The sequence below is a fragment of the Acomys russatus genome, chromosome 4 (genome assembly GCF_903995435.1).
Source record: "Acomys russatus chromosome 4, mAcoRus1.1, whole genome shotgun sequence".
NCBI classification, from domain to species: domain Eukaryota; kingdom Metazoa; phylum Chordata; class Mammalia; order Rodentia; family Muridae; genus Acomys; species Acomys russatus.
Genome location: NC_067140.1, coordinates 27,474,872 through 27,751,068, shown reverse-complemented (window position 1 = coordinate 27,751,068; position 276,197 = coordinate 27,474,872). Strand labels below are relative to the sequence as shown.

The window sequence follows — 276,197 nt, the reverse complement described above, 5'->3', positions numbered from 1 at the left end:
ACTGTTATGGGACTGACATTTTCGTTCATCTCCGAGACCACCCAGAAAGGACTTCTTTCCTGGCTGCCGCCCCAGACAAGGAAAAATCCAGCCGCCGTTATTTAGCGACCCTCTAGGAATCACCTGCAATGATGTGCTGGCACGGCTGTCCCATATAATCCTAGTTCATTCTGTTCATTACTAAGGAGAAACCTTGTCGCCCTTTCTTATTACCTACTGAGACAATCCTACCATTTCAAGTGCTACTGTGTTTCTAAGCTGACACCCGATTCCAGGGCTACCAAAGCAGTCTTGGCGGCCAGTGCTCCCACAGCTTCGCTTGCATCTGGCCAGGTCGGAACATTGCTTGTGTAGCAGTAATGAGGTAGCTGACTATAAGTGTACCCTTGCTCCCTCCAGCCTTTTCATGTTCTCACACACACACACACACACACACACACACACACACACAAATGCACGTGCACACGCGCTTTCAAATTCATGGCCTTTTTCTTTGTTGTTACATATATAATCCCTGAGGATATAAATACAACCTACTCGGTCTGTATGTTACTTGTATGCGTATAGTTTTTGTTTTGTTTTATTTTGTTTTTTTCGACACAGGATTTCTTTGTGTAGCCTGGCTGTCACTTTGTAGACCAGGCTGGTCTTGAACTCACAATGATCCACCTGCCTCACTCAGCCTCCCAAGTGCTGGGATTACAGGCCCACGCCACCACGTCTGTCTTATGTGTATGTTTTAAAGACTGACCATTTGGTATGGGATAACCAATTGCTATGTTCTTCCCTAGGGAAGATTATCTTTCCAGATCTCAAAATTCCTTAGTTACCTATATTTCTTCGTCTATGATTGAGGCCTTGTGGGCTTTGTCCCTTACACATTAGCATGTCTGCTGATATGTTCTTCTTCAGGTCATAGTTAGGCAGCCAGGTTGGTTAGACTTTATGGATGTAGCTTCTCTGACATTTCTAGGTGACACAATCTTAGAGCAAACGTCCTGGTCCTCTGGTTCTTACACTGTTTCCTTCCCCTCTTCCACAATGGTCCTTGGGCCTTAGGGGCAGGAGTACCCATGAGGACGGGGCTCCACAACTCTGCCTTCTGATCTGTTTCAGGTTTCTGTAATGTCCATCCATAGGTATAAGTATTCAGAAAGTAACAGTCCTTTTCCACAGCGTCTAGTCACCTCACTCGACTGGGTATCCTCTCACTTCTTCTCACACCTCTCTGCACTCTGGCTGAGTCTGAGTTGACATGTGTTCTAGGCCCAGACTGTCAGCAGCAGATAGCTCAAGAAACTTAGGGTTAGGTTGTGCAACATCAAGCAAGTAGGAAAAAAAGGGGGGGTGGGGCTTATGAAAATCAGTAAGCAGAAAGCCCAGGTTATGGTGGTGGAAGCCTTTAATCCCAGCACTCTGGAGGCAGAGGCAGGTGGATTGTTGTGAGTTTGAGGCCAGCCTGGTCTACAAAGTGAGTACAGGACAGACAGAGCTAAACAGAGAAACCCTGTCTCGAAAAACAAAACAAAAAATCCAAAAAGTCCAGCTTATCTGTTGACTCAAGAGAAGGAAAGCCAGGTGTAGTGACACATGCCTGTCATCCTAGCAAAAACAGAAGGCTCTTGAACCTGAGTTAAGAGCTGTGTGACGAGGGGGACCATGAGCCAAGATTCCACATCTGGTGGGACCAGGCCTTAAGTGACTCCTTCTAGATCTAGGGGTTTCTCCGAATGTCTCCAAATACAGAAGTTTTATGTACTTAGATGTTTATAGTACTGTGAGTTATAGTAATGAAAATGGCCAAGGGGTGGTGGCACACACCTTTATTCCTAGCACTTGGAAGGCAGAGGCAGGTAGATTTCTGTGACTTAAAGGCCAGCCTGGTCTACAGAGTGAGTTCAGGATAGCTAAGGATACACAGAGAAACCCTGCCTTGAAATAGAGAGAATGAGAATGTGTGTGTTTGTGTGTGTGAAAATGGGACTGGAGAGAAACCCTGTCTCAAAAAAAAAAAATAAAATAAAAAATAAAAAACAGAAAAAGAAAAATGGGACAGGAGAGCTGGCTCAGCCTTTAAAGGCTCAGCTCACAACCAAAAATATAACAGTGAAAATGGGAAACTGCTCAACTATACAAATAAGCACATTCAAATCAAATATAACCATGAAAGTATATACAAAATAACTATGGGGGGGTGGGAAATGGCTACAAAATACACAATGCTTGTGGCACCTCTTCAAAAAAGAAAAAAACTCACAGTAAACTCTGCAAAAAACATAATGCTTTTTAAAAAGCACATTACAGCCAGGCATGGTGGCTCATGCCTTTAATCCCAGCATTCAGAGGCAGAGGCAGGTGGATCTCTGTAAGTTCGAGGCCAGCCTGGTCTACAAAGCAAGACCAGGACAGCCAAGGCTGCACAGAAAAACCCTGTCTCAAAAGAATAAATTAATTAAAAAATATATATATATATATTCACAAATAAGTACACCAGTATTTATATATATTTATTTGTTTATTTTCTTAAGACAGTTTCTCTGTGTAACCATGGCCATCCCGGAATTCTCTCCATAAACCAGGCTGGCCTCAAGCTCACAGATTTCCCCCTGCCTCTGACTCCTAAATGCTGGGATTCAAGATATATACCACTATGCCAAGCTAGTAAGCCAACTTTTTTTTTTTTTTTAAGATTTATTTATTATGTATACAATGTTTGCCTGAATGTACACCAGCAAGCCAGAAGAGGGCACCAGATTTTATTATAGATGGTTGTGAGCCACCATGTGGTTGCTAGGAATTGAACTCAGGACCTTTAGAACTCCAGCCCTTTAAGCTAACTTTTAAGGGACTTCATAACAGAAATTATGGCAGTAGTTAAGAATTTGAGGAGGTTTTTTTTATATCTGTCTTTGATGCTAAGTGGTTTATCTTATCCCTTTATTTAAATCAGGCAAATTCCACTATCCTCAATCTAAGTCTTTAGATATGGCCACTCTTCCCAAGTGCCCTGGCTCTACCTACTCAGTTTTCTCCAGTCCACAATACTCAGAGACCTTCGTCTACCTCATTAGACTAGAGCCAGAGCTGCTGAGGAGCACAGCTCCCGAGGCCTGGGTCCGTAAGGCCAACTGCACCCACAGACTTCTTACCACAGGGCACTTATGGTATCTGCTTAATGACTGGGGGCACTGGACTGTCTTCCAAAATAACCTAGGCTAAATACTGATTTTCTAGCCGGGTGGTGGTGGCACACGCCTTTAATCCCAGTACTCAGGACATAGAGGCAGGTGAATTGCTGTGAGTTCGAGGCCAGTCTGGTCTACAAAGTGAGTCTAGGACAGAGAAACCCTGTCTCGAAAAACCAAAACAAGGGTCTTTAATTACTCATGATTTCACATGGCTCCTCCTCTGCAGAATAAAATCATACCTCCTAAGGGTTGTTGGACTATGGAGTGACAGTCTTCTTTCAGTGGGACTTAAAATGGTGGTTCTCCCAAAGCCCACTTCTGCCAGGTGAGCTGCTGGCACAGCCTCACAGCAAAAGCCAACAAACCTAGATGTTTACGAGGACAGAGAGGCCGCTTCCGTGGAACCAATGTTGATTGATAATGGACTGCAAATCTCCTAACTGCATGCCTGGCATTCGTCTTTGGTTACCCACAGATACAGCTTCTACACAACTTCCCCTTTATATGCACACCAAAGCCCTGCAATCTGTATGATTGTGCCTGCCTTCACTCACAGCAAGGAATCATGTGTCCCCATTCCTTGTCATTGTTCTAAAAGACACCACAGACAAACAGGTGTGGGTTTTCCTCCAAAGGAATGCTTTATTGACAAGTTGCCTGTTGTTCTTTGTAGGAAGATACATCAGTGACCTGCACTCCTGTGACTGCTTCTTCACACAGCTCTTGTTTTTGACCCTGGAAAAGAAGACTCCAAGGAGTGCTCTTCTCAGCTCGCCAGCTCCTTGCTGTTCCTGGCTTTGTATGGTACAGCATTCTAAGAGTGTCCAAAGAAATCGAGGGTATTGGATAATCAGAAGATGTCACACTGTATCAAACCAGACACTAAAGTGGACAGACCCTGCCTCACCCAAGGAGTGCAGAGACATGCACACAACAGATAAAGTCTTTGCCCTGCTAAGAGCCATTAAGGCACAGTGCTGCCCCTCTCTCCAGACCATGCCTCCCACCATGCAGGTTCTGGTGTTGAGAGGCTGCGGAATGTGGCAACTGGAGGCAGGAGGAGGGATCTTAGAAAGAATCTTTGTAGCTCCTGAGAAGAGATGACAACAGAGTTCTGGCGGAACCAAAACCATATCCCTACCTGACCTGCAGGGTTGGTTCTGCTTTTCCTTTACTCTTCATGTAATGAGCAGACAGGCAGAAACTAAGGATCAGAGCCCTGCCCAGGGTCAGTAGAGCAACAGGGTGCAGGGCACATCCCATCAGATGCTAAAGATGGAGGCTTGTTTTCTTCTCTCCATCCTCTGGACCAGAGTGCAAAGCTACTGGGCAATGCCACTCTTTAAGAGAACCAAGTTTTGCACACCGGGAGAACGTGTGAGAGAAATAAAATGTAGTACTGGCAGAGTATGAGATAGGCCAGAGATAAAACTCCACACAGTACGCATAACCCATCAAAGAACCCTCATTTAGATACCATTTATATATACAAAAAAAGACTATAAACAAATAAAGCATAAGGCAATGTAAGGCTTGATTTTCAGCTTGAATTAAAAAAAAATTTTTGTTGTTGTTGTTGTTTTGTTTTTCGAGTCAGGGTTTCTCTGTGTAGCCTTGGCTGTCCAGGACTCACTTTGTAGACCAGGTTGGCCTGGAACTCAAAGAGACCTCTGCCTCCCAAGTGCTGGGATTAAAGGTGTTCACCACCACATCTTGCCCAGAAATAATATTCTTCAACAATGAGGCTATAGCTGTTTGGCCTAACTTTTTTTCTATTTAATTTTTGAAAAGTTTATCATATTTAAAAAATAGTGAATCTGCTTCTGCGAAAGCTAGAGTGTTAGTACAAGAATGAAGCAATTGCTTATGGTTCCTTTCTAGGGTCTCAGAAAATAAAGGACTCTCTCATTCCTCAAATCCGTATGACAGCTGACCATGCAATATGACTAGATGAGTGCATTCCTTCTGAGCTAAGGGAGGAGGGCAGGCAGGGAAATACTGTCCACTCAATATCCGACACTCCTTCCCACAGCATCCTGGTGAGACCTTCCCAGGGAGCATGGGCTCCTGTTCGGTGCTCCTCAGGCCCCTCCACCCTGTCCACTTCCTGTGGCCCTGGAAAGGATGGCACAGTGATCTGCTTCATCTATGAACTTTAGTGTAAAACATGTATGTACAAGATTATTCTCTAACTCATGCCAAGGCAGCAGCCACATCTGCATGTAGATGGGTGTGACTGTCTTCACTGGCCTCGGCTGGCGGTTCTGTCATGCAGAGGTGCAGCTGTGACGATGAGGGTGTGCTTCTGTATCTGTGGCTTGTAGGCCACGACAGGCTTAGAACGGGGCAGGATCCGGCAGGGGCTGGTCACCACCTCCAGGTGAAGTCGGGAGGCTCTCGTTGCCGTTCTCTCTGCCACCCACAACCTTAGACTATAGAAAAAACAGAGAAGATAAACCTAAGACATCACAGAAACAGAAGGCCCAGGATCATGCCCAACTCTCTACACAGCTTTATACAACATGAACACTATCCAGCAATGAAATTAAGTGAGTCAGTGACACACAACAGTCTGAATAGGCTCTCTAAGAATTACACACTTTGGTATTTAGAAAAGCACTCATCCTGTGGTTCTACTGTGGTGATTATATTTTGTGTATTAAAAAACATGTTTCTGAGGGAGAGCACTGGAAAGACGGCTTATTGATCAAAAGCGCTTGTTGCTCTGGGAAAGGATGCACATTTGGTTCCCAGTACCCACACAGTGGCTCGCAACTATTCCTAACTCCAGTCCCAGGGGACCCAGTGCCTTTCTCTGACCTCCAGAGGACTAGGGGCGCGCGCGCGCACACACACACACACACACACACACACACACACACACACACACACACACGCAAGCATAAAGTTAAAAAAGAAAAAAAAATTGGGTACAGTATAATATATATCCCTGCCTGTCCTGAAGCTCTTTATGTAGACCAGACTTGCCTGGAATTCACAGACATCTACCTGTCTCTGCCTCCCAACTGCTGACTGCTTGTGTATGTATGGTATGTATGAATGTATGTAAAGACAAGAGGTTGACACTACACGTGTTTCTTTCTTTTTTTTTTTTTTTTTTTTTGGTTTTCCAAGACAGGGTTTCTCTGTGTTAGCCTTGGCTGTCCTGGACTCACTTCTCACTTTGTAGACCAGACTGGCCTCAAACTTGCAGTTATCCACCTACCTCTGCCTCCCGCGTGCTGGGATTAAAGGCGTGCGCCACCACACCCGGCTACACGTATTTCTTAATCATTCTTCACATTATTTACTAAAGCAGGTTACCTCAGCAAAACTAGAGCTGGGTTACTTGGCTAGTCTAGCTGGCAGCGCACCCTGCAGAGACCCTGTCTTCACTCCAGAACACTGACTGAGATTACAGGCAGCTGGGGTTTTCATGCTAGGGATGTAGAGTCCAGTCCTTGGGCCATCAAGCATGCCCAGCAGGTAAAGGTCCTTGCCATCAAACCTGACCACCTGAATTCGATCCCTATGACCAACATGGTAGAAGAAGACACAAGTTTTCTTTCTTCTGACTTCCACATGTGTGCCATGGCATGTACACACACCCTCCCCCAAATAAATTTTAAGAGTAAGAGAACTGAATTGGAGTTCTCACTCTCATGCTGCAAGTGTTTTTATCTGCTGAACCATCTTCCTGAAAGGATAGAATTCTAGAGATGAAGTACGGGTTGGGGGTTGGCAGGGCAAAGAAGGGAAGGTGAGCATGCCTGCAGAGCACACGCTGTAACCTAGCACCCAGGGCCAGAGGCAAGTGAACTGAGTCAACAGTGAGCCTGGTCTGCACAGTGAGTCCCAGCTAGCTGTTGCACAATGAGACCCTATCTCAAAAACAGAAAATTAAAGACAAAGCAAAAAACCCATGCTATTATTTTGTGTCCAGAGACTTTACCCAAGTTCTGTTAGACGTCATTATTACAGGAACAACATGAGAGGCACTAAGACCTCTACCTGAGTTCCTGCGGTAAGCGAGTTCTCAACATTAAAGAGGTTATAAAGTAGATCACACGCATACCTCTAGAGAACAGACAGTTAGGGATAGGTACCTTTATGGTCCCCACTCGGTCTTCAAATGACTTGAAGGTTGCAGAGTTCCTTTAAAGAGAGAAGGGAGATGTTGGTATGAAAAACTGTTTTGTCACTTTTCTCAAGTTGAAAAACCTAGGACTAGGAGTATGTCCAGCTCCTAAGCCCTCATTATAAAAATGTGACATAGGGGTTGGGGATCAGCTCAGTGGAAGAGCGCTTGCCTAGCAAACGAAAGGCCCTGGGTTCAGTCCTCAGCTCTGGAAAAAAGAAAAAAAAAAAAAAAAGGTGACATAACAGAAAGGAGTATATAATAGCCCTGCAGACTATACAGTCTTATTTCAAGGTGCTTTCAGGTTAGGTCCAGATGTCATTGAAGAGTACCACAAACCCCTGACTAGAGTGTGCGTGATCTTAGGCAGTGACAGTCTAAGGAGACAGCTCTGATGACGCTCAGATGCAGCCTGGTGGGGTCATCAACACTGAAAAAATAAAAGACACCCGTGGTTGTCCTCTTTCTAAAGTAAGAATGAAGACCCCCCCCCCATTACCACAATCATGCAGTCTTAAGCTCCCACATCACTAACTTCTTGATTATATATTATCTCCTCTGTTTGGAGTGAGTGAGTGTGTGTGTGTGTGTGTGTGTGTGTGTGTGTGTGTGTGTGTGTGTATTGTAGGAAGTCCTGAAGCCTTATCTTCAGACAAAACCACATAAAAGGGAAATCACAGGATAGGTGGTGGTGTGCACACCTTTAATCTCAGCACTAGGGAGGCAGAGGCAGGTGGATTTCTGAGTTTGAGGCTAGCCTGGCCTACAGAGTAAGTCCTAGGACAGCCAGGGCTACACAGAGAAAGCCTGTCTTGAAAAAGGAAAAGGAAGTCACAGACAGTTTCGGAATAGTAGAGGGTAGGAAGACAGAGGAGAAAGAAGATCCTCCCTCTCTAAGATTCCCCAACAGTCTTCCTAACAAGGATGCACTTTGCTGAGGCATTATGCCTCGCCAAACAGGTAAACAACAGACCACACTAGAGATGTTCCTGTTGGGCTCTGAGGATGAAGTCTCTAGAGATCCATCTGTGGAGTGACCAGGTGCATATGCCAGCCTCTCTACCCCACCCTGCTGAAACCACAGGCATCCAGAGCCAGAGCTTGCAAAGTTAAGCATACATTGTAAGTTCACAGAATGGTTCCCTCTGACGGTCTCAAAAGAAGTTTCTGCCGGGCGTGGTAGTACACCTTTAATCCCAGCACTTAGGAGGCAGAGGCAGGCAGATTCCTGTGAGTTTGAGGCTAGCCTGGTCTACAAGCCTAGGACTGCCAAGATAACAAAGAAACCCTGTCTTAAAAAAAAAAAAAAAAAAAATCCTTCCCATGAGCTTGCCAGCCTATGGACAGTTGTTAGCTAAGAGGAAGCTGCCAGGAAAATGGAGGCACATGGACTGGGGGATATACTGGTGTTGCTGCCCACCCCAACACAGGCATTTCCGGAGCAATAGAAACAAGCATACATTACCTCATGACCGGCATACTTATCGAGTGGCGGATGGAGGAGCTGCTGCTTGGAAGCATGGTGAAGCAGAGAAGGAAGCAAGAATTAGCCTGTGGCGCCAGGGCAGCCCACGCTTGCCAGCTTAGCTCATATATACCCCAGCTGCTCAGTGAGGAGAGGCAGGGCTCTTCCCAGCACCATCAGAGCGAGCTACCGACCCTTTCTCCTAGCCCCACAGCTTTCCAATGCTGCCGTTGCTGAGCAGTGTGGCCCTGCCAAGAAGAGCACTGGGGACCTGAAGCTTGTGGTGCACAGCTTTTGCACCACCTCTAGGAGAGGCACAGGCAGGCAGCTGTCTGGGTTTGAGTCCAGCCTGGTCTACAAGACAAGTTCCAGGCCAATCAGGAATACACAGTGAGACTCTATCTCAAAACAAAAAACAAACAATGAAACAGGAAACTGGAGACCTAGGCCTGGGGTTTTTGGAAATACTTGGTCTACAGTCTTCAGGTGCCCACAGAAAATTGAATGATGTTTTGGCAAAAGTGTAACACTCAGGGTAAATTAAATAAAAACATTTAAAGTTACAAACTGCTCTGATCTGCCTCAGACTTCCCAGTGTCTCCTAGTAGGGCATGGCAATACTGCAGGTGTCTGCATCCAGACTCCTAGTGACGACTATCTAAGGGCTCTCAAATAATAAATTAAACATAGCTCAGTCTGGCCATAGGGCTGCTTCTCAAAAGCACGAAAACAGAGTCTACTCATGTTAGGACTGAGAGCACAAGGGACAGGGCTGGCATTTCCTCCTGTGTGAAAGTGTTTATTCTCTGGCATAAACTTACATACAGATATCTACCATATAAGGATAGGTCAGTTCCTTGTCACCCCAGGAACATTCAATCCAACTAGGCCCGGATGAGGCACTCAAAGGGGACAGGCATACAGACCATGCCCTGTGAGCAAGCAGCTGCTTACTGGGCACTTCTCCTGAGGGAAAGGGGACTTACACTGCACTGGCTTACCTACTTCCACCCAGCAAAGCCTCTCATAGACCTACCAGAGTCCACCCTAATACACAGGTGTTCACAGGTCAGGTTCAAGGTTACCTTACCTAAAGGAGTGTGAGAACGGATGAGCCCTGAAAGATAGCAGCAGGAGGAAAGAAGAAAGACAGCATTATTGAGCAACAGAGGCCACACAAGACCCCCAACAGTAGCCCTAGGTCCCTCTGCTCAAATTCCGAAAGGTTAAGCACTTAGTGGGTAGAAGACACTCTGTGAATGCTTCTTTATTGCTCCAACTGATAGGAACAGCAGAATACATAGCCCCATCCTGACTCCACAAAAGGCTAAAAAGAAAGTATAACTGGCAACCACGTGGCTCATGCACTGAATTTCTGACATAAAGAGAACATACTAGTCCAGGCTAAAGGAGAAAGAGCAAAAGAGGTCCAAAGAAAACACCTGAGACATAAGGAGCCCAGCGCGCAGAGATGTGACACAGTGAGCCAGGCTTCATGTCCATGAAGCGCCTTGCATCCTCTCAAGTTAAACAAGCACCACAAGAACCTAGAACATACTCCGGGCGAAGCACTAAGGCTCTAGGCTGTATTACACAGACACCAACCTAGAACATGCACGTCCAAGGGCAGCTGCCAGCAACTCCTCCACAGTACAATCGGGGCCTCCACCTCTGAGTTGCAGGAGCCTGCGTGTCCTTGACCAGAGGGACACTCACCACTCTGTAGGTGTAAGTAGGGTCAGCAGGCCTACTTCCCTCTCCCCTCTCCCCATCTCAAGGCCAGGGCATATCAGAGGCTCCGAGAGCTCCAGGGCTCCAGGACTGGTCCAGCATGGACAGAATCATCACCTACCCCTAAGCTCATGCTATTAGCTTCCTGAGCCTAATAGATATTCTCAAGAAACCATGAGCATGATGGACCTGGGCCTTGGAACCACTGTGCCTATCTGTGAGAAGATAGGGCTCTTCAGTGGACCAGAGATCAGAGTTCAACCACCAATGCAAACACCAGCAGCTATGCCCTCTTTCCTAGAGGACGACACACACATAGTGTACAGGAAGCCCTTTGGGCACTGTGAACACAATCAGCACAGCCACTCAACTATAGAGAAGCAGACCCTCTGACCTTGTTCTGGATGATCACTGTGGCTGGCCCACACATGCCGAGCAGTGAGACCAGGTACTCAGACAGGGCTATATGAGCAGCACGGCCACAGGGCACTGCTAACTGCCTGCCACAATCCCAAGACTACACATCATGGGGGTCAATGGCAAATCCAAGTTCTCTGAGGAGAAAACAGAAATTTTATCTCTTCTCCAAGAGGGATCATGTCTTATACTTCCAAAGAAAGGTGTGTGTGTGTGTGTGTGTGTGTGTGTATGTATGTATATGTATATGTATGTGTGTGTGTGTGTGTGAGTGTATGTGTGTGGTGAGAACACCATGAGGAAATGAGCAAGTGGCTCATTTTTCAGGAAGAACAGAATGGTAGCCAGGATACTGGTGGTGTAATCAGCAACTATCCACCACCAGACATAGCACCTTATAATCCAAGAAGCCCCATGCTGAGACTGGAGAGATGGCTCAGCTGTTAAGATACTGACTGCTCTTCCAGAGGACCCAGGTTCAAATCCCAGCAACCACATGGCAACTCACAACCGTAACTCTAAGATCTGACACCCTCACACAGACATACATACAGGCAAAACAACAATGCACATAAAAGCCTTTTTTGAAAAAGGAAGCCCCGTGGTGACTCTGGAGACATGTGGCCTGCCCTATGTATCCCTCTCTCATCACGACTTCAGTTCCTAGGCTTTGTAAAAGGGCTGCAGGGAAAAGAGACTAGTGACCATTCTTTCCCCGAAGTACATAAACGGCCAAAGGCAGACAACAAGAGTCAGAGGAAGCCTCACAAACAAAGGTCTACAAGTAGAAGCCAGAGGAAGACGCACAAACAAAGGTCTACAAGTAGACTGGTCCAGGTAGTCATAGGTGTCCCCATGCTGTGGGTCTGAATCCTTGACTTAGGCAGGTTTCCAACTGCTTACCTCATATCTCCGAGCTTCCTGCTGATGGCAGAGCCCATGGTGGACAGGGCAGCAGATGTTTTCTGTCCTGCCTGTGAAAGTGTTTCTTGAGTCTTCTTGTAGCTGGGGAAAAGACACACTACTTAGACTGAACCGCAAGGGCAGCAACAGTCCATCACCAAAAAACCAAAGTGTGTAGAGAGCAACCAAAGGAAAAGCAGGAAGGAAGCGGCAGATGGTAAACACTGGCTAGTGGGGGCACGCTCCCTGGGCCTCTACACTGCTGACCTACTTCAGTTCCTCAACTTCTAGTTCATCTAAGCCTGACCTGAGATTTACCACTCTCCTGTTTTCTTATGATACTTCTGACTACTCAGGAAGCCAAAACCTGCCAACTACAGAGCAAACAGACCACAGCCATGCTGGGTCTGGCAGCACACCTTGGCAGGCAATATTGGAGCAGCAAAGACCAAGAAAGTTCTCAGCTCCCAATCAAGCCAATTTAAGCTCAAAGCTACCCGTTCCTCTTCCCATTAGGGAAGTCTTCTGAGGCAAGAAAGCCCAAGCCCAAGCACACCCAAGGAGACTCCCCCAGTGTGGACGAGCACCTGTGCCAAGCCTTTACACTACAGAGCCCTCTGACTTCCAGCACTACCTATAGGATGTCCTTCCAGAGCATGAAGGTCCCTTTCTCCTCCTCCCTCCACAGTGCATGGGCAGCCGCGGCCCACAGCAAAGACCACTAGTCCCACTCACAATTGCTGACAGACACACTGCCTAAGCCAGTTGGTGACTCCCGACCCTAAGATTATTTTTGTTGCTACTTCATAACTGTAACTTTGCTACTGCTATGAATGGTAATGTAAACATCTGCTGGGCGACCCCAGTGAAAGGGTTGTTTGTCCCACAAAGGGAGGGGGTCATGGTCCACAGGTTGAGAACCGCTGTTCTAAGAGGTCTAGTTCTTAGAGAGGAGCTGTCTAGGGCAGCACAGCTATCCCCATGCGAGCTTAGCTGCTCCGTTCACACATACACACATCTACAACTTTAACACCTGCATGATGACGTGGTGATGGGCAGGGACACTACGGAGGCCATCCTAAGCTTCTGGCTTCCCTGCTGGTTCTGCTATCACAGAAAAAGGACACAGCAGTCTCGAAAGTGGCAAGGACCATAACCAAATAACCAAATCTTCATTTAACCCTTTAGGTCATAGCTCCTGACTGAATGGAGTGGGAGAACTTGGAGCTGAGTCAAGAGTAGAGAGATCCTCATGAAGCTGCTTATCATTACCATGGTAACCTGAGGAACTTCTCTCCAACATACCTGGCAGAATTTGACGTGAACAGTTCCTGGCTTTCCAAGCCCTTCCTGGCTCTACCTCCCATAGGAGGTCTAGAAAGAACATCCGATTGTCCACAGGTTAAAGGCAGATGTAGTGACCCACGAAGGGCCTGCCAAGCCCAAACCACATGCTACTTTCCTACCAAAGCCAGGGAAGCAAGATTCCTATAAGAAGTAAATTTCAGCTAGGCATGGTGCAGTGGCCCACACCTTTAATCCCAGCACTTGGGAGGCAGAGGCAGGCAGATCGAGGCCAGCCTGGTCTACAAAGTGAGTCCAGGACAGCCAAGGCTACACAAAGAAACCCTGTCTCAAAAAACAGAAAACAAAGAAAAAAGCCCAGAAGAAGTAAATTTCACTGAAAACAAGGTGTTTCTTTAAAATACCAAGTTCAAGGTAACTAAGGATTGCAGCATTTAGTTGCAAATATATAAATTCAGGATAACAAGTACCTATAAAAGGGAAGGAGAGGGAGGGGGAGGTGGGGGGGGGAATGGGAGGGGGAAGGGGAGGGGCAGGAGGAGAGCGACAGAGAGAGAACAGGAGAAGAGGGGAGGGAGAGGGAGAGAGAACACAGGAGAAGAGAGGAGGGAGAGGGAACAGGAGAGAGATAAGGTGAGGGACACAGAAACATATTCCAATCCGTCAGTAAGTCAGTCCTAGTAGCAGATTGCTATAATCCCAGCACTTGGGAGGCTAAAGCAGGAAGAAGAAAAGTCTAAAGCCAAACTAAACTGCGCAGAAAGATCTTATTTCAAAAAAGGAGTAGGAAGAAAAAAAGGAGGGAAGGGAGGTAGGCAGGCCGTAAGGTCATGGGCTCCAGTGCTGCAGGCCCACTGTGACAGCCTTGTATGCCCAGACAAGCACACTCCTTGGAAACCTGGGTACATCACAACATACCACTAATGGAGACGCTAAGCTCACAAGGTGATAGCTGGAATGACAGCAATCAGGGGCAGACAGCCAGGGCGCACCGTGCTGCCCTAGACAGCGACTCTCTGGGACTCAGACCTCTTAGAACAGCGGCTCTCAATCTGTGGATCACAAGCCTGTTGCCTTTGTGGGTCGAACGACCCTTTCACTGGGGTCACCTATCAGAGACTTACATTAAAATTCATAGCAGTAGCAAAGTTACAGTTACGGAAGTAGCAACGAAAATAATCGTATGGTTGGGAGTCACCAACCACAACATAAGGAACTGTGTTAAAGGGTCACAGCAGATGGGTGTGGTGGCACAAACCTTTAATCCCAGAACTTGGGAGGCAGATACCGTTGAGTTTAAGGCCATCCTGGTCTACAAAGTGAGTCCAGGACAGCTAAGGCTACATAGAGAAACCCTGTCTCGAAAAAAAAAAAAAAACAACAAAAAAAAAAAAAGGTCACAGCAACAGGAAGGTTGAGAACCCCTGGCTTAGAAGAACCTAGAACAGGCAGTGTGGCTGTGCTTTCCCCTCCCTTTTGAAGCTGACCTCACTTCCTTCTTAGGCTTACCAGAGGATACAGCGCTCTGTCCACAGTAACTAGTCTCCTAACACCCATGCCTGGACAACCTTGTTACCTACAAAGCTGGAAGCAGGGGCTTCCTTGTCATCTTACCCTGACTGACATTAGTCGTGCTGTTAACTGTAGCCCAAAGAACTCAACGTGAAGCATGAGCCACCTAGGAAATGCAGAGTCTGCATGGCACTCAACAGCGTTTTTCTAGTTATACCTATGAGAAGAATGCAGCAAGATTTGAAGACCCACAGAGCACAAGAGCCAGGCCCCACACAATCTCAGCTGCGTGCGTGCAGTAACAACTTTCCCAGGCCTGTGCATAGAGGGGCAGATCTCATACCTAATGGCTCTCACGTTGCTGCAGTCCTCCAGCATGCTGCTGGCTGAAGGGAATCTACAAACATAGATCAAGAAGGCCAGGAAGTCTGCACGTATGGCCTTCCTCTGTGGAAGCTCTAGACAGTCAATCCTGCCGGCAGCCCATCTCCTGAATTCTGATCGGCGTAGGCACTAAGCAGGCAGAGGCGCCTTTAGTCCTATCCCCCATCCCCCTGGGCTCTCAGTGCAGAAATGCCCTCAGATTAGCAATCACCACTGACAGCTCTTCCGCCAAAAGTTGGGACAAAACCCTGGAAGAAGGCCTCTGGCAGAAGAAGTGATTGGAATGAGGTATCCCATAAGCTACATTTCCACACAAAGCCATAGATTTTTCTGGGAGAAGTCAGAATTCCATGTATTTCACATGAGCTCTTTGAGAAACTATTCAAGATGGCACCCCAGACAGCTCTATGCCCGGTGAATTGTCAAACACAGCGAGCTGACATCCTCAAGGCCACCTTCACACTGAATCTGTACTCTGAGCCTGTCTAGGAGTCTAGCAGTGCAGACGGCAGTCCCCCACCTCGAGAAGATATGCTTCCAGCTAAGTCACTGTTGAATGCAGTCCTGAGGACAACTGTCAGCACTCACAGGGAAGCTAAGGTAACAACTGGGTGCTGAGCCAAAGCAAGCGGGGCTTTCTATACCTGTTTGTTGGACATGACCCCAGACCACAGGGAAAACAATGGTCCCCAGGCCCTCAGGAGATAAGCTCTGCAGCACTTCCTTCTCCCCTAAGCTTTATAATAACCGCGTCAGCATTTCCTTCTCACAGAAGACTATTCTCTGGCAGTCAAATCCTGCCAGAAACCAGCTCCTGAGTTGGATTACGTGGTAGATGACAAAAATATTATAATCTGACTAGTACACAGGTAAATGACAGGCCATTAACTAGACTAAGGAACCCAAACAACAGAAGTCGCTAAACCATAGCTTGGATGGACATCAGGACTGTGCACAGGAAGTCATGCTCTGCTGTTATTTTATGTGGCTGACAGTGTAGCACCCCAGACCACACAACTTCATGAACCCACCATGTGCCACCACTACATCCACCCCCACCCAAGAACCTCTCATATCCCAGCAGCTGGGGCTCAATCTAAGGGCAGGAAGACAAGCACAGTAACTCATCACTACTGACAGGTCAGACCGCAGTACCCACCATGTCACTGACAAAAGCCAGGCGCACAAGACACTGAGCACTGAGCACTCAGCTCAGGGACTTCATATTTAAAGCACACTTTCACTTATAGTTGGGAAGAAAATGATAGCCAGCAAGTACTGAAAGGCAGTGTGTGCCAGGGACGCACAGTGCCCCTGCCCCAGGGAGACAGCGAGAAGAGTGAGGAAGGACACTGACAGCATGGGCACTCACAGGTCAGACTGCGTCACTTTCTCATTCCACTCTCCAAGTTTCTCAGACGTTTTCACATAGCTAAAAACAGAAAGTCTGTGGTGAATATTTGCAATTGTTTCAGCCCAGGCTTCAGGCTGCAGGTGAGACTCTGGAGAAGACAGAAACACCATCTGGCAAGACTACTGCTCTGCAGCCCACCCAAACAGTCCAGAGGCACTTCCACACCTGTGTAGGCCCAGCGCTAGCTAGGACTCTACGGACAGAGGTAGCCATGGCTTCTCCCGACACAACACAAGAGCACTTGCTTTTTGAATAGTAGGAGGCTCCTGAAAGCAGCACAGACCAAGAACCTGGACTCAAAGTCCCAAACATCCTAGTGAGCCAGGCGTGGTGGCGCACGCCTTTAATCCCAGCACTCGGGAGGCAGAGGCAGGTGGATCACTGTGAGTTCGAGGCCAGCCTGGTCTACAAAGTGAGTCCAGGACAGCCAAGGCTACACAGAGAGACTCTGTCTTGAAAAAACAACAACAACAACAACAACAAAAAAAACCCAAAAACCAAAAAACCAAACAAACATCCTAGCGTAGAAACATGGGGTTTCTACAGGTGAAAATTTAAAATGTGATGAGATTTTTGCTTCTTTGGTAAAAAGCTTCTGGAGACATCCTCCAAAGGAATGCTGTCTCGGAGGAGAAATATGGATACAAACATGGCAAACTCCAACCAAATTTTGACAACTCAGTCACATGTGAGCCTGGTACTCACTTCTACAGACAGGAAAGTCACTCCAGCACTTCACTGGTGCTCTGACCAATTTGGACCCAGGGGAAACACTTCCTTCTTGTCAATTTCTACTTGACACCTAGCTAAGTCCATCCACCTTTTAAACACAGGCAGATTCTCTCCATGAGTAAACACAGGCAAAGTCCATAAGAGTTCAAGTCTTCCAGTCACCTAGTCCCAGCGGGATCACTCAAGACTGGTTCTGCAGCCCTCAGACACCCCACCCACAAGAAAGAGGCACGCCTAGTGACCACTTCCTAAGCCAAAGGAGCATCCCACCACGGGACTGGTACCTACGCAGTGGAGACCTGCACATCATGCCAGCTCCTAGAGAGGTTCTGCTTCAGCTCCCCTAACGTGGAGAGACCCAGCCTCCTCTTCAGCTCTCCACAGTGCCTCTCTTTGGCTGCCAGGACCTGGCGCAGAGTGATAATTTCTTCTTCCACCTGTAAAAGAAGCAAGCCTGGGGATGTAGCTCAGCTGGTAGACTGCTTGCCTTGCATATACGAGGCCCTGAGTCAGACCTCCAGCACCACAAAAAAGGGAGGATCTCTGTGAGTTTGAGGCCAGCCTGGTCAACAGAGCTAGTTCCAGGACATCCAGGACTACACAAAGAAACCTTGTCTCAGAAAACAAAACAGTTTGTCTTAAAAATAGCATCAACAAGCCAGGCCAGGTGGCACATGCCTGTAATCCCAGCACTCAGGAGGCAGAGGCAGGAGGATCTCTGTGAGTTCGAGGCCAGCCTGGTCTATAATGTGAGTCTAGGACAGCCAAGGATACATAGAGAAACCCTGTCTCAAAAAAACAAAGCAAAGCAAAACAAAACAAAACAACAACAACAAAAAAAGACCTGAACTTTTCAAAGAAAACTGACTTCTGAAAAGAATAATTTTGACACTTTCTCACTATTGAATGTATTCTCAATATTTTTAGTCCTAGTAAAAATAGCTACACTGGGGGGGGGGGGAACTTTTTCAGTCAGGCATGGTGGTACAGTAGTACTATAGTCCCAACTATTTGAGAAAATTGCTTGACCCCACATGAGGGTGACACCCTTATCAAAAAGATAAGAAAGCCAGGCGGTAGTGACGCTTGCCTTTAATCCCAGTGCTAGGGAGGCAGAGGCAGGTGGATCCCTGTGAGTTCGAGGCCAGCCTGGCCAGTCTACAATGAGAGTCCAGGACAGCCAAGACTACACAGAGAAACCCTGTCTCAAAAAAAAAAAAAAAAAAAAAAAAAAAAAAAAAAAGAAAGAAAGAAAGAAACTAAATATGGTGGCACTTGCCTGTGATCCCAGCACTTATCAGATAGACAGAGGCTGAAGGATTATGAGTTAGAGGCCAACCTAAAACAAATAAAACTAAAAACATCCAGTGGACACAGACTGATGAGGTATTAAAAAGGACTTTCCAGTACTAATACCAGCAGACAGTACACCTGGAGACATCATTGTGTAGACATCCTCTTTGTAAAGGACCTAGTGTTTACAGAGGTGGTGAGATCAGATCAGGCCCCAGCTCCTCTAACAGGTGACTCAAGTCTACTCTTTAAAACTAGACACATACAAAGAGATGGCCCAGCAGACGCAGAAAACAAGGAACACCCCAACAGCAGCTTTGTGGCAGCAGAAACAGTTTTCTACTCTCTGTATAACCCAAAGGAGTCATAATCATCTCAGGATGGACAATAAAGCCAAGGCACCTTAGCAAGCTCAGCCCGAAGCTCCTCTTCTTCCACCTCTGTCAGGCCCTCTACAGCTGGAGTCCGGGGGGCCACACCTGGGTCAACAGGGACATCAGTCATGAAATCAGACAGCCCACCTTTGTTAGGAGAATTCAGGTTGATATCTGCCAGAGACAAAAATGAAGTCAGAAAGTGTCAAGTAAGTTGTTACTCTAGTAGGAAAGAAGCAAGACTGGAAGGAGACAGGCGGCCAAAGGAGGACAGGAGAACGTGGAAACCAGAAGTGCCTCAAAAAGCCTCCGCTGACGGTCTGGGAATTGGACGGAGAACAGCTATTTCTTGGGCACCTGAGATGTAAACCCAATATCACCTGTGCTGCTGGAGTACAAGAAACACTAGCTAGCAGGGCTGGTGGTGCACACCTGTAGTCTTAGCACTTGGGAGGCAGAGGCAGGAGGATCCCTATGAGTTCGAGTCTAGCCTAGTCCACAAAGCAAGTTCAGGACAGGCAGGATAATACAGAGAAACCTGTCTCAAAAAACCAAAAATAAGCCAAACAAACAAACAAACAAACACTAGCTAAGACAGCCAAAGCCTAGGTTCTGGTTTCTTTTGTGAAAATACTATCTTCTACAGCAGAAAATCCTGCTTTAAAGAAAGCAGTCTAGCCAAGTGTGATAGTACATGCCTTTAATGCTAGCACTTAGGAGGCACAGGCAGGTAAATCCCTGTAAGTTCAAGGCCAGCCTAGTGTACAAAGTGACCCTACACAGAGAAACCGGGGGAAAAAAAAAGAAAGAAAGAAAGAAAGAAAGAAAAGAAAAGAGAAAGAAAGCAACAGTCTAGGGCTGGAGAGATGGCTTAGCCATTAAAGGCTAGGCTCACAACCAAAATTATAAGAAGTCTAACTTAATAAATCTCCCACTTTTGGGGTCTAAGGAACTAAATATAGCAAGCATTACTTTATGCTAAAGATTACATACATGGAGTACAGGTCAGTCATCCATCCTAGCCTCACCTCACAGACAGGAGACTGCCACATGTGCGAAGATAGGAAGGAACACATTCTTCCACACACCTGCCCTACTAGATGCACTTCAAATTCCTGCAGTCATGAGGTTTGGTTCCTCCCCGCCCCCAATTAGGCACATTTTCCTATCTGCACAATTATCTCAGACAATAGCACAAAAAGAAAACCCTTTTTACCAGGCATCTTTAATCCAAGTACTGAGGCTGCAGCAGAGGCGGGGAAGATCTCTGTGAGTTCAAGGCCAGCCTAGTCTAAATAGTGAGACCCTGTCTCAAAAAAAAAAAAAAAAAAAAAAAAAAAATTTAAGTAAATAAAGTTAAATAAAAAGCACAGACTAGAAAGGAAAACATCCAGGGGCCGGAGAGCAGCTCAGCAGTTAAGAACACTTGCTGCTCTTCCAGAACACCTGAGCTCAGTCCTCAGCACCTACATCAGTAGCTCACAGCTGTCTGACTCCAGCTCCAGGGGATCAGATGCCTCTACAGGCACCTGCACTGACAAATGATAACCAACTTACAGACATATTTTTTAAGTAACTGACTTTGATTTTGTTTCATGTAATGTCTTTTTAAATTCCATTTATTTATGGGACAGGAAAGATGGCTCAGTGGCTAATAGCACTAGCTGCTCTTCCAGAGGACCTGAGTTCAGTTCCCAGCACCCACATGGTGCTTTGCAACCATCTGTCACTTCAGTTCAGGGGTCCAATGCCCTCTTCTGACCTCCACTGTCACCAGGCACAGGAGGTACACAGACATACATACAAAAACAAAATAAAGCAATGCTTATAAACCTAAAACAAAAATAAGCAAGTCTAATATAAAGGTTTACTTATTTATTTGTGTGCTTGGGTCAGAGAACAACTTGGGGAAATCAGTTCTTTCCTTCTACCATGTGGCCTGGGTGTCAAGCCGAGGTGGTCTGGCTTGTCAGCAAGTGCCTTCGCCTTGCCAGTTCATGACTTGAATTTTTCCTCTTTTTTCTTTTCTTTTTTTGGTGGTTTTTTTGTTTGTTTGTTTTTTTGGTTTTTTGAGAATGGGTTCTCGGTGTAGCTTGGCTGTCCTGGACTCCCTTTTGTAGACCAGGCTGTCCTGGAACTCACAGAGACCGCCTGCCTCTAGGTGTGCCCCATCAAGCCCCACACCACCTAGCACCATGACTTGAATTTTTAACTGAGATCAACCTATGGATTTTTTTTTTTAAATCATCTGTATTCACTGTGCCGAATCTACTCAAATTCAGTTAAGTATCTCTCGAAAGTGTGTACAATTACAGGGCTGAAGTGTTTTCTGATCCAGGGGATCATTTAGGGTTCCTGTGGGTGATAAAACATCATGACCAAAAACACCTTTGGGAGGAAAGGGATGATTGCACTTACTCTTCTACATCACGGTGTATTATCGAAAGAAGTCAGGGCGGGAACCTGGAGGCAGGCGCTGAGGCAGAGGCCGCGAGGGCGCTGCTTTGACTGGCTTGCCTCGCCTGCTTTCTGATAGCATCACAATCACCTGCATAGGAGCGGCAGTTAGCTGCCACATCAACACCAATCAGGAAAAGTGGTGGCACCCTCCTGTGATGCCAGCACCCGGAGACAGGGGCAGGCGGACAGCCAGGCTACACAGAGAAGCCCTGTCTTGAAAAACCAAAGTCCTATCAGACTTCCCTGCAGGCCAATCTTATGGAGGTATTTTCTCATCTCAATTAAGGTTCCTTCTTCCTGCGGGGCAGTGATGGTGCACGCCTTTACTCCATCTCTTGGGAAGCAGAGGCAAAAAAGGATCTCTGTAAGTTTGAGACCAGCCTGGTCTACAGAGCTAGTTCTAGGATAACCAAGGACACACAAAGAAACCTTATGCGGGCGGGGGGGGGGGGGATTCTTCCCACATGACTCTCACTTGTGTCAAATCGACATAAAAACTAACGAGCACACAGAGGAACCCAGTTTTATGTGAACGAAGCTGAAAAATGGCCCGTGTTTAATATTTGATGATGCCGCAGTGGCTTCATGTTCATTCCGCCCCCCTCCTCTTTATTGTGATGCCAGGCTAGAACCACAGCCTCACAGGGAGAGGCCTTGACCAATGTTGTGTAATAGTTTCCTCTGAGATTGAAACATTCCATCCTGCAGGGAAAACTCCCTAAGCAGAAAGGTAAATAACTGAAACCACCTTTAGGAAATCCCTAAAACTGACTAGATTCAGCACGCCCCTCTAAGCCAGCAGCAGCAATAAAAGCTGAGAGTCCTCCACAAAATGAAAGTGAACTGTAAGGAAGACTCTCAGAAGAGAAGTGGGCGGGGCCTATTGAGACCAGAACAGCAGCGCACGTCTTTAATCCCAGCATTCGGAGGCAGAGACACGTAGATCGCTGTGAGTTCAAGGCCAGCCTGGTCTACAAAGCGAGTCCAGGCCAGCCAATGACCCTGTCTCAAAAAAAAAAAAAAAAAAACAAAAACAAAAACAAAAAAACAAAACAAAACAAAACCAGCTGGCAGGAAGCAGCAGACACAGGCTAGTTGCCAGGAGGAGGTTTCGACCAGCTGAGGCTGCTGGAAAGGACACTCTTCAACCTGCTGATCTGCATACAGGATACAGGATGTGCCGTGTGTTCAAGGTTCTCAGCTTTGTGAACTATCAGCCATGTTGGGATGGGCTTTGCTGATGCAGCTGGGGTTTTTTTTTGTTTTTTTTTGTTTTTGTTTTTTTTTGTTGTTGTTGTTTTGAGTAATCTCTGCTCCTGTAAATAACCCCTCACTATTCCCAGAAGTAACCCCAATAAAACTCATCGGTTCCCCAAAGTGGACTGTGGTGGAGTCTACCTTTGGTCTGTCCTGAGCTCCCTATCAGAGGTGAGGAGACTTGTATGTGGCATCACCCAGCAGTCGCTGAGCCACATCCTTAGCAGTGTCATTCCAGGGACCAGAATCGACTGCTTAGAGAGGAAACTAAAATAATAGCTAGCCCTCTGAATTTGTAAATTCCCTTCAAAATAGAAATAAATCCAGAATGCATAAGAACCCAGATATTCTGTTTATGGGTAATATGTTCGTGCAGGGCAAACAGTAAAGCTTTTGGAGCTCAGCCACTGTAGTTTAAGCAAGCACCCCCTTTTGCACCACTTCTCAATATTCTAATCTCCTGAGCCCGAGCCACACTTCTCCGTGGCAACCTCACACTGGTCTCAGGTGTCTGTTCTGGCAACAGATCTGGTGTTCTGGGCGTGCCCCTGACTCACTCTACCCTTCTCCCGTGAGGCAACCTCTAAGTAGGCTACACAGGCGTTACCACCCAAGGGGAGCTACTCTCAACACAAAGATGGATGCACCGCCCCTTCCCTATGAGAGCCGCCCACAACGCCTCGCCAGGAGTCCAGTGCCAGACGGGGCATTCCCAAGGGCCCAGCAAAAAGACAGACGGCTGCAGACCCAGGAAGAGGCTGACAAAGAGTGAACCGCCTAAAGAGAAACGTCTGGAGTTATGAAACTATAGGAACTGAGAGGCAGCCGGGGAACAACGCTTCAGTGTTCCTCAAGGAGGCCGAGGTGCCACGGCAAGGCAAAAAGCACACACACCAAGACCATCAGGAGCTTGAGGTCAAGGGCCTGTTGGCCAAAGAGAGACCGTGGATGGGACCAGCAGAGGCTGCGGGGACCGAGGGACAGAGAGTCGCGACACCCGGAGGACAAGAATGAGGCGCAGCCCCTGCCCATCTGCGGGTACCTTGGCTGGCGGAGTCCATGTTCAGGCGGCAGCTGGATAGTAGCTGGTGTCTGTGCAGGGATCGCAAGGACTACAGAAGCCAAACCCCGAGTGCTGCGAGCTGGCAGCCGCGTACACACAAGCCAATGGATCTGTACGGCCGCGGTAGTACGTCATCAGCGCCGCGCCGCCTTACTTCCGCTTGGGTGCACGCTCTGTCAGCTTCCCGCCCTCTGGCCCCACCTAAGTCAAATCGTTCCGTTTGATAGGCCCAGGCTACAACGAAGCAGGAAGCAGTGCTTCCAGGCTGGTTCCGCTGATTAGATTCTGGGGTAGAAAGGCCAGAGCAGCCGAAGCTCGAGGGAGGTTCGGATTGTGCCACAGGTCGCTGACTCCTCAGCCTTATTTTCCACTGGCAACAGATACCCGACCACGCGCCCTGGAGGGGCGCGCCCCAGCCCCCGAATCAACCTCTCCCCGCAACCCCGTAAATTCTGTTGGGTTTTGAGACATTTTTGCTGGTAGCCAAGGATGACCTTGAATTTACTAGGATCCTCCTACCACCTCCACCTCCCTAGTGAGTGAGTCATCACAGCTGATTTATACCGTATTGGGGAATCAAGATTTCAGGATTTGATGCAGGCTAGGCAAGCACTGTGCCAATTAAGTTGCATCTGCAGCCTCTTTAATAGAGACTTTTTTAAAAAAAAAAAAAATGTCTGGGGATTGCACTGTAACTAAAGAGAGCGCGATTCATCCTCTTGCCCTGCAGGTGCCGCTCTCTACACCTGGATTCCTACACTCCTAGCCCGGTGGGTTTGGAGTTCCGGGATGGCTTGTGTTCTGACACTGGCAGTGTTCGGAGCCCAGAGCACAGCAGGCGCCTGTTGGATCCTCCCAGTAACTGAAGCCCATCCTGGTGCGTGCACCGCAGTGTTTTCTCACTTTCTTTTTCGCTGCAACTGCTGAGCACCACGGGCACCCCTTTCCCAGTTAACAGATGAGAAAACTGAGGCTACAGTAATTTTCCAAAGATCACTCCAGAGCTTCGAGGTTCTTGTGATGTTAGTGTGTCGACGCTAACAGGAGAATAAGAGTGGCCCTGGCTTCAAATGAGGACGTGTGACATTGGGCAACTAAGAACAAGCCTCATAATTTCTCCTGCCCCTCCCCCTTTTTTCTGAAAGAAAAATATCCTTAAATGCTATTCCCGCCCTCCCCCCCCTTTTTTTTTCTCAGAATTGCCATACCTACAAGGTTGCATTTCCCCTTCCAGCTAGGCCCCAGTGAGTACTAGGTCCTGGAACCTTCCCACTCCTCTAAAGGTGTCTTCTTGCACGGCACTAGATGCTTCGTTGACTGTGGCAGTTGCCTGTACAAGGCTGCCCACTAAGGCATCTTCTCCATTTACCATCTTGCTTAACTCAACCTGGTCAACCCCTGTTCACGGGGCTGGAGATGACAAGAACAACAGTAGTCTCTGCCTGTGTAGTGACTACAGTACAGATGTCTCTGCCGCGTGTAGTGACTACAGTACAGATGGTGGTGAGCAAAAGACTTGTCATTCTGTTTTGTTCTGTTCTTGGTTTTTTTGGGTTTCTTCTTCTCCTCCTCCTCCTCCTTCTCCTCCTCCTCCTCCTCCTTCTTCTTCTTCAAAATAAGGTGTCTCTGTAGCCTTGGCTCTCCTGGACTTGCCCTGTAGACCAGGTTGGCCTCGAACTCACAAGAGATCTGACTGCCTCTGCCTCCTGAGTGCTGGGATTACAGGAGGCATGTGCTTTGGAGCCCGGCTCTGTTTTGCATTCTTGAGCCATGAACAAAGCCCATACCTAATCCAGATGCGGCCTAAGATGAGACCCAGGAACGAGTGATGGTTCAGGATCTCTAGAACCCAAGCCACACTGTGCCCTATTACTCCACGTCTGGAGTTCCTCTCCCCCATTGACTGTGGAAATGGGTAGTGGGTACTGCACAGCAGCCACTGCTGAGACCAGCTAGCCATGAGGCCCTACAGTGCTGGTACTCTCCTTTCACTAGGAACTACTTGAATCATTGCGTGGTGTTCTCCGGGAGCTACCCCGTAGCCCAACCGTGTGAAAAATGCATTTCCCTGTGGCCCCAAAGCCTCTCCTAGTCTCCCATGATCAGACCCCACACATTACCATAAATTGGATCAGGGTCATCTTTACATTCCTTTCGAGAATTAGGCACAGGCCTGTAGATGTGTTCGAGGAAGAGAAAAGACAGAAGCAGGAAAGAACAGAGAAAAAGGTGAAGGCAAATACACGCCAAGATATATTGCCCACTCTCCTAGACACCACGATCCCGGCAAAGCCAGCTTTTCTGTAGAGATGTGAGGAGAGGACCAGTTGCAGGGAGGTGGAAGGTATACAAGTGTGCAAGTGCAGGAGTCACATAAACACTGGCTACAGTGCCCAGGGCAACTGGAAGTCCTCAGGCTCCAGTGGGCTGCAGTGTGTAGCCTCCAGGTTCTTGAGGTGCCTGCGTGCCAGGAACAGTGCCAGCTGCCGGCGCCGCCGGGGGCTCAGGCCTTTGCCCACAAACCAGGGGAAGGTAGGTCCGTGTGGTCCCCAGGTCTCCGCATCATCCAACTCCTTCCGGCGGCGCTCACGATAAGAACGCAGCGTTGCCAAGCACCACTCATCATCGACGCGGTAGCGCGCATAGAATGTAGCTTCTTCAGCCAAGCTGCTGGCACGTAGCCACCGGGTTACCACCTTGCGGCCCTCGCGGGCCATCACAGACGGGTATCTGTGCTGCAGAAGGCGCAACAGCAGCTCGTTGCCACGGTTACCCTCCACATCGCCCTCCGCTTGGCAGGATGTTAGAGTGGGTATATGGTTCGAGGTGCTGACAACATCATCTTGTGTGCGTCTGAGCAAGAGTACTGGGCCTGGGTAGCAGCACAGCTGCTCAGCAACATTGAGGTTGAAATGCTCTCGTACAGTGCGTACTACCAGCCCCTTCCAACTTTGGGGCATGACCTTCAGCGCTAGTGGCACAAGATCATCAAAGGTGGCATCCAGCACCAGTGCACCCAATTCTGGGTAAGTCATGGTGGCCCAAGTGGCCGTGAAGCCTCCTATAGACCATCCATAAACCACCACGTGTGCTGGCGGGAAGTGTAGGCGGTGCAGTGCGTACTTGACCACCACATCCATTGCATTTGCGTCGTGTTGAGGGAAAGGTGCACCTGTGCTGCCCCCGAAGCCAGGGTGGTTCCATCCTAGCACTGAATAGCCAGCCTCCAGAGGTGCGGACAGGCAGCCCATCTCATAGAAGCCAGCATTGCCCTCGCAGCATATGACTAGGCGCAGGCCGCGCCCATGGCTGCCGGGATGCTGGCGGCGATCCATGAACATTGTGTCAATCTCATTGCCATCGCAGGCCACCAGCTTGGCACGCCGCCCACGGTAGCGCTCCACTAGTCGCTCTTGGCCTTGCTGTAGTAGAGGCAGTAGCGCGCGCGTCATCAAGAACATAGAGCCAGGGTATACAAGCCAGCGGCCCAGGGAATGGGCCAGTGCGTAGCTGGCGAGCTGCGTGGGAAGCTCACGTATCTGCTGGAGGAGGCACTGCGTTTGGCTCCGAGCTCCACGTGGAGACCTCGTGAGTGTGTCCTCGCCCAGCGCGGCATCATGCAGCAGCCACACACCCGCTGCAGCCGCAGCGCATGTCAACGCACGGTGACTGCTACTGCCAGTGCTTGTGGCACGCACGTCATCCCAGCGGAAGTCCACCGGCCAGCTGCGGAAGTTGTAAGTGTAGTTTGCTGTCAAGTAGATCTTGAAAACGTGCACTAGTGCCTTTACAAAGCAGATGACACACATGGGCACTGAAGCCCTGCACTGTTCCCTGCTAGCCCCAAGGCCTGAAGGCCCAGTCCTGGTTGTGGACTGGCAACAAGAGACGCAGGCCCGGCCCAGCGGGCGGCTGCCGAGGCAGGAGCCACTCGCAGCGCTCTGATGGCATGCCTCCTCTTGGTAGGCCCCACTGGCCTTTGTGACCTGTGCCTTCCAGGACCGAGGGAAAGCTGTACCGCTCAGTTTTGTGAGTCATTGTTGCTGGGAGAAGTGACGCTAGGGTAACAGGCTCACAAAGGGTTCTAAGGCTTGGTGTATCTCAAGTTCTGTCCCACCTCCCAGGACAGCACCTTAGGACCTCACAGCTGTTTGCTACCATCTTTCTAGCACCTTGAGCAGCTCCTACGTGAAGACAGGCAACCAACGAGGCCAGAAATAAGCAGCCTTGACTCCTTGACTTTTTCATTATTGGGGCAAGAGAATTAAGGAAAAGGGATTTCCCATACTTGGGCCAAATTTGTGTGAGAACACACCCTTAGCTCCTCCTTGGATCTTGGGGGGTATATTGGTTTGTATTTCTAGCAAAAAAAATCTAGGTTAGAACAGAGCTGCTGCTGGGTGTGGTGGCGCACACCTTTAGTCCCAGCACTTGGGAGGCAGAGGCTGGCGGATCTCTGTGAGTTTGAGGCCAGCCTGGTCTACAGAGCAATTTCCAGGACAGCCAGGGCTATACAGGGAAACTCCGTCTGGGGGGGCGGGGGGGGCAGAAGGAACAGAATTGCTGTTGGGGTTAGGAGTGTGTTTGCTTGTAGCCTGATTCCTGCATCTCCACGTTTACCATCCCCAAAAAGAAGATGAGGGTTGCCTAGCAACATCACACACACACACACACACACACACACACACACACACTTTTTCTGAATCCTCTTTTCACTGGGCCAACAGCATCAATGACCTCCAGGTGGGTCTTGCCCAGCTGCAGTTCCTCTTTTTAGCCCCTGGTTGAGTATCTCTCTCTCTCTCCCACTTAAACCAACCTTCCTCTTTTCTAGAGGGTTCTAGTGGGTAGGTTCCTCTTTTTCTCCTGCACTAAAGATGACAGGCTCACCTGAGGGTCAGACAGAGCTGGAGAGCAGCATGCTGCAGTGCCCAGGGACTCATTTGGCAGAGATCCAGGTCTGAAACAAATTCTAAAAGCAAGGAAATCCAGCGAGAGCCCCTGAGTTCAAGGGCCAGGCCTACTTGAGAAAGCCCAGGCTTCTAGGGAAGGTGGTTTCAGGCTCTCCCTCTCCTCTTTCTATTAAGGCACTGACTGTCCCAAGCAGCTCCAGAGCTTTGACCCCCGCTGAGGAATGCTGCTGTCGATAGAGGTGACAGAGGAGTTGGGACTGTTGTGGGGGATCTGAACAGGAATGGCCCCACAGGCTCCTGTGTTGGAATGCTTGGCCTATAGGGAACTGCACTATTAGGAGCCATGGCCCTGTCAAAGGAAGCGTGTCACTGTGGGAGCAGGCTTTGAGGTCTCATAAATTCCAGTGTGGCACACAGTCTCCTGCTGCCCTTCAGATTAAGACGTAGAACTCTCAGCTACCTCGTGGGCACTGTGTCTGCCTGCATGCCACCGTGCTCTCTGCCACGGTGATAATGAACTAAACCTCTGAACAGTATGCTGGCCCCAGTTAAATTAAATGTTTTCTCAGAGCTGCTGTGGTCATGATGTCTCTTCACAGCAGTAAAAACCCCAAGACAGCTAGCACCAGAATTCATATTTGGAGAAGCTATTTCCCACCCCTATCCCAAGCACAAATAAAATGCCTAATATCCACTTAAAGTCGAACTTCAGATAGACAACAAACCTGTGTCTCTGTGGGTGTGGGTGGGTGTGTCTGTGTGTACTGAGACAGGGTCTCACTGTGTGGTTCTCACGGGCTTCAAGCTCACAGTCTTCCTGTCTTAGGTATGATTGTTGGGGTTCTAGTGTGGTCCCCCATGACTTCACAGAGGTGCAGAAGCATAGCTTTTACTTTCAGTACAGTATTTGCTAAAATACATGAACTAGTTAACACTTTCTTGTAAAAATAGGCCTTCTGTTCAATGGCTTTGCCCAGCTATTAGCTCATATAAGTGCTCTGAGTGTATATAAAATAGGTCGGGCCAAGCTTTGGTGCTCAGTATATTAGATGTGTCAAACATGTTTTTGTTAAATGTATTTATTGTGTGTGTATGTGTGAGGGCATGCACACACTACTCCATATATGTGGAGGTCAAACTAATAGAAGTAGGTGCCCTCCTACCATACAGGTGCCAGGGACTGAAACTCAGATTGTCAAGATTGGCAGCCAGCACCTGTAACTTATAAGCCACCTTACCAGCCCTTAAATACATTATTTTTTTTTAATAAAAATAATGTTTTATAAGCAAAACATGATGGTGGCTCATGCCTTTAATCCCAGAACTTGGGAGGCAGAGTCAGATGGAACTGTGGGTTAGAGGCCACCCGGGTCTACAGAGTGAATTCCAGAACAACCAGGGCTACACAGAGAAATCTGATCTTGAAAAAAAAATTAGTTTTATTTATTTTATATGAATGTTTTGCATGTATGTATGTATGTATGTATGGCACCATGTGTATACCTGATACCCACGGAGGTCAGAAGAGGGCACTGGGTCCCTTGGGACTGGAGTTACAGATGGCAGGTGGTTGTTAGCCACCATGTGGGTGCTGGGAGCCAAATCTGAATCCTCTGCTGCTGAGCCATCCCTCTAGCTGCCGTTAATCTTTTTTTTTTTTTTTTTTCCCCCCAGACGGTCTCACTACATAATCTTTGGCAGTCTCAGACCTGGGTGTCCTCCAGGACACACAGTGGTGCTCATCTGTATCCCAGGACTTAGGTGACTGAGACAGGAGGATTGCTGAATGCCAGCCTGGACTATCTGGGGAGTTCCATACCAGCCTGGAACATGCAGGCAGACCCTTACCACCTCTCCTCTCAACAAAACAAAACAGAGTCAAGCCAGTGGCATATGCCTGTAATCCCAGCACTCGGGGAGGCAGAGGCAGGTGGGTCTCTATGAGTTTGAGACCAGGCTGGTCTGCAAAGTAAGTCCAGGACAGCCAAGGCTACAGAAAGAAACTTTGCCCTGAAAAAAACCAAAACTTCCCAGCACTCGAGAGGCAAAGGCAGGTAGATCCCTGTGAGTTCGAGGCCAGCCTGGTCAACAAAATGAGACCAGGACAAAAGGGATACACAAAGAAATCCTGTCTTGAAAAAACAAAGAAAAAAAGAATAAGAAAAAAAGAAAAAAGAAAAGAATGAAAAACAAAGCAAAAGAGAAAAAAGAATATTTACAACTTATATGTATCTAAGAATATGTAACACCATCATAAGTCAAAGGATATCTTTTTTTTTTTTTTTTAGATTTATTTACTTATTAAGTATACAGTGTTCTGCCGGCATGTACACCTGCATACCAGAAGAGGGCATCAAATCTCATTATAGATGGTTGTGAGCCATCATGTGGTTGCTGGGAATTGAACTCAGGACCTTTGGAAGAGCAGCCAGTGCTCTTAACCTCTGGGCCATCTCTCCAGTCCTAGGTATCTGTTTTAAAATTTGTTTATCTGAAGTTTTGGGGGTTTTTTCTTTCTGTTTTGTTTTTGAGACAGAGTTTCTTTGTGTAGCCTTGGCTGTCCTGGAATTCACTCCATAGACCAGGCTGGCCTCAAACTCAGAGATCGGCCTGCCTCTGCTTGCTGGGACCAAAGGTGAGCACCACCACCACCCAGCAAGTTTTTCTAATCTGGCAATTCCACCCCAGATGCTATACACCCACCCAGCTCTGAACCCCAGATTCTTCTGACTGTCCAGGTTGCTTTTGTGTGTGCCAGTTGGGCCTTTCTACTCACTGGTCAGGTCTGAGGACTACGGTATGTCTTAGGGTTTTTCCACCTCCATTCCTTAGATCCTGGGTTACAACAGTCTTGGAAAGAGTCCACTAGGCACCTCAGCTTTAGGCAAGGGATTGACAGTGTCCTGGATATTTGTGGTCCTTACTCTTCTGAAATGGCCATCCCTTGCCCTGTAGGGAAAGAAAGTAGTTTAGGGAGGAGATGGAAACTTTAGGGAGGTTGGGGCATTCACTCTCTAGAATCATCTCATAAACTGATGATGCCGGCCTTGCTGCTCAAGGTGCCAGGGCTACTTGGTGTGAGACTTGGGGATGACTTCTGTAGCAGAAGAGAGAATGAAATGTCCCTGCCTCTTCAGCCCAGGCCCAAGCAGCTGGTGAGAAAGATTCTTTGAGGATTTGGAAGCTGCAGACCCTGCAGATAAATTAGCCTCAGTGGCAGTGGCACTGTCCTGAAAGGCTGTCTGCAGGCACTGCCTTTTGTTTATTACTGGAGGCAAATCTCCCAGCTTCATCTGCTCTGAGACTTTTAGAAACAGAGGATATTATATTCTTCAGCCAAACCCACCTGCCCTTAGCTCGCCCCTGTAAAGAGAAGGAAACCATTGGGAAAGCCAGAGACCAGATTTTGGGAGGCAGAGGTCAGTGAACTGGAGTCACCAGTCCCCAGGGGCTCCAGGCCTTAGTGTGTGTCTGGCCTGGGTCTTGACCCCACCAATCCTCAGGATCCCAAGTGCCCCAGAACCACCAGCTCTGTCCAGAGAGGAAAGCATGTGGCAAGGAGGGAGCTGTCCTGTACTCAAGAGTCCCCTAGACTGGACCAGCAGCAGCACAGCAGCAGCAGGGTCCTTTTGCCTTCAGCCCCCCTCTGTTTATAGCAGTGTAACAGTGTGGGGGAGGGGAATGGGACTCTGAGTTTCTGCTTATCAGCTTATGGAAGAATCCTTGCCACCCACCCCTTCCAAGGAGACATCCGAGTATGCACCATACCCCCACACTCCACCCCCACTGGGGCCTGCTGGTCCAGTACCTCCCCCCTTCCCCCACTGAAGCAGTGCATCCTCTCTGGCCAGTTCTGTTCACCTCCCTAGAGGCTCTTGATTTATGCTGTTGAGTCTGAAAAGCTAACCTTGGAGAAGGAAAGGAAAGAGAGAAAACCAGTCCCAGAGGCCAGAGGGGCTGGAGCCAGGATCAGAGTCCCTTGGAAGAGGACGTTTAGCTCAGCACTGGCTGGCCGTGGCAGCACCCTGGCTTCGGGGAAAACTGAAGCCGCCTTCAGGAAAAAGGAGCTGAGCTTGCACAAATGCCTCTGCTCAGGAAATGGGGTGCAGGGAAGGTGGGGGTGGTTTGGAGCCCAAGGACAGGAGGGGACTCTTCCTGGCGGATACGGGGTCAAGAGAAGGGGCGGAAATGGCCAAGACAGCTGCTGAACATCTGGAGTCCCAGAGAATTAATTATCAAGGGCCCTCAAGGACAGTGGGGTGGGTGGGGAGGGTGGGTGGGGAGCCCTCTCCTTCCTGGCTCCTTCAAGAGCTGCCCCAGGATGAAGGACCTGGTGGTCTGGCCCTGAGTGCTAACACCCATCCCATCTCGATAAAGGCACAAATCGTCCCTTCAGTCTGGGAAAGCCCGGAACCGCTTAGGGCACACCCTTTGGGTGACATATCTTGAACACAAAAAGGAAGAGCAGCAGACCTAAACCCCACCAGAGCCTGAAGGGGAGACAATCTAATCCTTGCCTGGTACTGCTGCCGGTATCCCCTATACCTCGACCTGAGGGAATGGTCCAGTGGAAACAGGACCAGTGTCAGGGCCTTGACAGTAGTGAGGAGAACAGCCATGCTGCTTCCTGTGGATCTCTGAGTGGGATCAGATGTCCTCAGGGTTCCTTGGGTTCACCACCTTGTTCCTGAGCAGGGTGCAATCCTCACCTTTCCACGGTGAGAGGGAACAGTCTCTCCATGGGGTTCAGGCCAAAGCAATGATCTTGAGTTGGTCTCTGGGTTCCCAGACAGACTTTGTAGGGTCATTGTATGGTCAGGGGACAGTCTTATGTCTGCCTTGGGAGTCTCAAAGCAAGAGGCCTTAGCTATTCAGCTGTGGAAATATCCAGGTTTTGAAATAAAGTGATTGCTAATTATTGTTAACCAGAATTTAATATTCTAATTCAGCCAGTGAGACAGGAATGTTCTTTCTCCCCCTCTCTTTGAAATCCTGAATTAGGAGCCAGGCATGGTGGTGGACAACAACTTTAATCCTAGTACTCAGGAGGCAGAGGCAGGGGGATCTCTGTGAGTTTGAGGCCAACCTGGTCTACAAATTGAGTTCAGAACAGCCAGGGCTAAACAGAGAAACCTTACCTTGAACCACCCCTCCCCCCAAAAAAGAAATCCCAAGTATGCCCTTTCATACTCTTTTCTATTTGCTTATAAATATGTATGCATAACAACCCTTCCCCAACCCCTTTGCTCTTTTGACAAGAGTTCATGGATCTGAAATTGGTCTAGATCTTGCTATGTAGCTGAAGGTAACCTTGAACTTTTAATAGCCCAAGTGTTGGGATTATCGACTACAGATGTGTACCACCATACTAGCTTATGCATTGAGGAGCAAACTCAGGGTATGCCACACAATAAACAAGCATCCCGCTGGCTGAGCCACATCTGCAGCCTCTGTGCGCTGTAGCTTGCTTTTCTTGACAATATATTATGAAAGGGTGTTTGTTTATCAAAGGGTGTGTTCTTTTGCCATGTGATTCGTTCAAAAGGTTTTGCAGAAGTCCTTTCAACCGGTAAGCCTTTCCCACCCTGGAAGAGAACTTGTTTCTGAAAGTTCTACACCACCTAGGGTAACTCCGAGCATGTATTGTGTATCTGTCCTGCGTGTAGAGATCTCAGGACTGCTAACTAGAACAACAGCAGAAGCCATTTTGCTCTATCAGCCAGAAGCCCATCGGGAATGCTTCCCCTGTAAAGGATCTGTGGTACCCTGCCAGGGATCAGAGAGAAACTATGGTCTGGACTTCAGGCCATTGTAGAGGAATGTTAATTCAGAACATGGCTGTTCTGGCAGGAGATCACATCCAAAGACCTTCTAGGTCTGTGTGATCTGGCTGGCAGGAGATCACATCCAAAGATCTCCTTGTCCATGTGATCCAGCTGGAATACAAACACACCTTAATCCAGGAGACAGAGGCAAACAGATCTGAGTTCAAGGGCAGCCAGATATAGAGCAAGTGTCAGGTAAAGAAAAGCTTAGGTCCAGGCATGGTGGTACATGCCTTTAATCCCAAACAAAGATAAAGTTAGTTTGTAGAAAGTGATGTCTAATTGAGTGGCAGAAAAGGTGACAAATCAGAGAAGACTTGACAGAATAGGATACCCCCAACTCTCACTAGAGAGGAAAGAGAAGCTACTTAAGAGGCACACGCCTTCAATCCCAGCACTCGGGAGACAGAGGCAGGTGGATCCCTGTGAGTTCGAGGCCAGCCTGGTCTAGAAAGTGAGTCCAGGACAACCAAGGCTACACAGAGAAACCCTGTCTCGGAAAAAATCAGAATTAGGGCTAGAAACCCTGTCTCCAAAACAACAACACAAACAACAAATTACTTATACGGGCCATGAGCCCTGTGTCTTGGAAAAGAGAGGTGATAAAACTGGGCTGAGGAGAGCAGGGCATGGTGGCGCATGCCTTTAATCCCAGCACTCGGGAGGCAGAGGCAGGTGGATTGATGTGAGTTTGAGGCCAGCCTGGTCTGCAAAGCAAGTCCAGGATAGCCAAGGCTACACAAAGAAATTCTGTCTCCAAAAACCAACCAACCAACCAACCAACCAACCAAAAAACCCCCGCTGGACTGCCGAGGGTAGATGAAGACATGGGTCGCTGCCTTTTTTTATTTTTTATTTTTGATACTTTTTGTTTGTTTTAATTTTAATTACTTTATTACTTAATTATTTATTTTGGTTGAGGTTGACCTCAAACTTACAATGATCTGCCTGCCTCTGCCTCCCAAATGCTAGGATTAAAGTTGTGGGCCACCATACCTGGCTTAATTATATTAAAGTTTTGTTTTTTGTTTTTTGTTTTTTGTTTTTTGTTTTTTTTTTTTTTGCTTTTTCAAGACAGAGTTTCTCTGTGTAGCCTTGGCAGTCCTGAACTTACTTTGTAGACCAGGCTGGCCTCAAACTCACAGCGATCCATCTGCCTCTGCCTCCCAAGTGCTGGGATTAAAGGCATGCACCACCATGCCTGGCTTTAATTTATTTTTTATTGATTGTGTGCATGTGTGTGTGTGTGTGTGTGTGTGTGTGTGTGTGTGTGTGTTAAAGACAATTTGTAGGACTCAGTTCTTTCTTCTACCTCGTGGGTGCCAGGAATTAATCTCAGGTCATTAGGCTTATTAGCAAGCACCTTTACCTGCTGAGCATGCCACCAGCTTGGGTCACTGACTCTTAGCTATTTGGCCACAGTGGGACTGACAACCAATAACAGAGACTGGAAAAGAATCCAGCCAAAAAAAGGTTCCAGAAAAGAGACTTGCAAGGGGACTTAACTCTGTGAGGGAGTACCAAGATCCCCACGGTGCAAAGGTTATCTACATTTTTCCTGCATGGAACCATAAGGAAACTGAAGGATGATGAGGCTTTCTGTGTTCCTACAGAAGCAGCAGTCCATGCCAAGACCATGGAGAGCTGAGGCGTGACCTGTGGACCCTGCTCAGCACCCTGTCACCTTCCTCTCACTACGCCTGTCACAGCCAGAGCGTTCCAATGATAGGAAATGGGGCTGGGGCTTGTCAGGGAGCTTAAAGTCAGCCAGCCTTGGAAACTCACTGAGAAGAATAAAATCTGTGCTTCTTTGGAGTGACTTCTAAGAATGAAGTCTGGTCTGGAGCTGAACCCATTCTCTACCCACACAGCCTTGGCAGAGGCAAAGTGCTCCCCAGCTAAGCAGCCTGCTGTGTGCCTTCCTCCCTCGGACTTGCAACTTGAACCTCACTGGACGCTAGACTGAAAGCTGGCTTCTGTTGATACCTAAGCATCTAGAACTGTGAGCTCAAGGGTGACCCCAGTCTCGGGAGTATATGGCCTCATAGCCATTCGAGTCCCAGGGGGAAGAGAGAGCCAACCCAGAGGCAAGTGTCTCTTGAAATGTGGACAGGCCTTGGCTAGGCGGAGCCACCACAAACCCACATCTGTGCCCTACATGACAGAGAGAAGTCTGTGACCAGAGTCTCTCCTGGCTCTCTGGCACATGGTTGGGGGGAGGGGGCTCACCTACCCAGCTTGCTCTGAGCTGATCTAGGTTATGGCCCTCGCGGCTCCTTCTAAGTCACTTGCACAAATTAAAAATGGCAACTGTCCCAGAGCTGATCCCAGGGGACTCTGAAACCTGTCCCATCCCCCAGGCACTCTCTGTTCTCAGAGTTGGCCCCAGTCTAGGACAGCTGCTGCAGGGATACAGTTCCCCCTACCTCAGCCACCCAGTCTCCTGGAGCTGTAGTGGGGTCAAGCCCACCACAGCCTGGAGGGTAGGAGCCAGGATTCCAGGGCAAACCCAGCCGAACGGGCCTTCTTTTTAGTCCTCTCTTTTTCTCCCTATGGGACCTACTCACTGCGGGTGGTGGGACAGAGAAGGAACAGAACAGAACAGAAAGGACAAAGGAGAAAAAGGAGGATTGGCCTGGAGGGTACCCCACCTAAGGTTCCTGTGGCTTCTGTATCTGGGACGTCAGGGTTGGGCCATTCACATCTACACGTATCGCATGCCCCAGGAGGCACCTGTTCTAAGACAGGATCTGTGGGCCAAGGAAGTGTCTGGGCCTTTGCTCTGAACCCACCCAGAGAAGGCAGTGAGGCAAAGGGGTTGAAGGACACAGGAGAAGCTCTGACGGTCACCACTCCAGCTCTGGGGCATAGGCACAAACTACAAGGTTGGGTACCCTCACCACTTTGAAACTGGTCTGAGCTGGGTCAAAATGGAGGGTGCATGTGCCTGTGCAGATCCTCAAGCTAGTCAGGACCCCCTAGTGACCACAGGACCTTAAGAACCCTTGGAAGTGCTAGAGTGAGGCTGCAGGAAGTGGGTGGTATCCCACCTACGCCCTGAATCCACCCTTCCCAAGGCAAGTAACCCGCCCATGGGCTCAGGGTCCAACCCTGAAGCCACCCTCTGTGGCAGGCCCTTTGCACTTCCCAGATGTAGCTGGGTATGAGGGCTGCCGTCCCTGGCCCACTCCTACCTCCAATTTATCTTCTCAGATTCCTGTAGGGGCAGCAGTGGGTCAAAATATTAGTCCCTCTCTCTGAACTGAAAATAGCAGGCATTGGCCTTAGGAAACCCCCCAGAGTGGGAGGTAGAAAGGAAGAAGAGCAAAGGAAGGGAGGCTTCTCAGGAAATGCCTGGGTGCACTGACTGGCCTAGCAGAGACGCCTGGTCATCGGCTCAGCCCTTGGAAAGTCCCAGGCAAGGCTTGTGGGTCTCAGTGGGGAGAGTGCCAGCAGGAGGCCTTTTTTTCCCCCCTCTTTTCTTTCTTTCTTTTTTTCTTTTTTCTTTTTTCTTTTTTTTTTTTTTTTTTGGTTTGTTTTTGTTTTGATTTTTCGAGACAGGGTTTCTCTTTCTCTGTGTAGCCTTGGCTGTCCTGGGCTCGATTTGTAGACCAGGCTGGCCTCGAACTCACAGCAATACACCTGTCTCTGCCTCCAGAGTGCTGGGATTAAAGGAGTGTGCCACCACAAGCAGAAGTTCTTTACACAGACGTCAGATGCCAGGTGCCCGGCTGGGTTTCTGCCATGGACATGATCAGGAAACATGAAGGCAGCTCTTCATTGTGGTCATTTATTCTAGGCCTCTTCGCTTCCAGCGTCACCATTCTTAGAACTGCTTATTCAGCTGACGTTTTCGTTGTTGAGACAGGTCTCATGTAGCCCAGGTTACCTCAAATGTGATATGTAGCCAAGGATGAGCTTGAACTAACTACTAATCTTTCTGCTCTACTTCCCCCAATAAGATCACAGGCATGTGCCACTGCACCTGGACACCAGCAGATGTTTACAAATAAAGGCCCAAGCGAGGGGTTGGCCCAAAAACACAGGACAGAGAACAGGAACTGAAACAGCAGGAATTAATCTTCAGGGAAGGAATCTGGAGAGCCCCAGGGTTGAGGGAAGCTGGTTCGTTCGTTCGTTTGTTTTTTGAGATGTGTGAACAAGGCCAGTGGGTTGTAGAGACCTGGGGTCGGGATGGGAAGATAGGGGAGACTTGCAGACCAGGGCACCGAGCCTAAAAGGAAGCTGCCGCTAAAGGTACTAGACTTCGTTACATTTCAAAGAGGTGATTGACTTTCCTCTTCTGTATGTGCAGACTGGTCAGATTTAACTACCCTTGGGCCTGAAGTATTTGGAAGAAGAATGTATCCATATCTGAGCACACAGTTTATTTATATTGTGTTATGAGTCACCTATCACTTAAAGCTTAAAGTCTATGGTTAGGGGATATAGCTCAGTGCTGGTGTACTTCCCTACCTAAAAGAATTTGTTCAAGTTCCATGCAAAGCCTCCATTTTTGTTTTGTTTGTTGTTCAGACAGGACCTCACTATGTATCCTTCACTGGCCTGGATCTGGCTAATGTAAACCAGCCTGGTCTCAAACTCACAGAAATCAGCCTGTCTCTGCAAAGCCTACATTTTATACAAGGAATTTTTGGGCACCTAATTTTAGTGCCTATGGGATTCCAGATCATCCCCTGTTAATGCTCTAGGAACAAATGTTCAGCTCTAGTGTGGAGGAGTGGAGAAGCTGGGAGGAGTGGAGAAGCTGGTAGTTAATGAGGATCAAAAAGGCATGAGAAGGTTTAAGCTGAGACAATCAAGAGATGTGATTCCGAGCCAGGTGTGCTGGCACACGCCTTTCATCCCAGCACTCAAAGGCAGAAGCAGGAGGATCAATGTGAGTTCGAGGCCAGCCTGGTCTACAAAGTGAGTCCAGGACAGCCAGGACTACAAGAGAAACCCTGTCTCAAAAAACCAAAGAGATAATCTGATCTTTATGAGATCCTATCTTAAAATTTTTTTTCAAGATATGGTTTCTTTGTGTAGCTCTGGCTGTCCTGGAACTCACTCTGTAGACCAGGCTGGCCTTGAACTCAGAGATCTACCTACTCTGCCTCCTAAATGCTCGGATTAAAGGTATGTGCCACCCCTGCTTATCTGTAAAACAAAACAAAACACATCCCAAAATTTAGGATTCAGTGATTAAGAGCTCTGGCCACACTATCCGCAGGTGGTGCAGGTTTGTAATCCCAGCTCTCAGGGAGGAAGAGACAGTTGGTCTCTCTGAGTTCAAGGTCAGCCTGGTCTATAAACTGAGTCCAGGAAAGCCAAGGCTAGGCAAAAATACCCTACTTTTAAAAAAAAATTTTTTTTTAAACCCATTAAAAAAAAAAAAAAAGAGCCTTGGCTATTCTTCCAGAGGACCCAGGGTCATTTCCCAGGACTCACATGTTGGCTAACAACCATCTGTCACTCCAAAGGAATCTAATGCCATTTTCTGTCTTGAGCACAAAACATTCACATAGTGAACAAATATACATGCAAGCAAAACACTTATACATATTAAATGAAAATAAATTTAAAACTTTGTTTTGTTTATCTTTTTTTTTTTTTGAGACAAGATCTTACTATGTAGCCTTGGCTGTCCTGGAACTCACTCTGTAGCCAGGCTGGCCTCAAACTCTCAGAGATCCACCTGTCTCTGCCTCACAAGTGCTGGGATTAAAGGTGCGTGCAACTTTGCCTGGCTTATCCACAAACCCTAAGTGTTTAACAAGGGTGTCATGATTCACGGCCACAGGCTTGATGTCTCATCATGAGCAATGCCTTAGGTGCTGTCCTGAGTTCTCAGGTGGGCATGCCGAGAAGACTGAAATTCAAATGTGTCTGGTGTTTTCAGGGAGTAACTCTTTGTTTGTGTGTTTGTTTTGTTTTTTGTTTGTTTTTCGAGATAAGGTTTCTCTGTGTAGCCGTGGCTGTCCTGGACTCACTTTGTAGACCATGCTGGCCTCGAACTCACAGAGATCCTCCTGCCTCTGCCTCCCGAGTGCTGGGATTAAAGGTGGTGCGCCACCATGCTCAGCCCAGGGAGTAACTCTTAACAATGGACCACAAATTAAGCTGGCTGAGAAAGCAGCTAAAAAGTACAGGACAGCTGTAGAAAACTCGGCACTGCACACCGGGCCTGTTCTGTCTTCACCTGAGTTCTCTCTCTCTCTGCAACCCATCTCTTTATTACTGTTCTGGTGAAACTGACCCCTCTCTCTGTAAAACTGCCTCTTAAGTAGCTTCCCTTTCCTCTCTCTTCTCTGAAGAGCTGGGTGTATCCTATCCTGTCAAATCTTCTCTGTCACCTTTTCTGCCACTCAATTTAGACATCACTTTCAAAGATAACTTCATCTTTGTTTGGGATTAAAGGCATGTACCACCACACCTGGACCTAATCTTTTCTTTACTGGATGCTTGCACTATACCAGGCTGCCCTTGAACTCAGATCTGTTTGCTTCTATATCCTGGATTAAAGGTGTGTTTGTATTCCAGCTGATCACACAGACCTAGAAAGTCTTGGATGTGATCTCTTGCCAGAACAGCTATGTTCTGGTTTTTTTTGTTTTTTGTTTTTGTTTTTTGTTTTTTTCCGAGACAGGGTTTCTCTATGTAGCCTTGGCTGTCCTGGACTCACTTTGTAGACCAGGCTGGCCTCGAACTCACAGCAATCCGCCTGTCTCTGCCTCCCGAGTGCTGGGATTAAAGGCATGCGTCACCACGCCCGGCTCTAACAGCTATGTTCTGAATTAGCTATTCCTCTATGCTTTTCTTTTTCTTTCTTTTTTTCTTTCTTTCTATCTTTCTTTTTCTTTTTTCTTTTTCTTTTTTTTTTTTTTTTTTTTTTTTTTTTTTGAGTCAGGGTTTCTTTGTGTAGCCTTGGCTGTCCTGGACTCATGTTGTAGACCAAGCTGGCCTCGAAATCGCAGTGATCCACCTGCCTCTGCCTCCCCAGTGCTGGGATTAAAGGCGTGTTCCATCACACTGGGCTCAGTTTTTTTTTAATTTTTTAAATGTTTTTTTCAGTCTCAGTTTTTATTTTTGAAACAGGGTTTCTTTGTACAGCCTTGGCTTTCCTGGATTCACTTTGTAGACCAGGCTGGCCCCCGAAATCACAGCGATCTGCCTGCCTCTGCCACTGGAGCGCTGGGATTAAAGGCGTGCGATGCACTACAACACCAGGCCCCAGTCTCAAACTTTTTAAAAGATGTTTTTAAAAATGCAAGTGGAATGAAAACAAAAGGAAGAAAAACATACAGTCCTACCCCATGCCACCAAAGGGCTTTTTTTTTTCTGCCTGTTTTCCTTCCTATGTGTAGAGCATGTATCATCCCTCTTAGTAAGGGAACAGACAAATCCAGACTTAGGTTCTATGTCAAAGTGTTCACAGGCACCATTTCCTACTCAGAGTTAGTTAGTTCAGGCATATGGCGGTGCTCACAGATAGCAAGTGGGTGCTATGCCAGGAGTGAAGCCAGGTGCTATGCTAGGGTCTAGTAGTGGGATGGAGACTCTCACAGATCCTGCTAGGGATAGGGCTTTCATGAGTCCTAATAGAAGAGTTGGTTCTTTCAGGTCCTTGTAGGGAAATGGCAGCTTCACAGGTCCTGGTAGGCCCAGCAAAGTGAAACAAGTTTCCTTATGGTGTCCTCGCCCTCCTCCAAGGACCTAACCCTAAGGTTAACCTTAACCTAAGGTTAAGGTTCAAACTACAGTAGCCAGTCTTGGCCCCTAGGGTAACTGTGGGAGAAAGGTCCCCATGCCTTTCAACCCCCAGGTACAACAGGATCGTACTTGGCTGGCCTCTTCCGTGGCCTTTTCCGAGGGCAGTGGGCTTGCCTGGAGTAGAAAGAACTAGACGCAGATCCAGTTAAATAGACATGGCCATCTGGACCCTGGTTTCTCCCACCATTTGTGATGCCACTCTCAGGGGTAGGCTCCTAGGTATGTCGGTAATTCTATTTTTCCTGGTTATGTGGGCAGCTCCACAACTTAACTGGCTTGAGTCCAAACGCAGCTCAGTAGTAACTGGGGTAACCCTTTGCCACTCCCCCGTCTCACTCTCAGTGTCTGATCTGGCCATTGAGGCACTACTAGTTAGCCCTAGGCCCCAGTGACCTTTTCCCCTATGGCCTTGACAGGGTCTGAGAACCTCCGGTCTGGCGTCCTGTGTCCTGCCAAGAGGATGTCCTGTCCACCCCCATCTCCGCACCCTTCTTATTCCTCCCAGGAGCTGCCCAGGGTGGAGATGGGGTGAGAGGGGGGAGGGGAATTGGAGTCATGCATCCTGAGCACACCCTCCCCCCATTTCTTCTGCTGCCTCTTCCCTCTGGACGCGATGAGGAGGAGGATGCCCCTTGCCCAGCCCTTAGGCATGGAGTTCAGACTCCTAGCTCTCTCCTAGGAGTCCAGTCCTCTCCTAGGTCATGAACATATGGTCTGTGAAGTAAAGGCTGGGGGAGGGGGCCAGGGGGGCCAGGACAGGTGGCGCTAGAGCATGGAGAAGGAGGGGGGAACCCTTACTCTTCCATCCAGTCATGAGTTGCCTGTTCTTTCCGTGAGGACTGAGCATGAGGGTTCTGGAGGATGCCTTTGAGCTCAGCTCAGTACAGCTCAGATTCCTGGGAAGCATGTTTTGTTTTGTTTTGTTTTTTGTGGGAAGAGTGAATCAGAAGATGGTCCCAGGGTGGGGAGAGTGCTGCGAATCCTGGAGTATCCCTACTGGCCTGGTACTTGTGGAGAAGGACAAATTGGGCCAAGCAGTGCCCTTCTTTACCTCAAGCTAGTCGGCTGTGGGCATCTGTGCTTATGCATCTGTCTTTCCATGCTTTGTGTGTGAATATATGGTATATAAAATGCACACATGCGTGTGTGCGCACGTGCATACACACACACACACACACACACACACACACACACACACACACACACACATACTCCAGAGAGAGAGAGAGAGAGAGAGAGAGAGTCAGAGACAGAGAGACAGAACAAATAAGAATCTGGGTACCATAAATACGTGCATTTGATGTGTGTCACAAGTGTTTTCTTGAGCCTCAGATCTGTGTGGCCTCCCAGATCTGTGGTTGTGAGTAGAATGCTATTTCTTCTGGAAGGTCAGGAATGACCAGTGACCCTAGGATGCCTGGAAGGTGGGGGCTGGACAGCAACTGCTAGGCCCTTTCTCCTTGGCCCTACCCCCCCCCCCCCAGCTTGGTCCACCTTCTGCTCTGGCAGCTCAGCCAAGTTAAAAATAGCCCCTGGGCCTCTGCAAGCGGAAGGGGTAGAGGCTGCGAGATCAGACCAGGAGGGAGGAGGGGGGAGGGAGGAGGCAACCTCTAGTGAGTGAGGTGAGGCAGTTTCCTCGTCTCAGGCCAGTGCTCCCTAGCTAGCTGCTCACATTAGTGAGGTGGGCTTCACGTCAGCTGGCCCCATCCATACAGCTAAGCTCCTTCACAACCTAGGTGGGGGCAGGGTGCAGGGGAGGCTGCTCATGAGCCTTGCCCAGCAAGGCAGAGGCATCCTTGGTGGTCAGCCTAGCCAGCTAGGCCCTGCTCCAAGCCACAACTCCTCCCCACACCCTTTTGCTCCTTGGGCTTGTTCACTCTCCCTCTCTGAGGGCCCTGTGACTTCCCTGAAGGGAGAAAGGTAGCCTCAAGGGCTGGCCCAGTCAGGATGCAGGGCAAACAGTCCTCAGGGAACATTCCTCCCTCTGGGTCTGTGGAGAGCTTTTGTGACCATCCCTCACCCCCCTCCATCATGTGTAGGTTATATATCATATGCTTACAAGGCAAGTGCACATATTCCAAGGATATGGCTTGATAAATGTTTATAAGGCATCTTCACCACCAATAGTAGGAGTGATCTCCTCACCCTCCCTTTCCACCCTCACACAAAGTCTCAACCAAGGCTCTAGATCCTTCTAGCCCCCATTGTTTGGGTTTCCTAGAACATGAGCCCATAATTGGAGGGTGCTGTTCTCCGGCGTTTTTGTTTGTGTCACATATATGGCTTGGTGAACCTAAGCAGTTAGGACTGTGAGGCACATCTTTTCAACTGGACAGGTCACAAGTCCCTCTGGGCATCGGATGGGGCTGCTGTGAATCTGTCCTCTGATGATGCTGGCATTGGCAGAGATTTCAGGAATGTGTGCCCCTCCCTCAAGGCTTCTGACCTCCAGCGTGTGGACTGGGTTGTCTTTGTGGTCTAGAGTCTCCCAAGGAGAAGCTGTCTGGCCTCCAAGAGGAATGGCAGAGTGTATGTCCCTCTTTAATGGGCTAGGCACACCCAAAGAGACGCCTGTTCTAGATACACACCCAGCCTTCCTTCCTCAGGAAAACCTGTGGTCTGATAAGGCCTCCAGCCTCCACCCCGGCACCAGGACCCCCAGGAGAGGAGGAAACGGAGCCTGCCTCTTGGGGCTGGAGTCAGGGAGCATGGGCCTTGGTGTTCCACCCGAGTGGAAGGACACAGTACTCTGACTGGCTCCGGGAAAGGGTAACTCTGACCACCTTCACCATGTGGGTTTGGGGCTGTGAAGCAGAGGGAGACCAAACAAGGAAGAGTGGCTGCCTGCTTGTGCGGCTTCATTAATCAAGGGCAGGGCCTCCCCTCCCCCATAAGGCCTCCACCAAGGCTCCAGTTCCTTCTAGCTGGACATGAGCCCATCCTGGGTTGGACTTGAGGATGGCAAAAGGTCCAGGGGAGAAACTCCTCCGATATTGCCTTCTGCCCTTATATCATGCAGCTCTCAGGACCAGCAAGGTACCAAAGGCAAGTGGGCAAGACTACGTCTTGGTGGCTAGGAACCAGATTTAGGGTATTTGCTGGGACAACTGAGAGTCATCAAGCGACAGGAGCAAGGAAAGCCTTTGGGGTTGAGGGATAGTAGAGGTAGAGATGCCAGCTGTATATGGGTTGGGGTTGTGGCTGGCAGGTAGGGTGACTGGTAATGCATCTGGCTGATCTGGTAAACAGAGGGTGAGCTGGAAACCTCTATGTGCGCAGTCGGGTGCCCAGCTGGGATTCGTGTTCCTGGCAGTGCAGAAGGCTGGGAGGAGGATGGGAAGAGCCCACTTGCGCAGGCCTGGGGAACACTGAAGGAAAAATGGCCTTTCTTCTTCACTTCAGAGGGTTTCTGCTTCCTTCAGATTGTTCTGACCTAGAGAGATCCTAGATTCGGAGCTGTGGGACCTCCTGAAAGGTGTGACACCCAGGGGTCCTGAAGCTTCAGTCTAGAACTATATGCAACAGAGGGAATAAGACAGGAGTGGCTTAGTGCCACGTGGCCACAGCTGGAGGGATGAGACAGGAGTGGCTTAGTGCCACGTGGCCACAGCTGGAGGGGTGGGACAGGAGTGGCTTAGTGCCACGTGGCCACAGCTGGAGGGGTGGGACAGGAGTGGCTTAGTCCCACGTGGCCACAGCTGGAGGTCATCTTACTAGGGCTTTGTTATAAGGTTTTTTTTTGTTTGTTTGTTTGTTTTTTGTTTTTTGAGACAGGGCTTCTCTGTGTAGCCTTGGCTGTCCTGGATGCACTTTTTAGGCCAGGCTGGCCTTGAACTCACATCGATCCACTGTCCTCTGCTCCCAAGGGCTGGGATTAAAGGTGTGTGCCACCACGCCTGGCAAGTTTGTTATTTATATGTGTATGTGTGTATATATGTGTGTTTGCTACCATATGTGTTCAGGTATTCAAGGAGGCCAGAAGACGGTGTGGAATCTCCTAGAGCTGGAGCTACAGGCAGGTGTGAGCCATCTGATATGGGTGCTGGGAACTCAACTCTGACCCTCTGGAAAAGCAGGATGAAAAATAATTTTTTTTAAAGGACGGGTTCTCTGTGTAGCCTTGGCTGTCCTGGACTCACTTTGCAGACCAGGCTGTCCATGAACTCACAAAGATCCACCTGCCTCTGCCTCCCAAGTGCTGGGATTAAAGGTGTGCGCCACCATGGTCCAGCTCGAAAAAATCATTTTTCTAAACAGGACCTCATTCTGTAGCTCTGCTTGGTCTGGAGCTTTCTATGTGGGACCGGTCTGGCTTGGCTGGACTCCTTTCTCCACGTCTGCCTCTTGAATGTCTTTAATGGGATTAAAGACATGTCCCAGCATGCCCAGGCATTTTGATAGGCACACCGAAGGGCATTACCTGCTGTGGGACAATGCTAAAAGTCATGCTGGAGTCTACACCAGGGCCCTTACCGTCCCATCCTCTACTGTATCCCCTGAATACCCACAGCTGAAGCCACCAGTTGGGAAGAGGGAGAAGGAGCCGCAGGTTACCTGTCATGCGGCTTCCTCTGCCCCGTGTCCCCATCCCAGGGAATTCAGTGATCGGTGTCACTGCCGTTCCCTCCTAACCTTGTTCCTGCTGACCTTGCAGCCCTGTTTTTTCTCCTTTAAGCCTGGGTTGCAGCACCTGGTGTGGATCCTCCATTTGACCCTCCTTGGCTTCTAGTTCAAGGTACAGTCAGCTGTCCTCTGGCTTCCCCTTTATTTCTTCCCTCTGCCTAGTTTAAGGCTACATCAGCCCTACTCCCTGAAAGTTCCTCTGACTAGTCATCATTAGATCATGCTATCTCTTGTTGAAAAATCTCAGTGGTAAAAAAAAAAAAAAAAAAAAAAAAAGAAAAATCTCAGTGGTAAGCCGGAAGTGGTGGCATAGACCTTTAATCCCAGGACTCACTCTGTATGGGCTCGGACTCACAGAGATCTGCCTGCCTCTGCCTCCCAGTGCTGGGATTACAGGCTTCTGCCACCACGCCCGGCTTTTTCTTTGTTTTTTTTTTTTTTTCCTTAAAAATTAACCAAGTGATTCTATGATTAGCTGAGGAGTGTAGCTCAGTATGCGTGTCCAATGCACAGGGCATTAGTTTGGCCCTCGGTGCCTGTGCATGTAGACACATATTTGTAAAGGAGTTAAATTTTTTTTATTTACATTAATTTACATCCCCTTAATTTTATTTACATTACATTTATCTCATAGGGTACAAACCACAGACTGAGGGATGCTGGACTTGTATTTCTGAGTGCTGCTGTGTGGTGAGCTCTGGGCTCTCGGGCTACACACAAGACTTACCTGAACACTGTTGAGAGAGCCTGCCACCTTCCACCCTGGCCTCGTCTACACGGGCACAGCCTTGATGGGACAAGTGCTTGCCATGCTAACACAGACACCAGAGTTCAGTCCTCAGCACCCATAGAAAGAGCCAAGGTGCAGTGATGCCTGTGTGTAACCCCAGTGCTGGAGAGGTAAAGACAAATAGGCTCCTGAAGCCAGTGGGCTAGTGCGTCCAGCCTACTTGACCTACTCAGAAGCCCGGGTCCCAATAAGATGCTGAAAATAAAAAGATGGACAGCTCCTAAGGAACACTTGGCTCCTAGTGGTTTGCTTTCTCGTGGGTCACAACTGGTTTTATGTTGTTATCAGGTGACAATAAATGCTATGAGATTGTTTTTTTTAAAAACCCAACCAACAAACCAACCAAAAAAAAACAAAAACAAACAAACAAACAAAAAAACCCAAACACCTCAGGGGCTGGAGAAATGGCTCAGCAGTTAAGAGCACTGACTGCTCTTCCAAAGGACCCTGGTTCAAATCCTAGCACCCACATGGCAGCACACAACTGTAATTCCAGTTTCAGGGGATCTGATACCCTCACACAGATACGCAAGGAGACAGACCAACTGAACTATCTCCCCAGCCCCAAATGGGAGCGCCATCAAGGCTGTGCCCATGTAGACAGAGGCCAGGGTGGAAGGTGGCAGGCTCTCTCAATAGTGTTCAGGTAAGGCTGGAGAGATGGCTCAGTGGTTAAATGGTTAAGAGCACTGTCTGCTCTTCCAGAGGTCCTGAGTTCAATTCCCAGCAACCATATGGTGGCTCACAACCATCTATAATGGGATCTGATGCCCTCGTCTGTCATGCAGGCACACATACAAAGAGAGTACTCATATGCAAAAATAAATTTTAAAAAACTGTTCAGGTAAGTCTTGTGTGTAGCCCGAGAGCCCAGAGCTCACCACACAGCAGCACTCAGAAGTACAAGTCCAGCATCCCTGAGTCTGTGGTTTGTACCCCACAAGAGTGTTTTTGAGATGGATTGAGTAGTAAACATTCTGAAGCGCTAATTTTCTTTAAAGATTCATTTATTAAGTATACAGTGTTTTGCCCACATGTATGCCTGCGTACCAGAAGAGGGCACCAGATCTCATTATAGATGGTTACGAACCACCATGTGGTTGCTGGGATTTGAACTCAGGACCTTAGGAAGAGTAGCCAGTGCTCTTAACCTCGGAGCCATCTCTCCAGCCCCCTGAAGTGCCAATTCTTAAAACTGGGAATGAATATCTGGCTGAGATACACTGTGAGTGACTACTCAGAGCTCAACACTAGAGCTCATGGGAGTTTTTTGTTATTGCTTGGTTTTGCTTCTCTTCCCCCTTGAAAAATGAAATTTTGATCTTGTAATAACTTTAGATTTCAGAAAAGCTGCATGTTGTGTACCACAGAGCATTCTCTGTGTGGCCTCTCAAGGCTCCAAGTCTCTCTAAGGTTATCTGGCCTCGCCACCTGCATTTGGGAGCACCAGGAAGCCATGGCTGACACCTCTCTCCACAGAAGGGAGACTTTCTTTGGATCATACCACCTAGTCCTCAGAGTCCCCTGGTGTAGTCACCACCATGGCGCCCTCATCCTTAGAGGTGTCACGCCTTCCACTTTTGAAGGCTGGGGCAATTTCTCCAGCTTGTTTCTCAATAGCTTCAGTTTTAAGGCGCACTGGCCAGGTGTTGAGTAGATGGTGCCGCAAGTAGGATCTATGGGGTGTGCTTTCCGATCACTAAGGTAATGAGTTTTAGGGAAGAATCTCAAAGACACAAGATGCTGTCTTGTCACATCACCTTGGACGTATCTGACATCCACAGGATTACCTTCTAGCACTGGGTGGTACCTATCAAGAATCCCATAAAATTCATGTCTTTCCCTTTTTTGGTCCTACTTTTTTTTTTTAAAGGTTTTATTTCAAAATTACGTGTGTCTATGTTTGAGTTTGTACATATGAGTACAGGTACTGGCAGAGACTACAAGTGGTGCTGGGCTCCTTGTGGCCTGAGCTATAGACAGTCGTGAGCTACCCATCCTAGGTGCCTGAGCTACAGACAGTCGTGAGCTACCCATCCTAGGTGCCTGAGCTACAGACAGTCGTGAGCTGCCCATCCTAGGTGCCTGAGCTACAGACAGTCGTGAGCTACCCATCCTAGGTGCCTGAGCTACAGACAGTCGTGAGCTACCCATCCTAGGTGCCTGAGCTACAGACAGTCGTGAGCTACCCATCCTAGGTGCCTGAGCTACAGACAGTCGTGAGCTACCCATCCTAGGTGCCTGAGCTATAGACAGTCGTGAGCTACCCATCCTAGGTGCCTGAGCTATAGACAGTCGTGAGCTACCCATCCTAGGTGCCTGAGCTACAGACAGTCGTGAGCTACCCATCCTAGGTGCCTGAGCTACAGACAGTCGTGAGCCACCCATCCTAGGTGCCTGAGTTACAGACAGTCGTGAGCTACCCATCCTAGGCGCCTGAGCTATAGACAGTCGTGAGCTACCCATCCTAGGTGCCTGAGCTATAGACAGTCGTGAGCTACCCATCCTAGGCGCCTGAGCTATAGACAGTCGTGAGCTACCCATCCTAGGTGCCTGAGCTATAGACAGCCGTGTGAGCTACCCATCCTAGGTGCCTGAGCTACAGGACAGCCGTGAGCTACCCATCCTAGGTGCCTGAGCTATAGACAGTCGTGAGCTGCCCATCCTAGGTGCCTGAGCTACAGACAGTCGTGAGCTACCATCCTAGGTGCCTGAGCTACAGACAGTCGTGAGCTACCCATCCTAGGTGCCTGAGCTACAGACAGTCGTGAGCTACCCATCCTAGGCGCCTGAGCTATAGACAGTCGTGAGCTACCCATCCTAGGTGCCTGAGCTATAGACAGCCGTGAGCTACCCATCCTAGGTGCCTGAGCTATAGACAGTCGTGAGCTACCCATCCTAGGTGCCTGAGCTATAGACAGTCGTGAGCTACCCATCCTAGGTGCCTGAGCTATAGACAGTCGTGAGCTACCCATCCTAGGTGCCTGAGCTATAGACAGTCGTGAGCTACCCATCCTAGGTGCCTGAGCTACAGACAGTCGCGAGCTACCCATCCTAGGTGCCTGAGTTACAGACAGTCGTGAGCTACCCATCCTAGGTGCCTGAGCTATAGACAGTCGTGAGCTACCCATCCTAGGTGCCTGAGCTATAGACAGTCGTGAGCTACCCATCCTAGGCGCCTGAGCTACAGACAGTCGTGAGCTACCCATCCTAGGTGCCTGAGCTATAGACAGCCGTGAGCTACCCATCCTAGGCGCCTGAGCTATAGACAGTCGTGAGCCACCCATCCTAGGTGCCTGAGCTATAGACAGTCGCGAGCTACCCATCCTAGGCGCCTGAGCTATAGACAGTCGTGAGCCACCCATCCTAGGCGCCTGAGCTATAGACAGTCGTGAGCTACCCATCCTAGGCGCCTGAGCTATAGACAGTCGTGAGCTGCCCATCCTAGGTGCCTGAGCTACAGACAGTCGTGAGCTACCCATCCTAGGTGCCTGAGCTACAGACAGTCGCGAGCTACCCATCCTAGGTGCTGGGAGCCAAACCTGGGTCTCTGCAGGAGCAGCACAAGCATTTAATGGCTGAGCCATCTTCCCAGGCTCCTTCTGGTTCTTCTGGGGGAGCCCCAGAAGGTCTTTCCTGGTAGGAGGGAGGGGCTACATCTCAAAAGACAGTGCAGGGCCCCACTCCACAGGTCTCCGTGGGCCACAGTTACTCTGTTCACTTTCTGTCCTCGGCCCTAGCTCAGGCGGAAGGGCCATATGAATCTAGGAGATGCTAGACTCAAAGTAGGGACTCAGAGAATATGCTGTTTTCTCCTTCTGTCTAGGAGCAGTTGGACACACCAGCTTTTTTCCCCCAGTATGTTTCAGGCAGGTAGGCATGGGAATTCTCAAATGGGATACCAAGGAGAGCCAGGTGTGGTGTCCCTTTTCATCTCAGGTGCTATCAGCACCTGTGCAATGTGAGACCTGAAGGCTGCAGCCTCTGGGGAGCAGTGGCTTTAAAGCTGGGATTGCAGCCCAGCCCCTATTGCCTGTACTGGGCTACTGAGCTGGAATTACAGCCCAGATGCACAGGGGAGGGCAACAGTGTCCCCCTCCAAAGCCTAGTGAAAACTCTAGGTACCTCTGTGTGCCCTGGGATAGCCAGGGCTGCAACCTGTCAAGTTGGTTTAGGGAAAGACTGACTCCCAGGGCTTCTGAGTGTGGTTGGGTAAGGCACAGATCCCTTTATAGAATGACATGTCCTAGAGACTCCGGAATAAAGATGGAGAAGGGGCTTTGCGGGAAAGAAGACCATAGCTGGGACCCGGAGAAGTGGCTAGGTGTGTGGAAAATCTACCTAAAGAAGGCCGGGCATGATGGTGCATGTCTTTAATCCTAGCACTCAGGGGGCAGAGGCAAGTGGATCTCTGTGAGTTTGAGGCCAGCCTGGTCTACAAAGCGAGTCTAGGACAGCCAAGGTTACACAAAATAAAACAAAACAAAAAAGTGATAGTACAGGTGAGCCCAGGACACCTGCTGAGACTGAGGAACAGGGTTCTGCTTAGGCGTGGAAAGCTGGTAAGCACCTCATGGTGGGTGGGGAGGTGTGTGTTAGGACTGTCCCAGTACTGGTGGTTGGGGCAAGCTGCTTAGAAATGGTCAGAGGAAAGGGCTATGGCAGGACCCAGCTCTACCCAACAGCCTAGTGAAGTCTGCCTCCACCCAAATACTTTCTTGGTTCTGACTGGGCACTGTGGGTGCTTCTTGCCCTGGTGCCAGGTCTGGCTAACCTCTCTGGTTCTGTTCTTTCCCTGTCTCTTCTCCTTGGCCGGCTGAGGTCTGGCTCTAACCTATTTACTCTCGTGGTCTTGAATCTCAGTACCTCTCCTTCCCCCAGCCCACCCTTAGCCAGGCACACAGCAGGTATGGCTTTGCTCCTTCCAGTATGGTTAGAGATGCAGGAAACTCCAGAATGCTAAGCCCCGGCCCTGTAGCTGGTAGGTGGGAGGCAAGGCTTAGAGAGCGAGGGGCCGCCAGTTGGCTATGGCATTTTGGAAAAATGGTTGGGGGTGAGGAAGCACTTGGAATGGAGAAGGGGCGACAGTTGGCAATAGCAGCTGGAGTGGCAGTTGGGGCTTGGCAGGGGCACAAGCCTGAAGGACAGTTGGGGTGGGGCAACCAGGATTGGCATAGCTCCTGGCCCTGGAGCAGCTCTGGAGGGCAGTCTTGCAGAGGCCTGGACAGGAGGGCAGGTCCAGATGGCTTTAGACCTGGCCAAGCTATGTCCAGGAAGCCCACACTACAGCACCCTGGGTGAGAAGCCCCTCCCATGGCCATGGACTAGTCTTTGCTGCAGACTAAGGCAGGCCTCAGCTCCACTATGAAATCACGATGATGCGTTGTAGGCAGTTCCCCGGGCAGCCCCGGTATCCTCAGCCTAAGGCAGCAGTCTTTCTCCCTTCTCTCCTGGATTCTCTAGATAGGGACTTCCAGCAGAGTCCTGGAGAGGGCAGGGACAGGTTCAGGGCCATTCCTGGGAGAGGGCAGGACTCCCAGGGCTGTTGCCATGGGGACAACTGAGCAATACCACTGAGTAGAGGATAAACAGGCAGTCTCTGACCAGTGACTGAGACAAAGACAGCCGCAAAAAAACCCAAATGGGGGTGGATGAGGAAATGCTGCCTTGGGGGAAATGCCTAGAATGATAGGGTAGATGGGGTGCCCCCCTACTAGACAGGTAGGGACATCTGCTGTTCTTTTCCAAAGCTCCTCTCAAGCTACTACTTACAAAGAAAGACCCTGAGGCTAAATGCAAGTAAGTCCTGATTTCTCTATTGTTTCACAGCAGTGGGCCTGAGGTTCGACCCCTTCCTGCTCCTCTGCCCCTTGAAAGCCACTGTTGGTGGAAGGGCAGGCTGTCAGCAAAGCAAGTGGTGTGGGGCTCCCTACGGTTTACAGAGGATTGCATGCATAGCCAGCCACGTGGCTGTCACGTGTTCCAGGTAGGGTAGAAGGGCCTTCCATCAGAAAGCACATCCATGGCCTGGTCAGCTTCTGCAGCCTTACCTGGCCCCCCGGGATGTCTGGCTTGTTGCTGCTAATTCTCTTCAGGGTCTCCTGACATGCTCATACAGGTAGCTGGGAGGTGACTTCTTGTCCTTATTGGTTTTTTTGTTTTTTGGGTTTATTTATTTATTTATTTATTTATTTATTTGATTTTTCGAGACAGGGTTTCTCTGTGTAGCCTTGACTGTCCTGGACTCACTTTGTAGACCAGGCTGGCCTCGATCTCACAGAGATACGCCTGCCTCTGCCTCCCAAGTGTGGGAATAAAGATATGTGCCACCACCGCCTGGCTGTCTTTATTGTTTTAAGATAGCGTTTTATAGGTGGGTGGTGGTGACAAACTCCTTTAATCCCAGCACTTGGGAGGCAGAGGCAGGTGATATCTGAATTTGAGGCTAGCCTGGTCTACAGAGTGGGTTCCAGGACAGCCAAGGCTACACAGAGAAACCTTGTCTCAGAGAGAGAGAGAGAGAGATAGAGACAGACAGACAGACAGACAGACACAGAAAGAGACAGACAGAGACAGACCCTGGTTGGCCTGGCTGCCCTTAAACTTAGCTCTACCTGCTTCTGCTCCCTAAATACTAGGATTAAAGATACACCACCACACCTGGGTTGACTTTCTTTTCTTTTTTTAGAAAAAAATCTCTCTCTCTCTCTCTCTCTCTCTCTCTCTCTCTCTCTCTCTCTCTCTCCCCTCTCTCTCTCTCTCTCTCTCTCTCTCTCTCTCTCTCTCTCTCTCTCTGTGTGTGTGTGTGTGTGTGTGTGTGTGTGTGTGTGTGTGTGTACATGTACAGCTGGCTGCCCACTGAGGCTAGAAGAGGGTGTCAGATTCCCTGGAGCTGGAGTTAGAGAGAGCTGTGAGCCACCCAATGTGGATGCTAAGTGAGAACCAATCTTGGGTCCTCTGCAAGACCAGCAAGTGAACACTTGCTGTTTTTAAGACAGGGTTTCTTTGCGAAGCCTTGCCTGTCCTGGAACTAGCTCTGGTGACTATGGCATGACCCATGTCCCTGCAGGGCCCTGCCCTCTGTCTACTACTCACTGCTAGTAGCAAAGGCTATGACCATCTTCATAGCAACCTGACAGACCCCGCAATGGATGCTGAAGGCCATGGTCAGAGTGCAACTGAGGCCAACCTGTCTGTCTATCCTTGAGAGCCATCTCTAAGGCAGGACACCTGGCAGGAGCAACTCTGAAACCCTGAGCCATTCTGGCAGGATAACCAAGCAAAGCGAACACATCCAGGAGCCTGGGCCTTGAACTCCCACACCCTCAGGGCTGCCCAGTGGTTGCAGCTACTGCTGTTCTGGGTTTTTAAAACAGTTATGGGGCTTATTAGCTTGAAGAGCAGTGATAGGTGGAGATAAGGTGACTCTGCTTCATCACCAGGGGACTGTTATTGACTAGGCTGTGTCACCTTTTGGTCCCGTCCCTGGCAGAGCTGCTGGGATGGGAGGCAAGTGTACGCATGAGTGTTGGAGAAAGGGGGCATCCGTCTGCCCTGGCTCATTTCTGGACTCAGCAAGACTTCCTATGAAGATGAGTAGCCTTACGGCCTAATGGAGTAGGCCTGTTAGTGTTAGACACAGGCTTGGCTCTTATGGGCTTTCTCAGCAACGACTGAGCTCCATCGTGTTGTGGTCCAGGCTCTTCTACTGCTCCCAAGTTCTGCATGGAAAGCAGACAACAGCCTATCAGCAGCAACACCATCCTCCTTGAGGATGCTTGGGTGCCCAGCTACTTTGGGAGCTACTGGGGCTCTCCCTGAGGGACAGCGATCTTAGAGGTCTCCCTAAGCTTCACTTCCCTCATGGGCTCTAACTGAGACCAAACCGAGGGAGGGAACGGTGGGAAGGGCTGTCTACAGACAGTGCCCTTTGTCCAGTCAGAGGAAGGTGTACCTAGCTGGACCCTCCTGGAGGTCAGGAGCAGTATGTCAGCACAACTATGCCAGCCATTTTTCTCCAAGGGTAGACCGCGGATAGGGCAGCAGTGGGGGCGTGGGTGGCTTGCTTCAGACCAGATGTGCCAAAAGGGTCCTCCAGCTGAAGGTCTGAGGCTAGGGGCACCTGGGCCACTAGTGCCAGCCTAGATGCTTGGTGGGGATGGGCAGCGCTTGTCTCCTTTAGCCCGTGAATAGTGAGCGAGTATCCCAGGCTTTCATCTCAGTCTGCCAGACCTCCGCTCGCCCTTGCTCACTCAAGGAGAATCCCCTCCGGCCCAGCCCTCCCACTGCCTCCCGTGAATGCCTCCTCACACAACTAGAGAACTCCTCCATCAGGGCGGGCGCCTCCCACCTCCCGAGGAATTCCTCTGCGCTGGCCCCTTGGGGAGGCAGGGCGCGGACAGCCTAGGGCGCCCAGCGATTGGTTGGCCCAGCTCAGCCGGGGCTAAACTCCTCTATGCCCCTGGCCAGCTACAGGCTCACCTCCCTTCTAGCTGCTGCGCCTGGGACGTAGCGTGGTGGCTTTTAACCCTTAAGGAGACCAGCCTGGAATGCACGCTCCCGGTTCCAGCTCCTTAAAGTCTCGAGGACGCTGGAGGCAAGGGACGCGCGGGTCTCATCGCACCAACTGGGGGCAGGGTGAAGAGACCTATCCCTGGTTATACCGAAATCGAGATGCCATCAGTGGCTGGGTGCCACGGGCCAACACAGTTGTTCGCCACTTGTCTGAGCCCTATGCTCTCACCGGCAGTTGGATGACAAGACCGACGTGCGGCAGCCAAGGCTCCTAGTTGGTCAAATATGAGTCCGGTTTGCAGACACCGCCACGTGGCCTCCTTCCCAACGCGCTCCTCTCTGCGAGAGCGCCCAGGTCCCCGGATGGCGGGGGTGACGAGTGACCAGCCCCTTCTGGGCACCGCGCCCCTAGAGCGCGTTTTTCTCCTCTCAGCATGAGGCCCGTCGAGCTGCCAACGGCGCTCCTGGAAGTCGTTAAGTTTGGGAGACGCGCTTACCGCGACGGCTCCGCGGGGCTCGGGGACAGTCGTGACCCAGTCGTATGTCCCCAGGGACAGGTGCTCAGGCAACGCAGGGTGCGCCAACCCGACTCTGCTGCGATGTCCATGCCTAGCCCACCTCTCCCGATGGTCTCCGGCTGTGCGACTCTCGCTGGGCGCGAGCGCTCGACCCACGGACCCCATTCCTTGCCACTCGCGAGCCCATGGGAGGGGGCTTCCCACAATGCCCAGCGAGCTCCAGCCCGCACTTCCGCTGTCCAGCCCCGCGGGGGAGGGACTGGGGGGGCGATGGGCCGCCGGAGTACCGGCGGCCACTCGGCCCCGGCCAGCCCGCTGCGCCCAGCCGCCGGAGCGGGGGGCGGGGCCGGCAGGCGGGGGCGGGGGCGGGGCCGGGGCGGTGGCCGAGGCCAGAGCGCTGTGCGGGCCAATCAGCGGCGTCCGGGCGCGCGCCGGGGGCGGGGTCAGGGTCCGCGGGCGGGGCGCGCGGGGGCCGCGGGGCTGGAGCAGCGCGGGGGCGCGCGCCGGCCTGACGGACGGACGAACGGACCGGCGGGTGGACCGAGCCGCCTGAGCGAGCGCGCAGCTCGGACCCTCCCGGACGCAGCGCTCGCCGGTGGCCGCGCGATCACCGGTCCGCGGCCACGGCGACCGCCCGCGCCCGCGCCCCATGGGGTCACAGGTAAGCTGCGCCGGCTCATTGTCCGCGCGGCCGGGCTGGCGCACCATGCCGGGGCCGGGGCTGAAGCCCTGGCGGGAGACGGAGCACGATCCGGGGCGGGGGCCGGGCAGTTGTAGCCCTGGCCGCTATGCCCAGGGCGCGCCCCCGCCCTACCACTAACCCCCCCCTGCGTCCGGCCTCGCGGGGGCGCCCTCCTGGGGGCGATGGCGCCCGGTGACTACGCGGCCGGAGACCCAGGCCCGCGGGGCTACGGCCCTAGTGGCGTGGGCGGGGCGGCGCGGCAGGTCCCCGCGGGGCTGAGCGCAGAGGCGGCGGCAGCGCGGCTCTTTCCTGAGCCTTAGACCCCTGGCACCTTCGGCAGCCACTGCGGCCGCCGGGGTCCCTCTTCGTCACGGACGAAAGGGGAATTTTCTAGCTAGTAATTTCTGCTGCGTCAACGCCTGGCCCCGGGAGGCAGCCCGGGGGCGTCCCTGCGCCCCCCGCCCGCGCCGCCCTGTGCGTCCCCCGCCCGCTCAGCGGAGCCGCACCCGGACCCGCCCGCGCCGAGTTTGCCAAGAGTCAGAACTGCGGGAGGTGGGCCCTACGGGGCCTTGGGGGTCATTGTCTTCCCTGAAGCTGGACGACGGTCGTTTTAGATTTCCTTTTTATAATGGGCCGAACTGGGGTGCAGGGCCCTCCCGGTGCGGTGGAGTCGGGAAGCGCAGATAAGACGCGGCGCTAGGAGCGCACCGGGCGCGCAACGGAACCGGGTCCGCTACGAGTCGCGTCTTTGTTTCCCAGTAAATAGACCTGTCAGTTTCACAGGTTAGCGAAAGTCAGTGTCTGACAACTCAATTCTGAGGGTAAAACGGGAATTTTCTGCACCACGGAGAGGGTACTGGCTAGTTGGGGGATTCCCTGGTATGGCTAGCGATTTCACTATTAGTAGGCGGAACCAGCCATACACAATAGGACTAGATCCGAGAGCCCGGGAACAAGCTAAATGAGGCGGAAAAACAAATAATTTCTAACCCAAAGAAATATAAACAGAAGAAAGTTTGACTGAAATCCGTAGTGAATCTCCTCTGTTCTCTGCGTGCATTTAGCGAAGGTTACAGTGGCAAGACTGTAATGGGCACGTAAAGAAATGCTAATTAGAAAATGTGTTTAGTGAACCGCCTCGCCTAGGCACTGACACCTGTGCACGGAGCTCTTCCGGGCGTGCATTGTGTCCCTTGTACGCTGCTGGATGGGTTCGTCCGGTAGGCTAACTTTCCATTTAGGTGCAGATTCGCGGATTCCGCTCTCGCTGGTCTTCGTCTTGCCTGTGTAAGGCAGTGTTTCCACTCAGCAAGAGAATGGTTTGTTCACCAGAAGGAATGTATAGGTTTTCCACGTGAGTAACGAACAAAGTTTACTGTAGTAGAGTTCCTCCACTTTGGTATGTTTTGTGATATTAGGTACTTTGTGCAGGAAAGATTAAGCAAATGATAGGGATGCCTAGGAAGAAGTTTCTGCAAATAGAAGCTTAGCACTGCCTTTGGAAACCTTGTACTCCTCCTCCCTTCCCCGCCCAAGGGAAACCGTGTTGGGGGTCATTGCCAGTTTTCTCTTTGGACTAGTAGAAACAACTCACTTGGAGTGTCTAGAAATCCAAAATCCAGTCTTGCCTCAACCCAAGGACGACATTTAATTGTCTCAGGGTACTACCTTGAATTTAAGAATTTTGCTTTGCTTAGATAATTTCTATTCATGAGCTGGGTGTTTGTAGCACCTAGGCCTTTAATCTCAGCACTCTGGAGGCAGAGACAGGAGGGATCTCTGAGTTCAAGGCCAGCTTGCCCTACAGGGCGAATTCCAGGACAGCCAGAGCTACACAAGGAAACTGTCTTGGAAAAAAAGATAATTTCCATCCATTGCTTTATGTAAATGCAAAGTTGTTGTGTGCCCAGACCCCCTCTCCTCTCTTTCTGACTGGTCAGCTGTCGCCAGGGCTTCTGGTGACAGACACACCAGGGTCAGGTCAGCTTACCCCATGACTTCTGGTGTTCCTTGGTCACATAGAAAAACCAAGACATAAATGTCAGGAGATGGAGAAAATGCTTCAAAGAGTCAGAGACAATGCCTGAAAGCGTAGGTGGTCTGCCACTGCTGGAGAGGTCCGTTTACAAACACTGCTAAATTGAATTATGTATATTTTAACAGTGAACTTCCCAACTTTCTCCTTGTGTGGAGGTTTTCAAATTAGAGAAAATTGGGCCACTCTGTCCCTGTGGTCTGGTTTCTGGGGCACTGCTCAGACTCCATGAGGTCTTAGACCAGCCTCTGAGAACTGAAGCGGCCCATTTAGTTAGTGTACAGGGCAGAGAAACACTTGAGCTAATTTCTTACAGTGTAGTAGTCACTTTCTGTGCTCAGGCACTCTCTTAGCTGTTAGTAAGAAGAAAGTTCTAGAAACAATTGTCTCCCCTTTAATCCGCCCAGCAGAGTCTTAACACCTGCCTTAGGCAGCCTGTTTGAGGGGCGGCATGTTCTTTTGTTTTCTCGGTTTGAAACAATAGTAGGCTTTTATTCTGCTCTGAAAACATTCTAACTTAAATTCTCTGTAGTGATGATTGGGTTGTTAAGAATTTCCCTTTGAAGCTGGGTGGTGGTGGCACCGCCTTTAATCTCAGCACTTGGGAGGTAGAGACAAGCAGAGATATCTGAGTTCAAGACCAGCTTGGTCTACAGTGTGAGTTGCCTGACAGCCAAGGCTACACAGAGAAACCCTGTCTTAGCCCCCCCCCACCCCAAAGTAATCTCTCTTAGATTTTTGTTATGTTGTTGGTTTTCAAGACATGGTTTTATCTGATGAAACTTTTGACCCCAGAGTGTGCTGAATGGCCTAACCCCTAAAAATAAACAGATAAGGAAAAGGGTCTATCAAGACCAAAAGACAAGTCTTTGAAACACTGCCGACTTGTTCCAGCCTTGTTTTTTTGTCTTTTGTTGCTGCTTTAGCTTTGGCTTAGCCGGTTCTGGTCTTGAACTTGCCCTGAGAGCTGGGCTTTGAGAACATGGAGTTGCTGGGGCTGAGCTCTTTTCTTCCCTTCTTCTCTTCCCTTTTGAGGTAGGATCTTACTTGTTAGCCCAGGCTGGCTTCAAACTTTGTATGTAGCTTAGGTTGGCCTCAAATTTGAGGCAATATTCTCTCAGTTTTGTTCATTTGGTTTTGGTTTTAGTTTTTTGATACGGGGTTTCTCTTGTAATCCTGGCTGTCCTGGACTTGATTTGTAGACCAGGCATGTGCTCCCACGCCTAGTCTTCTCTTTGTTTTGTTTTTAAACAGGGTTATATACACCCCAGGCTGGTCTCACACCGACTGTGTAGCTCAGGCTGCACACACCCCAGGCTGGCCTCACACTGACTGTGTAGCTCAGGCTGCACACACCCCAGGCTGGTCTTACACCGACTGTGTAGCTCAGGCTGCACACACCCTAGGCTGGTCTCACACTGACTGTGTAGCTCAGGCTGCACACACCCCAGGCTGGTCTTACACCGACTGTGTAGCTCAGGCTGCACACACCCCAGGCTGGCCTCACACTGACTGTGTAGCTCAGGCTGCACACACCCCAGGCTGGCCTCACACTGACTGTGTAGCTCAGGCTGCACACACCCAGGCTGGTCTTACACCGACTGTGTAGCTCACTCAGGCTGCTCTTAAACTCCTGGTTCTTTTTGCCTCGTACTTAATGTACACCCTAGCTCACAGGACACACCATGAAGCTTGGCTTGTCTGCTATAATTGCTTAACCACATTTTTATTTCCCTCAGGTTTGTGCTGTGGTTTACTAGTGGAGTATCCCTGATGGTATTGCTTGTAGGTAGAAAAGAGAAAGAGCACTTTCTGACAGGTTGTTCTATGAAAGACTGAAAAAAAGGCAAAAAGAAGTCAAGTTTGACTTAGTATGAATTATATAAGATCTTATGTAGACTAATTGAATTACATAGTTTCATCAACGGCATTTAGTTTACACACACACACACACACACACACACACACACACACTCGAGACAGGGTTTCTCTGTGTAGCCCTGGATGTCCTAGACTCACTCTGTAGACCAGGCTGGCCTTGAACTCACAGTGATCCGCCTGCCTCTGCCTCCCGAGTGCTGGGATTAAAGGTGTGCGCCACTATGCTTGGTTCAATGTATATTTTTTAATTAAGTATTTTATTTTTATTTAAATATTATTTATTTTTTAAGACAGGGTTTCTTTGTGAGTATCACTGGGATTAAAAAGCATGTGCCACCACCTCTCAGCCACTAAGTACTTTAAAACATAACTTGGATTAAAAAAAAAAATTTAACCTAACTGAGCGTGGCAGTACATGCCTATAATCCTAGCACTCAGCAAGGCAGAATCAAGTGGATGGCCCTGAGTTTGAGTCTAGCCTGGTCTATAAAGTGAGTCTAGGACAGCCAGGGCTGTTATACAGAGAAAGCCTGTCTTGGAAAAATAAAACAAAACAAAATCAACCTAGTTATCAGTAGCAAGTTGGGGAGCATCGGTATTTTTTTTTAGTAACACACACAGAGCTTTCTGTGTTTTGACAGATGTGCTTTCTGAGTTGTGTGAGCAAATATTCTGGCTTTCCTTTCTTCATTCTTTCTTTCTCTTTTTCCCCTCTCCAGTTTTTGAGACATAGCCTTGCTATGTAGCCCACACTGGTCTGGAACTCAAGATCTTCCTGCCTCCAGAACACTGGGACTATCGATATATAATCCTGGCCCCAGGATTTCTTATGACTGTTTTGTTTTTGTTTCTTTTTCCTATTCAGAACCTGCTGTGAACCAGACCTTAGGTCACTCTGGGCATAGAAGGCCCATGTTATAGTAGAAAGATGTAGGGGGTGGCCACACAGAGATAACTTACGCAACAATAAACTTAGGTGAGAGCATCTCAGAATTTAGGCAAGACAAGGAGGGTCCTTGGAGTTTCCACTGGTGCCCTGAGGAAATGGCCTTCAGCATTGCACTCAGAGAGCTGGTGCCCAGCAAACTGTGTCTTCCCCTGCTCTGTGGGTATGGACTTGCTGGTGAGAGCTGGCAGATCTGGGAATGCAGCGTGCCCATGCTGGGCATGAGAAGTGAGGAAGTCCATAGTGTAGCTTGTCTGAAGCATACAGCCCCTCCCTGTGGGTCTACATGGGAGGACCCCTCTTAGCTTTTTGCAAGCAGTGAAGTGGTTCTGCAACTATCTTATAGCCGTGTATACAGGTGCCCAGGTGGTACCCTGAGTCACCGCTGCATTTTCTGCTAGTAGCTCTCTAACTTCTGCCTGCCGTTTCAGTTGTCCACACAAATTCACATGAGTGATGGATTTATTACTATTATTATTATTTTATTTTTCCAATAAGAGGTTAATCTCTGCCCTTAATCTCCCTTTGTAGACTAGGCTGGCCTTGAACTCACAAAGATCCACCTGCTTCTGCCTTACAAGTTCTGGGATTAAAGGCCTGTGCCACTACCACCCAGGCTGAATGATAGATTTTTGGTTTTGTTTTTATTTTTTGAGATAGGGTTTCTCTGTGTAGCCTTGGCTGTCCTGGACTCACTTTGTATACCAGGCTGGCTTTGAACTCACAGCGATCCACCTGCCTCTGCCTCCCAAGTGCTGGGATTAAAGGCGTGCGCCACCACTGCCCTGCTTGAATGATAGGTATCTTTAAAAACAAAAAAACAAAAAAAAAAAACAGGATTTCTTTGCATCTTGGACTGTGTACAGAGAGGTTAAGACTTGTAAGTGTGAGGGTTAGTTTAGTTTTGTTTTTGGTGGTGTTGCCTTCCACTTGTTCTAACACTGAGCAATAACCGCTTCCTAACATGTCCAAGAGCTGTCTCTGTGAAAAGTGGGTGACATGACCCACTTGCTTGTGAACAGGTATCTTGTTCTGCCAGTTTAACCCACAGTCTTTTATATCCAAGATATAAAAGAAACTTTCTTTGAACCTGTCCACACAGGGATGGACACAGGGCTTAAAGTGCACATGTGTTACTAAAGAGGAAGATCTTGTATTAAGCGCAGGAGAACGTTTTCTTGAGCATGGTTAGAGGAACCAATGAACCAATCAAAGAAACAAAAATGACTTACAAACAAAAACTCTACCCCGTACAAGTCCACTCTTTTTTGTTTATTTTACATTTATGTGTGTGTGTGTGTGAGAGAGAGGGGGGGGTTATCTGTTTGTCTGCCTGCTTTCCTGCCTGCCATATGAGTGTCCAGAAAAGGGCATTAGATCCCCTGGAGCTGGAGGTACAGGTGGTTGTTCCCAGGGAACCAAACTCAGGCGTTTTGGAAGAGCAGCAAGTGCTCTTAACCACAAAGTCATCTTTCCAGCCCCAGATATGTTCCTTTTTTTTTTTTTCCCTCGAGACAGGGTTTCTCTGTGTAGCCTTGACTGTCCTGGACTCACTTTGTAGATCAGGCTAGCCTCGAACTCACATCAATCTGCCTGCCTGTGCCTCCCAAGTGCTGGGATTAAAGGTGTGTGCCACCATGCTTGGCTCCTATTTTCCACTCCTAATGTTCACTTGCACACATCTGCTGGGCTTGGAGAGCAAAGCAATGGCTCTACGTTGGGTAGAAAACCAGCAGTTTACTCAGACATGATATCTACCTGTCTGCAGTGCTGAGTGAGTCTCCCTGAAGTAACCCACCAAGAGCTACACAGATTACATACTGTTGAGCTGTGAAGAAGCCTGAAGACCTGGTCAGGTCTGTGGGTCATGGGGTCACAGCCAGACAACAGATTTTTCTAGAGACATCTCCTATAATTAATGGTCAACCACAGGCACCTGCTCCCTAGAGGTTAGGACATGGAGTGAGGTGCTGATGAGATGCCCAGCCCATCTTCTTTTGTTGAATTCTCCAGACCCACAAGGTAGGAGAAGAAAACTGACTCCTGCCCACTGTCCCCTAATCTCCACATGTGTGCTATGGTGTTCACTCACACACTAAATAAATACATGAAAATAGAAATGGAGTTAAGGGCTTGGGGTGTAGCCCAGCAGTAGAACACTTGCCTACTATTTCTAAGGCCTTGGGCTTCATCCCCAACCCCTTGGGAGTGAGGAGTGAGGCCATTCTGCTGTGAGGACAATAGGAGTAGTGACAGAACCAGAGAACAGAACTGTTGAGTGCAGCTGGGCAGAGTGGGGACATCAGAGGTGAGACTCAAGGCTTGGTGCACATGGGCTGTGGTTGCTGAGTGTCCTCCAGTCCAAGATGTCAGGACAGTCATCCCAGGAGGTTCAGGTCTGTGGGTACAGGAGCATGTCTCCACCATATACCCATTGAAAATGAGCTGTAAAGAGAAAGTGGTTCACAGTATTGGTGCTCAAAAATAGGTCTGTTCTGTGTTCTCATTCTATCCCATTTAAAGCACGGAAGCCTGTGAGTGACAGTATGCTTTTATTTAGGAAGTTCAAAGCCAGTTTGGGAATTTCTGAAAGAAGAAATTACTTATCTTCATTTAAAGACTAGGATGAACTGGAAACGATTGGCTGGTGCATCTGGCCTTCTTTTTTTTTCTTTTGGTTTTTGGTTTTTCGAGACAGGGTTTCTCTGTGTAACAGCTCTAGCTGTCCTGGAACTCATTCTGTAGACCAGGCTGACCTCGAACTCACAGCAATCCACCTGCCTCTGCCTCCCAAGTGCTGGGATTAAAGGCGTGCGCCACCACTGCCCGGCTAAAACTGGCCTTCTTCATCTTCCAGTTTTAAATACTCCATTTTACATTTCAAGGGTTCCTGCTCGAGAAAAAGTATTGCGAGGAATATATGATCGTGGGTGAAGTGTCCTTCTTCATGTAGGGTGCCCTCAGTGAGCTGTGTTTTTGTGGCTACTGTGTATATAGCATGTAGGTACTATGAATACAGTGTATGTTCACATATGTAGTATGTATGTATGTATGTAGCATATGCAGTGAATGAGTTCTTTTTTTTTTTTTTTTTTTTAAAGGATTTATTTATTTATTATTATGTATACAGTGGTCTGTCTGCATGTTCACCTGCAGGCCAGAAGGGGGCATCAGATCACATTACAGATGGTTGTGAGCCATCATATGGTTGCTGGGAATAGAACTCAGGACCTCTGGAGGAGCAGTCAGTACACTTAACCTCTGAGCCATCTCTCCAGCCCGTGAATGAGTTCTTTATGTGGTTATGTGCTTGTGTGGATGGTGTTCTTGCTTTGTGAGTGTGTGAGTACTGTGAATTCAGTGTGGGTACTGGGCATGCCGTGTGTGGCAGCTATGTGTGCCTTAGGGTAATTACTCTGTGTGCCCTGTATTGGTACTGTGTGTGGATATGTGGGTACTATGTGTGCATTTTGAAGATGTGTGTACAGCGTGTGGTTACAGTACACAAGAGTGTGGGTGTTGTGAGCAGAGCGTGTGAGTAGAGCGTGTCATTCTGTTTTTCTTCGTTGTCTGGTGCCTGTTTCTGCAAATGTGTTTTCAAATCCAGCATGGGAGCACGAAGAAGCTGCCTGTCCTGGTGTATGGCTGAGCCTGCTCTGTGGCCCGCGAGAGAACCCAAAGGGTTATAAACCTAGTCTTGTGCGTTCTCTTCATTGGATCTCTCAGACTTGTTTTTCATATTTGCACACGTCAGCTCTGCGGGTGTTTCCAAGGCTTTCAGCAAATTCCCAGTTGGGATCTGTGTCCCACAGGAAAGGTTTGCACCCTGGCAAGTGTTTTGGGAGATGCTTCAGGGCATTGGACTACGGCTGGGAGGTGCTCAACAGTGTGTGCCCCGCCCTCCTGGCTGCCTCTGCCTATCAGAACCATCATGGCAGTTGTGTTCAAGGACACATGTCACATGTGCTGGTTCCCATTGATTCCTACAGCGTTAACAGCTCTGAGAAGTCTCTATACACTGGAGTTGAGGGCTTGGTTTTCCCATAGAACCTTTGCAGAAGAGAGAGAATTCTTGGTTGTTGTGCTCACTGAGTGAGACTTTCCTGGGCAGTGTGGCTTGGGCAAGCCACGCATAGTTCTGAGAACTTACAGTGATATCATAAGGATACTGTTTCCTGAACCCTGAATCCATTTGTAGTGTGATTCTGAAAGGAAACTGAGTCAGGGTATTAAAACCACACAGGGGTGGCGGCGGGGGGGGGGGGGCGGTGGTGCACGCCTTTAGCCCAGCACTCAGGAGGCAGAGGCAATTGGGTCACTGTGAGTTTGAGGCCAGCCTGGTCTACAGAGTGAGTTCCAGGACAGCCAGCTCTACATAGAGAAACCTTGCCTCGAAACACGCATAGACACACACACACACACACACACACTCACACACACACACGGCCACACAGGTGCTTATTAAATAACAAGAATGCTCCTTCCTGAAACAACTAAAACTGTTGAGATTAACAACACTCTATAATTAGATGTTTCTTTTTATTTTTTCGGTTTTTCTAGAGACAGGGTTTCTCCATGTAGCCTTGACTGCCTTGGAGCCCTCTTTGTAAACCAGGCTGGCCTTGAACTCATAGAGCTCCACCTGCCTCTGCCTCCCAAGTGCTGGGATTAAAGGCGTGCGGCACCACGCCCGGCTGGACAGCTCATTTTGGCGATTCTTTCGTTTCTTCGCTGATGGTCTGACCTTTTCACCATTACTGATATTTACAGTTACTTCATGTGGTGTTGCAGGAGATCTTGGAAGCGGTGTGGCGGCCCCAGCTAGCACGGTGCTACCTACCGTGTGGCTGCGAGGGGCATATTCAGGGACCGCACTCTCAGGCTGGAGCTAAGCCACTGCCAGTCGCCAGTGCCTGGGAGAGATGTAGGGCTGGGGAGTCAAGGTCAAGCCTCAGGAAGTTTGGTGTGGGGCTGGGCAGACTCTGGGATGTTCTCAGAGTGTTTTCCTCCGAGTTCAGAAAGCTCCTGCTCCTTGGGGATGCACCGCTGTGCACAGTGTCAGCTGTCAGCCCACCTGTGAGCCACCCTGTGTCTTATCTAATTTGTCACAGACTTTTTTTTTAAATCAAGTTTCTTTTTCCTCAATCAAGAGCTAGGCATAGTGGCGCACACCTTTAATCCCAGCACTTGGGAGGCAGAAGCAGGTGGATCTCTGTGAGTTCCAGGCCAGCCTGGTCTACAAAGGGAGTTCCAGGACAGTCAGGGCTACACAGAAAAACCCTGTCTCAAAAAACAAGAAAAAAAAAAGATAAATAAATAAATACAAATAAAAATCCATGGAGTTATAAGTTTTATGTCTCAGTTTATTGTGGTTTTTAAAAAAGATTTATTTTGTTTTATGTATATGAGTATTTTGCCTGCACATATGTATGTGTGCCATGTGTATGCATTGTGCCTGTAAAAGTCAGTTACATCCACATGGATGCTGGGACCAATCCCAAGGCCTCTGCCAAAGCAATGCATGCCTTTAACCACTGAGCTGTCTATTTCCTCATGTCCTGTCCCCCACGCCTCTTTGGTTTTTCTTTCTTTTTGCTGTTGTTTGTTTGTTTTTGTTTTGTTTTTTCAAGACAGGGTTTCTCTGTGTAGCCTTGGCTGTCCTGGACTCACTTTGTAGACCAGGCTGGCCTCGAACTCACAGTGATCCGCCTGCCTCTGCCTCCTGAGAACTGGGATTAAAGGCGTGCGCCACCATGCCAGGCACCCCTTTGGTTTTTCAAGACAGACTGTCCTCTGCGTAGCCCTGGCTGACCTGGAACTCGCTCTGTAGACAAGATGGCCTCAGACTCAGAGATCCGCCTGCCTCTGCCTCCTGAGTGCTGGGGTTACAGGCGTGTGTCGATGAATACTCGGTGACCTGTGTGTGTGTGGAAGTGGAACTGCAGACTCACGGCAGTGATTTATAAAGACATACATTCCAGCTTTACCATAACTGCTCAAGGAGAGTGTGGTTCTGAGGGCATGGGGCTCCCAGGTGGAGATTATTAAATCTAATCTCCATTTGTGGAAGGCACGAGAATGTGGTTCAGAGGGCACGGGGCTCCCAGGTGGAGATTATTAAATCTATCTCCATTTGTGGAAGGCACGAGAATGTGGTTCTGAGGGCATGGGGCTCCCAGGTGGAGATTATTAAATCTATCTCCATTTGTGGAAAGCTGGGTGCTGTTTTGGGTGCCATTTTGTATGGGTGCCCATTTAGCTTTTATTACTGCTTAAGAGTAGCTACAAGGTACTTTACATCATATTCTTATTTTTTGCTGTTCTGGAAGCCAAGTTTAAGGTGTCTGTCCAGTTCTCCTCTACTATGCCTAGGAGAGTTCCTGTTTCTCCCAGAACCAGGTGTTGGTATCTGTTCTTGGTTTGTAGACTTGTTTCTCCGATTTCATCGTCACACGACCTCGCCACTGTGTGGCTGGGCACAAGGGTACCAGTCACAATGGCTTAGATCCACCCTGCTCTATGCGGAGCTTATCTCATCTTGACTGTGTCTGCACAAATCCTTTTTCCAAATGAGGTCACGTTTAAAACTGCTGGAGGTCAGAGCCTCCACAGACCTGTTACTTTCTGCCGCTTTTCTACATAGAATGCTCAGTCTAGCATTTATCAAGACCTCTGCAGGCACTAGCTGTTACCTTCACCCGCCATGACATCCTCGATGGTCTTGTTATTTACAGCAGAGATGGCAGTTGGGCAGCAAGTCAGCTAGCATGTACTGTAGACCTGCACACTCCTCAAGCCTGTGGCAAGCAGGGTTTTCAGCTGGGAGCAGTGAACTAGCCACTGTGGTGAGTGAGGGTAGCAATGATGTAAAGACAGTGACAGGACCCTGGAGAGAGATATGGCAGAGGAGGGAGCAGGAGGAATGAGAAGATGTGGAACCGGAGTGCTGGCAGCAGCTGGAGGCGTTGAGACCACATGCGTCCTCATCCACAGCAGGAGTTGGGTTCCCATGTTGTCTTGTGCTGCCCTTGTTTGCCACCAGGTCACACCAGGTCCCTGGCTGCTCCTCGTCCCTGGATAGCAGGCATACCCTTGCAGCCTCTTTCAGAAAAGCGTTTTGTGTGAGTGTGTGATGCTGCTGCGATCAGACCCAGGGCCTTGACACATGCCAGGCAAACGTTCTGGGATTAAATTGAGTCCCCAGCCACAAAATGGCATTTTAAATATCTCCCCTGGTAATGACCAGCAAATCCTGAAGTATGTTATGGAAATGTGGAAAGATTTGGTTTTGTGATGTAGAAACATAAAGTAGTTTTGTGTGTGATGGATCTAACACTTGGGTCTGAGGTGCAGATGGAGAGAGAGCTTTCCAGGGTTGCATATGCAGCTTAGCTGGTAAAGTACTTCCTAATTTACATAAGGACCTGGATTTGATTCCCCACACCCCATAAAGCCAGTTGTGGTGGTTGTGACACATCTTAGCCCCTGGGAGGCAGAGGCAAGCTGATCGCTGTGAGTTCTAGGCTGTTGTGGTCTACATAGTGAGTTCTAGGCCAGCCAGAGAGTTAAAGGTTAGGGGATGTGGTTGGAGAGATGGCTCAGTGGTTAATGGCTGATGTGTAAGCCTCCAACCTGCGTCCCATCCTTGCGACTGTAGATGTCATGTAGGTACCTGTGCTCAGGGAACCCATGCCCAAGTGGAAGGAGAGAACTGACTTCATATAAAGAACTCAAAAAGAATATTCTAAGGTATCTGCAGCAGCCTTGGTTAGCCATGAGACTGTGGCTTGTCTAAAATGGAATCCTATGGTCCAGCTTTCAGCACGTCTTGCACTGGGGGGTGGGGTTGCTATCTCTGAGGGTCACTTTGAATGTGGGCCTGTCTTGAGGATAGGGGCTAAGCAAGGTAGGTCCTTCTGCAATTACAAGGTGGTCTTCCAGGCTGTTAAGATGAGAATCGTATCTGTAGAGTCAGGCACCAGGTTAGAAAGAGTCTGGCACATTTGCTATTGTCGCTTTATTACATACTTTTCCAATTTTATAAAAGTGACATTTGTTTATAACTTAATTGTATTTAAGAAAAAAAAAAAAAACCTGGGCTGGAGAGATGGCTCAGTGGTTAAGAGCATCACCTGCACTTCCCAGAGGTCCTGAGTTCAATTCCCAGCACCCACATGGTGTACATGGTGGCTCACAAACATCTATGATGTGATCTGATGCCCTCTTCTGGCCTGCAGGTGTGCATGCAGATAAAGCACTCATATACATTAAATTAAAAACAAGCAAGCAAACAAACAAACAAACAAAACCCCCCAAAACAAAAGAACTTTAGACAGCCTGGTGAGATGGCTCAGCTGGTACAGGTGCTAGCTGCCAAGCTTGAGGACTTGAGTTTGATTCCCAGCGCCCACTGGTGGGAGGAGAGACCCAGGACAACAGGAAGTTTTCCTCCGACCTCTATACCTGTGCCATGGCATGGTTCCCCCTGCATAAATATATTTTTTTCCCAAAGCTTTAGAAAACCTTTGACTGTACACAAACTTAGAAAACACTCCTGCGCCCAGCTACATGATTCCCAGGGATTCTGGTCTTCCTGTTTCACTTACCTCCGTTTTTTTCCTGGAGTAATTGAAAGTAAATCTCAGACATTCAGTTTTGTCTCTGAGCATTTTACCCTGTGGGGCTGGCAAAGCAACTCACCCAGCAGCCCTGCCACGCGCTGAGCATGCCAGGCTTGGGTCCCCGTTTCTTCATGCTGCCTCCTGGTGGGGTGAGGCCTCTGAACTTTCATTTATTCTGGGAAAAATCCTCTTTGTTGTTAAGGAGTTTGTCCTGTGGAGTTCTCTGTGTGGAGCCCGTAATCTAGTGGCCTGGAGCAAGCGTCCTGGGCTAGCATGGTATCAGAGGGAGACTGAAGTACAAACTCGCCTTCTGATGGTGTGTAATAACACTTTCACCTGATCTCCAATCTATTGTGTTTTTAATTTGTGTTTATGGTACATGTGCATTTACAGGGGCCAGAAGAGGATGTCCAGTACCGTGCTCCATTACTCTCTGCCTTACGCTTTGTTGTTGTTGGTATTTTGTTTGTTTGTTTTTTGAAACAGGGTTTCCCTGTGTACCTTGGCTGTCCTAGAACTCTGTAGACCAGGCCCCCCTTGAACCCACAGAGATCCACCTGCTTTCTGCCTCCCAAGTGCTGGGATTAAAGGAGTGTGCCACCCCCACCCCCCACCCCCGCTTCTGTCTTACTCTTTTGAGAAAGAATCTCTTACAGAATCTGGAGCTAAAATGGTAGCCAGCAATTCCCATGGTCCTCCTCTCTCTGTTTCCTGCACATCAGAGTGACAGCAGGAGAAGGCGTGTCCAGCCTTTTACATGGGTGCTGGGAGTTTGAGCTCAGAGCCTTAACTGAGTCCTTCCCCTCTCCTTCCCTCCCTTCTCTTCCCCTCCCCTCCCCTCCCTTCCCTTTTCCTCTCCTCTCCTTCCCCTCCTCTCCCCTCTCTCTCCCTCCCCTCCTCCCTTTCTTTCCTTCCTTCTTCCTTTCTTTCTATTCATGTGTGTGTTTGTTTGTATGTGCGTATATGTGCACAAGTGCATGTGTGTGTGTGTATGTGCACAAGTGTGTGTGTGTGTGTGTGTGTATGTGTGTGTGTGTGCCTGTGTGTGTCTGTGCCTGTGAAGGCCAGAGCACAACTTGAGGAAGTAGAGTCTCTTCTTGTTCCATATGGGCGCTAGGGATTGAACTCAGGTGTCAGGCTTGGTGGCAAACATCTTTACCCACTGAGCAGTCTCATCTGTCCTGGTCCTACTTTTAAAGATGTTTAAACTTTTATACTTTAGCCCGAAGATAAGGAAGCAACACACACAACTATCACCTATGTGATGATAAATTCAGGTTTTAAAATAAAGTAGATTTTAGCTGAGTGTGGTAGCGCACACCTATAATCCCAGCACTCAGGAGGCAGAGACAGGTGGATAGCTGTGAGTTTGAGGCCAGCCTGGTCGACAAAGTGAGTCCAGGACAGCCAAGGCTACACAGAGAAACCCTGTCTCAAAAAACAAACAAAAAATAAAATAGATTTAAAAACCTGTTTTATTTCAAAATTCTAAATTTGCTATTGGCTAATAAAGCATAAGGGTGTCTTGTGAAATGTTTTAAACCTCATAACTGTCTCAGTTCTCTCATTTTAAGTTGGTTCCTATTTAATTTTTACTAAAAACAGAAATTAGATTTACTTCTCCTTCCCCTCTTTTCTTATCAAGACTCGCCTCTAACTGGCTCTGCTTCTGAACACTGGGGTTACAGGAGTGAGTTGCTGCACCTGCACCCCACCACCACTAAAATGGAAGAGATGGGTGTGTAATTTTGCTTAAATGTGGTATTTTTTGACTAGTGAGAATTTTCTTATGAAGAGATTGCCACTTCAATGGTCAGCACTAAGTTTACTTTGAGATGTACAGGATTGTTTTTTAATATTGTAATATATGCTTCTCATTTTGGAATTAAGACCTATTTTTTTGCTGTTGTTTTTTGCCTTCCAGATAAGTGGTCTTTATCCATAATAAGCACTGGTTCTAAAAATCACATTTTTTTAGTTCTCCAGAAAAGTAGAGTTGATGCAGTAGACATGCCACTGGAGGTTAGGGTTAGGTTCTAGAAGCCCTGAGACTCTGGAAGGAAAGCAGGTCTGCTTAGGGTAGGGTCCAGTGCTGCTCATGGTGGGGTCCACTGCTGCTCATGGGGGGGTCCACTGCTCATGGTAGGGTCCACTGCTGCTCATGGTGGGGTCCACTGCTGCTCATGGTAGGGTCCACTGCTGCTCATGGGGGGGGTCCACTGCTGCTCATAGGGGGGTCCACTGCTGTTCATGGTGGGGTCTACTGCAGCTCATGGGGGGGTCCACTGCTGCTCATAGGGGGGTCCAGTGCTGCTCATGGTGGGGTCCACTGCTGCTCATGGTGGGGTCCATTGCTCATGGTGGGGTCTACTGCTGCTCATGGGGGCGTCCACTGCTGCTCATAGGGGGGTCCAGTGCTGCTCATGGTGGGGTCCACTGCTGCTCATGGTGGGGTCCACTGCTGCTCATGGTGGGGTCCATTGCTCATGGTGGGGTCTACTGCTGCTCATGGGGGGGTCCACTGCTGCTCATAGGGGGGTCCAGTGCTGCTCATGGTGGGGCCCAGTGCTGCTCATGGTGGGGTCCATTGCTCATGGTGGGGTCTACTGCTGCTCATGGGGGGGTCCACTGCTGCTCATAGGGGGGTCCACTGCTGCTCATGGTGGGGTCCACTGCTGCTCATGGTGGGGTCCACTGCTCATGGTAGGGTCCACTGCTGCTCATGGTGGGGTCCACTGCTGCTCATGGGGGGGTCCACTGCTCATGGTGGGGTCCACTGCTGCTCATGGTGGGGTCCACTGCTGCTCATGGTGGGGTCCACTGCTGCTCATGGTAGGGTCCACTGCTGCTCATGGGGGGGTCCACTGCTGCTCATGGTGGGGTCCACTGCTCATGGCGGGTTCTACTGCTGCTCATGGGGGGGTCCACTGCTGCTCATGGTGGGGTCTACTGCTGCTCATGGTGGGGTCCATTGCTGCTCATGGTGGGGTCCACTGCTGCTCTCTGATCCTCCATGTGGCAGGAAGGGAGCTGTCTTCTGAGCAGGGAAGAAGTGAGCTAAGGAAGTACCTTAATCAGCCATCATAAATGTCATGCCTGCCAGTTCAGGCAGGTTAAGGTCACTGGATATTGAATGCCCAGGTTCACTCTGGGCCTAAACTATATACCATAAATTCTGTAGGAGCCGAGACACTGTTGCTCTCACATTGCTTGTGGCCTTGGGCATGGGGCTCCCGGAAACCTTGCACCAGACATGTGGTGAAGATATATCCTGCCAGAGCTACCCACACGCCTGCAGGGGGATTTCTGTCTCTTCTGGGAAGTCAGTGCTTTGGGCAGCTTCTCTTTGAGGGGCAAGCATCTGTCATCTCAGGAAAGATGCTTCCCCACAGGGCCTGCTTGGCCTTACAGTTCCAGCCTCACAGGAGCTCTAAGGGAGGAGGGATCTTCTCATACGGTGTTGGGATTAACCTCCTGTGCACTGACACCTCACTTGGTGGCCAAATCTTTTCTTCAGGATTAAGGAGCTTGCTTTTCCAGGGAAAAGGGCTGAAGCAAGTGTCTTGAGTCTGACAAGCTTGTATCACCCAGCGGAGAAGGGACACACCTGTGCGTGTGCATGCGCACACGCGTGCACACACACTCACTCACTTACAAACGTGCACACACACATACTCACACTCATGCACACAGGCACACACACTCATGCACACATACATCCCTGCTATTTTCCCTCTGGTTTCTGTGCAATTAATTGCATATGCTGAGCACTGATTCAGACAGCAGTCAATGCTCCTCTAGCGGAGTTCTGAGCAATTTTCTTTTTCTTCTTTGAGGGGATGGTTGAGACAGGGTTTCTCTGTGTACCCTTGGCTGTCCCAGACTTGCTTTGTAGACCAGGCTGGCCTTGAACTCACAGTAATCCACCTGTCTCTGCCTCTGAATGCTGGGATTAAAGGAGTGCGCCACCACACCCGGCTGCCAGTGTGGTTTCTAAGAAAGAAGTGAGAAATCGCAAACCTCACCACTCACTTGCAAACACTGATTTTGGAAGGTGGCTAATTTCCTGCTGAATCCTGCTTGAGTCTGAGTGGCCTGGAGCCCAGATGACCATTCTAAGTCACAGCATTTAGCTGTGTGGAAATGGGATTTTCACTTTGTTGCACTGATGCCATCTTGTTAAGTGACTGGCATCTAATTTCCTTTTGTTATTTTTAAAGATTTTTTGGAGCTGGAGAGATGGCTCAAATGGTTAAGAGCATTGGCTGTTCTTCCAGAGGACCCAGGTTCAACCCCCAGCACCCAGGCGGCAGCTAACAACTGTAGCTTCAGTTCCAGATGACCCAACATCCTCACACAGACATACATGTAGTCAAAACACCAATGAACATGAAACAAAAAATAAATACATTGAAAAAAAGTAAAAATAAAAGATTTCTATGTATGAGTGTTGGTGTTTGACTCAGGTATTCTAGTGAGGCCTGTGTCTTTCAGCACCTTACCAGGCAGCCTTCACCTCCCAGCTGCTAGGAGTTTGGGTGTGTGTCACCACATGTGTCTCTGATCCCGCTGTAGCTTGTGTCTAAGGTCCTGGAGATGATCACAAACTAGGGGCTTCCAATAGGAACAACTTATTCTTGATTGGTTCTGGCAGCCGCAGGGCCAAGGTTAGAGTGTGACAGGAGCCTCCGTGGTTTACAAAGAATCTGCCCTCCTGTGCATCTGTGTTTTGAGTTCCCCTTTTTATAAGGATACTAGAGTCACATCTGGGTGGGACTGTCATCTTAGTTTGGTCAAATCTACAAAACTCTCTTCCTAAATAAGGCCCCATTCTTAGATATCAAGAGTTAATTTGAACAAACTTTTTTGTTGTTGTTGTTTTTTGTTTTTTGTTTTTTGAGACAGGGTCTCTCTGTGTTAACCTTGGCTGTCCTGGACTGGCTTTATAGACAAGGCTGGCCTCAAACTCACAGCGATCCGTCTGCCTCTGCCTCCCGAGTGCTGAGATTAAAGGCCTGCGCCACCACGCTCAGGTGAACAAACCTTTTGTACAGGATTTAAACCATGGCAGCAACAGATGCGCTTTCAAAACTGTGTAACCAATAGTCCTACTGCCTTGTGTGGGGCCAGGGCTCTGCTTCCTGAGGCGGCCTCGTCACCCACTGGTTATACATTTTCCACTTTCAGTTCTTTAGTGTAAGAATTCGCTGTCCTGATTTGTTTCTGTCATAACCAAAATGGAGTGCTTTGAAATGTTCTAAAATGAAAGATTTCAACATTGCAGGGTTAATGTGAACAATGGGTTTGGTTTGGTTTGATCCCAAGTGTATGGATGAGCCTGTGTGGTGTTAGGATCTGGTCCCCAGGCTGCAGTGTCACTCGTGTCATCAGGAAGACAGGGCGGGCCAGGGCAGGGTGGCCAGTGAAGCACTGCACGCCGACTGTGCTGTTCAGCTGAGGACACAATGCTGGCATGTCTGGAGGGCCTCCTGCAACACCAGGCAGTGGCTGGCGGCTAGAAGAAGTGTTCCTCCTGCTATCACGGAGCCTTTGAACTAAAGTATGGCCTGAAAGTAGAGGCCTGGAAGGCAGAGTCTAGGCTAAAAGGGACGTGTGGACCTTGTGGCTCACAAAAGGAGCGCCTTCCCCTTTCCCATTCCGCAAAGCAAAGAAACTTCCCTGTAACAGTTTCCCTTGACCCAAATGGACAGAGCTGGCAATCCCGAGTGTATGGGCCTAGTTGATGAGGCAGAAACAGGGGCCTGTCCTAGGCTGATTCTCAGTCTCTGGGGCCACTGTTCCATGAGTCACAGCCCGAGTGAGGTTATTCATGGCCTTGCCCAGTGGCTTCCCATGACTCCAGTGCCCCTTGAAGTGACAGAATTCAACTGAGTTCCCATCTTTTTTTTTTTTTTTTTTTTTTTGGTTTTTCAAGACAGGGTTTCTCTGTGTAGCCCTAGTTGTCCTAGACTTGCTTTGTAGACCAGGCTGGCCTCGAACTCACAGTGATCCGCCTGCTTCTGCCTTCCAAGTGCTGGGATTAAAGGCATGCGCCACCATGCCTGGCTCTGAATTCCCATCTTGAGGCTAGAGCCTCAATCTCAATCTCTCTCTCTCTCTCTCTCTCTCTCTCTCTCTGGTTTTTTTGAGACAAAATTTCTTTGTGTAGCCCTGGCTGTCCTGGACTCACTTTATAGACTAGACTGGCCTATAACTCACAGAGATCCACTTGCCTCTGCCTCCTTAGTGCTGGGATTAAAGGTGTGTGCCACCACACCCAGCGCCTCAACCACTCTTTTTGTTGTTTTTTCGAGACAGGGTTTCTCTGTGCAGCCTTGGCTGTCCTGAATTCACTTTGTAGACCAGGCTGGCCTTCAGTTTACAGAGATCCACCTGCCTCTGTCTCCCTGAGTGCTGGGATTGCAAGCCTGCGCCACCACACCCGACGCCTCAACCATTCTTGATACCTGGCCGCTCTCTTGTCTCCTAGCACATGCTGACCACAGCACAGCCCTCCTTGACCTCATTCTGGGCTGTCCTGAGGCATCCTGGTGTCTGTCTCTGCCACTTCTGTGCTCTCAAGCTATCCTGGGACAGGGGCCTTAGGCAGCTCTTTTGTTCTTATGTTCACGACCCACATGAGATCTATGGGGCAGTTCTGCCTGAGCTTTGCAACGAAGGCTACACTGGGCCAGAATAACCACACACAGTACTTAATGATAAGTCCCTTCGCAGGTTGCTTGGTGGCCAGTTTTCCTCCATTCCTGGAGGCCTAAGGAAAGGCTTGGCTAAGACTGTCAGGGAGTTGCTTTGGCCCCATTCTCTCCATTAGTGGGAATCACAGGGAGAGCCATAGTGGGAAGGGCCATTCAGAGTTATCTCACAATGGCGGCCCCTTGGTGGTCATCTAAAACCACGTAACACCTTCTGCTTGGGAGCTGTTTCCTGTCTCTTCTGCATTCGTTACATCTCTGTGTTGTCTAGACCACTCTCAGGCTGTCTCTAACCATGGCTGGAGTTGGCCTGGCAGGACCGTGATGCAGATGAGACCTAGAGCTCCTCTCTTGCGCTCAGCCAAGATGGTCTTTGATGGGCCTGAGCCCTGGGGGCTGAAGCGAGTCAGGGGAAAAAAAAAAATAAATGAACTCTTGACTGAAAATAAATACTCCAAAAATACTATTAACTAAGTCATCATAAGATGATGAGAAAAAAGTAGCAGCCTAAGTGGCCCGGGGGGGTGGGGGGGGACGACGTGCTGCCTAGAGGATGTAACGTAAGGCAGGGTGAAGAGGGTGGGGCAAGGTGGCGAGGGATGGAGCAGAGGGAACCGAGAACGGGTAGCGCCAAGAGGAAGAAGGAGTGGGCAGGCGTCAGGTACAGGTTTGTGTTTCCGATCACACCAGCTGCAAAGTGGAAGCAAAGTTCTCCATTGTGTGATGAACCAGTTTCTGTTCCCAAGAGAAGATGTTGGTGAGGCCCCTGTCTTAGGATGGCTCATCACTTAGTGCGTTTTGGAGCATTTCTTTCCACTCAGGAGTTCAATTAATTAGTTAATTAGTCCTTCCTTCTTTCTTCCTTTTCCTTCTTTCTCCCTTCTGCCAACTTCTCTCTTTCTTTCCAGCCTTGAACTTAACACAGAGCCCAAGTTAGTGTCAAACATTGTCGCCTCCTGCTGCAGCCTCCTGAGTACTAGGGTTACAGGGGTTCACCGCTGTGCTGGGTGCTCATTTAAGTTTTCTTCTTGTGGAGCGAGTGTCCTGCCCTCCTTCCGTTTAGCTTCCTCAGCTCAGCGCGTTTACGCTAGCAGCCATCGTTCTGTGTGGGAACAGGAAGGGTGTGAGGGGAAGCCTTTCGTGAGTACAGGCCTACACTGGAGTTACAGGCATCCCTTCCCTTGCTGAGCAGGGTCTGTTAATGGACGCCCTCTTGTGTCAGTGGGCGTTGCGGCTATTTTCAAATACAGCTGTTGAGTAGAACTGACATCTGTGCATGTGTCATCTTCAGATTTCACTGTCCCTGACTGTAAGTCATGATCATGTGGCACTGGGCAATGTTGTTGTTGTTGTTGTCTGTTTTGATGTTTTGAAACAAGCTCTTGCTTTATAATAAGATCTTGCTCTATTGCCCAGACTGACCTTGAACTTAGGACCCTCCTGCCCTGGACTCAGTGCTGGAATTACAGGTGTCTATAATCTGCCTCAACTCTTCAAGATACTGCCAAATCACTTTTTTTATTTTGATAATTATTCACCTTACCTCCCAGTCTTAGCCCGCTCCCTGCTCTCCTCCTGGTCCTACCCGCCCTCAAATCACTTCTCAAAGTGGCCGCCTCAGTGCTATTCTCTCAGCAGCACAGGACGCTCCCTGTTGCTGCCACGTCTGTCGGTTGGGACTGTGGCCACTCTTGCAGCTGGACAGGCATCTCTCGTGGTTTGTGTTTGTGTCTGTTGGTGGCTGAGCTTAGTCACTGGCACATTCCTTTGTGCCATATTTGTTCAGAAAGCTTTTCCCTTAGAGTTGTACAAAAGTGATCAGGAGAGCAGTCTTTGTACCTGGAGCCTCCTCCAAGTCCATGGGGTGTGTGGGCCGTTTGTGACATTTTAAAGTGAAATATTTTTATTATTGATGTTATAACTATCATCACCAGTGCTATGTTGTGGTACTGGGATTGAGCCCCTGGCCTGGAAGAACATGCTCCATCCCCAGTACTTAATGAGACTTCAAATTTAACCTGAAGGTAAGTCAGATATGAGGGAAAAAATGAGATGAGATTTGAATGTGGCCAAAGAGTTTGATGTTTGAGAGGAATGTTCACATCTGAGGTGTCATTCAAAACAACAGAGACTTAACCCCCAATGTGTTGGGGAGAAGAGCTTGAAGCCAGGGCTTCGGTGGCACTTCTGGAGCCCAGCCAGCAGGGGGCAACCTGCAGCTGTAGCTACTGAACCTCTAGGTCACCAACCCTGGCTGTGAAAGTGCACAAAACCAACATGTTGGAATGTGACAGAAACACTAGGTCTAAATTATATCCAGACTTTTTTGTTGAGACGTTGTTGAAGCTGACTTTGAACTTGAAATGTTCAGTGCTGGGACCGTAGGCATGTGCTACCTGTCTAGTCAGAGTTTGCTATTTTCATTAAAATCAGTAGTCATCATGAAAGAGCTCCAGAGGGCCAAAGGAAACACTCCACCCAGCCTGTTCCTTGCCTTAAAACGTCAAGCAGCAGATTAAGTCAGTGCCTGTAAGGCAGAGAGCTCAGGGGTCTTGTGCATTGTGAGGTGCTGTTTGCTCCTTTCCCATGGGTGTCAATCTCACAGGAGAAGCTGGAGTGGGTGGTAGGTGACCCGTCTCTGGTAGGATAGCTCCACTTCTAACGTAAAAGATTTGTTACTATTGGTTTTTTCCTCCCAGACAGGGTTTCTCTGTGTAGCCTTGGCTGTCCTGGACTCGCTTTGTAGACCAGGTTGGCCTTGAACTCACAGCAATCCACCTTCTTCTGCCTCCTGAGTACTGAGATTAAAGGTGTGTGCCACTACACCAAGCTTGTTATTATTATTTTAATTTACGTGTGTGTGTGTGTGTGTGTGTGTGTGTGTGTGTGTGTGTGTATACATACCGCTACATGCCCAAGAAGGCTAAAGAGGGCGTCAGATCCCTCAGGGCTAGAATTACAGGTGGTGTAGGTACTGGGAAACAAACTCAGGTCCTGTTTAAGAGCGGCAGATGCTCCTAACCTCTGAGCCATCTCTTCAGCCCTGCTTGTAACTTTTTATGGCTGAGGACCCTTTACCATCACTGCCGGATAGACAATATTTTGTTTCTGCCAGGATATGACCCTAATGGTTGGGCTTGCACATGCCTGAGTAAAGGTGCCTGTCTCTCTTCCCTCACCATCGCTGAACACCACCCTCTTGCCCCTCAGAGAGAAGGATGGAGGCCACATTTGAGGGGTTCAGGTTGGTGTGTGGTTTCCTCTGTTGGAGATGGGAGTGCCACGCCCCACTGCCTCAGTAACAGGACTCAACAGAGCTAGGACACGCTTGCTGATTGGTCTGTGGGCGCTGGCTGCAGCCCTCAGCGTCTGAGTTCCCCATTCATTCCTCAGCTTTTGGCATCGAGTCAAACTCTACTTGTTCTGCTGCCCCCGTGCTTTGAAGTGACACACACAGAAAGGTCTTGTTGGCTGGCATAACACAGGTCCTTCAGTTGCCGCCCTCCGTTCTTTGGACTGATGGGTATATCTGTCCTGTTTGCAGTGTGCCTGGGAGTTTGTTTTGAATGGAGAATTTCACAGGTCCTTGTCAACTAACCAGGGTGCTGTGGCTTTAGCAGCCAGTATATTCAGGTTGGAATCTAGAGTGAATTCAGGTTGCTTTGGTGACCGCTGTTGTGAAACCTGTCTCTTAAGTGTTTCTTTTCAAAACTGAAGTATCACTGGGTGTGGTGACGCATGCCTTTAAACGCAGCATTTGAGAAGCAGAAGCTGGACAGTCTCTGAGTTCAAGACCAGCCTGGTGAGTTCCAGGATAGCCAGGATTACATAGAGAGACCCTGTCTCAAAAACAAATAAACAAAACCCAAAAAACTACATCAAAAACCTGATTTCTCTTGAAGTGAGTGAGCTGTGGATAAGACAGGTGCCAGAGAGTTACAGCAGCCACAGCCAATGTAAGGTGGCAGGACTGAGAGCACCTGATTCAGGAGAGTCCCATGTGTTCTGTGGTTCTTGTGTGGGCCTGCCTTGGCCGAGGGGTTAGCTAGGAGAATCTAATTGCTTTAGCACAGTTCCATGCACCCTGGAAGCCTCTGAGGAGCCGAGCTGTGGTCAAGCCCCACCCTGGTGCTGGAGACTGAATAACCCTAAGCAGAACCTCTGCAGCTGTACAAATCAAGACGTTTGGAAATGTTCAGGTCTCGTTCTGTTGTGTCTGCTGTGAATTCTTGCTCTGCAGCGGGTGTGCGCATCTGTCTGTCTCTCTGTCTCTCTATCTATGTATCTATTTAATTTTTGTTTTTTCAAGACCAGTTTCTCCATGCAGCCCTGGCTGTCCTGGAACTCTCTCTGTAGACCAGGCTAGCCTCAATCTCACAGAGCTCTGTCTGCCTCTGCCTCCCGAGTGCTGGGATTAAAGGTGTGCACCACCTGGTCCTGCCAAGCAGGTGCTCTTTATATATTTTTAAGGGTGCCTCTTCAAATGTGAGAGATGAAGACTGCGGGCTGGGTTTGTTTAACCTAGTTTTTCAGTTTCAGTGAGAAAATAACTTTGTCTCCCGATGGACAATTTTATTTTGTCTGGATATTTTAACTGTTGTATATAGAATTCTATCGAGAACTTCAAGTCCATTATGGGCCTAGAAATGCTTCTGATGTCTTGCCCAGGGACAGGGCTAGTGCCCACCTGCCATTTGCTGTTTGAGTGGGTCATGACCTCACACCTCCTTAGCACACCTGTGCCACAGGGCCTGCGGTGGTGGCCTGCGTGCTGGCGAAGGCTGACCCTTTGCATGTGTTCTGCTGCCACCCACCTGGACTGATTCCATAACAAGTGTGTTGTGCGTGTGGCTAACTACTCTCTCCTCCCCACAGAGCCTTTAGAAGACGTAGCAGCAGGACTCCCAGATGAACAGCCAAAAGGAAGATATGGAAATCACGTCTCACTACCGGCACCTGCTCCGAGAGCTCAACGAGCAGAGGCAGCACGGGGTCCTGTGCGATGTGTGCGTCGTGGTGGAGGGCAAAGTCTTCAAGGCGCACAAGAACGTGCTGCTCGGGAGCAGCCGCTACTTCAAGACACTCTACTGCCAGGTACAGAAGACATCTGACCAGGCCACCGTCACTCACTTGGACATTGTCACAGCCCAGGGCTTCAAGGCCATCATCGACTTCATGTATTCCGCCCACCTGGCTCTCACCAGCAGGAATGTCATCGAGGTCATGTCAGCTGCCAGCTTCCTGCAGATGACTGACATTGTGCAGGCCTGCCATGATTTCATCAAGGCTGCACTGGACATCAGCATCAAGTCAGATGCCTCCGATGAACTCTCAGAGTTTGAGATGGGCACCCCAGCCAGCACCAGCACGGAGGCCCTGATCTCAGCCGTGATGGCTGGAAGGAGCATCTCCCCGTGGCTGGCTCGAAGAACGAGCCCTGCCAACTCCTCCGGAGACTCTGCCATCGCCAGCTGCCACGAAGGAGGGAGCAGCTGTGGCAAGGAGGACCAGGAACCCAAGGCTGATGGCCCCGATGACATTTCTTCACAGTCTCTGTGGCCTGGAGATGTAGGCTATGGGTCTCTGCGCATCAAGGAAGAGCAGATTTCACCGTCACATTACGGAGGGAGTGAGCTTCCGTCTTCCAAGGATGCTTCGTTACAGAACTCGTTATCAGAGCAGAGTGGGGGGGATGGCTGGCAGCCCACGGGCCGGAGGAAGAATCGGAAGAACAAAGAGACTGTACGACACATCACACAGCAGGTGGAGGAGGACGGCCAGGCCGCCTCTCCGGTACCCTCATTCCTGCCCACATCAGGATGGCCTTTCAGCAGCCGAGACTCAAGTAAGCCTTTCCTGTGGTGGGTTGGGTGTAGGTGGCCCAGGTCACTGAGCTGATGATTTTGTGGCTGTTGGTGAATTGGCACAATCCCACGTTCCTATGGTCACCTTCCTTTTTTTTTTTTTTTTAATTTTTTGGTTTAAAAAAAAAAAGATTTATTTGTTTATTATGAATACAGTGTTCTGCTTGTATGCAATACCTAAAGGCCAGAAGAGGGCACCAAATGGTTGTGAGCCATCATGTGGTTGCTGGGAATTGAACTCAGGACCTTTGGAAGAACAGGCAGTGCTTTTAGCCTTTGAGCCATCTCTCCAGCCCTTTTTTAGCTTTTTTTTTTTTTTTTTGAGACAAGGTTCCTCTGTGTAGCCTTGGTTGTCCTGGAACTCACTCTATATATAGACCAGGCTGGCCTGGAAGTCAGAGATCCACCTGCCTCTGCCTTTCAAATGCTGGCATTAAAGGTATGGTGGCACTCAGAGGAAGGATAGCAGGTTACCAAGAAGAGACTTGATACCCTATGAGCATATACAGGGGAAAGAGGTCCTCCTCAGTCACAGACATAGGGGAACGGAGTAGGGGGAAAGCGGGAGGGAGGGAGGAATGGAAGGATACAAGGGATGGTCTAACAATTTAGATTTAATATGAACAAATTAATAAAATATTTTTTTAAAAAGGTATGTGCCACCACCGCCTGGCCCTATGGTCACCTTCTATCACAGTAAATTAGTATGATGCAGGGAATATGACTACATATCTCAAAGACTGAGGTGGCTTTGGGGCCCTAACAGCCCTGGTTTGTCCCTCACATCAATACAGCTGCAGCATGTAGGAACTGCCTCAGTGGGGCTTCCTTGAAGCCAGCGAGACAAGTCTCTAGCTGATGGAGGAGAGCGTTGGTTGGGGAAGCTCCTCCTTCTGAGTTGGCTGCCCTCCTTCATGAATTGGACATTTCCTTAGTCCCGTCAGGGCCATCCAGAAAGCCACCGCAGTGGGTGGGACTGAGCTCCTCCCCAACCCCAGCTCAGGCTTGGCTTTTGAGGTGCTTTGTTTTCAGGGTCTTGCTGTCTCAGGCTGGGACATTGTAACTGAAAAGAGCTTCACAGTGAGGGGTGAATGTCTCACGTCACAAGTGGTCACGGCATGCACTGCTCTTGCTGAGGACCTGAGTTCAACTCCTAGCATCCACGTCTGGAAGCTCACAACTGCCTGTACCTCCGGCCTCCATTGGCCTCTGTACTGAGGCATATACCACCATCCACATACTTAACATTTTAAAACTTTTATTTTTCTTATTTTTTTTTTTTTTTGGTGAAGATTTATTTGTTTTATTCTGTGTGTGTGGGTATTTCACGCGCATGCCCAGACACGTGCACCACATGCACACCTGGTGAAAGTGATCCCTGGAGCTGGAGTTAACAATCAGTTGTGAACATGGTATGTGGGTGCTGGGAATTGAACCCAGGTCCTCTGGAGGAGGAGCAAGTGCTCTTAGCCACTGAGCCATCTCTCCAGCCCGTGTGTATGAGGTGGGATGGGGATTATATATAGACATGAGTTCAGGTGTCCATTGAGGCCAGAGTGGATGGGAGGTGCCCAGCATGGATGTTGGGAGCCATGTTTGGGTCTTCTGCAACAGCAGTGTACTCTGAACTGCTGAGCCATCTCTCCAGCTTCCTCCTGTCTTGGAAACCTTTTTACCTGAGCAGTTCATTGGCGTTCACATTTTGCTACTATCCATACGCTGTAACTGGAGTTACTGATGGTTGTGACTCATCATGTGGGTCCTGAGAATTGAACCTGGGTCCCCTACAGGAGCAACAAAGTGCTTCTAACCACTGAGCCATTTTTATCTTCACAAATGGGAACTCTGCATCCGTCAGTCGGTTCTCTACAGCCCTGTGCTGGAAGGTGTCTCTGCTTTGACACACGGCTACTGTTATTCATTCACACTCTCAGTGGTGGTTAACATGGCCAGGAGAACAAAGACTCCTGTCTTACAAGCTGGACAGCCTGAGGTTGATCCTGGACCTACATAAAAGTGGAAGGAAAGAACCAGCTCCTTACAGCTGTCCTCTGATCTCTATATGGACGCACACATGTACATATGTACACACACATACACAAATACATGCAATAAAAGTTATTTTGTAAGGGCCTGGGTGTGGTGGCGCACACCTTTACTCCCAGCACTTGGGAGGCAGAGGCAGGTGGATTGCTGTGAGTTTGAGGCCAGCCTGGTCTACAAAGTGAGTCTAGGACAGCCAAGGCTGTCCTATAGGTCCTATAGGTGACAGTGCTAGGAGCATGTGTGCCATGGGTGTCCGTGGTAAATTAGGAAGTGGAACACTCCCAGAGCCCGTGGGCTGCAGGTCTCAAATGCAGTCAGTGAGCAGAAGGTGTTTTCAGAGTCCAACAAGTGATTCTGGCTCTTTCTTTCCTTAGTCTTAAATCCTTGGGTTGCCAGGCAACTGTGAGCAGCTTCTGCTTGGGGATGCTGAGGGCTGAGATAAGGATGGAGGTGTAGGCTGGTGCGTGGGTTGCTTCCTGCGTGTCATGGTAATGTATCACTGGTTGAGCCTCCGACACCCTGGCTCTCAGATGAAGATTAGGAAACCTAAAACACGACACTTGATGGAGGTCAGTTTGTTTTCACTAAAGAGTTAGAGATTGATCTATGATTTATAGGGAAAAAGGCTCTTTTCTATTCAGCCACATGTCAGGTGCCATTGGGGCTTTCTCAGCTGTTGCTCAGATGTGACAACTGCAAATAGGTTCTGGCCAGTTGCCATGTCCTCTCTGTGACCCATCCTGGCTCCAGGTGGTCCCTGGGATCACTTAACTTTTTAACAATTTTTTATATTTTTAAAATTTAAATAATTTATTCAGATTACATCTAAATTGTTATCCCCTCACTTGTATCTTCCCATTCCCCCTCCCTCCCTCTTTCACCCTATTTCCCTCCCCTAGGCCTATGACAGAAGGGGACCTCCTCCCCCACCATATGGTCACAGCCTATCAGGTCTCATCCTGGTAGCCTGCTCACCCTTCCTCTGAGTGCCACCAGGCCTCCCCACCAAGGGGAAGCGGTCACATCGGGGGCCCCAGGGTTCATGTCACAGTCAGTCCCCGCTCTCCACACAGCTGTGGAGAATGCGCTGTCCATTGGCTAGGATCACTTAAGTTTTAGAAGTGATTTTCTAAACAGCAGGTCTGAGAAGTCAGCGTTAAACTTGATTTTATTTCTGTGATAGCTGGTGGAAATGACATTAGGTAAGCACGTCAGTTGTGCGTACCATGTTGTGGACACAGGCAAGCCTTCTGCCTGGGTCTCAGGGGCATCCCAGGGTAAAACCTCCCCTGATGCATCTGCAGAGAGATGTCAGCAATGGTCCTCAGTGCAGCTAGTGGTGCTTCTGTGAGGTAAAATAGTATCCAGGGTCCCCAGCTACACTCAACCCTAAAGTATACTGTAAGCATCAAACTGTGACGCTGCTTTAGGGTTAAAGGTTTTGTTGAGTTAATGTACTGGACTTTGGGAAGATTAAACCTCCACATGGTGGGTTTTGTTTGTTTGTTCTTGTTTTTTGCTTTTCAAGACAGGGTTTCTCTGTGTAGCCTTGACTGTCCTGAACTTGCTGTGTAGACCAGGCTGGCCTTGAACTCACAGCGATCCACCTGCCTCTGCCTCCCTGAGTGATGGGATTAAAGGCGTGCGCCACCACGCTGGGCTTGGGATCTTTAAGGCCACATCAGGACCTCAGTGTAGCTCCCGCTGAAGATGAGGGATTTGTGGGATGCAGTGTTGACCATACTCTGGCACTTCCTTGCTTGGGGGATGCATGGCGTGGCTTTCAGGGTGAGTCTCATTTCATTCCTCTCTGGATCAGATGCCGCCTGCATTTCTCTCCCTGTCTCATCCCTGGCAGAGAACAGGACCTGAAGGGAGGACTCAAAGCCCCCTAGACTACCACATCATCCTAGTCCACACAGCCTAGACGGGAAGACTTGCAGGAACCTAAAACCATAAGAGCTTTTCTCTGTTGCCCATGCACAGATTTCATGGTTGTGAACAGTCCCAGCGTACTAACTAGTCCTGGGGCTGGCTCGACTTGGGACATCACTAAACTGTTGATACGGTAACCGTCTTGTGCTGCCATTTAGACCGCATAACATTTTTATTATCTTTAAAAATTATATATTCTTCTCTCAGACATTACATCCCAGCCCCAGTTTCTCCTCTCCCTGCTCCTCCCAGTCACCCCCAGACCCACTTCTCTGTCCCCAGACGTAGTTGATCATCTTTGTAAAGAAAATCATCTGTGCTTGGTGTGTTTTGGTTTGCTTCATTTTTGTTTTTTTAAGATTTATTTATTATGTATACAGTGTTCTCCCTGCATGTACACCTGTAGGCCAGAAGAGGGCATCAGATCATATTATAGATGGTTGTGAGCCTTAGGAAGGGCAGTCAGTGCTCTTAACCTCTGAGCCATCTCTCCAGCTCCCTTGGTGTGGCTTGGAATGAAGGATTAGTATGGTTGAGGGAAAAGGTGACACAATCCGCTTCAGTCCGCGCACACCCCGCATCCCATGGCGCTGATGTGGGGACTGGGCTCCTCGCACACTGCACACCCTGCATCCCATGGCGCTGATGTGGGGACTGGGCTCCTCACACACCCCGCATCCTATGGCACTGATGTGGGGACTGGGCTCCGTGCATACCCCTCATCCCGTGGCGCTGATGTGGGGACTGGGCTCCTCCTTTTGCCACGTTTTCTGCTCATCTTTCCTCTGTGGTTTTCCTCCCAGATACAACTGATAGAGTCTCCTGAAGTCACTTCTGACTGGACCATGTCATAGGGTGTTTAGAGTGGTGGCTGGAACCAGACAGGCAACATTGCTCTCTTTGGGATAGTTCGCTGATATGAGGACCTGGCACTGAGGAGGGAAAGTTCACCACATCTTCCTACCAGGCCTGTGCAGGACGATGCTAATGCCTTAGAGCAGTGCAGGGGGCGAGAACTGAGGCAAGTGCAGGTACAGGTCAGAAATTTGGAGTTTCATTTGAAGGGGTGTCCTGGCATCCAGCAGTGCTTGTGACAGGCTTAGCTCCAGGATCTAGTTAGATTCTGATATATCCAGTGTATACAAAGTGACTTTTCGTGCCAGGGGCAGGTGGACTCAGTCCCACAGTCTTCCTTTTTGCACCCCTGAGCCTCCTTGTGGTACTGAAGGGTCTCACTGTCCCCCATCAGGCTGAGCTCAAATCGAAGTGCTTCTTTTGTTGTAGTGTTATCTAAAAGAATTGAATTTACAGAGCGTGAACACGAAAGGGCTTCTTATGGACATAGAACAAGCCAAACATTCTTTGAAATGAGGAGACTGGTGACTATCACCCTGGGGTACCTGGCAGAGCTGGTGGTGTATGGTCCCTGCCAGAAAAGTCCAGCTCAGCCTGGTGGAGTGTGTCACCTGGTCTGAGGAGTGAAAAGAAAGCTCTATGGAGGGCTGTGCTTCTGGGAACTCAGCAGCCACATGCCGAGTGAGGTGACCGTGGGCAGAGCGCGGGCATGCCAGACTCTGTAGGGATCGTTCTGGTTTGTTACAAAGAAGATAGATTCTGGTAGGACGCCAAGCTAGTGGGACAGGCACCTTGAGCTGAGCAACACTTGCCTGTGGTGATGTTTCCTGAGTGCCTGGGTTGCTGTGCTGCTCTGCCGCCTCTGCAGCCATGCAGCACTCGGTAGAACCACCACCAGAGTCTGTGTGAAGTGATGGTTTTTTAAGTGCCACCTTCCCCCTGCCCCCGGCCTCCCCTCCCAAAGAGACAGAACTCTGAAGCTGCTCTGTTCTCAGGGAGGGTTAGTGTCTCTCCCTGGGGCTTTTCTCAGGTTAGATTGAATTCTGTGCTCCATGAACAGTACGCCATTATGTTGCAGGAGTTTTTTCTCCCAGCCCCAAGGCCCTGGAGCACAGACTCTTGAGACTCAGAATATAATTTACAAACACCTAGGCCCTATAGCTAGGATCTTCTCTGACTTCAATAACCCATTTGTTCTAATCTACGTTCTGCCACATGGCTGACTACCTGTGCTCAGGTACCATGTGCCTGTCCTCCTCTCACATCTTAAGGATGAACCCTCAGCGTCTGGCTCTATCCTAGAATTCTTTCTCCTGCCAGATGTCCCACCTGCTATTTCCTGCCTCAGTTATAGGCCACTAGCCTTTTGACTGACAGGTGATGCTTCCATACAGACAGAAGAGATTTCTTCTACATTGTTTCACTCGGATATCTCACTCTGTAGCTCAGCCTGGCATTGAACTTATGACTGTCCCGACTCTGTGTCTCAAGAACTGAGATTAAAGGCATGGGTTGGTGGTGGTGCCCCCTGTAGTGAACTTCCCACTGTAATGGAGGTCTGTAGTTTGATCACCGTGCTGTACTCTCGGTGAGGAAGCATCATTGGCAGGCTCCTACAGAGAGACACTGCCTGTAAGTCATATTCCAGGACCTGGGTTCTCCTTTGGCAGCTCCTGTGAGACCTATACCGCCAAACCATGCATGGAGTTGTTCTTTAGATACGCTCTTGGTTTGTTTTTTTTGTTTTTTTTTTTGTTTTTTTTTTTTTTTACGAGACAGGGACTCTCTATGTTATCTTGGCTGTCCTGGACTCACTTTGTAGACCAGGCTGGCCTCGAACTCACCACGATCTGCCTGCCTCTGCCTCCCAAGTGCGATGAGGCTCTCTGGTTGGGTCCTGTCTCTTCCTTTTCTAGAATCCACAAACTTTGCCACAATAGTGCCGTGCTGTTGCTGGTGCGCATGAGCTGGCCCAGCGGAGCCAGCGGTGCTGCGTGCCGTAAGAGTGCCCCTCATATAAACCAAGGAGCTTACTTACACTGGAATGTTCGAGCTGACAGGCTTTCTTTTTTCCAGTTTCTGTGATAATTCAGATTAAAACAGAAGTATATAAGTGATAAATCAATTTCTAAACATAATTTTTTGTTTTTGTTTTTCGAGACAAGGTCTCTCTGTATAGCCTTGGCTGCCCTGGACTCGCTCCGTAGACCAGGCTGTCCTCGAACTCACAGCAATCTGCCTCCCGAGTGCTGGGATTAAAGGCGTGATCCACCATGCCCGGCTGTAAACTTAAATTTAATGAGTTTACTTATACAATTTTTTAAATTGTTGCTGCCAGTCTGGTGGTGCATGCCTTTGTTCCCAGCATGGTAGAAGCAGGCTGGTCTGTGAGTTCAAGGACAGCTTGGTCTACAAAGAGAAACCTTGTCTCAAAAAACCAAACACAAATTGTTATTTTAATTTGTGTGTTTGGGTATTTTGTCTGCATGTATGTCTGTGCATCATGTGCATGCCTGGTGTCTGGGGAGGGCAGGGTTAGGATCCCTGGGACTGGAGTTACAGACAGCTATGAGCTCTTTGGGAACTGAAAGAGCAGTCAGTACTCTTGACTCTGAGCCTTCCTTCCCTTCAGCCCTGAACTCTTGACACTGGTACAGGCTCTCACATAGCCCAGGGTGTCTTCAATTTGCTCTATAGGTGAAGATGACCCTGAACTCCTGTGATGGGATGACAGGTGTGCACACCACCCACCACTACCACCCCCATCCTCTCTCTTTCATTTTTGGGTTTTTCGAGACAGGGTTTCTCTGTGTAGCCTATCTGGGCTGGAACTCACCCTGTAGACCAGGCTGGCCTCAAACTCACAGAGATCTGCCTGCCTTTGCCTCCCAAGTGCTAGAATTAAAGGTATGGGCCTGCCACCACCTGCCATCGTAAATGGGAACTTTTTGACAGAGGGATATATGATATTTTTTCATACAAGGTGTCACTATGCAACCCAGGCTGGCCTGGATCTGATCCTCCTGCTTCTGCCTCATGAACCCTGAGATTACAGGCTTGAGCCCACCATGTCTGGTATAATTTAGTGTTCATTTGAAAGTTTTTCATGTCAGAGTGTTCTTCAAGGACTTTTAAGGTTCACTGGCAGAATTTATCCTTACCACCACAAGATAAAAGAAAATGACAAAAGATAATAAAAGTCATTTTAAAAACTGAGGTTACTGCAAGCTGGAGCTTGCAGCTCCTAGCATCCAGGTAGTGAGTGGATCACAACTGCCTGCGCCTCCAGTTCTATAGCATAAAGTGCCATCTTCTGGCCTCTGCAGGTACTGCATGCACATCATGTCCTTGCATGCAGGCAAAATACCCTAGCACCTTAAATAAAAATAAACAGATCTTTGTTGTTGTTTGTTTGTCTGTTTGTTTTTGAAGACAAGGTTTCTCTGTGTAGCTCTGGCCATCCTGGAACTTACTCTGTAGACCAGGCTGGCCTCAAACTCAGAGGTCTGCCTGTCTCTGCCTCCTGAATGCTAGGATTAAAGGCATGTGCCACCACCTCCTGGCTAAAATAAATAAATTTCAAAAACAAAATAAAATAAAATAGCTGGGTGGTGATGGTGCCCGCCTTTAATCCCAGTGCTCGGGAGGCAGAGGAATGCGGGTCCCTGAGGGGTGTCAGACACTTTGGGTGAACTTTTCATGGAGAATTATGAGCAAACACGTACTCACTCCAAACAGGGCATCAAGAACAACACGAAGTAATTATTCTGCAAAGTCCAGATGACCTTGCACTAAATAATGACCACATAGCTGGAGCCCCCCCCCCCCCCCATTCACTTAACCCGTGAAGCTCTGTATTTTATCTTTTTTTTTTTTTTTTTTTTTTTTTTGGAGACTACAAGACCACATAAAGAATTACAATTCTCTGACAGGTGCAAGGAGGAGTGGCTGAGATCTCACGTGGGATCCGATGACCTCCCCTGCGCTTCTTTCTCCAAGGGAACATCAGCAAGTCCAGTACTGAGGTTCACTTCCAAATATTCCCAGCTGCCTTTAAAACAGCAGTGGCTACTAGGTCCTAAGGAAACCTTCTGCATCAATACGCAGCAGGAATGTGTAAAGCTGCAGCTCCCTGGGGTGGGCAGCGCCTCCAGCCGCATCCCAAGGCTCGCCTCTTCCAGAGCTCATCCACTGTGGCTTGGCCTTGGTCCCCTTGAGGGCACTTTGCCAGATCTGAGTTTCCTTTCTTTCTCTTTCTTTTCTTCTTCTTCTTCTTCTTCTTCTTCTTCTTCTTCTTCTTCTTTTTTTTTTTTTTCTTTTGGTTTTTCTTTTTCTTTTCTTCTTCTTCTTCATTTTTAAGATTTATTTATTTATATATAGTGTTCTGCCTGCATGTATATCTTCACACCAGAAGAGGGCACCAGATTTCATTATAGATGGTTGTGACCACCATGTGGTTGCTGGGAATTGAACTCAGGACCTTTGGAAGAGCAGACAGTGCTCTTAACCTCTGAGCCATCTCTCCAGCCCCTTTCTTTTGGTTTTTCGAGACAGGGTTTCTCTGTGTAGCCTTGACTGTCCTGGACTCACTTTGTAGACCAGGCTGGTCTCCAACTCACTGCCATCCACTTGCCTCTGCCTGCCAAGTGCTGGGATTAAAGGCGTGTGCCACCACGCCCGCCTCAGGTCTGAGTTTTCAAACCAGCCATGGCCAGCTGTTCTCTAGTCGGTTGCTGTCCTGGTGAGCTGACTCCTTTCCATGACTGTAGGATGCGTTATCAGACTAACTGGCACTCAAGGACCCCAGCCCCGCCTGCAGACCTCATCCAGACTTTGTATAGTGTGCCACTATGTGTTGTGGCTTAAGGCAACACATCTGAGTTACCTGCAGGCTCCAGGAGTCTGACGTGGTCAGCAAACAGTGGGCAGCTTTCTGTCTTCACTACTCAGAGAGTTCTGTAGCCCTCAGCTCGTGTCCGCTGCCCTCCCTCCATGTCTCCGGTCTCCTGTCTTTAACTCTCCTGCTTCCTCCCTCTGCTACTAAAAGCCTTGTAATTCCAGGCAGGGCTGCATGTTGGCCCAGGATAGTCGGCTTCTCTACGGTCCCTGACTTCCTTAGAAGGTGACATAATCACAGGCTCTGGGGATCAGATCATGACGTCATTTCAGGCTGTTGTCAGCTTTCTCAGGGGCAGTTGTATAATGAGGTGAACTCTTTGGTGAATATTATTATCATCTTCTGAGGTGTGATACAGAGACATAAACTAGAACGTTAAGGTTTGTGACTAGAGCAGTGTTGTTTGTAGCCCTAATTTTCTATTGGAAAATTATTCATAATTAAAGAAAAGTTGAACTTAGTATGGTGGCACACATCTGTAATCCCAGCATTCCAGAGGCTGAGGCAGGAGGATTGTTTTGAATTTGAGGCTGGCCTGGCCGGTATAGCAAAACCCTATCTCATATAATAAAAATTTTTAAAAAGAAAGAAAGAAAATGAAAAGCTGAAAAAAATGAAATAGTGAATATATCTGTTGCTGAGTTTCCCAGTGTTAACATTTTATTCTATTTTATTAAATGCTTCTACTTGAGGGTTTGAGAGACGACTCAGTGGTGAAGGGCACTTGCGGTTTGCAGAGGACCCAGCTCCCAGCACCTGCATTGTGGCTCACAGTCATGTGTAACCCAGGTTCCAGGGAACTCAGTGTCCTCTCCTGACCTGTGCAAGCACTGGGCACATAACATGCAAGCAAATAACTCATGTGCATAAAATAAATATAAAAAAATTCCACTTACGTGACATTCCACCTTTTTTTCAATATATTTTAATGTGTCACCAAATCTATTTGCCTCTAGCACTTGAGGGAGTGACAGCGAGGGCCTCAGTCTTGTCTATAAAAAGAACTTTAATTCTCTGTTTCAATTGTTGTCTCAGAGGCTTACTGACTCTGCCTGCTAACCTAGGCCTATTCCTGGAAGCTTCTAGCTTCTGTATAATCTAACCTAGGCCTAGAGTGTTTTCATCCTCTGAGACTTAATGCTGTATAAGCTGATCCTTACTTGTTCTTTCTGAGCTCTGGGGTGGCTGGTTCAACTCAGCTGTTCTGGTTCAAACTCTTCTCCCAGCTGATTTATTTAATCTGGCTTCTCCTTTGGCCCAGAATTGCTCTGCTTGGCTTCAAACTAACTCAGCAATCTGCTCTAACCTTCTGGTTCCTTTTCTCTGGCTCATTTGGTCTTCACCTGAGTGCTCTCTCTACAACCTGTCTCTCTATTACTGTGCTGATAAAACTCCTTCTCCCCCTCCTCTCACTCCCTCTCCCACGCCCACTTCCCCTCACTCCCCCTCCTCCTCACTCCCCCTCCTCCTCACTCCTCCTTCCCACTCCCCCTCTTCCCCACTCCCCCTCCTCCCCACTCCCCCTCCTCGTCACTCCTCCTCTTCCTCACTCCCCCTCCTCCCCACTCCTCCTCCTCCCCACTCCCCCTCCTCCTCCTCACTCCCCCTCTCCTCGCCCTGCATTGCCCCTTTTCTCTTTCTTCTCTGGAGAGTTGGACATATCCTATTCTGTCAAATCTTTCTCTGATTCATCACTTTTTTTGCCACTCAATTAGACATCACTTTTAAACATGGGGTACTTCCTTCTACAAACTAATTTTACATTCAATGTTTGGGATTAAGGGCATGTACCACCACACCTGGACCTAATCTTTTCTTTACCTAACACTTGCTCTATACCAGGCTGGCCTTGAACTCAGATCTGTTTGCCTCTGTATCCTGGATTAAAGGTGTGTTTGTGTTCCAGCCGGATCCACAGACCTAGAAGGTCTTTGAATGTGATCTCTTCTGCCACAACTTCCCCCTTTCTGTTTACGCTAAAAATTGTCCATAGTTGAACTTTGACAATAGAAACAATTATCAATCCCACAATTTAAAAAAAAATGTTTTTTTAGAGACAGGGTTTCTCTGCATAGCTCTGGTTGTCCTGGACTCACTTTGTAGACCAGGCTAGCCTTGAACTCACAGCGATCCACCTGCCTCTGCCTCCCAAGTGCTGGGATTAAAAGGATGCACCACCACCACGCCTGGCAATAAATAAATCTTTTTTTTCCCTAAGATTTATTTATTTATTTATTTTTATGCATACAGTGCTCTATCTGCAGGCCAGAAGAGGGCATTTGATCACATTATAGATGGTTGTGAGCCACCAGTGGTTGCTGGGAATTGAACTCAGGAACCCTGGAGGAGCAGTCAGTGCCCCTAACCTCTGAGCCATCTCTCCAGCCCTGAATAAATCTTAAAATGTGTGTGTGTGTGTGTGTGTGTGTGTGTGTGTGTGTGTGTGTGTGTGTGTGTAGGTAACTATATGGCCTGTACATCTTTCCATTCTGTGGGTTGTCACTGAAACATGTCAGGTTTTACTTATTTATTTTGTGTTTTATTTTATTTTTGAGACAGAGCCTCATATAGCCTAGGCTAGTCTCAAACTCACTGTGTAGGTGAGGATAGCCTTGGATTCCTGCTTCTCATGCCTCTTCCTCCTAAGTGTTGGAACTGCAGGCGTGTTCCATCATACCTGGCACATGGTTTTAATTGTGTTGAAGTACCATTTTGGGTTTTTTTGGGGGGGATGGTTTTGTTTTGTTTTGTTTTGAGACAGGGTTTCTCTGTGTAGCCTTGGCTGTCCTGGACTCACTTTGTAGACTAGGCTGTCCTCAAACTCACAGAGATCTGCCTGACTCTGCCTCCTGAGTGCTGGGCTTACCATATTTTTGGAACCATAAGACGCAGTCCTCCCCAAAAGTGTGTGAGGGGAATTAGGTGCACCTTATGGTCCAATTATGGTCCGATTGCTGTTTTACTGCTCTAAAACCTGGGTGGGTCTTATGGTCCGAAAAATACAGAAAGGCATGTGCCACCACACCCAGCCTCAAGTCCAATTCTTAAGTTTCATTGCTAGTGTTTTTGGGGTCTCACAACCCATTGCCGAACAGGTCTTTTTGTTGTTTTTGTCTTTTTCTTTCCCTGGAGCTGAGGACTGAACCCAGGGCCTTGTGCTTGCTAGGCAAGCGCTCTACCACTGAGCTAAATGCCCGACCTCTGCAGGGCTGGGTCGGACTGAAGCTTTATTGATTTATCCTCCTAACTTTCTTCATTTCCCACTTAAAATATCCCCAAATGAAGCTGGACGTGGTCGTGCCAGTCTGTGACCCCAGCACTCAGAGAAGCAGAGACAGAGGGTCTCTGTGAGTTTGAGGCCAGCCTGCTCTACAAAGCGAGTCCAGGACAGCTACACAGAGAAACCCTGTCTTGAGAAACAAAAACAAAATGGGATAACAATTGAGATGTAATATGAATAAATTAATAATATATATATAATAAATAAAAAAGAAAAGTGGAGAAACAAAAACAAACAACAAACACCAACCAAACAAGAACTGTCCCCAAGTGACCTGTGTGTACCTCCCTACCCCTAGATGTGGACCTGACCGTCACCGAGGCCAGCAGCTCAGACAGCCGAGGTGAGAGAGCAGAGCTCTATGCCCACATCGACGAGGGCCTCCTAGGAGGAGAAACCAGCTACTTGGGCCCACCCCTCACCCCAGAGAAGGAGGAAGCATTGCACCAGGCCACTGCGGTGGCCAACCTTCGTGCAGCCCTCATGAGTAAGAACAGTCTGCTGTCACTCAAGGCTGACGTGCTCGGTGACGATGGCTCGCTCCTGTTCGAGTACCTGCCCAAAGGTGCCCACTCACTGTCTCGTAAGTGCAACTTCTGGCGTGTCACTGTGTCCCCCTTTGGTTTTAAGCACCTCATTTCAACTCTCAGACCCTGGTGTCACTGATGATGGCCTCGTGGCCAGCCTGTCTGTCAGGTAGATTGGCTGTGGGCTGCAGGCAGCTTCCAGCTACCTCAGGGTCTTTCAGGAGGCAGATTGGCTTTGAGTCCTACGGGACCAACAGGCTTGTTTTACAGAACAAGAAAGGACTTGGTATGTGTTGTTGAGCAGCCAGAGGGAGCAGTGAGTACTTGCTCGGATGCTTGGTGCTCAGAGTTGACGCATCTAAACCTGAAACCCGCTGAGCTTAAAAATACACACAATCAGTAAACCTAAAACTACAAACCTGCTTTGAGCCAGCGTGGGTCTGCAGGACAGGCTTCTGTATCCAGGGGACAGGCACACTGGCTCCCTCTGCTGGTCCCACTGCCCAGCCTTTGTGCTGGCATTTGGTCTGTGTGGGAGACATGCAGAGAGCCACTGACCCAGGATGTGGAGTTGGCTTTGTTCCTGTAGAGAGTGCTGGTCACGTGTGTATTTTAAAAAAGGAGTTGGATGGTACATTTAAGACCACAGACTGACCGTGCTGCACCTAAAAGGCAGTTGCTGTTTAGCAGCTGGCTCCTGGAGCTACCTTTTTCTGTGAGACAGGAGGCTTTAGTGTCCGCAGAGCTCACAGCCACGGGCAGAGTGCTTCCCTTGTGAAAGTAGATGCTGACTAAAGCAGCCATCTGTGTGATGCTGGGAGAGTAGTGTGACCACCCTGGGCACTAAGGTAGCTCCAGAGCTTCCTGTTTATCTGGTACTCAACGTGAGTGTGAGAAAATGACTTGATACTTTTCTCTCTGTGGGGGAGGAAGGGACACACCCCACACTGGAGACACTGAGCCGGGAACAGGACAGGTGTCCTATCCCAAGAAGCCTAAGTACATGTGGGGTGGTGGCTGGTCATCCTTCAGGCCACCAAGTTACAGGCCACTTCCCATGGCCTTAAATACTGGCACTTTGGAACATGTTTACAGTTCTGTCCCCATGAGCACTAAAACCATGTTGGGTTCTCGCATTTGTCTGGGGGGATTATACAAATTGCTTATGGCAAATAAAGGCTAAAGGTGGAAAATTATGTGTGCTCTCTTTATTCCAAGTTACCTGTCAAGTGGCCATAAAGGCAAGCTGGGATTAGGCATGTTTTCAAAACACTTCTAGCCCTTGTTTTCTGCATTTGAGGGTCAGGGATGAGGCCAGTCCACAGCTGTTGTGACTTGTAAAAGGAACAGCATCCGAGAATGTTGAACATGGCTTGGACAAGCCAGTGTGGTGAATGTCTCAAGAGCAAAATGCACTTATGGGCGGAGAGTGTTGGATCCCTCTGGGACAGTTGATGGAGGTGGCCGCAGGGGATTTGGGGCATCAAGCTGCACCAAGCCGAGAAGCTCTGAAACTCACCAAGTTTGATGGATAGCGTGGAGCAGTGGGGTGAGGTGAGGTCTGGCTTGTTCTCAGGTTTTCTTCGTACTCAGGGGACACGTGCCCCATGTAGTAGTGTAAACTCCCTCCTCAGGGCAGGTGGTCCCTGGCTCCCCAGGTAATGTTTGTCTTTAAGAATAGTTTTGGAATGAGGGAAGCGGCTCACAGGGTTCCTTTGCTTCATCGTTTCTGTACCTCCTAGCTTCACTTCGGCACGAGCTTTTTTCGGAAGAAATTTTAGCCTGATTTTGCTAGGGACATGCGGTAAACAGAGTCAGAGGGCATGGCCAGCCCTAAGAGCTGATGTGCCTTTCTGCCTCAGGATCTTTGGGGCCTCTAGGTGTGACCTCAGGGAGCTTGAGAGAGACCCTTCTTGTCCTGCTGTTGGGGTGACCCAGGAGGGCTTAGCCAGAAGAGTAGACGGCTGGGAGGAGCTGTGAACGCGCATCTTCTGTTTCAGATCTCACTTGTGGTCTGAGTTACATCTCAGTCTGTATCTCATAACGCTTGCAGATGGTGTAGGGCAGCAAGGCCTACCTGTGCTGTGCCCTCCTCTGAGGCTTAGTGTGTGCAGCCCCACACTTCTGCCAGGACTTATCCTCGTCTGTCCTTCACAGGTGGAATTGGCTTTTGGGTTTGATATTTTGTTATTTCAATGATATTTTAGCCTCCTTGCTTTTAATATCCTCAATATGCTACTGTTTTCATATACATTTGCCCTTTTGTTTTCTATACTTAGGGATAGAAGTTGAAAGAATCATTCTGGGTGGAGGGGGGTTCACCCTGTACTCATTATTCTGCATTATATATCGAGATGCTGTTCTCCCTTTTTTTGAGTGTCAGGATTTGGAGTTTGGGTGTGAACTATAGAACTTTAACTATGTGTGTGCCGGAAACATACCTGCTGGCGTGGATCTCTGTGAGTTCAAGGCCAGTGTGGTCCACAGAGTGAATTCAGGAAAGTCAAGGCTACACAGAGAAACCCTGTCTCAAAAAGCAACAACCCCCCCCCCAAGTCCCATAAAACACACATACACGCATGCACGCACGCTCGTACACATGCACACACACAAGCACCCCTCCTGCTGGGCTGGTAGATGCTGAAGAAGGAGTGGGTTGCTTTAAACATAATTTTCCAATCCTTGCTGAAGTCTGCTTGCTTCTGTGCTACATTAGAATGAAACATGGAACTATTCAGAAATAAATTCTTGTTTTCCAGAGCGTGTAGTTTGTCTCACAGTGGCAAGATCCACTGTGAACATCCATGATGGATGGTAGTGCCTGTACCTCAGCTGGCTGTGCTGTTGTGGCAGAGGGCAAGGATGGATAGTGTTGGTTTTGCTGGAAGCTGGTTGCAGTGGTGCCCAAGGCCCCATGTGCCCTTGTATCCGCCAAGTGCACAGGTCCCCTGTGTGGACAGAAGCAAGGACAGTCAGTGGAGCAGATCGAGACCTGTTTCTCTGTGAAGTCCCTGGAGAAAGGCATCAGGCACACTGGTGCTTTCTTCATCTCTTTGCTGACTTACGTAACTGGCAGCACAGTGTGTTTTATTTTACGGTCAAGGGAGCTGGGTTGTCATGAGTTGAGGAGAGAGGAGTGGCAGACTCAGGTGGGAGGGGCAGCCCCATTCCACAAAACACCCAGCCCACCGTCCAGTTCTAGAAATGTCTCCTTTGAGCTGCGGGTGTCTCGGAGGATATGTTGTGGGATGCCTCCTTTTTAGGGACGCATATCCAGGAATAGTGTCTAGCGTTTGGTTATTTCTCTCCTCCTTTCATTGGGGGTGGGCGGGGCTCAAGGAGCTTCTGGTTGGTGTGCCTAGCTGGATTTAGCTTTGTGTTGGCACTCATAACTACCACATGGGCTGCTGGTGGTGAGCTTTGCCCAGGTAGTGCTGACACTTCTCTGTAGTGCCTGAAGGACACAAGTTTCAGTGAAAGGTGACATTATAGCTCCCTGACGTGGTTTGGTAGCTTTTTAGTGGTGTAGGACATGGAGCATTGGTGCCTAGCTCTGACCTGACTCTGCTCACACACTGCTATAAATGTGGTCTGGTTATGGCAGTTTTGTATGGGAATTCAGTAGTGTTTAAAGATTTTATTTTATTTTATTTTATTTTTATACTGGGGATTGACCATAGGTATTGAGCACAGAAGACCAGTGCTCTGCCATTGAGATGCTCTCCAGATTTTGAGACAGAATCTTGATAATTGACCAGTTTGCTATGTAACTCAGACAGATCTTAAGCCTCTTGTCACATTCTCTATAATTATAGTCCTGCCTGGCTAAGTTGCAGATTTTTCTCTTATTATTGTTTTTTGAGGCAGAGTATCATGTAGCCTAGGCTGGCTTCAAGCTTGATATGTAGCCAAGGCTTGAATTTGTGACTCTTCTATCTCTACCCACCAAGTGCTAGGATGACAGGGGCATGCACCATCAAACCCTGCACTTGCAGGCTTTTAAATATATATTTAATTTTTATGTGAGTGCATGCACATGTGTGCATGCATGCATGTGTGCGTGTGTGCCTGCCATGTGCTCACAGAGGCCAGAAGAAGGTGTCAGATCCCTTTGGAGCCAGAGCTACAGACAAGTCACAGCTGCCTAAGGTGGGTGCTGAGAACTGAACTCAGGCCTTCGGGAAGAGCAGCACACACTCTTAACCCATGAGCCATCTCTGCAGCCTCTCACAGATTTTTAAGCATGTGTGCAGATAGCACAAACCAATAGGTACTCAGAAAATTTCTCTGGATGGTTCTAGAACATTCTAGAACCCCCCCCCCCCACACACACACAAATTGACTTCCTTTTTGTAGATAGGCTTAGTCAACTCAACAAGAGGGTGGTTTCATTACTGGATCACTATTCTGATGTCCCCAGAAGAGGACTCTGTGTTACTTCTTTTGATTCAAGTTGACTTTTAGCAGTAGGCTGACAACTTGTCTTTTTATAGTCGTTGTTCACTGAATAAAGACCAGGGAATATGGGCTGGAGATATGGCTCAGCAGTTAAGAGCACTGTCTGCTCTTTCAGAGGTCCTGAGTTCAATTCCCAGCACCCACATGGCGGCTCACAACCATCTATTATGTGATCTGATGCCCTCTTCTGGCATGCAGGTGTACATGCAGATAGAGCACTCATAAATAAATAAATAAAATCTTAAGAAAAAAAAAAAAAAAAAGAAAGAAACCAGGGACTATATCATTTAAGGCTCAGTCTGGTACTGTTTTATCCCTTGTGGGTGCACAATGAGCCATCTGAGACCTTGACACCTTTCTTTCTTCCATGGGCCCTGAAGAAATACTAAGAGCCTGAGTCCATGATTTACTAGAGCAAGTAAGAGCAGCTGGCCTGGGGCTGGAGAGATACCTCAGAGGTTAAGAGCACTGAGTACTTTTCCAAAGGTCATGAGTTCAATTCCCAGCAACCACATGGTGGCTCACAACCATCTATAAGGAGATCTGGTGCCCTCTTCTGGCATGCAGGCAGAATGCTGTATACATAATATATAAATCTTTAAAAAAAAAAAAAAAAAAAAAAGGCAACTGGCCTTAGGAAGCTGTGACACCACAGACTCGCCACCATTTTCACTATCTTTGATGACCCCAGAGTACTAAAAGTGCCATCCCCAAGCACACTGATGGATGGTCCCCTGAGAATTGCATAGCACGGTTATGTCCTGTGTGAATTTTCCATGTTCTTTTTAGGTCCTAAGGGCTTGGCTGTCCACTTTCAAAACTGGTGATGGCATAATGTTGAACTGAGGGGATGTACTTCTTTCTGTGGCCACAGGCCTCACAGGGCAGAGGCCTAGACACTTACTCTACAGACAACAAAGGCAGCTTGTTTGGCTTAGAGATTGTTAAAGAATATTTTCTTGTGTTTAAACAAGCATTCTAGTACTGTAGCCTAATTCTAGATTGATCTGGGATTTTTAGTTCATTTCCTACAAGGGCCTTTTACAAGCTACAGGCTCAGCGGGAAGCAGACTAGAGCATCTTGGAGTTCTTCTCAGGAGTTTGGCTCTCAGAGCCAGATGGTGTGAGTTACAGCTTTCTGGGACAATTCCTCTTCTAGAGTCATTTTGCTCTTAGAGAGAGAGCCCCTATCCCAGACAAGTCATAAGCAAGGACCCTGCCATTGGAATTGGACAGTTGGTGAAAGTTTTCCCCGAAAGCCTGTCTCTAACAATACTCTGGCATTGTGCCCTAGCCAGCTGCGCCCCTCCAGAACATTGGCAGAGCTTCTGAGATGCTCATGGGGAACTCTGAAGCAGGGTGCATACCTCTCTATGTGCTTATATACTTCTGCCTCCTCAGCCCAGGTAAGGCTTAAGGGCCCCCGGCCATACCTGGGCAGCCTAGAACCGATGATGTATCTTGGCACTTGTCCAGTGGGCAAAGTGCAGAATAAGGACTTGGGCCAACCCCGCAGAAGGGTCTTAAGAGCTCTCCTGCCTCCAGCCTGTCTGTGTGCTCAGCTCAGCCCTTCAAGTAACAGAGCCCTTAGCTTTCCCTAATGCTGGCTCTATTCTCTCAGTGACAAGTGTAATAAATTCTCCTCAGAGAATATTTGTCTGAGGAGCTGAGACAGGAAGATTGTTTAGGCTCACAAGCTCAAGACCAGACTGGACAACATATTGAGATCCCAGCTCAAGAAAAGCAAAACCAAAAAAAAAAAAAAAAAAAAAAGAATTTCTCTGATCTTGTTTTGCTGGGTTTTATTTTAATAAAGATATCTGATGCCTATGGCACTCGGTTCCTAAAGCTGAAGAGAGTGGCCATCTCCGTTGGGTTCTGTCTGTGTCAAGTTAGTGTGAGCCTCTGCGTCTGAGACTCTGCACTCACACCCCTACTGCCTGGGGCCCAACAGATACCATGTGGAGTCTTTTTTCCTGTCTCTGAGGCCGCAGGGGTCACTGCTAACCAAGAGGAGGCCTGTTTGTTTGCTGCTGTGAGAAAAAAAAAAAAGCAAAAGCAGAAGTCTTCAAGAAGAACATGGCTTCAGACACTGGATGCTGAAGTTGACTAGGTGCTCTCCCTCTCTGGCCTTCCCAGTGCTACTGTTCTGGGGCTGCCTTTTCTTCTGCGCGTCTGTTTTTTGGGGAATTAATGACAGCCTTCCTTTCCAGGTGGCCAGTGACTGGTTGTCTTTGTAGGATCTGGACAGAGACCAGGTGAGTGAGGGGTGCTGAAGCATGTTGTCCGTGAGACTCTGACCCGACTCTTGCCCATCTGATGGTCTGTAACACATCTGTCTCTGGTTCCAGGTTACCACGCCTTGTGACCTGGATAGTAGGCTGGGCCATTGTTGCTGGGCTTGGCTCCAGCTGGTTCTCTCCAGCCAGGATGCTGGAAACAAGCATCTGGCACCTCCTTGGCCAGTATCCCTCTTACAGGCCTGGATGCCTTTGCCCAGCATGGGGCAGCTGTTCCAGGTGGCCTTAGGTACCAAGAGTTCCGTTCTGAAGTCATCTGAGGAGCCTACACTGAAGATGCCCCATGGGAACAGGATGATTCCTTGTGCTTACCCTGATTTCCAGGGGGCGAGGCCGCCTGAGGCACCTTTGGTCGTCTCCATATTATGTGTTCACATTGGCCTGGCCTGGCTGTAGTATTGTAGGCTCTACCACAGTGCCCGAGTGCTGCAGCCTGCCCAGTGAGAGAACTTGGAATGTGGCTTCATATGGCAAAGCAGGTGATGGTAGGTGTCTGTGTGGGAAACAGGGCATGTGTTGGCAGTGGTCTGGTCTCCAATCCTCCACCAGTGTCCACGTGAAGTTATATCAGTGCCTTTTGGTGGGCAGGGCAGGTGCACCCCAGCTTCCAGGTGAGGAGTTTCCCATTGGGGTGCTGGCATGCGTAGGCATCCAGAGACAGTCCACAGTCCGTGGGAACTAGAGCCACACACCTTTAACTCAGCTACTTTCTACAAATATCTGATGACATCTTGGACTTGGCATCCCTCCAAGTGTTGAATTATCAGAAACTGCACTTGCTTTTTTAGAAACAAACAAACAAACATCCTATGCGTCTGCTCTTGCTGGTCTTTTGGCAAATGTGTTAGATTTGATACTACTAGCTCAACATTAAGTGCAGATGATTATAAACATGGTGGGTGCCAGGAAGCCAAATAGCAAGCAGGCCCAGAAGGGTTCTGGAATAATTGAGTGTGCCATCTGTAGCCTGGGCAGGTGTCTGGGGGAATCAGTCGGGTGATACGTCTTCACTGTGAGTACTGGTCCACCTGTGCCTGTCCCCATTATGGAGTCTCTATGGCGGCGAACAAGACCTGAAGGTGGAGATGTTCAGCTCCTGGTACTTGTGGCATAGATGAGTCCAGCTGACACTGTGCAAGGCACAGGGCACCATGATAGCTAGGGGCATGACATTGGAGCTTATAAAGTTGGGCAGCCCATGGGCAGAGGTATCCTGGGGCCTACTGGAAGAGCTACAGTCTGGAGATGCCCACTGTGCTCTTAGCTGAGAATTGATTAAAAACAAAAAACAAAAAACTTAAAATTTTGGACAGGTTCCAGAAAACCTGGAAGGGGGGGGGGGAGAACAAAAAAAAAACGTGCTTTCTGGTAGATCCTAAGTGATGGGGATGCAGACATGTACGGACCAGATGGCTGCCTGCATCATTGGTACTGCTAGTGTTAACTTCCTTAAAACTGCAGCCATCAAGTGTGTGAACTCTCCAGCAGGCTCCTGGACACACTTTAACCTGGTTTCAGTAAAACATTGCTATTGGAGATGGATTTCACAGAGGTTTGAAGGCTATACCGACGTGTGACACTCGTCTCTCTTAGGAGTTTCAGTGGGGAAGTGGCTTCGTCTGTGTTAGACAAGGCACTCCATGGTTGGGAGTTCTCAGAACCACTGGGTAGTCTCATAAACATGGATGTTTACTCCTAGAGAAGTCACAGTGCGTGTGTTTATTTACTGTCACTCTGGTAGCAGGAGCACTGACGGTGTACGGTGGACTTTGTCCTCAATGCATAATGTAGTATCCACCATAGTCATTTTGGCAATTTGTGCTTACCCTGATTTCCAGGCGGGCGAGGCCGCCTGAGGCACCTTTGGTCGTCTCCATATTATGTGTTCACATTGGCCTGGCCTGGCTGTAGGCTCTACCACCTACCAAGAAAAAAAGCATTCTTCATAAAGAATTTTATTTATTTGTTTGTTGTTTATTTAGAGGCAGTCCAGATTAGCCTCAAAGTTACTGCGTAGTTGTAGATAACTTCAAACTTCTGCTCTTCCTGCCTTCCATCTCCCAAGTGCTAGGGTTTTACACAGATATGTCACCAAGCTCAGCTCAAAACTTGTTAAAAAAAAACAAGCTGGGCGTGGTGGCGCATACCTTTAATCCCAGCACTGGGGAGGCAGAGGCAGGTGAATTGCTGTGAGTTCAAGGCCAGCCTGGTCTACAAATTTAGTCTAGGACAGCCAAGGCTACACAGAGAAGCCCTGTCTCGAAATACCAAAACAAACAAACCAAGCTTAAAAAAAAAAAAAAAACCCCTTGTGAAGAATCTCTTTGAGTTCCCAGTTCAGTCGCAATCAGCTTGTATTGGACTTAGCTTCTAGGCAACAAGCATTTGAAAAACTGTGCCCCTACCCCCCCAAAACAAACAAACACCAAAATCCAGCTGCAGAAACACACCAGAGCCCAGATGTCACCAGGTTCTAAGGCAGCCTTGTTGGGAGGCCTTGGGGAGAGTGAGCACAGGGTGGCTGCATTCTGTGCCATCGATACAGAGGTGGCTCTTCAAGGTGTTCTTAAGGGTCAACATTACCAAAAGCAAGAAGCTACAGATGAGGTCCCCTACCCTGCACACATGTACCCACAATACCCTTCCTACACAGCAGAGTGCCACTCCAGAAGAACACAAGATACATAAAATCTGAAGGCCATGTCATTCACATTGGAAGCTGAGCTTTGGCCAGGGGAAAAGACAAGGGGACCCTGGGCTCTCAGGTTAAGGCCCAGAGGCCTGTAAACCAGCCCAGCCTTTGGAGCTGAGATGGAGCATCACAGAGTCAGGCCGTTCTCCACCGCCAGCTTGTCTCTGTGAAAGTCAACCACAGCAGACAGCCGCTCTCACTGTCTTTGCGGAAGACTCCTCTGCTGTGACAGCGAGTATCCAGCATTGAATAGAAGATAACAGGTGTCCTGAGTCACAGGACCCCGGAGCTTCATGGGTGGCCTGCATCAGGAAAGATGAGAGCCATCACTGAACATACAGGCAAGGAAACCAGAGAAGTGAAGAAGACAGGCTCAGCGATGGAAGGTTTCGAGATAATTGGACTTTGTAAGAGGATCCAGTGGACATTCTGGACCTGGCAACACAGGGTCTAAAATGAAGAATTTTCTGTAAGCCAGACGTGATGGGTTACAACATAATCCCCCAGCACTTGGGAGATAGAGGCAGGAGAACCAGGAGCTGAGCCCCAGCTACCTACTGAATATGCGGCAAGCCTGGGTTATAAGAGATCCCAGCAACAACTACAACAACAAAACAAACAAAGAAAAGGACTCACTGGATAACTTGAAAATAGCTGACATAGCAGGAGTCAACAGAAAGTGGAATGGTCAGCTGGAGATGGGCTGTGGTAAATGTCTGGGCTCAAGGGGGAAAATGGTGGCCAGACAAAGAAACAGAACACGGGGACAGTGGCTCGTGTACATGGTTGACATTCCAAAAGGGAGGATCTAAAAGGGACAGGAGCAGTAGCTAAGAAGATAGCAGCTTTGAGTCGCCGCACAGTGACAAAGGACGTCAAGGGGTTGAGAAGCGTCGTGAGTACCAACCAGAACACCCACAGCTGAGAACGGTGTGCGGGGGCACGTTGTGGGGAAGGCTTAAGTGCAGCCAGAGACATGTCTCCTTCAGGGGATGATGTGGCTGGCTCAGAGCCAGGGAGCACAGCTGCCTCTGGGGGGAAGGCCGTGCCCCTTGAGCCTTCACCCACCGCAATGGGAACAGTCCACACAAGCTGAAGGAAGCCTGTGATCACACACACAAGCAAAGAAAAGCAGGAGAAGGCAGCTTTAGGGGAGTGTGCCTCAGGCTGAGGGAGATGGCTTCCAGGTACTAGTGCGAAAGAGGAGGTGCTTGGTGCAGTGAGTGAGTGAGGAGAGCAAGATCTAACCCTGCACAGCAGCAGCGACGGCTTTTATGCTGTTTCAACTTTAGTAGAAGTGAACTGCTAACATAAGGCTGCACAGACTGACCTGTCGCCTGGCTGGTGAGTTCTTTACATAGTCACAGAGAGTAATGACCAGGAATACATGAAACCCTTCACAAACAGCTGAAGGACCCAGGGAGAAGAAAACAGAAGGCCATTACAACTAATCACACAGAAAGGTACAGGCCAGGGGCTGGGGAGAGAGCTCCCAGCATGAGGGCCCAAGTTCCATCTCCAGAGCCACATAAAGCCGTAAGTGCAGGTGTGCACACCTGTAATCCCAGCGGTGGGGAGAGAGGCGACAGCATCCCTCTGGCTCACTGGCCAATCAGTCTAGTTTAATTGGTAAGTCTAGGCCAAGAAAAGACACGGTCTCAAAGGAAGTGAGTGGTGTGCCTGAGGGCACCTGAAGCTGTCCCCACCCTACACACACACACACATATGCACAGGCAAGGAGAGAGAGAGGGAGGGAGAGAGAGAGAAAGAGAGTGTGTGAGTTGCATTAGCAACTACAATTCAGGATGCTGTGGCAGGAAGAATTTGAGGCTAGCCTGGGCTACATAGAAAGCAAGACTCTTGTCTCAAGAAAAGGAAAAAAGCCGGGCATGGTGGCGCACGCCTTTAATCCCAGCACTCAGGAGGCAGAGGCAGGCGGATCGCTGAGTTTGAGGCCAGCCTGGTCTACAAAGGGAGTCCAGGATGGCCAAGGCTACACAGAGAAACCCTGTCTCGAAAAACCAAAAAAAAAAAAAAAAAAAAAAAAAAAAAAAAAAAAAAGAAAAAGAAAAAAGAAAAGAAAAGGAAAAAAACCATCCTTGTATTAATATAAATGGATTAAATACTCCCCCTCAGAATTTGTCAGGTCCCTCCCCCTCCGCCACACACACCACACACACCCCAGACAAGATCTCACCACACTTAGCCTTGAACTCCTGGGTTCAATGTTCCTTTTGCCTCAACTTCCCAAGTGCTGGGATGATAGGTATGCACTGCTGCGTTCTTCTTTTTTAATTACTAATTAATTAAGTAGCAGTTTTTAAATTTATCAGGTGGTGGTGATGAACACCTTTAATCCCAGCACTCTGGAGGCAGAGGCAGGCAAATCGCTGTGAGTTCGAGGCCAGCCTCCAGGAAAGCCAGGGATTACACAGAGAAACCCTAATAAAACTAAAATAAAGAAACAAACAAGTAAATATACACATACATACAACTATTTACTTTTTAAAAAGTTAGCGTGTTTGTTTGAGATAGCGTCTCCAGTGGCCCAGGCTGTCCTTAAACTTGCTAAGTTGCCGGAGATGACCCGAGGAATTCCTGAGCCTTCTGCCTGTCCCTTCGAAGTCCTAGGATTACAAGTGTGTGCCACCATGCCAGTTCATGTGGCGCTGGTATTAGAACCCAGGTTTCTGTGCTCACTAGGCAAGCAGTCCATCAGTGAGCTGCATTCCTTGTTAGGGTTTGGTTTGGTTTAGAAAGAGAAATTCATTCAGTGTATTGCTAGGGGCAGTGGCCACAAAAGTACTGCCTGCCTTTAAAAAAAAATTTTCAGCTTATAAATGACAGACACAGAAAGGTTAAGAGCAAAAAGATTACAAACAAAAACAAGGCCTTGAGAGATGGCTCAGAGGTTTAGAGCCCTGGCTGTTCTTCCAAAGATCCTGAGTTCAATTCCTAGCAACCACATGGTGGCTCACAACCATCTATAATGTGATCTAATGCCCTCTTCTGCAGATAAAGCACTCATATACAATAAATAAATAAATAAATGTTAAAAAAACAAAAAAACAAAAGAATTTTAAAAAAACGACGCAACAAGCAAACACCTGAAGAGAGCAGTCCTGCACAGTGATTTTAGAGTCAGTGTTTGGTGATAGACACAGTGGTCCTGGGTGTGTGCTCCATTCGTAGCTCAACCTTTAGAAGCAGAAGTTTGGGGAACTAGGAGACACGGAAAAGACCAATTATAACTGGGATTTTAGCATTCTCCATAGCTGATAGAGCAGCAAGCAAGAATTTCATTGGGGACAGAGAGGATGAGAGCAGTTTTCGGTGCTAAGTCAACCTTGAATTCCTGAAATAAACCCTTCTGGTTACGATATGTTACTCTTTCTGTATTGTATTCAATTTTCTGTTTTGTTTAAATTCTGTGTCTAAACCAGGTGTGGTGGCATATTTAATCCCAGCACTTGGAAGGCAGAGACAGGCAGATCAAGGCCAGCCTGGTCTACAAAGCAAGTTCTAGGACAGCCAGGCCTATACAGAGAAACCCTTTCTTGAAAAACAAACAAACAAAAAAGAAAGAAAGAAAACAAAATAACAAGAAAACAATTCTGTGTCTTTATTGCCCTGAACCAATACAATTAGGAACTCTAGTACACGAACAAGTGCAGAATATTCCAAACTCACAGGAAGCACCGACCCGGGTATATAAAACAACATCAAAGGCCAAGACTGCTGAGCAAGTGCTTTGTGTGACCTGCAAACTGAGGCTAGAACCCAGCATCAGCAAGACTCTAGACAGCTCATAAACACTTTCCTTTTCCTTACTTCCATCTTTCCTGTTACTGTTTTGGAACAATAGCCCAGATTGATCTCAAATTCAGGAACTTCCTGCCTCAGCCTCAAAAGTTCTAGTATTGCAGAGTGACCGCTTAGTCTGCCTTTTGTCTTCTTGAGGACGGCCTTGTACTCTGGATTTTCTTGCCTCCACCTCTTAAGTGTTGAGGTTAAAGGTGTGTGCTGCTATTCACAGCTGCATTTTGTGATTTGTTTTATACTTTGAGATAAGCGTTTTTTTGTTGTTGTTGTTTGTTTTGTAGTCTAGACTGGCCTCAAATCAGGATGCTGCTGCCTCTGCATCAATGGAATTGGGTTACATCCTACCAAACCTGTGGACCACATCCATATGGCTTATAAATATACATAGAAAAAGGTTTTTAATTTGTATGTCAAGAAGGGGGGAGGAAAAGAACCAAAATGTAAAGAAAGTAGCAGGTGGGAGGTAAAGATAGCATGAAACAGGAAGCAGACATAAAGACAGGGCACAGAAACATTGGACAGAGATGACTCGCTAGGGAAGAGTGCTTGCTGCACAAACATGGAGCCTGCCCATGTTTGAGTTTTAATCAGCTGTGCTAAGTCACAGAGACATAGGAAGGAAGTCCTGAAGGGTGAAGTTTAGTATACTCACTGACCTTTAGAAATAGGAGGCATGTTTCACCATGCAGAGCCACCCAGTGGGGGGGGGGGAGCACCAGGCAGACGGAGGGAAAGAAATGATTGTAGGGACAACTCCTGGCTCACTGGGGATCTAGGGCAGGCAGCAGTGGGCCTAGGTATGGGAGTCCTGTAGGGGACGGGCAGGAGTGAGGCTCGGAGTGGCTCTGGAACATTGATCATTGTTGTGATCAAATGCCTGATGAGCAATTTAAGGAGTTTAGATGACAGTTCATGCATGCAATCTACCACAAAGAGGAAGGCACAGTGGCAGACGCTGTAGGAAGCAGCTGGTCATACTGTACCTGCTGCCAGGAAGCAGGAGTGATGAGCGCTGGTGCTCATCTGAGCTTTTCCTCCTATTTGTGCAATCTAGAACCCCAATCCTGCAGAGTGCGGTCTAGAACCCTGGCCTGTGGAGTGCCGTCTAGAACCCCAGCCTGTGATCCCACTGATGCTGCAGACATTTAGGGTGGGTCTTCCCATTCCAGCCTGATTTAGGTAATCCTTCACAGGCACACCCATAGGCCTTTTGGTAATTATATATACCGTCAAGCTGACAATATTAACTTTCACAGGTCGTCATTTACTTTAGAGAATGACCAGGCCTGGAAGTTGCCATCCCTCCAGGGTCTCCTGTATCAAAGCTGCAAATACAGAAATTAGAGGCCACGGTTGCTAGAAAGTGGAGGGGAACTTAATGCAACTGATACTGTAGAAACTATTCAGAATTGCTGCAGTAGAGACTGGTGCCCAAGGATGCATAGCAGTGCTAGAGGCCACAGCGCAGGTTGTGTGTAAGGTACATGGTACTGAGAAAACTGGAAATCTACCCGGAAGAGCGGTCCTGGGCCCTGCTTCTCACCAAGCACAAAAGGTAGCTTGCCTTTCTTTTCTTTTTTTTTTTTTTTTTTACAGTCCAGGCCTTTATTTCCTTTTGCACATTAGGCCATGAATTCATAGGGAACGGGCTCCAGCAGCTCAGGCTCCTTCCCGTTAGTCCTCACGAAGTGCGCTTCTCTGGGTGGCGCAGGCTGGCGCTTCAGCTGGACCCAGGTGCCCTTCTCCTTGGCCTCCTTCTTCTTCTGGTCGTTCTCCTTCACGCGCTTCAGGAAGCTGTCCCTGCTCTTCGAGTGCTTGATGTGCTCGATGCGCACATTGACCCTCTTGGCGAGAATCTTGCCCTTAACCTGCTTGTTCACAATGATGCCCACAGCGTGCTGGGTGACGTTGTAGACTCTCCCGGTTTTGCCGTGGTAACACTTATAGGGCATTCCTTTTTGAACAGCGCCCATTCCCTTGATGTCTACAATATCACCCTTCTTGTAGATTCGCATGTACGTGGCCAAAGGAACAACTCCATGCTTCCTAAAAGGCCTGGAGAACATGTAGCGCGTGCCCCTCCTCTTTCCCTTTGTGTTTGTCATTTTGGCGAGTTACTGCAAGATGGCTGCTGCCTTGCCTTTCATTGTAAACTTTTGGAAAGCTGCTTAGCCAGGAGCCTGTGGTTCATTCCCTTTGTTTGGTGCCCAACAGACATAAGGAGTGCCTGTCCACCAAGGCACACCTGTGGGCATCATTTTAGCATCACTGCTCACAATGCCCAGATGGATTTGCGGAAATGGGCATGCTGTGGTTTGCTTGCACAAAGGAATAATACACTCGACAAGCAAGAATGGACTGACTGCACTTTCCCAGATGGATGCTGATTGAATCCAGCCAGTCGTGAACTGGTGATGCCATAGACACAACGTCTTAGAATAGCAAAACCAAAGGGCTGGCTCCGATTGGTAGGAGGGGGCCATCTGAGTATGCCTTAGATTGTTCTTAAGATGTGTACACTTTACATAAGATGGCTCAGCAAGTGAAGGCACTTATCACCAAGCTTGACTGCCTGAGATTGATCCCGGGAGCCCACGTGGTGGAAGGCAAGACCCAACTCCTGCAAGCTGCCCTCCTTGCATGCCCCCCAAATAAGTAAATAAATGAAATAACAAAAATTTTTTTTAATTATGAAAGTAATTTGAAGGTCTATTTTTTATTTTGTTATTTTAATACAAGAAGTCCATTTACAAGTGGGAAAATGAGGCAGAACTTTTTTGGGTGCATTAATGAGATGCACCCCAAGTGCAGTGTTTTGGAAATTGTCAATGACCGTTGATGGTTGATGACTCTGGAAGTGCCCAGTGACTTCTTCTGTATCCGCATTCAGCAAACCTGCCTATTCCGTCTCACTCACTGGTGGTTCTGAGTGACCACGTGTGGTATCGTCAGGGTCTAAAGGAAGCATCTTATGGCTTGGCAACCATAAAAATATGAGGCCAAATTACATGTTACAGAAAGACAAGCAATTGTTCACTGGGCATAAGCAGTTTCAAAAGATGTTTTCTATGCACAAGTATTATAGACTCGCGGTGTGGCGGCTAACATTGCAGAGTTCTCACTGTTGGTTTGTAGTTGCCTTGGCCTGCGTTTCCTGATAACTCAGGGCTTGAGTTGCTGAGAGGCAGCTATGGTCTCTACGTAGCCCACATCGGCCTCAAACTCTCCACTCTCTTCATCCAGCCTGTGCAGTGCTAGGATCACAGTGGCACTGCCAGTCCGGTGTGGGCTGCAGGGCTTACATGGAGCATCCATCTGCTGTCTATCTCATTCTGGAAAAATCCATCATAGGATGGGACCATGGGCCATGTCCCGTGTAAGTTGTTTCTGTAGCCAGGTGTGGCAGCGCATGCTTTAATCCCAGCACTCAGGAGCCTGGGCAGGTAGATCTCTGAGTTTGAGTCCAGTCTGGTTTACAGAGTGAGTCCAGAAAAGCTTTCTATTTATAAGTATTTATTTAACGTGTATTCTGACTTGTGTACTTAAATGTAAATATGCAGTCAAAACGTTAAAAAATTACAGATTTTTATTTGCCATACAAAGAATGTTGATTGAATTTTATTAAATAATTTTACTATAATCAAGATCATTACAATTTTATTCTTAATTACTAATATGATTTTCACTGGTCATTTTCTCACAGTGAGCAATCCTTACTTTTTTTTCTGTTTTGTATTGTTTTGGGTTTTCAAGACAGGATTTCTCTGTGTAGCCTTGGCTGTCCTAGACTCTATTCATAGACCAGGCTGGGCTTTAACTCACAGAGATCCACCTGCCTCTGCCTCCCAAGTGCTGGGATTAAAGGCGTACACCACCATGCCTGGCATGTTTTGGGGTTTGTATTTTTGTTTTTGTTTAAATAATGTTTTGTACCTGTCTCCCCCATGCCCTTTGTTAGGCCATATTCTCATGGTTTTTACTTGTCCTATTTAAATTTGTAAATTTTATTTTAATTTTATGTGTGTGAATGTTTGCTTGCATCTGTATTGCGTACCAGGTGCTCACAGAGGGCAGAACAGGGTATCATCCCTTGGAACTGGAATTATAGGCAATTGTGACCTAATTGGGTCTTCAGCAGCAAATGCTCTTAACTACTGTGTCATTTCTCCAGCCCCTTTAATAAAAAAAAAATCAGTATTTTATTTTTATAAATGTGGGGGGGGGTGGTACCCATGGAGGCCAGAAGAAGGTGTTGGATCACATGCTGCTGGAGTTATAGGTGGCTGTGTGTACTAGGAACCAGACTTAGGTCCTCTACAGGGATAATATGCACTCTTAATGGTTGGGCCATCCCAGCAGTCACTCTGTACACCAGGCTGGACTTGAACTGAGAGATCCGCTTGCCTCTACCTCCTAAAGGCATGCGCCACCACGCCCAGCTTTAATCTTTGTGTTTATAGGAGAATAGAAATTGTGGTTACAACCCCAAGACATCTTTGAAGAAAATGCTGTGAAAATTTGCCTCCTCGTTTCCCATTCTGTCTTTCAGTGGCCTGCTGGTTTTTAAATGTGGTCAGAGGACTCTAGGAATCATGGGAGTGAGAGAGGTCACTATGGAGGTCTGAGACTAGACTGAGGAATAATGTTCTTTTGCCTAGAATGGGAGCCAGGCCTAAAAGGAAAGGACGAAAGCAGCTCATGCTCTCCCTTTGGGAGTGGTGTGGGTGACGGCTAGACACGGATGTTCCTTTTGTCACTTGACATATGACACGTGTATCTTTACTAGTCCTGACCATGTAGAGTAACATGCCAGCTGCTTTGTCTCTGTGTCTTTGATACCCAGGCACCCTGGCATCACGTGGCAATTGCTGCTGGATGCTCCAGTCTCCTCCTGGGACCCACTTGTGGGAAGGCCTGTCTGTACATACTCCCCTGCACCTGGGCATTAGGGTTAGCTCAAGGCACAACACATGGAAACAGGCTCTGCCTAGAGTTGTTTGTAGAGACCCACAGAAATACATCTGTGGATGTCCAGCACATCATCTCTAATAAGTCACAGATTATTCAAACACGCTTTAAGGGCTGGAGAGATGGCTCAGAGGTTAAGAGCACTGTCTGCTCTTCCAAAGGTCCTGAGTTCAATTCCCAGCAACCACATGGTGGCTCATGACCATCTGTAATGAGATCTAATACCTTCTTATGGCAGGCAGAATACTGTAATAATAATAATAATAATAATAATAATAATAATAATAATAATAATAATAACCACCCATGCTTTAAACTAAGATCACACAGCCTTTAATTCCAGCAGAGACTGGTGGATCTGTGAAGTCAAGGCCAGCCTGGTCTACAAAGTGAGTCCAGGATAGCCAAGGCTACACAGAGAAACCCTGTCTCGAAACAAAACAAAACAAGGTCACACTACAGTACATATGATAGTCTATCCAGTGTGCACATGATCTCAGTGTTCAGCCAAGGAAAAGAGGCCCAAAAGAAAGCAGGCTGCGGGCCACGGCGACTGGTTTCCTTCTCCAGGTGTTGGTGCAACCCCATCCTCACTCCTGTCCTCAGTTCCTATCTGTAGACCAGCTTGCCTTACACACACACACCCAAAGATCTTAAATCTTGTCTGGTTTTGTTGTTTCGCTATTAAAGACAGTGTCACAGCACTCCGCCTGCCTTTGCCTCCTGGGTGCCTGGATTAAAGGTGTGCGCCACCACCACCACCTGGCTCCTGGGTCTGAGGTTAAAGGCGCGGGCCGCCGCCACCTGACTTGAGTGCTGGTTTTACTCATCTCCCTTTTCCTAGGTGGCATCTGACGCACCCTAGCCAAACACCATGCTTTGGTGTCTAGTGGGGTCAGGGTGTAGGGAAGGTCTGACCAGCACTATCAAGCTGCTGACTCAGTGAAGCTCTTGATCTGTTCTCAGCAGAGTCCTGGAAGGTTCTCTGTTCTGTGGAGGCTCCAGAGAGCTGTGCGTCCACCTCCCTGTGTAGACTGTCTTTATTTGGAGGTAAAGTGAGATAGTTGGTTGTGTGGTGTCAGGTGCTAATGTCTCTGTCACTGTCTTTTCAGTGAACGAGTTCACAGTGATCAGGAAGAAGTTCAAGTGCCCCTACTGCAGCTTCTCAGCCATGCACCAGTGCATCCTTAAGCGGCACATGCGCTCACACACTGGAGAGCGGCCCTACCCTTGTGAGATCTGTGGCAAGAAGTTCACTAGGCGAGAACACATGAAGCGACATACTCTGGTGAGTGCAGGGTGCCAGGGAGGCATGAGGGCAGGGCACATGGTGGGCTGGCTTAGGATGTCCTGACAGACACGTCAGGAGAAGGATGCAGAGTACCTGCCCCCCCCCCCCCCCGACACACACACACTAAGAGGTGCCTTGCAGAAGGGAATGTGGAGTGGGAGAGGGAGAGCTGCACCTCTACCGTATCACTGTGCCGCTCCTCAGGGCTCCAGCTCTGCCTGAGTGCCAAGGGCACGCTGCCACCCACACTCTGGTCTGCCTATTTGTAACCCTACTCTTGTGCCTGGCTCTCGGTCCCTAGTGTGTCATTTGTTTGTTTGTTTTTTGTTTTTTGAGACAGGGTTTCTCTGTGTAGCTGGCCTTAGCTGTCCTAGACTCGCTTTGTAGACTGGGCTGGCCTCGAAGTCACAGCGATCCGCCTGCCTCTGCCTCCCGAGTGCTGGGATTAAAGGCGTGAGTGCCACCATGCCCGGCTTTTAGCGTGTCATTTTCAAGTAGCAGGTGTTGAAGGATGAATTTGGCTGGCCAAGAGATAGCAGAAAGAAAAAGCTGGCCAGAAACAGGTAGATTGGTTCAGACAAGATAAACTAGCAAAATCAGGCAGGCACAGACAGGCTGGACTCAAGGAATTAGAGCTCCTAAAAATGAAACATAGCTTGGGGAGGGGCACTTTTAGAGGAAGATGGAATTAGGGGGTCTCAGGTGCCAGCAGTCATGACTGCTGGCTGCTTGCTGGACCACTCCTTAGTTCACTGGCCCTGACTAGGGGCCTGCCAGGCATCCCTTCATGGGCTTACCCAAACTATCCAGCACCTGCCCGACTTGTGTGAGCAGAAGCCAGCCTCAGGGCCTAAAGTCCTGTGTACTCAGAACTGCTTGAGGTGTTAGAGTTGCTTCTAGATCTTTTTGCTAGTGAGGCCAGGGATGGGGCTCAGCCAGTAGAGTGCTTGCCGAGCATGCATGAAGCCCTGAGTGCATTTTCTAGCGGCATACAATTCCTGTGACACCAACACTTGTGGAGGTAAAGAGTATCAGAAGTTCAAGGTTGAGACATTTAGTTGACTCCATGGATAAGGATGCCTTCTGCCAGCCTGCGGACCTGGGTTTAATCCCCAGCATTTACATAGCTGGAAGGACTTCCACAGGCTGTGTGGAACACACACACACACACACACACACATACACACACACACACACACACACACACTCACACACACTTTTCTCAAGATAGGGTTTCTATGTGTAGCCCTTGGCTGTCCTGGACTTACTTTGTAGACCAGGCTGTCCTGGAACTCACAGAGATCCGCCTGCCTCTGCCTCCCGAGTGCTGGGATTAAAGGCATGTGCCACCACACCTGGCTCCTTTATTTTCTTAAAACCACACTCACTGTTGTTTGAGGTTGGGTCACTCTGCCTGACCTTCACCTGGGGTAGTACTTGGTCGGTTTGATTTCAGGGTGTCCCCTCTTTTTGGAACAGGAGGCAAGAGCCTATATACCAGGCTCAGATTCAGCTACACAGTGAGGCCTTGTATTTGATGATGATGATGCCCCGTATTACCAATGCTTATGTAAGAAAGAGATCTATAGAGTTTAATCCTTTAGTTTCCTTGGGGTGCCTATGTTTGAAAAAGTAGAGTCCTCTGCAGCAGAGGCAGCTCTGTAGCCCAAATCACCATGTTCACCCTAACAGCATCTACTGCCCTGGCTTCTTCTTGGCAAGAAAAACCCTTCCAGGCACCTCCAGAGGTGGAGACACGGTGCTAAGAGCCATACTGCTGTAGTTTCCCGGAGACCAGGAAAGCATGGGTGTAGTACGCCACACCACCATAGAGGGGCTTAGCAGCAGACTGCCTTACGCCCAGCATCTTTGTTTTGTGCTTCTCCCTGGGCACGTCAGTCAGGATGGGTGAGTGTACTGAGAGGCTCCCTGAAATTACCTTTGCCACCACTGAGCAGCATAACACAGCCCATAGCTCATACGGTAGTCCCCAGGCAGGTGGTGTCGCCTCCCAGGCCTGCTCCGGACTAATCAATGCAGATCTTGGCTGTAACTTGGTCTAAGTTTTGTTCTTCTGTGGTTTGGTAGAGAACCAGGCAAACTCTGGGCTTAAAATGGTTAAATAAAAAGCGGGGGGGGGGGGGGGGCTTGGGTGGATGTGTAGTTCAATTGGTAGGATATTTGCCTAACATGCTGAACCTCTGGGTTCCAGCCCTGGCACTACATCAAACCAACCATGGTGAAACATACCTCAATCGCAGGACTGTGGAGGCTGACGCAAGTGTATTGACAGTTTCAGGACAGTTTGAGAGAGAGAACACATAAACCAAAGAAACCAAAAAGGAAGTGCCAACTTGTTAGAGGTTTCATTTCTAGAATCAAGCTTTCAGGGAGGCTTGTGAGGCTGGCACCCCAGCTCCAAAGGCCACCAGTTCCCCCTAGGGACAAACCTTCCCAGGTCATGCTTTGGGTGGGCTTCCCCAGTTTTTCTCAGTTGGTGGCCAGTTGTATTTGAGTCTTAACAACTCAGGGTTCTGCCGAGTGGTGGTGGCACACACCTTCAATCCCAGCTCTCGGGGGGGGGGGGGGGGGGCAGAGGCAGGCGGATCTCTGAGTTTAAGGCCAGTCTGGTCTACAAAGCAAGTTCAAGACAGCCAAGGCTACACAGAGAAACCCTGTCTTGAAAAACCAAAAAATCAAAACCCCCAAAACCCTTAGAGTTCTGTGAGAGGCAACTCTGCCTGCAAGAAAGGTGTATTCAAAAGCGGAGGCTGGATGTTCCGCATGATCTTTGGGATTGCAGGCCTGGGAAGGCCAGGGTAGGGGAGGGTAACACTCAAGGCCCAGACATAGAAACACAGTGACATCTTGCAAGAGCCTAAAGTCAAGGGAAGCTTCCAGGCAAGGAAACCTACTTCTCGGGTGCTGACCTGAGACCAGCCCCGTGTGTATGGCCTGGGACCACTATGGATGGCCTGGGACTGCCGTGGGCTTCCGTGTGTATGGCCTGGGACCGCCATGGGCTTCTCTGGGTCCCTCCACCTATGCAGGCAGGTACAGTGGAGCTGGCCAGGCTGAGAATTCCTGTGGGCAGTCCACAAATCCCATCTCTAGGAAGACAGTTCTGCACAGCTAACTCTCTACAGGGTACACTGGTTGCTATGCACACTTCCTGAGGCCCAGGCCTCCTGGTTTCCTGCCAGGACCCCCAGACTTTTGTGTTCTGTGCGCTCAAAGGCCCCTCTACTGAGTACTGTGTCCTCCTGCTGAGTACTACAATGGGCAGGGCACTGCTGCTGTCCTTCCCTGGCTGCCACGTCTCCTCCTCTGGCCCTAATGGCTAACCTCTGTCCTTGCCTTTCAGTTGAGAGGGCACGACAGAAGGAGTTGTCCCTTTTCGCTGGAAGCAAGTTGCATAGCAGCCAGGCTGGGGTTCACTCCAGTGCTCTGCCTCCCACCCACCAGCTCTTAGGATTCCATGCTGACCTCTCTCCCTCAACTCCTCACCTGTAGCGCGTGCCCAATCACCAAGCTAGACTGTGCTCCCCAGAAGGCATATTCCAACCACAGCTGTGTATGAGCCCCCCCCCCTGCCGCCCTGTGCACCCAGGTGAGCAGTGTTGTATTTCCTAGCTCTGCACCACCTGGGCTGCCAGGCTAGCTCCTCTCCCTGTCCAGGGTTAATGGCAGCCGGGCCTCCGATAGGAGCCTCTCAGCTTGCCCTGTGTGGGAGTTTGTAGGAAGGAGGAGTATACCGAGTGAGAACTGTACCAACCTACCACTGAGTGGGAGTACTTGGAGACGGATGTGCTGGGGCTGGCCCGGTTTGCAGCTGGGGGATGACACTGTTTCCCCTGGGGCCTATCTCATCCCCAAGTTGACTTGCTACTGCCCATGTGGGCTCCAGCCCCGGATAGGGGCTGTCCCTCCTGTGTCCCTCATGACCTAAGGGAATCTGTGTTCCTCATGCCAATGCTTCGTTCCTCCACTGACTGCTCTGTCCCTCCAGGTTCACAGCAAAGACAAGAAGTATGTGTGCAAGGTGTGTAGCCGTGTGTTCATGTCTGCGGCCAGCGTGGGCATTAAGCACGGCTCTCGTCGCCATGGTGTATGTGCAGACTGTGCTGGCCGGGGTGTGGCTACCCCGCTGGACCATGGTGGAGCTGGTGAGGGCTCCCCTGAGGCACTGTTTGCTGGTGAAGCGCCATACCTGGAAGACCCGGATGACCCACGAGGGGAAGGCGAGGAGGAGCTAGGTGAGGATGAGGACGAGGATGTGGCCAAGTGGAAGGACGACGTGGTTTTGGCACATGAGGACGCACTGCTGGAAGATGACAAAGATGACGAGGACTCTCCCCAGGGGCCCCACAGTCCCTCTGGGGAGCCTGATAAAGACTTTGCCTGGATCTCCTAGGGGCTCTGCTCTAGTGGCCGGGGCGTGTGGTGGCTGAGTCACTTTGTCCACCTGTGTGTGTGTCTTAGTGGGTCTTTACTTACCCAGGAGCAGGACCATGCTTACTCCTTGAAGCTCTTCCTCCAGCTCCTCCTGTCCCATACCCCTCCCCCTTGCAGAAACCGGTTCTATGAGCTAAGAAGTGGATGTAACTCCAGTGACTGGGGAGCACTAGGGCTGCACACGAAGTGAGGGGTACAGAGTGGGTTGGGAAAAGGGAGACTGCACGCTCCCACCTATGCAGGTGTTAATGGCATCTCAGCAGGTATGTGTAGATGTATGGGCAGGGCTGCGCCAGGGCCTGGGCATGCTTCCTCAGGGTATCAAAGGAGCCCTTTGCTGTGAACCTGGCTAGGAATGCAAGATGACTCAGTGTCCAGGCCATGGCCAGCACCGCTTAGGGTCATGAGGGCACTTCCCCAGGCCGAAGGTCTGAGTAGGTGTTGAGTTTTGCATAAATACAAATGGCTCCATCCATAGCATTGCTCAATCTCCATCTGTCCTCTCCCCCTCAACCTCCACATCAGGTTCTGGGCTATGGCTCTGTGTCACTTTGTCCTCTTGGCTCCTGCTGCTCTGTGGCAGCTGGTGGAATCTAGTGGGCAAAAGTCCTGCAACCCTCTTACCTCCGGGCTTTGGTGCTTAACACAATATGGCTTGCAGATGCCTCTCTGGAAGCCCTAGGCTCCAGGTGCTATCTCTGTGGGACGCAGCTACCCAACCGGCAGGCCAGGGAGGAAGACTGTCCGTTCAAGAGGGGACCTGTGGCTGGATGCTTTCCACTTCAGGCCCACAGGGTTGAGTTGCAAGGGCCACAGCTCTTTGCTGGGTGTGCACTTTCTTGGAGAGCCCCATTGTGCACCGTGAGTTCTTCCTGCGCTTTCGCTGACCCTCCTTGTACCAGATAGAGCTCAGCTCCTGCCTTTGTTGCTGCTAACATTGGAGGTGGGTGTTCCTAGCTGCAGTGTGCTGCTATGCCTCCTGCCTAGGAACCAAACTTTAAAGAAGTCAGAGACATTTTGAGGTAGTTACTACAGATTACTTTGTTTTGAACTGTTTTTCTCACGTGACAGGACTCTGTAGGAGCAGTTTCACCGAGCCCTCCTGCTGTGTTTCTAAAGGCTCTTATACTTGCTCTGTGAAGAGTGTGGGCCGAGATACTTACCTGCAGGGTGGACTCAGATACTCCAGCCTGCCCTTTCCTTGAGGCCATTTCTGACAAACCATCAAGACATTCCATCTCTCATCCACCTGAGCTCCCTAAAGCGCACTGCAGTGGTGTTCAGTGGGCACTCTGATGGGCACTGGCTTATCAGGCTGCTAAGCATTAGGGCCAATTAGAGAATTTTGGTTTTCCTTTCTCAAACACTAAGCCAAATGGCTCTCACACTTTTTTTTTTTTAAACTGGAACGTCTATTCTCTCTAAGTAAGAAGCCTCATATAAAACTGTAAGTTAGGTCCTAACTGTCGTGCAGAGCATATGTCACCTGGTGACATTCTCCAGGTACCAGCTGCGGAAGCTACAGAAGGAATGAATCATAGCTTTTATTATTGTTTCCAGCAGTCAAGAGGAACAGGAACATGACTCCTCTGCAGAGTGTAGGACAGACACTGTGTGCCCCTCTGTTCACTGCCCTCTTGCTCCGAGGCACGCCAGTTCTGGAGTACTTTTCCACCCAGTATGGCAGTACAGCTAGACCCCTTTTACCAACAGAACTCCACCTTGAGACCGTCTAGCCTTGCCAGGCCCCACTGAGGCCGCTCAGGCTTAGTACCTCTCTCCCTCTTTTAAAATGCCTTTTCTAAACACTTTTTGGAAACCAGACCTTTGCTACCACTGTCTCTGGGTTTTTGTATCAGTCCCTACTTCTCAGGCTGCCCTGCCCGGGACCCAGGACCCAGGACCCCGGCCACCTCCCAAGGCACCTGTGCCTCCACTCTCAGGATGTCTTGCTTTGCCTGGTTCCCCTTCTAGACTGCCTTTGCTGGCCTTTCTGGGCTTTCCTGTTGGTGCCACAGGGCACTTAAAACCAGTACTGTACCAGAACCACTGAAGGTCCCAGTTCTGGTCCCACCACCTTCCAAGTGTTTGCCACGTGGCAGGGTTTGTTCTGGCTCAGTTTCCAATTGGAAAGTGGAATTCTAGAGATCCAGATGAACACATCCATCTCAGGAGGCATGGAGGGAAAAGACGTATGTATTGAAGTTTTTTTTTTTATGTGACTTTTTTTAAATCAATGTTCAAATTAATAAATATTTTTTTATGAAGAAGAAAAATGTGTAGATTACATTTCACATTTTGTATTTTTTTTTTGGTGTGTGTGTGTGTGTGTGTGTGTGTGTGTGTGTGTGTGTGTGTATGTATTCTGGTGTTTGTAACACCAAAGTGGAAAATATAGTCCATGGAGTGGGTGTTGTTGAGGTTGAGGTGGAAAAACGATATAACTTTTGTATGGGTCTCTGGATCCTAACCACTCTGAGTTTGGGGGAACAGGACACTGCTAGGACAGGGTCCTGACTCACAGCTAGGCTTCCAATTTTGCACATCTTCCTTTAAAAACAAGCAACAAAACAAAACCCGAAAAAATGCAAAACTGGAACTTTTTGCAATATTATGAAAGATAATCTTACTTCGGCTCATTCTATGACATGTACAACTCCTAAGAAAGCCATACTTAATGGTGGTATTTTTTTTTTTTTTAGATCCTATTGTGTTTTGTATGTGGCTCTTTTAGACTCACTTGTAGTGAGGGTGCTCGGTGTATGTGTGCTTTTCTTAAATATTTATTTTTTTCAACATGCTTTCAATCTGTTAACAAAAAGGAAAAAAGGGCAGTGTTTGAAGATTGTTAATTTTTTTTTTCTGGGGATAATCTATATTATATTGACTTTATATTAACTATTATGAAACTGTGTTCTATTGAAGATGTGTTCAATATTTGTGGGAGGTTTGTCATAATCAGTTGGTGGGTTCACTGCTCTGTGGTCCTGGTTCTCTACAGCCACAGACAGGTGAACGACACCTTCTCTACAGTGGTTCTTGCGATTTCTTGTCTGCCTCGGTGTGCTCCAGGCTGCCTGTTGGTTTCCTTTCTGTGCCGGGATTAGTGTAGACATTCTTGCAAAGCGATCACTTTAAATAAAATGGGAAATTGCTGCTCCATGCAGATGCCTCCTGTGTGGTTTCAAACTGTGCCCTTCCTTGGACCTCAGCTGAGTGGCGGAAGCTGCCAGCCGGTAGCTTATCACTCACTTCCCGTTACCCGCCTACTTCCACTTCTTACCCCAGGAAGTAACCTTGGTTTCTGGAAAACTAAGCAAGGAAACGAACAATCCCCACAAGTTTTAATCTTTCTCCTTGACTGGTATGGCCCAGACACAAGACTCCTGAGCTTCATTAACAAGGTAAAGCGTCAGCCCCGGGGCCCTGGAACTCCTACCTTACATGTGGGCAGGAGAGACCTCTCCCTGAACCTCTCAAAGTGCATCTCAAACAGGCTCTAGCAGGGCCCGCTGACATCTTTGACAAGTCTTTGAGTGTCAGAGAGAGGCAAGCTACCAAAAGGACGACATGCAGTTTGGCTTTAGTGCAGAAGGCTGGTTTCTTCCAGGGCACTTTGAGTAGTCAGTCACCCCTCCACCTCTAGGAGTCCAGGGTCATCAAATCCCAGCACAGGTTTGCTGTAGCTTCAGGCAGGGGGCGGGAATAAGGCTAGGCGGCAGCAGCACGGATTGGCTCAGTCTAGGAACCAATGGCAGGCTTTCATCCAGGGGCAGGCCATTCAGCCCAAGTCCCTGTAGTCTATGACACATACTTCCTGGTGCTTCTTGGCATCTCCCGGGGCTTCCTGGAGGGGCCATGGAGAATTTTCAGCTGAGACCTTTACCATCTAGTACAAGCCCAGCTCCTCAAACTACACATACCGCAGGCTGGCCCCTCAGGCAGGGCTGGTATGTAGGCCCCATCAGGCCTGTGGCTCCTAGTAGACGGAGGCCCGACAGCTCTGGAAGGGACCACAACCCCTGTTACGTTTCTCTCTGGAGCGCTGGGAGCCCTGCCCTCACTCTCCACCTGTGGCCTCACCTGGCTGGTAGGCACGGTCACTGTGGCGTGCTTATGGAATAGCTTAAGAGCTGAGCTTGGGAGGTGGTGACAAAAAGTTAAGAGCTGTAACAGGCTGGGAAGAGCTGGGGGCTTCACACGAGGAAAGGCGAGTGGCATGGAGACTGGAGACACAGGTCAGTCAGCACGTCCATGTAGTACCAGTCTTCCTCAGCATCACTCTGCTCTGGCCCTGCCTGCCTCCTGCTGGGAATGGAGAGGTGAAAGCTTAAGTTTTGGCTAGGCCTGACCCTACCCTGGCCAAGCCCCAAGTCTACCACACCCCAGGTGCACCAGGCACATGTGTCTCTGCATCCCAGACTCTGTGCTCAGCACCTTCCCACAGCTCTTCCTCAGGCACTGGAACATGACCTGGATAGAGCTCGAGTGACAGGGGCCTAGGCCTTAAACAGTAGCCACCCTGTCCTGCCCAACCCTGGAGGGGTTTTCCCCAGGCCTAGCTTCCTTTTTCTCATGGCGGCCTCCCCAGACACAGAGTGGACTGCCTCACGGGGCAGTGGGAGTGATGGGATGGATGGGCCAGGTCCCAGCCCCAGGCTTCATTGCTGCTGCTACTACCGAAGCTGCCGCAGGGGGGAGCCATGACTTCCTTCCAGGGCTCCCAGCCAGACGCTGCACAATGCTCCACTCCAGAGCTAGGAAGGCTCAAGCTGCTTTGCAGAAACTGCTGCCTGCTGGCCAAGTCCCTGGTTATGAGCTGCCACCTGTTCAGGTGAGCCTTGAGGGGTAGAGGCAACTAGGAGAATTTGGCCTTATGACTCGGAGAAGCCTCTCCAGCAGAGGGAAGGTAGGGGTGCTTGGCATGGCCAGGAGGTAGCTTGGCCAGCCAAGTGGAGGTTCAGGTTTGGCCTCAGTGAGGGGCCTTGAGGGTCCAGATGTCTCTTGGGGAGCTTAGGAGGCAAGATTAGAAGGTGGCATATTGGGTCGCTCCAGAGAGGCTTAGTGGCTTCAGTGTACCAGAATAACACAAGTTCTAGACCCTGCCCATACTTGAGCATAGGTTTCTGAGTCTCACCTGGACTGAACGTGACAGCTGGAGGCCCCAAACAGAGGGGGTTTGTAAGGGCTGCAGTGGTCATGACCTCTTCCAGCTGGGCTTTTCCTGGGGTATTCTGGAGATGAGGTTGGGGTTCAACAAATGCTCTAGACTCCTCCCCTGGCCCAGCATACATGTGCGGGCCTGGGCATGTTTGGCATCAGGCAAGAGAACTGGCTCCACCCCCAACCCAGGTTGCCCAGCTGAAAATCCAGGAACCACAGAACAGGACGGACCCATAAAAGCCTGAGTTCTGCATAGCCCATGCTTTGTCCCACCGTGACTTCTTCAGACCCTGGTGTGAAGAGTTCTGAAGGCCCATTTAGGGGGTGAGGCCATCTATGGTCCAGCCTTCCTTTCTAACACACATTAACCATGGTGGTGCAACAGCAGCTATGGGGCCAGCACAAGCCCCAGGTGGGCAGAACACCAAGCCTTTGACAACAGTTGGGAAGACTGGGCTCAAAGCACAGGCAGGTCCCCAGGGAGGTTGAATAGGCAGGCCCTGCTGCATAGCCACTCAGCAGAACAGGGCTAGCAAGTGTGGAAGTAGAGGCTAAGGCCCGAGAGGTACCTAGATAGTTAGGTCTCCAAAGGCTGACATCTGTGCTGGCATCCACCGCTCCAATACACACACACACACACACACACACACACACACACACACACACACACACACACACACACACACACACACACACACACACTGCTTGTCTTGGGTTACCAGCCCCTACCTCACTTCTTTACTGCCACTGGGATGTGCACAGAAGGCACTGGGAGTCTGTGCTGAGGCTCCAGACTTGCTTCCTGAAGCTCCTGGGTCCGTGGCCCGAGGTTCCTGTAGCTCTGAGAACTCCAAACCCTAAAGGCGCCACCTATAGAAGGGCCCTAAAAATAGGGATGGGGTAGGGGGTGTCTCCGTGGAGGATTTGGCCTGGGGACCCCAGACTCAACCTAAAGTTTGCTTGGTGTCCAACTTCCATACCAGATGCAGCTGGTGCAGACTGCATGGTCCCACCACAGCCCCAGGCCCTGTTCTGGTAGCAGGAAGCATCTGCTGGCATCTCAGCTTAGCCTGGCTGACCCATGGATACACACAGCCCAGTTTGCACAGAGCCAAAGCCATCTTTACAAAGAAAGAAACTTTGGCAGTGTCCTTGCCCACCTGTACCTGCAGTGGTGTGGTGCACTAACCCACATAGTCATGATCTGCAGCCCAATAGGATCTGGGGAGCTACGTACACTAGGTCTAGACCCTCAGAGTCGGGTGGGTGACGTTTGCAGCCTCTGAGGGGATGCTTTGCCTCCATGGCCTATGTCACAGAATTGACTGTCCGAACCTGTCCCCAAGTTGGAGCCAGGTCAACCCGACCTAGACATACAAGGCGCTAGGATCTGGCCTTAGACTTCACTACCCAGAAGAGGCCCAACTGGCCACCCTGTCCTACATGCTCCACTCCACACACCCCCACCCCATGCCCACATCAATTGGCCCACAGACCACTACACCACAAGTGGCCCACATCTCAGTTTGTCCTGCCACCTAGCAGGGCGCTGCAGGAGGCTGGCTCAACTCCTGCAGCCAGCGCCAGGCAGCCAGCGCGCCTGTAGGCCAAGAGCACCAGTTTTCCCAGGGACTGCGGTGCACACAGAAGCATAGGCTAGGAAAGGGTTGCAGTTTCTTGGCTGGCCTTCTGGGAGCAGGCTTTTCTTTAATGCCTGGGCTGCCTACTGCCACCTACTTGTGTCACTTCAAGGGCTGGTGACAGAGGTTTCAGGAGATATGAAGGACCCGATCCCACTCTTCCGACTGGCAGTGCTGGTCCCGATCCTCATGCAGGCTTGGGAAACCACCACAGCAAAAGGTGTGTTTGCTTTCTCTCCTGCACACTGACTTCTTAGTCTGACAACTAGGTCGTGACCTCAGGGGTCAAGGACCAGAAACGCCCAAAGACTAGAAGGGACCATCTCTTTAACTCTTTCAGAAAATCCCCACTCCAACATTTCTAGCTTTAAAAAAAAAAAAAAAAAAAAAGCAACTGAGAAGCAACCTTATGTGACAAGAGATTTAATTAAGCAACAAGGACCGGACCTGAGATGTGTGCTGCCGGCTGTGGAGGTAGAAGGACACGGAAGGAAGTGTAATCAAACCCTGCTGAGCAGAAGCCTTGGTACTTTCTATGTCAATGCATGTCAACAGACAGGGTGTGAGGGCTCCACTGCTCAGGGACCCATCTCCCTGATGCTTTCATACACATTTTCTAAGGGCCCTTGGTTCACATCCTGGCCCCTCAGAGTGATGGCCTCATAGTCCACATCACTCTCAAGGGTCAGAATTGCTCTCCCGCCCGTGGGGTCCAGCTGGTCTGTGACAGGTCTTGGGTCTTTCCGTTTAGGCTTGCAGACTCTGGAGTACAGGCCGTCCATCTAGAGAGAAGCAAACCCAAGAAGGGCTTGGCATTGTCGTCTGCCACGGGTGGGCTCAGTCCCATCTACCCTGCCCTACCCAGGCTGACGTTACCTGAGTAGCTGGGATCACCTTAGCCTTCTGCTCTGTCCCTTTGTGCTTCTGGATGCAGGCATACTCGGCCCCAAGACCAAGCTTGGCACAGTTGGAGGTCAGCTGTGTTCCAGCCCACACCATAGGGCTAGCAGCCAGGCTGGCTCTGGGAATTGCAGCCAGCCCCACATTGGAGTAAGTGGCCTCAGGAATAGTAGAAGGTGCAGTTGCAGGGGCAGCAGGAGGGGCCCTGGGCAGCTGCCGTGGTGGGAAGGCAGAGGCGGGTACCTGAGACCTAGTGCTGCCCCTGGACATCTCTAGCCAGTGTGGATGCAGGAGATCCACGCTGGCAGGCCGAGGGGCTAGGGATAAGATCAAGGCAGTGGTCACTGAGGGGCCAAGGCAACAGGGCTAGCCCTAGTGGTAGCGGGCTGAAGCCAGCCCTACACATATGATCTCCCAGGAGCTCACCTATGCTGGAGCGTGGGCCTCGGTGCAGCTCATGCAGTCTGGTGTCAGACTTGCTGAGGGAGCAGAGCTGGGTCTGTCTCATCAGCGACTAGGGGCAAGGAAGGCTGGTTGGTTCCCTGCTGTCCTCACCCTGACCCCAGGGACAGTCTGGCACTCACCATTTCCACTGGTATCAGACTGCCTTGCAGCCCAGTTTGTTGCCTCTGAGCTCGCTTCCTGAGGGCAAAAGTGCTGTTAATCCAGCAGGCAGAGGAAGGTGTGGGGTGGTAAGATTCTGGCTCAGGCTCAGTGTAGAGGCACATGCAGAGCCCTCATATGGGTTCTCTGTTGTGACTTCTGGCCCTGAGCCATGCAGGATGAGGGCAGATGGAACCCCAGGCACATACCTGTGGCAGGCTGTGCACAGTGCCCACAGCCAGAGGAGCAGGGAGAAGCACCCCAGGACCCAGAGGGCCAGTGGGGCTGAAGGGACTGGTGGCCTCATGCTGTGAGCAGGGAAGGGGGACCTGGGAACAGAGAGACGAGCACTGGGGGCTGGCTGAGAGACTGGTGCACACCTGCAGCCTACTTGCAGATCTTGCCCAGCTAGTAGGTTCTTTCTCCCTGGTTGACTCAGCACACCGGAAACCCCCAGCCTTGTATTTTTGCCCTGCCGTAGGACACCCACCTTTCCTTCTCTAGCTGGGGTTTCTGGTAAAAGAGGTGCTCTGCCGGCTCCTTTAGTTATCAGCAATGGCTACGGTGATAGAGGAGCACGGCCAGGGTAGCTATGACCTGAACCGAAGCAGGCTGTGCTGTACTCACTGGAGCTCGCTCCACATCTCTTGGGGGAAATCTCTGACATCACTCTGATTTTGAGCCACAGACCACAGACCTCAACTCCAGCCAGCACTGCCCAGGAGTGACCCCCTGTGTCAGGTACTGTTCCTAGACTACTTGCTACAGAGGCTGAGCAGCTGGGGGTCAGTAAACCAGAGGAACTGCTACCAAAGGAGGGCAAAGTAACCCACCCTCACCCTTCCCAGGGCTACTGCTTTTTCTGGTAGAGCTTGACCTAAGTAGAGATGATTAGGGGCTCACCCAGGAGTTTAGGGTAAGCAAAATCAGGATGAACAACCTTCTGAGGTGAGTCTGTTCAGGCTTGGGGTGTAGGCTTCTTACAGAGGGGGGCCAAGCTAATGTGGCTACAGCCAACTCTCAATGGCCTGACCAGGCAGGGACTGGCCCCTCCCAGACCCCAGGGCTTAGACAGGCGTGGGGACTAGTCCAGGATGGAAGATGGGACAGGCACTTACCAAGGCCACTGTGGGGTTGCTGCCAGGAAGGTCTTTGTGGGCTGCTGGTGAGCGTTTCACCTCACTTCCTGTTATCTCAGAGCACCTCCCAGCAGCCACACAGCTCTTGCGCAGTTGTTCCCAGTCTGCTCTTCTCACATCATGACTATCTGCCATCACTAGGCAATTATCACAGAGACTAACACAGTCCCCTCCACCCCAATGAGGCAGATACCCATTAATGAGGCTAACAGAGCAGGTCAACTGGGTGGATTATCCGTGACAGCCAAAAACCAGATATGAACCCCAAACCCACTTGAGTCAGGCCTGCCTGCTTTCCTCACTGTGCTCCTAAAAGGCATCTCCACTTTGCATACCCTACCTGTTTGTGAGTACTGGGCACTGAAGGGCCCCCTAGGATCTTACCCACTTGCCCAGAGAAAAGAGAATGTTCTTCTCTTAGACTCTTGGACCCTGGACAGAGGCAATGGCCTCGTTTGGGACTCCCATAGCCCACCTGTCTGTTGCTAGGACCTACACAGATCCCTTGTCCCCAGAGATCCTGAATGAGAGATATTATGATAAAAATCACTTTAATGTCCTAAATAGACACCCCAAGACACTGGTAGTGGGCTTGGTGGGCAATTAAGTATTCAGAGTCAGCCCTGATGTCCCATCTCTACTCAGCAGTGTGCACACTCCAGGCTGACAAGGGTAAATAAGGACATCCTGGGAATGACATGGCTCCTCTTCCAGGTGCTGTTTGGGTGTCGTTCTGCCAAGGTCGTTGGGAGTTGGGTCCCAGGGCTCTGTCCACAATACAGGAGGGCTGCTAGAACTCTGTCATCTTTCTGTGAGTGTCTGCCTTCCGCTGTTCCCTCTGTAGGCCGGCCTCCTGAGCACGGAGCTGACCCAGCTGCCGTTGGGCTCCCTCCAGCTTCTCCTGTAGATGGGCTGTCGCCATACTGTGCCTAGGGAGAGGCTGCTGGTCAGCAATGCTTCCTGGCTCCCCACTACCAGATTCCCCCCCCCCCAGCTGCTGTGGCCCATGCCCATCCTCCAATATCTAGACCACCTTACACTCAGCTGCTACTCAGGTCAGCAGACCTTTAGCAGGTATCCTCTGGACACAGCCACTGGTGCCCGAACTGCCTCAGCTGGATCCCATACGTACCGGCCAGCATTCCGGGTTAGGGCCTCCTGGATGCCCCGGATGTCCCGCTGGGTCCGCTCAATCTTCTCCTCGGTCTGGAAGAGCTGCAGGGTAATAGCCTGCTTGGCACTCTTGCTGGCATGATACATGTCTTTGTTCCTTCTCCCTGGGGTGTCCACGCCAGCATCTGGGGTCCCAGGAGACTGGCTTTGCAGTTTTTCATTCAGAAAGTCAAACACATTCCGACGTGGTTGGCGGTTCTCTGGTCTACTACCTCGGGTCCTCCGACATCTTGCAGGCCTATTTGCCCCAGCCTGGCCTCCCTTTGTCTTCTTCTGTAGTATCTCTGTGCACTGGTCCAGTGATTTCCCTCTGGGCAACACTACGGCATGGATGGGCTCCACCCGGCCTTCTGCATGCCGGCCCAAACCTGGGAAAGACAGGGGCTTGTGCTGCCTCTGCTAGACTCCTGGGCTGTGTTGAGGCAAACCTCCCACCTCACGGTAGCACACACTCACCCTTGCCAAACTCATAGCCCATCTTGACGAGGAGTTTGGAGCCAATGCCCCGTGTGTGTACCTCCCAGCCAGCAAAGGCAGAACTGCAGGTCCCAGTGTCCACTGTGTTTGGTTCCACCACTGCAGGAGACAGAGGACTGAAAGTTGTAGTCTCCAGCTAAGGCTACTCAAGAACTCAGTTCCTGTGCAGGACCCGGTCTCCTGGATTTGTGGTCCCCTCAGCTCTCCAAGCATGCTGTGGGCACTCCTGGCTGACTGTAATCAGCCTCACTGCTTCAACTTACCATCTGCACCATGGACAGGAGCTCAGAAGCCAGCCATCACATCACAGGTCCCTGCCCTCACCCTAGCCAGCCCTTCAGGAAGCCACACTCACCTCCTAGCTTCATTTCTGAAATCTCTATTTTATCTGCACACTTTCTACTTGCCAGGATCTCTTCTGTCCTAACTATCTGGCACCCAAGCTCTCTATCTGGGAAGCCATCTGAAGAAGCCACCCTTTCCTACACTCTGTAGTTACTTCCTGTGACTCTTTGGCAGGCCTAGCAACAGCATTGTCTTCTCTCCATAGAGTGGTGCCACTTTGCTTCACAGCTCTGACTGTTGCATGCAATTGCAGTGTCTTTTCTTTTTTCTTTTTCTTTTTTTTTTTTTTTTGAGTTTTGTTGTTGTTGTTGTTGTCTGTGTAGTCCTGACTGTCCTGGAACTCACCTTGTAGACCAGGCTGGCCTAGAACTCAGAGGTCTGCCTGCCTCTGCCTCCCAAGTGTTGGGATTAAAGGCATGTGCCACCACACCTGGCCTGTTTCTTAAAGGCAAAAGCTAGATCTTGGGTCCTACCCAGGCTACCACACACTGTCTGATCCCTCAGGCCCTCTCCTGTAGATTACTGGGCCAAGTTAGACTCACTGCATCACTGTGCTACAGTTATGCTAACTCTGGGTGTCTGTCTAGGCAACTATTACCAATCTGCTGTATCCCTGCAGCCCTAGCATCTAGGCCCTGACTTCTGCCATACCTCTGGCATAGATGGAGTCACTTGCGTCACCACTGTCTGAGTCGGACGACTCTGTCGTCTCAGTGCGCAGAGGAGGCAGGATGCTGTCCCCCTCCAGCACAGTCTCCTTCAGCAGGAGTGAGTCAAACTTGACAGTGTAGCGGCCGTTGTCCACATCTAGGGCGACAGACAGGCTGCAGGTCAGCAGGTTTTACAGGTTGAGCAACTAGTTAGGAGCAGAGTGGGAAACAGAGAGGGAGGGCTTCGGGGCAAGGCAGAGCTGCTCCTCTTGGGCCCAGATGAGGTCCCAAAGCCCAACCCAGAGGAGGGAAAGAGCGGTGTATGAAGAACAAGAAGGGAATTTCCAAGAAACCCCACCCGCTGCGTCCTTGTGGCAGCCTCACCGGTGATCCGCGCTGGGTGCCAAAGGCCGTCCTGGTGCTTGGCCAGACACGCAGAGCCAGCCTGCAGTAAGCTCAAGTCTGGATCCTGGAATGGGCGCAGCTCATCCACAGAGACCAGCTGACCGTGGGAGAACCTACAGATACAACCGGAGGAGACAGTGGCTTAGACATGGCACACCAGGAGCAAGTGAGCCCAAGAGCACAAAGGTCATCTCCAGGGCACATCAACACAGACACATCAGCAAAACCACCTGCACTGTGACACCTAGGCATTTATGCACATATTTCTCTCTTACACACATACATATTCATATACTCTCACTTACATTTGAATATAGATATCCTCATACTCTCATGCATTTGTATAGTTACACATTTATGCTCATACACAATGCATAACCTCTGTACAATCTCTCAGACACATGCATGTACACACTACCATATAGGTATGCACACCAAACACATGTGCACACGTGCACATAAATGTACCCATAAGTACATATATGCTCACAACACATACACATGCGTGTGTGTACACACACTCAATGCATAAACGCATAGAATGTACCCATACACACATACACATATGCACACTGTTATTTTCTCTCTTAGGACACACAGGATTTCTTTGGGAAGATGGCTTGTGTTTCTACTCAGCTTTCTAGGTTATGGTGACATTGGCAGAGAGCCTTATGACTATAGCTCATCACCTCTTACTGAACACGAGATATCTGACACTAATATTGAAGGTAGATGTGTCAAAGGTTGCAATGTAGTGACTCCTCCCTGGGCATGGGGACTTGGAAGCCAAGGGAGGGTGATCATGAGTCTGAGGCCAGCCTGGGCTACACAAACCCTTTTTCAAAAACTAGAATAACTTAGTTACAACAACAGTACTGTGTCTTTTACACAGCAGTGCACCTGTAAAATTAAAACCAAAACCAAATGTGACAGAAAACGAAGAGGAAATGCGGGGACATGAGAGAGCCGCCATGAGCATTGCCAAATAAAGGCATGAAGACGCTAACCACCAACGCCACTACATGCCATCATTTCAGACAGGAAGCTGCTCTAACCCCAAAAGAGCAGCTGAGGGGGATTCACTCCAGGACACCTATGGCTTCTGCCTAAGCACAACAGAGAAAGGTCAGAACTTCTCATAGGGTCTCACTTACAGCCTGTGCTACCACACGCTTAGGCCAGAGCTTCAGGAAGTTCCTTCTCACACTGTCTCAGACACACAGCTAAACAGCATCAACAGCTGGAAGACTGCGCCCACAAAGCACAGTAAAGAGTGGATATACGTTCTAGTTAATCGAGAACAAAGGACCAAAAGGACACATTCAAAAGGGAGGCAGGAGCACAGAGGCAAAATCTGATTAAATAGCCTACGCTCTCACTTCCCCACCTCAGTCTTTTCTGAAAGAAGTTTTAGAAGTGTTAGCAGGCAATGACACCCAACAACAAGCCCAATAACCAGAGTTTGACCCCTGGGACTCACACGGTAGGAGAGGACTGACTCTCACATGTCTCCATACTAAATAAGTAGTATTTTTAAAGGGGACTAGAAAGAGAGGTCAGCAATCAAGAGTACAGGCTGCTTTGACAGAGGACTCAGGTTCAATTCCTAGCACCCACATGGTGGTTCACAACCAGATGACATGACGCTTCTTCTGGCCTTTGCAGGTACCAGGGATGCAAGTGGTGCATAGACACATGTTAGAGGATGCTTTTGTGCACCGTGTATTCAAATTCTGGTATTTTGTACCCAGAGATCTGGTTATGGTCTAGACAATGGCATTGTCATTATTATGAAGCATCTCCTGCCTCAATGCTGTGTAAAAATTGTTCTAGACTGAGCTGAAGGGCTGAGGTGAGCCAGCGCCAGGTGCTAGCTAGGGGGAAAAAAGAAGGTAACGAAACTTGGCCGAAGGCATGCCAACAAAGACAGAGTTAAGTTAACTTTAAAAAAGGAATAAACCACATAAAGATGGAAATGAGTTTAGAGAAAATTAAATACAGAAAAATATATTAAGTTAAAAAGCAGTAAAAGAGATAGATAAATAAATGCACATAGATAGTAGTCGCCAAGAAAGGAGAAAGAAAAACAAAGTATCTGAAGGAAGGAGACAGCTAGAGAAATTAAAAAGAAAAATATTTTCCATGTTAAAAAAAAATGAAAAACACACCAGGCTTGGTGGGGCACAGCTGTCATCCCAGGCAGAGGCAGGAGGATCTTTGTGAGTTCAAGGCCAGCCTGGTCTACAAAGTGAGTCCAGGACACACAGGACTACAAGAGAAACCCTATCTCGAACAAAGCCCCTCCCTCCCAAATAAAGAGAATGACTTCATCTGTAAACAGAAGGGGATCAGGTCTAGAAGTTGGGAAAGAACTGACTTAATCTTTTAGCTTTTGAAAATGCTAATGATGCATACAAAAAGGTGACTAGGCCCTTCAAGGTGAGACCGACACTAATAGATGAAAGGGCCAGAAACACGGCTGAGACTGGATCTCATTCATCTATGTAGCTTTAACAGGAGGCGTGATCTCTAAAAGTTTTGAGAAAATCCAAACTGTCAAATGTCTTGTCATAAGCAAGATCATTTCAAAAGGAATTGTGGGCAGAACCAAGCAAATTCTGAAAGAAAGCCTGAGCCTTCTAGAATATGCAAAAGATGTGCCAAAGGCCGGCATCAGATTAATAAATGTAGATCAACAAGAGACAAATGGGGTAACCTCTTGCCAGGGAATGCCCAATGGGGCCTCTAGCAGGCTCCGAATCAAATCAGCCATCTCAGGCCAACAGAGGAGAAAGTCATCCACAGAACAATTAACCAACACTGCTCTGAAGATAGATAGTAAAAACCCGAATATCAGAGGCTGGAGAGATGGCTCAGAGGTTAAGAGCACTGTCTGCTCTTTCAAAGTTCCTAAGTTTAATTCCCAGCAACCATATGGTGGCTCACAACCATCTATAATGAGATCTGGCGCCCTCTTCTGGTGCACAGGGGTACATGCAAGCAGAACACTATATATAATAAATAAATAAAGCTTTAAAAATAAATAAATAAATAAACCCAGAAGGGACCAGAAAAACAAGTATTTTGGAAAACCTCTATAGATTATCAGAATCCAGAACTAAAAGTATTTATAAATAATATCGATATTCAAAATATGACAGACAAAGGAGCAGGTGTAACCATAAAAATCACCAAAATCTTGGTCTCCAGACTGGCCTCTTCAAGAGGTAGATATTCAGTTTCAAAGGGATGGAACTTTATCCCAGGTAAAATCAAATGTGAGATGGCTTAAATGTACAGGGCCATAAGGTCAAATAGGAAAATTAAAGGCATATGTGGCAGATATAGCCATTAATTTGTGGGGGAGAGGTCTACTGCAACAATGGAAAGCCTGCATTAACATTTCTCCAACTTGAGGGACAAGGTGTAAAATAAGATGTGTTCCTGATGAAAGTACTGAAAAATGTTAGCAAAAACATCACAGACTGTCCAGGTTGTCCATAAGCAGGACACAGCAGTCTGACACTCTAACTTTAAATAGGGAGCCACTGCTGGCAGAACACCAATGGCCCTACCACTAAAGTGGTTGATTGTCTGACCTGTTCGTATAGAATAATGGGCTATGACAAAAGAGAAATTACAGGCACTAAAACAGATAGTCCAAGAACAACCGGAGGCACAACATATAGAAGAGTCTGACAGTCTTTGTAATTCTATATTTGCCATTAAAAAGAAATCTGGCAAATGGCGGATGCTGACAGATCTGAGAACAATCACTAAAACCAATCTGTCAGTGGGGCTCTTTACAGCCTGGAATCTCATTGCCTCCTTTGCTACCTAAGGCATAGCCTATGGTAGTGATTAATCTTAAAGACTTCTTTTTCACGGTTCCTTTGCATGAGCAAGAAAGGGAAAGGTTTGCTTTCTCGATACCTACTTTACAATATTAGTTGTCCAATAAGAAGGTATTATTGGGAAGTTTTTCAGCAAGAAATGTTGAATAGTCCTACCTATATCAATATTCTGTACAACAGCCATTAAAAATAATTTATAAGCAGTTTCCTCAATCTATAATTTACTATTATATGGATGATATCTTGTAGTCTGATTCAAATGGAGATACTTTAGAAAAATGTTTGAAAAGAAAATGTTTGAAAAGGTAAAAAAGAAATTCTATCAATTATCTAAGATATAAGATAGCTCTACAGGTGGGTGTGGTGGCACACACCTTTAATCCCAGCACTTGGGAGGCAGAGGCAGGTGGATTGCTGTGAGTTCAAGAATAGCCTGGTGTACAAAGCAAGCCCAGGACAGCCAAGGCTATACAGAGAAACCCTGTGCGAAAAACAAAAACAAAACAAACAAACAAACCAACCTTACAAGGTAATGAGGAATTAAATAGTCAAAAAAAATAAATAAATAAAATTTACCAGCCAAGGCTGAGAGAGAATTGGCTCTGGTAGAAAACAAATTACAAGATGCCCATGTAGACTGTTTAGATCTAAAGCTATATTTTAGTTATTTTGCCTCCTATTCATTCTCCCACAGGAATTCTTATGCAGAGAAGATAATATCTTAGAATGGATATTTTTAGCACACAGAGTAAAGCCCTAAATATCTATATAGAAAAAGTTCCTGAATTGATTCTGACAGGAAAAAAACGAGACTTCATTATTTAGACTTCATTAATTAGCAGGAATAAACCCAGCAGAAATTATGGTACCTTTTACTAATGCTGAAATTGCCTCATTATAGGCAGAAGATGAATATTGGCAAAGTGCTTGCAGTAATTTTGGGGGGGGAAATTAACAACAAATACCCAAGAACAAGAGACTTCAGTTTTTAAACAGAACTAATTGGATTCTCCCTCATATAGTAAAAGGCACACAAGTTTCTGGAGCCCCTACATTCAACACGGATGCAAACAAGTCAGGAAAGGCAGGATGTAAGTTAGGAAAAATAAGTGGCTCAGAACGCTTATGATTCAGTTAAAAAATCAGAGCTGTATGCTACTCTTATGGTATTATATGATTTTCCTGAATCTCTTAATATAGTCACTGACTCTCAAGATGGAAAAAGAGTTGTTTTGAATATAGAAACTGCTGAACTTATTCCAGATGATTCAGAATTAACTTCACTATTTATTCAACTACAAGCAATCAGAAACAGAAACCATCCATTGCATATAACATATATCAGATTCCATATGGGTCTACCAGGCGCTCTAGCACAAGGTACTGATGAAACTGATCAGCTATTGATAGGAAATGTCTCAGAAGCTTCAGAACTTCATAAGAAGCATTACATTAACAGCAAAGGGTTGAGGAAAGATTTTTCTATCACTTGGCAACAAGTCAAGGAAATATCCTGCTTGTTCTTTATAGAACCAAACTCCATTATCTGTAGGAAATGACCCTAAAGGTACTAAAAAAAATAAAATTTGGCAAATGGACGTGTTTCGTTTTTCAGAGCTTGGAAAATTGAAGCGTGCGCATCATGCTAGAGACACATACGCAGGACTTCAATGGCAAGCGCTTTCAACTCCGAGAAGGCTGACCCTGTAATTACACATTCATTAGAACAATGGTTATTGCAGACATACCTGTACAGACTAAGACTGACTCTCTAGTAGAATGAAATAGTTTTTTTTGCATATTACAATATAAAACAGTTTACAGGTACACCACACAATCCACAAGACAAGCAGTTGTAGAGAGATCTAATTGCACTTTAATAAACAGAAAGGGGTAACACATACCCTCAGAGATAGATTACACAATGCTTTATTAAATTTAAATTATTTAAGTGGTAATGAGACAGGAAACACAGCTTCTAAAATACATTGGATTTAGAAAGGACTGATGAGTTAGATCAGTCTATATATGTGATAACCTCAGAATGGTAGGCAGGAAATGTGTTGTAGTAGAGGTTTTGCCTTTGTTGAAACAAGAGAAGAAAAGCTATGAATTCCTTCAAAATTCATAAAGATTAGATTTGGCCAGAGGAGACCCCCTGAATATCTTGGCTGTAGACGTGACGAAAGAAAGCAAGAACAACAACAAAACAGATAAAACAATTACTGATCCCTCTACATGGGAACAGCTCTGGGACTGGCTGAGATTGTCTCTGCATAGCCAATAAATCTTGTTGGCTGCAGAATCCTCAGGACGTATCATGTCATTCTTTCATATTGCATGGATGAAATTTATATTACAGCTTGGTTATGCAGTACAAACTGACTTTTAAAAGAAAAATAGATCCTTTACCTGCTCAAATGTAGAGCAGAGAATCCTCTTTAGCTGAACTGTGCACACTGCGTGTCCCATACATGGATTACCGCAAGAGTATGCATCCACAACAACTTTAGAACGGCTAGCTTAGACGGCCCAGCCTCACAGCTGTTCCAGGCAGGACTTCAGTTAAGCTCTGCACTTTCCCATCACACAGAGACTGGACAACAATGACACAACAAGCTCTCCCAGGACTTGGACATAGTCCTAATATTCTTAGGGTCACCAAAAGAGAATGTCATCCGCACACAACAGGAAGCCATTTTAAGAGAATGACACCCCATTGGCAAAACGTGGGGTGGCTTTTGGTTGTTCAGAGGTGATAGATGTTTGCCGTCATTTAAGGGGTGGGGGGTGGTCACAAATTGCTAGTGGTCTTGGTCAGGGAGGAAAGAAAGTAAAGGAGGTTAGATTCAGGGATCTCTTTCTCTCTCTCTTTTTTTATTTCTTCTATCCTTTCTCTCGGGAAAGGGATGAAAAGAAGAAAGGGAGGCTATAGGAATGATGAGATAGAAAGCTAGATTATTGACTCTTCTTTTAAACCAAAGAGCAACTAGTAATCTCAAGTATTTTACATTGGTATGAATTTTTGTATAGTGATACAAATTTTGCTTTACTATATATAAATTACATATATTTATACGTAAAGTATGTATTATATAAAATTATATATAATATATATATATTATATATATGTTTCAACTCTTGTTAAGGTATTGTACCCAGGCAACTCATTTAAAAATGCAATGTGAGGTTATAGTCCTTGAAAGCTGCTACTGTAAAGTGTTTAGGATAATTAAGAAATGCAAGTTAGTAGTCAGTCAACCAAACTTGTGGTCTTGTTAGGTACTACCTTAGTTAATTACAGAAATGAGCTTTATTTAGCCTTCTGTAAATGTTTTCAAAGTTAATCAGATAGTAAATAGCAATGCTTGCCTATTCAGATATACTATAGATAGATAGATGGTTTCCAAAAACTTCAGAGATCTATAGAATGTGGCATTTAAAGATATTTTAATAATAAAATGCATTTTGACAGTGAGAAATGACTGTTCCTGGCAGCACCCCCATTCTACTTCAAAGATGATGATGGGCACTGAAGAGCCTCCATATAGAGTTTGCTTCAAACGTGACAAGCCACTGCCCTTGCCTTAACCGCAGGCAGCACGCTAACTAGGCTGTGGCCAAGCAGACACAGACGCTGACTGCCTGGCTGAGCTTTGCCAAGACAAGGTAGGCAGTCCTTCCTCATTTCCTACTTCACAGAAAAGTCTGTCTTATACTTGGTCATAAAGACAAAGGTGACGTCCCAATGTTGCCAAGTAACTTTGGGTGGTTGTCTAGGCAGCCAGCAGTCTATGCCATTTCTATAGTTTTAGAAGTTGTTTGCTCTGCACTTCCTGTTTACTCAGGTAGTATTTATTTATCCTTCTCAGATCTCTGATGGGGTTGAAGACTAGATAGTTATAGTCTCACAATTAAGCTTAAGTTGTTTAGGATTTAAGAAAATGTTTTAAGGTCTAAAAAGTTATTTAGGGCTGGAGAGATGCCTCAGAGGTTAAGAACACTGGCTGCTCTTCTAAAGGTCCTGAGTTCAATTCCTAGGAACCACATGGTGGCTCTCTACCATCTATAACGAGATCTGGTGCCCTCTTCTGGCCTGCTGGTGTATGTGCAGACAGAACATTGTATACATAATAAATAAATCTTTTTTTTTTTTTTTTTTTTTTTTTTTTAATAAATAAATCTTAAAAAAAAAAATACTAGTGGTATCACATTAATGCTCAAAAAGCTCTGGATTTGGGGGACTAGGAAGCTGGCTCAGTGGGTAAGAGTGCTCACTGAATGGCCAGTATGAGGACTCAAGTTCAAGTTCCCAGTGCACACACACGCTGGATGTGGACCCAAATGCCTAGACCCCAGGGCTTTGGGGGAAGACAAAGAAAGGATTGTTGGGACTTGTTATTAAAAACAAAACAAAACAAAACAAAAAAACAAAACTGAGAGCTCCAGGTTAACTGACAGGGAATAAGGAAGAAGCAACAGAGGGCACCCAATGTCCTCCTCTGCTTGCACACACAGAGGTTAAAAAAGTTTTAGACCTTGAAGCATTTCAGATACTTTTTTTTAACCCAACAAGTACTTCTAAGAAAGTATTTTAAAGAAAGTAACAAAGTTTGCAAAGATGTAGCTACAATTTTTTCATTTTAAAGTTTGACTTATTTTTAATTTATATGCATGTGTCTGCTTGTCTATATATACACCACATGTGTGCAATGTCCTCAGAGACCAGAAGAGGGTATTGGATTCCTTGGGACTAGAGTTGGTCCAGAGGTTGATTTTAGTAGACGTCAAAGCAGATCCATAAATATGCTCAAAGAATGACTAAAGAAATTGAGAGTATTTTAACGTGGAAGATATATAAAGAGATTAAAAGGAAATTTCAGAATTGAAAGCTGTAGTCCCCAAAAGAAAATCATCACCAGTTTAGAGGGTAAGGGAGATAACATACAGGGTTGAGGAGATGGCTCAGTGGTTTAGAACACTTCACTGCTGTTGCAGAGAATCTAGGTTCAGCACCTACATAGGCAGCTCACGGCTCACACTCCAGAGGCTCCGAGACCCTCTGCCCTTCACAGGTACCCATAGGCACATGATGCACATAAACTCACATGGATACATGCACATTCACTGAAATAAAAATAAATTTAAAATGTGATGCCAGGTAGTGGTGGTACATACCTTTAATCCCAGCTCTTGGGAGGCATAGGCAGGGGGTTCTCTGGGTTCAAGGACAGCCTGGTCTACAAGAGTGAGGTCCATGACAGTGGGGAGTAGACAGAGAAACCTTGTCTCAACCCCCCCCTCAAATTTTTTTTTGACAAAAAAAAAAATATTAAAAGAGAGGAGTCAGGCATGGTGGATCTCTGAGTTCAAGGTCAGCCTGGTCTACAAAGTGAGTTCAGGACAGCCAAGGCTACACAGAGAAGGCCTGTCTTTAAAAAAAAAACAAACAAACCAATAAATAAATAAATAAATAGATTGATAGATAAATAGGTGGGGGAAGAGGAACAGACTGTTAGGGCACTGAAGCTATTCTGCATGTTACTGTAAGGTGGATCATTATCATCACAGACTGACAATCCACAGAATATTATACAGTAAGTTGGTAGCCCTGCTGTCCACTATGGGCCTTTTTGGTGGTACTAGGTTGGTCTAGGATCACAGATCAAAATAAATCTACTACTCTTGTGTGGATGATAGTATGTATGGGTGCTGTGCCATGTCTGGGAAGGCAGAGAGATAATGGGATATCTTGGTTTCTTCCATTCAATTTTACTGCCAGCCTAAAATTGTCCTAGAATTAAAATATTATGAACACAGTCTCAGGACCCTTTATGAGATCAAACACACAAACAAATGTATAAGTGTAACCCCTAAAAGATGAGAGGAGAAAGAAAAATACTTGACAAGAAGGTTAAAAAAATACTCATGTTGGGAGTGGTGGTGCACTAATCCCAGCACTCTGAAGGCAGAGGCAGGTGGATCTCTGTGAATTTGAGGCCAGCCTGGTCTACAGAGTGAGTCCAGGACAGCCAGGGCTACACAGAGAAACCTTGTTTAAAAAATCAAGCAACCAACTAAACAAGCATCCAAACAAACAAGCAAACCCACTCATATTTGGTAAAACTTACCATTAGTCTACAAATCCAAGATGCTTACCATCTTAGCTACTGTTCAATTGCTATAAAGAGACACCACGACCAAGGCAACGCAAACAGCAAACATCTCATTAGGGGTGTGCTTACAGTTTCAGAGGGTTAGTCCATTATATCACGGCAGAAATCAGATAGGCATGGTGCTGGGATGATAACAGAGCTTTATATTTTGACCCACAGGCAGGTAGGGACGGACAGAGAGACAGACAAAGATAGAGAGACAGATACAGAGGTTAAGCCTGGCTTTTGAATACTCAAGACTCACCTCCAGAGACACACCTCCTCCAACAAGGCTACAGCTAATCCTTTCTAAACAGTTCATCAACTGGGAACCAAGCATGCAAATATATGAGCAAAAGGGGCCGCTCTCATTCAAAGCACTACACTTACTGAAACACCCTGGCGCGCGCGCACGGCCACACACACACACACACACACACACACACACACGATTGAAGAAGTGTATTATTTTAAAGATTTTATTTTATTTTTAATTTTGTGTGCCTCTGTGTATGTGTGTCCATGTGTGAGTGCTAACAGAAGCTAAAGGCCTTATCCCCTAAAGTTGTAGTTACAGGAAGTTGTGAGCCACCTGACATGGGTGTAAGATCCACACATGCTCTTACCCACTGAACCCTGAGCTAGCCCTTGTAGAACACCTGTGTGTGTGTGTGTGTGTATGCGTGCACATCTGTGTTTGAGAAAAGGTGTTACAATGTAGTTCAGGTTGGCATTAAATTCAAGATTCTCTTGCCTCTGCCTCCTGTGTACAACTAAATCTAACAGGCATCCCAATTAATGACTGGGTGAAAGAAGTCAGGAGATTATAAAGTACTTTCATTGGGGCACACACCCCACCAGCCTGCTGCAAATTATAACAAAACATCACAGACTAAAATCTCCTATGTAATGTTCTCAAGAAAATATTAGCAAATCAAAACAGCAGTTTATTAAAAGGATTATATACAATACCTAGGCAAGGGTAGCTGGCCCAGGACATGTAAGTCATTCAATGTAATATACCACATTCATGAATGAAAGAGGATAAACAAAAATATCTCTATAATACAAAAGCATATGAAAAAAGCCCTAACACCCTTACACTACAAGCCATCAACAAACTAGGCACAAATCTAGGAATCCACAAGCACCACCACACTCTGTGGTAAAGGGTGAAGACTTGTTTTTAAAAGACTTTATTTTTTATGTATACAGTGTTCTGTCTGCATGTATGTCTACGTATCAGAAGAGGGCATCAGATCTGATTATAGGTGGTTATAAACTGCCATGTGGGTGCTGGGAACTGAACTCAGGACCCCTGGATGAGCTCCTAACCTCCGAGCTATCCCTCCAGCCCAGGGTGAACATTACTGAAAACCAGAAACACGTCAAGGTGGTGTCCTCTTGCCATTTCCACTCTACAATATGACAAGTCTTGCTAGGGAAAATATGCAGGCAAAACAAACGGATATTCAAATTGGAATGAAGAACTAAAAAAGTACCAACAAAGTATCTTAGTTATTCTTCTCTTGCTCTGAAGAGACACCAAGACCAAGACAACTGATAAAACACTTCATTAGGGCATGCTTAGAGCTTCAGGTTAGTCCAGTCATCATGGTGGGGGTCCTGGGGCCAGGCAGGCAGGCAGGCAGGCCTTACTCCTGACTCACAGGCAGGAGGCAGAAAGAGAATGAGACTGGGCCTGCCATGGCTTTTGAAATCTCAAAGCCACTCCCCACTAATACACCCTATCTAACAAGGCCTTAATAGAAAGGCATTCTGTATTCTCTAAGATGACAATATTGTTATGGTATCAAATAAGCTACGCATTCCATCAAACTTCCAACTGCCTCTGAACCAGGAACGTAACTCAGCAGCAGTATCTGCTCACCACCCTCGGGTTGATAACATCAAAACTAGACAAAAAATTCCACTCTTTGAAAGCCAATGTTGGAAAATTACTACCTCTTGACTTCAAATTCAAAACAAAGTGGTACTGACACAAGAACAGACAAAAAAGATCAACAGAACAGGGTAGAAAACCTAGAAATAAATCCTTACGCTACCCAGTATGCAACATATGTTGTTCTCAGCAAGTTCTAAGATTACAGGCATGCTCTATTACATACAAGTAGTCAAAAAAGAAAAAAAAAAACAATTTTTGAGTCCGATGTAGTCCAAGCTTGTGTCAAACTCACTATGTACTTAGAAAGACTCTGAGGCATAATTTTTTTTGTTTGTTTTTTCGAGACAGGGTTTCTCTGTGTCCCTGGGTGTCCTGGACTCGCTTTGTAGACCAGGCTGGCCTTGAACTCACAATCTACCTCCCTCTGCCTTCCGAGTGCTGGGATTATAAAGGCAAGCACCACCACACCTGGCAAGCCATAAAAAATGTATTAATACTGTGTGTGTGTGTGTGTACATACACATTGTGGCATGTTGTATAGAAAGGCCAGAAAACAACTTCGTGGGGCCAGCTCTCTTCTTCCACCCTTATGTGGGTTCTAGGTTACTCAGTTTGCTGGGCGTGGGTGGCAAGTACTTCACCTGCTTAACCTTGCTAGTCAGGATCTGGAGCTCACGAAAATGATATTTATTAAGCTTTACTATTTTAAATTATGTGTATGTGTATGTGTGTGTGCTATGTGCACAATTGCAAATGCCTGCGGAGGCCAGAAGGCAGCATGGGATGCCCTGGAACTAGAGACACAGCAGCTGTAAGATGCCCGGCATAGTTCCTCTGTAAGGGCAGCAAGTCTGGTAAAATGCTCAACCATCTCTCCAGCCCCGTGACCTTGAAGTTTTCTTTTTTTTAAGGTTTATTTATTTATTATGTATACAGTGTTTTGCCTGCATGCCAGAGGGTACCTGATCTCATTATAGATGATTGTGAGCCACCTTGTGGTTGCTGGGAATTGAACTCGAGACCTTTGGAAGAGCAGCCAGTGCTCTTAACCTCTGAGTCATTTCTCCAGCCCCAACCTTGAAGTTTTTATCCTTCTGACTTAACTGCCCAAGTAATGAGATTATATAGCTAATGGGTCTATGAAAATATGTTCAGCACATTGTGCAAATAAAAAATACAATGAGCTGGGTATGGCGGCACATGCCTTTAATCCCAGCACTTGTTAGGCAGGGAATCAGGAGGCTCTCTATGAGTCAGAGGCTAGCCTGGTCTATATGGTTAGTTCTAAGATAGCCATGTCTACTTGGTAAGACAATGTCTCAAAACAAACACACACCCAAGGCTAGAGACGGCTCAGAGGTTAAGAGCACTGGCTGCTCTTCCAGAGGACCCAGGTTCAATTCCCAGCACCCACATGGCAGCTTACAACTGTCTATAACTCCAGTTCCAGGAGATGTGACATCATCACACAGACATACATACAGGCAAAACATCAATGCACATAAAATATGAATAAATAAATTGAGTGTGGTGAGGCCCCAGCACTTGGGAGGCAGAGGCAGATGGCTCTCTGTGAGTTTAAGTCCAGCCTGGTCTACAAAGTGAGTCTAGGACAGCCAAGGCTATAAAGAGAAACCCTATGTGGGGTGGGGGGGGGGGCGGGGAAGAGAAGAAGAACAAATAAATCATTAACTCCCTCTCAAAACAAATAAAAAGAATCCCCTAACAACAAATCAGAAGATAGCTGTTTTTCAAAGTAACGGGAAATAAGTGTTGGGAAGAAACTTGGCACTGCTGAGCCAAGAAAAATAGTACAGCTACTTGTAAAAAAGTTTGGCAAAAGTGACTCAGGATTTCCACTACTATTATTATTATATATTCTATTATATAGCATATGCTAGTATACTATTACAATCTGCATTCCTAAGGATAAAGTACCTTTTAGATAATGAAACCAAAAGAATTGAAAACAAAAGCCGGTGCACGCCTTTAATCTCTGCACTCAGGAGGCAGAGGCAGGTGGATCCCTCTGAGTTCGAGGCCAGCCTAGTAGTCTACAATGCGAGTCCAGGACAGCCAAGGATACACAGAGAAAACCTGTCTCGAAAAACCAAAAAAAAAAAAAAAAAAAAAAAAAAAAAAGAATTGAAAACAAGAACTCAAATATCTGCACATCTGTGGCACACTCACAGACAGATGTGGTGGCACACACCTACACAATATGTTGGGAAGGTGATCAGTAGCTCAAAGTCAACTTCATCTACACAGCAAATTTGAAGTGGCCTAAGATTCTGGCTCAAAAGAAAAAACAAAACATTTGAAATTACTGAAAGAGCATGCTTCTGAGAGTGTCATCTTGTCTTTTTTTCCCCAGAGCTGAGGACAGAACTCAGGGCCTTGCACTTGCTAGGCAAGCGCTCTACCACTGAGCTAAATCCCCAACCCTGAAAGTGTCATCTTAAAATGATCCACAGCAAGATGTACTGTGAGAAACTACTAAACTTTAAGTTTTTTTTAAATTTATAATTATGTGTATATGCGTTTGTCTGTGTAGGAAAATGTGTATATATAGGTAGAGGTACCTGTGGAGGCCTGAAAAAAGTAAAGGATCCCCTGAGGCGAGAGCTGCAGCTGGTGCTGAGCCACTTAACAGAATGCTAGAAGGAGAACTAGGGTTCTCTGCAAGAGCCCTGAGCTACCTCTCCAGCCCCTAAACTATTAACATTTAAAGAAATAGAATATGTGAGCAATGAATATTTTTTCCTTAAAAAAAAAAAAAAAAAAGATTGAGAATTTGGACTTGAGACAGGGTCTCTCTGTGTAGCCCTGGCTGTCCTGGAACTCACTCTAGAGCAGGCTGGCCTCGAACTCAGAGATCCACCTGCCTCTGCCTCTCAAGTGCTAGGATTAAAGACGTGCACCACTGCTACCACTGAGAATTTCATACATTTATACATTAATTGTCAGGGGATGGTCTTGTGCACTGTTTTCAGATGCTGATTTCTGTGCCCCGGGATCTCATTTCTTTCTTCCTTTTTTTGGTTTTTCCAGGTAAGATTTCTCTTGTAGTCCTTGGCTGTCCTAGATGCACTTTGTAGACCAGGCTGGCCTCGAACTCACAGCGATCCGCCTGCCTCTGCCTCCCAAGTGCTGGGATTAAAGGCATGTGGCAACACACACCAGCCTGAGACCTCATTTCTATGAAGACTCTATCTCAGTGCTGAGTAAAAATTGTTCTCTGTCATCTCTGGTTGGTTACTAAAGATTATTAGCCAATAGCTGGACAGGAGAGTCAGGAGGGTCTCAGGTAGAACAGAAAGAAAGAGAAGGCAGAGAAGGAGGAGGTTGCCACAAAGAGAACGCTCAGTAGGAACAGTCACGGTGAGACTAAATGGCAGGTCACAGCAATGGGGCATATGGCTGGGAAATAGCCAGATCAGCATAGATAGGTTAGAATGAATGAAAATCTGCGCAGCTTAGTGCTTTAAAGCTTATTAATAAGTTAAGAGGCGTCTTTCTGTCACTGTTTGGGCACTAGGAATGGGTATAGGAAAACTATACAATAGTGTATAAACAGGGTTATATCTGTCCTCTGTTTCTCCCGATCCCTTCCCTCCATCATGCCCTCATCCAACCCCAAGCCCCTCCCTCTTTGTAAAAATAACTCATGTCGATGACTGAATAGGTGTGGCCCCCACAGACTCATGTGTTTGAATGTTTGGCCCATGGGGAGTGGCCCCATTAGGAGGTGTGGAGGAAGTTTGTCACTATGTAGGTGGGCTTTGAGGTCTTCTACGCTCCAGCTCTGCCCAGTGTGGGATCCAGTGTCCCTATGCTGCCTGGATCAAGATGTCGAACTCTCAGCTGTCTCCAGCACCATGTCTGTCTAGATGCTGCCATGTTTCCCACCACGATGATAATGGACTAAAACTTTGAAGCTGTGAGCCAGCCCCAATTCAATGTTTGCCTTTATAAGAACTGCTTTGGTTATGGTGCCTCTTCACAGCAACGAAACCCTAACTAAGACACTCAGTAAGTCCAATTAACTCTGCATGAATACATGCATGGGTTTGGAGGCGGTGACTGGAGCCAGGGTAACCTCTCAGTGGCCATACACGGTGAAGAACTACTGCCTAGCAATCCTAGGCCCCTGAGTTTGACTACTAGCTTCAGAGGTTCTCCAGAATTTTAAATTAATTAACTAATTAACAAATTAATTTAAAAAGAAAGTCTCACTGTGTAGCCCTGGCTAGCTTGGAACTCATGATGGTCTTGAACTCACAGACATCCATCTGTCTATGCCTCCTAAGGGCAGGGATTAAAGGCCTGTGCCATCATGTGCATCCAGAACCTTCAAATATTGAGAATATAAAAAAAGCCTCAATATAACTTAGTGGTAAAACTACTGCTTTGCATACATAAGGCCCTGGATTTGACCAACACATAGCACACGTTTTAAATTAAAAAGTTGCATAAATATGAAAGATAGGGATAAAACTTTTCAGCAAGGCAATGTTCCAACATTATCCATAAGCTCATCCTAAGGAGCCTCCTAGAAAGCATGCCTCAGAGAAATGAAATGTCTCGGACCTCAACTAACAGTCCACAAAAGACTCATTATTCAGCTGAGATAAAGACTACAAGCTCCCACAGTGGAGATCTCACACCACTGTAAACACTGTCGGGAGAATGTGGGCTATGAAAAAACTTCTGACAGTCATCAGTCATGATCACACAGTATTTGTGTGTTTGTTTTAATTCTGTCATGTATGTACAGAAGGATAACACAGGAAAGCAATGTGGGAGGGGAGGCAGCTGGAGAGTTGACTCAGGAGCTAAGAGCACTGCTGCTGCAGAGGACTCAAGTTCCATGTTCAGCACCCTCACTAGGCCGCTCACAACTGCCTGTGACTCTCATTTAACCCAGTGCCCTCTGCAGGCACTTGCCTATACATGTGCAGATAGGCTCAGAAGCACACAGATATACGTGGAAGCTGTCTCATGCCCTAAAAACCAGGCCCTGGGGCTGGAGAGTTGGCTCAGTGATTAACAGCTCTGGTTGAATGCCCAGGATCCACATGACAGCTCACAGTTTGTAACTCCAGTCTCAGGAGATCTGATGCCCTCTTCTGGCCTTCTCAGGCACTGCAATCACATAGTGTACAGACATACATGCAGGCAAAACATCAATACACATACAAACAAAGGATTTTTAAAAAAATCCTATGAGAAAAAGAAAATATGCGACCCAGGAAAGGCTGAGAAAAAACATAGTAGTCATTAAAAACACAGGTGTATGCGTTCATATGTACATTATACATGCTATATTCACACAAACATACATGCCACCAACATTTGCTATTTCTGCCCCAGAAAAGACCTCAAAACAATGCCTGGCCAATGCTAATCAGTAACACATCCCCTGTACTGGGGCGGGGGGTGTCTTAAAGATCCCCTCATGTGAAGTGAACCTGAACTACTACCATACTTGGGCAGGATGGACCTGATCCAGACAGGCAGGAGGCAGTCAGCGTCAGCCAACTCAGATCAGGATAGGAAAGCCGACTGAAGAGACGATACAGGCCAAAATTGGGGCAATTTGCAGCTTAATGAGGATTAGGATTATAACAGAATAAGATCCATGAAAGCAGGGAGCAGTAGCACACATCTCTAATGCCAGACTTGGGAGACAGAGGCAGGTGGATTTCTGATTTTGAGGCCAGCCTGGTCTACAAAGCAAGTTTCAGGACAGCTAGGATATTACGCAGAGAAACCCTGTCGTAGGAAAAACAAACCAAAACAAAAAAGGAACAGGCAGACAGATCTCTGTTCTCTGTGAGTTTGAGGTCAGCCTGGTCTACAGAACGAGACAAAGCTATACACAGAAAAACCCCGCCTCACAAAAACCAAACCAAACCAAACCAAAACTTCACTGAGTACAATTAAATCTATGAATTTATAAGGATATTACTATTTTCTGAGGTGGGGTCTTAACTATATAGCCTACGCTGGCCTTGAATTTGTAGATTTTTTTTTTTTTAAGTTTAAGTGCTAGAACTATAGGAATGTACATTTTGCTTGGCAAGATACTATATTTAATAACCTGCCGGACAGTGGTGGTACACGCCTTTAATCCCAGCACTCAGTGAGGTGGAAGTAGTGGAGCTCTGAGTTTCAGGCTAGCCTGGTCTACCTAGTAAGTTCCAGGAGAGCCACCAGGACTAATAGAGAAGCTTTGTCTCAAAACACCAACAATAGCCAGGCCATGGGCAAACCTTTAATCCCAGTGTTTGGGAAGCAGAGGTGGGAGGACTTCAGTTGAATTCAAGGCCAACTTGGGCTTCAAAGTTGGTCGCAGAACAGCAAGGACTGCATATAGAGACCCTGCATCAAACCTCCTTCCAAAACATATAAGAAACTTATGGATCCTTGAATAAAGTGTTTAAAAAATTTAAAAACAAAAAAGGTAAAAAACAAAAGGACAAAGAAATGGATTCTGAATTTTGTCCTCCCACTTTCCAAGGGCAGATTTTTCTGCCCTGCTTAAAATCCTGCCTTTGGGGCTCAGTGGTTAAAAGCACTGTCAGCTTTTCTGAAGGTCCTGAGTTCCATTTCCAACAACCACATGGTGGCTCACAGTCATCTATACTGTTTGTTTTTTGTTATTTTTTTTTCCAAGACAGGGTTTCTCTGTGTAGCCTTGACTGTCCTGGACTCTCTTTGTAGACCAGGCTGGCCTCAAACTCACAGTGATCCACCTGCCTCTGCCTCCCGAGTGCTGGGATTAAAGGTGTGCACCGGGTACAACCATTTACACTGGGTACAACCATCTACACTGGGATCTGATGCCCTCTTCTGGCATGCAGGTGTACATGCAGATAGAGCACTTGTATTCATTAAATAAATAAATGAACACATCTTCCAAAAATATTTTTTAAAAGGCCTGCCTTTGGCCAAGTGAAACTGATTTCCCATCTCTACAACTATTATAATAGAATGAACCTGTTTTTGGCCTAAATGGCCTAAAATAAATAAGTTCAAAGCACTAGACAGTTACTCTGGCTTACTGAGTTTAAGGGAAAAAATGCGTAAGTTTTAGTAATTATTATTACAGCTACATTCTTAAGTTCTTGGGGGATGAAAAAAGGATGTAACTTGCGAAAGGTGCTTTCAAGTAGTGGGGGGGGGGCAGCAAACAATTAACAAGAGATTATGTGTTTGAAATTTTCCATAAGACTAAACTATGGGAACTGGGGATGGGAATAAGACGTACAGTAGTTGGTTGTCTAGTATGCTGGAGGTCCAGAATCCATCCTCAGCACAGCTAAAAAATTAAAGAAGGAGAAGGAGAAGGAGAAGGAGAAGGAGAAGGAGAAGGAGAAGAAGAAGAAGAAGAAGAAGAAGAAGAAGAAGAAGAAGAAGAAGAAGAAGAAGTTGTTCAGAGATGGGCTGGTGAGATGGCTCAGAGGTGAAGAGCACACTGGTTGTTTCTCCAAAGGTCCTGAGTTCAATTCCCAGCTAACCATATGGTGGCTCACAACCATCTATAATGAGATCTGGTGCCCTCTTCTAGCCTGCAGGCATTACACGCAGGCAGAATACTGTATAAATAATAAATACATTTTTAAAAAAAGAGTTCAATGCTGGGGATGTAGTCTAGGTAGAAGTAAGTGGTGGTCTCCACCTGCAGTGCTAGCACTTGGGAGGTGGAGGAAGAGGGATCAGGAATTCAAGGCCAGCCTGGGCTACATTGCTATCTCAAAGATAAAGCGTTTTACCCTGGAGAAGAAACACGATGATGGACTGCCTTTTCAAAAAAATCTAAGTAAACACACGGAGAACGCTTCTGTCAAAGCCTGTTAGTCACCCGAAGCTTGCACTCTGTCATCAACAGGGGAGAGAACAAGTTGTGGAGCAGGGCCACAGCGGTCCTGCTTGCGTGCCCCTCACTGCTAGTAGCAGAAGGCTTTACCTGCAGTTCTCCTTGAAGCGGCATTTTCCCTCTAAGAAGAACGGGCAAGGCTTCAGGGACTTGTGGGTGGGGTACAGGTAGAGTACCCGAACGCACGCCGAACCATCTTCTGCTTCCTCAGCGCCCACAACCATGGCGTTGTGATACTCCAACGTGCCCCAGGCGCTGTAGTAGGGGGCATTCACTTTAGCACCACTCAGCTCCTCCAGATCTGGGTCCTCCTCATCTTCCTCCTGTGCAGAGGAGGTGGGTCCCGGCGGCACCTCGCTCCCAGGGACCGTCTCCGGGTCATTCCCGGGAGCGACAGGCGCTTCCACTTCCTCTGCTATAGCCTTCTGGAAAGCCAGGTACTCAGCATCCTCCAGAGCTGGGCGCTCCTGGTCCGCAGTAGACAGCAGCTTGCTCTTTCTGACCGACACCAGGCTGGCCTCGGTGAGGTCAATCAATTCTTTCAGATCGCCCTGCAGCTGGCGAAGGTCCGCCTGCTCGGAAGCGTCCAGGCCAGCGCCAAGCGCCAGCTCCACCTGGTGAAGCTGGGCCCGGTACGTCTGCAGGGCAGTCTCCAGGTTGTCCTCGTCCATTCCGACCCAGGCAGCCAAGAAGCGAGGGGAAGCAGCCGGAAGGGCTCAGGACAACGCAGCACCCCCCAAAGCGCTCGAGAGCCTGAGGGAGGAGGAGGACCGCGGCTCCGCCGAGGAGTGTCCGCACTCACTCCGCCGCGTCCTCGGCGGCCCGCAACCCCGCCTCCCGCTGGCGCCAGCCGCCCTGAAAAGCTTCCGGCCTCCGCGGAACAGCAAAGCCTACGCGCTGGCCTTCCGCCCTCCGCTCGCGGGCACTTCCGCCCGAGAGTCGATGCTGCCGGAAGTGCCTGGGCGCGCGGGGGCTGCCGGGATGAGGCTCCGCCCGTAGTTGGGACGTAGGTCCTTGTCTCGTCAGACACCGTGAGGGGGTCAACGCGAGGTCGCTGGGTTTAACCTCGCGGCGGCGGTGGCGGCGGTGGCGGCGGGTCTGAGCAGGTACAGGTGGGGCTCAGCGCTGCCGAGGGGCCGGGTAGGGGGACAGAAGCGGCTTGAGCAGCTGGTTCCTAGGCTCCGGCGGGCCCGGCGGCTGCGGCGGGAAACCGGAGCCAACCCACGGCGGAAGTGCCGCCTCTCTGGTAGCTCCCTAGAGAGGCGCTCGCTTCCTGGTGCTGAGCTGAGGAGGGTTCAGAAAGAGGAGCCTTGGGCTGGAGAGATGGCTCAGAGGTTAAGAGCACTGACTGCTCATCCCGAGCTCCTGAGTTCAATTCCCAGCAACCACGTGGTGGCTCACAACCATCTATAATGAGATCTGGTGCCCTATTCGGGCCTGCAGGTGTACATGCAGGCAGAGCATTGTATACATAATAATAAATAAATAGATTAAAAAAAGAAAAAAGAAAGAAAGAGGAGCCTTAGGGGAGGTGGAGCCGGGTTGGCCCCACGGGCTTTTCCGGACTCCAGATTGATTGATGGTGTACTCTGAAAGATGCCCTGAAGTGTGGGTGGCCAGCGGTGGAGTCCGGGTCAGGGATCTTAACAGAGGGGAGCAAAGAGTCACCAGGCGCCAGGCTTCACGTTTGAAAACTAGCAGGATAGACGGGAGCCTTGATGAAGCGGGCAGGAGGCCGATGTCCCCGGTGCACAGCTTGACATCTCTCAGGGTGCCGGAGCAGGATGTACACGCTGCTTTCGGGGCTGTACAAGTACATGTTCCAGAAAGATGAATACTGTATCCTGATCCTGGGCCTGGACAATGCTGGGAAGACGGTAGGTCCCCGCCCCCGCCCCCAAGACTACAAGTTAGTTGGCAGCAACCTCCTGAAGTGCAGAGGTGTGCACGCATGTGTGTGTGGGTGTGAAGTGAGGGGTGTCAGGGAAGGACATCAGAAAACTACTCCAGCTGCTCCTATCTAACCACCCCTCTTTCTTTTCTCAGACCTTCCTGGAACAGTCAAAAACACGGTTTAACAAGAACTACAAGGGGATGAGTCTATCCAAAATCACCACTACCGTGGGTCTAAACAGTAAGGGGGCACCTTAGGGATATGAGTTTAGGGGTCCCTTAAAGATGGATGCTGCATGCAACAAGGTCTACGACCCAACTGACCAGTGGCTAGAACTGGTCTCTTCATTCTCTGTTCAAGCCCCCCTGGGGTTGGTACCAGCACGGTGTGGTTCATCCTGGGGAGAGCTGGGGCTTGGAGTGTAAAGAGTAAGGTCGGGAGCTAGCTCACTCTGTCCTCTCCCCAGTTGGCACTGTGGATGTCGGAAAGGCTCGTCTCATGTTTTGGGACTTAGGTGGACAGGAAGAGCTGCAGTCTTTGTGGGACAAGGTGAGACACACTACCTGCTCCATAGTGATTTTCTCTAGATGGCCTCTTATAGCTGCCTCTTCTATGAAAGTTCCTGTTACCCACATTTACCCTGAAGATAATCAATCTCTCTCTCTCTCTCTCTCTCTCTCTCTCTCTCTCTCTCTCTCTCTCTCTCTTTCTCCCTCTCTCTTTTAAGTTATTTTTAATTGGGGGGGGGTGCTCATCACAGCATGCATGTGGAGAACAGAGGACAGCTTTGTAGAGTTCATTTTCTCCAGGGCTCAAACTCAGATTGTCAGGCTTGCATAGCAAGCACCTTTACCTGCTTACCACCGCACTGGCCGAGTCTAAAGGTTTTTCTCTTTAATCCTATCCCAGGTTTCCAAGTTGTTCTCTTTCTCACTCTGGCAAGACCCAAGTCTAGAGTCACCACAAAAGTGGCATCAGGAGAGTTCCCACAGGGAGTACCCAATCTTCTGATGAGGCCAGTTTCAATCCCAGATAAAGAGGCATTGTTCACCAGGGTAGTCTGTGGAGAACATGCCTGGGGAATTCAGAGAGGACTGTAGCCTGTCCTCGTACAGGAAGACAAAAATGGCTTGTTTCATATGTAGGGAGGGCCCAAAGCCTGTGTTTCCTGATGAGTCTGTACCTCCTTCTAGCTTGTCATGGTTCTTCTAGACGGCCTCTTCCCTGACTGGGGAGGATGTTCTCAGAGGCAGACAACTCCTGTGTCTTTCAGCATTTGTCTTAGACATCTGAGACTTCTCTACATTTCTGCACTGTAATCTCCTTCACCAGCCTGTGGTAGGCACTGGGTCCACACTGAGCAGGACAGGCCTTGGCTCTCCTCAGCAGTCTCCTGCCCTGTAGGTTGCATGGCCATGCGCTGCAGTCCAGTGCTGTGTGTGGTGCAGGTGCTTCAGCAGCCATGCGCTAGGGCCAGTTGTGACCGCAGCTCTCCTTCCTGGGCTTCCCTGAGGTGTTTCTTCCTGCTGGAACTTCTTATCAAGAGGGTGGCATCTGTCCTGTATCCAGAAAGTCTCTGATGGGCACCACGTTGGACAGAGGACAAGTCTAGTCATAGGGCAGTGACATATTGTCATCACCAAGCTCTAGGCACAGGTGGGGAATCACACCAACTAATGACTGTCTTGTCCCAGGTCAGGGCCTGAGGAGGGCGCTGAGATGCAGAGTATGTGTACTGAAGTCATCACCAGGAAGGCAATAGAGAGGGCAGAGAGGGAGCTTAGCAGAACTGGCCAGGACCCCAAGCCTGGCATCTTTTGAGTCACCAGTATGAGCAGGTATGGCATGGCAGCCAGAGTCGATATCTGTGCACTGTTTGGATATGGGCTCCACATTGGGGAGGAGGGTAGACAGCAGCCATGCTTGGTGACTCAGTGACTCTGCTGGATTGGTGAGCAGAACCCAACCCCCCACCCCCAAGTTCTTGAGGCTGTGAAATACGCAGCAGAGTTGTTTCTAGTTACTAGGAGGGTAAGGAAGAGGGGCCTCTCATCCTTCCACCTCAGAAAAGCCTCTCATTGGGAGCATTAGTATCTGGACCTGATATTCTACAGTAGTGTTACCACATGGGCACTGTGCCCAGCACTGTCTTTTTATGTTCACAAACCATGGACCCTTTCCTGTGACACTTGAGTCTTCTCTGCTGACGTCACATGATATAAGACTGTGGTCTGCTGTCTTGTGCCGGAGTCTGTGTTGTTGCTAAGGAAACATGTCTGTACCCAGGTTCCCTCTTACTCCCTTAAGAGATACCTCATAGGGTTAGCCACATTGCCCTGTCAAGTGAAACACCTAGCAGTGCCTCTACTGGCCTTGGTGAATGGAACTTCATGCTGATAAGTTTCTTTTCTGTCACTGTGGTCACTGCTGTCCTCAGTCTAGCATAGGACCATTGGGCAAATTACTGTCCACAGCGGGTGCTCTAGTGAGAAACCAAGTCCCCATGTCTGCCTTAGGCTTTTGGCACCTGCTCTGCTGGCCAAGCACATTATTTTACCAGTCAATGTTGACTTCTCACAGATAGGGGAGCCAGCATAGTCCTGAGGCTCTATATTGACAGGCATTAGTTTTCTGATTGGCATCAGAGTTCACACAATGTCACTGTTGCTGTATGGATCACCATCTCCTATGTTTACCTTGCCTGATCTAGTTTGCTTCAGCAGTGCTGTCAAAAGCCCAAGATTGGCTACATCCAGCCTGCAGAGGCCTGAGTTCAGCAGTGTTGGTTTTGTTCAGGGAGGGTGGCTTCATAGACAGTGCTGACCTCAGCCTCTTTTGGCTTCTCAACACCATCTAACCAGGGTAGCCTCTGAGCAAGAGGAGGTTGATCACCCTGCTAGAGTCAGCAAGCTTTCCCCAAAGGTGCTATGGTATCTTTACTACTAAATTAGCCCCAGAAAGCTCCCTAGCAAGTCTCCCATTGAGTTATGCCCATTTCTTCATTGTGGCCATAGGACAGCAAAGTGCCCCCACAGGCTGCCTGTCCTCTGTCTCTTGTGGTGGCTGTGACACAGGGTCTTGCTGCCCAGCTGGCCCAATTATAAGCACCTCTAGCCCCCAGCTTTGTCCTCTTCCTTGCAGTACTATGCAGAGTGCCATGGTGTCATCTATGTCATTGATTCCACCGATGAGGAAAGACTGTCAGAATCCAAAGAGGCATTTGGTGAGTGTAGCATGGCCACTCTGGGAGGAGGAGAAGATGGGAAGACTGGCATCTAGAGAGTTGTGTGGGAGGTGGGCCAGGGGTGGGACAGGGTGACCTGGATCCTCCCATGCGTCTGGAACGACTCTTGAGGGAGGATGGGCAACACCTGGATGTGTTGCCTAGTATGTGAGGTAAAGGGTGGAATGGAGCTGTCTGTACACACCTTTGGGCCTGGGCAGAGCCTGCAGTCATGAACAGGACACAGGGTGCAAGGCACCACCTCTCCTGCTTTCCTCAGAGAAGGTGGTTTCGAGTGAAGCATTGGACGGTGTTCCCATCCTGGTGTTGGCCAACAAGCAGGATGTGGAGGTGAGCCCCACAAAGCTGCTATAGAGCCTCTATTGCCATTGCAAGGAAAGTGACATGTATGCCTCTTCAGATTTCCAAAATCTGGTATCTACCATCCATCCCAATCTCTTTTCCTTTCTTGGGTCCCTTCTTCTAACTCCTAGGATCTCTACCTTCCCAACTTTAGTTGCTCTTTGTGTGTCACAAAGAGCTGTCATCATTAGAAGCCAGAGTGCAGGGTCCACCCAAGGGAGGACCAAGGACTTGTGCCTGTGGGAATATGGAGCCTATAACAGTCTCAGGTGAAAGCTCCAAGTTCAAAGAAGTGGGTATGGGGACCCTTAGAGATAGCTTAATGGTTAAGTGCATATACTGCCCTTCCAGAAGACCAGAGTTTGATTCCCAGTACCCACATCATGTGGCTCATAGCTGTCTGGGACTCCAGCTCCAGGGAATCTGACACCTCTGGCCTTCGTATGTACCTGGACTCATCTATACATACCCCTCCCCACCAGACACACATACATCCATATGATTAAAAATAAATCTTTAGTTCTTAAAGTGGGGGTAGAGGAGGGAAGACAATGGACAAACTCTGAGGCCAGGTGCTGCTTCCCTTTGGACTTCCAGCCACACAAGGTCCTTACACTGTCTAACAAATGGGGCTCTGTACAGAAAAAGGTGTAGAGGACATGGTGACAACCAGGGTCTGGAGGGCCAAGGAAGCTTTACTTTCCTCAGGCCATGTGTATCTACACATTTCCATCTGACGTGGCCTGTCCTCCACTCATTTGCCTGAAGACATCCCCCACCCTCCCATTTGTGTCCTAAACTAGTAATAGAAGTCTCTGATACTTGGCTGAGGAACGCAAGGGCATTCAGTATCCTGCTTGTAGATGTTCTGGGGGGTGGGAGGGAGTGGGAATGTTCACTTGAGAGCTGTGTGTGGACTTCCAAAAGCCCGAGGCAAAACCAGGTGCAGCAGCTACACCACTGGTGTCTACAAGGACACTGGGGCCTTGGGCAGACTTACCCTAGCATTTTGGAGGGTGAGAGACTGTGGCCTTACTGAAAGCCCAAGTGAGTAAACAAGCTAGATGCAGCTGAGTGGTGGGAATGTTCCTCAGAGTCTCACCTCCCCTGCCAGACCTGCCTCTCCATTCCTGACATCAAGACTGCATTCAGTGACTGTACCTGCAAGATTGGCCGGCGAGACTGTCTGACCCAGGCCTGCTCTGCCCTCACAGGGTGAGTTGAGGCCTTAGTCTGCAGAGTCCTCAGGGTCAGGATTAGCCCTGCCTCACACATACTGTCTCTACAGCAAAGGAGTTCGAGAGGGGATCGAATGGATGGTGAAGTGTGTCGTGCGGAATGTTCACCGGCCACCACGGCAGAGGGACATCACATAAGTGTCTCCAACATCAGTCTTGGACTGTTCATCCCCTAGTGGTGAAACAGCGCTCCCTGCTGGCTCTCCTCCTGACGCTGGGTGTTGAGCTGGCTGTCCATTCTTTTATTGCTTTGTTTTCTCTAAGACAAATGTTTCTGTGTCTGGAAAAGTGTAGGTATTCAAAGACTAACATGGGGCATGTGGGCAGTCCAGCTCTATGTGCCCTACACCCCTCCCCATGCCTGACATGTTAGTGTCTAGAACCTTCCCAACCTAGTAAGGAGAGGGAGGGGTAAGGCCACCCCTAGGCTTGCCTCTTAGCCCATTCCAAAGTGGAATTTGAGGCTATCCTACTTGAAATGGTAGTCTGTCTTTGACAGCTGCTCTGTCCAGCTTCCCCATGGAGAAGGTGGGAATGGCCAGGAATAATCTCACTTGGAGAAGGACCTAGCCCACATCCCAGAGGCCAACATGGCCCTAGTAGTTTTGTTTAGATTTGGGTGTATGAGACAGTATTTCTTGGTAGCCCCAGTTAGCCTGGAATCCTCTGCCTTCTTCCCTGTACCTGTGAGAATTAGAAGTGTGGGGCATCACACCCAGCTTTCCACTAGGTTTTGATAACATCTCAGAACAGGGTTGAGTAGACCTACCTCGGAAGCCTGACTTACCTTACTAACCCGATCTCAGTCTGCTTTTATCTCTAAAGGAGAGAGCTGATGTCGAAATGCTTGTAGGTCAAGTCTTGTTGAGTGCATCTCAGTACAGCCAGGCACAGGTGGGCCAGGCCCCTACAGGGTCCAGGTTAGTGAAGGGTTGGGCTTGCATCTCCAGGTGGGTGTGAGGCACGGGTTCCTGGTGGACAGCAACCATGCTGGAGCTAGGCATGCCCACTAGGCCTGCTGGGTTAAAGTCTTCATGTGGCTAAGACAAGGTTGTAAAATAAAGACAGCCTAAGTGGCTCCTGTCCAACATCCCTTCAAGCAGTCAGTGCTGGCTCCTCACTATCTGGCTGCTAGTTATAGCCGGGAGCTGCTGTTCTGGAGCGCCTTCCGAGCAGGGGCTCTCAGGCAGATTTGGAACCGTGACTAAGGCACAGTGCAAGGTCAGGCCAACCTCCCCAAGAGGGCCTGGGAGGGATGTCTGAGAAGTGGGTGTTCTGATTCAAGAGGCCCCATCTCAGTGTCTTATAACCAGGAAGATCATTCCTAGAGCATCCTCCTGGGAATTAGAGTAGGTTGCTCTTAAAGTAGCCAAACTAAGGGAGCCCTCTAGCATGGGGCATCAGACGTCACAGGTGTCTTTCTGGCCACCACACTGAGTAAGACTATGGGCTTCATAAGGTGACTCTGGGATGCCCTACGGCGGGCAGGGAACAGATGGGCCTTCCTATGGATGGTGGTCATCCAGTGGGATGAAGCTTCCCACCAAGGTTTCCTATTGGCTTGTGCAGAGCCACGACTTGAGAACAGCTGTTTTCCTGAAATGGCTAGCTTTATAAAGTAAGTCTGAAAAAGTATAAGGGTGAGGTGTCATTGGTTTGGTGCGCAGTAGGGCTGGTCATGAGGAAATGTATGAATAACTACTTTATGCAGCTGGGGCAGCCTAGCCTTACTCAGCAACTGTGACCACAGTGCCTGGTCCTGAATTTCACTATACGGCCACACTGGCTTCCAATGGTTGTGATGAGCTATTTTTGCTGGGTTTACTGGAGCCTGCTGCAGCCACCATAGCCCTTTAAAGGAAATGTACTGCAAAGTAACAGCCCATGAACGGTCTGCTCATACTTCTTAGTCCCTACAGAGAAGTCAGGGTAGGCCACACAGTTCAGATAACTAAGGAAAAATCCTTAAACAGTAAATAAGGCATGGATATAGGTAATGGAAGTAGGAGAAGTCCTATGGGAATAAGGGACAGGGCACTTATTCAAAGAGGCGCTTCAGGCTAGACTGCCTCATGAAAATCCTGCCCCTATACTGCAAAAGGTAAGGAGGTAGAGCTGAAATCTGGTATTCCCTGCAAGGAGCCTTGACGTCTGGGAAGGCCAAGGCCAGGCCAGGGCAGAGCTGCCTAACCTTGAGCAGTGGGCAGAAGTGCCTGTGTAGTGCAGGCTCCACTGAGTCTTCTTGGTGAGGGGCCTAATGAAGTGGGTGGAAGAATGCAGGGGTCAGAGAGTACCTGAGACTTCACTTTCTCCTACAGCATAAGTCCAAAGGCCCTGCATCCCAGTTACCACCAGAAACAATTATGCTGGCACAAAGTAAAGCACATGTTCTAAGCAGAGAAGCCTCCAAGTAGCCTGGGTGTGACAGTTGGGGCGGTGTGGTAAGGCTGTGGCTCCTCATGCTCCCATAGATGCTGCTATTGCAGCAGTGCTCTCAGTGGTTAAGCTACACAACTGTGCAGAGTGGGGTGGTAGGCACACATGTGGTCAGGATGGGGGAAGCCGTTCCCTGTGAGTTTGGAAGCTGGCTGCTCATGAACATTGCAGGTCTAAAAGAGGATCTTCCAACCCTTTGTTCTTCCACTTTTTCTTCCTTTTTTTTGTTTGTTTTTTTGTTTCTTGTGACAGGGTTTCTTTATTTTGGCTGCCCTGGACCTACTTTGTAGACGAGGCTGGCCTGAACTCAGATCCGCCTGCCTCTGCCTCCTCAGTGCTGGGATTAAAGGCATGCGCCACCATGCCTGGCTCTTCCTTTTTTTTTTTTTTTTTTTGTTCAGTCTCTTTATGTAACTTTGGCTGTCCTGGATCCAAGAGAGCAAAACATGGCACCTCCAAGACACAGACACCATCCTGATAATTAATTGGTTTTATTGGTCAGCCCACCCCTTCAGTAATACAGGCACAAAGCCAATATAGGCAGGCCATTGAAGTTTCAGGACTTCTCACAGGTAGCTTCAGATACCGTTGCATAGCCAAGTATATGAGACCTGCAGAGTCAGCCTGAGTCTAGCCAGATAAAGGTCTCCATCTGTGTTCACTGGGGTTTCGGCCAGATGACCTGTGTGATGCTCCGCTTCCTGTTAACGGCACCACAAGCCGGACACAGTCTAGAGGCCTGTGGAGATACATGCTAAGCACTGCAGCCTGTCTAAGAGCACACCCTAGGGTCTTCAGCCCACCACTGGGGGGAAATGCCTGATGGGTTGGAGTGGGTCAGACCCAACCTGGAGTTGCAGTTGCCAACAGGCCCAGCAGCGGTAGAACTCGCAGGTGGGACACTGGAAAAGTACTGTGTCTTCAGTTGCGCAGGCTGGGCACACAAATGCTGCTATAGGAGGTCTAAGTGAGCACTCTGTCCAGGTCCCTGCCATAACCGGCAGTCCCTGTCACCCCTATTGCTTACTGCACTCGGGCTTCATGTGGTCACGGGGGAGCCCAGGAGGAGGCTGCGTGGGCTCTGAGGTACCATCAGAGCTCACACTCTGGTTTGGCCTCTGTCTGAGGAAGGATGAGATCTTACTCTGCGTCTTCTCGGGTTTCCTGGACACAGAGGGGCCTGCAGATAGCAATGAGTGGGGGAAAGCTTATGTTAGCTCCCAGGTGCTATGAGGGGCAAGAGTGGAGGGGTTCCTTCAATAAGCCCTCACCTGGCTTTGTGTCCTCATGGGTAAGCTCAGAAAGCAATGTTGTGCTCTCCTCCCTGGGAGCTGGCGGCTCTAAGCTCTTGTCTGTGGTAGGTAGGCCCGTTAGGTCTGCACATGTCTGTAGGAACTGGGGTTTGTGGTGGCGTCGCACAAACATGCCAAATTCTGTGGGGAACTTTTTGCTCAGGTTCTGCACTCTGTACATAAGCCCCCACCACTCTTCTCCAGAACCTATGCCCTACACACAAGTGCTACATACTGTGCAGCAAGGAGAAGTGTTCAGGCTTTTCAGTGGTCAGTGCTGCCACCACAGCCAGCACCTTATCCAGGTCATCGTCCTGTTTGTATGTCCTCAGAGCTGCCATAAGCTGGCTGCAGCTTGCAGGTCCCAGAGCCTTTTGGACATCAGACAGGTAGGCACTCACAACAGGCTGGCCGGGTTTTTCTACTGCACATCCCACTTTTGGACAGCTGTTCATGTCTCCTGGTGGGAGAGATGTTACTGGGAGGTCTGGTGGCTTGGGGTTCCCCCTCCCCTTACTTCCTTTCAGGAATTCCTATAGAGTCTGCCAGCTGCTCAGCATACAATGGTTTAAGAATCAAGCAGTCAGCAGGACTCTTCAAGGTACCTTTGGAAGGTAGATGAGCAGACAGGTGAGGCCTCCCCTGGTTCAGGTGCTCGCCAGGGTCCAGCTGCCTATCCACACCTTCAGACAAAGTCAGCTTAGACTCCAGCTCTCTCCTTCCTGAAGAAACACACTCCTGAGACTAGGCTTCAGACAGGAAGGGGACCCTGACATCAAGCATATACCACAGACCCACCCAAGAGTTTTGGAGGGCCCAGACTGGGGCGTAAGCACACATATTAGGCACTTCAGTGAGTACTGAGCCCAAAGGGTGAAGTTTCCCAATCAGATGAAGCCCCTCTGCCACAGCTGCCTTGAATCCAGCACTAGAACAGGAACTGCCTCTGTGGAGGTGCCAGCTCAGCTGTTCAGTCAGGACAGTAGGGCAGGTGCCCAGGCTAAGAGACAAGTTCCCCCAACAAACAGTGCTACCCCTAGGCATGCCTACTCTGTCCATTACAGGTGTAAAGTGCCCTTCAAGTCTGAGATTAAGGGTCTAGCCTGGGACCTTGTTGACCTGTGGAGTCCACAGTTGACTGTGCTTGCTCTCCGAAGGGAAGACTGTGCCCTGGCTGGCAGCCACAGCCTTGGCCTGTTAGTTGGAAGCAGATGTCCTCAAATTGCTGCTTGTGGTGGGGTCGTACAAACTGGTAGAAGCCTGTGGGAAGTAGGTGTCTGAGTATGGGCTCCACATACTATGCCTGGTGGGCTAGCTACAGAGATTTCTTTGCTGATCACCTTCAACAGCGGAGCTGATAAACTGTCACCTCGATAGACAGCTGCTGCTGAGGCAGAGAAGTATCTCTGTGCTATGTCCCCCTGACCGCCCAAGCCATGGTAACTCGCTCCTGCCTCCTTGCCACAGCAAGGAATCTGAGTAGCACAACCTCCCCCCAAGAGCTATGTTTAGAAGCCACTTAAATACCCAGTAGCCCTAGAGCAGCGGGGCTCTAAAATTTCAAGTGGCTCCTCCCAGTTCACCTTTCCCTGTCAGGGCAGTCAAGCCCCTCTTTCCTGCCTGGGGCCAGCTCCTCAGCAGGTGCTGTCCATGGTAATGAAAACCAACACCTTTCCTGCCTCAGAATGCTTACTGATGCCACCATGGGAGCTATTCATGATGACAACCTTTCCTGCTTCAGCCTACTGCCTTCACAGTGGACTCTAAACTTTATAGCCCCTCAAGGTAGGAAAGTGGCCTGACCTCTACCTGAGAGTTCTAGCAGCCCAGCTCCTCCCCCAAGATTTCTGTAACTGCCATCTCCAACCCCTTTCACACTAATTTGGGATGAAAGATCTGGACAAGCCTTTAATCCTAGCACTTGGGAGGCAGAGGCAGGCAGATTGACATGAGTTGAAGGTCAGCCTGGTCTACAAAGCAAGCCCAGAACACCCATGGCTACACAAGGAAACCCTGTCTTTAAAAAAGGAAAGAAAGAAAGAAGAAAAGAAAAAACAAGTCTGGACAAAACCTGACCAATCCCCACCCCCCACCCCCCAAAAAAACCCCACCAATCCCTACTAGAGAGATAGCTCAGCAGTTAAGAGCACTGGCTGATTTTTCAGAGGATCTGAGTTTGGTTCCCAGCACCTACATGACAGCTCACAACTGTCTATAATTCCTGCTCCAAGGGATCTGACACCCTCCCGTACTCTGGAAACCCCTGCCCCAGAAAAAGCTCCACCCAAGGAACCCTATATAAAAGCTGTGTCTGCATAGTTCCCTACTGCCTTCTCCCGGGAGCAGAGGCAGTCACTCCTGAATTGATCCCTCCAATAAATCTTTTAGGAGATTTATTGCCCGCTGTGACCCTCTCATCAGAAGAGAAGAAAGAAGAAACGAAGGAGTGGAGCTCAGGCTCCAAAGCTCCTCAGCTATCCAGATGTTGGGGCAATCCTCCCCTGGGAGCTACAAGTCTTTGTTAAGGAAGCGTCCTCTCAGAGCTGTGAAGTTCCTGGGCTCCTGTGCCTCAGGATACCCTTGGGACAGTCCCATCTCAGAGCTGGGATACTTTCCCAGCCCTCAGAGCTGAGTTTCCTGGACTTCCTTCCTCCAAGTACCAGAAGGCCGGCCACCCACCACTCACTAACAAAAACACTAGGGACTCTGTGTGGACCAAAGCCTACCCACTGGGCCTTTTCTCTTGGAAGCAGAGACAACCCTGAGTCCTAGTGGCCCTCCTAGCCAGTCCACCCCACTGCTGTGATGGTATCCCTATAGCAGAATTTTGAAGGCCAGGGTACCTTTAAGTAGGGTATGCTTCTTGGGGTCTTCAGCAAAGAGGCAAGTGAGAGAGGCCACTAGGGCTTCAAAGTCATCAGAGCCCTTATAGTGCTGCAGGGCCTGGGTAAAGGTGTCAAAGCTGGCTTGGCTCAGTGTTTGCTTCACGGCCACCATGAACATCTTGGCTTTGCCTGCCTGTGTGCCAGCCACTGGCTTCTCCTGTAAGAAACATGGCAAGAGCCCTATCAGAGTGAGCCCTTCCCTCCTGCCTGGGAAGCAGCATAGATGTTGGGGCTTGAGGGTATAATCATTTGCATTGAGGCCACTGCCTGTGAACCACCTCCCAAGGCAAAAAGGGCTGCTGAGATGCAAGGCCTAGCTCTGGTGAAACATACAGGGAACCTGTGTTGCCCACAGCAGATGGAGCTGTAGACAACTCTGAACAGGCGGCACCCACTTCTGAACATCTCAGACCTATAAAGAACTATGTAAACCAAGGCAGTGATGGTCTCTGCAGCTCCACCATTCCAGCTATTGCAGAGGCTCAGGCCCTCCACATCTAGTCTACTTCATGATGCATCAGTCCCCCTGGGCACTGCCTATTCTTCTTACAAGCAGGAGAAAGACAAAAAGCCACCACATTTTGGGCTTTCCAGTAGGTAAGGAGTTAATGATTCAGGATGTAACTAAACTTTTGAAGACAGGTTTTCTCTGTGTAGCCTTGACTGTCCTGGACTTGCCTTGTAGACCAGGCTGGCCTCGGACTCACAGAGATCCGCCTGCCTCTGCCTCCCGAGTGCTGGGATTAAAGGCGTGTGTCACCATGCCCCGGCACGTAACTAAACTCTTCATCTGAGACTAGGAACACACTGTACCTTCTCATATTGATAATTCAGTGTCCACACTCAGAAAAAGCCAGCACTAGAGCACTAGGTGCTGGTGGAAGAAACCAAACCAGCTACAGACCCCAAACCAAATGAGCCTAAGAGCCAGGCCAGATTCCAGCAAGAAAGAAAAAGATCCTGAGCAAGACTAGAAACGAAAAGGGTCTCTTTCAGGGAGGTGGTGGCACAAGTCTTTAATTCCAGCACTTGGGAGGCAGAGGCAGGTAGAGCCCTGTGAGTTCAAGGACAGTCAGCCAGGGCTACATAGACAAACTCTGTCTCAAAAAAACAAAACAAACAAACAAAAAACCCCAACAACAAATGAAAGAAAGTGCTAAGGAAAGGACGCGTACAGTAGCACATGCCTGTAACCCCAGCACTTGGGAAGTAGAAACAGAGAGATGAGGAGCTCAAAGTCATTCTTGGCTACCTAGTGAGTTCAAGGCCAACCTTTTTGTGACCCTGTCTCAAATCTAAAAAACATAGGGGAGAGGGGTCGTCCTCTTAGAGAAAGGCAAACTGGAGGCCCCGGGTTGTCAACACCACAGCTGCTCAAGTCAAGCTGCACCCTGCTTGGTTAGAGGCTAACATACCGGATGGCTGACCAGCCTGACCTTCCTTCTTCCTCCTTTCTGCTCTACTGATAACCTCTTCTCACACCGGAGAGACAGGGTGGAGGAGCTGAGTGCCTGAGGGAAAAACAGCTGTGGTCCCAACCCAAATCCAGAGTTCCCAAAGCACCTGTGATATCCTTTTGGGTCCCCAGGGTCCTTGCCTGTGTCCTGAACAGAGGCCTGAAGGGTGGTGGGGCAGGGGAGGGTCATGACCTAATTCTGGCAGCAATGCTGAGAGTCTGTCCCTTTTATGTCATGCCACTTGGCCCCGTTTGCAGGTTAGTGAGAGAGCCACATGAAGAACAGATTTAGTCAGTGCAGGGATGGAAAGAAGGAGCTCAAAGTCAGACCTAGGAACTTATATGGGCTTTTTGGACAAAGGCCTCTGAGGAGAAAGAACTCAAGACTCCATTCATATGACACAGCTGGGAGAAAGGCCAATGCTGGGCATACCCGGGGACGGACTGTGCCAGACTGACCCACCAAAGACGTGGTGATGGCCCCACAGGAACCAGGACCTGGGGGTGAGGCATGGTCAGTGGAGGTGCTGAACCTCTCACTTGCCCACCTATATGCCGGGAAGGGTCCGTGTTCATGCCACCCCACCTCACACCTGCTCCTCCTCAGACGCCCCAGCCTTCTGCTCGCTGTATTCTAAGGCAGCCAGCAGCCCCATGGGCCTTTGCTGGGCAGAAACTGGCGGCTGCTCATACTCCACACACAGGCTGCTCTCAGAGTCTCCAGCAGCTGATAATCCTAAAGAAACATGTTGACAGGAACATTTACCAGGAAGCAAGGATACTGCCTCTGCCATGTGGTTTGTGCCCTACCCCACACACCTATGGGACTCTGCCTCAGGCTGGGCACATGCACATCTAAGCTCATTGCTTTCCTGGTGGAGAGGAGGGGCCTGGACAACGTAGCCTCCTTGACAGCAGCTTCTCCCTCATTCACACTTGAGGTCACAGCCTTGGGAACTGGCAATGGCATCTGCAGAATCATAGGGTGAGGAGGCTTGCATTCATTGCTCCTCAGAGGAGGGGCTGCAGACCCTCCCTGGGGACACAGGCAGCATTCACTGCTCCTCAGAGGAGGGTCTGCAGACCCTCCAATGGGGACACAGGCAGGTCAGCTGGGCCTTTGGAGCTCACAGTTTTCTGAGCAGCACGGAAGAATTGGGCCACATCTCGGATGACGTGGCCAAAGCTGTCATACACCTGAAGGTAGGGGCGCACCCAGGAGGGCAGCTGGGCCCTGGCGTCAGCATAGGCAAACCTGGAGGGTGAGTGTGTGTATCAGCTCAAGTCCTCTACCACACAGACTAGGGGCATCCTGTCCTTACAGCCACTTGACTCAAGCCTCACAGTGAAGGAACAGTATCTGTTGGCAGGGCCAAAGAGGTTGGCATAGGTCTTATACAGAGGAGGAGGGTACAGGGTCTAGAAAGGGGGAAGAAACGGGGATGGCCACAGAAGCCTCCTGTACCTGTGGTCACACAGGAAGATGGCCCCATAGTCATGGCGGTGTCGGATAACCCTCCCAATAGCCTGGTTCACAGCCCTGGATGCCTGTTGCTGGTACCACTCCTGACCAGAGAGGCACTAGGGAGGAGAGAATTTTGGTCATTAGGGCCCTTGGTCCCCAAAGCTCCCTGCTCACCCAGCCCTGTGGTATCTCACCTTGCTTCCAGGCCCACTCTGACCTCTCATCTCATCCAAGAACTGCATCTTAAGGACAACACGGGGATCCATGCGTGGGGGATACGGGAGGCCCGTGACAATCACACCACGGCCATTCATGTCTGCAAAGTCCAGTCCTTCGCTGGCCTAGAAGGAGGAAATAGGCAGTCCTCTCCCCTGTTGGTCTCCGCCCAGGCCCTAAGCCTTTCAGCCCCCTATCCCAGGGGTTGAGGGGAAAGAGAAAGTTCCATCCTCAGATCAGATCCACAACTGGGCCCATGTCAATTCTGCCACACTCAGAACCCTAACTAGGGCCTTGGCTACTAGTATCCAGCAAGGCCCCTAACATGGCTCCCTACTAAGTTGTTTGCTGGATGTGGGCTCCAAGCAGGAATCTTGTTTCGGACTACACAAGGAAAACAGGAAGGAAGGGGGAAGGTGACCTGCAGAGAGCTCACCTTTCCCCGACACACTGCCAAGAAGGTGGCCCCACTAGACCCAGGGGAGGCAACTTGCTGGTAGTACGCATCAATGACCTAGATGAAAAGGATGATCAGCCAGTTTTAGTCCCCTGTCTGTCTCCAACACTCAGAGCCTGTCAGTGTCTCCAGAAAACACAGGCCCCCATAGCCAGGGCAGCTCCTGGGTCTCATGGACCTGGGCAGGAAGATGAGCTGCCATCATCTACATGCCAGGTCATGTAAGGGGCATGTTAGAAGGTGAGACAAGCAAGAACTTGGGCTTAGCCGGGCGTAGTGGCGCACGCCTTTAGTTCCAGCACTTGGGAGGCAGAGGCAGGCGGATCGCTGTGAGTTCCAGGCCAGCCTGGTCTACAAAGTGAGTCCAGGCCAGCCAAGGATACACAGAGAAACCCTGTCTCCATAAACTAAAAAAAAAAAAAAAAAAAAAAAGAACTTGGGCTTAGACATGCAGAGCAAGCAGCCTGGAGCCAGCCAGAGTACTGAGCAGAGACCGTGGTCAGCTGGAGGCTTTGAGGGGTGGTAGAGGCAGGCCCCACACGTCTCCTAGCTTGTCACTGACCTCTGAGAAGCTGCCTTTGTTCCTGGGTTCCACAAACAGAGGCTTAAGCGCCTCCACCTTCTTGGCCAAGCCTTGTGCCTGTGAGAGGAAAAAGCCAGGATGCAAAAGGACAAGTGCAGGCTATAGCCAGAGCCCTGTTTACAGGCTCTGCCCAGCTACCCTGCCCAGATGTGCAGTCATAAGGGTGCTCCCGATTTCAGGAGTATGTGTAGGGGAACACACCTGCCAGAACTCCAGGCTTTTCTCCATGACAGGGTAGGAAGGGAAGAACACCAGAAGACCATGGGGCACCACACGAGCGATGTTACCTGGAAGTGGTCCAGGCAAGGCTTAGAAGACTGCTGAGGGCCCTGCTGGTTCTCAGGGGTACAAGCTGTGCAGTTCAGGCCCCCAACCCCCACTGGATAGAACAAGGTAGAGGGTCTAGGACCAGACCAGTTATGAACAAGGGTTTCCTAAGGAAGGAACGAAGAATTATGCATGGAGTTGTACTTACCCAGAGCCTTCCCCAGGGAAGATAAGCACTCCTGAGAAAACCTGTACAATTAGAGAGGCCGCTGCTATGAGAGGCCTAGACTCCAGCAACCCTCAACACTGCAGATGGGCAGAGAACCCAGGACCTTTTACCTTTTGTCATAGGCAGAGCTCAGCTGAACACCATCAGGGCCTCGGGGGATAACCCCCACCCAGAGCTGGTTCCTGTCAATGATGTGTGGGTTCTCCAGACAGACTGGGAATGGACTAGGAATAGCCAGAGCAAACAGATAATGGGACAGACCCAAGGTCTGAGACCTTCAGGACACTGGCCCACAGGCCAGCAACCCCACCCTTCCACCAAGTTTCTAGTGTTTTGACCTACATCTGCATCTCCAGAGCGAAGGAGGAGAGTGGAGCCAGTGTGCCACTGGTGAGGATGAGGGTGCGGACTCCTTGACAGACCAGTTCACGTATGCTGTGGCTGGGACTGAAGCACCAGTAGCTCAGCACCTTCCCTGCAGGAATTGCGAATGAAGACAAGGCTGGGCTCTACATCCTCATCCACTGTACTGAGAGAGCAGGCCGCTTGTATGCAAACAGGCCCAGGTGCACACATCAGAACCAAAGGCCGAGTCTGAGCTGAGGCCTGAGCCCTCTCAGGAGCCCAGAGGGTGTAGAAATCATGACATCTGTCACTAAGAGTTGCTCCACCAAAAGCACACAGGGAGGAAGCAGCACCAAAACTCCTGATAAAAACTGTTAAAAACAGACTTAAGGGCTGGGCGTGGTGGCACACCCTTTACTCCCAGCACTCAGGAGGCAAAGGCAGGTGGATCTCTCTGAGTTCAAGGTCAGCCTGGTCTACAAAATGAGTCCAGGACAGCTAAGGCTACACACAGAAACCCTGTCTTGAAAAACCAAAAAAACAAAACAAAACAGATTTAAATTCCCAGATTCTGGTCACATCAGTAACAGGGAAGGCCAGATTGAGAAGAAAGCACAGTTCCAAGCAATGCCTGAGTGGCTGGAGCCACACACTGCTCACTCCCAGTGATCTTTGGAAGCTCCAGAAATTAAAATGCCAGAACATAAAAGTTCATGAGAGCAAAGCCAGGTGCCATCAGAAATTATCTCCAAGCCGGGCGTGGTGGCATACGCCTTTATAATCCCAGCATTCGGGAGGCAGAAGCAGATGGATCACTCTGAGTTCAAGGCCGGTCTGGTTTACAAAGTGAGTCCAGGACATCCAAGGCTACACAAAGAGACCCTGTCTCGAAAAACAATAAAAAAGGAAAAAAGAAAGAAAGAAAGAAATGACCCCCATCCCATTCAGAACCTGCTCTGCCTGAGGCTGTCATCTCAATACACTCATTTCCTATAAACACCCTCCAGGGAGGATTGGGGAGAAGTACTGCGCAGCCACTCACCTCCCAAGGTGCCACTGTCATGAAGGATAGTTCTTGCTGGGAAGAGGGTATTGGGCACAGTTGGAGCCTTGGGTACAGAGCCACACACAGCTGCTGCTGAGCTTGGCCACCTCTACCCCTTTCCTCCTTGTAAGGCCAGAACAACCTAACCCACAGCACCACACAAGCTGCCCTGAGCTGCTGCGGCTGCTGCGGCTGCAGCGGTTAGTCACAGAGCAGCCTGGGCTGAGTGTCCTAGTGTCCTAGAACATAGTGACACTCTGTCTTGGAAAAAACAAAACAAAACAAGGTAGCCAAAGAAAGAATGGTCTACAAAGATGTAGAGATATGAACAGAAACTCACAGATGAGGCATTGCTGGAGAATATGAGAAACGTGGGAGCTGGACAGGGCTGTGGCCTTGCTAAGGCACACTTGACACGAAGGCTGAGCACTGACTAAGTCAGTGGTTGCCACGAGGCACATCCGTGAAGCCAGACACACTGCTCCCTGCTGGGCTAAGTACCATGTAAGGTAGGCTGGACAGACTGAGTCAAGATCTCAGTACTATGATACCAACTCAGAGGGTGTGCAATGGCCCCTACCATCTTCACCGCAACCCCAGTAGCGCTGGCACCACTCATAAGGTACTCAGAAGCAGTTGAAGCCCAGGAGATTCATGAGAGGTAGAGATTCGGACCAAGCTCAGCGTGGGCAACAGGGTTGGTCACCCGCCCTTCAGAGCAGTCTACTGACGCATGGGGCCATGGCACTGGCTAAAAGAAAGATGAAAGCCATGCCTTGCTTTGTAGATCAAAGCTAACTTGACTTAGCTTAAAGAAGTGCATCCTGAGCCAATTGTGGTAGCCCACACCTTCAAGCCTAGCACTCCGGAGGCAGACTCCGGCAGATCTCTGTGTGTCTGAGGCCAGCCCGGTCTACACACTGGGTTCCAGGCCAATAAGGGCTACATAGTAAGACCTTGTTGAAAAAAACTAAAAAACCAAACACATAAAACTAAAATTTTTATTTAAAAAGTTTACTGAACCAAATGTGCTGGCACATGCCTTTAATCACAGCATTTAGGAGGTAGAGGCAAATGGATCTCTGAGTTCGAAGCCAGTTGGTCTACAGAGTAAGTTCCAGAACAGCCAGGGCTCCACAGAGAAACCCAATCTCTAAAAACCAAATAATAATAACAACAACAACAAACATAAATTTAAAGAAATATATCCTAAGGGAGTGGGGTGGGGCACCTTGCAGAGCTCTGGTTCTGCCACTAGCCCACTAGGTGACTCTGGGTAGGTAGCAGTGCCCTCAGCTTCCTCCAAGGTCTCTGGCTTTCAGTGAGCACGAACATGTATAACTTCTGATATGATATTACTATTGAGCAAACGTTGGACAGGGAAAGTTTGTACCTTGTTTCCTGGATGTAGTGGTGCTCCAGGGATCTGACTGCTTAGCTGCCCTTCGGTGGCTGGTTTCAAGGTGTATATGTACCTGGAAGGACAAACATACACATGTGCCTGACCAGGTGCTACAGCCACCCCGCCCGAGGTCTGTGAGACCGCTAGACGTGCTCACATCCTGGGAGCTGTTCTCACCTTATAGGAATGTGAGATACCCAGCCCCACCAGAGAGCCAGGGCTGCCTTCCGGAGGGTCCATGTTGAACACAATCTGAAAGGTTATGTAGCACAGGAAAAGGATTAGGAGCCTGAGTTCAGAACATAAGCACCTATGCTGAGATGAGACTAAAGCCTCTAAGCCCAGTGAACAAGAGGCTGATGCTACTTCATGCTTCTCTATGTCACCACTCTACTCAGACAGATGCTCCCAGATTCATCTGCCCAGCCATCACACCCAGGCTGAGGCGCAGCACTTACTCTTATTTCTCTCCTCGAAGTGGCTTCAGAGCTCCTTTGGGCCCCCCTACTGGGAGACAGACACACAGACACACACACACACAGACACACACAGACAGACAGACAGACAGACACACACACACACACACACAGTGCAGCAGCCTGCACAGCCCTTATTTGACTAACTAAGTTTACTCTTCCTTCAGTGCCTCTTAGGGCTCTAGATCAATCTAGAAATTCAGCATTCAAGTTAAGATTGTGGCAGGGTTCCTAAAGTCCAGGAAAAGGTTAACCTCAAAATTTCACCTGACAGGGGAAATGCAAAGACAAAAAGGAATTTATTCTGGTCATTATCAGAGCTCAGCAAACACAGCAAATGGGAATAAGAAGTAAAGCAACAGGCAACAGCAGCAGAACAGAACGCCAAAGAGCTGGGGAAAGCAGACGCCTGCCACTCCCGCGCCTTGTAAGGGGTGGTGGGTCATATACAAATACCAGCTCCTATACAAACACGCATAATTCTACAGAAGACTTTAAGAACCAAAAAAAAAAAAAAAAAAAAAAAAAACTAAGTGTGGCCTAGGCAGCAGGAGGCAGAGCAACAAAGCCTCCAGCAACAAAGAACCTTTCATTGAGTCTACCAACAGACAGAAAAGGCAGGTAGAAGAGATGCCCATCACACAGGGTGAGCACACAGGGTGAGCACACAGGGCTCACAAAACCTCCAAATCAGTAAGAAACAGCCCCATCAAGGAAGCACCATAACCACAGGTAACACAGGCAGATGAGACACAAGCTAAGGGTCAGGTGGGAACACAGGATTCTGAGTTCCTTTCTCTTTGCATGGACCTCCTGCCTTGTGAAGGTGGCTTGCCACTGCTTCTGGCTTTTTTTTTTTTTTTTTTTTTTTTTTTTTTTTAACCAGGCAGGCTCTCCTTAACTGTGTTTCCCTGTTCACTAAACTGACAACCCCAAGCTCTCATTCCAGGGTCTGCTGTGAGAAGTTACTCACAGCCTATAGAGAACCCCCAGGCACTGTGCAGGAATCCCTGTGCCCATCTCTGCACCCCTACCAGCACCAGGGAGGACCAGCTCAGCATCTCCCCTGGGCCATGTTCACTCAGGACAGGCCTTCAGGACATCATCATCTGCTGCCCTGAACCTCCTGCCTACCTTCATCGTTCTCATCCCACCTGACACAAACTGTGAGAGGAAATGGAATAGTTTAATCCACTCTCCCCTGGGCCTTGCTCAGGATGTTTAGGAACACTCAACAATCTAAACTGGCCATGTGAGGGAAAAGCAGGGCTCCCTGATCCCATGGGAGACACTTATTTTCTCCAAAAATCTACAACACAAAAATTTAAGCTTAAAGGACAAAGGGACATCTCAGGCTGACACGTCACCTGGTCCTGAAACATTGGCCAGGTTTGTGGGCGATGGAAAATGAATCAACAAGAACCCCCAGTGGCTACTGGCTCCCCCACTTAAGCACGACAGGTGTGATAGGAGGAAAACCTTACTCTGTAATGTGAGCCCATGTGCACACGAACTCGTATGGGAATGTGCATAAGTGCAAATGCCCACTACATGTCTGACCCAGGTGAGCAAGGGTGAGGAAGAGAGGACCGCAGTGCAGGAGCGACAAGCCCTGCCTCCGGCTGACCCTTCTCTGGCTAGTTGCATGCCTGTGGACATTCCCATGTCCTGACAAGAACTCTTGGCACCTACAGCTATACAAGAAGCAGCTTGAGATAAGCAACTCACCAGTCACCTGTCTGGCTGCTGAGGAACATGCTAGCAAGGATCTAGTCAGCACGTTATCGGGGGGGGGGGGGGGGGGGGGGTACTGGGGTCTTAGGAGCAGCTGCCAAAGAAATCCCAGTTGGGCAAGCAGGTCTGTGTGGCGAAGGGAAATATCTCCTTTATAAACAGAGTGGAGACAGCGCTCTGTGGAAGAGAGAGGCTGCACTGCTCACACGAGCCCTTGAGCCTGGGAATGGCACGGCCTCGTCTGGTGACGTAGTTGAAGATGAGCTCAGTGTCCCGTGGAAGGATCAGAGTAGGTTCCTGAAGGCACCTCTGATGCAAGGCCCCGCTGGGCAGCAGAAAGTAATCTGCCGAGTAGGAGTCAGGCTTCCTGCACTGGGACAAAACATGCTCCAGGACAGGACGGCTAAGTGGCCCACCTGGCGGTGGTACAGGGGCCTCAGACAACAAGAAGTCACAGACCCAACCGTCATGCCTAGATCACCATCCTGGGACACAAGAAGAATGGAGACATCTACCTACTGCGCCTCTGGAGAAGACCATGGAGTGAGAGGCCAGTCTGCCAGAGCAATGGTGTGCCAAAATGTTCCTCATCTCACAAGACTTCTGTACTACTGTCTTTCTGTCAACTCTCCATTCATGGAGTGGAAAGCTGAGACTATGATGTCGCCTGTCACAAAGCTGGCTGAGAGAAAGTAGGCCTGAGCACAGACTCAGCTACCTTTCCTACCACATGTGCACTTGGCACATGGCGCAGGCCTGCACTCACTGAACAGGCAGCACCTGGCTCACTGTGGCCCAGCTACAGCATAACCAGACTCCCTGGGGACCCAAACAGTCACAGTCAGCCTCGCCAGTAAGAGGATTTGCTTTGTGGTCACAAAACCAAAGCACTTTCTGCTCATTAACCATAACTCCCAGTGGCTTCAGTAGAAGGCTTCACACAGCACCATGCATGAAGGGATTGGCTATGCCTCAGTATTTCCCAGGATCAACAGTTACCATCTAGGTTAGGTTATTTTGAGAGAGAGAGAGAGAGAGAGACTGTCACTATGTATCACCGGATGAACTAGAACTCATTATGCAGATCAGGCTGGCCTTGAACTCAGCTATTTGTCCACCTCTGCCTCCCAAGTACTGGTCTTTTCTTTTTTCTTTGGTTTTTTGAGACAGGATTTCTCTATGTAGCCTTGGCTGTCCTGGACTCGCTCTGTAGACCAGACTGGCCTTGATCTCACGGAGATCCTTCAGCCTCTGCCTCTCACCCGAGTGCTGGGATTATAAGGGTGTGTGCCACCACGCCTGGCAACAGTGTTGGTCTTAAAGGCAAGCACCACTATACCTGACTCCCAGCCAGGAAACTTAAGATGTCTATTAAAACTTAACAAGGTGATGGGGGGGTGGGGGTGCTGGAGGATTGGCTCAGCAGCTAAGAGCATTGACTGTTGTTTCAAGTTTGATTCCCATCACCCATATGGTGGCTTACAACTCTGGTTTCAGAGGATCTGACCGCCTCTCTGGCTCCCAAAGGTACCAGGTACACACGTGGTACACATACATGCATGCAAGTAAAAATACCCATTAACATACAAAAATGACAAAATAATAGCAGCAAACAACCTTAGAAAGGCTGAAGCTACTCAAAGGCCCCCAAACCAGGCTTATTGTCAACTACCTGGTCAGGACTGGCTGGCTCACTAGAGCTGAGGACATAGTTGCACTCAGTCATATCTGTTCTGTACCTGATGACAACTGCATGTCACACAGACAAGGAGAGGGATGACAACAAAACAGCTCAGTGACAAGCAGGAAGAGATCTGAGGAGATGTGGAGTCCACCTTCATCTCTGTCAGGGCTCCACAGCCATCCCTCTACTAGGGACACATGAACCAGGTATTTACCAGGCCCATTTGCCTTTCCCTTGAGAAGCTACTCAGGTCTCTAGATTTCTCCCAGTCTGAATCTATCTGGAGCTGCTATGAACAAGGCGGTCCTGCCAGCCCCAAAGGGCACAAGTAGACTCCAAATAACTTCTGACCTCACTCTTCACAGGATCTTGGTCTTAAAACATCACCCTGGATCTATCTGAGCACGGAATAGCCATTAAGAGGCCAGATCTGCCCTCTGTCAACTCCCACTGAGTCCGCGCTGCATTCAGGTGAAAGTAAGGTGCTTAACGGTTTGTCAGCCACAGACATGTGATATGAGGGCCTTTGTCCATTCCCTGAAGCCCGTGCTGCCACCTCCAGAAAAAGAGATGCCCCAGTAGTTAAAAGCAGTCTCCTACCTGGATGATGTCCATGAGCTTCTGCAGCCCAGCCGTGTTAGTGAACACACCAGTACCTGTGGAGCAGGGGGAGCTGACATCCACACAAGCAAAGGTAACGCTGAATCCCACATCACAGGGAGCTGGCACAGCTTCACTTTCAAGCTCTGCCTCACGTCTGCTGAAGCAACCAGCCTCCCCATAACCAATAGCAGGGACAGGATGTGCTAAGGAAGGCAGCTGGCCTGTTCTTCCTGGTGTTAAAGAGCAGTCAGATAGGAGCATCTTCCCCAAGGAGCACAGGTTTCCAAAATAACCCTGTGGTCAGACGGCATGGGAGGGTGGCTGCTCTCCCCCAGCGCACAGCCGATACTGTGCATGTAACACTCAGCAGAACAGCCCATGAGGACACTGCCCTTCGGAAACTGGAGAAGCCAGAGAGGCCCACATCACACTAAGCCACTAAGGTCTCTGATCCTCTGCCTTACAAAAGGACTAACTAGGACATACTACAGTAAGAGACCACACACAGCAAAGCTGAGAAAGACCAGAATAGCTGGCCAAGTGTCATGACTGCCACTGTGTCTCAATCAGAAAGAGGGGCCACCTCTGTCATCTTACACTCTAGAGACAAAGGCAAGAGGATCAAGTACAAAGCCAGTCTGAGTTACACAGAGAAAACTTGTCTAAGAAAACCTAGGGCTGGGGCTGTGACTCAATGGTAGAGCAACCTGCCTACCCTGAGCGAAGATCCAGGTTCACTTTCCAGTACTACTCAAATAAACACGTGTGAAGGGTAGGTTGGTGGGGAGCTTTGTAGGCTAGATTCCTGTTCATGAGGAAGGCAATGATAACAACCTGCTGACACTGGTGGCCACGCGCTGATTGCTGGACATGGGACAGAAACCCCCGCCATAGTCATCAACATCAAAACCACTAGCCTGTCACTCTCCCCGTGGGCAGCCCAAGACTCACGTCCTGCCAGGTGCTGGATTATCTGGTCCAGTGATTCCAAAATGCAGCCTTTGGTTTGAAACGTTATCTGGGCTTCAGCAAACAGCTCGAAGATAAAGCTGCCAAACAGAACAGAAGTGTGGGGCTGAGAGGAAACGAGGCCGTGGTTTCTGGGATCTACAAGGTAAATCGCCTTTAAACTCTCTGCACTCAGAAATAACTGCTCAGTACTTCAAGGAGGCCAACACTGAAGGTGACAGGCTTCTCCCTTCAGTGGTCTCCTGGGAGGCAGAGGACAGTGGGTTACTGTCATGAGAACCACTACCTGCAAAGGAAAAGACCAGGCACCTAGGCAAGGGACCACAGTCAGGGGTGGCTGAGTACAGGTCCTGTGTCTTTGGAGACAAGCAACTCTAGGAGCCTTGAAAAGAGAGAGAAAGGGGCAACAGAAGCCACAAGAAAGGGGAGACCATGGAGTGCTTTCAGAGACAGGTAGAAAACTCAAACAGCACACTAGAGCCCAGATCAGGCTGGTATACTGGCTTATCTGAGAGTTTCTGGAAGTATTTACAAATGTTAGCACTCGGGAATAAAATGGTTCAGAGAGAAGGCAGGAAGCCCAAGGCTCCAGAAAACGCTTTACCCTGCACAAGCACAGAGCAGGTCCTAGCACAGTTACTGGCCATATCCTCATAAGAGCTACCCCTCAGCCTCAGCTCCACTTGCCCATCAGCCTTCAAACCAGGCTATCTACAGTGTTTTTCAGAAAACAAAAAATAGATTATGGGACTATCAGAACCTTCTGGGCCTCTAAGAACTCTAAGTAGGCCTCAGTGACAGCAGTGACGGTCCCAAAGAGAAGGTCTAGTTATAACTGGCACTTGCTGTGTCAACAAGCGGCCAGAGAGAGCTGGAGGAAGTAGCTGGATGAGACTGCGTAGCTGTGCATGCTGTTACTCCCAGGGTTTTCAATGACTACGTAAAAAGCTGGCAACTGGCTTGGTAAGATGGCTCAGTGGTTAAGAGAGCTTGCTCCTTTTCCAGGAGACCTGAGTTTGGTTTCCAGATCCATACTGCGTGGCTTATAACTGTCTGTAACTCTAGATTCAGGGAATCCAACACCCTCTTCCAAACTCCACAGGCACCAGCTCACATTCATACAAATACCCATATACACACATATATCAAAAGAAAAACAAAATCTTCTTTTTAAAGCTGGTAACTCTTTCTAAACCTTGAAAATTGAAAACAGCCCCCACTGCTAGGTAAAGTGCTCAGACAGAACCCTGTGAGGCTCTATTTATCTCCAACCCTGACAGGACTTGAGGTCATGAGGTCAGCATCGATCACCCACCTTCCAGGTTTGGTGACTCCTCTGTCATCCCCGGGCAGCTGGACAGCATCAATAGCCGCCTCCAGGCGAAGCAGGATCACTGTGAACCAAGGGCATGTCAGGGGCACGCCTCTCACCAGACCAAGGGGAAGGAAGGCAACACTTACTCTTCAGCTTTGCGATGTCTTCCAGCCCCATGCTGAGCCCTAGATGAGAAAGTACGGACACAGTTCCATCTTTTTAGTATTGTCTGTAGCACCAAGAACCAAGGTTCCCAGTGTACACAGGGTAGGGGAGAGGAAGTGAGGTAGGAGCCACATTTGACTTGGGTACAACAGTACAAGCCCACATTCACCTTTAGAAATAGACGTGAATACATTCATGCTCCCAGGAGACCTGGAGCTAGTGAGTACCCATCAGCATGTGTCCACACGTGTTCAGACAGAGCTTTGTGAGGACAGAGGAAAGAGGGAAAGAGGGGGAAACCCGAGCTTGCTGGAGGCTAACTGGCCGGGGGGGGGGGGGGGGGGGGGGGGGGGAGGGGGCGGGGGAGAGTGGGTAGGAAGCAGAGCGTCACAAGCCCAATAGCAGAGAAGTTGTCAGTGATGGCCAGGCCAGGTTAGCAGGACACAAAAATGATCTTCAAGAGGATTTCAGTGGGATACTGAGTCTCAGCAGTAAGATGGATGACGAGTTGTACCAACCAGATAGTTAAATGAATGCCTAATGATTAGCACTGTCAACTAGAAGAAGCTAGGAGACATAGTCTCTGCTCAAGCTTGTGAAGGGGCTTCCAGGCCGGGTTAATTGAAATGTTAAGACTTAAACATGAGCAGAGCCATTCCATGGGTTAAAGGTCTAGCCTAAATAAAAAGGAAAAGGAAAGCAAGCTGGATGTGGTGAGGTACACCTTGGAGGGAGAGAGAGGTGGACTTGTGTGAGTTCCAGGCCAGGGTGGTCTACATGGAGTTACAGGACATAGAAACCCTACCTCCAAAAAAAAAAAAAAAGTGAGTTCAGTAGCATTTCTCTCTTCCCTCTCATCTCCTTCCCTTTCTTTCTCTCTCCTTCTCCCTCCACCTATTTTCTGACTACAGACAAACTAACTGCTTTAGCCCTTGCTACCAGAGTCCCAGCTATGGTGGATTAGACTCTGAAAGCCAAAATAAAGCCCTTCCCTGAGCTGCTGCTTTGGCTAAGTCTCAGTTGGTGGAAGGCTTGCCTCAAGTGCACAAGGCCCTGGGTTTGATCCCAGCACCACGTAACCATTACTAAGGAGAGGCTTTTGTCCTTTGAGTACCCTGACCCGTGTAGCCTGCTGTCTCCTGAGTGTCCTGGAACTCACTAAACAGGACTGAGTAGAAGTACTTCTTTGGTCTGCTATTGGCCACTCTCTGGGATGAACAGACAGCATGTCACACAACAGGATCCCTGCACCAAATCTTAGCACACTCATGTCCCATGTGTTATCTAAACAAAATGACTAGGACGAGCAGACTCTGCTCTTATGAAGAATATACTTCAAGATGCCTCCAGACGCCCCAGACCCTACTTTTCCACCCTTAGCCTTAAAATTACCTGAGCTGGAGATGTCTGCACCGAACTCCAGCTGGAGTTCGCTCTGCTGAGCCATGCGGGCTTGCTCCTCCAAGACCTGGCTGATGGCCTCCAGGCCTGAAGCCACATCACGGGGAGTCAGGTCAAAGGAGGCTGACTCCTCACACATCTTCTCCTGAGGGCCAAAGTAGACCTGTGTTACAGCAGAGTGGGGCAGAATGGGGCTTCTAGAAACAGAAGTGGAGATGCAGGAGGGGCTGGAAGAAGTCCCCAGAGACCCAGCTCCTGGTAAAGTTGGTCCAAAGATGACTCACTGTCCTCACCAATATTTTTAAAAAGATTTTTTCATTTAAGTTACCAAAATTTTGTTAATGGAAAATTTATCAACAAAAGCAGTAATTTTGGCTTCAAAAGTCAGATGATACCACCTATCAGCTCAGTAATTGTCATAGCAACAGCTGCCACGTGTCAAGTAGTAAGGAAGGCCCTGCTGTGGGGAGACTAGTTCTCTAATGGTTTCATCACAGGCCCCACAGCAGCTGAGGAGGAGGCTGTTTGTCCTCTGAGGTACTTCTACATAATCCTGAGGAAGCAGAGCCAACAGAGACAGGGGTGGCGGGGTCACGGTGATAATGTGCTGGTGAAAAGGGACAAAGGGAGCCAGGAGGGCCTCCAGGATCTACCCTTGTTGCTACTGTTACCAAAGATGAGCAATTGTCTCCCCCAGAAATTTCCTAAGGGTCAAGCCAAGAGGTCTGAAGAGCAAAGACATGCAGGAAAGGCTATAGAGTATGGTACAAGAGTTGGCAGAACCAAGCAATCCCTACCAACTGGCCAGAGGGGCAGAGGACCAGTGAGAGGCTCTTGTACGGACCCTGACACCTAAGGGCACATCCGAAGCCCAACTGGCCAGTTTATGACCCAGGTGAAGCAACTGCTAAGACTGTCAGGGAAGAGCAGCACCTGAGCTTACTTGGCCCTGAGAATCAGGCCTCTGGGTTCAAGGTAGAGCTTCTCCGGAAACATGGAGAAAGCTGGGAGAGACAGGCACGGGGACTTACCACATTGTGAGCTTCATCAAAGATCACAACTGTCCCCTTCAGGTCAATATTGTGTGCCTTACGACTCTACAAAGAAAGGAAATTACCATGAGCTGGAGTCATGCGGGACCAGCTGAGTGCAGGCCTGCGTATACAGGAAGAGAAGCATCAGGCAGGTGGTGTGCACCAAACGTAAAGAGGTGCCACACACGCGCGCGGAAGAAAGGACAAAGGTTTCCATCTCCACTGTGAGGACTGGCACCTGCACCAAGCCGATTGGGGAAAGCAGACTGTCCGAGCCTGACCAGAGTTGGGTGTTCAAGGCTATCTGTCTGTACCAAGGAATTGCTCACACAGCACAAAGCTGTATGCGCCAACAGGATGGCCAAGTAAGCCAGTGAGGCGGCTAGGAAGGAAAAGGCACTTGCCTCTAAGCCCGATGACCTCAGTTTGATCCCTGGAACCCACAGCTGCATTTATTTTGTTCTGTTTTGCAATGCGAGGTCCCAAAGCCAGAGCTTCAAGTGCTCTACGACTACGCTCGGGCTGGCCCTGCTCTCCTGATCTTTCTGCTCTCCTGAGATTACAGGGATACATTACCATGCCCAGCACCACATGGGTTCCTTTGTTTGTTTTTTAAAGATTTTATTTTATATATATGGGTGTTTTGTCTGTGCGTATGGTCTGTGGACCACATGCATGCAGTACCCACAAAGGCCAGAGGAGAGCATCAGATTCCCCTGGAACATAGTTAGGGCACTGTGAGACACCAGGTGGGTTCGGGAAATCAAATCCAGGTTCTTCCGAAGAGCAGCCAGTGCTCTTAGCCACTGGGCCGTTTCTCTAGCCCCACAGCTGGGTTTTGACAGATGTGAGCATTACACAAACACTATTATACTCCCTTCTAAAGAATGCAGCCTAAGGAAATGTGTCCTGAGACTTACTCACTTCTCACTGCTATAAGGATATACCAGGACCGGCTCCCACTTGTGCAGCTGTCAGTAAACTCCAGTGACTGCATGCCTATGTAACTGGACTGAGGCCATCACTTCCCTAGAAGTAGCCACTGGCACTATGATGAAAGAGCTCCTGCACGATCTACACACCCACCAGCCACAGCGGGCACTTCAGTTGCCCCACACCTCATACCTTAATTTCCTTTTACTTTTAAGGCTTTGTTGTTGGGTGTTTTACTTTGTGGGGGTAGAGTGCATGTGTGCTAAGGTTCATATGTAGAGGACACAGGACAACGCAAGAGTTCTCACCTCCCACCATGTAAGTCCCAGGGCTTGAACTCAGGTCACCAGGTGCTGAGGATTGACTACAAGGGGCTCACATGTGCAGGAGAAGGGCTCTACCACTGAGCCAATTTCCTAGACCCTCAAGCCTCTTTAATTTCAGCCATTTCCATCAGAATGCAGTACCACTTCCTACTGTTTTTCAAAACAAGGTTTCTCTGTGTAGCCTCAGCTGTCCTGGAGCCACTTTTGTAGACCTGGCTGGCCTCAAACTCACAGAGATCCATCTGCCTCTGTTTCCTAAGTGCTGGGACTAAAGGCATGCGCCACCATGTCCGGCTAAAAACATTTTTAAACTAACAGTGGAAACATCAAGAGGGCTTAGAAGGTAAGGCATATACCTTCCCAGGCGTGGAAGGAGAGAACCAACTCTTGCAACTTGTCCTCCGACCTCCATGTGCACTGTGGCTCGTGCATACACACTCACACACAAATAAAGAAGCACTTCACAGTTTTCTTTGAAACTTAATACTATTGAAAAGCTGGTGTTAGAGTTTATACTAACTTTCTCTCAGCATGTGACAGCATACACCTTTCATTCTAATGAGCAAGAGACAGGCAGACAAAGTTCTGTGAGTTCCGGCCAGCCAGAATGACACAGTGAGACCCTGTCTCAAAACAAAGTAATAAAACCTTAATTTTCCTAATAATTTCAAAGAGTTTAAACTTGAAATTTTGTTTAAGTCTAACTTTTTTGTTTTGTTTTGTTTTTTCAAGACAGGGTTTCTCTGTGTAGCCTTGGCTGTCCTGGAACTCGCTCTATAGACCAGGCTGGCCTTGAACTCACAGCAGTCTACCTGCCTCTGCCTCCTGAGTGCTGGGATTAATGGCATGCGCCACCACGCCCTCCCAAGTCTAACTTTTAATCTCTCTTTTATGACTAACAATATTGGAATGAGTGTGAGATAAGAACCCTCAGCCCCAAGCCAGGCAGTGTCACACACCTGTAACCCCACACTCAGTAGGCAGCAGAGACAGAGACACAGTGACTTCAAGCCAGACTGGGATACACAGGGAAGCCTTTCCAAAAACTTCATTTTAGCCTTTGCATTTAGATTTGCACAGTGAGAAGGACTAAAGCTTATTTTTCCAAGTGCATAGCTACTTATTCCAGTACCATGTTTTGAAGAACAAATAAAAACCACACGTAGCTGGGCGTGGTGGCGCACGCCTTTAATCCCAGCACTCGGGAGACAGAGGCAGGCGGATCGATGTGAGTTCGAGGCCAGCCTGGTCTACAAAGTGAGTCTAGGATAGCTGAGGTTACACAGAGAAACCCTGTCTTGAAAAACAAAATAAAATCCAGCGGGGCGCAGTTGCGCATGCCTGTAATCCCAGCACTCAGGGAGGCAGAGGTGAGTTTGAGGTCAGCCTGGTCTACAAATAGAGTCCGGGACAGCCAATGCTACACAGAGAAACCCTATCTTGAAAAGAAAAGGAAAAAAAAAAATCCTAGCTTTGGACCAGCAAAAAGAAGCACTTGCTGTCAAGTCTGAATACCTCAGTTTAGTCTGACTCATGTGGTAGAAGGGAAAACTAACTCCTCCGAGTTATCCTGATTTCCACATACACAGTGAGCATGTGCACATGCGTGCATGTGTGCATACATGCATACACACAGTAAATATGTAATTTAAAGATTTTAAGAAAAAAATTCTAGCTATGTTAAATGAAACAAAGACAGTCAGACAAACGTACAGAACATCAGGGAGGACACAAAGTGCTCAATTTCCCTGAGGCATCTGTACTTCCTGCGATCTGATTTGAAGTGGAGGAGCTGAACTGTCAGGCCCAGTGGCAAGCTCTGCCTGCCTAGGATGCTCAGAATTACGAGGCCACGGCTCTGGCTATTCCCTGCTGCATCTGGACAGGTCTGCAGCCCAATCAATGGTGGAAGAGAGGCCTCTTGCCCACATTTGCTCTCTAAGGATCCAACAGACAAAGGTTCAGATGGCTTCTCTAAAGCCTAGGGACACCAGTCATCATCAACTCCTCACCTTAGCATCCAACAAGTAATTGTATGGCATAAAGATGATGTCAGCTTGCTGCTTCATGTTTCGAGAAAGGTAGTATGGGCACACTCTGAGTTGAAAAGAGAAAGAGGAACTGTAAGTCCCTTCCAGGAGTATGCAAAGCTACAACAACTGCACAGTCCCTGTGCCCTCTGCCCCTTCACAGGAGTACGCAAAGGTACAACCACTGCACGGTCACTGTGCCCTCTGCCCCTTCCAGGAGTATGCAAAGGTACAACCACTGCACGGTCACTGTGCCCTTTGTCCTTTCACAGAATATACAAAGGTACAATTGCATAGTCACTGTGCCCTCTGTGTTCTTCTGGAGTAACCTCTTATTCTGTTTATAAAGCCTAAAGAAATTGGTACCTGGGATGAAAGGGCAGCCCATGTGAAAGTATCATCTGTTTCAAAACTTGACAGGTGTTGGGCTGGGTGTGCACACCTTTATTTCCAGCACTTATAGGCAGAAGTAAGCAGATCTCTGATTAGGCCAGCCTCATCTTAAAAATGAGTTCTGGGCCGGATGTGGTGGCGCACGCCTTTAGTCCCAGCACTTGGGAGGCAGAGGCAGGTGGACCGTGTGAGTTCGAGGCTAGCCTGGTCTACAAAGCGAGTCCAGGACAGCCAGGACTACACAGAGAACCCTGTCTCGGGGGAAAAAAAATTATTTATGGGGCTGGAGAGATGGCTCAGTGGTTAAGAGTCCTGTCTGCTCTTCCAGAGGTCCTGAGCTTAATTCCCAGCAACCACATGGTGCCTCACATCCATCTATAATGTGATCTGATGCCCTCTTCTGGCCTGCAGGGGTACATGCAGGCAGAGTACTGTATACATAATAAATAAATAAATAAATCTTAAAAAAACAAACAAACCAAACAACAACAAAACCCAACTCAAAACTTGATGGGATCAGGAAAACATCTTGGCAAGTATATCACTTGCACACAAACCCGACAACCTCAGTTTGATTCCTAGAATCCATGTGACATTGGAAGGAGAGAACCAAGTCCACAAAGCTGCCTGACAGCCACACAATAATAATGGGCTGAGAAGGTAACTAAGCTAGCAGAATGTTTGTCTAGCAAGAACAAACCCCTGGGTTCAATGCCCTGTACCATGTAAGCCAGACCCGCTGGTGCATGCACCACCTCAGCACTAAAAATGGAAAGCAGGAAAATCAGCTCAAGGTCCTCAGGTAGGGGATGGCTCAGTGAATAAAGCGCTTGCCATATAAGCATGAAAAACATAGTCCAGAGCCCCAAAATCCATACAAAGCCAGGTATTTTCATCTCAGAGAGGTGGGAGGCAGACACAGGAGAATTCTTGGACATTCTCAGGCCAATTAGCCTGGGCTACTCAGTGATAAACTAGAGATTCTATCATAAGGTAGAAAGCAAGAACCAAGACCCAAGGTTGTCCTCTGACTACCACACATGCCATGGCACCTATACACCTACATATACACCACACATGCACATACAGAGATTAAATAGGGAGGGTGGGATTCATGGTCATCTTAGCCACACAGTGAGCGCAAAGCCAGGCTGGGTTCTTTAAGACTCTATTGGCCTAAAACACACAAAACAACCGCCATAAAAACAAAGTCCAGCCAGGTGGTAGTGGTGCACACCTGTAATCATGAGGCCAGTCTGGTCTACAGAGCGAGTTCCAGTACAGCCAGGGCAGCCATACATAGAAACCCTGTCTCAAACAACAAACAAAAAGCCAGTCCCGTTCCTGGGCACTGATTATCAGAAACACAAAACATAGATATACAAGAAAGAAGGAAAGGAAGGAAGGAGTCGTAATCTGTCTTTCTTTTCTGCAGTATTAGGAATAAAATCCAGGGCCTCACACAAATCAGGTAAGAACTACATACAGCCTTAGCTGTTGAAGTTTTTCTTATTACTACTTCAATCTACAAAACTACAAGTCACAGATGTATAGGCAGGCTTGGTAGCGCACACGGGAGTGTAGAGGCAAGAGGGTCTCAAGTTCAGGCTTATTTTCAGCTACATAGCAAATCTGGAAGTCAGCCTGGGCTAACTGAGACTCTGTCCTGAATAAAACAAACAAAAGCAGACAGTGTTACTATCAGAAGGAAGGGAGTTAAACTTCACATACACACAAGAAAAGCCATCCATGGTATACTAGCTGAGCATCTGGAAAGGAAGCACAAAGGAAACTGCTCTGCACTATTCACAATGCTCATGCTGGGTGGGCTGAGGGACAGGGGTTGCTTTCATATGTTTCGCCTTGTATTTTTCAGAACTGCTTAGAATTTTCACATTGCTAGTTTCATAAAAAGGAACACAAACACATTATGCTTCCCATATGATGAGAGTCCATCAGAGAAGGACAAAGCAGCCATGGCCTCACTGGGAGAGGTCTCACTTGTGTTTGCTTCCATTCTTGACGAGGTCCTCAATGTCCAGGATGGGGGTAGCCAACTCTTGCTCCAGGCTTTTCTCTGCAAGTAAAACACAGAGTAAGCACAGATGCTGACAGTCCATTTGAGTGCCCAAGGACTCCAAGAGACACACAAAAGACGAGCTCCTGTGAAGCAGGAAACATGGCACTTACCAGAAAGAATCCTTACTAAGTGGACCAGGTCCCCATGAGAGACCACAACCTGAAGTGACCTCAAGGAAGTCCTGTTCTGTATCTGGGAGGTAGGTACCAGGGTTAGGTCAGTACTTCCCAGGGTCCTGAGCAGCACGGACATCTCAAAGCAGGACAGGAGAGACCAAAACACCCAGCCTCCTGAGGTGGAGAGGAGCGGAGCCGCCCACAGACTCAGCTTTTCATCATAGTTTTTATAAACGTATGGCCACTTGCCCTAGCTTTCTACCAAGTAGGGGACAGTAGAGCTGGCACCAAGGCCAAGCCTGCCCAGTTCAACTTGTACTCCATCCTTTCCTTACAACAGCAGATGAGGAGCAGGCACAACCTGGTTGGCGACAAGGCCCAAGGCAGAAAGGCCCGTAAGGACTACCCTGCCATAGCACAATCGGAACTACGGCAATGCCTGAGGAAGGGCCTGCCAACTCTGGGTCAGCTGCATACGGAACGCAGCAAGCCACACACTAGTGACCTCTCCAAAAAACGCCCCCAGGAAGAGCAGGGCTGGTAAAAAGGAAGATCACATCATATCCCTCACAACAGACCAGCCACTCAGGTCACACTGTGGCGGAGACTCAGTTTTCCATATCCTCTGTTCAGAGCTGAGGAAGGGACACCAGTCAAAGGTCAGCAAAGAGAAGTAAAGCAAGAAGGCACAGGTGGCCGGCCGTGGTGGCGCACACCTTTAATCCCAGCACTCCAGAGGCAGAGGCAGGTGGATCGCTGTGAGTTCAAGGCCAGCCTGGTCGGCAAAGTGAGTCCAGGATGGCCAAGGCTACACAGAGAAACCCTGTCTCAAAAAACAAAAACAAAAAACAAAAAAACACACACAAAAAAAAGAAGGCACAGGTGGAGAGAGATGACCTGAGTTGTTCCATTTCTGGTCAAGTCCTGGGTGGAGAGAGCTGGCCATCCACCTCCCAGGTCCTGTTGGGATGCCAGCCAGGCAGCATCCCAGGTCTCTACCACCCTCCTTTCTCATCAGCAACACAAGCCTTTTGTGCCGGCTAGTTTTACATCAACTTGACACAAACCAGAGTCATTTGGAAGAGGAAACCTCAACTGAAAAAAACAACAAGGCTGTGATGCATTTTCTCCAGTGATGACTGACAGGAGAGAGTCCAGCTCACTGAAGGTGGTGTCACCCCTAGGCTGGCGATCCCAGTGACTACAAGGAAACAGGCTGAGCAAGCCGCAGGAAGCAGGCCAGTAAGCAGCACCCTTCACAACCTCTGCTCAGTTCCAGCTTCCAGGTTCCTCACTTGACTACAAACTATAAGATGAAATAAACCCAAGATACCTTCCTCTTGAACCTGCCCTGGGCTGTATCCCATTCCACAGAGAGGCAGGACTGGCCAGCTGAAGAGACATAATCCCAGAGCCTACCTCAACAAAGAAGCAGCTTCACAGATCAGCAACCATCCAAAGGCCAAGTATGGAGGGCGCTGATCTGTAGCTCATAGAACTAAGCCCAGAAGCCTAAGGAGACACACAGAAGACAGAGCTATAAGCCACACAGAACGGCTCCTCTCTGTCACAAGGAACTTAGGGTCCTGAAGGAAGAGTTTATGGCAAGACGATTGCTGTGGCCCCAAAGCTCCCTCATCCCCCAGGACCTACAAAAGGAAAGGGCAATGCAGCTGAGGGCTGGGGCAGAACATCTGAGCTTCCAGGCATCAAAGTGCTGACCCACACAGTGTCCTCTGGCCGGACTGTGAAGAAGAGAGAATGAGTGAATCAAGGAAGCACAAGCACAGGTAAGAGCAAAACCAGACGGGGAGCGCTGTAAGTACAGAGATGAACAAGGTAAACAGACAGAATACCTCCTAGGGCCAGAGATGTGGTTCAGTTCAGAGAACCCTTCCCTAGTAGACAAAAAACTGGATTAATCCCCAGCACTGCATGAGCTGGGGGGGTGGGGGGGCACATGCCTGTAATACCAGTACTTGGGAGGTAGAAACAGGAAGACCAAAAGTTCAAGTTCATCCTTGGCTACAGAGCAAGTCTGAGGCTAGACTTAGCTATCTGAGATGCATTCAAAATAGAAAAAGGGAGGAACTGTTAAGTTAATTCAAAAGTTAAGAGAATTTGTGCTACTGCAGAGAACCAGTTTGGATGCCAGCACCCACATCAGTCAGCTTACAACCACCTGCAACTCCAGCCCCAGAGGGTGCAATGACCACATGGCTGCTGTAAGACCCAAACTCCTGTGAACATATGTACATACACAGAGACACCCACACTCTCTTTTTAAAAAGGCCTGGATAGATGGCTCAGCAGTTGAGAGAACTGGTTGTTATTCCAGAGATTCTGGGTTTGATTTCCAGCATCCACAGGGTGGTTCACAACTGTCAGTAACTCCAGTTCAGGGGATCTGATTCCCTCTTCTGGCCTCTGCAGACGCCAGGCATAAAAATGATATATAGACATATATAAAAGCAAAACATCATATACATAAGAGGAAAGAAACAAAACAAAAGAACGCCTTCCAGGCAACCAAGACCCATGGAAGGACTCACTCAGGCTAGTCAGGAGTCTCCCACCAGGAGACAGGAGCAGTGGTCACAGGCAAGAGGACTGTCCCTAACCAGGCCACTGCAGAAAAGCTTGGTGCTATCTGCTCATACCTTCCTGTTTTCCACAGACCCAATACATGACCTTGATGACTCCCAGTAGGTCCTTTCTCTAGGAAGCTAATGAGAACAGGGAATGACAGCTATGATCATGGAGTTTCCAAACTGGTCACCAGCCCTAGACTCACAGTGTCCAGATCAGAGCCCTGAGGTCTGGTCCAAGCACACATCCACATCTCAGGCCTGGGCAAGCGCACACTGAGACGACTAAGAGCCTTTAGTGACATGAGACCAAAACACAAGGTAAGCAAAAAGAAACAGAGCTGAGGTGCTCACCAGAGCCATGTCATGTCATCTTTCCAAGAGGCTGAGAGCAAAGATGCTGGGTGGTGGGAGACCCTCTCCCAGGCTTAGGCTTTTGGCCTGGCCAGCAACAGATGCAATGGCCTCACTTCTAGGGCCCTGGGCACTCAATAAGCATAAAAGAGAGCCGCCGAACACTAGCATGGGAAACAAAAGGAATTCTAGTCCTCCAGAGGCTGAAGCCCTGAGCCCTTCAGCCAGTTATGCACATGTATGACCTTCTGGTTACAGAAAACAATGAAGGGCACATCACAAGAAGCTTGTCTTGTCATAACTCAGCAAAGGAAAAAGAGGACGCAACAAACTCAGGGGAAGACAGATGTGTCCAACTCCCATGTATTAGTCATGACACCAGAGGGGTATTGTCAACTGAACAATTTACAAGAGAAGCAGTGTCCCAGTCCTTAGACTTGCCGAAGGCCACTTCTATCAGGCAGAGATCAGGCTTCCAGAGGGAAAGCAGGTACTCAGCATGAACCCTGTTTGAACAGGTCACCTGATGGTGAGAGCCATTCCTGACTGCATCAGTTCTTCTCCATATTAAACCAATGCAGGAAACCCCTCAGGCCCAAAAGATAGTACCCAGGTGTACAGCCTCACTCTGTCCCACAGAGTAAAGCAGATAGGTTCTGTGCTACTAAACTCCAGAAGGTTGCATAAGCCTCACCCAAACTCTGAATGACAGTTAGCAGGAACAGCTTTAAGAAGTTGGTGTTGGGGGCTGGTGTGCTGTAGGCATCATCCCAGGTGAAGGCACTTGGTAACTCCACAGATAGCCCACTGAAATTGACATTGTGATAGACTGAGTGGAGCCATCCTGGGTCTGGGTCTGGAATTCAACCAGGCTATTGTGTTTCTAATCAAACATCGATGAGAGGAGGGACCCTGAGAGGAGACCAGTCATAGCTTGAGAGAGAGAGAGAGAGAGAGAGAGAGAGAGAGAGAGAGAGAGATGAGAGAGAGAGAGAGCGGGACGATGGAGAGAGAGAGAGAGAGAGAGAGAGAGAGAGAGAGAGAGAGAGATGCAGGCGGAGAGGAGAAGGCTGCAGGAAAGGACCAGCATACAGGTCGGACCAGCGCACAGGCCTGAGACACCAAGGGATTCGTCCCGTGGAGCAGACACCGGAAGGTTTATTCTTGTTACCCTTTAACCTTTTTTCCCTCTTGTATAGGATAGTTGGGTTGTATAATAAAGTCTAATTGTTAAGAAACAGAGCCAATAGGCTGGAGAGATGGCACAGAGTTTAAGAGCACTGTCTGCTCTTCCAAATGACCTGAGTTCAATTCCCAGCAACCACATGGTTGGTAGCTTACAAACACCTGTAATGAGATCTGTGCCTTCTTGTGGTGGGCAGGCACACACATGGGCAGAACACTGTATAGATAACAATAAATTAAAAAAATCTTAAAAAGAAAAAAACGAAGAAGTTGGTGTTATCTGGGTGTGGTAGCACACACCGTTATTCTCAATACTCAGAAAGCAGAGGCAGGAGGACAGCCAGGTCTACAAAGTGAGTCCAGGCCGGCCAGCCAGGACTACACAGAGAAACCCTGTTTTGAAAAAACAAAAAAAGTTGGTCTTACCTTCCACATTATTGTAGAAATGACAGGAGCGACTCGCCACCTTCTTGCGGCACAAATGGATCTGTAAGAGGAAAGGCAGGAAGTGCTCACCTGGAGTGGGTAAGAAATGGTCCTCCCCGCTCTCAGCACAGCTTCCCTGTGATTATCTTTCCTGTGCTCCCCAAGCCCTGGCCCAGCCCAGCGGGGGCCACAGCAGCCACGTTGGCATCTGCACCATTCAACCAGCAGAACCACAGAGGCCGGGTGCCCAGAGGCTCACCTGCATGTGGTTAGTCTCCTGCTTCTTCACTTCAGGGTGAATACACAGCTGCTCCCGGGAGCCCAGCACACATACCTTGGGCCTGACAAAAGAAATGGAAGAAGTCAAGAAGAAGCTGCCTCGGAACATGCAGATTACAGTGTGACCTAGCAGCATGAGTTATCTGGAGACAAATGGAGGCACACAGGAAATAAAGCAACTAGAATATGGTAGGGAAGGCAGGAAAAACTAGACAGAGCAGCCTACTGTCCAAGTCCTTCCACATGGGAGCCATAGCAAGATATCAAGACTCAGTTGGATTTTGGCTAAAAGTACATTCTTCTTCCACCATGAGCAAAGCTGCCTTGAGGAGCAGAGCTGACCCTGACCACAGGCATGACAGCTCTGCAAGAAGCCCAGGGCTTAAGGACAGCCGTAAGTGCCTAGTTCAAAACTGCTTTCTCACAAGTAATGAATATGGAAACCAGCCAGTCTTCACCTCCCACATGCTACACACACACTCAGCTGGCCTGGTACAGCTCCAAACAAGATAGTGATCCAGATGATCTCACTAAGTGTGAGCATGCTGGCATACCGGTAGGAAGTGTTCCGAAGCTCACTGATGACCTGCGTTAGCTGTGAGTGAGTTCTGGAAGCGTAGATGATCTTTGGGATGTCTGCATAGCAATCTGCACATGTGTAAGGAAAGGGCGTAGCTATGAGCCATATCCTCGCGCGTGTTAATACATGCAGCTCTGAGCTAACTCAGCCGTGCAGATACCCACAAACCTGACCCTAGACGTTAGGGGTTGCTGTGGTACCCTAATTCCAGGAAAAAAAGCTCTGACCCCAGATATATACCCAAAATGGCAAGAAATACAGATGATACAAAATGTTCCTTACTTAAATTCTGCTGCACAAACCGTGGAAGCCCAGGTGAACTGACCCCATTCCAGACTCCATCCCTTCCCTACCATCCTACAAGAGGCCAGAAGAGATGGGGGTGGGGGTGTAGAGAGAAGAGTCACCTATTGAGTCTCCGCTGGTAGCAGTAGTATTACTCCAGGATGACAAGGCCCTGCTGGCAAAGAGTTCCCCTTGAACTCTCTCAGCAATCTTTTGGGCAGAAACAGCATTGCGGAGATGTTCCCGCCAGGCCAATGTGGCGCAAAGAAGGCAGAGCGTCTTCCCGGTGCCTGTGGGGCTTTCCAGGATGCCATTCACTTTCTAGATGAGGTCAGCAACACGGAAAGGGAGAGCAGGGGGTGTGGAGAGACAAGGGAAAGTGAGATGGCTTTCAGGTGCACAGCCCACACCAGAGCACACAAATCAGTTCATGGCATTTTCCACTTTTGCCCTAAAAGCCATAGGCTAAGCTGCCCTCATTAGCCAAGTACGCTGGTTTTTTTTACCTCAGAACTCCAGAGGCAAGCAGATCTCTGTGAGTCTGAGGTCAGGCTGGCCTACACAGTAAGTTCTAAAACAGCCTGGGCTATGTAAAGAGACTGTGTTAGAAAACAAACAAACAAACAAACAAACAAAAGACTCATTGCCCTCATTAGCAAAATAATCTCAGAGCATTACCCAAAATCTGACAAAATATTTCACCCTGACCTAAATAGTTAGATGACTAATTAGGTGTCAAGTCTCAAAATAGGAAACTGTTCTGCAATTCCGGATCCAGGCACTCACCCTATCTGAACAGAATTTGATGTCCTATGTCCCAGGTATCAGATGGAAGTATGAACAAGACATTTGGGTAAAGGTGATGAGAATACAAGAGACCCCTAAAGATAAAAGTAGAAAGCTACCTGCCCCCCACACCCCTAAGACTTTTTTTCAAGGCTCAAACAAACAAACAAACAAAAACAGTCAGTCACAAAGCCGGGCGTGGTGGCGCACACCTTTAATCCCGACACTTGGGAGGCGGAGGCTGGTGGATTGATGTGAGTTCAAGGCCAGCCTGGTCTACAAAGTGAGTCCAGGACAGCCAAGGCAACACAGAGAGACTCTGTCTCGGAAAAAAAAAAAAAGTCAGTCATAGTGACACACATCTTTACTCTCTGTGAGCTGGAAGCTAGCCTAGCTTATCCAGGACAGCTGGGGTGAAAGCTGGAGCCCGTCGCCAAATAAACACACAGACAGATTTCTGCTCCTCTGCATGGAAACATTCTCCAGACTTCAGCCACTCCTTACCCACTGGACTCAACACAAACAGCATCCACTCAGAAAGGGCATCAGTAACATTCTTGAAGGCACCGCTCTCTAGAATCATCTCTTTTGTTCACTTGTTATAGTCCCGCTTCACCTAACCGGAAACTCTAGTGATCACCGAACACAGACAGAGCCTGTCCGGAATAGATGAGGGCAGAGGTATGGTAGGGGGTTGCTGAAGGTACACACTCATTGTCTCCTCCCTAGAATAAATAAATGCCTTGGGCTTTGTAGCTTTACCTTCTGGAGACATTCTAGGAGTTTTGTCATGTACTCCTGTTGGCATTGGTAAGGCTGGAAGGGAAAATCCACTGTCACACCACTCAGGACCACCTTGGGCATATCAGCCTACATTGAGGAGGACACACAGTGGGAGGCCAAGCTGCAGGCTGTTTGGGTCGGTCAGTGTTTCAGCCACTCCAGGTCAGTGCTGGCAGCACGTGGCACCAGGTTTCTCTCTTCTCTCTCCCTACAACACAGTGGAGAAGACAAGCCTTTGTAGCCACAGACCATTACAGCAATCACTTTGGAAGGTTCAGGAAACCTGTTATTTCCTATCAATAGGAGCTTGGAGCCAGTCCTGGTGGTTCATGCCTTTAATCCCAGTACTCAGGAGGCATCTCTGAGTTCGAAGCCAGCCGGGTCTTCTGAGTGAGTTCCAGGACAGCCAAGGCTATGTAAAAACCATGTCTCAAAAAAATAAAAAGGCAAGTCGGGCATGGTAGCGCACACCTGTAATCCCAGCACTTTGGAGGCAGAGGCAGGTGGATCACTGTGAGTTCGAGGCCAGCCTGGTCTACAAAGCGAGTCCAGGACAGACAAGGCTAACACGGAGAAACCCTGTCTCGAAAAACAAAGCAAAGCAAAACAAAAAATAAATAAAAAGGAGCTTAGATATGTAAACAAACAAACAAAACACTCTATCAAAACAACAGACGACAGGTGCCCGAACAAACACGATCTATGTGCTCTACCCACAACTCTTCACAAAAACTGGTGACTAAGATCCTAGGAGCATCCCTCATGGCATGGATCCAAACACTGAAGCATGGAATGCTTTCCAGCCTCTGGTGCTTCTAAGGTCGGGGCCACGAACCAATCGGTCCGGGTGGGCACCCAAGTGCAAATAAAGTAGCGAAACAGGCCAGGCGTGGTGCTCACTCCTCTGATGCCAGCACTCAGGAGGCAAAGGCAGGTCAATCTATGAGTTCGAAGACAACCTGGTCTACAAAGTCCAGGACAGACCAGGCTACACAGAGAAACCCTGTCTCGAAAAGCAACAAACAAAACAAAAAATAGCAAACCACGATCGTGACATATAAATCTGTGCAACCCTCGGCAAGTCACTCAACTTCCCCAAACTTCCGTACCCGCTCTAAGATGGGACTGACAGGCGAGAGTCTATCCTCCTCCTGGGAGCTAGCCTAGGGAAGCGCCGCCAGCTAGACGTTACCGGGAGCAAGAGCCTCCGGCCCCAGAGTGCACCGCGGCGGCTTCAGAATTGGAGGCAGCGTGGTCTACGACCTCCATCTACGGACCGCTCAGATAAAGCAGCCAGTGGCAAGGCCAGCTCACTTGTCTCTGTGGGGGTGCCTTTCAAAATCCGGGTCTCGAAGGATCGAACAACTATGAGGACGCCAGTCCCGCGTGTTCCGCAGTCCGCTGATTGGAACTTCCCGGGCTGATCCGCAGAGCTACGCCTAATCGCTGCACTTCCGTCTCGTCCCTTCCGGTGCGCTACTCTGCCATCCGGGCGGAAACCGTTCCCTAACCTCGGGGCCTGCAGGTTCTCCCGCCTCTGCACCTTTCGCGTGCAAGTTCCACACGGTGGACCTGGCCCCATCTCTGTATTCTAGCCAGAGCACTTGTAATCGTCTAGAGGTTCGCTAGTCTCCCCACACCACCATCCACTTTTTCTTTTTTCCGAGACAGGGTTTCTCCTTGACTGTTCTGGAACTCACTCTGATCCTTCTGCCTCTGCCTCCCAAGTGCTGGGATTCAAGGCGGGCGCCGCCACTGCCTGGTCTCCCACCGTTGCATCGTGAGCTCCATCTCCTCTCGTCTACTAGCTCATTTGACCAGCCCACCACCATTGCCCGCACAACTGCACAGATCCTAACTTTCTTGTGGTTACTGACTTCGCCGCACTAAAGGCATTTTTCACTTTTATATCCACAAATGGCAGCATCTTGCCTAGATCCCTGAGTAAGAGTTCTCACTGCCTCGTCTCTCACTTAGCCTGGGTCCAGCTTATTTTCCAATCAGTGTCCTCCAAGAGTCAAGTGATGTCCTCTAAATCTGTGGCACCTGGCACTAGCTGACAGTCAATAAGGAGATCCAGGGAAGAGAGAGCTGCACAGACCTTCAGGGCAGTCCTGACGTCAGAGACGTTTGTTTCAGGCAATCCCAATATGTGCCAAAAAGGCAGCAGACAAAAGTGATGTTTCAGTGGCTGTCCAGTACTAGTAGACAATTGTTTCTGAGCGTCTCAGATCACACATACAGAACGCTCGGACACATCTATAGACTTGTTTCAGTCTTCCAGACCCCCATCTCTTGTTGGGATGCTTAAGTTGAGGAGGCCCCACACAAGGATGGGCACCAAGTCCCGGCGAAACGTCCTAGGCTACCAGTAGAGCTGAGACCTAAGCTGATTCATGTGCTGCCCAGAATTCATAGCGAGACAAGCCTAGGTCCACAGCACATAGAGTTGCTTTGGAGCAGCATGCACAGCTTCCAGTGAGACCATCCTGGGGGCAATGATTATATTCTAAAGAGATCCTTCTGATCTTCCCCTTTGACTATCAGACCATTTAAGCAATGGACTCCAAGAAATTGGAATTTCCCAGGAAAGGAAGGAAAAGAGTGAAGTGGTACCAGGCAGAGAAGGGGCTTTTCTCAGGGAAGGAGATTTTATGCAGTTAGGACAACTTGACGTACCACCCAGCCAGAGAGAGCGAGGGTAGAAACGATGGCTAGGACCCAAGACTGTTTAGTCATTCGTGTACTCCTTGTCCTCTTGCTCAGGATGCGAAAATATCTCAACCAAGTCAACAAACTTGGATTCAGTGCGCTCTGGCAGACTCCAGGGGATTCTCGGTGGATGAAATACTCTCCCAGCCCCAGCACAGATGTGAATCAACCACACATAAATGTGTGGCAAATATAAAGAAGGGAAATAACAGTAAGGGGTCTCCTTTGACTAGAGGCCAGAAAAGGCTTCCATGACGACTGTTCTGGGAATAGTATGAGGGAAGTGATGTTGCTGACTCTGGGACTGGGACATGACAAACCTTCCAGAGAGTAAGAAGCTCAAACAGGATAATAAGAACAGAGTAAAGAGAAGTTAATCTAAGATGGGCCTGGTGGTGCATGCCTTTAATCCCAGTACTCCAGCAAAGGCAGATGGATCTCTGTGAGTTCGAGGCCAGCCTGGTCTACAAAGTGAGTCCCTACAAAGAGAAACCCAGTCTCAAAACACGAGAGGGGGGGGAGATATTAATCTAAGGACTCTGTTCGGGTGTATGAATGCTTACTTTGAGGTCTAGGATGTTGGAAATGACTAACTGAATGATCTGACTATACCTGTCGCAGGAGCCTCCTCACTGCCAGCAGCTGCCAAGTACCAGGACTCTGGTCCACCTTTCCTATCCTCTTCTATGTGATGTATGCCAAACCCCAACACATAACAGGCATTTTACAGGTACTTGTTGAATGACTGAATATCATTCTGATGTGTGGGGCTCCTCCTAGAAGGTCCAGAGCTAACTCAGATCAGTAAAGAGTCCTGCTCTGTAAACTTAGCCCATGAACAGCATCCCCAAAGCAGCTGCTCATAAACTTTCTTTAGTTGACTTTGGTGAGAACTCAAGGTCTGCTTCCAGACACGGCACCATACTGAGGCAGATGGTTTTGTTTTTGTTTTGTTTAGAGTTGTTTGTTTGTTCTGTTTTTCGAAACAGGGTCTCTTTGTGTAGGCTTGGCTGTCCTGGACTCTCTTTGTAAACCAGGCTGGCCTCGAACCCACATCGATCTGCCTGCCTCTGCCTCCTGAGTGCTGGGATTAAAGGCGAACATCACCACACCTGGCTAACTTTTTTTTTTAAAAGATTTATTTATTTATTACATATAGTGTTCTGCCTGCATGTACACCTGCAGGCCAGAAGAGGGCATTAGATCACACTATAGATGGTTGTGAGCCACCATGTGGTTGCTGGGAATTGAACTCAGGACCTCTGAAAGAGCAGACAGTACTCTTAACCTCTGAGCCATCTCTCCAGTCCAAAGTTCAACTTTTTTCATTACAGATTACATCATGATTTTTCTCATCTTTTATAACCAATAGAACATTTAACCCGGGCGTGGTGGTGCATGCCTCTAATCCCAGCACTTGGGAGGCAGAGGCAGGCAGATTGCTGTGAGTTCAAGGACAGCCTGGTCTACAAAGTGAGTCCAGGACAGCGAAGGCTAACACAGAGAGACCTTGTCTCAAAACACAAAACAACAACAACAACATTTAGAAATCAACAAAATGGGCTGGAGAGATAGCTCAGAGGTTAAGGGCACTGAACGCTCCTTTAGAGGTCCTGAGCTCAATTCCCAGCAACCACATGGTGGCTCACAACTATCTATAGTGTGATCTGATGTCTTCTTCTGGCCTGCAGGTGTACATGCAGGCAGAGCACTGTATACATAATAATCAATAAATCTTTTTAAAAAATCAGCAAACAAGAGAACAGTCTAACAAGGAAATACAAACACTTCTGTAAAACCTACAATAAAGCATACAGCAAAAATCAATCAATATCCAAGCAATGGTCAGCATAACCTGATTATTATTTCTTAAACACTACTTGGGAAAGTTTAATCATAAATTTCCCTGGGTTAAAGCCATTGTGTTTACATGATTGTCATAACAACATAGCTTGAGTTAAATGTTCTCTAATAAAGAAAAATCTTGACTTACTCCCAGTCCCAAACCAACAGGTGTGGTATCCAAGCCTAAGCTAACTGCCAAGGGGTCCTCTATTGTAAAATATCTGTAAAGCATGACGTTCCAAGCCCACCTTCTATTGCTTTAAAAGCAGATTCTAAAGAAACTTTTCTACATCTAACAGTATCTAGCCAGGTACTGTTATGTCAAGGTCCTAACTTTCTTCCAAGCAGTTTCTGTCTGACTACACACAGTCACAGCCAAGAACTCTCTCATTGTCTCATGCTTTTGGCCAGATGCCTTCTTTCAACATTGCCTGTGGGAAAAGGTTTTCACTATATGAATTTTATTAGGGCTTATAGTCAAAATGAGAAATAGAGAGAAAGACAGTTTTAGAAGAAAAATCAGATTTCAAAGTAACTTTAAGGCAAAATTACACCTGGACCATAGGTAATATTTAAGGGCAGTGGTGATTAGCCAGAGATCTTTGGAGCTTTGTCAAGAAAAGCCTTGAAGCTGGGTGGTGGTGCACGCCTTTAATCCCAGCACTTGGGAGGCAGAGGCAGGCGGATCTCTATGAGTTTGAGGCCAACCTGGTCTACAAAGTGAGCCCAGGACAGCCAAGGCTACCCAGAGAAACCCTGTCTCAGAAAAAAAGAAAAAGAAAGCCTCAGCAACTGTTCTGGATGTCTAGAGATCATGTTGAACAGTCGCAGGTCTCTGGAACTTTGTTAAGCAAAGCCTTTAAGGCTTGTCCCCATGTCTGTGACAAGGAACAGATTTGTGTGCTTCTTCCTTCTTCCAACTCCTTCCCAGAGCAGAACTCCAATGAGCAGTGTAAACACAGAACTGCGCTTCCTTGTATGAATGAGCTTAGCATTCTACATAACTAAATACCAAAAGCAGCTCAAGATAATCTCTAGTAACCCTCCTCTACATCTTTGGGCTTCACCTTACACCCAAAATGTAGATGCTCAGAGAGGTCGGTAAGTTTCCCTCCAATAGAGAATGTCAGAGCTGGTGCTGGAACCTGCCTCTATCTCACACCAAAGCCCTGTTTGAGGCTTCACGTATTGGGCCCTGACTCTGTCTGGAGACTCTGAAGGCAAACCTGCACCCAGAACATTCATGTTGGCAGGATTTGCTTCCAGTGGTGATAGATCTAAGGTCTTGATGACTACAAGATGGAAACAGCTTTCACACACACACACACACACACACACACACACACACACACACACACACACACACACAAGTAACTTTTCTCCTGGCTCAATTGTTGTCTGGGAGGCTTACTGCCTCCTTGTGCTAGCCTAGGCCTATTCCTGGAAGTTTCTAGCCTCTGTATAATCTAACCTAGGCCTGGAATGTTTTCAGCCTCTGAGACTTAATGCTGAATAAGCTGATCCTTACTTGTTCTTTCTGAGCTCTGGCTGGCTGGTTCAACTCAGCTGTTCTGGCTCAAACTCTTCTCCCAGCTGACTTATTTAATCTGTCTTCTTTCTTGACCCAGAATTGTTCTGCTTGGCCTCAAACTAACTCAGTGATCTGCTCTACCCTTCTGGCTTCTCATTTTCTGGCCTGTTCCATCTTCACCTGAGTTGTCTCTCTGCAACCTATCTCTCTATTACTGTACTGGTAAAAACTCCCTCTAAAATAGCTTCCCTTTCCTCTCTTCTTGTAAGAGTTTGGCATATCTTAGTCTGTCAAATCTTCTCTGATTTGTCACTTTCAAACCCTTTCTACAAACTTTACCTTCAATGTTTAGGGTTAAAGTCATGTACCACCATGCCTGGACCTAAGCTTTCCTTTACCTGATACTTGCTCTATACCAGGCTGGTCTTGAACTCAGATCTGTTTGCCTCTGTCTCCTGGATTAAAGGTATGTTTGTATTTCAGCTGGATCACACAGACCTAGAAGATCTTTGGATGTGATCTCTTGCCAGAACAGCCATATTCTGAAATAATATTCCTCTATACACATGCACATACACACACACACACACACACACACACACACATACACACACACACACACGGGGGGGGGGGGAGAGAATAAAACAAATCTTTAGGGAAAAAAAGAGCTCTTTTTTTTTTTTTTAAAGAGCTCTTGTTATCCAGGCCCATTGGACATCCCCTTTGAAGGTCTTCCTATACACCCAATGCAATCTAACCCCAAGTGTCAGTTATATAGGCCAGGGCTCAGGTGTACATACCAGGGGCATGGTTGTGTGCAATGCTACTGGACAGTTAGCCCTGTCACCTTGACACAGCCTGGAGTCATGTGAGAAAGGAATCTCAATTGAGAGGTGATTGCCTGGGCCAAAATTTACCTGCCTTTTGGGGGGGGGGGGCAGTACCGTCCCCAGCAGGTTGTCCCAAATGATGTAAGAGAGCCAAACATAAACCTGCTTATGAGCAAGAAAGGAGGCCTCTTCCTTGTTCCTGCTGCTTCTCCTTTAAAGCAATGCTTTATGGACTAGCAACCTGACCTGAGTCCAAGCTCCTGCCTTGACTTCCCTCAGCTATAGATTGTAACCTATAAGCTGAAATAAATCTTCCCCCTATGTTGCATTTGCCAGAGCTTACTTTTCCCCTCAGGGTCTCACTATGCAGCCTTGGCTGGCCTGGAACTCACAGAGATCCTCTTGCCTCTGCCTCTGCTGGAACTAAAGGCATGCACTCCCATACTTCTCAGCCCTTGACCAGAACATTCTATGCCAGCAGAAATGCAACTAGAACACAAATACATGTGTGCGCTCAGCTCCAGCACATATTCTCTATTTCCATCTTCTGGGGGGGCGGGAGGGGAAAGGCCTAGCGAGGTTAGAAACTCTTCCTCCATCAAATAGAGAACATGAGAGCTGATACCAGAACCTGACTTGGGGGGGGTCACATCAAGTCCCTGTCACAGGCCTTAACACACACACACACACACACACACACACACACACACACACACACCCCTTATTTAACCATTCCCTGGACAGAGTCATCTAGATGTTCTCGTAGGCCAGTGTCACCTCCAGCAAATCAGCCAATTCCTTTCTTTCAGCACTTACAGGGGCTTAGTGATCATTCAGCCTCCAGCAGCCTCTGTCAGCCAGCCTGACTGGGATAGCCCCATACAAGCCTTGCTCCTTCCTTGCCTCCCCTAGGGAATGAATGAGTCTAACCTCCATGTCGCACAAAGCCATACTACAGGAGTGTCATCCATAGTTGCCTGCAGATGAAACGTGGGCCTCTAGCTGCACTCTTTGCTCTTCTCTCCCTCCATCCCTCCCTCCCACTGTCTTTCCTTTGATAGTTGCTGTTGCTCACTGTCTGTTTACCTCAGGATATGTCTGTCTGTCTGTCTGTGTCTCCCTCTCTCCCTCCCTCCCTCCCTCCCTTTCCTCTCTCTTCTCGAATTTCCTTTCTTCCTCTCCCCTCCCCTTCCTCCCACTCCCTCTCCCTCCATCCATCCCTCTCTCCCTCCTCCTCCTGCCGCGCCCGCCCTTCCTCCCTCCCCTCCACAGCATTGCAGCATTCGCCGACTGCAGCTCCTAGACGCCGCCCGCATCCCTCCAACCTCCGAAGCCCTAGCCGCCGCCAGCACCATGGCCAGCACCGTATCTGGTAGGGCTCGGGAGCCTGGGGGCAGAAAATTATGGGATGGCGGTGGGTCTTACTAGAGGCCATTGTCTAAGCAGAGGCTTCGCCTGACGCAGGAGCAAGTTAGTGACTCCATTTTCCTGTGTCGGATCTTGTGCATGGCAAGGCTGGGCTAGCCCTGCAAGAATAGGGTCTAGAGCCCTTAAGGGGTGGGAGGGGACTCAAGTACCGAGAAGCTGTAGGACACAGGACAGGAGCCGCACCCTAGGCTGCGCTGAGTGAAGTCGAGTTCCCCGGAGCTTTGCCCCTTCGGGTGCCGGGGTGCAGGGCCAAGGTGCGACTGCGGCAGAGCGTCTCTGCGGATTCTTGCCTGCGGATAAGAGTGCCTGCTGTGGGGCTTCCTGGTCCCCCAAGGCTCCAACGACCTTGGGTTCCAGTGCCATTCAGTCTTCAGAGGGTGTTGAGGGGGCGGTGGGACCTTCCTCAGAAACCTGGACTTGGTCCCTGAGAAATGGGGGAGGGGCGCAGGAACGATGGACGGACATCTGAACAGCGCCCGGAGGGAGGCTTGAGCCTGCGACAAGCAAGGCTTCTTTACCTCCATTCCCCCCCCCCCCCCCCCCCGCGCGGTGTTCGCTGCAGCTGGGGACCACCCTCTGCGACGCTAGGGTAACCCACTTCAGCTAGAAGAACATCCACCCTTTGCGCCATTGGGAGGAAAGGCGGTTGCGTTTCCAAAGCTTTCCGGGGTGTGGTGGGGTCTGCTTTCAAAGGGAGCCTCCCACACCTCAGACAGCACAGAGGGTCGAACCCAGGCGGAGGGAAGGACACTAACAAGATACTAGGTCCTGCCATGGTTGCGGTGGCTCCACTCTTGACCAGAGAACCTAAAGCTGGATAGCCCCGCCCAGTCCCTGGTCCCAGCAAGGCTTGTCTTCTCCCGCACCACCGCCACTCCCCGCCCCCGGGTACCTGAGACTGACCTTGGTTTCCCCTAAAAACCTTGCTACCTTTCCTTCCCTCAGCCCAAGAGGGTGATGTCGGCGGTCAAATAGGTCAACGCGTGGTTCTTCCACTCCTTGGCTTTGGCCCCAGGTACAAACTCCACCCCTCACGCGGTCCCGCCCTGAGCCCGCCCCTCGCCGCCCAGAGAATTTCAGTATCAGCCAAGGAGAGGACCACGTGTGTAAAAGACTCTTTAAGCTCCAGCTCCTAAAAGACGATCCAACCTCAGCTTTGTGCTATAGCCAAACCTGGCCCTTTTCCCCGTTAGCTCCGGGTAAGGGCTTCCTCTTGCTTAGGGTCTCTAAAGTACCAGTTTCTCCAACGTGTTTGCCTTCCTGCAGCCAGATCATAGAACAGGCCTCATCCCCAGGCCCTGCCTGCGGTCACTTGTCTTATTTGGTCCTTGAGGATCTGTCTTCTAAGAAGAAAGTTCCCCACTGTCTATCAAACTAAGAGAAGCCATACCAAGGAAAATGTCCATGGCCACCTGACACTGTGCCCCTGACTGCAGCTACAACATATGGTACCTCACCTGCCCGTCAAACACTTAGGTTTCCAACTTTGACTTCGGGGATCCCTGATCCAGGTGGACAGCACCCCACTCTTTTCTCCATATGTTTACTCCTGCCCAGGCTGGTACTGCTTCCTGAATTTCTGACAGCCTCCTCTATGATGAAGTACTAGCTATCCGGAAGGCAGTTTCCTGGTACTGGTGCGCTCTCTCTCTCTCTCTCTCTCTCTCTCTCTCTCTCTCTCTCTCTCTCTCTCTCTCTCTCTCTCTCCTCTCTCCTCTCTCTCTCTCTCTCTCTCTCCCTCGCTCTCCCTCTCCTCTCTCTCTCTCTCCTCTCTCTCCTCTCTCTCTCTCTCTCTCTCCCTCTCTCCCTCTCTCTCCTCTCTCTCTCCTCTCTCTCTCTTTTGGGGGGGGGATGTTTCGAGACATGGTTTCTCTGTGTATCCTTGGCTATCCTGGATTCTATTTGTAGACCAGGCTAGCCTCAAACTTATCCAGCTGGCTCTGGCACTGTTTTTTTGTTTTTTGTTTTCCTTCCTGGCACTGGTTCTTTTTTTTTTTTTTTTTTTTTTTTTTTTTTTTTTTGGTTTTTCGAGACAGGGTTTCTCTGTGTAGCCTTGGCCATCCTGGACTCACTTTGTAGACCAGGCTGGCCTCGAATTCACAGAGATCCACCTGCCTCTGCCTCCCGAGTGCTGGGATTAAAGGCATGAGCCACCACGCCCGGCCTGGCACTGGTTCTTAAACTTGACGTTATTTGCTATGAACCTGCACTACTTACCCTGTGAATATTTCAGGCTCAAGCAGAAATGGCCTTTGAGCAACTGTAAGGCCACAGGCTCCTGGCCTGACCTATGAGAACAGCCTATCAGAAATTTGGATACAAGACAAGAAACGATAATATGAGAAACTAGGACTGGCAGGGAGGTGGGTGCTAGCAAGCCCGGACTTGAAGAGAACAAACCCCCTTCTCTCCGGTCTGTCCTGCTCTAGCCGAGGACCCTCCCCTACTCCTTCCCTCCTGTCTCCTCAGCACAAGGCTGACCTCCTCTAGACCCAGCAAATATCTACTGACTAATCAATCTCTCAAACCCTCTAGCTCCTCACCGCACCACCTAAAGCACGCCCCTCTACCTCCTCTGTTAGATTAACCTTTCATAGCACAAATATAAGAGTGGATGTTGTTTATTTAAAAACAAAGCAGAGTTTGGCTGGGCATGGTCCACTCAGGAGGCGGAAGGATGACCAAAGCCAGGCTTTGCTGCACAGTGAGTTCAAGGTCAGCCTAGACTACACTGCACCCTGTCTTTAAACTCACAACAAAACAAAGCAGGTGTGGGGGAAGGAAGAAGGGAAGGAGGGATAGCATCGAAGGAGTAGAGAAGAGAAGAAAAGTAAAATAAAATAAAGCCTTGGGCTGGAGAGATGGCTCTTCCAGAGGATCCAGGTTTGTTTCTCAGCAGCCAAGTGGTGGTGGCTCACAAACCCCTGTAACTCCAGTCTCAGAGGATCTGACCTCCATGGACCTCAGGCACAAACACAGTGCACAGGTGTACATGCGGGCAAAACCAAAACAAAAAACCCATACCCATACATGCTAAGTAAAATAAAAGTATGAGGTCCCCTCCCGCCTTTTCCCTTGTCTCTGCTCCCTCCGCTGCTGCTGAGGCTGCTGATGCCAAATGAATCTGAGCTATCAGAAACCTTAAGTCAACCCAGCATCCTCTGTGCTTGTTATGGGAAGACAAAGCTTACCACAAAAGTTCTGACCGTTTCTACCCCGTATCCTCAATTCTATGTCAACTCATTTTTTTTTTTTTTTTTAATTATCAGGTAAAACTCAATCAGAGAACTGAGCATGGTGGTGCACACACCTTTAATCCCAGCACTCTGGAGGCAGAGGCAGGTGGATCAGTGTGAGTTCGAGGCCAGCCTGGTCTACAAAGTGAGTCTCCAGGACAGTCAAGGCTACACAGAGAAACCGCGTCTCGGAGGGAAAAACAAAAAACAAAACAAAACAAAACAACAACAACAAAAAAACCTCAATCAGAAAGTTTCTGATCCATCTAATAAATGCTGTTCAAGCTCCGCTTGTAGGTTCCCTCCAAGGGTGCTGGCGGGTAATTAAACATAGAAGCGGCATTCTTCTTCCCTCTTCCTGTTCCTCCTCTACCTAGAGTCCCAGGTCTGGGTCTCAGAGCCTATCTGGTTTTGGGAATTGATCCTCTAGGATTGCATTTCAATGAATGTTGTGAATGTCACCCCAGTAAACTAAGACATAGCATGCCTGTCCCCAAGGAATGGAGTAAGTGTACTGGGCTTGCAGGATTCCTGGACATTACCAACACAGTAGTCTCCAATGGAACTGGTTCACAAGTGAATGGACCCGGAACAGTAAGATTATTTTCATTTTTTGTTTGTTTGTTTTTTGAGACAAGGTTTCTCTGTGTAGCCTTTGGCTGTCCTGGACAGGCTGGCCTCGAACTCAAAGAGACCCACCTACCTCTGCCTCCCCAAATACTGGGATTACAGGCTTGTACTACTGGTACCCAGCTTTATTTTCAGTTTAAAAGTGAGCATTTCTTGCTGGGCGTGGTGGCACACACCTTTAATCCCAGCACTTGGGAGGCAGAGGCAGGCAGATTGCTGTGAGTTTGAGGTCAGCCTGGTCTACAAAACAAATCCAGGACAGTCAAGGCTACACAATGAAACCCTGTCTCAAAAACAAAACAAAACAAAAAGTGAACATTTCTGTTGGGGGTCAGGATCATAGTCACCTCATAGCCAGGCAAGCCAAGGCTACATAGTGAGACCCTGCATCAAACAACAACAAACAAACTTTTTGTTACCAGTAATCATAGGAAAATATATTCAGAGAAAATAAAAACCAACAACAATTTGAACACTGACAACTAGAGACACAAAAAAGCTAGGTGTAGTAACTTACATTTGTGATTTTAGCACAAGAGGAAGATTATTGGGAGTTGAAGGCCAGCTCAGACATGACTAAAACCCTGTTTAAAAACAGAAAAGCAAAAGGTACACACAAAGATCCAAAAGAAGAAAGACATAAGAATAGTGATTAAGTACAGACGGGCGTGGTGGGGCACGCCTTTAATCCCAGGACTCAGGAGGCAGAGGCAGGCGGATTGCTGTGAGTTTGAGGCCAGCCTGGTCTATAGAGTGAGTCCAGGATAGCCAAGGCTACACAGAGAAACCCTCTCCGGAAAAAAAAAAAAAAAAAAACCCAAAGAATAGTGATTAAGTATAAAAAAGTCAGAGGACAGAGACCCTGCCTGAAGTGTTATAGTTTGTTCAGACTAATCTGAAAAATATCTTTATACTGGGCATTTCTTCTAAAAATAGAAGCTTATTTCTCTATAGCCTAGAACCTCAGTCAGAATGTCACTAGATTTGCTTGACTAGTGAGGGCAGCTGCCTCATTCTTAGGTGTGTCCTTGTAGCTTCACATGTCAGAAGAACTGAAGGGTAACTAAGGACCCTGTGCAGTAAGATCATTATCTCATTCAGCAGTCTGCCTCCCAAAAATCCCAAAGCTGACACCTTTATGACCCGCTCACCTCCTCACACTATCATCCAAGGGTAGGATTTCAACCTGTGACTATCGGGAAGTGAACATTCACACCGCAGCAGGCATCAAGAAACAGACAAAGAGCATCAGGGACAGGGCAGGCATAGTAGTGCACATCTGTAACCCTAGTTCTGGGGAGCATGAATTCAAACACCAGCCTCACATAAATAATGAGTTCTAGCCCAGCATGGGCTATAACAAGACTGTTTCAAAACAATCAGAGGCATGCTGGTACATACCTACACACCCAGCACTCGGGAGGTGGACGCCAGAAGGATAAAAAGTTCAAGGTCATTCTAGGCTACGTAGTGAATTTAAGGCCAAGCCTGAACTACAGGAGGCGCTGCCTCAAAACAAAACCAAACCCAAATGTGCACATAGACGAAGAGCAACGCAGAAGGGGAAGACATAGAAACACCAGGGTGGTCACAGTGCCCGCTCACCTTGGCTTCACATCCACAGCCTACAAGGAGAAGATGAAGGAGTTGTCTGTGCTGTCGCTCATCTGTTCCTGCTTCTACTCCCAGCCTCACCCCAACACCATCTACCAGTATGGGGGTGAGTGTAACCCACACAGCTGCTGCCCTGTTCGGCTAGGGATCTGACCACATTACTTCGCTTGTTTCTTCTGGCCTCTGGTGATGCTGTGGTCCATCTAGAGATGGAGGGGATAGGCGGGGGGGGGGGGGGGGCGGGGGGGGCGCGGACCTGTGTGCCCAAGAGCTCTACCTGAGCAATAGCATCCGTTTCTCAACCCTTGTTGGAACGTGTGCTGGGGAGCAGAGCTCTCACACTGCGCGTGGGCTCGCGTGGGCTCTGGCTAGGCCCCCTGAAGTCCCCATCTGCTCTTGCCTTGCAGATATGGAAGTAAAGCAACTGGATAAGCGAGCCTCTGGCCAGAGCTTCGAGGTCATCCTCAAGTCTCCTTCCGACCTATCTCCAGAGAGCCCCCTGCTGTCCTCTCCCCCCAAGAGGAAGGATGCTTCCTTGGAGGAGCTGCAGAAGCGGCTGGAGGCAGCTGAGGAACGGCGGAAGGCAAGGACTCTACACACACACACACACACACACACACACACACCTCCCACACGCACACACACACCTCCCACACGCACACACACACACACTTTGGCGTGGCTGACCAGGCCCTTTGCTTGGTCAGGACACTGGGCTGGCTGGTGCAGAACATGCTGGGCGATTGGAATGAGATGAGAGAAGTATGTGCCAAGATGGTGACAAGTACAGGGCGACAGGGACGACATTCTTGACAGGACCTCAACCTTAACCCTGGCAGAGGGAGGCCAGGTTGTATTTCTCTAGAAGGGCCTCTGAGGACACAAGGTTTTCAGGGCAGACGTGTGAGAAGAAAAGGTCTCCTATCTGAAGACCGTGAGCTGGGTTGCTTATGTAGTCCAGAGGGGCCCTGGGAGACTGAAACACAGAGAACAAGGTTCGTTGTAGGATTGAGATCCTAGGGGCAAAGCCCACTGGGCAGGGGAGATGACTTAACCCATGCACACTAGGACTCGAGCTCAGCATGCACTCACGGGTGCTGAGCTTCATTCAGGAGGCGGCCTAGGCCAGAAGCTAATCACCCCAGGGATCCTGGCTCTCCCCATTATCTGTTATCCCAGGGGTAACCAGACACTCCTTTTCCCAGCAAGGCAGGGCAGTGTGGCGCCACCGTGTCCCTTGACAGATTCACATGGACACAGTCTTTTGCTGAGCAATAGCGGGGAGCTGAGGCCTAGCTGATCTACCTGCATCTATACCTGCTCAGTGCTCACCAGGCAGTTGTCTGAGGAGGTCTAGAGAAGTCACCACAACTCAGGGTTCAGAATTTACTCTCCTCCTTCAACCTTTGTCAGCTTGGGAGTTCTCAATCCAGCAAGAAGACTCTGTTCACCTGGCACTAGAGGGCCTCCTGGCAAGCAGAATTTTCAGTTCAAAAGCCCCAGAAGTGCCAGGCAAACTGGGACGGGATGCAGGACCGAGTACAGCCCTTAACCTAAGGAAGTAGGGAACCGTGAGGGGTACTGGGTGGAGCCAGGGACAGCAAGACAATCGAGTCATGGCCAAATGTGATTAAGCTGGGAAAGCGAGGGGGCAGAGCAGGCCCTGTACAAGAGAAACTTGACTCCCTACCGTCCTGCTTGGCTCCCAGGCCAGAGACGCTCGTCTGGGATCCATGTCCTGGCAGGTGAAGAGCATGGGGCTTGTCTAATGGTTGGGCACCAAAGAGTAAAGGTCTGCAGGGCTCAGCTCAGGAGGGGATCGAGACACTGCTTACTAACTAACCCACCCCTGGCTCTGCGCAGACCCAGGAGGCTCAGGTGCTGAAGCAGCTGGCAGAGAGGCGTGAGCACGAGCGCGAGGTGCTGCACAAGGCACTGGAAGAAAACAATAACTTTAGTCGCCTGGCGGAGGAGAAGCTCAACTACAAGATGGAGCTGAGCAAGGAGATCCGCGAGGCTCACCTGGCCGCGCTGCGAGAGCGGCTGCGCGAAAAGGTAGGCGCGGGAGTGGTGTAAGGAGCCGCAACGAAGTGGCAGGCGTGATCGCAGCTGGGCAGGCTCTGGGTGTGGGACACGGTCTGTGCACCGAGTGAAGAAAGGGGTCCTAATAGTGTCTTTCGAGTAAATTTTTTCTTGTTTTTTTATTTGTTGGTTTAAAAAAAATTTTTTTAATGTGTATGAGTGCTCTATCTGCATGTACACCCACCGCATGCCAGAAGACGGCACCAGATCATATTATAGATGGTTGTGAGCCACTGTGTGGTTGCTGGGAATTGAACTTAAGACCTCTGGAAGAGTAACCAGTGCTCTTAACCACTGAACCATCTCTCCAGCCCCGAAATTTTTTATTTTTATTTTTTAAAGTTGAGCACTTCCCTTAGCGTTGGGATCAGACCCAGAACTTGGTTCTAGTGAGACACATTCAACAAAATCACAGGTAGTATAAGGTGAGGTTAATTACGAGGCACTCTGAAGGAATTCGCATCTCGGCAGGGCCCAGCTCCAAGAGGGAACCGAACTTGTTTACCTTGGGGGGTCAGGTGCCCACCCAGTCCCTTGGTCTGATACCTAAGCACTGTGGCTCCAGGGCTCCTGAAGTACAGTGGTGCGCCTACATATCTGAACGTTCCTGGGGTCCCCCTTACCCTTGGCTGCTCCTCAGGGCTCCTCTGCCTGTCTCCACAGGAGCTGCACGCTGCTGAGGTGCGCCGGAACAAGGAACAGCGGGAGGAGATGTCTGGCTAAGAAGCATTGGACCCGGTGGCGACAAGAACATTTTTGAGTTTTGTTTTGTTTTGTTCAGTTCTGTCTAGATGCAAATTTTGTTCCTGTTCCTATCTGCTCCCCTGCGCCCCCAGCTTCCTGCTTCTTTCCCCACACTCCGAACTGTCCAGTCCTTGTAACGTGTCTGACCTTAGGCTCTCTCTCAAGGAGCTCACTAGGCAGGAGATAGGGTCCCCTATTCAGACACTAGGCCAGGTGTGGCTGGGGCTCACTTGGTGGCCCTCTTAGTGGATGTGTTGGCAACCTTAATAAATCTAGTGGCAGTGGCACACACGTGTGGCTTCTCATTCAGTTTCTTCAGACTGGGTGTCATGAAAGTGTGTCCAACCAGCTTCTGCAGGCCAGACAGCAGCATCTGCCTCAAGGTTTATGGGAAACTTTGTGGAGAGACTCTACAGAGGGCAGAGAAAGACCAAGGATCCTAGAGTAGGTTGGAACCACTCTGTCACTGTGGTCAGACCTGGAGCCTATGTGTCACACAGCGTTCTAGAGCTGGAGAGAGAGATTTTTTTTTTTTTTTTTTTTTTGAGACAGGGTTTCTCTGTGTAGCCTTGGCTGTCCTGGACTCACTTTGTAGACCAGGCTGGCTTCGAACTCACAGCGATCCTCCTGCTTCTGCCTCCTGAGTGCTGGGATTAAAGGCATGCGCCACCACACCCGGCCTTGGAGAGAGAGATTTACAGCATTCTAATGTGATTTCATAGGAGTCCTGAGGTCACCTAGTTCAGGGCCACCCTAGGCCAACTTTAGGGCCCATAGTCATTGCACAAGAGCTGTGGTGGAGCATTCTTTCATCTGAGTTGGTTCAGGGTAGGTATTCTCCGCCAAGGGCCACGAGCTTCTGTGGTCTAGAGAGGTACGGGCATCGTGGACACATCCTACTGTGCCTACTGTCTCAGAAGTACATGTTCTTTGCAAAGCACTAGCCAGGGCATCCTGTAGAGCCACTCTCAATGTCCCCTTCTCCCTGTCCAGTGTCCTGATCCAAAAATGCCCCTAGACGCCAGAATTCCAGCCTCACCTGTTGGCAGGCATGACCAGGTGTGAGAAAGTGGCAACGTGAATTCTCAGGGAGCTTTTTCCGTGGGAGTCTTTAGCACCAGCTGCCTGCAGATGTAGATGCTGGAAGGGTCAGAGTTCCCAAGTCACCCTCCCCATGTCCAACCTGGAATTCCTTGCCAAAGTCAGAAAGCCTGGCTCTAGGCCTCCCACGCTTGAGTGTCTAAGCAGGGTCCTTTCCCTTTTCTCAGCCCAGGGGCTGCAAATGGTGGACTGTGAGGATGGTCACTTGCTTGGACATCCTGGGAATCCCATGCTTTTGTGACAATGCAGCATCTTCTCTCGTCTCTGTGTAACCTCACTCCAACACTGAGTTCCAGAAGAAGGGGACCTAGTCACCTGCTTGATATAAAAGGCGAGGAAGACAGACAGCATGTTCTGGTTTTTGTTTTTGTTTTTTGAGACAGGGTTTCTCTGTGTAGCCTTAGCTGTCCAAGACTAGCTTTGTAGACCAGGCTGGCCTAACTCACAGTGATCCGCCTGCCTCTGCCTCCCGAGTGCTGGGATTAGAGGCGTGTGCCACCACGCCCGGCTTCAGACAGCATGTTCTTTAACAACCCAGAACCAAGGCTCCAGAAACCAAATGGCTGTAGCTACGAGTGCCCTCAATTTCCATCTGGCAGAAAAACAAACAAACAAACAAAACCAAAAAACTCCTTGAGGGGACTAGAAAGGGTCTTCCAGAGCCTACACAGAACACTGACCAGTGCAGTGGCTCAGGGGAAGTAGTTTCAGCCATAAGAGGAAGCAACAGTCAGGACCTGCTTTCCACTGTGCCCACAAGTGGCTTTTGTGGGATCAGAAGGGGAAGGGAAACAGATTAGATTTCTTCTAATGGCAGCTCTTAAGTAGCCAAAGTCCAGTGTGCGTGCACTCATCTCGTCCACATAGTGAATTTACCAACTAAGTTAGATTAATAAAAAAGAGACCCTGAGTCAACAGGATGGTTCAGCCAGTAAGGGCATTTGCTGCCAAACCTGATGAGCTGAGTCCAAGCTCCAGGACTCACATGATAGAAGAGAACCAATTCATATACTTTGCATGCCATGGCCTGCATATACATGCCTACCTACATACAAAATCAACAGGTAAGTGTAATTTTTAAAAAAGATTTATTTATTATTTTTATACAGTGCTCTGCCTGCAAACACACCTGCAGGCCAGAAGAGGGCATCAGATCATGTTATAGATGGCTATGAGGCATCTTGCAGTTGCTGGGAATTGAACTTGTGACCTCTAGAGGAGCAGTCAGTGCTCTTAACCTCTGAGCCATCTCTCCAGCCCAGTAAATGTAATTTTTAAAAGCTACTGTGTGTTTAGAAATAGCCGCATTGCCCAGTGCTGTTTCTGTCATCTGCCAAGCCAAGGAAGCTGTGAGCTCACTGTAAGGGGCCATTTATATTGGATACAATTTCAGACTGACACCTGCTGTCTTATTTTTAAATCATGATGGTTTTAAGGTGTAAGTATATCAACACAATGCCACAGGAACAAGCCAAGGGTCAGGGTTGAGCCTAACCTGGCTGCTACTAGGGCCACCCCCAACTCCCCAACAGGAACTTCTCCAAGGGGCATCCTATTGGACTGCCAGGGTACCTTTGCCCTCAGAGCTATAATCCTAACAATCTCTGGTCATCCTGAGGCTGGCCTGCTGAGCAGGGTCCCTTCCAAGAATGACTACTTCCACTCGTGCTAGCACGGCATTGGACCATCACTGAGTTGTTCGATGCTAGTTCCCCCAAAGCGAGTCGTCAGAAAGCAATTGAGAGGAGACGCTTGGACTCCTTTCAGGAGTTGCTCACTTGTTGCCAGAAGTGTGTCAGTAAAAATAGACCATCCTCAAAGGAGTGGCAACAATTTTGTGGTCCTGTTTTTATTTCATTCTTGCTTAGACAAATGTTGTTCTGCATCTGGCTGGTAGGTGGCCTGGGTTTCTCGTCCCTGCCTCTGGAAGAGAATGGACAGCCCGTGAGATCAAAGGTCCCAAGGGCCCCATTCTCCCTGAGGGGCAGCTAGAGCACTTTAGGGTGGGGCCCCTCACCTGGGTGCCAGGCCAGGTACCCAGTCTCACTGGGGGTTAGCATTGAGCTAGCAGCAGTGGTGAAGTAGGTCCCAGTGGCTGCAATGGCAGTTCTGCCATTGCTGCCTGACCACCAGGCATCCAGCAGCCATTCCCCCTGGAATAAATGGAGTCTCAGACGGTCATGGTGGAAGAATGGCAAGCAAGAGTGAGGGAGCATCCCCAGCACACCAGCCAGCCTTTATTTATAAACCTTGGGCAGTGGGGAGGGGTTTTGAGGGTGAATATGTTTGATTTGCTAGGGCTAAGGGTGCCAGGATAATTAGTTTACATACAGTGGTACAGTGCTTCATTTACATGCAGTAACACAAGGTCTTAAACACTGGAAAAAACAATAGGTCATTTGCTAGAAGCTAGGATCTCCTCAGCACAGGGTGGGTGCTTCCAGGAATTCTCTGTGCTTGTTCAAGAAGTTTCTTATCAGGAAAGGGTCAGGCCTATAATCTTCCTTGAGGGCTATGAGACACTCCTTACCAGATCAGGTGGAGTGGGAACCTCATGAAGAAAAGGGAGTGTGCCTTCATAGACTACAAAATGGCTATCTAGAGAGGCCAGATTTCAACCTTACCCAGCAGAGCCCCATGGATGAGTCTTACTGTAAATGTAGGCTTCCCCACAGAAGTTCTGCTCTTAAAACAAACAAACAAACAACAAAACTGACTTATTTTATTGTATGTGCACTGGTGTTTTGCCTCATGTATGCCTCATGTATGTCTGTGTGAGGGGATCAAGACACTTGGAGCTGGATTACAGGTAAGTGTGAACTGTCATGTCCAGCTGCCAGGAATGGTCCCCAATGCTAGTGTTAATAGCTCTGCTCCAGTGGGGAAGGTGTCCCCACTGGAAGCGTTATAGCGCTGATTGGAAAGGTATCCTGGCTGGCAGTCGGGAGCCAAGGAGTACAACAGAGTCACACTTTACAAACAATCCTCACCTTAAAGATGTACTGGGACTGAAAAACCCAGGAGAGCTGAGTCTGCTTGGGTGAAATCAGCCGAGAAGTGGGCAGAATGCAGGGTGTATATAGGGTTTCTAGGAGGGGGTGGAGCTTTCTAGGTGGCCTGGGATTGGAGGGATTATGTGGCATGATGTTGGGGCAAGCTCAAGGATTGGTGCATTTATTTATTTATTTATTTACTTATTTAAAGTAGGGCAATCCCTGGCCATTCTTCTGCTTTAGAAAGGGCCCTTAGGGATGTTACCAAAGTCTGAGGGCAGGGCCTGGTAACCACCGTCCTGGCCCTTCCCCCCTCCCCCACTTCTGCCCCATGAAGGGCTGAACAGCAGTTGCAGCTGTTTTAGCCTTTACAGCCTGGCTGCTGGAGCTCCTCAGGCACAGCCTGCCTGCCTGCATGATTGAGGGTTTACAAAGCTTACAAAGTATAGTTTACTCCAGAGAGGCCACCTGCTGCTTGAGTTGGCATGAACAGCCAACACTCACTATGTAGCCTTTGCAGACCTAGAACTCACTGTGTAGACCAGGCTTGTCTTGAGCTCACACAGACTCACCTGCCTCTGTTCCTCAGTTACTGCGATTAAAGGTGTGTGCTACTATCTCCAGTGTTGTGGGCATATTTAAAGTAATTTCAAAACTAGGTAGCCAAGGCTGGAGAGATGGCTCAGAGGTTAAGAGCACTGGCTGTACTTCCAGGGGTCCTGAGTTCAATTCCCAGCAACCACAAGGTGCCTCACAGCCATCTATAACGAGATCTAGTGCCCTCTTCTGGACTGATGGCTCACATGTAGGCAGAACACTATTAAAAAAAAAAAAAAAATCCTAACAAACAACTAGATGGTCAGTAATGGTGTACATTTTTAATCCTAGCATTCAGGAGGCCGAGGTAAGTGGATCTCTGTGAGTTTGAAGCCAGTCTGGTCTACAGAGCAAGTTCCAGGACAGGCAGAGCTATGTAATAGAGAGAGCTTGTCTCAGAAAAAGAAATGAGAAAATTTAAATGCTTTGGTTAGAGTCACTATTGCAGTCTGCATGTGTACTGCAAACTCAAGTGTTGGGAACAAGGCCAGAACAACAGTGTAGCTCGTGAGGCCTTCTGGAGAGCATTCCTGTGACCCCTAAGGATCCTAGTCTGACCTATGGATTAATGCTGCCATGAACAGGGCTTGCATCTCTCCTGCTTTACAATCTCAGGGCCGGAGAGAGGGCACAGAATTCAAGAGCACTTGTTCTTGCAGAGGCCCCAGACTCCACTCCTAGCATTCACATGGTAGCTCACAACCATCTGTAGCTCTAGTTTCACGGGATCCAGTGCCCTCTTCTGACTTCCAGGACCCCAGGAACACACATACACACGTAAAAGAAACTTTTGTTCACCTATTTCAATTGTTGTCTCAGAAGCTTACTGCCTCCTTCTGCTAACCTGGGCCTAGTCCTGGAAGCTGATGGAGGAGAGCCGGCAGGCTGACCAGCTCAGCTACCACCCAAGCTCAGATCCAGGGCTTTGAGTTGGCCCACCCCAAAATCTACATCATTTATGAACGGTTGGAGCATGTCAAAGGGCTGGTCCTACTGATCCAAAGCTGAAGGCTCTCCATGACACAGGGCAACAAAAGGATAACCAGGAGGTGTTCTGGTGAAGATCCAATATAGATGGTGTCACAGAACCCAGAGACCTTGAACCAAGCCAGTGACTCATTGCAATGAACATTTGCAAGTGAAGACGGGTGGACAGAGGGGTATACTGTGGGACACACCATGCAATAACAGACCACAGCTTCTATGATGAGGTGTTTTCTATGTTATGTTTTGTTCTTTGTGTGGCTTTTATTTTCTTTTGAGGGGGAGGTTGCAAGGGCAGAAACTGATATGGGAGACGAGTGGGACTGGGGTGCATGATGTGAAATTCACAAAGATTCAGTAAAAGGTTACAAAAGAATCCTAACTCCATCCCATTACTTTCATACAGGATAAAATCGTTGAGTTGAGTTATAACAAGACTGAAGCGCTGGAGAGATGGCTCAGTGGTTAAGAGCACTGGCTGCTCCTCCAGAGGACAGGGGTTCCGTTTCTAGCACCCACATGGCAGCTCACAACCGCCTGTAACTTCAGGAGATTTGATGGCCTATTCTGTTCTGTAGGATCCTGCACAGAGATAGGGCACAAGACTCACACCAGCACACACACACACACACACACACACAAATAAAATATAAATACATTAAAAATGCAGGGAGCTATAGACTGCTGACATATAATAAACTTAAAACATGAGTCCATATTGTATGTGTACTATTTTTCCTTCAATTTACAAACTATTTCTGAGTTTGAGTGCACATGCACACACACAGAGGTCAAACAAAGGACAACTTCCAGCACTTGTTTTCAACTTTGAGTCAGAAGCTCTTCTGTTGTTTGCTATTGTACTGCGTGATCCAACCTAGCTGGCCTGCTAGTTTCATTTCATTTCATTTATTTATTTATTTATAGACAGACAGGGTTTCTCTGTGTAGCCTTGGCTGTCCTGGACTCACTTTGTAGACCAGGCTGGCCTCGAACTCACAGTGATCCACCTGCCTCTGCCTCCCAAGTGCTGGGATTAAAGGTGTGTGCCACCACACCTGGCCTGACTGCAAGTTTCTGCCTGCCCTCCTCCCCCCATCTTCATGCACCCGTGTCCTTTTCTGTGGCTTCCAAGGATCTAAACTCAAGTCATCAGGTATGTACTGTGAAGCAAATGCTTTTAGTCGCTAAACCATCTCCCCAGTCTTTTTTGATTTTTCTCTCACCCTTAAATTCTTTTTTGTTACATTTACCGTGTGTGTGTGTGTATAAGAGTGCAGCATGAGACACATGGGGCGGTCAGAGGCCAACTTGCAGTTCTTTCCACCATGTAGGCCCTGGGGATCAGATTCCAATCCTCAGGCTCAGCAGCAGGCACTTTTACCCACGGATCCATCTCACCAGCCCGTTTTCCTTCCACCTCTGAGACAAGAGTTTCCTACTGTGCAGCCCAAACTGGTCTCAAACTTAAGATCCTCCTGCCTTAGCCTCCCTATAGGCACCAACATTATACTGGGGACAGTATAAGCCCTCTATCATCGTATTTACCAACTAGTGTCAACCCTGCAGTAATGGCTTTACTCTCCATTAGTTGAAAGGACTTGTAGCCAGTGAAGAGAACCTTATTATGGGGGCTGAGGAGGTGGCTCAGCTGGTAAGGGCACCTCATGACAAGTCTGACAACCTGGGTGTCCATACCCCACATGGTTGTCCATACATATTCCACTGCACATGAACACACACATGGGCTCTCTGCAGAAGCAGCATGCTCTTGTAACTTCTGTGCCACCTCTCCATTCCCCTATTTTCAACTTTTAAAAAATTAATTAATTATTATGTATACAGCATTCTGCCTGCAGGCCAGAAGAGGGCATCAGATCTCATTAAAGATGGTTGTGAGCCACCATGTGGTTGCTGGGAATTGAACTCAGGACCTCTGGAAGAGCAGCCAGTACCCTTAACCTCTGAGCCATCTCTCCAGCCTCCCATTGTCAACTCTTTAAAATGTGTTCTGAGCATCAGTGTCCACTGAGGAAAGTAGAATAAGGCATTATTTTTTGACATTAGTCTTTTTACTCATGTCCAACCTAAGTGTGCTAACTCATTTTGGATTATTGAAGACAGATCGGCCATAACAGGGTATTTCCTCAGGAGTATCTCATTGACAGAGCTGAAGCTGGCAGGCACCTTTGTCTCTATGGCCATCACTTTTTGTTTGCTTGTTTTTATTTTTAGAGGCAGGGTCTCACTATGTGGCTCTGTCTACCTTGTAGCTCATTATGCAGACCAGGCTGCTCTTGAACTCACAGAGATCCAACTGCGTCTGTCTCTCAAGTGCTGGGACTACAGGTCTGAGCCACCGCATCTGGCTGCATCATTTTAATAGTTGCAAATTTATTTATGGGTATAATAAGACTTTAGGGAAACACTCAAACTTTTGGCATAAGTTCTAAACTTGTTTCTGGAAATGCCCCTTTAGATACTCCAGAGATATATTTTATTGATCTCATAGATATCTCTCAATCTAATCAAATTGGTGGTAATGATTTAATTGTCATGAGCTATCAACAGAGTCCCATATTTTTTGTGTGTGTGTTTTTGGGTTTTTTTGTTTTGTTTTGTTTTTCGAGACAGGGTTTCTCTGTGTAGCCTTGACTATGCTGGACTTACTTTGCAGACCAGGCTGGCCTCAAACTCACATCAACCCGCCTGCCTCTGCCTCCCAAGTGCTGGGATTAAAGGCGTGCGCCACTACTGCCCAGCTAGGTCCCGTATCATCTTAAAGTTTAATGAAGGATGACTAAACATATAGTCTAGTGGGAAAGTATTAGTGCGTTTCAGGTCTAGGTATGGAGCTCTCTCTGACCTGTTGCTGTTAGTTTAATGGTACGGCCTAATAAATGTTTATTATTAGGCTTACAATTATTATGGCAGTAATATCTAACCCACTGTCATAATCAAAAAGACAGACACCTGTTGTATTTTAGAATGAGCCTCATTTTTCCTAGGGCAGGGCAGATATTAGCCCCCTAATACCTTCCATTACCTCCCAGGCCCCACCCCATGCCATTTGCTTCTTGTCATTTTTATCTGCGCTACTTCCCATTCACAATCCCCAAGTACTTGCTAAGGTCACTCACCCGAGCCATTTCTTTGTGGAGCTTCTGAGTTCCTCCTCTGGGCCCACTCAGCTCTTTCCTGTCCCTTGGAGATTCTCCCTCTTCCTCCTTCACAAGATCCTCTCTGTCCCCAAAACCCACAAACCTTTGCCACACCTACCTTCTTCCAGCCCTGCCCAGGTATTGGCTTCCTTTATTAGTCAAACAGGGGGGCAAAGTTAAATGTCAACACTTGGGGCATGGGACAGTCAGCAGTGAGAATCCTGGGGGGGCGGGGGAGGCAAGCAATGAACAAATGAAAAGCACCAGACAACATTTCAACGCTGTCACAGAAGACCCTATTCCATTAGGGTGTCTAGAATTTTTTGAATTTTTGTTTGTTTTTTTGAGACAGGGTTTTTCTGTGTAGCCCTGGCTGTCTTGGACTCCCTTTGTAGACCAGGCTGGGCTCGAACTCACAGTGCTCTGCCTGCCTCTGTCTCCTGAGTGCTGGGATTAAAGGCATGTGCCACCAAGCCCGGCTTAGAACTTTTTTTTCACAATTATTTTTACATCACATATACATGTGTATGTGTGGTGGTGGTGGAAGTATGTCTGTGTCACAGCATGTGTAGTGGGCAGGGGACAGCTTGCTAAAGTCAGTTCTCTTCTTCCATCCTGTAGGACCTGGGGATCAGACTCAGGCAAGCATCCTTACCAGCTGAACCATCTTGACAGCTCATGGCAGTAAATCTCGACCACCAATTTGATTAGATTGAGAGGTTATTTATGAGATCAATAAAACATACCTCAAAAAGAGTATTTCAAGAGACAAATCATGATGACTTTTGGGGCTGGAGAGATGGCTTAGCAGTTAAGAGCACTGTCTGTTCTTCCAGAGGTCCTGAGTTCAACTCCCAGCAACCACATAGTGGCTCACAACCATGTACACTGTGATCTGATGCCCTCTTCTGGTGTGCAGGTGTACACGCAGGTTGAGCACTGTGTATATATAATAAATAAGTAAATCTTAACAAAGAAACAAACAAATCATGATGACCTTGACTTAGCCAAGCATTTAATCAGTAACTTTTAAACTGTGGGTAGTAGACTTATATGTGGTACAGTAACAATGTGGAGGGGGTCATAGATTCTTTGCAATGGTAAAAGGTTTCTGAATATGCAATGACCAAAATTAATTCAAACTAAAAATTCTGATGAATCCAAATTGATTCTGGGAATACACTCTTATATGCTGAGATTTTCCTTGTAGCCTTCACTCTGAACATACAACATGAACACTTGGCATCTGTGTGCCATCAAGCCACACAAAACAGCAATCCATCTGCCTGAAACATTTGGTTAGATTTGAGAATACTATATGCTATGAATTGCAGTGTTTTTGTGGCACATTGCTTTCTGCTCTAATAGAAAAACAATGGCTTAATTATGAAAAATGATTTTCTGGTATTTTCCTACTCCTTGGTATGTATCAGATTTGTCTGTCTTTGGATTTTATCGTTAGAATGTTTGACCTTTTAATTGCGTTTCTTCAACCTCATTAAGTTGAACATCCTTTGAGGCTCTCTGAATATTATGCTTGTCTAAAGCAGTGTTTTCTGCCCAAAACTTCCCAGAGAGGTATATGGATTTTCATTTCTGAGTCAGAGCATGGTCTTCTGGGGGTGGGGGCGCATGCCTTCCAGTCTGTACCTAAAATGCACATCGAGTGTTGGCCTTGGTGGACCACAATTATCTATTAAATTAGGACTGGTGGAGTAGTGGAAGATTTAGGTTCTAAGTAGGATTTTCTGATTTCATTTGTATGTAGTGGATGTAAACATGTTTTTGTTTTGATCCCAAGTTGTGAGAATGTGAAACTGCCTCATATAAGGGTGTGATGTTTGTCTGCTGGAAACAGACTTGTGAAAGGGCATGTAATATTTCCCCTATAGAAAGGGAACTGCCTTGTGGCGGGGGACATGTGGTCTTTGCCAGTTGAAAAATATCTTGTATGGTCTATGGGAGGATATAAATAGCCCAATAAACAAAGATCAATCACTTTGCACTGCTTTACATCACTTGGCTGCATATGGCTGTTTGAGACGCTCCTAGAGAGAACCGCTCCGCTCTGGGGAAAACTTTGCAGAGGCTGTAGTCAATTCTCTTGCATCCAGTTTGTCCAGTTGGGACAGTATTCTGTCTGTGATTGATGTAAGGGCATATTCTCACTCAGTAGCTAGTTTGCCACCTATGAAGCCTTTGATGCTCTTTGAAGTAAAACAGGGGTGCTTCCAGGAACAGAACTGTCTCATTGTCAAAAACGTTTTAAAAATCTTTAAATGCCATATTCTGTAGATCTCTGAGGTTTTTGAAGAATATTGGAACTGTTAATTTCTAGCTTTTTTTTTTTTTTTTTTTTTTTTTGAGACAGGGTCTCTCTGTGTAGCCTTGACTGTTCTGGACTTGCTCTGTAGACCAGGCTGGCCTTGAATTTACAGTGATCTGCCTGCCTCTGCCTTCCGAGTGCTGAGATTAAAGGCATGTGCCACCACCACTCGGTGTGGTGTAGTTTTCTTAAATTGCTTTCTGTTGATTTGGAATGTAGTTTTTATTTGGGGGGGGGGGCACTCAAGAAAATTGGGATACTGTCCAGTCTTAAGAAAGCTAGCTGTGCCGGGCGTGGTGGTGCACGCCTTTAATCCCAGCACTTGGGAGGCAGAGGCAGGCGGATCAATGTGAGTTCGAGGCCAGCCTGGTCTACAAAGTGAGTCCAGGATGGCCAAGGCTACACAGAGAAACCCTATCTCGAAAAACCAAAAAAAAAAAAAAAAAAAAAAAAGAAAGCTAGCTGTAACTTTTGCTGCCCAGGCTCTGCACGTTGAGAAGGCTCAGACCTTAACTGAAGTCCGATTGGAACAGCCTGTGACGCTGGATGAGCTAAATAAGCTGCTCTGACACTGTCCCAGAGACAGATCCTTGAGGAAATGGGCACTGGAGCTGTCTGTGAGGTAGGATCACTTGGGCTACCTGTCTTGTCTTTTGTGTCATCTGGTCTTCCTGCTCTGTAAGATATATAAACTTTGAAAGGTAATATACATTTTTGTATTAATATACGTATGGACTGTGCACTGAGTACAGTTCAGTTAAAGATGATTCTCTGTAAAACAAATTTTTATCTATGCCACTTAAAAGAATGGCATGATACGTCCTGGAGATTTTGTAGCCAAAGATTTATTGGCCATGCACACTTGCAGTCCTGGCTGGAGGCATTTTCATGTCTCCGTCAGTCTCACAGCTGTTCCCATACAGAAGGATCAACAAATTAAGTTACCTGTCTTGTTTTGGCCTCTTGATTTCTTTCCTTCTGTCTGGAGCCAAGATCTTCAGGAGGTCTCCCCCCAGCCCCCATCAAATCTGATTTCCATCAGTTTGTGTGGAATACACAGCCTCTTGTTTCCTGTTGAGACGAGAGCATATTCTCCCCCCTAACACATTTCCCGTCTTTCATTTTGGGATCAGGACCTTTGTATGCTGATGTAACTCAGCAGTCCTTTCTAAAACCCAGTGTATCTTAGCAGGGGTGCTACTTGCCTCATTTAATAATTCTGAAATCAGTAAATCACTATTTAACCTACTTGGGGAGATATTATATTTCCCTTCTGCTTCATGACCACCTTTTAAAGATTGTTAGACATATTCATAATTGTTTGACCTGCAGGACTGTAAGCGATATCTGTGCAGGTTTTATGTCACAATGTCTAAAAACTGTTGTATTCCAATGGATACACATGCTGAAGCACCATCAGCCCGTTTGCAAAGGCATCTCCAAGACAGTCACCATCGCTAACAAATGCGTAACCTTAGAGTCATGCTGTCCAGAATTAAAGGCAAGAGTCCATTGGGATTCTGAATATGAACCTATGTCATGGTGCATACGTTTCAGCTCTCCAAACTCTGCAAAATGGATCATATAAGCCATTGTATGAAGGAACACCAAACAGAATCTCATTTCTAGTATAGTATATAGACCTTCATTTAGTAACTGAACCCTGACAACACACACACAATATCCAGTCTGACCACGTTGGCTATAGCTGAAGCCTTTCCATCCAGCATCTCAATGGGATGCCATTCTGCAATTTTCTCAAGCCTTCTTGGATTTCCTCATCTGGAACTACCTCTTTTGGTGGTGGTGTAAGTTCCATATTGGATTTCCCTGAAGGTTCCCTATTTTGATTCAAAGATTCCTCCAACCTCTGTTCTATGGCCTTTAATTTAGCATTTACTTTCTCCATCTCTTTGTTCTCCAAATATGTCTTATTCTGATTTCTTCCAAGGAGGATACACAAATCTGAAATCGTCACTGAAAAAAAAATTTGTATGCTGAGAAGCAAATGGAATCTAGAAGCACTGTGTCACTGTCTCTTCCTCCATTTTCAACACAGAAAATAATCATCTTCTTGGTAATCTCAACACCGCTCACTAAGGACTTTACTTTCTTAGACCCAGTTTCCCTTCTAGATCTTACCAGTTCAGATGCTTGAGGCTTCTCTGTCTGTCTCCTGTTTCCAGGGAGAGGTTTTTTGTTTTTGTTTTTTCCTGCCTCCCTCATGGGATCCTGAGCCCTCCTCTACTCTGTGAAGTTACTGAGTCCACAATTGTTTGCTTCTCTGGCCTGCAGGAGTCAGAGCCTCTTAAAGGGATTCAACTTCCTGCCTTGGCTATAGGAAAGTCTGGCTTTGAGAAGCTTGCTTGTGTTAAAGAGCCATTTATTTATTTATTTATTTATTTATTTATTTATTTATTTATTTATTTATTTATTTATTTATTTCCCTTAGCAAGGGCTTCCTAAAGAACTGTCTCTCTGGGGTTTGTATCAGTTTTTGTTTTTCTGTACTCAGCTGGAGGCCTTGCTGCTCTGTGAGGGATTTAATCAGGAGGCAGTGAGCTCCTGCCTTACCCCACCCCACTCTGTCACCCTGGCTGGTCTGGATTCCCTTTGTAGACCAGGCTGGCCTCAAATTCAAGAGCAACCCGCCTGCTTCTGTCTCCCGATTGCTGGGATTACAGCTGTGTACCACCACGCCCAGTTTACAGTTGCCCTCTTAATGAACAGAACCAAGAAACTCATTTCTGTTTAAGTTGAGATTCTATGTAAATTCTGGCTAGATTTGTGTTAAGCTCTAGCCCATGTTGGGAATCAAAATGTTAATGTTATTTTTATATAATTGTGTTTGTTTCTCTTAGTTTCTCCCTTAACACGGCTATCACACAAAACACGAGACTTATTATATCAACAAGCTTCACAGCATAATAACTGAGCAGTTATTAATCTATTCTTAATGCTCTAAGCTAATTTGGTTTCCTCCCAGCACACATCTCAGAGACACTTGCACTTTGGAGCTTTTTCTATTCTAGCTCTCTCTCCTGATGTCTCCTAATCCTCTCCCAAGGCTGTATCCACTATCTCCTCCTCTAACTCCTCCTCCCCTGGCTGGCAGGAAGTCCAGCCTATTATCTCCCCTGCTCAGTGACTGGCTGTAAGTTGCTTTATTGGCATATCAGGAGACAATTGTGGAGCAGTATTTATTCAACATTGAGACAGGAGATTCTCAGAACAAGGATTACAACCAGATATGGGTGTGAGTGTGTGTACAGAAATCAGCATTTGAATTATACAATAACCTTATGCCTACAATCATATTTACCTGAAACTTGAGTAACTGGCTCTGGTACTCATTAAATGTTTTTGGCACCTGAGAAGTAGTTTAGTGGTAGGTAAGTGAGTGTTCAACACGTACTGAGGCAGTGGGCTCAGTCTGTAGCATCTGTGCACACACAGAGGCACTCTTTCGCTTGTTTTGAGACAGGATTTCTCTGTGTAGCCTTGGCTGTCCTGGACTTGCTTTGTAGACAAGGCTGGCCTTGAACTCACAAAGATCTGCCTGCCTCTGCCTCTCCTAGTGCTGGGATTACAGGTGTGCACCACCACACCCAGCTAAAAACTTGTAACTTTTTGTTGTAAGCAAAAATAAATTGAACAGAAAAAAAAATTTTTTAAAAAGAAAGAAAGAAAGAAATAGGACAGTGATTCCATGTGGTTCTCCTCTTCCCTGAAGGGCTGATGGCCACCAGCCCACTGAGGCAAGAGGAGCAGGTGTAAAGCACAATGGAGATCAAACACTGCAGGAACCACTTCAGGAGCAAGTTCAACTTTACTCAGGGAGAACAAAGGCTATTTGGCTCTTGCAGGGGGTGAGGGTGGTGCTTCCAAGATAGGTGTCCATAATTTGTTGGAGCCTGGCACTTTAAAGATGCTTATTTTACATTTGGCAGCATGCTCCTATCATATGAGTGGGAACACAGCACCTAACTATCCTATAGGCGCAGGGAGGGGAGAGCTAGCAGGGAGCTGTGTCAAGGGCCATATATCAAGTGTGGTTAGGGGCATCTATGTTTAAAGACATTCTCCAGATGGAGTCAGGCAGAGAGCTGAGGCCCTGCTGGGGAGAGAGAGTCCTGCAGCTAATGCCAAACTCAGAGTGCCTATGGGGACCCTGAAGGCTGCGACCTCAAATGACGGGGTCCTTCCAGCAGCCCACATGTCATTTACCCAGCTTCCCCTAATGCAAGTATCTTAACATAAACACAGTCCAGTTACTACTGACACCAGCGATCACCACTGGCACAGTATGAACCAAACCAAAGACCTTGTGCAAATTTTACCAGCTTTTTCACCAGTGTTGTAAGAATCTCTTGATGCCTTTGTGTTGTTTATTTCAAATTGTGCCCAATTAGTGATAGTTCCCCATTTTGTCTTTTGCAACCTTGTGCATCTTTGAAGAGCAGCAATCCGTCATAATGCTGACTTCAGCGGTATGAGTTTGTCTGATGTTTTCTCAAAGCTGGATTGGGGCTAGAAATTCTTGGCATCAGAACCACAGAGATGGTTGTTCCCTTCAATGGACTGTTACTAGAGCAAAGTCTGTCTGCTTGCCACTTTAAAAGCCAAAATATTCAGGAATTGAGAATTGGTAGAAAGGAAATCACTTAAAGGCTGGCACCGTGAGAAGAGGGAAGGAAGTATTCTCATCATCCCTCAGGAGAACAGCTTGAGGGGGCTGGCTCAGAGGTTAAGAGCACTGACTGCTCTTCCAGGGGCCCTGAGTTCAATTCCCAGCAACCACGTGGTGGCTCACAACCATCTGAAATAAATCTGATGCCCTCTGCTGGCATGCAGATGTACATGCAAAAGCAGCACTCATATACATAAAAAAAAAAAAAAAAAAAAAAAAAAAAAAAAAAAGACCAACTTGAAGAACGTATGTAGACAGAGGAGCTATTACAGGGAAGGGAGACAGAGTATAACTGGACCCTAGGCAGAAAGGCTGTATTCTGAGCAGGGCCTTCCTCACCCAGGGTATGTCTCTTTTTCTCTCTCTTTCTTCTCTTTAGAAATATAGTAGCTGGTCGTGGTGGTGCACACCTTTAATCCCAGTACTTGGGAGGCAGAGGCAGGTGGATCTCTATGAGTTCAAGGCCAGCCTGGTCTACTAAGGGAGTCTAGGAAAGCCAAGGCTACACCGAGAAACCCTGTCTCAAAAAAACATTAAAAAAAAAAAAAAAAAAAAAGACTACTACTAAGAGTAAAACATAGTTCTAGGCAAAGTATCTTGAAATCACGCAAAACTTGTTTTACCTTAAACTTTCATCTAGTAAATTTAAAAATTTATTTATTGTAACTTATTCATATCAGGTCCCGATTATTATCCCTTTGCTTATATCTTCCTGCTCCTACCCTCCTTCCCTCTGTGCTCTATTCCCATCCCCTAGACCTCTGATGGGGGTGTCAGGGTGCGGGATGGAGTGGGGGTTTCCTCCCCTTTCGTCTGACCACAGCATATCAGGTCTCATCTGGATAGCCTGCACACCCTACAACTTTTTTTTTTTTGAGACAGGGTTTCTCACAGATCCACCTGCCTCTGCCTCCCCAAGTGCTGGGATTATACGCATGTGCCACTGCACCCAGCTCATCCATTAATTTTCAAAACTACCCAGTGGATTTTGTCTGCCACAAGTAATGTTGTTTCTCCCTACTTCCTATTGTATTTATTAATCAGAGCCCCATTGTAGGGAGAGACTGTCATGTCTCCTGTTTATGAAGTACTGAACCTACACAGCCTCCTGCTCTGTGGTGCAAAGCATCACCATCATCATGAGTTAGCTGGTGCCATGTGGCCCAGACTCTGATAGGCGGGGAGTTTCTGAACTCTTACTCCCTGTGAAGACTTGTTTTGGGAGTACTTCCTTAGCTGTTTGGGACTTGTTTAACACTGGCTTAGATTACTGAGGCTGCTGCAATGAAAATAAACATCCAGTTAAGTGGCTTATAAATAATCCAAAATTACCACTCACAGTTCTGAAGGCTGGAAGGCCACAGAGAGGAATGCTTCCTGCCTCAGATCACTTCCTCAAACCCCTAGGATTCAACATGTAAATGGGGAGGGGAAGAAGTGGGGTACAGACACACAGCAATACCAGCTGACAACACCCTCCACTGACAGGGCTCTGCTGAGATGGGGGTTGCCCACAGCAGGACTAATCTCGGGCACCGGTGATCAGGATCTGATCCTGAGCAGGCTAGAGCAGCTCACGCGGCCCTCCATCTATGGTGGTAGCCTTCTCCTACACTTTGAAGCTTCCCTGAACAAATGCTCAGACTGGCCACCAGCTCTTCTCTGGGCTCACCCTCTGGCCTCATTAGCATTTATTTCTGTCATGACAATCTTGCATATTTATCACATGACAACCAAAACACACAGTACTGCCAAACACTTCCTCATTTCAGAATGGAAGTGCAATTCTCTTATTAATTATATGAAAAATTTGCTAGGCAGTTTCCCATGCTGGCAGCCATCCTGTTAACAGTGAGCTAGCTCTGTTGCTCAGTCACAAGCAGGCCGCCGTTTCTACTCTGAAGACTCTAGGATGGGCACGGCTGGATCCCTGACTGAACTCTAGTGACCACATCCTGCGAGCTTAGAACTGGCTGTCTCAGGGGCTAGAAAGCAAGGGGTGGGGGGTGGGGGTGGGAATGGTAAGAGTTTTACCGCCAAGACCACAATGTCTAACAGGGTGGCCAGGTTCCACCAGGGCCAAGATAAACACATCTCACGACTTTTGCTCTCAACTGTTAAGGAATTTAATAAATGTTGGGTGACAGATGCCTATGTTCTGGAAAATCCAGAGACCTTAAATACTAGACCCGTCCCTACAAGTTAGAAAAAAATGAAAAAATAAATAAAAGGAGCACTTAACACACTCTATCAGACATTATGGCTCCATGATACCTATGACACTTAACTTTTAACTTCCATTTAAAACTTTAAATAATGGGCCGGGCATGGTGGCACTGTCTCAGAACTCAGAAGGCAGACAGATATCGGAGTTCCAGGTCAGCCTAGTCTAAAATAGCAAGTCTCTGTTTTTTATTGTTTTTGTTGTTGTTGTTGTTGTTTTGTTTTGTTTTTTTAAGTTTGATTGTTCTCTGGGTCTACAGAAGCTTATTTCCATCAGGAGGTGGTTATAAACTGTTATTGGTCTTATACAGAGGTTAGACTCAGGGACGTCTCTCTTTTCTTTTCTTTTTCTCTCATAGGTAAGGAGATAGGAGCTGAAAAGAAAGAAAGGGGAATATAGAAATATAGAGGAAGGATAGAACAAAAAGTAGACAATTGAACCTATTTTTTTTTTTTTTTTGGTTTTTTGAGACAGGGTTTCTCTGTGTAGCCTTGGCCATCCTGGACTCACTTTGTAGACCAGGCTGGCCTCGAACTCACATTGATCCGCCTGCCTCAGGCTGGGATTAAAGGCGTGCGCCACCACGCCCGGCTGAACCTATTTCTTAACTCAAGGCCTTAATTGTTATTCACAAAGGTTATTTTTAATTCATTAGTATAGAATTTTGTATATTGATGCAAATCATGGTCATGTCAAATAAGTCTAATTTTATCACAAGAATATATATCCAAGGTCTAAAAGATATGATTTTATAGATTTGTAAGGTAAAATAGTTAAATAAGGTCCTCAAAAGCCTCAGACACCTACGGAATATGGCATTTAAAGATGTTTTCATTATCCTAAAGAGTCATTGACAACAAGACAAGTTAACCCCTGGCAACACCCTGCCTGCCTCAAAGAAGATGATGAGCATCAAAGAACCTCCTTATGGAGTTGGCTTCAAATGTGGCAAACTAGACACTGGGGAAAATGTCCTCATTTCTGCTACAGACAGAGTTCTGCTTAAAAATGGACAAGTTTAGATGCAGGCAGAGTCGACAGCCAAACTCTGCCAAGACAGGGTAAGTAAGTTCTTAAAAATTCCTGCCTCACAAATGTCTGTCAGATATATTGGGTCAGAAGGCTGAAGATGATGCTCCAACATTACAGAGTGTTGGGTGACTGTTCAGGCAGCAACCTGTCTCAGTCATTTTTTCAATTTGGAAGCTGCTAACCTGTACTCCGGGTTCACTCAGATATTTAAGTTTTATCCCTTCCTCAAGTCTCTGATGAGTTTGAAGTCCAGATAGTTTAATCTTTCAATTAAGCTGATAGGGTTGAAGACCAGATAGTTTAGTCTTATAATAAAATTTAGTTAGGGGCTAAGATCTTTTTAGATCAAGATAGATGATTTGCGTTAATAGAGATGAGATATGATAGATGCTGACTTTCATTTAGAAATTTTAGACCCAACAAGGTAGGAAAGATGTTTACTTCAAGCTTGAAAAATACAAACAGCCAAATCACAACGAATATAACATTCATATAACTCATGATTGTCTCATGGCTCATCTTGCTCTACGTAGTTTATCTTATTCATGTGTAATAATATAAATGTATATGTTAAAAAAGAAACATAATAAAATAATTATTTTAAAAACGTTTAACTTATGTTGGGCTACCGGCTGCAGTGTCAGTTGGCCACGCGTGTGAGCACTGAGCAAGTTGAGAAAGCAAACTCACAAAGCCTTCGACTTTAAACAGGAAAATACGATTCTGTTCGAAATGGTCCCTACTCAGGTCACGCCCGAAACCGGGACGCGGAGGTTCCCTGAGGAGCCCACTCCGGGACTAAAGGCGAAACAGAACGCCTAGCCGCTGGGCTTCATGCGCATGCGCAACATGGCCCTGGGGGGGGGGGGGAGGGGGGGGGTAGAAGGGGGAGGTAGCTATCTCACCACGCTGTGCGCTTCCGCGCCAGGCGCCAAATAAGTCTCAGGGCCCGGCCCAGCCCGTGCGTGCGCGGCCTCGGCGTTGCGTCACTGGGAAGCGCGTGCCCGGGCCGCCGCCGCCGCCGCCGCCGAATCCCCAACAAGGAGCGAAGGCTGCGGCCGCCGCCGCCGCCGCCACCACCCGCCGCCGCACCCGTCCCAGCCGGGGCGCCGGAGCAGGCCCGCGCGGGCCCAGGTAAGCGGCCTCGGCGCGCCCGCGCACCCCCCGCGGCGAAGCTTCTCGCGCCCCGCTCACGCGCCGCCGTCCAGTCAGGGGTCCCTGCGGAGCGTCAGGACGTTACGGCGGGGGGGAGGGGAGGCCGGGGGAGGGGCGGCGGGCGCGCGAGGGCGGCGGCGGCGGCGTCGGGCGGGCGGGCGCACGGGCGGGCGGGCTCGGAGGGCGGCTGAGCTTCCGGCCTCCATCTTGGCCTCGCCGGCAGAGGCCGGATGGGATCACTCGAGAAAGCCTGGGCGGGAAGGGACGGTGGCGGGAGCGGGGTAGGGGGGTGCTGCGGAGGGAGGGTGGGACCCTGGCTTGGGGCAGAACCCGCCGCTGTGGACCCACGTCAGTGCGGCCACGGCTGTGGGTGGGAACAGCGTTGGTAGGGACCGGTTTGTACAGCTGTGTGGTTGGTTGGTGGGAACTATGTCGGTAAGAAGAACTCGTCAGTGGGGATGGATCTGTGGGGATGATCTTATCGGTGGGGACGGAATCGTCTGGCCCAGTTTTAGTCTTGGTTGGTTACGATTTTAGCTGCTATTTATTTAGTTGCTAATTTTCGCTGCTGGGCCGAAGTTCTCTCTCTTTGCAAACACTTCAGATATAACAGTTCCAAACACACCGTTCTTACCAAGTTGACATTAAATGGATAACATGACTGCCTGCTTAGTTTGTTTCGTCATAGGAAGTATGTAAAGCTTTTTGGGAAGACATAATACACTCTGTTTGGACGTGTAGAGTGAGAAGAACAAACATGTCAGTGTGTGTGGGGGGGGGGGCGGAGAGTTAGAGCACCTAGAAAAACAAACTCAATCCTAGGCCATAGAATCACGCACTTTTACTACCCACCTGGAAAGGAATGTTTAGGTGCCCTTCAGCACCTGGAGACGTTGGATTGGGCTTGCCAAACGCCGTTCTCCCTGCCTTCCTAAACAGGCTTTTGGTTTTTTTTTTTTTTTTTTTTTTTGTTTTTTCGAGACAGGGTTTCTTAGTCTTGCCTGCCCTGGGCTCACTTTGTAGACTAGGCTGGCCTCGAACTCACAGCAATCCGCCTGCCTCTGCCTCCCGACTGCTGGGATTAAAGGTGTGAGCCAGTCTTAATTGGGCTTACCAAATGTCATTCCGTCTTCCATACTCCCTTCCTGCCTTCCCAAACAGTCTTGGTATCTAAGACTGGGGCCATAATCCTAGCATGTGGGAGACAGAGGAAGGTGGGCTTCTGAGTTCGAGGTCAGCCTGCTCTACAGAGTGAGTTCCAAGACAACCAGAGCTACAGAGAAAATGAGGAGTTAAACAAACTTGAGTGGCCTGAAACTAACCCAACATTTTTTTTTTTTTTGAGACAGGGTCTCTCTGTCCTGAATTTATTATGTATACCAGGCTGGCCTCAAAATTCAGAGACTACCTGTCTCTGCCTTCTATAAGCTGGAATTAAAGGATGGCCTTGATGCCGCTATGTAGCCATATCATCATTCTTCCATCAGTCTTCTAAGTGCTGGAATTACAGAATTGTAAGTGTGTGTGCATATGTGTGTGTGTGTATTTTGAGGTAGGATTATGCTATTATATAAACTTTGAGACTTGGAGCAATCCTTCTGCCTCAGCCTCTGAGTACTGAGATAATAGGTATGTTCCACCATGTCCAGTTCAATGGATTATTATTTTTTTCTTTAAGACAAGGTTTCCCTGTGTAGCCCTGGCTGCCCTGGAACTCACTGTGTAGACCAGGCTGGCCTTGAACTAATATAGCTGTCTGCCTCAGCAGCCTGAGTGCTAGGATTAAAGGAGTGCACTACCACCGACAGGCTCAATGTAATATTTTTATTAAAGTGAATTTTAAAATATTTGTTGAGACTTGTCTAAAGGTCTTTGAAGCCTAACTCTCAAACACTACATTAGTGAAAAATGTTTAGAAATAGGAAGTCTGCCAATGTACGTGAATTCCTTGTAGGTTTTCTGCCTGAGAAGCTTTTGAAGATTGTCTTTGCAGACCTGGGTTGGCCTAGCCTGAGGGTGGAGATTTCCAGAAACTTGTTCATAGCTGGACATGTTCACAGACGAGACCCCTACCATGACTTCAGCGTGCCTCCTTCTGTTGGAAAGCTTCCAAATTTGTGTTGGGGTGATAGTAAAAGGCTTGTTGTAGTCAAGAATGTTTTGTTTTTTTTCCTCAATTTTAGGGTTGGAACTTATGGCCTCATATAAGTTTATATGCAGGCTTGACAAGTATTCTCCCACTGAATTTAGGAAATTTTTTTTTTTTGTTTTTTGTTTTACTACTTCTTTTTCCTTCCTTTGTTCTTTGTTTTTCCTTTCTTCTCCATTGCTTGTTTTCTATACATTTTTAATCAGAAGTCCTGTCTTAATCTGTGGTTTCTGATTACTAGTACCCTGCGCTTAATTATATTCTGCTGAGGCCAGGGGGGTGGCTCAGTGAGGAAAAGCCTTGCTTTGCAGTGTGATTAAGTTCAAATCCCCAGCGCTCACAGAGAAGCTGCACATGTAGCAGCAGTGTCTGCGATTCTAGCCTAGTTACAGGGGAATGGAAAGTAGAGGCAGGAGAACCCTGAGAAGCTCACTGACTAGCTAGCCTGGCCCATCACACTGTGAACACCTCTGACCTGTGCACAAGCACAAGGCACACGCTCTTGCATTCATATTCTCCACTGTTTGCTAAACATATATGTTTTTCGAGACAGGGTTTCGCTGTGTAATAGCCCTAGCTGTCCTAGACTCTCTTTGTAGACCAGTTGACCTTGAACTCAGAGATTGGCCTGCCTCTGCCTCCTGAGTGCTGGGATTAAAGGTGTGTACCACTTCACCTGGATATTCTTTTTTTTTTTAATATTTATTATTATGTATACAGTGCTCTTGTCTACATATACATCCGCAGACCAGAAGAGGGCATGAGATCACATTATAGATGGTTGTGAGCCAACATGTGGTTGCTGGGAACTGAACTCAGGACCTTTGGAAGAGCAGTCAGTGCTCTTAACCGCTGAGCCATCTCACCAGCCCCTCTTTTTTTTTTTTTTTTTTCAAGACAGGGTTTCTCTGTGTAGCTTTGGCTGTCCTGGACTCACTTTGTAGACCAGGCTGGCCTTGAACTCACAGCGTTCTGCCTGTTTCTGCCTCCCGAGTGCTGGGGTTACAGGATTGTGCCACCACGCCCGGCTCAAACAGTATATTCCAAGTATATGTTCACTGTGTTCCCTGTAGTAAAGCTTGTGGATTTAGCGCTGGATGATTTTCCTTCTTACTCTGACTCAACCAAATCTGCTGGTGGGGCTCACTTTTACCAGTTTGTGATTATTTTGGAGCATGGCCCCTAGTTTCTTGGTTTTTTCTTTGTGAAGGTTTCCTTGCTTTTAGTCAGCCTACATATTTGGTTCCTTGGGTCTTTGGGTCAAGGATACTACATGACTGGATGTTATTGGTGATTTGGGAGCCCAGAGCTCCCAACCTTTACTTCCCATTGGCCTTTGGGAATCCTCTAGAGACCCAGGTCTGCCCAGAACCAAGATCATTGGTTGGTATGTTTTCAGGGAGGTAATAAACTAGGGGAATCTGAAAGTTAACCATTACTTTTTCTAGCAGAAGTTCTTAAGTCTTTCCAGGTGTGGCGGTGGCACAGATGAGTAATTCTAAAGCATTCAAAAGGCTGAGGCAGAGGGTCATAAGTTTGAGGCTTGTTTGGGTAACATGACAAGATCCTCTCTCTCCTGAATAAAAAGGCGCTGGGCTATAAGTTGGCTATATGATTTAACAGAATCTGAGCTCTCTAAGGGGATGTTTTGTGACTGGCTGTCTGGTTGGTCCTATCACAAAAGGCTTAATTGTAGAGTCTAGAGTATGGCTGTGGAGGTGGAGTCTGTTTGAGAACGGCTTCTGTCCTCAGACATACTTGCTGCTTGGTGAGTGCTAGTCAGTCGCAATTATTATAAAGATGGAGTTCTCTGAGCATGTCGGTGGGAGGGAAAACGCCAATCGGGATGTAATGTAAACAATGAAAAAAATCAAGGTTTGAGCCAGGCATGATAGCTCACACCTTTAATGCCTGTAGTGGAGAGGCAGAGTCAGGCAGATCTCTGAGAGTTCAAGGCTAGTTTGATCTAATAGTGAGTTCTATTCAGGTCAGCAACGGCTAAATAGTGAGATGCTGTCTTAAAAAAAGAAAAAGATTTCTGAGGCCAGGATCATCAGACAAGGGCACTTACTGCTACACCTAACAACATGAATGGGTTTGATTGCCCAGGACCCTCAGAGTGGAAAAGAAAATTACTGCCACTGAGTTGTTCTTTCACCTCAATGCTCTATGACATAAGCATAATCTCTAAAACACAAATAAATAATAACCTTGTTAAAAAACAAGTTCTGAGCCTGGCATGGTGGCACACTCTTTGATCCCAGGACTTGGGAAGCAGAGGCAGGCAGATCTCTGAGTTTGAGGCTAGCCTGGTCAACAGAGCAAGTTTCAGGACAACCAGGACTACACAGAGAAGCCCTGTCTTGAAGTATAATAACAAAAAATTCTGATTATTTTAACAAGTATTATGTATGTATGTATGTATGTATTTGGGGTTCTTAAACTTTTAAAATTTTTATTATTTTATCACATATGTGCATTGGTGGTTTGTTGGGATATAGGTCTGTAGAGGGTGTCTGATTCTCTGCAGTTGGAGTTACAGACAGTTGTGAGGTGTTATGTGGGTCCTGAGAATTGAACACAGGTTCTCTGGAAGAACAGCTAGTGCTTTTACCTGCTGAGCCATCTCTCTAGCCTTTATTTATTTGTTTGTTTGTTTGTTTTTCGAGACAGGGTTTCTCTGTGTAGCCTTGGCTGTCCTGGACTCACTTTGTAGACCAGGCTGGTCTTGAACTCACAGCGATCCACCTGCCTCTGCCTCCAAATGCTGGGATTAAAGGCATATGCCACCACTGCCCAGCTTTATTTTGGTTTTTGAGACTGAGATTCTTTGTGTAGTTCTGGCGTCCTGGAACTTGTAGAGCAGGCCTTGAACTTGGCGATCCACCTGCTTCTGGCACCTGAGTACTGGGGTCCAAGGTGTGCACCACTGCTGCCTGGCAAATATTTATTTTAAAGAAGTCTCACTATGTAGATTATTCTGGCCTTGAACTCAGAGATCTTCTTGCCTCTGTCTCCAAAGTACTTTTTTTAGATCCTTCCCAAGGGATTAAAGGTATATGCTACCATGCCCTGTTTTTATCTATATATTCTCTCCCCTCCTCTGTGTCTGTGTCTGTGTCTGTCTGTCTGCCTGCCTGCCTGCCTGCCTGCTTCTATCTCTTGTCTCTCTATGTGCTAGAGTTACATGTGGCTGTAAGCCCCTGATATAGGTCTTGGGAACTCTGCAAGAGCAAGAAACACTCCTCACTGTTGAACTGTTTGTTCACCCTTAACAAGTATTTATGGTCTCAGTCTTCTAGCCTATATATAGCCCTGATGGAATTATTATAATGGCATTACATATTCTTATAAAGATTTTTTTTTTTATTTATCACTTGTACAGTGTTCTGCCTGCACTTATGCTTACACTCCAGAAGAGGGCACCAGATCTCATTATAGGTGGTTGTGAGCCACCATGTAGTTGCTGAAAATTGAACTCAGGACCTTTGGAAGAACAGACAGTGCTCTTAACCTCTGAGCCATTTCTCCAGCCCTCTTTCTTTTCTTTTTAAAGACAGGAGCACAGGTAGTGTAGCTGGTTTTGAACTCTTTATATATCAGAAGATGACTTTGAACTCCTGATCCTCTTGCTTCTACCTCAACTGCCAAGAGTATAAGCATGTGCCATCACACTGGGCACATGAATCCTTTTGAAAAATAACTTTTCGGGGGCTGGAGAGATGGCTTAGAGCTTAAGAGCACTGGCTGCTCTTCCAAAAGTCCTGAGTTCAATTCCCCGCAACCAGCAACCACATGGTAGCTCACAACTGTCTATGAGACAGTTATCCTCTTCTGGTATACATCCTCTTCTGGCATAATACTGTATACATAATAAATAATTAAATACCTTTTCAGTTAAAAATGTTTTTGTTAGCCAAACATGATGATGCATGCCTTTAATCCTAGCAGTGGGGAGGCAGAGGCAGGTAGATCTCTTAAGTTCAAGGCCAGTTTGGTCTACAGAGTGAGTTCCAGGATAGCCAGAGTTGTTAAACAGAGGAACCCTGTCTTCCCCCCCCCCCTTCCTTTTTTTTCTTCAAGACAGGGTTTCTCTGTGTAGCCTTGGCTGTCCTGGACTCACTTTGTAGACCAGGCTGGCCTTGAACTTACAGCGATGCACCTATCTTTGCCTCCTGAGTGCTGCGATTAATGGTGTGTGCCACCACTGCCCAGTGAGAAACCCTGTCTTAAAAAAAAAATAAAAAGCTAAAACAAATTAAATCTTTGGGAGAACTTCATACAGTGTATTTTGATCATATTTACTGCAAATCTTCCCAGATTCATCCATATTTCTCTACTGCCCCAGCTTAGTGTCCTTCCTTTTTAAGACAATTAATAACCCATTGACTCCAGTTTGTGCTGTCCATGTAATTCTGGGTGTGGGGCTGTCCACTAGAGCATTAGGCTGTCCACTACCTACCAGGAAAGCTTGTCACTTTTATTACTGTGTATCATGTATGTGTGTCAGAGTGTACATGTTTAAGCCAAAGGATAACTTTCAGGAGTTCTCTCTTTCCACTCTGGGAGCTGAAAATCAAACTCAAAGTATCAAAATTATATAGTAAATGTTTTTATCCATTGAACAGTCTTGCAGATTCCACATTTTAAAAGCTTTTATTGACTGGGCGGTAGTTGCACACACCTTTAATCCCAGCACTCAGGAAGCAGAAGCAAGTGGATTTCTGTGAGTTTGAGGCCAGCCTAGTCTACAGAGTGAGCCCAGGACAGCACAGCCATGGCTACATAATGAGACCTCATCTCAAAAACAAACACAAACAAACAAACAAAAAACACGAAAACTAACAAAAACGCTTTTATTATGACAAAATACATATAAAAGGTTAACTGTCTATCATTTCTTGTATTTTTCATCATCCTATATTGTTGTTTTTAACAAAATCTCAATCGTTTGATTTTTACCAGTAAAGACAGATGCTGGGGTGAAAGCCTGCCAGCTCAGAAAGGCAGAGAAAACACCCAGCTGACCTCCTTAGCTAACATCACAGAAGGAATGTTCCCTCTTCCACACTGGTCTCAAAAAACCCTCCTCCAAACTGAGTGTCTCTCTTTTCTAATTCCTGCATCCTCTGATGTTCTTTTCCTCTCTGCAGTTGTTCCTTAATAATCCTTTGTTCATTTCCTGTCAACTGATTGCTTGCTCCCCCTCTTGACCTATGGTTGACTTTAATTCTGTTTACATTATTCAAGCAGTAAACTCTTGGATTAAAGGTATGTTCTAAGGCTGAGCCACACCACAACTAAAAGCAGTTTATCTCCAGTAAATAGCACAATCTTGGGGTTCATAGTGTGATCACATATTAGGAAGGAGTCACAAAATCAGTGCAGCACAATTGGCTCTAAGACAAACAGCGAGGAATGTGTACAGTGGTATAGCGATAGGGTCATCAAAATGGGAAAAGACTAACTGGCAAAGATGTCTGGGAATGAGAGGCACAAATGGAAAAGGCAAACTCCAGCAAACCTTAGCAGAGACATCCATGGAAGACAGACAGAACATCTGGAAATAATGAGATAGTGGACAAATTGGTATCCTGTTTAATTAAGACTAGAATGTTAAAGTTTGCCAGGGAAAATTCAGAATAAATCAGCAAGAAGGATAGATTACACATTTGAAAAACTTGAAAGTTTACCCGTAACACTAAAAAGTAAGGAAATGGAGAATCAAATAAAACCTATGAGACTAACTACTGTAGGGAATCCCCACCAGGCAGCGCTTTACACACCTGTAATCCAGACACAGGGAGGCAGGGGCCTGCACTTAACAATTACAGTGACTTAAATGTAAAAGCTGCTTGCAAAAGGCAGGGAGAAACCTAAAGTGACTGTCCTTTGTGATCTGGCTTCCAAGTCTTTATTGGATTGAGATTTTAATAAAAGCAGCACCATTTTAGAATTTTGTACTAAATGCTCCACCTCCCCTACCTCGTCCTCAGTGAACTCTTCGTTTTACATTCTGTCTACAAATTTGACTCTTCCTGTGTTTTCCATATGGTTTCTTTCGCATCTAGTAATGCTTTCTTAGCTTTTCTGTGTTGTAGCAGGCCTTGTATTTTACTTCATTTTTATGGAGAATTACACCCCATTGTACCTGTGTGCTACATTCTGTTTGCTATATGGACATTTGGGTTGTTTTCAGTTTGGGCTGTTGTGAATCCTACTGAGTATCTGTTTTTGTTTGTTTTGGTTTTGTTTGTTTTTCTTTCTTTTGCAAGGGCATCCTCCACCCCCCAGATTGGGTTTCCCAGTGTAACCTTGGCTGTTCTGAAACTCTGTAGACCAGGTTGGCCTCAAACTTGGAGGTCTGCCTGTCTTTGCCTCCAAGTGCTGGTATTAAAGGAGTGTTCCAGTACCGCCTGGCTAGTCCTCATTTTCAATGTATCGGAGGCAAGGAGAAAGTGTCAAATTTACCTGGAACTAGAGTACAGATAGTTGTGAGCCACCTGAGGTGGGTGCTAGCAACTGAACCCAAGTCTTCTGCAAGAACAGCAAGTACTTACAGCTGAGTCATCTCTTCAACCCCCATTGGCAACTTCTTGTTATTATCTTTTTCAAGCTGTTTTGTGGAAATGGTAGTGGAAACATGTCATCAAGGCTTTAATGAACATTTCCCCTTCATCTGTTGTTGAGTCCTTTCTTTCTCTTCCTCTTTCTCCTTTCCCCTTCTTCCCTCTCTGTCTTCTCCTTCCTTCTTTTTCTTTCTTCCTCTCTTCCTGTCTCTGTCTCTGTGTGTGTATGTCTCTCTCTCTCTGTCTCCTTCCCCCTGCAAACCCCTTATCCTGTATCCTAGGCTGACCTGGAACTTGCTTTCTAGGTTTCAATGGCCTTGAGCTTCTGTTTCTTCTAACCCTCTTGCCTACATGTCCTTCGTGCTCAGATGACAGATGTGCACTATCACACCCAGTTTTTTATGCTGTGCTGGAGATAGGACCCAGGGCTTTATACTCTAGGACAGCACTCCATCAGCAAAGTTTCATTCCTGGCCCATGCTGATTCCCCCCACCCCCAGAGATAGGGCTTCTCTGTGTAGCCTTGGCTGTCCTGGACTTGCTTTGTAGACCAGGCTGGCCTTGAACTCACAGAGGTCTGCCTGCCTGAGTGCCGGGGTTAAAGGCATGTGCCACCACACCCTGCTTATGCTGAATATTTTTTATATATTTATCTCCCATACTTATGTCTTCACAAAAACATATTTATTCCAGTCTTTCACTCAGTTTTGAAATTGAGTAGTTTTTTATATATTCTGGCTGCAAGTTCTTGATCAGAATCAAAATTTGTAATTTTTTTCAGTTTATAGTCTATATATTTTTCTAATGCTGTGTTCTCCCCACCCCCTCTCTCAAATTCTCAAACTTAGTAGCTTAATTTTTAGGGCAGTATAGGCTTGTGGCAAATTAGAGAGGAAGGCACAAAATTCCCTTTGGTGGTTAATATCAACCTAACAAGAGTATCTAGCTTAAGCTGAGGTGGTCAGACCATGGTAGGGTGGCAGCACCAGTTGGTGGGGTGGGGTCCTAGACTAAATGACCACAGTTTTCTCACTTCCTGCCTCATGCAGCTGCTCCTAGGACTTCCTTACCATCGTAGCCTAAACCCTCAAATTATCATCCAGGTTAGTTGCTTTTATTACAGCAACAAGAAGTTTGTCACAGTAACAATCTCTATGTGTTCCTCTCCTTTTCCCAGGTTCTCTCCCTGTAAACTCCATGGAATCTAGGCTGCAGCAGATACGCCTGTAGTGACATGTCACTCAAAGTCCACAGTTCATAGTAGGGCTCTTGTGAAACCTAACTCTAACCCTGATGACACATGAGCACCTTGCTTACAGTATAGTGTAGAATTAACTTCAATACCCAAGAGAACCCATGTGCGCCTCTGTTCATCTCCCTCCCTCCCTTTGCAACTACTGTTTCCCTAATGTCAGAGGGGAAAATCCTACAGGGTGTGGCTTCTTTCACTGAGTAATAAGTGCTTTTGTTTGCTTCATGCCTTTTAGCCCTAACTCCTCTGAGAGCTCTTTTCTTTTTATTTTGAATACTCTTCCACTATCTGGAATATAGAGAATTTTGATATACTTGCATTTTTCGCTCCTTGTTTTTACTTTTTGAGACAAGGTCTCACTAAGTTGTCCAGGCTGGCTTGGAACTTGCAATTTTCCTACCTCAGGTTCCAGAGTTGCTGGGATTATAGGTAATGCCACCAGACATTTCAAAGAATATTTTTAGTGTCAATAATAATAATAATAATAATAATAATAATAATAATAATAATAATAATAATAATAATAACAACAACAACAACTGGCCAGCCAGATTTGACAGTTTATATTTGTGATCCCAACATTCTCAAGACTAAGGCAAGGGGGTCACCATGAGCTCTAGGCCAGCCTGAGCTACAGAGTAACCTCCTGTCTCAAAAAGAAAAATAGGAAAAAGGAAGGAATGAAGGACAGACAGATGGACTGATGGGTAGCCAGACTACCTACTCAAGTATGTATAACAGGGCCAGCCAGGATCTCCGAAGGCAAAGGCACCTGCCACCAAGCCAGCTGATGTGGTCGGATACCTAGGACCAACATGATGGAAGGAAAGAACTGATTCCTTTAAGTCGGTCCTCTGACTTCAACACAGGGATTGAGGTATACGAACACATGTGCCAAATAAATAATCAGATGTGCATAGCAAGGGCCAGAGATATGGCTTAACTAGGAAGGTCCATGCACAAAGGCCTGGGTTCCATCTCCAGCACCTCATAAGTTAGGTACAGTAGTTCATGCCTGTACTATGCCACTCAGGAGAGGCAGGAAGACCAAAGCTCAAGGTCATCCTCAGCTACATTGGGTGTTCAAGGCCAGCCTATGTTATATGAGACCCTGTCTCAGGAAGAAAATAATGTATTATAAACTAGCTCTAGTGGTAAGTTCCTGGAGTCCAAACTAAAATAGGACTACTTGAGCCCAAGAGTGTGAGAAGAGCCTGGGCAATAGAAAGAGACCTGGCTTTAGGGAAAACAAAACCAAATAACCCTTGTATTGTAGCTGAAAGCAAAAACTATAACATTGTCTGGTATGCAAGCAGATGCAGAAGAGCTACCACCAAAGGGTGGGGAAGGGTTCTGTATTGTAACCTTTTCGCCATTGTTTGTCAACAGTAGCACTTTTAGGTAAGATGCCTCGGTGCTTAAAAGCGCTTGCTGCTCTTCTAGAGACCTGGGCTTGGCTCCCAGCGCCCGCCTGCACTGTAGCTTATGACCATTTGTAGCCCTGGTTCCTCGGGATGTGATGCCCTCTCTGGCCTCTATGAGCCCCAGGCACCCAGGTGATGAATATACATACTTGCAAGCAAAATATATATATAGATATATAATTTTAAATTTTATTTATTTATCTATTTTTAAGTAGAAAGAGGGCATGCAGGAGGCCCTGGGTTTGTTCTCCAGGACCAAAAATAAAATAAAAGGTTCTTTACCTTGCAGCCCCTGTGATTTCTTGTGAGAACTCCAGTTACCGTATGATAAAATGTGCTTTTTACTTGACACTTGGAGAGTTTTCATTTTTTTCAGCTTGATTCTGACTGGAATATGTATGTCCATTGGAGGCTTGCCAAGCTTCTAGAATATGCATGTTTGTCTTTCACTGGATTTGGAAAACATTTAGCAATTCCTTTTTCTTTAAGGCAGGATTTTGATTGGTCACCCAGCTGGCCTTGAATTTGTGGCAAACCTTCTGCTTCTGCCTTCTGAGTGTTGATGTTACAGTGTGTAATGTGCTCAGCCTTGCCTGGCTATATTCAACAAGTGTATATTAAAATGTTTTTTCAGCTTAATACGTTTCTTTCTCTGCTCTCGGACTCCAGGGACAGACACATTAGCGTATGGTCTTGTGGCACCTTTGTGAAGCTCAGCTCAGCCTGCTTCCTAGCCTGTTTGCTCATGCCCAGATTGATACTTCTGAGGCTCTGTCCTATGTTCCCTGGTGCTGCTTCTGTTTTCTGTTGTCTCTATGACATCATGGCTCCCAGCCAGTGTTGTTTTATTTTGTATTTATTTTTATTGGTCCACCCCCCTCCCTCCCTCTCTCCCTCCCCCACCTCTACCTCCTCTCTCACTTTTTGGTGGTGCTAAGATTGGGTGGACCCTGGGCCTTGAACATATCAAGTAAGCATCCTACACTCAAGTATATAGTCCTGCTTATTTTTTATTCTCAGAATTTTGATTGGTGACAGCTTCTGTTTTGTGGCTTACTTTTGGAGGGTGGTGTAGTTAGTTGTCTACAAGTCTCTGTTAACTATGGCAGTCAGCTTGGAGTAAGTAACTCTTGATTATTTTTCCCTTGAGAATAATCTGTCTTTTCTGGCTCTTTGTATATCATCCAGTTTGTTTGGCTTGTTTTTTTTTTTTTTAAGATTTATTTATTTATTACTATGTTTACAGTGCTCTGCCTGCATGTACATCTGCAGGCAGAGGAGGACATCAGATCACATTATAGATGGTTGTGAGCCACCATGTGGTTGCTGGGAATTGAACTCATGACCTCTGGAAGAGCAGACAGTGTTCTTAACCGCTGAGCCATCTCTTCAGCCCCTTGGCTTGGTTTTTTGAGACAGGGTTTCTCTTGTGTAGTCCTGACTGTCCTGAACTCACTCCAAGCTCTGTAGAACAGAGATCCGCCTGCCTCTGCCTCCTGTGTGCTGGGATTAATGGTGTGCACCACCACGCCCAGCTGATAATTTTAATGTTACTGAATGAGGTTAGGGTGTTGTTTTAGTTCACAGAGTGCAGACATTTTTTCCTGAGGTAGGGGCTTGACCTAGTTGGTTAGGCCAAGTGGTTTATTTTAAGGTGTGTGTGTGTGTGTGTGTGTGTGTGTGTGTGTGTGTGTGTGTGTGTGTGTGGTGTGGTATGGTATGGTATGGTTTTTCCAAGACAAGAGTTTCTCTGTGTGTTCCTGGCTGTCCTGGACTCTCTTTGTAGAACAGGCTGGTCTTGAACTCACAGAGATCCATCTGCTTCTGCCTCCCAAGTGCTGAGATTAAAGATGTGCCACCACACCTGGCTCCTTTATTCTAAACTTTTGAAAAATTGCATTTATTTAAATAAACTAATGAAAAATTACATTTATTTATTTATTTATTTATTTAGAGAGAGAGTGAGTGTGTGTGTACACATACATTTTATAATGTATGTGCAGGTTTCAGGGGATAGCTTGTGTCAGTCAGTTCTCTCCATAGGTGGCTCTCAGAAATCAAATTTAGGTGTCAGTAAAAAGGAGCTTTTACTCCCTGATCCATGTGGCTAGAGACAGAATCTTACTGTAATACATGCTGACTCTGACTTGGGATCTTCTTTGTTTAGCCTCCTGAAGACTGGTATTGCAGGTATGTGTCACCATACCCAGCCAAAGAAGATTTTGCCTTTACTCCATCATGCTGTGCTCTGCAAGGGTCCTGCCACCAGCCCTGTGAATACTGTCCATGGCCCAGTCTGATACCTCAGTGTGATTGTCTTATGTTTTGTTTGTTTGTTATGTTACTGTGATAAAAAACAAAACAAAACAAAAACCAAAAAACCAGCCAGGCAGTGGTGGTGCACGCCTTTGATCCCAGCACTTGGGAGGCAGAGGCAGGTGGATCACTGTGAGTTCGAGGCCAGCATGGTCTACAAAGTGAGTCCAGGACAACCAAGGCTACACAGAGAAACCCTGTCTCAAAAACAAAACCACCACTGCCACCACCACCACCACCACCACCAACAACAACAACAAAAACAAAAACAAAACCAACCCTAACAAAAGCAATTTAACAGAGAAAGGAAGCCGAGCATGGTGCCATATGCCTTTAATCCCAGCACTTGGGAGGCAGAGGCAGGCAGATCGCTGTGAGTTTGAGGCCAGCCTGGTCTACAAAGTGAGTCTAGGAGAGCCAAGGCTACACAGAGAAACTCTGTGTTGAAAAACCAAAAGGGAGTGGGGAGGGAAGAAGGGAGAGAGAAAGGGATTTATTTCAGACACAGTTCAAGTTCAGCAAGGAAGTCAAGGCAGCAGGAGCTTGAAGTGGCTAGTGACAAGGAAAAAGCAACAAATGCACGTGTGCTTCTCAGATTCCCTTCTCTGCTTATATAGGCCAGGATTCCCTGCCCAGGGAATAGCCCGTGCGTCTCATGGGTCTCCTCACAGCAGGTAAGGTAATAGGGGACAATCCCCCCAAGCATGGGTAGATGATTCTAGATTCTACCAAGTTGAGAGTTAGCAGTGACGATCACAGCAGTCTACTCTGTATGTCAGTGCCCAAACTCTGGTTTTGCCATGTAGGGTTAGGTCCACACATACATCCTCTTAGGACCCTGTGTCGCTATGAGCAGTCCTGTCTCTATATCCTCCCTGTCTATACCATGTTCCACTCTGACTTTAGGGCCTCCTTTTTTGTCCTCTGGCTAGAAACCCATGCTGTTGCATACCCCAACATTCATGACTGGGTCCAGCCTGGGCCTGGCACAGAGCATGGTATGTGAGAGAACACAGTCTCCAGGCTCTTGAGACACGGTCCTCTAGTGAGGAAGACACTCATTCTGAATTTGGTGCTTTTGAAGCTACTACAATCATTGTAAAGTTAGAGCTTGGGTTTGTCTAGGGTAGGGTCAGCAAAAACAAAAACTATTAATAACTACAATAGATAATAACAACTTGTTGTTGTTGTTTAAAAAAAACAGGTCATTTTCCCCTTTCTTGGCTGTTCTGGACTTGCTTTGTAGACCAGGGTGGCCTCGAACTCACAGTGATCTGCCTGCCTCTGCCTCCCAAGTGCTGGGATTAAAGGCGTACACCACCATGCCCTGCCACATTTTCACCTTTCTATCTCATGTGGATTTTACTGTACTTTCCTATAGTCAGGTGCTTCCTATTCATACCTGGGCTCAGATCACTTTTTTCTTCTGATATAGATTTATTATAGAATTGTGGGGAAAGAATAAAAGGAGAGGAGGAGTGCCCCTTGGGGACAGAAAAAGAGACAGACAGAGAAAGTGCAAGGGAGAGAGAAAGAGTAAGAGGCAAACTAAGGGATCAGATCACCTTTGAATTCAGCTGGGAGATGCAGAGGGAACAGTAGTGATTAGGAACCCTGCCTTCAGGAGAATTACCCAGAGTCTGCACTCCTTCCATAGCCTGCTGCTGCCTCTGAGCTTCCAGACCTGTGTGGGTGAGTGGAGGAGTGTAACCCTTCCAGCCGGGGGAAGGGTTGGGCTTGTCCATGGCACCTACCAGTCTAGAACCTCCGAGCGCTACACTGCTGCTGTTTCTTGTCCAAGAGCAGTAGGTGGGGCTTGGAGGAGAGTCTTTGGTGGTGTCTACTGTGTACTGTGTCAGCAATTGCTTCAGCTGGAGATATCGCCCCAGACAGCCTTGGACATAGTAGACAGTGCTCTGCTGTGGATTCTGTTGTACCAGTGGGAACTACCCTGTAACCTGTGCCCTGCTTTGCTTGCTCTAGGACTTGAGACTCTGGAGAAGTGACACTGTAGACCTCAGACATCTTCTGCTGAGCCATGGCGACCCCAGATGTGAGCGTTCACATGGAGGAGGTGGTGGTTGTGACAACTCCAGACACTGCAGTTGATGGCAGTGGTGTGGAGGAAGTGAAGACAGTGCTTGTAACAACGAATCTAGCCCCTCATGGGTAAGAACTAAGCCTTGGTCCTGTCAGGTTATAGTGGCATGACTTGGTATGCCAGATGTAGGGGTGAGCTCAAGATTTCTTTACAAATAAGAGCCTAAGATGAGGCCCAAGATTTTAGGCACAAAGGTGAAGTATAAAGTGAGTCAAATGGTGGGATCAACAGAGACTCCAGGGTGATGTCTCAGCTCACACAGCAGTGTGCTCTAGAGCTCTTGGTGACATCTCTTTTGATAAATGGAACAGTGGGAGCTGAGTATTTTCTTTATCACTTCTTGTTCTAGATGTCAGAATTGAGAGGTTATTGGCCAAAAAGTCACTTTAACCAAACTTTGGTTTTTCAGGGCTTCTGGTTCTGGCCATCCTGGACCTTGCTCTGTAGACCAGGTTGGCCTTGGACTCAGAGATCCACCTGCCTCTGTCTCCCAAGTGCTCGGATTGAAGGCATGAGCCACCACTGTGTGGGTCACATTTAACTGAACTTTTATCTTCCTTTTGCTACATATAAACAGAACTGTGAGGAGGTGGCAGAATAGCTCCTGCCCCTGATCAGGGGTGGGATGAGGGCTGTGGGACTTATGTTCTGTTTGTTTGTTTTGTTGTTGTTGTTGTTGTTGTTTTGAGACAAGAGTTTCTCTGTGTAGCCTGGGCTGTCCTGGAACTCACTCTGTAGACCAGGCTGGCCTCGAACTCACAGCGATCCACCTGTCTCTCTCTGCCTCTTGAGTGCTGGGATTAAAGGTGTGCACCACCACGCCTGGCCCAGGCAGCGCTCTTAATCACTATGCCACCTCTCTAGCCTGGGAGGAAAGGTTTTATTTCAAGTCTGCCTCATAGTCCAACATCCAGATAAATCAAGGCAGGAACTCAATGTTGGGACCTGGAGGCAGGAACGGGTGTGGGGTCTATGAAGAAGTGCTCTTTACTAGCTGGCTTCCATATGGTTTGCTCGGCCTGCCTTCTCACAGTGCCCAGGGCACCCAGCCTAAGAGGAGCGCTGCCTGCCACGAGCTGGGCCCTCCCATGCCATCTATCAATCAAGAAAATGTACTGCATGCTCTTCACAGGCCAATCTTGTGGGCACATTTTCTCGATTCAAGTTCCCTCTTCACAAATGGCTCTAGGTTGTGTCAAGCAGGCATAAAACTAGCCAGCACACTTCCTTTCCCTGTACGCAGCATAGACAGATAGAACCAGGCAGGCAGACCTGTTCAAAGGCCATGTTATGAATTCTTATTTATTTATTTATTTTTGGTTTTTCAAGACAGGGTTTCTCTGTGTAGTCCTGGCTGTCCTAGAATTCACTCTATAGATCAGGCTGGCCTCAAACTCCACAGAAATTCCCCTGCCTTTGCCTCCCAAATGCTGGGATTAAAGGTGTGTGCCACCACAGCCCAGCTATGAGATAAATTTTTTTAAGTGGGCCTCTTTCTGCTTTTCTGGGTAGGTCCTGAAGGTTGTTGGAGCCTTTGGCCATGTACTGCTCTGAATCTTGAAGAGTAAAATAGAAGCCCTCACAGGTGCACACAGTTTTGGTTTGCCCTAAAGCATTGACAGTCAGAGACACAAAACAGTTCAATTCCTCTACTCCCTATGCGGTCTACATTTTTTCCAAGATGTTCCTCATGAGATCTGCATATTAATCAAGTTTTCCTCATTCTAAATTGCCAAGATTCAGGTTTCTTTCCTCTGTATGAGGCCTAGTAGTTAACAATATCTGCTTTTGTCCCAGCTCTGCAAATAGTTCTGTGCTATTTAGGGAGAAAGTGCAGTTCCTACCCTGATATTATTACTGTCTTAGCTACAGAAATTATTTGATAGCCCATCACAGAAGATCATGAGCTAGAGTAACCAGTGCTTTTTGCTTTCTTGGTGTGTTAGGTTGGCTTTGTCTAGGTGATCTCACTCATACCTGGAACACAGGTTCTGCATGTGACTGTCACTGTGTGGGTGTGTCTTCATAGTGGAAGGTTCTAATAGCAGGCTGGGAACTGTAGAGTCTTCCATTAGTAAGCTGACCAAAGTTTGCCTGAGTTAAGTGGGAGGATGACTCCCTTTGGTGGGAAAAACTATGAAGGATAAGAAGGGCTCTTCCATCTGTGACCTTACTACCAGGGTGCTAGTGTGCTGCTGCCCCTGTGGTCAGTCCTTTCTGAAGAACAGAAGAGACTTTGAATTCCTCCTTTCGAAGAACCCACATAAGCCCCAAAGCAGGTCTATCTTGAAGGATGGAGACCTTTCCAGTTTTGATGGGAATTACTTGGAAAATGAGACTTAACTCTAGCTGCATGTTTTTTAGAAAAAAGTTGTGACGTAGAACCTAGTTAATATCTTTGTGAGAACTGATTCCCTTCCTGGTTTGGGGAGATCTGGGAGTGTTCTTTTTTTTTTTTTTTTTGTGTGTGTGTGTGTGTGTGTGTGTGTGTGTGTGTGTGTGTGTTCTTTACTTAGAAAGCCTAGCTGAATTGTTTGTGCCCATACTATGCTGTGGCAACGTCTGCCTACTGCAGAGAAGAAAGCAGCTCTCAATAGAAAGACAGGAGTTCACACGTTTAGGGAAAGTGTACCTTTTTATCTGACACGTGGACAGAAATGCCAGTTTGTTAGTATCTTTGCTGAGAGCTGGGGAGGTAGGCTGACAAGTTGTGCTGCAGAGGGACTGGCTCACACCTGTGAAGGTACTTCTCCTCTTGGTCTGCACTTTGGTTTCCTCAGCTGTGTCCTCCAATGCTGGCCCACTGTTTACTAATGACCTTGGGTGAGGTTTCTACTGAGCTGTAGTCTCTCTCTGAACTGCACAACTAGAGTTTTCGGGTCACTTTTCCCTGCTCCTGACTTCCTTTCTTTGAAGAATTTGTTTTGGACAAGGTGTAATTCTGGTTCTGTCATTGTCCTTTGCTTTGTCCAAAGTTCTAGCTGAGGAGGGAGGATAGCTTCCTTTCCAAGTGCCTGCAGACTTCATGGAGTCCAGGTATTCCCATTTGATATTACTGTTCATATCATGTTCTTTGTTGATGTTGTGTTGAGACAAGGTCTTTCTAAATCAGTGGTTCTCAACCTGTGGGTCAAGACTCCTTTGGGTCTAATAACCTCTTTACTGGGGACGCGTGTCAGATAACCTGCATATCAGATATTTACATTATAGTTCATAACAGTAGTGAAATTACAGTTATGAAAAAGCAATGAAGATTATTTTACGTGGAGTCACCACACCATGAGGAATTATATTAAAGGGTCTCAGCATTAGGAAGGTTGAAAAACACTGCTCTCAATAATCCTGGCTGGCCTAGAACTTTTTGTGTAGGCCAGGCTGGTCTAGACTTACAGAGCTCTGCCTCCTAAGTGCTGGGATTAATGTTATTCACCCCCATGCCGGGTTCAGAGTCATTCTGAACATGCCTCAAAATGCAGATTTCAAGTTTGTATTTTTATTCGACTCCTATTTTCTGGCTTGGTTCAAGGTAAAATAACACTTGATTGGGAAGTAGTAAGCTGACTTCATCAGGTATTCCACAGGAGAGATCAGGTTAAGCCCATAGGAGCTTTCCTGAGCTTTTAAGTTGCTAAGCTCGAGTTATTGGCACATAAATCCTTGAGGAGAATAGTCAGGCTGGATACTGAGGTAGGGCTTTGACCACGAGGACTCATAGTGTGCAAGTGTGCCCGAGTATACACGACACATCTGCAGGTTCCAGGCACCCTCTTCTCTCTTCTCTGCAGGGAGTATCCTGTGGGGTTTTGTCTTTTTGTTTTATTTTGTTTTTGAGATAGGATTTCTCTGTGTAGCCTTGGCTGTCCTGGACTCAATTTGTAGACTAGGCTGGCCTGGAACTCACAGAGATCCACCTGGCTCTGGCTCCCAGAGTGCTGGGATTATAGGTGTGCACCACCACTCCCAGACTATTTTGTTTTGTTCAGACAGGGTTTCTTTCTTAGCTACCCTGGAAATCACTCTGTGGACCAGGCCTCAACTCACAGAGACCCACCTGTCTCTGCTTCCTGGTATTATGGTGTGTGCCACCACTCCTGCCCTAGCGGCCTGTGGTTTAGCCCTGAGTAACCCCTTCTTCTTGTACTCCTACTCTCTTCTTAATACCCATTTCCCTCCCCAGTGATGTCTGGCAGGTCTGAGAATGTTTTCTGGTCACATGTTGTCCACACTGCATTACTACTGTAGATGCTGCCAGACACTGTGCTTTGGCCTTAGGCTTTAACTGCTGTTCTTAGGAACTATCTACATCTCACACTGCCTTTGTTTTCCTTCCCTCTTTAGGGACCCTCTTAATTGATTTTTATTTGTATGGGTGCTTTGCCTGCATGTATGTCTGTATAGGACTTGGGTGCTTTTGGGGAGCAAGAAAAAGAGGATTAAATTACAGACAGCTATGAGCTACCTTGTGGGTGCCTGGGACTGAACCCAACTTTACTGGAAGAGCAGCAGCTCTTAGCCTCTGGGCCTGCTGTCCAGTTCAAGGGACCCTCTTAATTACAGGAACTTGCACTGAGTGATCCCTTGTCTGGGCCAAGTCCTGACCTCTGAGGAACTGCAGACTTGCCTAGAAAATTGCACATTGCTTAGGTAATAATTGTGGACATTTTGAAGACTGGAACACTATTTAGCCACAGGACAGAGAAGGCTACAGATGAGCAAGCAGCCATGGATGCCGGAGACCTGTGAGCAGAGGAAGGAGGGAGGACACAGAGAAGGCACACCTGCGACTCATGTGAAACTCAGAAGTAGTAAACTGCTTGGTACGGTGGTGGCTCAAACCTTTCGTTAATCCCAGCAGCTGGGAGGCAGAAGCAGGGGGATCTCTGAGTTACAGGCCAGCTAGGGCTACACAGTGAGTGCCTGTCTCAAAAAACCAAAAAACCAAAAAACCAAAACCAAAACCCCCCAAGCAAGCAAGCAAACACAAAAAACAGAACTAGTAAACTCACATATGGTATAGTGGCACACACTTTTAATAACAACCAGCACTTGAGGGGTAGAGGCCAGAAGATCAGTAGTTTAGGACCTCATAGGGAGTTCAAGGCCAGCTTGAATTACATGGGACCCTTTCTCAAACTTTGGCCAGTCTCCTAACCAAATTCTATCTGAGTATTCCACAGTTTCCTTTTCTGTCATGCTCTGCTTTACTCTTTTCCCAGGACCATGGGCTTGATTCTTTTGTCCTGCAGTCTTAAGACTACCTGTCTCCAGGACTTCTTTTATTGGTACCCTAGTCGTTGGCCTTTGGCCCTTGATCTTCAGTGTTCTGTGCTGCTGAGGTTCTTTCTCATGCCCTAGAATGCTTTCCTAGCCTGTTTCCCACCCCTAGAACATATCCTTTACTCTGATATATCGCTCTACTGTTTAAAGATCCAAAGGGCTTCCCCGACCTTGGCCCTGCTCAGAGGTACCTTCCAATACCCTGCCTCTAGGGTCCACAGCCCACTTTCAGCACTGAGCAAGCTACTTCTACCTGGCTGACTTAAACAAACAAGCAAACAAAACCCCCACTCGTTTGGGCCTGGCTTCCTACAGAACAGATACCGTCTCTAGCTTGACTCACCTTGTTGGACCATTTCCTTGTTTCTACAGGTTATGGGTGAGTTGTGGGAATCTGTGAGCTCTATGTTTCCTTTCTGAGATCTAGCACTCAGCAGGCCTCTGTCCTGATGACTTAAAGGAAGGCAAAGGAATAAAAAGAAGGCCCACAGCCATTCCTGACAGTATATGTATTTAATGAAACCTGAACAGAGAGTGCAGACCCTACATGTTCAGTGGTCAGAAGCACTGTCATACTGTACTTCTCCCAGATTGCCCACAGAGCCTCCAAGTTTCCAAAACTGGTAAGGTTTCTGATTGAGGGAATTTGCATTGGCTCCACACATGTCTAAGTAGAAATATGGGGCAGGATCAATTCCTAGTAGCAGGGATGCCAAGTCAAAGGGTGTGTATTTTATAAGGAACGGACAGAGTGCCCTCACATGGGTCTTTAGTTCAGGGGGGAGGAGTTCTACTACTACTACTACTATTTTTTCCCCTTGGTTTTCCGAGACAGGGTTTCTCTGTGTAGTCCTGGCTGTCCTGAACTCACTTTGTAGACCAGGCTGGCCTCGAACTCACAGCAATCTGCTTGCTTCTGCTTTCTTGAGTACTAGGATTGCAGGCATGTGCCATCACACCCAGATCCTACTACTACTTCTTGCTAGTCAGGTTTTCATCCCTGTAGCAAATACCTGAGAGAAACAGTTTAAAAGGAAAAAAGGGCTTATCTGAGTTTATAACTCAATGGTTTCAGAGTGTGGTTGTGGGCTTTGTTGTTTTTAGGCCATGGTGAGGTAGAACTTTGTGGCGGATGGACATGGCAGGGCAAAGTCGCTCATCTCACAGCTAAGAGAAAGAAAATGACAGAAAGAGCTAGAGATAAGGTACATCTTTCTAAAGTAATCTCCCAATTATCCACTTTACTTTCTACCACCTCTTAACAACGCCATTGCATTGTCATCCACCAAGTGACTAGTCAGTTGACTGATCTAGTCAGGAAGCTTTCCCCAAAACTCCAGCTCTGAGCATTGCTCTGTGGGAACCTTATATCTAAACCCTGGCACGTGCCCTCTTGGGGCTCTCTAGCTATGCTGCAGTGTTGCTGTTTCACACCTGTACTATCACTCCATCAGCCTTTTCCCACAAATACCTTCCATCTTTGAACCATCTAGGTGTTTTCCTTCCCTAGACCTCTGATGGGGGCGCCTTCCTACCTCAGTTGTCTGGCGACAGCCTGTTAAGTCTCATTAGGTAATCTGCATCCCCTTCCTCTGTATCTCCTAGGCCATCTTGCAAGGGGCAGTGACCAAATTGTGGGCACCAGAGTGCATGTGAGAGGTTCAGCAGCAGCCCTGCCCCCCATTGGTTCCATCTGAACAGGGGTTTTGGTTCTCTGCATGCACTGTCCTTGGCTGGTGCATTAGTTTGTGCACCCCCCATGTGTCCAGATCTGTAGGCCTTGATGGTTTCCCTGTGGAGCTCCTGACCCCTCCTCAACCTTCCATCCCCCGACTCTTCCCTACAACTCTCAGCACAACAAACCAAATAATCCAATTAAAAAATGGGGTACAGGGACTGGAGAGATGGCTCAGAGGTTAAGAGTACTGACTGCTCTTCCAGAGGTCCTGAGTTCAATTCCCAGCAACCACATGGTGGCTCACAACCATCTATAATGTGATCTGATGCCCTCTTCTGGCCTGCAGGTAGAGAACTGTATACATATAAATAAATAAATAAATCTTTTTTTAAAATTGGGGTACAGAGGGGTTGGAGAGATGGCTCAGAGGTTAAGAGCACTGTCTGCTCTTTCAGAGGTCCTGAATTCAATTCCCAGCAACCACATGGTGGCTGACAACTATCTGTAATGAGATCTGGTGCCCTCTTCTAGTATGCAGACAGAACACTGTATATGTAATAAATAAAAAAATAAATCTTTTAAAAAATGGGGTACAGAGCTAAACAGAGAATTCTCAACAGAGGACTATCAAATGGCTGAGAAACACTTAAAGAAACGCTCAGGGTCCCTAGTCCTCAGGAAAATGCAAGTCAAAATGACCCTGAGATTCCAATTTACACCCATCAGAATGGCTAAAATAAAAACTCAAGTGACAGCACATGCTGGCGAGGATGTGGAGAAAGGGGAACACTCCTTCATTGCTGGTGGGAGTGAAAACTTGTACAACCACTTTGGAAATCAATCTGGCACTTTCTTAGAAAATTGTGAATAATGCTACCTCAAGACCCAACTATACTACTCCTGGCATATACCTGAAAGACGGTCTACCATACAACAATGACATTTGCTCATCTATGTTCATAGCAGCTTTATTTGTAATAGCCAGAATCTGGAAAGAACCTAGATGTCCCTCAACTGAAGAATGGATAAAGGAATTGTAGTACATTTACACAGTGGACTACTATTCATCTATTAAAAACAAGGAAATCTTGAAATTTGCAGGCAAATGAATGGAACTAAAAACAATCATCCTGAGTAAGGTAACCCAGACCCAGAAAGACATGCATGGTATATACTCACTTATAAGTGGATATTAGCCCAACATAGATGTCCTCTGAGAGACTCCACCCAGTGGGGGATGGGGACAGATACTGGGACTTGAAGTTTGTTTTGCTTTAATTAATGGCATATGTGCAGTGATGTTTGTGTGGAGTCAGAGAGTAGCTTTGGTAGTTGGCTCTCCCTCCACTTTTACACGGGCTCTGGGGACTGAGCTCAGGTCATCAGGCTTGCACAGCCAGGGTCTTTACTGGCTGGGCATCTCACAACCCAAGACTTTTATTATTTATTTATTTATCTATTTATTTATTTATTTATTTGGGGATGGAATATAATGACATATGCCTTTAATCTCAGCATTTGGGAGACAAAGGAAGATGGATCTCTGAGTTAGTTCAAGGCCAGCCAAAGCTACATAGTGAGACCCTGTGTCAAAGCAAAATGAAACAAAGAAAATGAGTTTGCACTTTCATTGTCTGTGCCTTTTGCCTGCATATGTTCATGTGCACCATGTGCATGCAGTGCTCATGAAGGCCAGAAGAGGACACTGCAGCCCCTTGAGCTGAAGTTGTGAACACCATATGGGTCCTGGGACCAAACTGAGGTCCTGTAAAAGTCCTAAGCCAGGTGACATCCCTGCACTGGGGGCGGGGAGGCAGAGGCAGGCAGATCAATGAGAATTCGAGGCCAGCCTCTTCTACAAAGTGAGTCCAGGACAGCCAAGGCTACACAGAGAAACCCTGTCTCGAAAAACCAGAGAGACAGAGAGAGAGAGAGAGAGAGAAAGAGAGAGAGAGAGAGAGGGAGAAAAGGAGAAATATCAAGTACTCTTAACCTCTGAGCCATTTCTCCAGCTCCTAATTTTATTCTTTTTTTTTTTTTTTTTTTTTTTGAGGAAGTTTGAGGACGGGGCTTGATATGTAGCCATAGATTGCCTGGAGTGAGCCAAATAGACCAGGCTTGACTAGAAGTTGTAGTGATCCCTCTGTTTCTGCTCTTTGGTGTTGGAATGATAAATATATGCTGTTACCTTGGCTTCTATTTTTTTAATCAATTAATTAAATTTCGTGTGTGTCTATGTGTCAGAGGACTAGGTTCTGAGGATTGATCTAAGCATGTCGGCAATAAGTGCTTTTACCTGCTGTGCTATCTCACTGCTACTGGCTTCTATTTTTGGTTATTTATTTTGAAATAGGGTCACTTGTAGCCCAGACTGGCCTCAATTTTACTGTAGTTCTGAGGATGACCTTCAACTTCTGGTCACTCTGCCTTCTGGGATTACAGGCATATACTACTATACCCAACTTTATGTGTTACTGGGAAATCAAATCCAGGTGTTCATTCATGCTAGGTAGGTACTCTGAGCTGAGAGGCATCCCATCCCCAGGTGTTTTTATTTTTTAAGCTAAAGGCATCCTTTTTGTGATTCTGGATTTTGTATATAAGAAAAACCTTTACCATTTTATAACTACTAATAATAGTTCTCATGCTATATGGATTCACCTTTTCCCTTTGCTTTTTATTTGCTCATAATTTGTTTTGGTATGCGATAAGGGTTGGTCAAGATGAATATTTTTTACTGTTTCAAAAATTTTGTATTTTCTGAATATTTGGCTCAAAAGTAAAGTTTGGTCTCTAATGCTGTATAAAGTTTTTATTTTTAGCAATTTTGTATAACAGTATGACATTTTTATATTGGAAATAAAAACCTTTATTAAGGAAAGAAAGAAGGCTTTTGAATTTCCACATAAACATTTGTTGCTCCTATAAATTCTTCACATTGGCTTTGCTTTTCTGTGCCATTCTGGGCACTGGAGGCAAGCAAAAATGCAAGCTGCATGTTCTGAGGGTGGTATAGGTACCTTTGTCTGTACATTCTTCTATGACTGTACAACTACCACAATTACTTAATAAAATTAGAAAAGTACACTTGGGTTTCAGTGTGACGTTTATTCTTCCACACTGCAGGTGTGGCAGGGGCTACACAGTATGCACTTGGTGATTGTCATCTTCTTTTTCTCTGTCTGCCAGGGGTGACTTGACAGAAGATAACATGGAAACAGAAAATGCAGCAGCTGCAGCAGCTGCGGCCTTTACAGCCTCCTCACAGCTCAAGGAAGCCGTGTTAGGTAGGAAACCTTGTTGGCTGGGAAGCCGGCCTTCTGCTTACTCTGTTGATTACAGGGACAGGACAGTCCCTCAACTGAGGTAACAGCCAGGGACAATCAGGCCTTTTTTTAGGCTGTTCCCAACATAGAAGAGACCAGGTCCCTGGTCTTCTTAAGAGGGAGGGCACGCTATATCTGAAATGAGAACTGCTTTTACCAGTCTCCCAAACCTTGCAGCTTTTTCCTCTTTTGTATTCTGTTGTCTTGCCAATGTCTCCTCCCTGTTTCCTGTGTCTACCAGTGCATGATTATAGATGTTCTTTTAATATCTATGGCACCTTGTGTCATCCAGATTAAAGAGTTGGGATCCCTAAGACTTGTTTCCCTGGCAGTGTTTCAACTCTGGTTTGATTTTTGTCTTCTAACATGGTTCTTCAATTGGCCATTGTTTAATGAGCTTATATTAAAATTGTGGTTAATAGTTACTGATAAATAGTTAAGTCTGTTTTGTTGTCTCATCTGAAACTCTCTGTGGGATTGGTGGGAACCCCTGCTTCTGGGCTCTGTTTCAGGCCTTCTTAGATCTCTGTTTTCAGGTTGGCAGCTGCTTTCCACATTTGCAGGAAATGCTTTGGAAAGTTTGTAACTGATTTTCTGTTTCTGTTTTTTCTTGTGAGAAGTGAAGATGGCTGAAGAGGGGGAGAACTTAGAGGCTGAAATTGTGTACCCCATCACTTGTGGAGACAGCAGAGCTAACCTCATATGGAGGAAGTTTGTGTGCCCTGGCATCAATGTGAAATGTGTTCAGGTGAGGGTCAGGTGAGGCGCACACCTTTACCTGCACTTCCTCCTGCTTGGTGGTTGGGGGTGGCATCCGCCTGTGCTGGACACTTCTCTGGAGGCTGAGTTTCACAGCCTGGGGAGACAGAGGAGGCACAGCAGAATCCCTCTGGGACACGTGAGCGCAGAGGTGAAAGCCTCTAGCAAGAGTAATCTTGGCTGAGGTGAAGCAGCAGAGACAGGTTTGGGGGGGAAGGAGGATAAATGTCTGGCAGTGTCTTCCATGTCGCTTTTCTTTTTTATATTGAGTACACTTGTCTCTGTTAGGCATTTGGTGGAGGCTGCAAGTGGCTTTGTTTGGCAAACTGAGGTGTGCCCTGAGGCTCATTTGTGGCTAGGGGTGCTGAGTCGGAAGGGCTCTCTTTGTGGCAGCATGGTAGGTAGTACCTAAGCTCACCAGCATTGGAACAGCCAAAAACTCCCACTAAGGTACACTTGTAAATCTAGTTTAATTTTTAAATTTATTTATTCTATTTTATATGTATGAATGTTTACTTGCATGTATGTATGTGTACCACATGCATGCCTATTGCCTGGGGAAGCCAGGAGAGGGCAGTAAATCCCCTGGAACTGGAGTTATGAATGGCTGTGATCCGTCATGTGGCTTCTGGGAATTGAATTTAGGTTGTCTGTTAAAAAACAAAAAAAACAACAATGACAACCCACTAAACCATCTCTAACCCACTGAACCATCTCTATCTCCACATAAAGCTGTTTTAAGGTAGAAGAAAGCAAATGTCATCAGTCCCAGGGCCAAAATGTGGGCAGTGTGCTCAGACAGAATGCTGCCTCTTGCTCTTGCTCAGGACATGGGTTATCTCAGTTTTGTGTGCTAGGGGCAAGGTGAGATCTGGGGTTCTTCATGGGGTGTGTCTAGGGAGGGGCCTGGGGTTCTTCGTGGGGCGTGTCTAGGGAGGGGCTTTGGGTTCTTCATGGGGCCTGTCTAGGGAGGGGCCTGGGGTCCTTCATGAGGTGTGTCTAGGGAGGGGCCTGGGGTCCTTCATGGGGTGTGTCTAGGGAGGGGCATGGGGTCCTTCATGGGGCGTGTCTAGGGAGGGGCCTGGGTTCTTCATGGGGCGTGTCTAGGGAGGGGCTGTTCTCTAAAATTGGTACTGAAGAGACTCTTGAGAGCAGCTCACCTCTGCCCACCCTGAACACAATGCTAGCATCTTCAGGTTAAGCAGCGAGAACAGAGGTTGCTTGTGGCAGTGTGGTTAGAACCTCCGTCACAAGAGAGGTTAGTTTTAAGTAGTATCTGGCTTGACTTCCCCCACAGTTTGACAGCAATAGTTGAAAAATTCTCTTTGAAGAAATCACTTTTACCATATGTAATTTTTACAAAGTTCTAAAGGGAGGGGAGTATCTCACAGAGAAAGAAAAGCAAAGCACTGGACACAGGGAACAAGGTGCTTTGCGTGAGCATGTTCAGAAACAGTGAGCAACAGAATCAGCTCATCTCTGGGATTGCAGACAAGTACCACTGTACCCAGTTTTGTTTTGTTTGTTTTTTCTTTGAGACAGGGTCTGTCTGTGTAGCCTTGGCTGTCTTGGACTTGCTTTGTAGGCCAGGCTGACCTCAAACTCACAGCAATCCACCTGCCTCTGCCTCCTGAGTGCTGGGATTAAAGGTGTGCCTCACCACACCCAGCTATGTACCCAGTTTTTTATGTTGGTGCTGAGGATCCAAACAGATCCTCCCATCTCCCAACTCCAAATAATTACTTTAAATTTATCTCAAGTAATAAAAGAGAAACCTGAACATGAGTAAAGCAGAAGCTAATTTGACAAAGCAAACAAACAAAACATAACTAGAAATAGATAGAGTTAAAACCAAATATTTGGTGGACTGGTTTCAGAGATTAGACAAAGCTGAAGAGATGATTAGTGAACTGGAAGATAGAAGCAGAGACTTCATCCAAACCTCAGTTCATAAATATATGAACATGGAGGACAAAAGCAGGACAGGAAAGGTGACAAGTCTGTAAGGAAGGAGGCTAAAGACTTCCTGAGGAGGCAGACCTAAAGGATTCCCAGATAAACAGAAAGGTTCTCATCTGCAATAATTTAGTGACAACACATGAGAGAGATAAGTCCCTTCTCAGTTTACTGCATAAATGTGCTATACTAAGTTAAAAAGCAGACTCTAGATTATAATATAAGATGTGATACTTTTAAACTTGGTACACAAGACAGAAGGTAAATCTACACATTGCAAGGAAATCTTCATTTAAGCTTCTGTGAGCTACAAGCATCTGAAACAGTGGTTCTCGACCTTCCTAATGCTGCAGTCCTTTAATACAGTCCCTTAGGTTGTGGTGACAGCCCCCCCCCCATAAAATTGTGTTGCTACTTCATGTAACTTTGCTGCTGTTATGAATCATAATATAAATATTGGGTAGGAAACCCCTGTGAAAGGATTGTTTTACTCCTGAAGGGGTTGTGATCACAACTTGAGAACCAGCGATCTAAAATCTGTGCGCCTTCAGCTGATGGTCTTTAGCCAGTCCAATCTCCGCCAAAGAGCTGGCAAATTTTCTTGTACTGGCTACGCTGTAGATGACTTACTTCACTTGTATTCTGGATGTTGAACTCTAGTGTTATTGCAGGCAAAAAAAAACTTTTTTTTTTTTTTTTTTTTTTTTTGTTCTCAGCTGAGACAGCTAGAAAGATGATTTATTGTACACAAGCTGCACTTGGTGCCAAGTGAACAGAACTAGTCCAGAATGCCAAACGTCCAGGTCAGAGGGCCAGCAGGGCTGTGGTGTTGTAAGGAAGGCAGTCAGGTTTGTTGAATGTCTTAGTTACTTTTTTATTGCTGAAGAGGCACCATTGGTGAAGAGACACCATGACCAAGGCAGTTTATAAAAGAAAGAATTTATTAGGCCTCAGGGTTGCAGAGGGTTAGAGTCTGTATAGGGTCATCGTGGTGGGAAGCATGGCAGCAGGTAGGAAGGCCTGACCCCAGAGCAGTAGTTAAGAGCTCATCGTGAATCACAGGCATTGGGGCGGGGGACGACACACATACCAAGTGTGGTAGTGTGAAGTTTTGAAACCTCAAAGCCCACCCCCAGGGACAGGCCTTCTACAACAAGGCTGAATCTAGTAGTCCTTCTCACACAGTTCCACCAACTGGGCATCAAGTTTTCAAATATATGAACCTGTGGTAGCTATTCTCATTCAAACCACATACAGCCTCCATACATGTGAAAACACACACACACACACACACACACACACACACACACACACACACATGATATTCTTCACTAGTTTCTTTGAGTCTATTCATCAGTGATCCCTTGAACAGTAGTAAGGGTCCTCCTTCATTTTGTCTGTTAATTTTTATAAAGATATAATTCACCACTAGTGGGAAGGTAGTCATGCTCCTTACTTGCATCAACAATAAGTTCAAAAGAGTGGAGGCTATGATAGTACACATGTAACATATTTTTCCTTTGTAGAAATAGTATGTGGAAGGTACTGTAAGAAAAGGCAGAAGTTGGGCTGGAGTGTCAGGAAGAATGGGGCTTGAGGCTACTAAGCCCTCAGCAATGGTTTAATGACTGGGAAATAGGCTAAGCATTGCAATGTGTTCTATTTATTTTTTCCTACTTATATTAAGCACGCTTACTTCTATTGGGTGTGTGCATAGAGAGAAGCACAGTGTTCATGAGAATGTCCACCAGTGAATATGGAAGGAGAGGTGGGCTAGGGTTTTCAGTGAGTGTAAACTAGTTGTGAGGTGAAGTGAGGACGGTCACAGAGCACCCTCAGGGTTACACCTAGCATAGGTGGATGCAGCAGCAGCATGCAGGCTTTGAGATGCTTCCTGCCAGATTGCTGATGTCTTGGCTTTGGCTTTAGGACAAGCAGTTGTCAAGATGGATTAGAATTCCTGGGATAGGCAGCTATTGAACTGATAGAACCATGGGCCAGAAACCCTGACTACTCCTGAGAAAAACTTCAAACACAGGCTGAGCTACAGAACTATAATAAAATAGCCAGCCTGCAGGACCATGGTGGTGCATGCCTTTAATCCTAGCACATGAAGACAGAGACAGGTGGATCTCTCTGAGTTCCAGGTCAACTTGGCCTACATAGCAAGTTCTTGGCCAGCCAGAGCTACACAGTGAAACCCTGCTTTAAAAAAACAATACAAAACACGGTTGGTAGCACACATTTTTAATCCCAGTACTTGGGAGGCAGAGACAGGTTGATTTGTGAGTTTGAGGCCAGCCTGGTCTACAGAGTGAGTTCAGGACAGCCAGGGCTACACAGAGAAATTGTCTCGAGAAACAAACAAAACAAAACAAAAAGAAAAAGAAAGAAAGATAGATAAAGCCAGATTGGAAAGTGGTTTTATGAGGGAATCTGGAGAACCTTGTGGTCATTCTTGGGTTGAATTCTATATCAAAACAAAACGGGGGCAAGACTGTAATTGGGGCAGTCGGTGTAGCTGAATATGGACTGTGGATGGGCACTAACACACTGATCACGCCCCTGATTGTGTCACAGTAACTTGATCCTAGGCAGTTTGTGTCTGTACTTGTGGGCCCAGGGTCTCCCCAGTATAGAAGACATGCGTAGACATGTCTGTGCAGATGGCAGTGGTGCAGAAGGGCCTAGTAAAATAGCTGTGATTCTGAAGAAAGTGCAGTGTAGTTCCTGGATTATCCTTGCAATTATTCTCTAAATTATATCAAAATTAAAAAAGTGTCCCAAAGACAGTATCATAGTGAAGCACCAGAATAACAGGGTCAAAGAAGATTTTAAAAGTGGTCAGAAAGCTGGGGATGCAGCTCAGTGGGAGAATACTTGCCTAGAATATGAGAGGCCCTGGTTTCAATACTCAAAACAAAGTAACATGATGGTGCTTATATTAAATCCTAGCGCTCACTCAGGAGGTAGAGCCAGGCAGAATTCTATGAGTTCAGTGTAGCCTGGTCTACATAGAGAGTTCCAAGCCAGCCAGGAGACCATGTCTCCAACAAATAAACAAAAGTACCCCAAGTAAAAATGGCTAGAGAGCAGAGGGAAATTGCTCAAGAGAATCCTAAAGGCAGTGTGGTGAAGCCAGAGGTTACATAGTGCTAGATTCTCCCTGTGATACGAGAGAATTATGGTAAAGTTCTCCTTGAAAATAAGTGTGAAGTAAACGTTTTCAAACAAAACTAAGTTGTCATCTGCAAATCTTCTCCAAAGAATGCTCCGAGATGCCAGACAGAAGCCAGGATGCAACAGGGAGCGGAGAGTAAGAGACAGGAGGGTAGCACTGATGGATTAAATGTTGGGTAGCCACGTGCGGTTACAAATGTTAATAGTAATCCTAGTATTTGAGAGGTTAAAGCAGGAGGATGATTATGAGTTTGAGACCAGCCTAGACTACATAGTAATTACCACATAGGAACATCTTATCTGAAAAATAAGTAAGTAAATAAATAAACAAACAAATAAGTGGAGGGAATGCTAGCTACACAGTGGTGCATAGTGTGCTCAGGGCCTAGCAGAGAACATACAGAGAAGAAATGGAGATAGCCATTATCTCACGTGAGGGGAGGGGAAAAAAGGAGTAGCAAATAGAATAGGTTCCTGGAGCCCGAGTGTCAGACATGAGCAGGATCAGGCCAGGAAGGCAAGGTCAGATGAGCAGAGGCAATTGCAGGATGAAGAGCTGGATGCTGGGCGCTACATTGGTCTTCCATTGTGCCCTGGTCAGCTGTATGAAGAGAGTTCTCTCCTGTTGCTCTAGATTACAGGAGATAACACTGGTTCTCAGGGAAGTAGGCCCATCACTTCCATCAGCAGATGGCCATGGCAGTTGTGAGCATGCTACCTGCAGAGGTCTTCTGGGCTTGAGAATCAGGATTCCGAAAAAGGTGGTCCCTGGGGCTCTGCAACTGGTCCATCAGAGCTTTGTTCTCATTCTTTGGTTGCAGCCATTTGCTTGCCTAAGAAAATCGAACACTATGTTTTACTTTCCTAAGCTTTGTGCCCTAGCAAGCCCCAGAACACTATGGAGTCAAGAGGGCAGTTCTGACTTTGAGGTGGATATGTACGAGCACTGTGCAAGACAAAACACTGTGCATCTTACATTTCTGTGGCTTCTTAGTGGGCCCATCCAGGCGAGGGGTCATTCATGTCATAGGCAGGCTATATGCTTGTGTCTTGATTATTGTCACATTTTTCTGATGCGACATGGGTAGGCATCACTTAAGGAATACATTATCTATAAAAAGATTTGCACCAAAAAAGAGTACACCAAAAGTTCTCTCTGCTATGGTCTGCCCCCTCATCTGCCACATAGTATACGTGTGGGGCTGCAGCATGCCAAGTATCAGGTAGAGAACTGCCTTCACCCTGGCTGCTAGCCACTGGGAATACCCCAATAGAATACTCTATCAGGGTGTTATGTCCTGAGGCCTGTGGCTGGTAGAGCCATGCTGTGGTTCTCTTCCTTGCTGTGAACTCCTGGTGCAGGCTGGAGCAGGAAGGGAGAATGGACTGTGCTACATCTTCACCAGGCCTGTATCAGGCTGAGAAGGTCCTGTCCTGCTGTGTCTCTTTCTAGTATGACGAACATGTGATCAGCCCGAAGGAATTTGTGCACCTGGCAGGGAAATCTACCTTGAAGGATTGGAAGAGAGCCATCCGGATGAATGGCATCATGCTCAGGTGGGCATCTGACCAGCGTGACATGGTGGGAAGGATTCACAGCCATTGCTTTTTCATTTGGTTTTGGATTTTTGAAGATGAGGAATTTTGGTTAAGTTTATTTGAAATTCCACTAATTCTTTTCTTGGTGGTGTGGTGTGTGTGTGTGTGTGTGTGTGTGTATTTTAACATGTCACTATTAAAAGTTAAGGATATAATCTGGTGTTTGTATATAGATGGACATTTAAGTTTAATTTTTTAACAGCTCCTATGGTATCTTTTACTTCTGGGTTTTTGTTTTTGTTTTTCTCTGTGTAGCCATGGCTGTCCTGGGCTCAATTTGTAGACCAGGCTGGCCTTGAACTCACAAAGATCTACCTGCCTCTGCCTCCCAAGTGCTGGGATTAAAGGTATGTACCACCATGCCCAGCATTTACTTCTTTATTTTTTATATCTTCGCATCAAAGTCCCTTGTGAAGTGCACAGGCAATTAGGACGTGTCAGGCTCGTACTCCTGATGGCCCAAGAGCCACGCTTGTGTCTGTGTATCTGGAGTGCAGCAGGCTGTGCTAGGAGTGGGCCAGCAGCCAGAGCCACTTCACTTACTGAGCACTCACTTCTAGAGGTGCTGTTTTCTGTCAGAGTAGTCAGAGTTTAGCCTTAGAGAACCAGCTCTGGGTTCTTTCTCAGCTCTCAACCTTACACTTCTGAGAAGGCCCTGTTCTCCAGAATGTGTGTAATGGGATAGCTGTTGACACCTCAGGCCAAGGGGGCTATGTTGGAATTGCCTTAGGCCCATAGGCTAAGTGTAGCTAGAGCTCTGGCCTTCTGTTTATAGGCCATGATAGACTGGCTAAGTTTTAATCCAAGACCTAAAAAAAACCAGAGGGAGTATTTAAGAGGGAAGACTGTGGTAGGTGAGAATAAGTGACTGTAGTCATTGACATTGTCTTAAGGTTTGAGGACCTCCTTTCCTGCTTTCCTAACAGGTGAGGCTCCCCCTAGAAACGATTCCTACCTCTCTGCTTCAGTACTGAGGCACTCACCTTTGTTAGCTGTGGATCTGTTCCCTAGGTCCACAGTCACAGTGTGGATACTTGCCAGCCAGTGTTTCCATTTCCTTTCTGTGGACAGATGCTGTGTGGGTAGTCTGGGGTGGCTGTGCCTCCTGTACTGCACTTATATTTGAGCTTTATGCACAATGAAGATTGCAGCCCATCCTCTACCTCAGAGGAACCTAGCTCCAGTTGGCAATCTCTGCTGGAACCTCCACCCTATAGTTGAACTGTCAAAGTCACAGTGGCTGATGTATTTTCTCCACAGGAAGATCATGGACTCTGGGGAGCTAGACTTCTACCAGCATGACAAGGTCTGTTCTAATACCTGCCGCAGCACAAAGATTGACCTCTCGGGGGCCCGTGTGTCCCTGAGCAGCCCCACATCCACAGAGTACATTCCGCTCACACCAGCTGCAGCTGATGGTAGGTGCAATAGGCTGGCAGCCTTGCAGGTCACTTGAGCTGTCCTGACTCCATCCTCTCTGGCTGCCATATCCCTTGTCTGTTTCCTGCAGAGCACTCCTTCTACATGGGGCCCTACAGTGTTAGATCAGCCTTCCTCTTTGTATCCTTCCCAGAGACACATATGAGGGATTTGTTGGGTTTGCTAATGAGGAATCTTTTGCTTGTTTTTTGTTTTTTTGTTTCTTTTTTTGAGACAGGATTTCTCTGTGTAGCCTTGGGTATCCTGGAATTAGCTTTGAACTCATATACATTGCCTGCCTCTGCCTTCTGACTGCTGAGATTAAAAGTGTGTACCACATTGGGCTGGAGAGATGGCTCAGAGGTTAAGGGCACTCACTGACTGCTTCTCCAAAGGTCCTGAGTTCAATTCCCAGCAACCACATGGTGGCTCACAATCATCTATAATGTGATCTGATTCCCTCTTCTGGGCTGCAAGTGTACATGCAGGCAGAGCACTGTGTGCATAATAAATAAATAAATATTAAAAAAAAAAGCGTGTACCACTGCCACTTGGCTGCTAATGGGGAATCTTAAAACACTCTTCAGTTATTTTCATTTTAAGATAATAATTCACATATATAGAGAGTATAACGAATTGTTAGGCATGGCGTGTGGGAAGGAGAGATGGCTCAAAGGTTTAGAGCACTGGCTCCTCTTGCAGAGGTCCTGAGTTCAATTCCCAGCAACCACATGATGGCTCACAACCATTTATAATGAAATCTGGTGCCCTCTTTCTGCATGCAAGCAGAGCACTTTATACATAATAAAGAAATAAATCTTATTTCTCCCACTCAAGGTCTGCCTGAGTGGAGATACATTTTCCTGGTGCTTGGTGATTTGAAAAGCTTTCCTTTTCAGATCTCTTACTGGTATCTAGATGCAGGTCTTTCCTGCCACTTGGATTTTGGGTGACAATTTAGGATATTCTTCTCTGTTGATATCCATCCTTTAGAGTTGTAGAAAGGTTGACTTTTCTTTTTTCTTTCTCTGTTTGTGTCGTTCCCTCCCCGCCCCCCCCCCCCCCCCCTTGGTTTTTGGACACAAGGTTTCTCTGTTCTGGAGCTAGGTCAGTAGACCAGGCTGGCCTCGAACTCACAAAGATCCATCTGCTTCTGCCTCCTGGGTGCTGGGGTTAAAGGTGTGAGATGTGCACCACTACCATCCTGCAGTTTTCCAGAGCTCTGTCCAGTTCTGAGTGAGGTATTTGTAAATTGAAGTGAGGATGAAGTTGGGTCCTGAGCTCTGTACTGTGTTACCTGGTGAAATTGGCTGTGGTGTCTTCCGTGTCACTTAGCTGTCATTCTAGTGTTAAGCTGACATGCATATCCATGTTGATCAGGGTTGTATGACCTTTCTGTTTAACCATGACAACTGAAGAGGCTCGCCTGGGATGGGGGAGAAAGCAAGGCCCTGTGAGTTCTGCTCTGTGCTCTTCAAGTGCAGAGCCAGGGTTAGGATTCAGCTCTTCTGACAGCTGCATTCTCCTTATGAAAAGCCCAGGACTGACCTTAGTTACCTCTTTCCTCAGTCCATGTTTATGGTTTACCATGATCTGAGGGTATCTATCACTTAGTGCCTTTCTGAACCTAAAGCCCTAGGTACACCAGGGGGTCAGGACAGGGCTCTTCTGGGGATACCTCAGAACAGATGGCAATGTGGGGAGTGAGAGGTCCAGGTCTTTGATGACTTGGCTTCCCTTATTAAAATCAGTCACAACCCTTCAGAGGCTAGTGAGGTGTTAAGTATACTTGGAGTTGGGTAAATATGGACTTTGATAGGTAGGTGCATTAAATGCACTTTCAACCTTAAGAGTTTCCAGCTGATGTGTTTATTAGTGTGTAGCCCCATCATAACTAAAAGAATGTCTATTAGCCTATTTCTGCAAGCCTTAGCGAGATGGTAACCAGCCAGAATGCCAATTTCTTGGGATTATTTTGTAGGTCCTATGAAAAAAAAAAGTGTAGAATAGCTTTTACAGTAAGTAGTCAGTAAATAGTGGTTCCTGAAAGAAAGAACATTGGTTGTAGGTGACAGGACAGGACAAATAGGAACTGTTAGTGTCATCTCCTGACATAACAAGTGGGCTTTCTGGGCCCTCTAATCAAGGCTGTGATGCCTGGGAAAGGTAGAATTAGGATTAGCATTTAGGTCTTCTGGTTATTATTATTTTTTAAGCTTAGAATTTCTGTGAGTCTTTCGGTTTAATATTGTATAGCTAGGGAGAGGTGTTCCTGTTCAGTTGATTCTGTGCATACAGGACCCACAGGCATTACCACATCAGTGAGCACTAGACCAGTTGGAATACATGTCTGCTTCTGAGTCAGCCTCGAGCTAGATCTGTGCATGAAGCCTTGGTCAGAAACCCCAGAACTCCCAGGTGCAAACCATATGGACAGTTGAGTTTGTAAGTATCAGAAATATATTTGGAGTATATTAGGATGGATGATTAGCCTCTCTTTTAATATAAAGAATGGAAATATGATGAGGTCTAGGATTAGTCTAGCATCAGTAAAATTTAGACAAGATAAGAGAGGGCAGCCGGCGAGCAGAGTCCCCTGATTGTTTCCAAGGCTAAGTCGCAGAGGCTTGCACATAGGACCAGAAGAGCAAAATATTGGGAGCTGCTGAAGTCGACTGGTAGCACAGAGGCTGCTTCCCTGTTCTTTGTGTGACTGAAAATAAACTCACTGTGAAGTAGAGAAGTGCTAGTGTATTGTGCTGATCAGTTCTGTGAAGCCATGGCACAGAAGGATTCAGATCAGCAGGACTTAAGTTCTGGGGCTGTAACGTAGAGCAACACTGACCCACAGCTTTGCCTTACCTGCAGTGAATGGCTCACCTGCTACCATCACCATTGAGACCTGTGAGGACCCTGGTGACTGGACCACAACCATTGCAGGTACAACCCCTAAGCTGCTCAGGAGTACAGGTGTGCCCACGACAGGGACTGTCTACCCGTGATCTGATCCCAGCTGGGCTCAGGATCCACCCACTGACCCACTGGAGTTACGGGCTATAAGATGGAGCCCAGTGCTGCATGTGCTGACCTTCCTATTTCCTGTTGTCAGTGGCTCCATACATCCATTTGTCTCCTGCCCATCTGACTCTTCTTTTTCCATCACAGATGACACATTTGCATTCTGGCGGGGACTGAAGGATGCGGGCTTACTGGATGAGGTCATACAGGGATTCCAACAGGAGCTGGAAGAAACCATGAAAGGCCTGCAGCAGCGAGTGCAGGACCCACCCCTGCAGCTCCGAGGTAAGGGGTCCTGAGTTTTGGTCCTGCCAGCCCTGGGCCCGGCCATGTAGCTGGGATGGAAGCTGAACCTAAACACAGGACCCTACTGTGTTGAGGGGAGTTGTCAGTGGGAGAGTCCTGATATGCACCCTAACCTTCTCTGGAGCTTGCTCCTGCCATGGGAGATTGCTCAGGAGCCAGCCCAGCTCTGGAATTCAGAAACTCTGGGAAGGGCCTAGATTTTTACTAAGTGCTGGCCTTGTCCCTTTAAGATGCTGTCCTTCTCAACAACATCGTGCAAAACTTTGGCATGCTGGATCTGGTGAAGAAGGTCCTGGCCAGCCACAAGTGCCAGATGGATCGTTCTCGGGAACAGTATGCCCGGGACCTGGCAGGTATGCCATCAGCAGTGTGGGGCTCACCTCTCTAGTCATGCATCTGCATATTTTTCTGAGACATAGCCACATAGGTGAGCTTTTCATTTGAGGACTAAGAAGTTAGAACAACACAGGCAACGTACAAGGAAAGTCAGTAAAACTACAGTGGTCATGGCCAGACCTAGCAGGTACAGAAAGCACAGGTCACTGTGTACTCACCTTTTTGCGATGAACCAAGTTATTTAATTTAAAGGAATAGGACAGGTGAATGGAAAACAACAACAACAACAAAAAAACCAAAAACAAAAAAAACAAAAAACAAAAAACAAAACTGAACACCTGCTTCAGCAGAGCTGGATATCTGTGTGGTATTTGTATATTAGCCATACGTTTTTCCTGGGGCTTTTACTTAAGTGTGTGACGTGTGTGTGTGTGTGTGTGTGTGTGTGTGTGTGTGTGACGTGTGGGTGTGTGTGTGAGAGAGAGAGAGAGAGAGAGAGAGAGAGAGAATATACTCATTTTACTTGATTGCTTTAGCCTAACAGCTTTCATGTGTAGCTGACTAGAACACATTGATACTGAGGGGAATTGTGGTCTTAGGTCATCCTGAGGGCCAGTAAGGGACCCACTGCTACCAACCTTTCCTTTGGCAAGCAGCCTTCTAGTTACCCAGTTGCTTTTGGCTTATGATGTCGCATTGTCCCTGCTCTTGCCCCTGCCCTCTGTGTGACGCTCTGTATCCCTGCAGCCCTGGAGCAGCAGTGTGACGAGCATCGCCGCCGAGCCAAGGAGCTGAAGCACAAGTCCCAGCACCTCAGCAATGTGCTCATGACGCTGACCCCAGTCTCCCTGCCATCCCCTATGAAGCGGCCCCGTCTGGCACGGGCTACATCTGGACCAGCTGCGATGGCTTCCCAGGTGCTTACACAGTCTGCACAGATTGCTCTTGGCCCAGGAATGCCTGTGTCCCAGCTGACCGGTGTACCACTTGGCAAAGTGGTGTCTACACTGCCCTCCACCGTCCTGGGCAAGGGCTCCCCTCAAGCTGCCCCAGCCAGTTCACCGGCTTCCCCACTGCTTGGAGGCTACACAGTCCTGGCCTCCTCTGGCTCTACCTTCCCCAGTGCGGTAGAGATCCATCCGGACACATCCAGCCTCACAGTTCTGAGCACAGCTGCCATGCAGGATGGCAGCACAGTACTAAAGGTGGTCAGCCCCCTGCAGCTGCTCACCCTGCCTGGCCTGGGACCCACCCTGCAGAATGTGGCTCAGGCATCACCTGCAGGCAGCACCATCGTGACAGTGCCTACAGCGGCCGCTACTGGACCTGAGGAACACACAGCCACTATTGAGGTGGCTGCAGTAGCAGAGGACCATGAGCAGAAGTAGCTGGCAGGGAGGGTGGAATCCTTCCAAGATGGGCTGGCTGCTTCTCCTCAGGCCACTGCAGGCAGAGGCCACCACGGACCAGGCCACAGGGCTGGCTCAGCACAGGCAGGTCTGATGGGCTGAACCAAAGAGAGGATTGCCGGATGAATCAAGAGAAGAAAAAGGGGTAGAATGATGCCAGCAACCTGGAAAATCAGTCTTCAACTTCTAAACTTCCTCCCCCTTTTTTCGTGGGAAATACTCTTTTCCATCTGTTGCTTATTAATCCTGTTTACACATTGGGCCTTGAGCAGGAACCAGAGGGTCAGTGACCAGGAGGAGGCCTGGGTGCTTCTGGTGTAGCTGTGGAGCCAGCACCAGAGCCCAGCTGATCACAGGTCCTAGTGCCTGCGTCCCCATGGGGCTGAGCCTGCTGGGACATTATTGACACATATCTTGGGCAGTGTGCCTGAGTGCGGAAGCCATAGATCCTATGGATTTGTCTCTTCCCACAGTTCTCTGTAGGTTCAGTATGGCCAGTGTCCATGTTCCTTCACTGTTGGGAACATGCCCTGGGGCTAAGTGAAGACCCCAGTCAGGAGACCCCTCCCCACCCCACAGGCACTCAGGTGGTGAAGGGGTCTCATGGACCTGGCGTGTTCTAGACCCCTATGCACATGGGCTGCAGGTGTTTTTAAGTAAATTGCTTAGTAGGCTTCTAGGGGAAAAAAAAAATCAAATTTATAGTGTTTTCAACCAAAACAATGTTGAGTGCCTAGGCTCCTGGGTAAGTTCTGGGAGAGACCCAGGGCACCTTACACACCTAGCCAGGCGCCACAGGGTTAGGAAGTGTCTTTCCTGAGACAAAGCTCTGGAGGGTTTGTATGGAGGGATGCCTGAGACTTGAGGTAGCTCAAATGACTCCCTGTGTGCGGCCAGCTCTTGTAGCCCCCTATAGTAACCATCCCCCCAAAATCTCCCCTGGAGGTGGAGTTGGCCCCCTCTGGTCAATATTCATTGTATCTATCCTGACAGCTCCAGGGTATGTAAGAAGCCCATTTAGAGTGATGGGTTAGTCAGCTGGGAGATAGGATCCAGAATGTTCCATTGAAGGCTGCCTTCAGGCTGTTTTTGAAGGTCTGGGTTTGGGCCCATGTGTGGGCATATCCTCTAGGCCAGAGTCCTTGGAGCCAAACAATTCAGGGAACAAAGTTTTGGCCTCTTGGTAAAGTATGTCCTGGGATAGTGCTAAGGTGCCTCTTGAACTTCCTGTTCTGTCAACTGAAGGCTTTCCTTTCAAGGGCCTGACACTAGGAAGGAGCTGCTGTCCATCTCACTGCTTTGAAGGGAACTGGTTAACTTGTCCATCCATCCATCCCCCGCCTTGCCCCTCCCCCAATGCCCAGATCCCTTCTATACTTTACTGTGACTGGAGCCTTGCCTTCCTGCCCCTGCTCTCGCCCACGTCAAGCTACTGAGTTTTAGCTCTTGTTTTCCTTCTGTTACATCATTGTTCACTGTGGTCATGAATCAGCTGGTTTTGACAGATGTTTACCTGTTTATGTATATATTCCTTTTTAAAAACTCTCTTTTTCATTGAGTTACAAGTCCTGTTATATGCAGCTTTATGACTCTGGAGGCACTGGGAGGATTAGCAGGGTGGGTACTTCCCAGAAGCCCCTGCTCTACAAGCTCAGACTAGATTAATGTCACAAGGAAGACCTGCCTGCCCTGGCAAACAAGAGCCTTTCCTTGACACAAGTCCCAGATGCCATCTGCTTTTGGGGATGTGGGCCAGTTTCCTTTCTTTGTAAGAGCAAGGTTAAAACCTTTTTAGCCCTTGCCCCTTAGAGCGTGGAGGTACTGGAAGGTGAAGTTATTTCAGAGCCATACAAAAATAATCCTCAATTCAACTTCAGAATTAGTTCACACCACTCATTCCCAGTGTCCTCAGAGCCCCTCCACAGCCCACCCTCCAAAGCTGTTCCAGGCAGACCAGGGAGGGTTCCGCAGCACAGAGAAGGCCCAATGGTCCCATCTGCATGGAGCCTACAGTCCTGGGGCAAGAAGTGAGGTCATTTCCCACCACTTGTCTGCACCTGCCTCTTCTGCCTCTTGTGGTTCCTATTGACACCTTGCTGTGTGCCCTGCTCATTGGGCCATTCAGGACCCTGGAAGGAAGATCTTCCCCTCCACATGCAAATATGGGTGCTTGTGGCTGCTTTCAGTTTGGTTTTCTGAGAAAATAAGACGGGATTTGGTTTTGCAGAAAGTGCAAGCTCATTTCCATGCCTGCCCAGGAGGCACGCAGGGGAAGGGCAAGTTTGAGTTCTTTGAGTTCTACTTTGTATGTTGTTTAGTAAGTATCTGCTTGGTACTTTGATTTAAAATAAAAACACTTTTATAATTTGTGTGTTTGTCTCTTGTGATGAAAGCAATAAAGAAACCAAATTTAGCTGGGCAGGGTGCTGCAAGCCTTTAATCCCAGCACTCGGGAAGCAGAGGCAGGCGAATCGCTGTGAGTTCAAGGCCAGCCTTGGCACAAGTGGTCTACAAAGTGAGTCCAGGACAGCCAAGGCTACACAGAGAAATCCTGTCTTGAAAAAAAAAAAACAACAAAAAAGAGGAAGAAGAGCCAAATTTAACTTATGAAAACGTCCTTGTGACAGTGCTAGCTTATGTTAGGTTCATCAGAAACATCTGCCCACTGAGTCTGATTATGGTCTGGAGCCAAGGTGCCTTCCCAGTGTCCTGAGGTCAAACAGGCTTTTTGTTTG

General features: G+C 48.0%; 11 protein-coding genes across 23 annotated transcripts; 4 read left to right on the top strand and 7 right to left on the bottom strand.

Moving 5' to 3' along the window:
• Positions 1-3,953: 3,953 nt before the first annotated feature.
• Tpd52l2 (TPD52 like 2) lies at positions 3,954-23,764 on the bottom strand. Of its 9 annotated transcripts, none has more exons than XM_051144022.1 (9): positions 23,616-23,763; positions 18,885-19,030; positions 17,478-17,626; positions 16,416-16,475; positions 11,843-11,944; positions 9,882-9,908; positions 8,792-8,833; positions 7,295-7,343; positions 3,954-5,620 (listed from the first exon to the last, which is right to left on the bottom strand). In XM_051144022.1, exons 1-9 carry the CDS (start codon positions 23,632-23,634, stop codon positions 5,525-5,527), a joined length of 690 nt encoding a protein of 229 aa, XP_050999979.1. In that variant the 5' UTR covers positions 23,635-23,763; the 3' UTR covers positions 3,954-5,524. The 9 variants fall into 9 exon arrangements, with proteins under 9 accessions (XP_050999979.1, XP_050999983.1, XP_050999981.1 ...); XM_051144026.1 differs by having other exon boundaries at positions 18,885-18,961; positions 23,616-23,732; XM_051144024.1 differs by lacking the exon at positions 16,416-16,475 and having other exon boundaries at positions 23,616-23,764.
• A 2,256-nt stretch (positions 23,765-26,020) lies between these two features.
• On the bottom strand, positions 26,021-27,445 carry Abhd16b (abhydrolase domain containing 16B). Its single transcript, XM_051144981.1, has one exon. The coding sequence runs from the start codon at positions 27,443-27,445 to the stop codon at positions 26,021-26,023; it is 1,425 nt and encodes a 474-aa protein (XP_051000938.1).
• A 29,669-nt stretch (positions 27,446-57,114) lies between these two features.
• On the top strand, positions 57,115-121,276 carry Zbtb46 (zinc finger and BTB domain containing 46). Its single transcript, XM_051144019.1, has 5 exons — positions 57,115-57,253; positions 82,346-83,315; positions 96,646-96,930; positions 116,227-116,402; positions 120,415-121,276. Exons 2-5 carry the CDS (start codon positions 82,379-82,381, stop codon positions 120,817-120,819), a joined length of 1,803 nt encoding a protein of 600 aa, XP_050999976.1. The 5' UTR covers positions 57,115-57,253; positions 82,346-82,378; the 3' UTR covers positions 120,820-121,276.
• On the bottom strand, positions 111,753-112,278 carry LOC127187833 (60S ribosomal protein L21-like). The gene has a single exon (XM_051144021.1). It carries the CDS (start codon positions 112,249-112,251, stop codon positions 111,769-111,771), a length of 483 nt encoding a protein of 160 aa, XP_050999978.1. The 5' UTR covers positions 112,252-112,278; the 3' UTR covers positions 111,753-111,768.
• A 3,524-nt stretch (positions 121,277-124,800) lies between the features above and the next one.
• Positions 124,801-125,980, bottom strand: Slc2a4rg (SLC2A4 regulator). Its single transcript, XM_051144859.1, is given in 7 exon segments — positions 124,801-125,018; positions 125,021-125,101; positions 125,104-125,165; positions 125,245-125,346; positions 125,424-125,502; positions 125,505-125,686; positions 125,973-125,980. Coding segments are annotated over 7 exon segments (612 nt in total). The 3' UTR covers positions 124,801-124,920.
• A 2,141-nt stretch (positions 125,981-128,121) lies between these two features.
• Positions 128,122-130,407, bottom strand: Lime1 (Lck interacting transmembrane adaptor 1). Its single transcript, XM_051144014.1, has 6 exons — positions 130,285-130,407; positions 129,376-129,495; positions 129,148-129,205; positions 128,990-129,077; positions 128,540-128,880; positions 128,122-128,445 (listed from the first exon to the last, which is right to left on the bottom strand). The coding sequence occupies exons 2-6, from the start codon at positions 129,471-129,473 to the stop codon at positions 128,242-128,244; spliced, it is 789 nt and encodes a 262-aa protein (XP_050999971.1). The 5' UTR covers positions 129,474-129,495; positions 130,285-130,407; the 3' UTR covers positions 128,122-128,241.
• A 597-nt stretch (positions 130,408-131,004) lies between these two features.
• On the bottom strand, positions 131,005-153,911 carry Zgpat (zinc finger CCCH-type and G-patch domain containing). Its single transcript, XM_051144013.1, has 6 exons — positions 153,243-153,911; positions 133,335-133,468; positions 132,952-133,107; positions 131,935-132,054; positions 131,438-131,846; positions 131,005-131,234 (listed from the first exon to the last, which is right to left on the bottom strand). The coding sequence occupies exons 1-6, from the start codon at positions 153,821-153,823 to the stop codon at positions 131,096-131,098; spliced, it is 1,539 nt and encodes a 512-aa protein (XP_050999970.1). The 5' UTR covers positions 153,824-153,911; the 3' UTR covers positions 131,005-131,095.
• Positions 153,912-154,188: 277 nt separating this feature from the next.
• Positions 154,189-160,008, top strand: Arfrp1 (ADP ribosylation factor related protein 1). Of its 4 annotated transcripts, none has more exons than XM_051144018.1 (8): positions 154,189-154,258; positions 154,923-155,029; positions 155,199-155,286; positions 155,513-155,595; positions 158,188-158,269; positions 158,550-158,620; positions 159,747-159,847; positions 159,921-160,008. In XM_051144018.1, the coding sequence occupies exons 2-8, from the start codon at positions 154,937-154,939 to the stop codon at positions 160,006-160,008; spliced, it is 606 nt and encodes a 201-aa protein (XP_050999975.1). In that variant the 5' UTR covers positions 154,189-154,258; positions 154,923-154,936. The 4 variants fall into 4 exon arrangements, with proteins under 4 accessions (XP_050999975.1, XP_050999973.1, XP_050999974.1 ...); XM_051144016.1 differs by having other exon boundaries at positions 154,749-155,029; XM_051144017.1 differs by having other exon boundaries at positions 154,212-154,264; positions 154,749-155,029.
• Positions 160,009-162,854: 2,846 nt separating this feature from the next.
• Rtel1 (regulator of telomere elongation helicase 1) lies at positions 162,855-196,706 on the bottom strand. The gene is made up of 35 exons (XM_051144012.1): positions 196,453-196,706; positions 195,027-195,225; positions 194,594-194,687; positions 194,020-194,101; positions 193,761-193,821; positions 189,013-189,088; positions 186,601-186,685; positions 183,327-183,392; positions 182,287-182,440; positions 180,876-180,914; positions 180,730-180,808; positions 179,397-179,494; positions 178,443-178,498; positions 174,126-174,200; positions 173,940-174,021; positions 171,499-171,631; positions 171,267-171,380; positions 171,136-171,176; positions 170,862-170,947; positions 170,640-170,717; positions 170,057-170,134; positions 169,599-169,745; positions 169,405-169,520; positions 169,071-169,194; positions 168,759-168,909; positions 168,533-168,675; positions 167,899-167,994; positions 166,442-166,640; positions 164,718-164,858; positions 164,204-164,320; positions 163,834-164,058; positions 163,578-163,739; positions 163,334-163,486; positions 163,155-163,255; positions 162,855-163,045 (listed from the first exon to the last, which is right to left on the bottom strand). The coding sequence occupies exons 1-35, from the start codon at positions 196,552-196,554 to the stop codon at positions 162,965-162,967; spliced, it is 3,834 nt and encodes a 1,277-aa protein (XP_050999969.1). The 5' UTR covers positions 196,555-196,706; the 3' UTR covers positions 162,855-162,964.
• A 7,900-nt stretch (positions 196,707-204,606) lies between these two features.
• Positions 204,607-213,416, top strand: Stmn3 (stathmin 3). The gene is made up of 5 exons (XM_051144011.1): positions 204,607-204,763; positions 210,310-210,405; positions 210,707-210,882; positions 212,163-212,354; positions 213,045-213,416. Exons 1-5 carry the CDS (start codon positions 204,745-204,747, stop codon positions 213,102-213,104), a joined length of 543 nt encoding a protein of 180 aa, XP_050999968.1. The 5' UTR covers positions 204,607-204,744; the 3' UTR covers positions 213,105-213,416.
• A 19,861-nt stretch (positions 213,417-233,277) lies between these two features.
• Gmeb2 (glucocorticoid modulatory element binding protein 2) lies at positions 233,278-275,497 on the top strand. Of its 2 annotated transcripts, XM_051144009.1 has the most exons (10): positions 233,278-233,367; positions 249,082-249,267; positions 259,344-259,441; positions 260,101-260,228; positions 266,829-266,932; positions 268,235-268,392; positions 271,262-271,333; positions 271,559-271,696; positions 271,948-272,070; positions 272,801-275,497. In XM_051144009.1, exons 2-10 carry the CDS (start codon positions 249,137-249,139, stop codon positions 273,439-273,441), a joined length of 1,593 nt encoding a protein of 530 aa, XP_050999966.1. In that variant the 5' UTR covers positions 233,278-233,367; positions 249,082-249,136; the 3' UTR covers positions 273,442-275,497. The 2 variants fall into 2 exon arrangements, with proteins under 2 accessions (XP_050999966.1, XP_050999967.1); XM_051144010.1 differs by lacking the exons at positions 233,278-233,367; positions 249,082-249,267; positions 259,344-259,441 and having other exon boundaries at positions 260,105-260,239.
• Positions 275,498-276,197: the final 700 nt, after the last annotated feature.

Excerpts from the sequence above, each read along its gene's own strand:
- Tpd52l2 (XM_051144022.1), bottom strand. Across the intron at positions 11,945-16,415 it reads AAAGTGACGCAGTCTGACCT|CTACAAGAAGACTCAAGAAA; the intron begins GTGAGTGCCCAT and ends TCTTTTCCCCAG. Across the intron at positions 8,834-9,881 it reads CCGTTCTCACACTCCTTTAG|CAGCTCCTCCATCCGCCACT; the intron begins GTAAGGTAACCT and ends GCTTCCAAGCAG.
- Abhd16b (XM_051144981.1), bottom strand. The coding sequence starts at position 27,445 with ATGTGTGTCATCTGCTTTGTAAAGGCACTAGTGCACGTTTTCAAGATC.
- Zbtb46 (XM_051144019.1), top strand. The coding sequence starts at position 82,379 with ATGAACAGCCAAAAGGAAGATATGGAAATCACGTCTCACTACCGGCAC. Across the intron at positions 96,931-116,226 it reads AGGTGCCCACTCACTGTCTC|TGAACGAGTTCACAGTGATC; the intron begins GTAAGTGCAACT and ends CTGTCTTTTCAG. Across the intron at positions 116,403-120,414 it reads ACATGAAGCGACATACTCTG|GTTCACAGCAAAGACAAGAA; the intron begins GTGAGTGCAGGG and ends CTGTCCCTCCAG.
- LOC127187833 (XM_051144021.1), bottom strand. The coding sequence starts at position 112,251 with ATGACAAACACAAAGGGAAAGAGGAGGGGCACGCGCTACATGTTCTCC.
- Lime1 (XM_051144014.1), bottom strand. The coding sequence starts at position 129,473 with ATGAGGCCACCAGTCCCTTCAGCCCCACTGGCCCTCTGGGTCCTGGGG. Across the intron at positions 129,206-129,375 it reads CTGTGCACAGCCTGCCACAG|GAAGCGAGCTCAGAGGCAAC; the intron begins GTATGTGCCTGG and ends TTTTGCCCTCAG. Across the intron at positions 128,881-128,989 it reads AGGCCCACGCTCCAGCATAG|CCCCTCGGCCTGCCAGCGTG; the intron begins GTGAGCTCCTGG and ends TCTTATCCCTAG.
- Zgpat (XM_051144013.1), bottom strand. The coding sequence starts at position 153,823 with ATGGACGAGGACAACCTGGAGACTGCCCTGCAGACGTACCGGGCCCAG. Across the intron at positions 133,469-153,242 it reads CGCTTCAAGGAGAACTGCAG|GTTCTCCCACGGTCAGCTGG; the intron begins GTAAAGCCTTCT and ends TTGTATCTGTAG. Across the intron at positions 133,108-133,334 it reads GCACCCAGCGCGGATCACCG|ATGTGGACAACGGCCGCTAC; the intron begins GTGAGGCTGCCA and ends CTGTCGCCCTAG.
- Arfrp1 (XM_051144018.1), top strand. The coding sequence starts at position 154,937 with ATGTACACGCTGCTTTCGGGGCTGTACAAGTACATGTTCCAGAAAGAT. Across the intron at positions 155,287-155,512 it reads CACTACCGTGGGTCTAAACA|TTGGCACTGTGGATGTCGGA; the intron begins GTAAGGGGGCAC and ends TCCTCTCCCCAG. Across the intron at positions 158,270-158,549 it reads AGAATCCAAAGAGGCATTTG|AGAAGGTGGTTTCGAGTGAA; the intron begins GTGAGTGTAGCA and ends TGCTTTCCTCAG.
- Rtel1 (XM_051144012.1), bottom strand. The coding sequence starts at position 196,554 with ATGCCCAAGGTGGTCCTGAGTGGTGTGACAGTGGATTTTCCCTTCCAG. Across the intron at positions 194,102-194,593 it reads CTTCGGAACACTTCCTACCG|GCCCAAGGTATGTGTGCTGG; the intron begins GTATGCCAGCAT and ends TTCTTTTGTCAG. Across the intron at positions 171,381-171,498 it reads TTCGCTCTGGAGATGCAGAT|TCCATTCCCAGTCTGTCTGG; the intron begins GTAGGTCAAAAC and ends GGCTATTCCTAG.
- Stmn3 (XM_051144011.1), top strand. Across the intron at positions 210,883-212,162 it reads CAGCTGAGGAACGGCGGAAG|ACCCAGGAGGCTCAGGTGCT; the intron begins GCAAGGACTCTA and ends GGCTCTGCGCAG. Across the intron at positions 212,355-213,044 it reads GAGAGCGGCTGCGCGAAAAG|GAGCTGCACGCTGCTGAGGT; the intron begins GTAGGCGCGGGA and ends CTGTCTCCACAG.
- Gmeb2 (XM_051144009.1), top strand. The coding sequence starts at position 249,137 with ATGGCGACCCCAGATGTGAGCGTTCACATGGAGGAGGTGGTGGTTGTG. Across the intron at positions 249,268-259,343 it reads ACGAATCTAGCCCCTCATGG|GGGTGACTTGACAGAAGATA; the intron begins GTAAGAACTAAG and ends TCTGTCTGCCAG. Across the intron at positions 268,393-271,261 it reads CACACCAGCTGCAGCTGATG|TGAATGGCTCACCTGCTACC; the intron begins GTAGGTGCAATA and ends CCTTACCTGCAG.